The sequence below is a fragment of the Myotis nattereri genome, assembly GCF_964212035.1.
Source record: "Myotis nattereri genome assembly, chromosome: 20".
In the NCBI taxonomy this organism is placed as follows: domain Eukaryota; kingdom Metazoa; phylum Chordata; class Mammalia; order Chiroptera; family Vespertilionidae; genus Myotis; species Myotis nattereri.
In genome coordinates this window covers 1,066,849-1,352,202 of record NC_138096.1, presented here as the reverse complement: position 1 = coordinate 1,352,202, position 285,354 = coordinate 1,066,849, and the positions used below count along the sequence as shown (strand labels likewise).

At 56.1% G+C, this 285,354-nt stretch overlaps 2 protein-coding genes and 1 long non-coding RNA gene across 5 annotated transcripts; 1 reads left to right on the top strand and 2 right to left on the bottom strand.

Moving 5' to 3' along the window:
- The first annotated feature begins 159,820 nt into the window (after positions 1–159,820).
- NR5A2 (nuclear receptor subfamily 5 group A member 2) lies at positions 159,821–222,475 on the top strand. Its single transcript, XM_081114620.1, has 8 exons — positions 159,821–160,015; positions 168,513–168,646; positions 172,196–172,314; positions 173,954–174,095; positions 177,128–177,780; positions 201,644–201,763; positions 205,563–205,710; positions 220,217–222,475. The coding sequence occupies exons 1-8, from the start codon at positions 159,948–159,950 to the stop codon at positions 220,462–220,464; spliced, it is 1,632 nt and encodes a 543-aa protein (XP_080970746.1). The 5' UTR covers positions 159,821–159,947; the 3' UTR covers positions 220,465–222,475.
- Positions 222,476–228,138: 5,663 nt separating this feature from the next.
- LOC308535627 lies at positions 228,139–279,875 on the bottom strand. 3 transcript variants are annotated; one of them, XR_013997284.1, is made up of 4 exons: positions 279,813–279,875; positions 257,019–257,099; positions 230,573–230,718; positions 228,140–228,373 (listed from the first exon to the last, which is right to left on the bottom strand). It is a non-coding gene; the product is annotated as an uncharacterized lncRNA (long non-coding RNA). The 3 variants fall into 3 exon arrangements; XR_013997285.1 differs by lacking the exon at positions 279,813–279,875 and adding an exon at positions 257,301–257,396; XR_013997286.1 differs by lacking the exons at positions 257,019–257,099; positions 279,813–279,875 and adding an exon at positions 231,874–233,116 and having other exon boundaries at positions 228,139–228,373.
- On the bottom strand, positions 274,903–279,635 carry ZNF281 (zinc finger protein 281; the record flags this gene model as incomplete). Its single annotated transcript, XM_081114588.1, has 1 exon — positions 274,903–279,635. The coding sequence occupies one exon, from the start codon at positions 279,633–279,635 to the stop codon at positions 276,960–276,962; it is 2,676 nt and encodes an 891-aa protein (XP_080970714.1). The 3' UTR covers positions 274,903–276,959.
- Positions 279,876–285,354: the final 5,479 nt, after the last annotated feature.

Genomic DNA, 285,354 nt, shown 5'->3' with positions numbered 1-285,354 from the left:
GGAGGCCCAGAAATCAGGATTTTTTAAAAAGATTCCCAGGTGATTCGAATGGGCAGCCAAGGTTGAGAACCACGGCCCTAGTGCCATGGTCGGCAAACTGCGGCTCTCGAGCCACAGGCGGCTCTTTGGCCCCTTGAGTGTGGCTCTTCCTAAGCCTTAGGAGGACCCTAATTCAGTGAATAACAATGTACCTACCTATAGAGTTTAAGTTTAAAAAACTTGGCTCTCAGAAGACATTTCAATCGTCGTCCTGTTGGTATTTGGCTCTGTGGACTAATGAGTTTGCCGACCACTGGGCTAGTGGGATTGCTAGTCTAACCGTGTACAAGGGCCCAAGGCTAGTAGGTCCACGGGAGACTTAACTGGCAACACGTGGGGAGCGGGCCTTGCCAGCACCGATGGCTAATTCGGACATGCAGGTCAGTTAACTATTCCACTCGTTTGCATTTATTCCTTGATGGCTTCCCCTCTTGCCTTCTACCCAATCTGTAGACTCCCAACACTTTGAGACACGGATCCTTGAAATATAAATCTACTCTAAGTGTATGGAACGCCTGACTGATTTAGGGAGACGCATTGTATAGGCCGGCCCGGACAATGACGAACACCTCGGCACAAACGGCGCGTCTCTGAACGCAGCGAGAAAACCTTCGGGTCTTTAAAAAAAAAGCGCCTTATACAGCCCAATACAGGGGGCCTTGACTTACGAGTGTCCCGACTAACGAGTTTTTCCGAGATACGAGCCGTCTCTCGGCCGATTTTTTTTGCTTTGAGTTGACAGAGTAATTTGAGTTAACGAGCTCCTTAACGAGCTCCCTCACGGAACGAATTAAACTCAAGGCCCCACTGTATTTTTATGGTCGCTTATTCGTGCCTCTAACTAACCTAACTGCCCTTACTCCATCCACAAACCTCAAGACTCAGACATTCCTATTCTTGCCCGGCCGGTGTGGCTCAGTGGTTGAGCGTCCACCTAGGAACCAGGAGGTCAGGGTTCGATTCCCGGTCAGGGCACAGGCCCGGGTGGTGGGCTCCCTCCCCAGTGGATGGCGTGCAGGAGGCAGCCGATCCGTGATCCTCTCTCATCATGGATGTTCCTCTCTCTCCCTCTCCCTTGATTATCTATGTAATCAATAAAAATATATTAACAACAACAACAACACACAAGCAAACACGTGGAGGGGATCTGGCAGAGGAAAAGACGCAAATTCACAGCCTGGTTTAAATGACTCAGGGAATAGAAACCAGCGCGATCAGCTTACCCCGCACACCAGGGTTAAAAGATGACCGGCTCCGTTTTTCCAGCGACAGAGAGACGCAAGGGCCAGCAGGGCAGCAGGCGCGTTTAGCTGGGACATCCTGACAGGTTACAACACGGGGCCCCATCAGGTGACACGTGTTCTGACGGGGCGGCCACGGAAGGCTGTAATTTACATGCCATCGAAGACACGTGAGCTCGGGCGTGGAGACAGGAACCCTGTGGAGATGTCTGGGTCGGCGGCCGCGAGGCAGATGAAATGGCCCCTTTGATCCAGCCGGGGGGGGGGGGGTGGGGAGGGTATGGGGGGGGGAGGTCTGCTGCCCCGAAGGGGTGTGGCTCTGCGCTCCCGTCTGAAGCTGAGCTCATGAAGAGCAGGGAGTGTTCCTCAGCACCGCGGGCTCTCATCCCCCCGCCCCCCATTTTAGGCGGCTCTGGGCTGACGTCCTGCTCCAAGCCTGTGCCCGAGATACACACACACACACACACACATCTGGGTCTAAAGGGGTGAGACGTCAGCTTCCAACGCCCCCCTCTGGGCAGCTTCGTGGCATTTGTGGCTTCGACGGGAAGAACACGGTGGTTTTCTCTTGGATTCATTTCTCTTCTTGAAGAAGAGGGTCGTAGTTTGTGTATAAGACTCGGCAGGACACACACACACACACACACACACACACACGCACGCACGTTTGACGTCTGGTAGGAACGAACCTCTATGGCTAATCATCTGGAATAAAACGCATGACACAGAGCCCTGGCTGGTTTGGCTCAGTGGATAGAGCGTCGGCCTGCGTACTGGGGGGGTCCCGGGTTCGATTCCCGGTCAGGGGCACCTGCCTGGGTTGCAGGCTCGATCTCCAATAGGGGGCGTGCAGGAAGCAGCTGATCCATGATTCTCTCTCATCACTGATGTCTCTCTCTCTCCCTCTCCCTCTCTCTCTCTCTCTCTCTCTCTCTTCCTCTCTGAGATCAATAACAATATATTTAAAAAATATAACGGACATCTGTCAGTGACAAAGGAAAGGAAGAGAGACAGGGGGGCAGGGAGGAGGGGAACAGTGATCCGTGGTGGAGAGAACGAAGAATTTCCACGGAACCACGAGGAAGGACCTACCTGAGCCACATCCACATTCCAGGCCCAATGGGGACGCCCCTCTCTGGGGACAAAGCATCTCCCTTCAACGTCGGAGGGACGCCATCGAAGATGGAAATCCAAACGCCTCCGGTTTCCTGGGCGGATCTGCCGGCCATTTTGCCAAATCCCTGCCCGAAACGGAGAGAGAAGACGTGAATCCCAGGCCGTGGTCAGCCAATGAGCTCAGACGGAGTTCTAGCCTCTAAGGCAGCGGTTCTCAACCTTCTGGCCCTTTCAATACAGCTCCTCATGCTGTGACCCAACCATACAATTATTTTTGTTGTGACTTCATCACTGTCATGTTGCTACTGTTCTGAATCGTCCTGGAAATATCTGATATGCAGGATGGTCTTAGGTGACCCCTGTGCAAGGGTCGTTCGACCGCCAAAGGGGTCGCGGCCCACAGGTTGAGAACCGCTGCTCTAATGGGAATGTTTTCCAACTGGACCATCCACAAGGGTCTGCTGGGACCTTACAGGCTCCCTTTTCCAGGGTTACCCACTGGGCCCCAGAAAACACGGTTCGGGGCACGCCCTCATCCGGGACCCACGAAAGGATGACACGCACAGGCTGGCGGCTCCCAGGATGCTAATTAATGATGAGAATTCGTTTCCACTCGGAGGCGTTTCCTTGTGCAGAAGGTTTGAAATGACGAAAGCCTAGCGGTGCCTTGGTGAGAGTCATCTGGATTCTGTCCCCAAGCCTATGAAGTGCGTTTGCCTGGCTTCTTATCATTTAATTTCATTAAAGAGACTCATGAATCTCTCTGAATTAGACGCTGCTCTCCCCGTCATTCCTCGAGTCCAAGATAGCGGGCCTGTCTCCCTTTCGATGAGGCTCAGTGAGGGCAGGCCCACAGGCGCCTTTGCTGTTCCCGAATGAGTTCGAGAATCCTGGTGTTTTGTGAAAGCAATTCTGTTAGAGACACTGTTTAGATTTATGTCCGTTGACCCTCTCGGGTTAGATAGAACGTCTTCCGTCTTTGGGAATCCACTTCTATTCCTGTCATGCATGTTTTGGGGTTTTTTAAAATATATTTTTATTGATCTCAGAGAGGAAGGGAGAGGGAGAGAGAGAGAAACATCCATGATGAGAGAGAATCACAGATCGGCTGCCTCCTGCACGCCCCACACTGGGGATGGAGCCCGCAACCCGGGCCCATGTGCCCTGACCAGGGATCGAAATGTGACCTCCTGGGTCATGGATCGAGGCTCAACCACTGAGCCACGCCAGCTGGGCGAAAGATGATTTTAAATTAATGCTTCAAACTCTCTCCCCTCCCATCTTTCCTCCTCCCCTCCCCTCCTCTTCTTGTCCCCTCCCGTCTCTCTCTCTCATCGCTTGTGGAAATGTTATCAATTCATTCCCTAACTCCTCATCTCATTTTTGCTTTTCCCACATATTTCCCATTTCATCTGTTTTTTTAAAAATACATTTGTACTGATTTCAGAGAGGAAGGGAGAGGGAACGACAGAAACAGCCATGATGAGAGAGAATCACGGATCGGCTGCCTCCTGCACGCCCCCCACTGGGGACCCAGCCCACAACCCGGACCTGTGCCCTGACCGGAATCGAACCTGGGACCCTTCAGTCCACAGGCCGACGCTCCATCCACTGAGCCACACCGGCCAGGGCTCCCTTTTCATCTCTGAAAGTCACCCTGGCACAGGCACGCCCTTCCCTAGTGGGGACCGCCCTTTCTTTGTCCGCATCCCTGCCTTTGCACCCTCTCTGCTGAGCTGGGCGTGGGGTGGTGGCCAAGCAGCGGGCCCTGCCTATGAGCTCCCCAGCACAGCCCACATGAGGCTGAGGTGCGGGGTGTGCATCCCCATAAACCACTCGCCGCTGCCCCGCCTGTGACGACGCCCTGGGCTGCTGGAGGGGAGTCTTTTTATAGGAAGCACACTCATTGGGGTTTCCCGCAGGATTTCTGTGGACGCCTTTGCTACAATAGGGTTGTGTGTTCTGTGTTTACCTCCCCGCTTTAATGGGGGGCTGGAGGGGCCCTGAGATGCGAGCAGAGGCAGCATTTGCCTCTCCCCTCAGCTCACATCCTCCCTGCGCCTTAGCCTCGAGCTCAAAGAGAAAGACAGTCGCTGGCGCTGGGGGTCCTTTCGCGGCCCGGGAAAGGCTTTTAGGTGCCACGTCTACTGGGATTGGAGGTGCTGGGGTGCAGGCCCGCCTCTGTCCCCGGCCCCTGAGCTCCCCATTCTCCTCCTGGCCTTCTGTGCACGAAACCCGTTTTCCCTGGAAAATAAAAACGGGGGGCCCTGGTGTCTTTGTCTCCCAGGCATGTGCTGGCAGGACCTGGGCTGTCGGGGCACCAGGGGGAGGGGGAGGGAGGGCCCTGGCAGCCGCCCCACAGCTTTGCGGTGCCCCTCGGCAGTATGGGGGGACCCTAGAGAGGGGGCCCGGATTGGGGGGGTTGTCACTGAGGAGTGCCACACTCTGAGGACTGGCCCTTGTCGGTGACCAGAGAGAGGGCAGCGTCCAGGCCCCACTGCTGCTCTCGAAGGACAAAGATTTCCTGGAAATGGCTCATTTGCACAAGGGCTCGGGTACCGCTTTTTTTTTTTTTTTTTTTCAGATCTGCGGGGGGGGGGGGGGGCGCCCCGCTCCGGATTAGGTTACGGTCCCGTCGTGCTCAGCCTGGCCGGGGCCCAGGCGACGATTTTAATTTTCCGCCCGTGGCTTCTGGTTCCTGGGGCCCGGCTGGCAGCCGCGTTCAACATCTGCATTTTTTAATCCGGACTCTCCCCCGCCTCCCCCTCCCTCCCTCCCCGCCCCAGCCCGCCCGCCCCCTCTCACTATTTCACTTTGCTTCTCAAACTTCCAGATGTGCTGGCTCCTTTGTGATTCGAACGCATGCGAGCCAGCGCCCTGGCTGCCGTTTCAAAGGCGGAGAGAGAGGGGTAGACGGCGGACCACATGTTTCTACGGGAAAGGCTTTCTATTAGAACTAGAGGCCTGATGCACAAAATCCGTGCAAGGGGCTCGGCCCTCGCAGCCCCGGCTTCGTCCGGAAGGTCTTCCGGAGGGTCATCCAGACGGTCGTTCTGCTGTTCGGTCTAATTAGCATATTAGCTTTTTATTATATAGGCTAGATCTTAGTATCGTCTTTTTAATATATATATATAGATTTCAGAGAGGGAGAGGGAGAATCATGGATCGGCCGCCTCCTGCATTCCCCCCACTGGGGATGGAGCCCCCAACCCGGGCCTGTGCCCCTGACCGGGAATCGAACCCTGACCTCCTGGTTCACAGGTCGAGGCTCAACCGCTGAGCCCCACCGGCCGGGCTCATTACTATGTGATACGTTAGCTACTGTTTGAGCGGCTTCTGGAAACATTCCTGGGGGGTCTTCCAGAGTCCAACCTTTATACGGGGATCTGTTTATTCATTGTTGTGGCCGACGGACAAACATCCCCAGTTCTGCTCTGTCCGAGCCGAGGAATGCGAGCAGGACCTGCTGGATTTTTTTTATTTTTTATTTCATTTCTGTCTTTTTTTCTTTTTCTTGTTCTGGGAGAGATCAGAAGCTGGCGGCGGGGTGAGGCAGCCACGCGTTTTCCCCGGCTGCCGCCTCTGTGCCCAGGAAGGACGCGCACCGGACCCCGGCCTCCGAGGGTCCCCACGAGAGAGTGGAAAAAGTCTCCGATTTATTTCAAGAAAAACCTGTTTCCCATCATTCACAACAGGAAGCGGGGCCAACAGACGGCCGGCCGCTGACAAATGAAAGCGAAAGGGTCGCGTCCCCTCGGCGGCGAGCAGGGAACAAAGGCGCCTTGTGTGGGGGTCCCAGGCCTGGCGCCGCCCAGGCCTCCCTGCAAGGTCCCCACAAACCTTGGGGAACCTCAGGGAACAGGAGCCTCCAGGTCCCGGGTCTGGGCGGCTTCTGACCATCGGAGCCTCCACTCGCCTACGGGATGGGACGCCCCCCCCCCCCCGCCCCGCCCATGAATGTGACCTGGGGCTGTGCATTGGCAGACAGTCCTAACCTCCTGGAATATCGATTTCCCCGACGATCCAGGAAACACGGAAAAAAAGGACAATCTTTTCTTGATTAAAAAATGAGGGTGAGATCTTTGTCGAAGGCCATCCTTGCTGCACACACACTTCCGGAAATGAGAATAGCAGAGGGTGACGTGTGTGTGCATGTGTGTGTGTGTGTGTGGTGTGTTTTGCTGTTTTGGGGGGGTGGGGGGTGGGGGGAGTATACTCATGAGATCATAGGCACATGGTGCAAGTCCTCATGAGACGGATGCAAAGGGCCCCTGGGCCCCTGGACCCACTTGTGCACAACGCCCCAGACGGAGCGGAAAGGAATGCGTCTGTAGCCTCCCGTTGCATCACGGACAGGGGACCGTCCGACCTTGGGTCTGACCTTGAGAGCAACCAGCTGATGGGATCCGGGGTCCCTCTACTTCGAGCTCCCTCTGAATCGGGAGGCCTCTGCGTGCGTTTCTCTTTTCACAGAGCGAGCTGCTTAACTGGCAGTTCCTTTGTAGGGATGAATGGCTTGAGCCTCCGAGCGAAAAAAAGTTCTTTATGTCTATTTTAAAGGTGACTCGCCAAGAACTGGGAAACGTAAAACGACGAGGTGTCGAGCGTTTATTTCTGGGTTTTGCAGGATGAATGGGCGCATAAGGAAGGAGGGCAGAAGTAAGGAGATGTTGGTTTTATGATGCACTAAATGAAGGGATGAGATCGGAGGAGTTGGGTGTGATAAAAAGACACCTGCGTGGCCTCCCACCGCGCCATGGAGTCACACCTAGATGCTGAACCAAGGAGAAGGGCAGTGTATACGTCCGTGTCACTGACCTACTGAATGAAAGCCAAGTCTCTCTCCTCCCTCTCTCTCTCTCTCTCTTTCTCTCTCCCCCCCCCCCCCCCATCTCTCTTTCGCTAAATCTGCAGGAGACACACGTGGAAGGCAGAGGAGTCATATATACACTCAGAGCTGATTAGGTTCCATCACAAACGCTACGTTGCTTCCTATGGGATACACGCATACACAGATGAGGGCACGCACACAGGAAGCGCCCCAGCTCCGGGATCCGGTATTTGTTGGGGACGTCGGAACCCACCAAGTGAATTTACGAAAACCGTTCCAGGGGAACAGTGGCCCGAGCGAGGCTTGTCCATTACAGGTGCAGGTAAGACGCCATCTGAGGTGTAGAATTTTAGTGAGTCCACCGAGGAGTCAGGAGAGTCTGCCAAGGCCTCACGGGATGAGATTTCACGCGTCCCGATGCGGATTGCTGCTGACTAGAGAGGATGGACGACAGATGTTGATGACTGGGATTATAGCGATCACTCGGAGTCGGGTTTTTTTTTTGTGTGAAAAAGAAAGACATGGTGATGAATCCTAAATTACAAAAAAATAAATAAAAATGTCACAACCGCTCTCTTTGGTTAGATCTTTACGGATAGAAAAATCAAGCCCAGGAGGTTGAGTCCTATAATTATACCGTTTACAAAGTAATGCTGTGGAAAATGTAAAGCCTTTTTCTAAAAATATTAGGCAGGGATTCTTGGAAGACGGGTAAGTACGAACGACCCCTTTTTAAGTATTAAACCTCAGTTCTTGTGGAAACCATGAAGATCGACACATTTAAAAATAATCATTTCCACAGGCAGGTTTGCCGTGACGTTTGAAGTTGGCCTCTAGACGGTTTGCCATCAAGATTTGTGCAGATTCTATGAGTGACGTTGTCCGGAGAAATGGCCTCAGGGACACCCAGATGTGGCTGGGTTTATTGCTCAGCTAAGTTACGCTGAGTGGAAAAGTACTAAGTAAAATTCATGTCTTAAAAACGAGATCTGGCAGCAAAAACATATACAGGTGAATCTCAGTATAATTATGGGGCTTGGAATTATATATATATATATTAGAGGCCCAGTGCACAAAATTCATGCATTCAGTGGGGGGTCCCTCAGCCCGGCCTGCACCCTCTCGCAGTCGGGGAGCCCTCGGGGGATGTCCGACTGCCAGCTTAGGCCCGCAGTGAGCCCGGCTTCTGGCTGAGCAGCCCTCCCCCTGTGGGAGCGCACTGACCACCAGGGAGCAGCTCCTGCGTTGAGCGTCTGCCCCCCCGGTGGTCAGTGTGCGTCATAGCGACCAGTCGTTCTGCTGTTGGGTTGATTTGCATATTAGCCTTTTATGATATAGGATATTTTAATATATTTTTATTGATTTCAGAGGGGAAGGGAGAAGGAGAGGGAGAAACATCCATGATGAGAGAGAATCCTTGACGGGCTGCCTCCTGCACGCCCCCTACTGGGCAGGTGCCCTGACTGGGCATCCAACTATGACCTCCTGGTTCATAGGTCGACGCCCAACCGCTGTGCCACACTGGCCAGGCTTGGAGCGATATTTTGATCAAAGAGTTAAAACTTACAAAGCGAAGTTGCAAGTCAGGCCTGCGTAAACGTGCGACCGTCACGTGTGTTGGCTCCAACGGCATCTGTGTGGGGTGTGATTTCAGCCGCTGCATGAATGGAGGCTGGATGGCTTCCCTGTCCTACTCTTTTCTGGTCCCTGTTTGCTTTTCAGGAACCTGCAATCCTAATATTTATAGATGCCCAAGATAGAAAAATCATCCTTTTAGCCCTAGCTGGCTTGGCTCGGTGGATAGAGCGTCGGCCTGTGGACTGAAGGGTCCCGGGTTCGATTCCGGTCAAGGGCACATGCCCGGGTTGCGGGCTCGATCCCCAGTAGGGGGCGTGCAGGAGGCAGCCGATCCATGATTCTCTCTCATCATGGATGTTTCTCTCTCTCTCTCCCTCTCCCTTCCTCTCTGAAATCAATTTTTTTAAAAAATGTATATTTTTTAAAATCATCCTTTAAAAATTTTTTTTTTTTTGCCTTCAGTAAGAGCAAAATAGTGAACTATTACTGCCACCCAATTCATATTCTTCCTCCTTTCTTACCCAGGACACGGGTCCCTCCTTCCAAAGATATCGAATTGGCTTTGCTAGGAGGGGATGTTAGGGTTACGAATTCTAATGTTAGAAAGTAAAACACGAATTTGCTTTTGTGGGTGGCCTAACAGGCCCCTTTCATCCAGGATACATTCAGAAACGGGTCCAGCGCTGCTTTAGAAAGTCTGTCCATAGCGAAGAATAAAGTCGCTTTTTAGCACAGGTTGCATTTTCCATTTAAAGGAGACATTTCAGTGACGCTGCTCGAGAGAGGCCCCAACCGGCCGAGGCCCTCCCCGGGTGGACGGACAGGCGGCGTGGACAAGCTAAGAACGCATCACGGATTTTGTCGGATGTTACTCGCTTCCAGATAAAACATAAGGTCTATTGAGACTTTAAAACCACGGGGCGTGCATTCTCCACGAGAGAAAAGCAGAACAAGGTTCGGGCAACTCTTAGGAGCCGCTGCCGGCCAATCCCGCGTTTTTATTCTGCACGCGATGCCCAGAAGCACAAGTCAGCCCGCCTCTTTCCATTATGTCTTCGGCTCCAAAATGAGTAGCTTCTGCTCATGCAAACAGGGTGTGAGCCTTTTAATTTATTTTTGTGAGCCCTTTTTATATGAACACACCCTTTTAACAAGATTTAAAATTTTTTTTTCTTTTTTTTCTTTTTTTTTTTAGTGATGTCAGAGAGAAAGGGAGAGGGAGAGAGAGAGAGAAACATCAGTGATGAGAGAGAATCATGGATCGGCTGCCTCCTGCACGCCCGACACTGGGGATCGAGCCCGCAACCCGGGCCTGTGCCCTGACCAGGAATCGAACCCTGACCTCCTGGTTCATAGGTCGATGCTCAACCACTGAGCCACACCGGCCGGGCTACGATTTTTATTTATAAGATCCCGTGTCTTCATTGGCTCCCACAGTTCATCGTTACCTGCCAGTAATATATCTGGGGGAGGAGATTCCTCGAATAGCAACACCACAGCTTTCCTCCCCGTGTGGGTATGTGTTGCAGTTTTTCTTGTAAATTCTATGGCAATAAACAGTAATCGAGCCAACTCGCCCCAGGAGTTGACATTGTAATTTCAGATAAGAATAAAGTCTTCCTCTGACAACGGTTAGTCAGCAAAACGAGGCACCGTTTCCCTTCCCCGCCCCGTGACGCACGATTTTAATGACACGCAGCGCAGCAAAACTCTGCTCCCAGTAATTACCTCTTCCTCAGCGAACGGAGCAGATTCTAAAGTTCACTGTCAAAACACGATACAGAGAGAACCCGTGGATCTCGGGCTGTCGTGTCACTCCATTTTCAGGTGTAATTTCAAGCGGAATTATTTGATGGCCGTCTATGAGAAAACATTTCTACGACCCATGATGAGTTTCCGACACTTACACGTGGGAGATATTCGTGGTCTTTGGGGGCAACGTGTTTCCTTTTCGGGGAGGGGATCAGGACACGTCCGATCCCAGAACCTGGCTGAACTACCAAATAGCCATTTCCTCGAACTCCGTCACTGAACTTCAGCGATTCTTCGGGAGTCGGGTCTGGAGGAAGCAGGCGCTCTGGCCAGTTCTCTGGGACCCTCCCTACGTCTTGTCTTGGCCAGAATGTCGAGTGTCGCAGGGGGACCAGCCATCGATGTGCGTTAAATTCTGGTTCTGTTTCCAGAAGGAGAGGGCGGAGAAGAGAAAGAAATGGACACGAGAGTCAAGAGGCTGAGCCTTCCTGTGGGTCTACGGAGGCCGAGAAGATTCTTGGGGAGAAAACATGGACGTAGACGATTGAACTATGGACACTGGCCTCAGGCTCTGGCCTTCGATGTACCAGGTGGACCGGTTACTAATGCGGATTTTTTTTCAATAGACGGAGTCGCACAGATGTTGATATAGATGCGATTTGATGTGTGTGCTATTGTGTTGTATGGACAGCAAGCTTCAAAGCTTCCTATGTCACATTTGCTGAAGGTGTTAACATCATAGATATTTTTATGCTTAAAAAAATGTCGAATTCCGTGCCAAAAAAAAAAAAGAGCAATCGCGGGAAGTTATAATTCATTATTGTATTTTGAAGAAAAGTGCTGCTGAAAGTGATCGCATCCTTCGGGAAGCTTATGGTGAACCTGCTCCATCTCAAGACACTTGTGGGCGCTGGTTGAAACGCTTTAAAAGGGATGATTTCGATGTGAAAGGCAAAGAACATCCAGGTCACGTGAAAAAGTTTGAGGACCAACGATGACAAGCATTATTGGGTGAAGATGCGTGTCAAACTCAAAAACAACTTGCAGAAAGATGAAACGTTGCTCAGCAAACAATTTCCGGTCGTTTACAAGCAATGGGAAGGATTTTAAAGGAAGGAAAGTGGGTGCCCCATCAACTGAACGAAAGGCAGATGGAAAACCGAAAAGTCATCAGTAAAATGTGGCTTCACCGGCACGAAAGAAAGCCTTTTTTGCATCGAATTGTGACTGGTGATGACAAGTGGATTTATGTTGAGAATCCCAAAAGCACATAACCATGGGTTGATCCAGGTCAACCATCAACATCGACTGCAAGGCCAAATCGCTTCAGAAAGAAGACAGTGCTCTGCGTTTGGTGGGATCAGGAAGGTGTATTATGAGCTTCTCAAACCAGGTGAACCCGTTAATCCTGATCGCTGCCGACAACAAATAATCAATTTGAACCAGGCTCTGATCATAAAATGACCAGAATGGGCCAGAGGGCACGGCAACGTAATGTTGCTTCATGATGACGCACCATCACACACTTCAAAGCCAGCTAAAGACACGTGAAAAGATCTTGCCTGGGAAGCATGAACCCACCCGCCATGTTCACCAGCCCTCGCTCCCTCAGATGTTCCGATCGACGGCACCCGCGCTTCCTGAGAGGCACTTCAACACGGACGAAGACGTGGACAATTGGGTCTCTGAATGGTCTGCCTCAAAACAAAAAAAGTTCTATTGGGACGGTCTCCACAAATGACCTGAAAGATGGGGGAAATGTGTAGCCAGCGACGGACGTTACTTTGAATAAAGCGCTTTTGATGTTTCTCTTGAAATTATCATGTTTTCTTTGATGACAAAATCCGCATATTAACCAGTAAATCAGTGGTTCTCAACCTTGGCAGGATTTTAAAGAGATTCCCAGGTGATTCTAATGTGCAGCCAAGGTTGAGAACCACCGGGTTAAACACACATATTTGCACACGAAGCCAAGCGGACCACAGCACGAACCCTGCGTGAGCCTCCCCCCCGCCCCCCCCCCCGCCCCCCGAGTGCGCCTCGTAAGACTGCTCAGCTGTGAATTCTTGCGTTATTGTTCCGGGCTCAAAAAAAATCCAAAGAATTGCTAACAACCACCGCTCTCGTCTCCTGCACGGACAACGCGAGTGACTTTTCTATGAAGCTAACCGACCGTCCAGTCCCCGCCCGGAATTCTCCCTGATGCTCAAAAAGATGTTGCCTCTCTGATCAAAACGCCCCCTGGGTTTGCAGAAGGAAAATGCAGACCAAGGACATAACGGGTGGACCTCTGGGGCCCTGGGTCTGGGACCTGTCCCCCAGATGAGCCCCCCGGCCCAAGAGCGAGCATGAGCGTATTTGCCACAATAAATGGAGGCCACGGAGGTCCCTCAGACAGGGGACTTGTCTTTGATCTGGGAGAATCCTGGAGGTGGTTGTTTTTTATTGATTTTTTTTACAGAGAGGAAGGGAGAGGGATAGTTAGAAACATCGATCAGCTGCCTCCTGCACACCCCCAACTGGGGATGTGCCAGCAACCAAGGTACGTGCCCTTGACCGGAATCGAACCTGGGACCCTTCAGTCCGCAGGCCGACGCTCTATCCACTGAGCCACACCGGTCAGGGCAAGGGTGGTTGTTTTGATGTTGTTGTTGTTTAATATATTTTTATTGATTTCAGAGAGGAAGGGAGAGAGAGAGAGAGAAACATCAATGAGGAGAGAGAAGCATTGGCCAGCTGCCTCCGGCAGGCCTCAGAACTATGTGTAGAGTAGGGCCCATTAGGACACATTCTAATTTTTTTTCTCTCTCTCTCTCTTTCCAACACCTGAATCAATGTCTCCGTTCGGTGGTGCCGACACCTTCATTTTCTCGGAGGGGAAATGATCATCTCTCCCTAAATTAGGGTAATGAATCCAATGAATGCAGATGAGGCCCTCTGACGGGAGACACCTGTGAGGACACCTTCCCGGGCTCCCCTGGGAGAGGAATCCGACCACGGACACCGCAAACGGCTTCACAAGCTCCCTTTTCCCTTTTCCCGCGGGTCGCGCCGCGTTGCAGACCCGACGGGCGCGGTCATTACGAATCTGACTCCTCGTGGACGCACGAGGGGCGGAGGGCAAGGCTGGTGACGGCCCCGGCCCTGTGTGACGATGTCTTCCCTTCTCCCCCAGCGCTCCCAGGCACTCGGGCTGGTCTTTCTCCCTGGGATAAAACCCATGAAAGTCAAGAGCCCAATACAGCGCTCCCCTCCCATTAACTTTCCGGCCACGGAAACCTGTAGGCCGCTCTAGAATTGTAACACGGTTGTTGTTTTTCAATATGTTTCTATTGATTTCAGAGAGAGAGGAAGGGAGAGGGAGAGAGAAACATCCATGAGGAGAGAGACTCATGGATCGGCTGCCTCCTGCACGCCCCACACTGGGGATCGAGCCCACAACCCCTGCATGTGCCCCCACCAGAGAATGGAACCCTGACCTCCTGGTTCCTAGGTCGACGCTCAATCCCTGAGCCACGCCGGCCAGGCTCACTTCTTAGATTTTATTTTTATTTTTTTTAATATATTTTATTGATTTTTTTTTTTTTACAGTGAGGAAGGGAGAGGGATAGAGAGTTAGAAACATCGATGAGAGAGAAACATCCATCAGCTGCCTCCTGCACGCCCCCTACTGGGGATGTGCCCACAACCAAGGTACATGCCCTTGACCGGAATCGAACCCGGGACCCTTCAGTTCGCAGGCCAACGCTCTATCCACTGAGCCACAGCGGCCGGGCTCATTTCTTAGGTTTTAGAGCAATTCTGCAGGCAGGAAACTGCCACGCCGGCTTCTGGTCACATGCCCTGATGGCACCCTCGACCTTCCAGGAGAGTCTGACACCACGGTAGACTGAGAAGGTATCTAGACACACTAGACACCATGTCTTCAGTGGATACCTTCAAAGGTATTTTCAAGTGCATGAAACATACGTACGGGAGGCGTGCGTTCAGGTGTAGCACATTCATGTTACAAGAAGTCACTCCACTGCTGTTTGTGGAATAAGGAGTTTCACTCCCTGACATAAAATAAAGAACAATTTTTATTTTTTATTTTTTTAGCCAACTGAAAGCCAACATGAACATTTTTGGGGCAGCGATTACATTTCTCCTGAGAGAGAGAGAGAGCGAGAGAGAGCAGCCGAGTTGAGTCAAGACTCTCCCATCTAGAAATCGCCAGTTGGCTCAGGTCTGAAGAATCGCGAGAACGTCTTAGGAGTACAGCCCAGTCTCCAGCTCCAGCAAAGCCCGGCGCTGGACAGAAATGTCCCATAAAGAAGCAAAATAAAGGGCTTTCCCATGGTGCTTATTCATGTGTGCTGCATCTCAATCTTTATCATAACGCAACTCACGCCCCGGGCCGGTGTGGCTCAGTGGATAGAGCGTCGGCCTGCGGATGGAAGGGTCCCGGGTTCGATTCCCGGTCAAGGGCACGTGCCCGGGTTGCGGGCTCGGTCCCCAGTAGGGGGCGTGCGGGAGGCAGCCGATCCATGATTCTCTCTCATCATGGGTGTTTCTATCTCTCTCTCCTTCTCCCTTCCTCTCTGACATCAATAAAAATACATTAAACAAAATAATAATGGAACTCATTAGCGAGAGTTGAGCTACACCTTTGGGAACTCATCACCCGTGATAATGCGTGATACGGCGGCCTGCTTTCTAAGATCAATACCCTCTTACACTCATCAAACGCTTCATTACATTGATGCCTCCCCCCCACCCACTCGACTCCATAGCTCAGCGGGATGCGGGAGGAAAAGCCACGCGATGCACCGGAGAAGGCCCTGGGTTCGAATGCTGGCCCCGCCCATCGGCAATGTGGCATCTGGAATTTATTCCTTAGCCCCTCTTCCTAGGTCTCCTCATTCCCAAAAGCCAGGGATCATAAGAGGCTCAGGGGTTGAGCATCGACCTATGAACCAGGAGGTCAGGGTTCGATTCCCGGTCAGGGCACAGGCCCGGGTTGCGGGCTCCACCCCCAATGAGGGGCGTGCAGGAGGCAGCTGATCCATGATTCTCTCTCATCATGGATGTTTCTCTCTCTCTCTCCCTCTCCCTTCCTTTCTGAAATCAACAAAAATATACTTTTTTTAAAAAATGGGACTGAGGTCACAGGAATGTTACTAATATCTGCAGATTAGCTGCAACGCGGGCACCCAGGGCTGGGATGGGCCGGGGGTGAGCGCGTCCTACACATCCCCCCCCCCCTCCCCCGTTCCAAGATGTCCCGGCCACATGGGGAGGGTGTGCCCACCAGGACGCCAAGCACAGAGGGCTGAGTGCGTCCAGGCCGGCTTGACGTCTCTTGTTGAGACAAGTGGGCTCTGTTCCGTCTCGGCAGGCCTTTCATCGGAGGGGATGTGGTTAAGGGAGGCGCCATGACGCTTTCATCTCCGGGCGTCTGTCTGTGCCCGGCCTGGGGTGTCGTTCTGGATCACTGGCCCCGTGACTGGCACACTGCGGGCCTCCCTGCTCCGGCCTCGGCGTCTCTGCCTCCGGGTATAAGCCGGGAGGCCGCGTCCTGGCTGAACATGATATGATTTCACGACCTACACCCCCGAATGCCGCCGCTCTGAGGTTTGACTCTAATCGGGAAATACCTCCAAGGAAACGGGCAGGGGTTTGCATTCCGAGCGTACGTTTCCGTGCTGTGCCTAGCCCGGAGGCCCTGCTGCTTCCTACCTCTTCCTTCGTGTATCACCCCATTTCCAAAAAAAAAATATGCAGATGCAGGGACTCCACGGAACACGACCCAGGGACTCCAAGGCCAAGTGTCTTCTGACCGACGTCCCGTGCGCCTGTGGGATAACGCGTCCCGGCTTCACGGGGGGGACAGACCGCGCCCAGGTCGGATCTCAGGGAGTTTTCTGAACGCCCGCATGATTTTCATGAGGTCCCTGCCCGCCTCCCAGTTAAGAAGCTGCTTCCTGGGTTTTATAGGAGCTGCTGCTCCGCCTCCGATTTTCCTCCTGCATTTCCTCCTGACGCTCGGGCTCCTCGGACCGTTGGAGAAAAATGGCAGCTTTTTCTAAGGAGGGCCAGGGAGGCCGCGAGCATTTCTTCAATGTCACGAGACGGGCATTTTGAGGACACTGGGTTTTTGTGTGCTGCGGACATCGACACAAGCAGCTTAATGTGGACCTACTCTGTGTGTACACGATACTGGAGGCCCGGTGCACGAGTTCGTACACGGGTGGGGTCCCTGGGGCTGGCTGGGGATCGGGGCTGATGGGGGTTGGCTGGCTGGGGATCAGGGCTGATGGGGGTTGGCTGGCCGGGGGTGGGGGAGGGATTGCAGGAGGTTGGCAGGCCGTGGAACGTTGGCTATGGGAGCGCACTGACCACCAGGGGGCAGCTCCAACATTGAGTGTCTGCCCCCTGGTGGTCAGTGCGTGTCATAGCGACCAGCCAATTGGCCGGTCGTAACGTTCATTTAGGCCAGTGATGGCGAACCTTGTGAGCTCGGCGTGTCAGCATTTTGAAAAACCCTAACTTCACTCTGGTGCCGTGTCACATATAGAAATTTTTTGATCTTTGCAACCATAGTAAAACAAAGACTTATATTTTTGATATTTTATATATTTAAATGCCATTTAACAAAGAAAAATCAACCAAAAAATTGAGTTCGCATGTCACCTCTGACACACGTGTCAGAGGTTCGCCATCACTGGCTTAGGATTTTCTATCTATAGATACTAGAGGCAGAGATAATACAGGTGGGCAAAAAGGTTTAAGAAATTAGTTTCCAGCCCAGCTGGTGTGGCTCAGTGGTTGAGCATCAACCTATGAACCAGGAGGTCATGGTTCGATTCCCGGTCAGGGCACATGCCAGGATTTCGGGTTCGATCCCCAGTGTGGGGCGTGCAGGAGTCAGCCGGTCCATGACTCTCTCTCCTCATTGATGTTTCTCTCTCTCTCCCTCTCCCTTCCTCTCTGAAATCAATAAAAATATATTTCTAAAAGAAATTAGTTCCTAATTGTCTTCTCTACCACATGATCTGAATAGCGGTTGATTACAGTCTCTCCAGAGAACACGTCCAATCGTCTGTGCAGACTTTTGTAGGAAAAAGAGAAATCTTCAGAGGTCACCCGCATGTTTGGAATCCGCTTTACACTTGTTCTTTAACTCACTCGCCGCGACATCTTCCTCCTCCCCGGACTCCCGTTCCTCGCGATCCCGGGATTTTTTTTAAAACATCACCCCTGCTCCTGACATTTGGAAAAACTGTACGTGGCGTTCCTGCCGTCACCCCCTGCGGCTGCTCAGCACACAGACACGGCCGTCATAAGCCAGCCCCAACCCACAGCCCCGCCTGGGTGAGCCAGAGAACCTGGGACTTCTCTGGGTGGTTCGCAAGCGAGACGTCTGCGTGGGTTTGCGAGGCTCCGATCCCGGGTGAAAAAAATATTCCTGAGGGTCCCCCACAGCCTCCCAGCGATCAACTTCCCGGCAACAGAAAGAGAGGCCGGGCCAACTCGAGACACGGCGCCGCCGCTCTGGGCTGGAGGCCGCCTGTTCCGTAAAACTCTTCGTCTTAACGTCTAAGTCGGCGTCGGGGAAACCCCCACGGCTGCGTCACAGGACGGCAGGAGTGGCGGTTCAGGGCCGTCCCACACCCCGTCTCTCCCCTGCAGGTGGCGACCGGGTTGGCACAGAACCCCCAGGTCTCAGAGGCTCTTGACAGAGGGGTGGCCGTGTTGCCCGACCTCGCTGGCTCATCCGGAAAAACCACAGTCACAATGAGCTCAGCGCCCCTTTTTCTTGCTTTATTTTTTAAAATATATTTTTATTGATCTCAGAGAGGAAGGGAGAGGGAGGGAGAGAGAGAGACATCCATGATGAGAGAGAATCATGGACCGGCTGCCTCCTGCACGCCCCACACTGGGGATGGAGCCCGCAACCCGGGGGCCTGTGCCCCGACCGGAAATCGAACCCTGACGTGCTGGTTCCTAGGTCGAGGCTCAACCCCTGAGCCCCGCCGGCCAGGCGGAGGACTTGGTCTTACACGGACTGTCCGCATCGCTTTGGCTGCTGCCGCCCAGGTCATGAGCGCGGGACGGACAGGGAAAGGCACCGTCCGTGGCACCTTTCTGTGGCTCTGCAGCTTGCTCCCCGAGGAGTGGGTCTGAGAGGACCCTGACCGTCACCGTGACCGCGAGGTGCCCGGGCCGATTCCTATGCGGTGCCCCTGGGACCACGAGGGCTCTGTGGCCGCCCGCGACCGCGGGGTTGATGCCAACGTGCAGGGACCCGGTTCCCGTAAGGATCTCGGTCTCAATCCAGGCCTGGATTTGCTCCTTTTTTAAAAAAGAAATCTGACTCCAGCCCTGGCCGGTGTGGCTCAGTGGACAGGGCGTCGGCCTGCGGACCGCAGGGTCCTGGGTCCGATTCCGGTCAAGGGCACGGACCCCGGTGGCAGGCTCCTCCCCGGCCTGGGCCCTGGTTGGGGCGCGTGCAGGAGGCAACCCATCCATGTGTCTCTCTCCCATTGATGTTTCTCTCCGTCTCTCCCTCTCTCTTCTGCTCTCTCTAAAAATCCATGGGAACATATCCTCGGGGGGGGGGGGTCTGACACGGCTCACACTCTTATTACTATGGACACGATCTCTCTCTCTTTCCCCCCCTTTTCTTTGTTAATCCTCACCCGAGGATATTTCTGATTTTTTTAGAGAGGGTGGAGGGGAGGGAGGGAGACGGAGAGTGAGAGAAACATCGACGTGCGGGAGACACATCAAAGGGTTGCCTTCCGCACGCACCCCAACCGAGGTACCTGCCGTTGAGGGGGAATCGAACCCGGGACCCTTCAGTCCGAGGACCGATGCTCTACCCACTGAGCCACACCAGCCAGGGCTGGACAGGGCCTCTTTCGATCTGGAGGCTTTGTTTCTTCCTCCAGTCCAGCCGTGGCCGAGGCGGCGAGGCGAGGCCCTTTACATTAAAACAGCAACTTCCCTGCAGGAAATGGGAGGCGTGACTGCGAGAGGGCCCCACCCCAGGGGGCTCCGTCCCTCCGGTCAAGTTCAGTGCGAGCGAGAGAGCGCGTCATCCCCTAGGCCACATGGCAGATTCGGGCCGCCATCTGCCCCCGCCCTTATGCGGCTGCTGTGATGTCTGCCCCGTTAGCACCACTTCCTTCGCCGTTTAAAAATACACAATTACACACACGCACACACGCACGCACACACACACACACACGCACACGCACGCACGCACGCACACATGCACACGCACACACACAACGCGCGCGCACATGCACACACGCACATGCACACACATGCACACACGCACGCGCACACACACACGCACACACACGCACGCACACACGCACATGCACACACACGCACACACACACGCACACACACACAGTTGTGACTGTGAACCATCGCTGCATAATTAAGGGGGAGGCCAAGTCTTACCTAAGCAGAAACGGGGTGGCCATGAGCAGATGTGAGCAGATGTGTGCTGTCGGGGGACGGAGGGGGGGCAGGGGCGGCTGCAGAAGGAGCAGAGAACAGACAGGTCGGGCCGGGAGAGCTGAAGGGGGCCTGGTGTCTCCGGGGACAGGAAAGGGGGCCCCTGAGGACAGATGCTGCCCACAGCTGCACCCCCACCCCCACCCCCACCCCCACGCATGCCGGTCACACCAGGACTCAGGATAAACAGGAAGGCGTGGCCAACCTCCAATATCCAGACTCCTGGAGGACGTGTGATGATCCCTGGTCCCGCAGGATCGAGACCCCACGCAGGAGAGGAGGGTGGGAGGGGCTCCGCGCTCTCTCTCCCCGGTCGGTACCCGTGTGCTTGGAACCACGTAGCTGCCACCCTCTGAAAGGGAAACGCCGAGACAATTTTTACCGTTTTCCCAAGATCCGTCGCCGCCTCCTACCTTCAGAGCGAGACTCAGGGCTCATTAGCATCTCTCGTGACCAAAGCAAACCTCAGCCAAAAGCGTGTGTCAGAAAATACCTTAGACTCCATGCCAGGCTGAGGTTTTTCTGTTTATACTTTGATTTCTTTGGTTTCTCGATCGGATTTATTCATTCGGGGCAGCAGAACAAGAACGGACTGAATTAGTGCCCCCCGTCTGTCTTCCCGGTGGATTGTTATCATTCACAAACCGGTGGGGAAAATCATCAGAAACGAGATGTGTCCATCAACGCACCTAATGGCAGGATGAGAGCGCTCACATTTTTTGGTAACACAAATGGACTCACAGACAGAGAGAGCGTGTCCCCCCCCCCCCCCAAGAATGCATACACACACTTCGAATCATGATAAAGGCAGTGTTTATGAAAATACATTTCATTTTCAAAATGGAGCTATCCGCTGCTAAAGTGTGTATACATGTTGGGGGACGCCCTGTCTAGCAGACAATCTCAGAAATTTAAATTTTGAGGTTTAAATGTGAGATTTAAATTTTGAGATTTCAACGTCTATGAAGAACTGACTTCACATGGTGGTGACTTAAGAACATGCCTTCACAGTTAGGAATGCCATGAGCAATCACATTTTACTTTTTGTGTAGTTTTTTTTTTTTTAAAAAAAACTATGGTGGGGGGAAGATCCATCAATTTCTTAAAATTTATATTTATTGATTTCAGAGGGGAAAGGAGAGGGAGAGAGAGGGAGAGAAACATCAATGGCGAGAGAGAATCATGGATCGGCTGCCTCCTGCACGCCCCCTACTGGGGAACCCGGGCAAGTGCCCTGATGGGTAACTTTGACCTCCTGGTTCCTCGGTCGCGACACTCAACCACTGAGCCATACCAGCCGGGCAATTTTTGCGTAGTTTTGATGCAAAGAAATTCTACCTGATCTCAGTCATAAGATGCATTTTTTTCAAACATCTGCCCTGGGAAGGCTCCTGATGGGAGACCCTATTTTTGGCAACCAGTCGATTTCCTTGAGATAGAAAATTACCTGACGGAGGAGCAAAGGATGGCCAATCAGAGGCCAATGGTTTTTCGATGACACCCATACGCTATCTGCAGTTTTTTCTTGCCTCCGCTCTGTAATTTTTAAAATAGGCAGCTTTGGTGCGCGTTCCTATCTCTATGCATCAAAATGGTGTCGTCTCAGAAGGCTCACTCGTTTGCCTCTCACACTCTCACTGCCCTAAAATTAAATGTGTAAAAAGACAACGTCTCTGACTCTTTGCAGCGACACGCTATGGAGGAAATTATCTGAATCCAGAATTTGTCGGAAAGAGACAGAGGAGAATAAAAACCCCCGTGCCCACTGTTCATGCAGACACAACCTGCTCAGCTGCACTGTGTCGAGCGCCGGAAACTCTTGATTTTATTTTACGAATCTAAGCCCAAAGAAAGTACCCAATGAAAACATTTCTGTTTCTATTATGACTACACAAATGACGCACCGAGAATTTTCGGTAGTGGTGTGTTGGTTTTTTTTTTTTTTTATTTTCACGGTGTATCTAAAACTACATGCAGCCCTAGCTGGTTTGGCTCAGTGGATAGAGCGTCGGCCTGTGGACTGAAGGGTCCCAGGTTCGATTCCCGGTCAAGGGCACATGCCCAGGTTGCGGGCTCGATGCCCAGGGTGAAGCGTGCAGGAGGCAGCCGACCCATGATTCTCTCTCATCCTGGATGCTTCTATCTCTCTCTCCCTATTCCTTCCTCTCTGAAATCAATTAAAATATATATTTTTAAAAATAAAACTACACGCACCTTCCCATCATGACGACTTATCGGGTCAAGTGACAAGGAAAACAAATTTAGGCTCATCCTGCTCTCGTCTTCATTCAAGCACGAGGCCGACAGGTTCACGGATTTTTTTAACCGAGGCCCAGCTTGCCACCTGGGCGAGAGGCTGTGGGAGGGCGTAACTTTTTATGACGATGATTCCTTGAGACTAGAGACGGGAGAACAGCCAACTCGCACCATCTGCGTGGATGCTCACTCCGGCCGCCCCACGCGTATGAACCTACACTGAGCGTTTTCCACGCCTTGAGGGTGGCCAGGCAGGAGACAAACACAAAGACACAACTGAGGCAGCCAGCCTGACAAAGCTCTCACTGATTTCTCCCCCCCACACATCCCCCTACACCCCCCGCGCCCCCCGCCCCTCCTCTGCACATGGCCAATTAGAATCCAAAAGCCTGCGCTGATTTCATTCGCCGGAATGTGTAAGCAGGCCGGGAAGAAAGCTGTGATTGAAAGGACCCGTCTCATCTAAATAAGAAAGGAACACGTGTCCGCGTGGTGGGAGCTGGGCTGGGAGTTATCTCGGGGGAACTGCATGCAGGCTTGGGGTCCGTAAGACGTGCCCCAGGTCACCCCCAAATCCGTGTTTGGGGGCAGGTCCCAAAACCCTCGCAGGAAACCTCCCCATGTGCAATCCACAGTCCATCCCCCGTGTGTGTGTGTGTGTGTGTGTGTGTGTGTGTGAAGCCTCACGCGAGGATATTTTCCCATGGATTTTTAGGGAGAGTAGAAGAGAGAGAGTCAGAGAGAAACATCGATGTGAGAGAAACACAACGATGGGCTGCCTCCCGCACGTGCCCCGACCAGGGCCCGGGCTGGGGAGGAGCCTGCAACCGAGGTTCGTGCCCTTGACCGGAATGGAACCCGGGACCCTTTGGTCCGCAGGCCGATGCTCTACCCACTGAGCCACACCGGCAGGGCCACAGTCCATTCCCTCTCTGTGGTCAGTGAGCCTGGCTGAGCGGGCTGAGTGTGAGGCAGTGCAACCTTCAACCACGCCCAGAACCCTCTTCCTCCAGAACCCCGGGGTCTCTGGGAAAAACTGGGAAAATAGCGTTGATAGTGTCAGCGACGTGAATGCCGGGTGTGGGTTTGGAAGGGGACGATCGGAGGCGCCAGGCCACCAAGCCGGCCCGCCTTCTCCTCTCACAGAGACGGGAGGTTCCTGCAGTCCCTGCCCCGGTGGGGGTATCGACGCAAAATGATTTCAGGCCGCACGCCTCCGGGCTGAGTTTGGAAAAAACACACACACACAACACCCTGACCTCCCCTCCCATAACGAGAAAACAGGAGTGCACGCTGACTTTGAGAAACCAGCCCCGAGCTGGTCAGAAAGAGAGGTTCCCGTCGAAAGCGTATTTTCTTCTCCTCGTCGCCAAATGAGACTCCCGGCTTTCGATAGGATTCCGTGTTGTGCACGGGAGGCGTTTGCAGGAATTACATCCTTCGTGCGTTCATTTCGCCACAATCCCTGAGCCTGGCCCTGGCTGGCGTACCGTAGACATGGCTGGCTGGCACCGCCCCCCCAGATCTCATTGTATTAAAATATGTTAATATTCTAACTCAAGCCCATAAAAAAAAAAAAAAAAAAACCCAAAAAACAAAAAAACAACCTCTGGTTATAATACAATACCAACAATAACTTTGGGCCATAAGACGATATTCAGAAATACATACATATATATATATATATATATATATATATATATATACACATTACATATATACTATATGTACTACACGCATGCACAAGAATATATGATTTTATCAGCATATGCTAAGCAAGGGCGCCGTTTGCACTAAAGCCTTCAGAGAAGTCAATCACCGAATTAAGAACATTCTAGTCCGTGCCCCGCGAGCATCGGACAGAGCCCTGGCAGACGCTCTCCCCGGTTGTTTTTGGACATTGGCTGTGTTTGTGCTGCCGTTTCGAATAAAACCCCCGCCATTGTGTCAGGAGGAGCCAGGGGACTGGAGCAAACTGTTCCTCCTCGCCAGGCTCTGAGAGGCCGTTTGTTCCGGAATCGGCCTGACGGCGTTCAACGGCTTCAATCGAGCCCCTTATCCCCTTTTCTTTGAAAGACGGCTTTTTAGTAACGTACCCCCCCACCCTCCCCGTCCCCACCCCCCCGCCCCCAATGGGCAACGTCTTGTTTTGATTTGGGAAAGCAGGTGAAATTTAAGACCCAGGATTCGTTCACGTTTGAGCTTTGATAAAACAATTACATAATTCATCCGAGGGCCGAGGGCCCCACTGTACGTCGGGGGAGGGCGGGCGGTTTCTGTCGAAAGGATTGCCTCAGGCCCAAGGATTTCTCCGAGTTCCTGATTCCTTCGCGTTGTCCTGCTGCCCCGCAGAATGCTACCTAACTTGTGTAGCCTGGTGGGGTTTTTTTTTTTCTCTCTCTCTAACTACAAAACGGGCCCATTCTTTAAGTTCTCAACAATAGGAACCTGACAGCAAAGAGGAACAAAACACTTTTCACGTGTTTTACAGCCGCTGCACGCTCCGTCCGCAAACCCCGTCTCACTCACATGTGTGTGTGGAAGTGAAAATGGTGCCCCTCATGCACCGAGGCCCCGAAAATCCTTGCAAAACGAATCCTTTTGCAAGAAAGGGAGCCTTGAGAGCAGACTGCGACGCGAAGAAAATGCTGTACCAGACGCTTGGCACCTGGGAACGGGTCCGTGTACTCAGCCCTTTCTGATTCAGGAGGAATCGTTCAAGTTACAAATTCAAAACTGGTCACGAAGGGACGCTCTGCAGACACGGGTGTCCTGTGTCGTTAGTTACATGCATATCTCAGGTACAGCAATGCGTTTGGGTAAAATTATTGCACCGTGTTCTACTTGAGTTTCGTAGAAGAACCCGACGGCCTTAAAGCTACGAAGTACGAGAAATCCAAACATGCGTGTAGAGAGCCGGCCGGTGGAAGACCCACAGAATAGACTTGAAATACATCCCAGCGCCCCCCCAAGCACATACAATGTTAGCCCAGCCATCGGCCATGGAACCCAGGGCCCACCAGGCCAGCACTGCTTTGAAATCATTTGTACAGAACCCCTCCTTTAATTGACAGCAAAGATAAAATAAAATGATTTCATGGTGACACGCATTAAAAAATGGCAAACCGGAGCCCCCCAAGTCACCCCCATCCTATTCATGGCTTTGAGACTGGGCCACCCCAACAAGGCCCCACCTACATATTCACCAGTCTCCCCTGGAACCCGCCAACTCCGCCAGGCTCCCCCCCACACCCCGGGCCCCCCTAGGCCCCTACCGCCCACCCTGCAAACACATCTCCCAGAAACACAGAGCGAGGGACCCATCAAGCGGCATTTCGCCGTGGGTCCGGGGCGCCCCACAGACACGCCAACTTCCTCGGGGCGCACCCCCGGCAGACATGGGGCGCGGGGAGGTGCCTGCACGCGGTGCCCACAAAGGCGAAATTTTATCAGAGATGAATGACCTCACTCTCCCGCCCGGGCTTCTCGGGGACACAATGATCTTCTTGCCTCTGTGTGTGTGTGAGAGAGAGAGAGAAAGCGAGAGAGAGAGCTAGAGAGAGAAAGCGAGAGAGAGAGAGAGAGAGAGAGAGAGAGAGAGAGAGAGAGAGGCTTAAGAAAACAGCGCCCGCTGCAACGGCAGGGCCCTCCGCCTCCTGCAAGGTCTGCAACAATGTTGCCACAGCCCCGAGACTTTGCTACATTGTATCCAGCTCAAGTTCACCAGCCGTGCACTTCCCCGCAAGCACGTTCGCTCTCCCTCCCCGGGCCCACGGCGTGTCCTCCGATGTCCCGGGTGGGTGGGGTCCGTGGAGCTGAGACCCTCTGCCCAGGGAGGCGAGGCGTGGGCACCGACCGCGGGTGCAGCCCCCCCCTTCCTCCCCCGGCCCCCGGGTCCCCGCTCCCCGCCCCCAGACCTGCCCGGGGCACAGCAGGGGTCTCGGTTTCCAAGGCCACGAAGGGGTTAACCCGGGGCTGTCTGGGGCAGGAGAAAGGCGATATTGTTTTCTTTAATCTTTCCGCGGTCGGAGCGGGACTCGCCTCCCGTCCCCGGCGGGGAGCAGGCAGGGGAGTGGGCCGGGCCAGCCTCGCGTGCAAGCGCCCGGCTGGGGCTGGGGCTGGGGCTGGGGCTGGGGCTGGGGCTGGGGCTGGGCTGGCGGGGTGTGGGCCTGGCTGGAGGCCAGACGGGCGGGGGCTCTGGGCATCGTGAGGGCCAAGCCTTCAGGTGTCTCCAGACCCCGGGGAGGAGTGGGGGGGACGATAGGGGGGACGGCGGCGGCGGGGGGGTTGGGGGGGAGGGGAGGGGGAGGGGAGATGCCCGGAGAAGCAGACAAAGAAAAAAAAAATGGTGTGTTTCACCGAGATTCGGTGAACATGGGTGTCCGGATCCTCTTTCCAAAAAAGGGTCCCCGCGTCTGGGCCGTTTATCATGGGACCCCCAAGCCCTGCCCGGGGCAGACCTGGGCAGCCCTCGTGAGGGATGTCTGGAGCCTGGTAATCCCTTTGGATATTTGGGGGGAAGTTCACATACCCCCCCCCCGCCCCCCGGAAAAGGCTGCCTTCCCAACTCGCTTGCTCGCTCCGGGCCGGCTGGGCTTTTGTGGCTCCACGGCGTCATCCGTCAAAATCACACGCGAGCTGGTTTGCCTTTTCATTCCTTTCCGGGGACTTGAGCGGGTAACTTTTGCAGGTTTGGGGCGATTCCCGAAGGAAAGGCACGGTGCATGCGTGCATGCATGGCTCGATGAGGCTGGCCGGACCTCCAAAGGAAGCAGTCAGGTCTAAAATATTTGTTTCCAATTTTTTTTTTTTTTAAAAAAAAAAGGACATATAAAACCTGCTTTCTCTGTCGGTCGCTTCTGTTTGAAACCTCAGCGAAAAATAAATAAATAATAATAATAACAAATCTTAGCATGCCGGCACCTCGGATGCTCACCTAAGCATCCTGCCTGCTGCAAAGATGGGGTCCGGAATTATTTCATTCTGCCCGCATTCTTCCCTAAAGAAGCTGCCTGTGCCCCCTCCCCACCCGCCCCCCACCGCCTCACCCCACCCTTTTAGGAATTTCCACACAAAAAAATAAATGTGTGGTTTTGTTGTGTTTTTTTTATCCGCGTAAGGCCAAACGCTAGTCTTTCCCCTCCGTCTGCACCCTGGCCACCCCGCCCTGCCCTGCACTCCTGCCGGGGACCGGAGTCCCCATTTTGCGCACAAAAGCCACACGCCCGTCCAGCCCCCTCCCCCCACCCCTCGTTCTGGCGAAGTGCAAAGTGGTGGTTTTTAATTTTTTTTTTTTTTTAAAGAAGAGAAAGGAAAAGAGCGCCGTGGCTCGGAGCCATTGTTCGGAGGAATGGAAGAACTCTTTGCCCCGAGCCGCTCATCATAATAACTGTCAGATGTCGGGGGAGCCGCGGGCCCGCCGTCCGTGGAGTCAGCAAAGTTTGCCTTTTGATTTTCTCGTGTCTGTGTGTGTGTGTGTGTGTGTGTGTGTGTGTTTGGAGGGGGGGCCGTGGGGGGGAGGGAGAGCGGGTCCGATCGGCTCAGACATAAAGGGCGCAAAGGGGTGCGCCGGGGACACGCGCGCCTGCCTCCGCGTTTCCTCCCGAACAAAGCCGCGCCCGGGAGGGGCGTCCGGGCCCCGTCTCCCGCGACCGCTCTCATGGTCCATCCTCCCTCCCTCGCACCCTCCGACCCGCAGCGATCGCGCCTGGAAGAGGCCCCTGTCGGCCCCCTAACACCTCCCCCCTCCCCCCCAACCCCGCCCGCCACGCGTGGAAAAGGCGCGCCCTCCGACCCCGCACGGGTTCCCAGCTGCTGGCACCCGACTCCCGGCATCGGACGGACAGACAGGAACGCGCACTCACGGTTGCCACACGGTCCTGATCGGTGCCCCGGTGCCTGGTCCCCCGACGGCTAAGGGCTTCGGGCCGGGCCCCGCCGCAGGGGCAGGGGCAGGGGCAGGTGCAGGGCCCGGGCCGGGCTGCAGGGAGGCGGTGGCGGGGGCGGGGGCGGGGTGGGGGCTCCCCGAAGTCCCTGGAACTCGGCCCCGCGCGCGCGCCCGGGCGCCCCGGCTCCGGCGAGGGCCGGACCTCACTCCCCGCAGTTCTCAATGGAACTAAATCGCAGCAGCGCCCGGGAGCGACAGGGGCGGCCGGTCACGTGGGGGGCACGCGGCCTCCCCATTGGCCGGCCGGCCCCAGCCCCGCCGGCTGCCTGCTCGCCGATTGGCGGGGAGTGGAAACTGAAAGCGCCGGGGCCCGCCCCCTCGGGTGTATTTGTTCTCCGGGTGCGAGGAGCACCGGGGGTTTCAGGGCGACGGGCGCCCCGGAGAGGCGTGGGGAGCCCGGCTTTGGCGAGGCTGCGCTCCCCTCGCTGGCGGCCCCCGGCCCTGCTGCTCCGACCGGGATCCCCCCGTTTGCTCCCCTGAGAAGCATGTCTGGGGGTTTGGGGGGGAGGGTCGTGTGTTTTTTCTCCCCCCAGTGAGCTCTGTAGGTGACACACAGTCAGTGATGGGCTCGTGCCCCCGCGGAACTCGGTCCCGTGTGGAAGCTCACAGTCAGCGCTTTTTTTTTCTTCTTTTTCTTTCAAGGATGAATAATGTCCAACCCTTAATGCTGATGTCGGAAGAAGCTTGATTTCAGTTCTAAACTCGCAGACCCAATGGTCCGTGCGTGACACGAGAGACTGAATTTTAACTTTTTTTTTTCCAGGCAAGATTGCATGTTGCAGAAGCCGGGGTGGGGGGCTGGGCTGGGGGGGGGGGTATAACGGGAAAATGTTAAAAGGCAACAGTAACCGAGGAGTCAAATCGGGGGCTTCGAGAAGCACGGATCAAGAGGAAATATAATTTTGCAAAAGTCTTTCTTTGTGTGTATATATATACACACACACATATATCTATACACATATGCACATATACACATACACACACATATATATACACATATACACATATACACATATACACATATACACATATACACACACATATATACACATATACACATATACACACATATATATACACACATATACACATATACACATACACACATATATACACATATACACATATACACATATACAGTATATGCACATACACATATATACACATATATACATATACACTATATACGCACATATACATATATATGAATATACACACACATACACACACGTAAAATGCAAACTGTCCACACACTGGCAGCCAGAAGGTGGGCTTCAATGACTTCAAGATGATTGGATTCGCTTGCGTCGTAAGCCCCTCTGGTGCATTCGTCGGATTTGGAGCCGTGGGTTAGAGAGCATGAGTCCCTCATTCCCAGGTTAGAGGCGAGGAATACCCCCCACGCACTGCGCCCGCCCACAGTTACCCTGCAGGAGCCGGGGGGACATCAGCAGAGCAGTGGTTAGAGCTCTCCCGCACCCCTGCTAGGAGTTCAGTGAATCGTTGCAACCACCCGCGGGGTCCGTTTCATTGCTCTCATTTCTTGGTGGCAGAACCCAGGCCTGGCCGCTATTCTGCGACTGCCTTGCCGAACTTTAGTCCATAGGACACGGATTCCCTGTCCACGTCGTCCACGCGGAACGCCGCCTTCCAAAATAATAACGCTCGCCCGGCCGGTGTGGCCCAGTGGTCGAGCGTCGACCCGTGAACCAGGAGGTCAGGGCACCTGCCCGGGTGGCGGGCTCCATCCCCAGCGTGGGGCGTGCAGGAGGCAGCCGGTCCATGGGTCTCTCTCATCATGGATGTTTCTCTCTCTCTCTCCCTCTCCCTTCCTCTCTCTCTAAAGATCAATAAAAACATTTTTTAAAAGATGTCGCTCACTCCCAACACTTAGTACAACTGCGATGACAGGGACCACACTGAGTCTGCATCCTGGGCACGCCAGCGATTCCTCGGACGCTGCTAAGACTCCTGACTCGGCCTCAACCTTGTTCTTGAAGGGGAAGGCTGCATGCAGAGGTCTGCCTTTCGCACATTTACATACAAACTGTTTTCATTAGAAAATTAGCTGTTGGTAGTCATGTTGTGTTTGTCATGGGTGGTCTGAGCTTTGGGTGGGAAAATGGGGATCAGAGGGGAAGGAGGGGTGTCCGCCCAGGAAGTGCCTCCACTGTTCCGAATTTATAAGGAGCACATGTGTGTATGGGGGGGGGGGGGAGGAGCGGGGGCGGGGTCAGATCTTAGGAAGTCGGGCCACGCGAGCCGAAGAGGCAGACGGTCCCCCCTTCTTTGCTCCTTTGAACTCTGCGAGAGAGGAGCCTTTTGACGAAGTTAGATTTTTATGCTGAAGAGGCTGTGGATTTTTCTTGGTTTGTTACCTTGCCGTGAGTGTGTTGGCCACATTTCCTACAAGTCAGTAAAGGCTAAACATTGGGGCACGAAGGATTTCCCAAAGATGCATATGATTTATGTAGAAGAAAGAAGGAAAAAAATAAAAAAACACAACTCACTATTTTGGTTTTAATTTTTCACGTGGAAAGTGGGGAAAAGTAGGGTGAGCTACTATGGTCTTAAATCCCCCCCATTGCCAATGCTGTCGTTGATGGAAGGCAAAATACAAGATCTGTTTCCTTCCGATCACAGGAAAATGACGATGCAGACAGCACGAGTCTATGAACAGAGACTTGAACTTCTTAGAATTAAATTCACCAAACGAAGTGTCGTTATCAGTTAGTCTCCGATGGAAAGAACGCAATTATATAGATTTGCGTTGGATTATCTTATTAGAGTTTGGTGTGGGTTTTTTGTCTTAATAATTTTTTTTATTAATTTCAGAGAGGAAGGGGGAGGGAGAGAGAGAGAGATACATCAATGATGAGAGAGAATCATCGACCGGCTGCCTCCTGCACGCCCCCTACTGGGAATCGAGCCCACAACCCGGGCATGAGCCCTTGACCGGAATCGAACCGGGGACCCTTCAGTCCGCCAACGCTCTGTCCACTGAGCCACACCGGCCAGGGCCAAGTTCTGACATATCTTGCTATCACTGGACGGCAAGTGCTAGCTCATGCAGAGGCCTGATTCCCAGGTCACGGCCAATCCTTATCTGACCCTCAGCCACACTCCAGCAAAACAGAATCTATAAGAAGGCAGGTGAACCCCTCCACAGCCCCGAATCCAAGTCCCGCCACCTTACGCGCCCCTCCCAGCTGCTCCGTTCCTTCTCTTCCATCGACAGCGCTCACGCTGGAAGGCTTCCCCGAGCTCTTGGAATTTCTTCCTTTCTTTTCTTTTTGGCTCAAACACATCACTAATTGTTGCTTTCTTTTGGTGCCCAGATGAGTGTGGAAATAACCCCCTGTTTCTCCTGAAATGTTTGCTTGGCGTTCTGCCGGGCTGGTTCTGCTAAAAGGAGCGCGTTCTAATAGCACTGTGCTGCGGGACAGCGCCTGCGTGACGACCGGTAATGAGTTCAGGCGTCGATTCATTTGGCGAGCCAGCGGCGGAAAGGTTTAGGGCCCAGTGGTTCTCAACCTTCCTCACGCCGCGACCCTTTCATACGGTTCCTCATGTTGTGGGGACCCCCAACCATACAATGATTTTCGTGGCGACTTCATCGCTGTCATGTTGCTACTGTTAGGAATCGTCATGTAAATATCTGATAGGCAGGATGCATTTTCGTGGTTACAGATTGAACATCATGAAAGCATAGGGATGAATCACAAAAACAATATGTCATGATAGACGTGTTTTCCGATGGTCTTAGGCGACCCCTGTGAAAGGGTCGTTCGACCCCCAAAGGGGCCGCGACCCACAGGTTGAGAACCGCTGGTTTAGGCAGTGACTGCGTGGAGAGAAACATTTGGACCAAAGGTAAGATTATTTCGGGATCCTCAGTAACACCTGTGATGAACCTGAGCAGCTCTGGCTTCCTCGGTATAAATGGAGTATTCGGGCCGTTGCAACGTCTGGACACGTGGAGGCTGAAGTGCTTTTCAACAGTATTTGGAGAATTGTAAATATTTATGGAAACTTCTGCTGGAATTCTGTTAGACTTCCTGGGTCTTCCTCATTATTTCTGTTATTTCTTTCTTTTCTTTCTTTCTTTTTTTTGTTAATCCTCACCTGAGGATATTTTTTTCTATTGATTTTCACACAGAGTGGAAGGAGGGAGAGAGAGAGAGAGAAACATGGATGTGAGAGAGACACACCGATGGGTTGCCTCCCCAAATGCCCCCCCTGACCAGGGCCGGGGATTGAACCCACGACCGAGGTACAAGTTTGACCGGAATCGAACTCGAGACCCTGCAGGCCAATGTTCGAACCACTGAGCCAAACCGGGCCAGGCCAGTTTCTGTCATTTCTTTCTTTCTTTTTTTTTTTTTTAAACATATTTTATTGATTTTTTTACAGAGAGGAAGGGAGAGAGATAAAGAGTTAGAAGCATCGATGAGAGAGAAACATCGATCAGCTGCCTCCTGCACACCCCCTACTGGGGATGTGCCCGCAACCCAGGTACATGCCCTTGACCGGAATCGAACCTGGGACCCTTCAGTCCGCAGGCCGGCGCTCTATCCACTGAGCCACACCGGTCAGGGCCAGTTTCTGTTATTTCTTACTTATCTTCCAAAATATCCTTCAGGCCATGCACATGGCTGACTTGGCCCTTTACCTCACCAAGGCAAGTATCTTACAGGCGATTCACGTTAAGAAATTAAGTTTTCTGGCCCTAGAAAATAAAATCGAGACGGACACAGGCCTGAACGGGGCACCCCAGCACTTCTCCAGCCTCTCAGCCCAGGTAGGTAGGTAGGTGGCTGCCACAGACACACACACACACACCAGGCTGTCTGTCGAGGTCTTCAATTATGAAAATTGTCGGGCCTACCAGACATCGCATTACTTCGGAGCTGTAGTTACACACCCAGCCCCAACGCCCCTTCCCGCTCCTGGGTGGTCTGAAATGGAGATAATTAATTGAACCCTTTGAAACGCATCTGCCCTCCACATTTCGTCCTGGGTGAAAGGCATGATTTCATGCTTTGCTTAGAGGAAAGTCAATACCCCAGGGTTGCACGTTAGCTCGGACCGGAAGTAGAGCTCCTCCCAGATCTGAAACCTGGTGACGCGCAAGCCATCGCCCTCTCACGACGGATGGAAGATTTCAACGAAACGAATAATTTACGTGGAAAGTTTTGCAAGAAAAGCTCCGGGTTTTTTGGTGTGTGTGTGTGTGTTTTTATTTTTCTTTCAAGTTTTTTTTTAGAATAAGCCGTGAAAGCATCAGTTAGAAAAAGGAGCTGTCGCGTGCGATACTTTCATAGTATCGGAATTGAACCTGGGACCCTTCAGTCCAAGGGCCGAGGCTCTATCCACTGAGCCACACTGGTCAGGGCCATCGAGCTCTTTATATACATTTTCCTTGTGACGGGAACTTGACACGACAGGTAATTTCAATAGAGCAGCCGAGCATGAAAGCATCCTTTGATTATCTTCCAAATATTATATACTTCCCCCGAGTCCCTCGCTGTAGCAGGCACCGATTGTGAAATGATTGTTTTTTCACGGCATGAGTTTTGTTTTTTGTTTTTTGTCTAAGGATTCTCCTCCCTTGGCCTCCGTCGCTGAGCGAGCGGGCCCTCCCCGCCTGCGTCCTGACATACACGCACTTTCCCACGCTTCTCGCCGGGTGGTCACGTGCCCCGCTGGGCACGAGGTGGGTTGTTTGCCCAGGAGGACTGGTCTGGTTTCCCCATAATTGGATCTCATCCAGTTCATGTCTGACCCCTTTTAGCCCTTGTAATATCTGCTCCGTAATGAGCAGGGGGAAAAGAAAAAAAGAAAGAAAAAAAGATGGTGAAATGCTCTCTAGTAGTAACTGTACCACGAAGAGGAGATGGCTCCGTTGAATCCGTAGCATCCCTCACCGGCCACGAGAAACCTTCGGCTGAGTCTGCGCACCCCCCCCCCCCCCCGCGACCCTCCCAGGGCCCCTCCCTCCCTCCCTCCTGCACCCACATCAGACAATAAATCTCGGGTTTTCATTCCACGGAGGCTGGGAATGGAAAGGGCCGTAAATTGCAGGTTAATCTGTATTTCATGGTCCCTCCTGTGCCCTGTCACCGTCTGCAGAGGAGGCCCAGCAAACACGGATTCATCTGAGCCACTTAGCCTCCGGTTTTCGGTCGGATGAGAGAGAAGCGATGAACGGGGATGGAGAGGAAGCGACGAAAGGGGACGGGACCCCTCGTCCTGGGAGGACGGGCACCCTCCTTACAGTCAGCCTCATGCCGGACACATGGGCCCCAGAGAGATGGTCTGGATCGTTCAGACGCCGGCCGAGCGGGCAGCTCAGTGACGGAGACACGGAGGGAAGCTCTGGGGGGGTCAGTCTGTCATTGCTTCGGCGGGGGCTCCCACGCTCGTCCATCTAGGGGTCTCGTCGACGTGGGAAGGGCTGGCGAGACTCAGGAAAGGGGAGCTGGACACTCACTGCATTGTCACAACGATCAGGAATCGCTTCTTGACTCAAACGAGTTCAAAGTCTGAGGATCAAAAGGATTGCACAGGAGGGCATTGCGATAACTTTCCGGGGGGAGGAGGGAGAGCAGAGAAAGTGGAAACGTCTCCATCCACATTGAGACACGTGATCCTGTGGGTTTTCTTTCTTAAATATATTCCATTGATTTTTTTTACAGAGAGGAAGGGAGAGGGATAGAGAGTTAGAAACATCGATAAGAGAGAAACATCGATCAGCTGCCCCCTGCACACTCCCTACCGGGGATGTGCCTGCAACCAAGGTACATGCCCTTGACCGGAATCGAACCCGGGACCCTTCAGTCCACAGGCCGACACTCTATCCACTGAGCCACACCAGCCAGGGCCATCCTGTGGGTTTCTATGAAGGTGAAGAAGGAGCCGGTTCTGTGACCTACAGGCTTACGGATTTGATGGGAATTCCCGGTCGCAGGCGAGAATGGACGCCCAGGAAACGCGGACCAGGGCGATAAAGAATCCCATGGAAGTGCTGGCCGGCGTGGCTCAGTTGGTTGAGCATCATGGTCCCGTGCCCTCAAAGGCCGCTGGTTCGGTTCCCGGTCAGGGCACACACCCAAGTGTCAGGTTCAGTCCCCGGCCACATCGGGGTTTGTCGGGGCGGCAACGCATCGATGTTTCTCTCTCACATCCACGTTTGATGTTTCTCTCTCTCTCTCTCTTTCTCTCTCTCTCTCTCTCTCTCTCTCTCTCTCTCTCTCAATAAAAACATTTTTAAATAAGAAATCACATAGAAAATGATGGAAAGGAAGGTTGAAGACGGTGTTTGAAGGACAAAGGCTGCCCAATCGTCACTTGGAGTTGAAGCAGAGGTTAATAATTACCCGCCGTGTTTTAAAATAACAAAAATGCCTCCACCCACACCCCACCCCACCCCCAAAAAAATTTCCTGTCCTGTGTCAAATGAGGGAGAAAATTCCCAACATTATTCTCCTTTAAACTCATGTCAGTGTCTTTGATCTCCAAAGAATACTTCTGTTTTCCTGGGTTTTTTTTTATGGACAGCAGTTTTGTTTTGATGGCGAGATTTTAAATGTGTGAAGCCCAGATGAGGACTGGATTTTGATGTCATTTTACAAATGATGCTTCCAGATAATTAAAAAAAATAATAATTTTGTTTTTGTTTGCTTGTTTGTTTCGGTCATTGGCTATTCCCATTCCGATTCACGTGGCTTCGTGCAAACATAGCCGATGGAAATACTCAACGTTATCTCTTCTCTCCGTGTGAACATGTAAGAAACGCGGGATCAAACGCCATAATTTAGTGACTGTGTGGTTACTCCGCCGCGTTTACTTGCTACATGTCTGCCTGTCCATTAGGCCACGACGGGCAAGAATTACGACGTCCGATCCACGACTCTCTCCCGTCATTGATGTTTCTATCCATCTCTCCCTCTCCCTTCCCCTCTGAAATCCATAAAAAATATATACAAAGTCAATAAATAAATAAGAATGACGGCGTGTTCACTCGTTGCACCCCCGGCATGTAGCGTGTGCAATATTGTGATTAGCGATATTGACGAGAGCAGTGACATCAGAAAATAAATGGTCTTCGACTCTGAAATAAAAATAATTGGGGGCGCATTCTTTAAGCTTTGAAAGACTCAGGCAAACGTTGTGATGTATTATTTTGGGGAGAAAAAACAGAGTCACCCACATGTTCGCCTCTCCTGAGAAAGATGTCATGATTTGGGGGGACGAGTCAGAAACCATCACCCTGTCTCCTCGGCTCATGAATACATTAATCGCACCGAGACGTGTTCCCATTTTTGGAGCAAAGAGATAAATTAATAATGCGCTTTAGTGTTGATCAAGGGCGGGCAGCGGCTCCGACTGCCTTTATCCGCCTGAGCGGGGCCTTAGCCAGCGGAGCGAAGCCAGCATGACCGTTCGGGCCCGGGCCGGACACAGACACCGCTCGGCTGGTCCGAGGGACCCTCGCGAGGGGCGTGGACGGCGTGAAGCGAACCCACGCGATGTGTTGAAGCAGCAAGACTGGCAACGGCGGGGGGCCTTGGTCACCCTCGGCCTGGAGGGTTAAGGCGAGGACAGCACGTGACGGCCCAGTGAACTCTTGGTTTTTGGTTTTTGTTTTTTTAAATATATTGTATTGATTTTTTACAGAGAGGAAGGGAGAGGGATAGAGAGTTAGAAACATCGATGAGAGAGAAACATCGATCAGCTGCCTCCTGCACACCTCCTACTGGGGATGGCCCGCAACCAAGGTACATGCCCTTGACCGGAATCGAACCTGGGACCCTTCAGTCCGCAGGCGGATGCTCCATCCACTGAGCCACACCAGTCAGGGCATTCTTCTTGTTTTAATCCTCACCCGAGGGTATCTTTCCATTGATTTTTAGGGAGAGTGGAAGAGAGAGGGAGATACAGAGAGAAACATTGATGTGAGAGAGCCACATGGATGGGCTGCCTCCTGCACGCGTCCCAACCAGGGCCTGGTATGGGGAGGTGCCAGCAACCGAGGCCCGTGCCCTTGACCAGGAATCGAACCCAGGACCATCCAGTCCACGGGCCTGCACTCTATCCACTAAGATGCCAGGAATGGATTCATCTCGTGTGGAAAAATAACCCCAGCCCAGCCGGCGTGGCTCAGTGGTTGAGCCTCGACCTATGAACCAGGAGGTCAGGGTTCGATTCCCGGTCGGGGCACGTGCCCGGGTTGCAGGCTCCATCCCCAGTGTGGGGAGTGCAGGAGGCAGCCGATCCGTGATTCTCTCTCATCATGGATGTTTCTCTCTCTCTCTCCCTCCCCCTCCCTCTCTGAAATTAATAAAATCTATTTAAAAACTACACGTTAACGGCAACCAAAAGAATGATTTGTAGAGTCTCTGACCATTTTTGTCGTACAGATGTACATGTTAGCATGCATTAAAATCACAGCAGTATTTGTGATGTGATTAGCATTCATGAAAATGTATCCACTGATAACTAATAACTAGACGAGCATTTAATTAATAGACTAAATCTGTTCCCATTAGTTACATTAAAAGTGAGAAGGAAATTAGTCCTATTAGGAGCGTAATGACTGGCGACTTGAAGAAGCCCACGTAGCTGATACAATAGTGGAGCGTGGACTCTCAGCGTCACCATATAAGGTCATGTTTACGCTACCAGAACCGCTAATTAACGAGCAGCGAGCAACCGCCGCTTGATCACCATATGGCCAAACTAATTGCTTTATTTCAAGGGGCCAAGACCGTGTGAAGAGCCATTTCTCCCTCCGTTTCGTGCGTCGGCTCAGACCTGGTGTACGAACTCGATCAATAACGCAGTCAACGGGCTCTCCGACTTCCGACTCAAGCTCGAGGTGCTCTCTGCCTGTTCTGGGGGGGAAATAGGAAACCTAAATGGCATAAATGCTCCGTTCCTTCTACCCACGTGCAGAGCGTGGCTGCCTTCCACACGTGCGCGCCAAGGGTGCTGCCTGCCTGCCTGCCTGCCTGGGGAGCGAGGCACGTCCAAATGCAAGCATATGCTCGGGGTACACGGAGCTCCACAAACACTCCGGATGCAATGCGCTCTAGGTTGGAAAATGAGTAGGACTCGCCGTACAGAGAACCATCCAGAAGCAAGAGAATGGGAGAGGAAGGGAGAGGGAGAGAGAGAGAGAGAGAGAGAGAGAGAGAGAGAGAGAGAGAGAAACATCCATGATGAGCGAGGATCATGGATCGGCTGCCTCCTGCACGACCTCTCCTGGGGATCCAGCTCACAACCCGGGCCTGTGCCCTGACCGGGAATCGAACCCTGACCTCCTGGTTCCTAGGTCGACGCTCAACCACCGAGCCACGCCGGCCGGGCTCAACACATCTCTTACCACAGCTCCAAGTCTCGTGGTCTTCATCTTGAAAACGCGGCCAGGGAACGAAATAATTGCTCGAATCTTTTCATCAGCGGTGTCTTCTAGGCGGCGTGGGTCGTGCTGCGTGCCCACGTCCAAGATCGTCCCTGCGTCCTTCTATATGCCTCTCCCGTCTTGCCCAATCAGAATGATTCCCTCATGTGGGTCCCTCCCTACAGTACGTTGTCTGTAAATCTCTTAGCGACGTCGGCACCGGAGAGAGTAAATGTACGTGTGTTTAGGATCCGTCTCTGCTCCCCATATTGGAAACTGCTCAACAGCAGCCACTAATGTGTTTTCTCATCCATGATGCTGAACACAGCTCCTGGCATAGAGCATCTACCGAACAGATATGTACCACGGCAGACACAGACAGACGGAAGTACGCCAAACACCGGCACAACCGCAAATGGCTTCAGAGAAATAACATGAAGGCACACGCACACCCATTGTGCGTGATTCTCTCTGCAAACTTGAGCGCCCTGGGGTGAGTCTCTCTTGCCCTCAAGCCCAGGGAACAAATTGGCCAATGGTGGCTATTTGGGCTCTTTTGCTGGAAGTCATGACCACCTTCAGCGCTTTTGAGATGTCTGCTTCGACGGCAGCGTGGACGATGCGTCCCTGCCCGTGTTCTCTAATCGGGGAATGATTCTCACATTGTTTTAGATACAGGGGTTCTCAACCCTCTGGCCCTTTCAATACAGCTCCTCATGCTGTGACCCAACCATAACATTATTTTCGCTGCTACTTCCTAGCTGTCATGTGGCTACTGTGATGAGTCGTCATGTAAATATCTGATAGGCAGGATGGTCTCAGGCGACCCCTGTGAAAGGGTCGTTCGACCGCCCAAGGGGCTGCGACCCACGGGTTGAGAACCGCTGTTTTAGAAGCTGTGACTACTGATGGCTTGTAGACCCTTTCTTCAAAAGGGTCCTTAGGTCCGTCTGTCTTCTTCGGAGATTTCATCACGGCTTGGCTGGGTCCCAGTGCAAGACAAGCTGGGTTACGTTCACCTTCCCTGTCCTCAAGGTCATTGTTTGGACTGTGTGGTCCGGTCAGGATCACCGTACTCACCTCTCACCATCTCTGTGGCATCCAGAGCAGAGAGCTCCCCACCCCAGCTCGAGACCCAGGCGGCCTCAATCAGTCTTGTTGTCTCCTGTGCAAATATCTACCGATGGACGTTGGCTGTAGAGTCTCCCAGCAAATCTTACTCTAAGACTCGGACTTAACGCGACCGTGACCCCCAGTGCCCCGTCCTAGGGGTACAGGAAGGAATTCGGGGGCTTGGGTCTGGACTAGGGCATGCCTTCCGCTGAGTGTTTTCTCACCAGACCCGTGGGATCTGTTCACCATTGTCCGCATCGTTGGCAACAAGCTCCCTCGTGGGTACTGCCTGGGCCTCCTCCCTGGTATCTGGCCGCGTTGGGTTCATGAGGAGAAACAGACATGGGGTGTCTCTAAGCTTCAGGCAGGTCCTGCTTTGAGAAGAAGCCTTGAGAGACTGTGATCCTCAAACGCGTGTGGAATTCCTGGGGGCGTAGTTCAAGATACAAGGAAGGGGGGGCGGCGGGGAGGGGAAAGGGGGGGGCAAAGAACGACTCCCGTTGGATAAGAGAATAATGAGATTTGAGTAATTCCCAATGATTTCCTGGAATACTGTAATTAACAGATGGAACTGTGCTTGCATTTCCTAAATCAGTATTTTATGAAACGGTCTCACAAGCCTTTATTTTTTTTTGCATGAGGTGCTGCTCGAGGCTGGTCAGACATTGACTACCCGGCGATAATGGGGCCTGGGGTGCAGGATGGTTATTTTGCTGGAAGTCATGTTGGGGTGTGTGTGTGTGTGTGTGTGTGTGCGTGTGTGTGTTTTACAGCCCTCCCATATTTAAATAGGCTCACGTATCTGATACTAGCCTTGTTTTGTATTTTTTTCACTTTGCTTTTTTTTCTTTTTCTTTTTTGAATGGAAATGATGTAGAGAGAACTTCGCAGGCTAAATTACAAGGCTACGTTGTACCAGGCTATCTTTTCGGTCTCACCAAATCTCTTCTAAAGAGACGCAATCCGTAACCACGTCGACTCCGCGGGATCTTTTAAAAAGGGACGGAAAACATGACTCTGATTCGAGCTCTGGCTCAACCTCTGAAGGCACATGTGGGAAAACCAGGAGTATGCCCATTAGACTGGAGCCTGAGCTTGAGCTGGGAAACATGGGTTCCTACAAAGGAAATATCGAAACTGCAAGTAAGCAGATGCCATGTAATCTTAGCAGTTTCGGTGTCGTGATTAAAAAAAAAAATAAAGAAGGAAGGGAGAATGGAAAAGACGATGAAGGCCTTTCCAGAGCGTCCCCCTCCTCCCGGGAGAAAGAGGGCGGTCCCCCTGCTTTTATTGTCTTCGCCGTTAACACCGCGACATGGCGCAACGATTTATTAAGCGAAAATATGCCTCCTGGCCCGTGGCATGTAATTTCCCAGGTGAAATGGAATGTGGGCTGGAGGCCAAGACATTCATTTACTTCCTAAAATAGCAACGTCCCCCAAATCTCTACAACGAACTCTCAGGTCGTTTCCAAACAAGGACCGCGTTCAGGCTAACTCAAGAAACTTCCTTCTTTCTCAGAAAAACACGTTGGGAATAAGCACCGAAAACAGGCCGATGTGCACCCAGGATCGACCTTGAGGAGGATATGAAAATGAACCCGCGTAGGGCTTCTTCTTGTAATAAAAATCCGGCCAAAGCAAATGACATAGTCATGTGTCTCGATGCCTCTAACGTGCTGACGCATGGGGTAGCGCAACACGGCACCCGTCGAAACAGGCCCAGGGTTCTTTCCTGAGCGTGTGGAGTGGCGCTCAAGATTTGACTGAAAATGGGTTTCTACAGCCCTTGTTCATTTTTCCCAGGCTTGTTTATTTTTGGGGGGGAGGGGGTGGGGGATGTGGGGGTGGGGGAGGGTGCATTTTCAAAGAGATTTGATCACCACACGTCTGATTACTTTACCTTCCTCTCATGAGAATGCTATTTCGCAAGAGTCGGATCGTGGCTGTCCAGTTATCTACAGCGAGTCCTTTTCTTTACACGGGGAAATGCAGATTTTGCCAAGAGCAACTGGAAATCAAATAGCAAAGAGCATGTGGGTTCGGGATGAGGTTTGGTAGGTTCCAGAGGTACTCAGAGACCATCCAGTGGCCGTGCATTCCGACTCCCCGTCCTCAATGCGTCCCTCTGGATAATCCCTGAGGGCGGGGCCCTCGCAGACCCCCAGGAAAAGGGGGACACCCCGTCGGTCTGAATCAAAGGAGCGCCTCCAGAGGGGGCCTTCCCTGACCGGGAATCAAACCCATGACCTCCTGGTTCCTAGGTCGACGCTCGACCACTGAGCCACACCGGCTGTTTCTTTGTCGTTTAGACGGGGTTTCTTTCTTTTACTTTTGCAATCTCCGAGGTTTTATGATAGGACGCAGGTTCTGACAGAACCTTCCCTAGTTCTGTGCAGCATATCCCTGAAAGCCGTGAGAATTGGCAGGAAAAAAAAAATACACGGTGATGGGAACTCCAGATGAATTCTGTGTTCTTTTGGATGAAGCTCAAATGGTTAAAATTAAAAACGTGAACTGGAGGTATACAAGGAATTGCTTCCATCATTCACAATTTTTTGTTGTTTCCTAAATGGAAAGCAAAATAACACGGTAGAGAAACATTTGAAATGTGTTGGACGTCCCCTGGGCCAATGGAAGAACTTGACCATACAATGAAACATAATTGTCTCTAAGACTTTTTCTCCACACACTGGCTACCACAATCATAGTCCCCATTTTCACGATAACAGAATTCCTATGAAGAATAACAATTTAGAAGAAGGAGGAGGAGGAGGAGGAGGAGGAGGAGGAGGAGGAGGCGGCTGGAGAATCCGAGACTTGGATATATGAACGTCAGTTTTGGTGGGTGAGCCTTTTCCTCGTTTCCATACATCGGGGCGATCATTTTCTCGGCCCTCACATTGCCCAGAGAATTCAAAATTTCTTTTGAATTCTGTTCTTTGGGGGATTTTGTATGAAATCAATGTCCACGTTCACTCCCTTGGCTGGGGGTTGGCGGGCCTGGGAAACACTCTCCCTCTTCCCTCCCTAGGCGTGGGTCTTGCCTGGTGCATTTTTCTTCGTCCCTCCTTCCCACATCTGAACCGGGGCCACCCCAAACAGAGCGAGCTCCCCCACTTCCAAGAAGAACAGCGAGCCATGGGCGGCCACGCCATCGCCATCGATGGCTCCTTCTGCCGCCTCCCTCCCGGCCTCGCCCCTGGGCGGCCAAGGTCAGCGCGAGGTGTCTGCGCTCTTTCTCGTGAGAACGTGCAAGCGTTTATTTATGGTTCTCGCTTAATGCATTCCACATTACCGAAGGCCAAGGGGACAACCGTTCCCTACAAATTTCAGATTTCCTGAGAAGCAGGGAGGTGGCGAGGAGGAGGCAGGGCCTGCTTGGCAGCAAACCGTGTTTAGAATATTTCGCGAAAGGGGCCCCCTGAGGAGCCGTCCATTAAACTCCCACCATTTTTTGCTGTGAGAAGTGGATGCTTTTTCTGGCTGGAGACGGATGTGATTCTTAAATGATCTCACAGGTCAAAGGGAAAAAAAGGAGAGAGGGAAAAAAAAAAAAAAAGAAAGCGAGAACTTATGTTTAAATGTTTGCATGACCGCCCATGGCGGAATGGTTCATAATAAAGAGACATGTTTTCGGTCTATCTTACAGAAAGCGCAACCTCTGGATGGGTTTTCTCAATATTCTAAGACGACCGAGACGGGACCTCCGGTCTATGCCGCAAATTTCCCCCCTTGTTTGCATGCACTTGGTTTTGGGGGGCGGGGTGGGGGAGGAGGGGGTGGTCCCGGTCCTGGGAATGCGCTGACATCTTTGAAAAAAAAGCACAAAATAAATTCTGTTCGCCAGGCGGGTGATGGTTCAAGGTCACCCCCCCATCGTCTTTCCCTGGGTTGTTGGAATTAGTCCCTGCTCCCGGGGGCCGAGCTGTGAGTGGCTCTCTCAGGACGGGGCACATTTCGGGGAGTGTCAGGAGCTATTGCAGGCCGATGAACGGCGCCCAATGGCAACGCCGCGTTCCCAGCAGATGTCCCGTAATTACTGTGTTTAAGGAGTCTTGGCGCGCACTCAAATTACAGCTTTCGCGGCGTCTGCCTTCAGAAGTCATATTTGGAATTTATTCCGCGTCGTCGTCTCCGGCCCTCTCCCTTTTGTTCCGATGCTGCCACTTATACGGTGACTTACGGGGCGTCTTTCTGGGAATTAAAATAAGTCGGCAGATGGTAGGCAGCCGAGGTGTTTGCAGAGCAGGCAAGAGGGTGGCAGCGCTATTTAAAATGACGATGGACAAGGAATTTCTACTGCTATCGTCCACCGGCGACTCCATCCTTCATTTCTGGGGTGCAGATGCTTTCGCGCCTCAAATAGTTGGCAATCCAGTGCTGCTGAAAGCGTTATCCCAGGCGATTCATACTCTGCAGGGCGGTCAAGATCCCTCAGGAATTGCGTCTAGAATTCCGTATCACTTCCTAATTTTTATTTATTTTTTATTTCATGTTTAAAATATTTTTAAATTGATTTCAGAGAGGAAGGGAGAGGGAGAGAGAGAGAGAGACATCAATGATGACAGAGAATCATGGATCGGCTGCCTCCTGCACGCGTCCCCTACTGGGAATGGAGCCCACAACCCAGGCATGTGCCCTGATTGGGAATCGAACGGTGACCTCCTGGTTCATAGGTCGATGCTCAACCACTGAGCCACACCGGCCGGGCAAAAGGAACATGCTTTTTCAAGTTAATGTACTGGTGGGCAGACAATAAATGCTATTTGACAGAAGAAAAATATTATCTTTTCAATGTTTTGAAGTGCAACTCGGTGTGCATTTATATTTTTATAACCTATCTCATTTTCATTTCCTCCAGAAAAGTTAATTGTCTCAAATTTAGAATGTGCTACGGTTCTACAGGGGCCTTCTGTTTGGCAAAATTATTGGAAACCTATTCTCTTTGGATCTTCATTTCCAATGTTGATTTTTTTTTTTTTTTTAAGTTGCAAAAGCGACCAAACCAGGGGCTTTTATGTCAACCTCAGGGGTTGTCGAGGACAGAAAATGGACAAGCAGGAATGGATTTACAAGATTCACAGGCAGGAAATGACACGTTGCCTCAGCAGGGTACAGGCTGTTCGGAGCTGTGTGGGTCCCTGTGAAAATGTTGACTCAGTAGATTCGGCGAGTCTCCCACCGCCCTCCCCACCCCCCAATCCCCCGCCCCCAGCCCCTACCCCAGCCAGCCACGTGCAACCTGAAACTTTTAGGAGGAAACGAGTGGGGTTTCGGGCTACTTTCACAAAAAGCAAAGTCATCACCCTTTTAATAGCGCACCTACGGCTTTCTTCCGTCAAAGCGCAGAGCGACAGCTAGGAACAGCGAGACGGATACCGGTTAGCTGACTCCCGTGGGCCAGGCGGGGAGAGTGGCGTTTGTTGTTTCAGAAAAAGTACAAGGCTGGTCTGACCGGCAGACGCCTGGCTTTGGCCTCCTCCTCTCCCCTCCGGCCAAGGGCAACACGGGCGGTTGTCAGGAGGAACCGACCAAAATGCAGAGCAGAGCGGACGTGTTAGAATTCTGCTAATCATCTCTAAGAACTCTGTTTCTTCTCGATTCAGTTCGTGGCGTTTGGGATACAGTGAGATCTTCCAAAAGGCAGGGAAGGAAACGAACGTAGCCGAACTGAGCTAGAAAACCCACAGCTCTTCAGACTCAGCCCGGCCGGCGTGGCTCAGTGGTTGAGCATCGACCTATGAACCAGGAGGTGACGGTTCGATTCCCGGTCAAGGGCACAGGCCCGGGTGGCAGGCTCCATCCCCAGTACGGGGTATGCAGGAGGCAGCCGATCCATGATTCTCTCTCATCATGAATGCTTCTCTCTCTCCCTCTCCCTTCCTCTCTGAAAGCAATCCATATATATATAAAAGCCAAGCGACCAGAACGACGAAACGACCGGAATGACCGCAATAACGGGAACATCCGGTCGCTATCATGCCCACCGTGGCAGCCAACTGGCCCAATTGGCACCCCTAACCACCTGCAGCCCCTCCCCCAGGCCAGCTCTGCCCCCGATCACCCCCCCCCATGCCAATTGGGGGCGGGGCCAGACAGCCAACATCCCACGTCCCCTCAACCCCCTGCCCCTCATCGTCCCAGCCCCGATCGGCCCCCATCGGGGCGAGCCCTCAGAACCCCACCTATGCACACATTTGTGCACTGGGCCTCTAGTAAACATATATTTAAATAAAGAAACAACTCTGAAGGCTCAAGCCTGCCTTCCACCGTGCTATGTTAAAATATCAAATGATCAAATATTCAGAGGCGATCGGTTTCTAGAAGGAATATTCAAAGGAGGACCTGTATTGCATATCAGTAATAAAATGATGGAAACGGCCTTCGGGTCCATTCGGGGGACGGATTCAAAGAGCAGGGATGAGAGAGACAGGCTTGGGAGGGTTTTTCTTTGAAAGGACGGGGCTGTGGTTGGTCCTATTACGGATCTGAGACGGCAAAAGAGGTTCCATATGGCCACACGGCGGTAATTAAAGGCTGTTCGTACGCTGTCTCTACTTAGCTCTGGCCCCGTCACCATAATTACTGTCGGACGAAAGAGAACCCTCGTTTTCCCCCAGCCCAACCCTATCATTCGCAGTTGAAGGAACGGAGGCTCGCTCGGATGCGTTTGCTCACCCAAGGCCACTGGCGAGTTGGCGGCGGGAGGAGAGCGGAGCCCACATTTCCTGGCCCTCAGAAGGGTCCCCGGGCCTTTCCACCGCTTGGCCCCTCCTTGTAATGACAACGGCCGACACTGTAAGCCTTTGGTGGACATTTACCATGTCTTTGTTTCCCTACAATGATAGCTCGAAGGTTTATAATCAAGATGGCGATGGTGGTGACCTGGATTCCTTTTTCCTTTTTTTTTTTTTTTAAATAAATATATTTTTATCGATTTCAGAGAGGAAGGGAGAAGGAGAGAGAGAGAAACATCAAGGATGAGGGAGAATCATGGATCGGCTGCCTCCTGCACGCCCCACACTGGAGATGGAGCCCGCCGCCCGGGTGTGTGCCCTGACCGGGAATCCAACCGTGACCTCCTGGTTCATCAGTCAACGCTCAACCCCTGAGCCACAAATGCTCCCAGTCCTTGTAGTTACTGCCTGGATGCACTCCTGTGCCTTTAAGAGTGTCTCTCCGTCTTTACCTGTAGATCGTCTCTGATGGGCTAACGTATCGCATCCACGGCGGAAAGTCAGAGTAACTTCCGAGAGCCTCTTGGACAGGAGTGGGCTTCCGGGGGGGGCAGCTCCGTGGGAAAACCAGCCGACACGATGGACGGTTCACCCGGCACGGAGCTGAGTAATCTAAGCGCACTGCGTCCCATCTCCCCTCACGCCGCGCTCCTGACGGCGCACCGATTACAACACCCTTAGACGGGACGAACGGCGGCCTGTCTGCGAGCTGCCCGAACGGTGCCGGTCTCGACTGTCCCGCAAGTCCACACGGGTCCCGTCACGGGTGCCGTGGGGAGAGGCTGGGCATCCTTCCCTTCGCCGCCTCTTCTTCTGCGTCCCTTGTGCCGACGCCAGGCACGTGGCCCAGCCTGCACCTGCCCGGCCGGAGCGACAGCTGGTGGCTCAGCAGGTGGCCGGTGACGACGAGCCGGAGCATGGCGTCACTCACAGGTTCCCCGCGTGCCTCCGGCTCTCAGCCCAGAGGCGATGGAAACCTCCCCCGTGTTATTCTTAAGGGCTGAGCGGAGCCGCCAGGAAACACTCCTTACGCCAGGATGTCGCATTCTGGAAAGCGGGTCCCCGTCTTTGGGTAATTCATCTCTCATGACTTTGGCGATGAGAAAAGGATCTATTTTGAGTTCTCTCTCCCCGCACCGACCTTTCTCTCTCTCTCCAGAAACCATGCATCGCACCATCCAAACCAGACACGCTGGTGGGATTCGGCTCATCGGCACTGTTCCGGGGCCTCTGCCCTCCGTGGCCAATTCCCACGTTCTCAGCCGACCCACATGACCTCCCATTCATGTCCACGTCAACCACGTGGGCGATCCATCCATTTCATTTTCCTTTTTAAAATATATGAGGATTGATTTCAGAGAGGATGAGAGAAAGAGAGAAACGTTAATGATGAGCGAGAATCATGGATCGGCTGCCTCCTGCACGCCCCCTACTGAGGATCGGGCCCGCCACCCGGGCCTGTGCCCTCGAACTAGAATCCAACCATGACCTCCCGGTTCATAGGTCGCCGCTCAACCACTGAGCCACACCAGCCGGGCTCTGGTGATTTCCTGGTAGAGGTCTGGTCACGGTGTACTCATTTGTGTATTCCGGGGTGTGATAGACTCAAATCAGTTACTATAATCTCAAACCGCAAGGTATATTTCCTCCCTAAGCGCACTCACACCTCCTGTCTCTACCAGGAGTTGAAGATTCATTCATAGCTCAGTGAGAACCACGTGTTTATTCGTAGCCCCTGGGAACCTTATGAGCCAACAGCAGTCCAAATTCCGAAATGAAAATCACATTTTTTGAAAATACTATTTTTATCAGAAAATACCCTTCTGCAAATAGTCCAGGTGTGTGTCGTGGATACGCTAAAATCATGTGAGCACGGAGCAGTATTTGAAGTGCAGCCCCGTCCATGACATCGCATGCATACCCTCACTAACCATACAAGGGAGATAGACTTCAGATGTTCAGAATATAACGTCTTGAAATAAAATTTTTTAAAAAAAACATAATAAATTTTAGTGATGTCAAGACAAGTGAGCACAAAGAAACACATGGATACGTTCTTACTTATAGAAGCGAGGGCTCCTTTGTCCTCTAGAATTGGTAGGTGACTTGCATATAGAACCTTATTCCACTGGCCCGAACCTTTCAAAGCTGGAGAGAGAGATGCTCCGTGACGGTCATGAAGTCCCTCAAATGCAGAGACATGGAAAGTGGCTGCCCTGGCCAGTTTGGCTCCGTGAATAGAGTGTGGGTCTGTGGACTGAAGGGTCCCGTGTTCGATTCCAGTCAAGGGCACATGCCCGGGTTGCAGGCTAGAGGTCTCTCTCTCTCTCTCTCTCTCTCTCTCTCTCTCAAATCAATAAAAACATTTTTTGTAAAAAGGGAATCCATGAAATAGCAAGAAGATGGAAAGCATGCGCACAAGTGCTCTTTGTAGGTGCCTATGGCCTCAAGTTCGAGGTCCCAGGTCAGGGTGTTTGCCTCTGAGACTAGTCCCCCAGTCACGGTCCCTGAATCGCGTGAACAAATTCCCAGTGTATTGAAAAACACCACAGATGTTGGTCAAGAGCCTTGGCCGCTCCTGGTCTGTTTGGTCGAGGCCAGCGGTTCTCAACCTGTGGGTTGCGACCCCTTTGGCGGTCGAATGACCCTTTCACAGGGGTCGCCTAAGACCATCCTACCTATCAGATGTTTACATGACGATTCATCACAGTAGCAACATGACAGTGATGAAGTAGCCACGAAAATAATCGTACGGTTGGGGGTCACAACATGAGGAACTGTATTGAAAGGGCCAGAAGGTTGAGAACCACTAGGCCATCCGGACAGTTGGGCCAAGCTCACAGAATTTTCAGAATTAATCCGTGAAAGCAAAGCAGCGCTTAGCAAGTGAACAACACACACACACACAACAGCAACTCTGATACTTACTCTAAATATTTGTATGTATTCGATTTTTAATGTTTATTACATAAACATCCACCACATAACATAGGCATAAAATAGCATTTTTATTATGTACCACATAAATATTTCCATTTCAAGGCGTTCGCTGCTCAAATGTCACCTGAGTCTTGGAGTTTCGTTGGTGTAAACTTTCTTTTGGTTGTTGTTGTCCATCCTCACCCGAGGACATTTTCCTGTTGATTTTTAGGGAGAGTGGGAGAGAGAGGGACAGACAGAGAGAAACATTGATGCAAGAGAAACACATTGATGGGTTGCCTTCTGCACGCGCCCCAACCAGGGCCCTGGCCGGGGAGGAGCCTGCAACCCAGGCATGTGCCCTTGACCGGAATTGAACCCAGAACCCTTCAGCCCACAGGCTGACGCTCTATCCACTGAGCCAAACCGGCTATGGATAAACTTTCTTTCTTTTCTTTTTTTAATATATTTTATTGATTTTTCACAGAGGAAAAATCACAGAGGAAGGGAGAGAGATAGAGAGCCAGAAACATCAATGAGCGAGAAACATTGATCAGCCGCCTCCTGCACATCTCCTACTGGGGATGTGCCCGCAACCCAGGTACACGCCCCTGACCGGAATCGAACCCGGGACCCTCCAGTCCGCAGGCTGACGCTCTATCCACTGAGCCAAACCGGCTGTGGCTAAACTTTCTTTTTTTAACCTCCCCCGAAACTCATCTAGTTCTTCCATAGGATGAAGGGCTGGGGAGGGTGGTGTTGACTCTCAGCACCTTTCCGGGCAATGTCTGTGGTTCTGTGACTTGCAGAATGCATGCTGAGGGCCCTTGTCCCTTCAGAACCTCCCCGCCCCTCTCCCTGTCCCCACCGTGTCTCGCTCACCAGCTGAGCCGTGCACACTCTGGGGCTGGGGAGGGGCTCTGTGTAAACTCCTCAGCTGCAGCTGGCCATGGGCTCTTGGGGGGCCGGGGGGAGGGGGTGCCTGCGCTTCCTGTGTGGGGAGGCAGCTTGGCCCTAACGACCGTTTCCCATCAGCACCGCAGAGACCTACCTGCCTAACCACTGGTTCAACGGCCCCCTCACCACTTCCACCTCCTCCGAGGCACGGCGCCCCGAAGGAGGCTCACCCCGATCTGATAGCATCTCTCGGGACGTCCACTTTGATGTTCATCTCTCATTGGGGGGCGGAGGGGGGGGTGCAACTGTCAACTGTGAGCAGATGATGTCCAAAACGAAAACAAACTCTCTCCGCTCTCCGAGGCCTGGCGAGGCGGCGGGTTGGGTGGCTGGTCTGGGAAACAGAACTCCTCACATTTCTCTTTTTTAAATAAAAAGTGAACCTTTTGGCGACTGATCTCTCGGCGAACCCGAATCGAAGTTCAGTATCACTAGGTCCTAAAAATCACGCCTTTTGGGGATGAACGCATTCTTTTTACGGAGCAACTGTAGACCTGCGGGTAGAAGCAGGTGGACGCACGTGAAGGCGTAGCCAGCGGTTTTCAACCTCCTGGCCCTTTCAATACAGCTCCTCATGTGGTGACCCAGCCATACAATTATTTTCGTTGCTACTTCATCACTGTCATGTGGCTACTGTGATGAATCGTCATGTAAATATCTGATCTGCAGGATGGTCTGAGGCGACCCCTGTGAGAGGGTCGTTCGACCGCCAAAGGGGTCGCGACCCACAGGTTGAGAACCGCTGGTCTAGACTGACATTTTCCATAAGAGAGAATTCTGGTGCCTTTATTTTAGAAAAGCAAGGCCTGTGGACATGCCCCCCAAATGCTCACCTAAAAACAAAATGACTAACCGAATAAACAGATGACTACCATCAGGCTTCTGTGCTCATTAAGGATATTTTAATTTTAATAATTCCTTATAAGGAGCATTTTAAACAGTCCTTGGACTCTGTCATTATTTTACCTGCTACTTTTTCAAATGCAAACTTTGAGCCCTAGCCGGTGTGGCTTAGTGGATAGAGCGTCGGCCTGCGGACTGAAGGGTCCCGGGTTCGATTCCTGGTCAAGGGCACATGCCCGGGTTGTGGGCTTGATCCCCAGTGGGGGGCGTGCAGGAGGCAGCCGATCCATGATTCTCTCTCATCATGGATGCTTCTATCTCTCTCTCCCCTTCCCTTCCTCTCTGAGATCAATAAAAAAAAATATTTAAAAAATAGTTGATGATTCAAAACCGATATGACTCGTACTTCTCCCCCCCCCCCCCCAGATGCACACACTGAGGAGGAGCATAATGGTAGGTGCAGCCTAAGAAGGGTCTGAGAAGGTGGCTGCCCTCAGACTCAGAAAGATTCACTCCTGAGTTTGTTAACGGACGCACCGCGCACACGACAGACGTGCCCAAGACTCCGCTGCCTGAGAAACTCGGGAATTTCTCGCCGAAATAAAAGCCAGCAGGGCCCCGGGAAGACCTTAATTTGTTAACACTGAGAACATTCCAGAGCGGCCTATAACCCAGACCGCTCGCAGCGCCTCCGAAAACTATAAAAGCTGCTTGGGCTCTACTGATCTTTCCAGCCACGACTTCAGATGGTCATCCAGGGAGGGGCTCACGTAGGTTTACAGCTGCGCGTACGAGGAGCACTGTGTGCTCTTGTACGGTGATGTATGCTCGTGTTACTGTATGATTTTCTCTTTTTTAAATATAGTTTTATTGATTTCAGAGAGGAAGGAAGAGGGAGAGAGAGAGAGAGAAACATCCATGATGGGAGAGCATCATGGGTCGGCTGCCTCCTGCACGCCCCACACTGGGGATCCAGCCCGCAACCCGGGCCTGTGCCCTGACCTCCTGGTTCAGAGGTTGACGTTCAACCACTGAGCCACGCCGGCTGGACTTACTCATTACTTAAAACCAGAATTCCACCTGAGAGTCCGGCTCGCTTGTTTTATCACCACCTTTCTGCGTCCCGGCGGTCTTTAGAAAACAGAGAGATGCCGTGACATTTCATTGCCCCGGAATGGAATTGTCAAGGCCGCTTGCCATTCTTCTGAAATAGCGAGAGAGGCAATATTTCTTCCTGAACTGTTTGGACAAAGTACTATACTTTTTTTTAGGCCTCAAAGTCCTAAAGTTTGCTGTAACCGTCTCTTTCCTTGCTTGCACCTTCTCATTGCTTATAATGTCCAAGGCACTTGGGGCAGCAGCCATGACAAGCAGAATACGCTTTCAAAGAAAGGGACCACACCCTCGCCAGGTTGGCTCAGTGGATAGAGCGTCGGCCTGCGGACTGAAGGGTCCCGGGTTCGGTTCCGGTCAAGGGCACATGCCTGGGTTGTGAGTTCGACCCCTAGTAGGGGGACTGCAGGAGGCAGCCGATCCATGATGCTCTCTCATCATTGATGTTTCCATCTCTCTCCCTCTCCCTTCCTCCCTGAAATCCATAAAATATATTTTAAAAAAGAAAAGCAAGGAACCACTTACAATCCCATCCTGAGAAGTTTGCCTTGAGACGAGGCTCACGGACAAGACCTTTTAAATAATAACAGCGGCCCCTTCATTAGGGAAATGAATTCAATTCTCCTTCGATTTCCCAGACGCTGCCATTACCGTCGTCCTGTTTGGATAATGAGTCCAACCAGGTATTTTCCTCTTTGATTCTAACCGCTCTCCCCGGAGAAGGGGCCCGCGGGGAAGTAATCTTCACAATCCGCATTTCCTATGCCAGGACCGCGGGCAATCCGGGCATCCCAGGCCCTTAAAATCATTAAGTCCGATAATGGCTATTTGTGTGGAGTTCAGAAGGTTGTGAAATGGACTCCAGATGTCTGAATCGTCCGCGTTCCCATCAGCAGGAAGCCGATCAAATATACATGCACAGGGCAGGGCCCACGTAGCTTACAGCGGGAGTCCGAGAACCACAGAGCTGATTCTCGCGGTTATTGATTATTGTATTAGTTTCCATACAAACTGCTGTGAGCCTCCGTTTGTCCCCACCCTGTGGTCTTTTCTTTCCTTTTTAAATATATATATTTTTTATTGATGTCAGAGAGGAAGGGAGAGGGAGAGAGAGAGAAACATCAATGATGAGAGAGAATCATGGATCGGCTGCCTCCTGCACGCCCCCTACTGGGGATGGAGCCTGCAACCCCTGGCATGTGTCCTGAACCGTGACCTGGTTCATAGGTCAAAGCTCAACCACTGAGCCACGCCAGCCACAAATGGTGGTGAAACCACTGAGCATCCACATGCGAAAAACCAAATCGAAATGTACTCAAAATGGACACAAAATGTACCCCAAAACGAACTCAAAATGCCTTGTAACCTAACGTAAAACCACACACCTGGAAACCAACTTGAGAGAATACCTGGATGACCTTGGGTGTGGCGATGACCTTGGGTGTGGCGATGACCTTGGGTGTGGCGATGACTTTGTAGATAACCACACAGAGACACGACTCATGAAAGGGAGAATTCATACTGGATCTCATTAAAATTAAAAACACCAGGCCCTAGCCAGTGTGGCTCAGTGGATAGAGCGTCGGCCTGCGGACTGAAGGGTCCCGGGTTCGATTCCAGTCAAGGGCATGCACCTGGGTTGCGGGCACATCCCCAGGAGGGGGTGTGCAGGAGGCAGCTGATGGATGTTTCTCTCATCGATGTTTCTAACTTTCTATCCCTCTCCCTTTCTCTCTGTAAAAAATCAATAAAATATATATTTTTAAAAAATCAGCAGCTCTGCAAAAGACACGGTCCAGGAGGAGAGGACAAGCCACAGACCCGGCGAACAATCTTGCGAAAGACACACCCAAAGGCAACACTGACTGTTTTTTCCTGAGAAAGCACAGCTATCCAAACCAGAGTAAACAGACACCACAGGTGCCCTGGTCTCACGCTGGGGTGACGTCCTGATACACACATGATGAGTTAAAAACAGCCAAGTCGCCCAGCCGGTGTGGTTGAGCATTGACCTCTGACGCAGGAGGTCACGGTTTGATTCCCCGTCAGGGCACAGGCCCGGGTTGCGGGCTCGATCCCCAGTGTGGGGCGTGCAAGAGGCAGCCGATCCATGATGCTCTCTCATCCTGGATGTTTCTCTCTCTCTCTCCCTCTCCCTTCCCCTCTGAAATCAATAAAAATATATATTTTTGTAAAACAGCAAAGTCAAGACTGCATTTAATACACTTAGCCTCCCACACATCACAGCTGAGCTTAGCCGGCCTTACACGGGCTCAAGGCACCAAACCAGCTACCGTTGGACAATTGCTCTTGAGTTTCAGCTCAGGTGTCAATAAATGCCTGCTCTGCTTCCCACTCGAAGGAAAAGACACGGGTGGACATTTTGTAGACATGATGGGAAATGAAAATACAACATTCCGGAAACTCCGGCAACCCAGCCCCGAACTGGGGGGGGTGGGGGGGGGGAGTTGGGAGGGGCAGGGGGTAGGTGTTGGCTGTCCCCCCTCTTGATCCCACACCTCACCAAGACTCCCACGGTCCCGCTCCCCAGCCGTGGGATCTAGGCCGCCACCCCCCAATCACTTTTGAAATAAAACGATAGGGTGTTCCCCACTCTGTTCGTGACCGGAAGATTTTAAGGGGTTCAGTTCAACGGACAGAGTGTGAATGGAGGAATAGGCAGGACGCTCCAGCTGTGTGTGGAACAATCAACAGCTTGAAAGAAAAACAGGAAATTCTACGGCTGGCCGGCCGCTGGCGTGTGGCATTGTTGTCACAAACAGGAAAGCTGTCGTCAGTGTGTGTGACCGGTGGGCGGTGGGTGGCCCGCCTCCCCGCTGCCCCCTTCCCGGCCTCACTCGGGGACACGGGGGCGTCCCACCCGCACGGGATGGCCCGGCTCATTGGGTTTCCAAAGCTCTCAACTGTTTCTAGGTAGATCTTACATCATTATTTTTTAAGTTGGCATTTATCGCTTAGACACCAAAAAAAAAAAAAAGGACATTTAAAGCCACTCAAAATGCTACCTCTACCTCCCTCTCCCTCTCCCTCTCCCTCGGAAATCAATTAAAATATATCTATATCTATATCTATATCTATATCTATATCTATATCTATATCTATCTATATCTATATATTTTTTTAAATGATCCAAAAAAACTTGAATCCCACCCAGCACGGCAAGACGCTCACGTTATCTGATGTCACAGCAAACATCTCTCCCCCAGGTCACTGGCTCGAGGGAACATGTTGACAGTGTGGACGGTGGACATGGGCGTCCACGTGACTTAAAGCTCCTTTTTCTACCCCATTTCCCACCCCCCTTTACATCACTGAATGCGCGTTTTCTATCAAAGGCGACTCCCCGAGCAGCTGCTACTGAAACAGCGCCTTCGATGTTGAAAGCCAGACCACAATGCCTCCACGCATCTGCGGTCCTGTCCGCACGCCAGCGAGGGGCTTTCTTTATAGTTCCCATCGCTTCCAGGTCCCTGGAAAATAGCAGGTCTGAACCCCTCACTGCTCCCCAGGGCTCCTGGGAGGGGAGGTAGCGGGGGTGTCTTTGCTCCACAGGCCTTTTCTGACCGACATTCCCCCACCCCTCAACCTCATGGTTTGCACAGCACTTGGTTCTAACATCTGATGAAGTGTTTGACCTTCCCCTCGGCCCGTCTTCTGACACCGGTTCTGGGGGCTCAACGTGCACCTGGAACACCCACCTGAGGCCGGCGGGGTGGTTTAGACACGACCTGTCGCCCGGCTCTCTCCCAAAGTCTCACTGATGGAAAAATAAAGGGCATTGGAGTGCGGGGACCTGCCAACCCAGAGGCGAGGCCGGAGCAGGGGCCGGCGTGGGCTACCCCTGTTCTCCCCTCACCTGTCGTTTCGCCAACCTCTCCAATCCCCTCGGAGAGCAACAGGACTCAGGACTGCAGACTATTCTTCTTGCAAAACCCCAGGGGCTGAGCGCCGACCTATGAACCAGGAGGTCACAGTTCCACTCCTGGTCGGGGCACACGCCCGGGTTGCGGGCTCCATCCCTGAAATCAGTAAAAATGTTTTTAAGCTCCTAAAACAACAACAATGAAGTCCTAGCAGGTTTGGCTCAGTGGGTAGAGCATCAGCCTGCAGACTGAAGGGCCCCGGGTTCAATTCCTGGTCAAGGCCACGTACCTGGGTTGCAGGCTCGATCCCTGGCCCTGGTCGGGGCGCGTGTAGGAGGCAACCAATCGATGTGTCTCTCTCACATTGATGTTTCTCTCTGTCTCTCCCCGTCCCTTCCTCTCTCTCTAAAAATCCATGGAAAAAAATATCCTCAAGTGAGGATTAACAACAACGACACACACACACACACACACACACACACACACACACACCATAGCCCTAACCGGTGTGGCTCAGTGGGTAGAGCGTCGGCCTGCAGACGGAAGGGTCCCAGGTTCGATTCCGGTCAAGGGCACATACCTGGGTTGCGGGCACATCCCCAGTAGGGGGTGTGCAGGAGGCAGCTGGTCGATGTTTCTCTCTTATTGATGTTTCTAACTCTCTATCCCTCTCCCTTCCTCTCTGTAAAAAAATCAATAAAATATATTTTTTTAAAAAAAACCTCCATGGAAAAGGAAGAAAATGGCCCCTGTGTTGCGTGCCAGTCGGGAGAAATGGCTTCCGTCCAGCAGAGGCACGGCCACATGAGCACGAGGACTCCTTCGGCATCGGCTGGGCCAGGCCGCGCCTGCCCACCACCCGGGAGACCGACCAGAGTCTCTGCGCCCGCCACGTTGCCGGAATAGACGCCCAGGCCAGCGTGAGGCCCCAAATTAGTAGGAGGACTAACCAGAAGCCGGCCGGCGCGGCAACCTAACAATTTCCCAGCCCTCCCCACGCTATTTTTAAAATGTTTACAAGTAACGAGGCTCCGACTGCTGACCACACTCTGCTCCACGCCACTCGGGCCTACACGTCCCAACTTCCATTTATTTATATTTTATTTTAAAATATATTTTATTGATTTTTTTACAGAGAGGAAGGGCGAGGGCTAGAGAGTTAGAAGCATCGATGAGAGAGAAACATCCATCAGCTGCCTCCTGCACACCCCCCACTGGGGATGTGCCCGCAACCCAGGTACATGCCCTTGACCGGCATCGAACCCGGGACCCTTCCGTCCACAAGCCGATGCTCTAGCCATTGAGCCACACCAGTCAGGGCAAGGCTCCTGTTTTAGATTTGTCATCTCTACCCCATGTGTCTGCAACTTAGGGGAAGTGACTGAACCTTTTTGAGGGTTTTCCCCCCTCCATTTGCTTTTAAAAAAAAATGTACTTAATCGTATCTAAGGGACGAGGTTTGATGGAGAGGAGAGGGTGAAAGGAGATAATGTGTTAGAAGGCACGAAGCAGAAAACGGGGTATGTATCTTGCAAGGCTAACGATCTTTTCTTAGTATCTTCTTCTCTCCCTTTCTTTTATATCTTTTTTTTCTCTCCAGGGATATTCCCTTTTAGAATACGTGATTTACAGGTACATGTCTCCTTGGGGTAAAACAGACTTAGACCAACCGGGTTACACTCAGAGTGCCTGCTTTACGTGTCTCATATTTCTTCTCATGCCTATGGCCTTGTTTGTTTGGCTCCCAACAACCAGGAATTCCAGGGGACCCGGGTATTTATGTATTTTCATTTTTTAAAATATATTTTTACTGATTTCAGAGAAGAAGGGAGAAGGGGAGAGAGAGAGAGAGAGAGAAACATTCATGATGAGAGAAAATCATGGATCGGCTGCCTCCTGCACATCCCCTATTGGGGATCGAACCCACAACCTGGGCCTGTGCCCTGACCGGGAATCGAACCGTGACCTCCTGGTTCCTAGGTGGACGCTCAACCACTGAGCAACCCAGGCCGGGCAGAACTCACCCCCTTGCCACCGAGATGACTTTGCCCTCGGTCTCCCCTCTGGCCTTTCGGGGGGCAGGGCCTGTGCCTGATTCATCTGTAAGAAATGGTTTGTTGCCGAAACCGGTTTGGCTCAGTGGATAGAGCGTCGGCCTGCGGACTGAAGGGTCCCAGGTTCGATGCCGGTCAAGGGCATGTACCTGGGTTGTGGGCACATCCCCAGTAGGAGGTGTGCAGGAGGCAGCTGATTGATGTTTCTCTCTCATCGATGTTTCTAACTCTCTATCTCTCTCCCTTCCTCTCTGTAAAAAATCAATAAAATATATTTTAAAAAAAGAAAAAAAAGAAATGGTTTGTTGTGCGTAGACACTCAGGGAATTTTCTCAAGAACGCCATGGTGAAGGGGTGACTGCAGAAGCAGCGGAGATGTGTAGGGGCGCAGACCAGGGGACGCGCGTAGAGCTTGTCTGAGAAAATGTGATGAGGACACAGAGGACGGAGAAGCCAAAAATTGAGGGAGGAGGTGGGGGGGTGTGTTTAGGGGGCAGGGAGAGGCGAGGGCGGGGGGTCAGAGGAGGAGGAGGAGGGGGTCGGTGGGAAAGCCGCGTGGGTGAAGCTCAGGGAGATGCTGGGGAGGCTGTAACCCGACACGGTGGGAATTCAGTGGAGAGGAACCGCTGGTCACTGCTGCGTAAGGGGGGGAGAAAGAATTCGTGGGAAAACTCTGACATGCGGGCTCCCCCCAAAAGCTGGTTTTGAAAGGAAGGCGTCGTAGGCGGTGGATGAGTAAGAGGCTGCTGGGCAGGGAGGACGATGCCAGGGAACTGACAGCCGGTCACGGGGAGAAAACACAAGGAAGAGTAGGAATAAGGAGGTAGCAGAGCCCGGCCGGCGTGGCTCAGTGGTGAGCGCCAACCTAGGACCCAGGAGGTCGGGGTTCGATTCCCGGTCAGGGGACAGGCCCGGGTTGCAGGCTCCATCCCCAGTGTGGGGCGTGCGGGAGGCAGCCGGTCCATGATTCTCTCTCATCGTTGATGCTTCTATCTCTCTCTCCCGCTCCCTTCCTCTCTGACATCAACGATCTATATCTACGTATATAAAGAATTGGGCATTTAGCTCTGCTCATGGAACCCACCGTTTGAGAATCTGTTCGATGTCGTGACCAATACAATAAACCAAAGCTGGGGATGAAAATGGTTCTCCCACAGCACAGCTCGATTTCAGCAGCTTCTTTTTTTTTTTTTTTTTTTTTTTAAATTTGCCAACATTTTCATTTTGAGATTTTTTATTTATTTATTTTTTTTATATTTTATTGTTTTTTTACAGAGAGAAAGGGAGAGAGATAGAGAGTCAGAAACATCGATGAGAGAGAAACATCGATCAGCTGCCTCCTGCACATCCCCCACTGGAGATGTGCCTGCAACCCAGGTACATGCCCTTGACCGGAATCGAACCCGGGACCCTTCAGTCCGCAGGCCGACGCTCTATCCACTGAGCCAAACCGGTTTTGGCTTCAGCAGCTTCTTAGTTAGTATTTACTAGAGAATGCACTCCCGTTGGTGTTGACAAACATCGCTGCCTCGCGCAACCTGGTTTCAGAGGCATTATCTCAAAATTAATCTTACAGAAACTAAAGAGTTTAAAACTCTACTGCAGCCCTGGCCGGTGTGGCTCAGTGGATAGAGCGTCGGCCTGCGGGCCGGGGGGGTCCCAGGTTCAATTCCGGCCAAGGGCATGTACCTTGGTTGCGGGCACATCCCCAGTAGGGGGTGTGCAGGAGGAAGCTGATTGATGTTTCTCTCTCATCGATGTTTCTAGCTCTCTATCCCTCTCCCTTCCTCTCTGTAAAAAATCAATAAAATGTATTTAAAAAAATAAAACTCTACTGCATAACTTGAACATCTCTAAGATACTCAGGGCCCTCAAGCATCCAGCCTATTCCCAATAACGAATTTAAATGAAATAGTACAGCGAGGAACACTCCACATTATTTATATGTCTTTTAACCTGCCCCTCGTAAACCTATTTGGTCATGGTGACGGCGTGCACTTGGGAACCCGAAATCTCGTAAACGGAAACAGATGACCGAGGTGGGGGGTGGGGCGGGCGGTTCGTGAAGACAGAGGGAGCCTCGAGGTTCATGCTCTGCCCCATCCGCTCCCTCTCTCTTCCCCCCATTCTTCCTGGGGAAAAGGGGGCCTCCCGCTCCGGATGAACCCAAAGAGCCTTTAAAATTAAGTTACGACTCGCCCTCCTCGACTTTTCTCACGGATTTCTTGGATTTGGGGACATAATTGAATCTATACAATAATAGAGAAGACATGCCGTCTCATGCTCTATCACAATTGAATTGTGCAAGCGTGAAATGAGAAAAACGTGCGTGAGAAATCACGTCCGAGCCGTTTATGCCCAATCCAGCACGACGCCACGACGCCAAGTGACGGCACCTTCCCCACCCCGAAAAAAAATAATCAAAACGCGAAAGGCACACCGAAATAACTTATTTAAAAAAACGAAAATGAATGTATGATCCTGGGCTCACATGTATGCATAACGACGACGTCTCCATTGATCATCAGAAAGTATCTACTATGACATATTTCCGCGGTTCTCAACCTGTGGGTCGCGACCCCTTGGGCGGTCGAACGACCCTCTCACAGGGGTCGCCTAAGACCACCCTGCCTATCAGGTATTTCCATGACGATTCATCACAGTAGCCACATGACAGTGATGACGTCGCCACGGAAATGATTTTATGGTTGGGTCACCACATGAGGAGCTGTATTGAAAGGGCCAGGAGGTTGAGAACCACTGACATATTTGGATTTGTCCTTGCGCTGGTGGTTATTTCCAGCCACTCACTACAACAGCTCGATTAGTCTGCATTGATCTTTGTTTACCAATAGACTTCGCTCTGGGCAACGGCCGTTTGTTACCTAGATTTGATCAGTGCGTCACCAGAGCAGCGATTTTGAACAACATCCCTGCTAAGGACTTAGTCATCAATACAGAGTTGAATAGTTAATCGGGCAGTTTTGTCTTAATGACTACAATGTCTATTTGACCAATTCAATTTGGCCATTGATAAGGTGGTAATCAATTGCTTTAATTATTGATCTGTGTAAATGGCAGCACCAGGAAACCACATAAACCCAGTCTCAGGCTCTTTAGCATGGAATTCAGATGTAGCTCTGGTCAGCGCTGCCGGAGACCCACAGCGCACCAGCGTAGACTTGGGCCACGTGAATAACTAAAAAGAATTAACGTTTTAGACCAGTCGCTTGACTGTTAAGGTGGAAAGGACAAGTGGAAGAGTTTTGTTGCTGTTGTTTTTCCTTTAATTGCTTACAAAAGGGATTTTCATTGAAACCCCAGGGACACAAATTCACATGGTTCGGGTTTAACAAGGAAATTCAAAGTTACTCCCAACACTGGAAAAATCTACATGTCCATCCCGACCTCTATTTTCTTGCATATTTTTATTGATGTCAGAGAGGGAGGGAGAGGGAGAGAGAGAGAAATATCAATGATGAGAGAGAATCATTGACCAGCTGCCTCCTGCACGCCCCTTATTGGGGATCGAGCTCGAAACCCTGGCATATGCCCTGACCGGGAATCAAACCGTGACCTCCTGGTTCACAGGTCGACAGTCAGCCACTGAGCCACACCGGCCGGGCCATCCCTATCTTTAGATTGTAGCAGAAGTTTGGATGTTTAATTAAAAATCATGTATTCAGCCCTGACTGTTTGGCTCAGTGGCTAGAGTGTTGGCCTGCGGACTGAAGGGTCCCAGGTTCGATTCTGGTCAAGGGCATGTACCTTGGTTGCGGGCACATCTCCAGTAAAGGGTGTGCAGGAGGCAGCTGACCAACAACTGATTCTCTCTCATCATTGATATTTCTCTCTCTCTCTCCCTCTCCCTTCCTCTCTGAAATCAATAAAAACATATATTATATATATATATATATATATATATATATATATATATATATATTTAAAGAATTTTCTGGTAGAGAGAGTCTGGGCATGGCATTTTATGATGATCGGATGAAGATGCAGAGTATGGATCGAACCAAGTGCTGGCCCAGTTACACATTGCTAGTTCCTCCGTTCTATTTATATGTTCTCGTCGGCCTTTCTCATGCACCGGGCAATATAAATGCACACAGGACCCCTCTGAATCATTACTTCCAGTAGTTTGTCTATCGTCTGTGATACGGTTGTGGTTGGAAAGTAACCATGGGAACCAGGTCACAGATTACAAATCCCTCGTAAACGTGCGCATCCAAAATCGCAAGGCATTCCCAGAGGCGACGCGTGCTGAAAACAGGTACGCTGTCCAGTCTCATTTGATATTTCACTGGTAAACAATGTTTTCAGTCACTTTATCCCACAGAGCTTGTCCTATTCCTTAGGAAAGCCTGGGGAAATACTGAACGGAGGCATTTTTCTCCGTCTCAGCAGAGGCCGAGAAAGTAAGGAGATGAACCCTCCATCTGCAGGCATGTCTCACCCTTCGCATTGACATGTTTTTCTGATGCAGAACGAAACAGTGGGTGGCATCGAACTCAGTCCCCCTTCCAACACGCGTCAGATCGCCGGACAATCCTCGTCTTCGCCTGTGAGCCAAGAACGTTTACTAGTCAACTCACACCATAATTTTAGCTCTTCTTGCTGCCTGACGACACGCGGGCGCGTGGCCGGGACTCACTGCTTCCATTAGGATCCCGGGGAATGTAGGAACTCAGGGCAGCGATGTGAAACCGTCAGGATCAGGTCCTCCGGGGGTTCCGGTTTTGGGTAGAAGCAACCTCATCGTTGGCTATGAATTTCGCTTCCCTTACAAAGACCTCCGCCCTGTGTACACATGCACACACACACACACACACACACACACACACACACACACCAGCTGAGTGGATGTAAGTGGTAGCACAGTGGTCGGCAAACTCATTAGTCAACAGAGCCAAATATCAGCAGCACTTCTCCAAAATAGACTCGCCCAGGCTGAAAACCGACTTCTGCGCATGGGCCACGAAGTTTCAATCACACTGTACGTGCGTGCACGCACGTGGTATTTTGTGGAAGAGCCACACTCAAGGGGCCAAAGAGCCGCATGTGGCTCGCAAGCCGCGGTTTGCTGACCACTGGTGTAGCAGATCGAGAACCCAGCATCTATGTGGTCACACGAAGAGCAAAGAGACACCAAAGGCAAAGACAAATGTCCTCTGAGCAGGAGGGAGTCCCCGGTGGGGCCGCCGTGGACCGATGTAAAGGCGACTTAGGGGATTGCATAATGACAGATGCAAGCAGTCTGGCGAGAGGTTGCCCACGACCGTCGCGATGAGTAGGGGGAGATTCAGTGGAGAATGATACGGGGGGTCCACTGATATATCTCAGTGATGAAAGCCATGCGGCAGCCTACTTCTCTCCACCTCCAGCATCTCCTTCATCACTGCCTCCTGGAGCCACTCTGATGCTGGAAACGATTCTTTATGTTTCCTGCGGTCGATCGGAGAACTATGTTTCTCTTTCAAATATTGATATTTCCCATGGATTCCCCCCCCCCCCGTGTCTGTGTGACTCACTTCTGTATTCACGGATTAAGTCATTTACTCATTCATTATTAATAGCTATGGAATGCACACGGCCCCCCTTCCCGGGTACTTGGAACGTAGACCGACACACCGTGTCCGTCCTGAAAATAAGCCCCGAGTTGCACAAAGCGACCAGAGAGGTCAGGGAAAGGTCAAGCAGGTGCTTCCTCGCGTGTTCCCCGGAAAGTAAGGGCCACGTGATTTTTTCCTTCAGCCTACATCTTAATATCACGCCTGACTGAGGTGAGAAACCACAGGAATCTGTGCCGAACGCTTCACCATGTACGATGCCATTCTAACCAAGTTAATTTTAACCCTTCAGGCCCTGGCCAAGTAGCTCCATTGGTTAGAGCCTTGTCCTGACACCTCTAGGCTGTGGGTTCGAACCTGGTTCAGGGCACGTACAAGAATCAACCAAGGACTGCGTAAATAATTGCAACAACAAAAAATGGATGTTCCTTTCTCTCCCTTCCCCCCCCTAAAATCAATAAAAAAGAAACTTTTTTTTTAAATGCTTTAACCCTTTATTCCAAATAATCAGGGAGCAATCAGCATGGCCAAAGGAAACCAGGAGTGCGTCGTACCAGCCAAGCTAAACGCCGTTAGTCTTTATTAACTGTCCATGTTTCCTGGGCGACTTTCATCAACACAATCACAACGACAGAGACATAAGATGCCCGGCGCGAGTTTTCTCATGAATGTATCCGAGGCGATGATTTGGTAGTTTCCCAATAAAAGCATGATTATCATAATCACACGCGGAGTCGTTTGTGTGTCTCTGTATCGTTTAGGGCTGCGTGTCCGCTTAAATATTGAACGGATTCCCAGAAGCCAGCGCGAGACCCCGCTGAGTGGGCATTTGGCCCCTTGCCCAGTGAGCTCATATTCGTTCGCCCTTGATGGGTGGAAGTGGGAAAAGGAGGATCGTTCACCGTGGCGGATGGTCGGGGGGTGACTGTCTTCCTTTCGGTCCCTTCTCCTCGGGAGTTGGAATATGAATGCCGATGGTTGGCACACTTTGATCGGCAAATCAATGTCCACTGAATAATTCAGCTCGAAAGGGAACGGTTTCTTTTCATAACCTTTCCTGTCTGAGACACTGTACGGGGCCCTGCCGAGATTGTTAAAATACAGATAGTGTGTCCCCAAAAATGGATACACCCCACCCTAGCGGGTTTGGCTCAGTGGATAGAGCATCAGCCTGCAGACTGAAGAGCCCAAGGTTCGATTCCCGGTCAGGGCACAAGCCCAGGTTTCAGGCTCGATCCCCAGAGTGGGGCGTGCAGGAGGCGGCCGATCCATGATCCTCTCTCATCATTGATGTTACTCTCTCTCTCTCCCTCTCCCTTCCTCTCTGAAATCAATAAAAAAAATTTTTTTAAATGTACACACTCCTTGAATGATGACAAAGTCAGTAAACATACAGCTCATTTTCAAAATTTAAAAGAATCTGCAGACATGAATTATATATATTTGTCAATGCCTGCTTTCAAATTGATGACCGTTCTGGTCGAGGCACTGCCGAGGAGAGGGATAGAGAGTCAGAAACATCAATGAGAGAGAAACACCGATCAGCTGCCTCCTGCACACTCCCTACTGGGGATGTGCCCGCAACCAAGGTACATGCCCTTGACCGGAATCGAACCTGGGACCCTTCAGTCCCCAGGCTGACGCTCTATCCACTGAGCCAAACCGGTTAGGGCGGGTCTTCCATTTTCTGTTGCCGAGTCCCTGAGCTGTTTACAGAAGACTTTGGGGGCTTCATTTATACACGAGGGACCCCAAAAGGCACACACTAGGAGAGTTCAATTGTTTTTAAATTTTAAATTTTTCACAGTGAAGCTGGACATCCATTTCTCTCCGTTAGGAATTCCATTTCTCTCTCTAGTTTCAAGCTGCGAATCACTTGGCGAGGGCCCCTCGCCTCTCTCCTCTCGGATGTCCGTATCGTCCGCGTCCCCGCCCGCGGCTCAGATTAGCTCTTTCCTTTGACCTTCATTGCAACAGACACATTGGGGTCGGCCGGTCCCGTTCCATCCCTTCTCGTTAAGCGCCCTGTCACGCTGGCCCCACAACTTCATATCGGATTCGAGAATCGCCCTTCCCAGCAGCCGCGTTCGACCTGCCACGCGCACATCAGGACGCCGGGAGGGACGAGGGCCCACGGAGCGGGATGCGCTGCCCTCTGAACCGGGCTCCCGCTGACCGATTGGCAGTGACAGCCTCCCCCCTCCCCACACCGAGCTGGATGGGTGGGCGTGAAGGACACAGAGAATTCAGCTCTCAACCGGAGGCAAGCATAGGAACAGGGAGATGGGCCCAGTCAGTGTGGCTCAGTGGTTGAGCATCAACCTATGAGCCAACAGGTCCCCAGCTGGATCCCCCGTCGGGGCACATGCCCGGCTTGCAGGTTTCATCCCCCAGGAGGGGGCGTGCAGGAGGCAGCCAACGGATGATGTTTCTCTCTCGTGGATGTTTCTATCTCTCTCTATTCCTCTCCCTTCCTCTCTCTCTAAAAATCAACAAGAACATATTCTTTTTTAGAAGAACACAGACGTGAGACTGAAGGTCTGAATTAAGCCACCAGCATTTCAACGGTGCCATGGTGGCTCTGACGGCCTGGTGAGCATTTGGGCGTGTGCTCTGCATATGTGAGGAAGGCTCTTCATATGACGCACCTGTGCTGTGGATATAAAACGAGGGATGTTTTTCCTTCTGGTTTTGTTTTTTTTTCTCAGTGGTTAACTGAATAGCACTCCCAAAATATCGACAGCATGTTGGAGCAACGTTCCAGGAGTCACTTGCCACCAGCAGGTTCCATTCTAGCGACATGAGGGATATGGTAAGGGAAGCACCTCAACCCCCAATGTCACATCTTTGCCATTTTAGGTAGGACACTTGCAAACAGTTGTGTGCGTGTGTCCAAACGGATTAAACATCCTTCGCTCAGTAAAGCGCTCAGATGACACAGAAAAAAAAAAAGAATCATACAGCAAACCCCATCATCCTCAACATCTAAAACTACATCGATAGGAACCAATTATAATGTTTTAAATATATTTTATTGATTTTTTACAGAGAGAAAGGGAGAGGGATAGAGAGTTAGAAACATGCATGAGAGAGAAACATCGATCAGCTGCCTCCTGCACACTCCCCACTGGGGGTGTGCCCGCAACCCAGGTACATGCCCTTGACCGGAATCAAACCTGGGACCCTTCAGTCCGCAGGCCAACGCTCTATCCACTGAGCCAAACAAGCTAGGGCCCAATTATAATCTTATCTTTCCTGAGACAGTGCCAATGATACCTCGAATTAGTTAAGGATTTTTTTTTTTATACTTTGAAGACGTTTTGACTTACCCATTTAGTCTTACTTTTCCCTCTTTTCGGAAGAAATGTAAATAACTTTTGAAATACACATTAAATAGGAGCCGTGTGCCTCAACAATACAGAAATAGAAGCAACTCCTTTTACTATGAATATGTAAAAAAAAAAAAAAAAAATCCGAGAAAGCAAAAGTGAGTTTCATAAATTTGTTAACTAAATTATTAATCATCCCCGGCAAGAAACACATCCACCATCAAGACAAAAATAAACCTTCGGCTTCTGCCCGGAAAGGTCCGCCGTCGTGGGGAAAGTGGGTCAGTGAAGTCACCGGGTCCCGGGAGTAATGAGAGCTGACAGGAGGACGGCCGGACGCCCAGGGGCTGTGGGTTCGGGGTTTGACCGTTTCTGTAAAGATGACATTTCTTGGGAGATGGATGGAAATCAGGACGACGGTGCTCACGTACGGCGTACACGAAAATGCTCGCGGAGACCAACGCCATTAACCAGTGAAGGACAAGGCCATCATCCTAACTGCACATCCACTCTGGGTTTCTCAAAGTCAGGAACCTTCCAGAACTCAGTGACGGGAATGCCATTCTCAGCAGACGCGCATCGCCGGCACGAGACACCTAGGCCAGAGGCTTTAGCTCCAAAACGATGGTCGCATTCCCAACATGACATGGTACGTTTAGGTTCCTACCATAAGCGTGTCCCCAAGGATGTCAAGAAAATAGATCTACGCTCGTGCAAATGATATTCTGTTTTTATTTTATTTTTAAAATACATTTTATTTATTTTTTTACAGAGAGGAAGGGAGAGGGGTAGAGAGTTAGAAGCATCGATGAGAGAGAAACATGGATCAGCTGCCTCCTGCACACCCCCTACTGGGGATGTGCCCGCAACCAAGGTACATGCCCTTGACCGGAATTGAACCCGCGACTTTTCAGTCCGCAGGCCGACGCTCTATCTACTGAGCTATACCAGATCGGGCTTTATTTTGTTTTTTAAAGTTCATTATACGTCGATCGAATACTTCTGTAGCATTATAGGCGACAAATCTCACAGATTAAAAATGGATGAGCAGGCGGGCCGCTGAGCAGAGGGTGCTAATGGGTTTGCTTAGTCGGGTCAAGTGCTCAGGGTGGTGTGTTACCCTGAAGTGGCTTCTTACATTCCATGAGGAGGCCCTACGCTCCCTGGGTTTCATCACACGGATGGTGATTGTCTCTGCCCCACCCCACCCCACCCTCCCGTAGAAGACCCCAGGTCACATACGCTGTGTGCAAAACATAAGTAAGAAGAGATAAAGTTGTCCCTCTGAAGTGCACTTAAAATCTATTCCTGAAGGACTCTCTGCCCTGGTCATTTGCATAGAACAGGGGAAGCCAGCAGCTAGCAATGCCTTCCAGCAAGATGCTAATCAGGCCATTGGAGGAGGGGGGTGCGGGGGGGTGGGGGGGAGGCGGAATTATTTCAAATATATTCTGCGTAGGACCACCCGCGTCGTCCCCTAAAATAGGCAGCCGGTTCCTCGGTTGCTTAGCCTGCAAAAACGTGGAGCACTTTTCAAGTACACCCTGTCTCCACCCCTTTTCCTGCAGGAAATTACTGCTCGCTGCTCTTCAACCGACCTATTTTTAGGAGCCAGCAAACAGGAGGGTATGTCAGAGAGGGCGGGCGGCTTCATGAATTATGCATCTGTCCCTTTTCTGCTTGGCTACGTTCCCTTGCTTTTATGAACCCTTGACGGGTGGAGAAGGGTCCGTGTTCGGTTGAAGATGCCCCAGCCACAGGCTTCTAGGGACCGAGAGAGAAAGAGAGAGAGAGAGAGAGAGAGAGAGAGAGAGAGAGAGAGAGAGAGGCCGCGTCCAGTCCTTGCTTGCTTCTTGTCCGCACTAGATTCATTTTCTTAAGTGAAGGTCATAGGTCGCGGGAGGTGCTGTTGTTGGCGTCCCTGAGTTATTCATTGCTGCTGTGACCATGTTTCCATTTCCTAGCGTTGGAGCTGAGGGTTCACTCAGAGTGTACGAGCTTCCCAGGGCGTCCACCGGGGCCCGGGAGCTCAGATTTTACGACGGGCTCAACTGCTTTCCCAGAACGCGGCCAGAAATTATGAAAATTAAGTGAATGATGGAAGGGAAGCTGCGTGCACAAAGCCTGCCGTTCCCATTAGCAAGACGTTGCGGCTGTAAAATGCTAAACCCCCTACGCAGCAGAGGTCCCCATAAAACTCGGGGTAACGAAAACACTTGTGCTGACGCCTGTGATGAACACCCCAGAAAGCAGAGCCCTTTCTTCCCGACCTGAGCCAAAGACTGAATATGAAAACGACCGATCAGCTCCTCACTCTCTCAAGATCATCGGCTCAGATGTGAACAGGAGGGACAGACCGACCACAGTGTGACTGACATAGGAGAGGAAGGGAGAGGGAGAGATAGGAACGTCAGTGATGAGAGAGAATCGTGGATCGGCTGCCTCCTGCACGCCCCCTACTGGGGACCGAGCCCACAACCCGGGCCTGTGCCCTGACCCGGAATCCAACCGTGACCTCCTGGTTCCTAGGTCGATGCTCAACCCCTGAGCCACACCGGCCGGCGAGGAAGTTGGCTCCTCACAGACACCAGATCTGCCAGCACCAGGACCTTGGAGGCCTGGCCTCTAGAACTGTGAGAAAGAAATTTCAGCTCTTGATAAGCCACTGGGTTACGGTATTTTGTAGAGCAGCCCCAAGGCACTAAGAGAGTGGTCGGCAAGCTGTGGCTCAGCAAACCGCAGCTCGCGAGCCACATGCGGCCCTTCGGCCCCTTGAGTGCGGCTCTTCCACAAAATACCGACTTCTGCGCACGGGCCACGAAGTTTCAATCGCACTCTACGTGCGCGCAAGCACGTGGTATTTTGTGGAAGAGCCACACTCAAGGGGCCAAAGAGCCGCGGTTTGCCGACCACGGCACTAAGACCCTCACCACGATGCAACGTTGTGCCAGGAAGAATAAAAATTTTGTTTTTGATGCTATGGGGGTGTTTGAGGTCCCTTCTGCTTCGCTATCATTTCATCTGTCGTGACCAAGACAAGCTCGAAGCAGGCACGGAACTGAGTGGAACCCGGGCTCGAGCCAGTCGTGACCGTCGGTGGAGAAGATGGGCCGTGGTGATGCCTCAGAGCTGCAGCCAAGCATCAGGCCAGAAGGGGGCGGCGAGAAATATCCAAAGTGAGGAATCGCGAGTTCCTACAACCAAGAACGCTCTACCCAGCAAAGCTCGCCTTTGGAACGGAAGGTCAGACGAAGAGCTTCCCAGACAAGAACAAGCTAAAGGAGTTCGTCGCCACCGAACCAGGATTATATGAAATGCTGAAGGGCCTTCTTTAAGAAGAGGAAGAGGAGGAGGAGGAGGAGGAGGAGGAGGAGGAGGAGGAGGAGGAGGAGGAGGAGGAAGAGGAAGAGAAGAAGAAGGAGAAAAGATAAAAAAAAAAATATGAACAGTAAAATGGCCCCAAAGGCATATCTATCAACAGCTGAACCTCAAAACAAACCAGCAAGAAATCGAATGAACAAAATAAGCTGGTGAATAAAATAGAATCAGAGGCTTGGAAGCAGGGAACAGGCTGAGGAATCTCAGAGGGCAGCCGGGGAGGAGGCGGGAAGAGATGAACCAAAGGCCTTCACCTACGGACACGGGCAGTAGGGGGTTGAAGGCCTGGGGCAGGTTGGGGATTGGGTGGAGGGGGGAAGTGGGGGCACATCTGTAATACCCTCAATAATATATGTTTTAAAATATATCACGCTCACGACAAATGTGTAAATATCTCGCGGCAGATGACTTCAGACATGATTATGCAAACCTTTCCTCCTCTTTTTTTTTTAAACTTCTGGTTGTGCTTCTGTGGCCTCAGCTCCCCGTGCGTACCTCCCTGGGGCTGCTCTGCGATAGAATCTTTTTTCCGTGGCGAGCACTGCGGCTGCCCACATGCATGGCTGCTGAAACACGTCTGGAGACGCTGCAAACAGATGGCCCGTTGGATCCTCCCACACAGGCTGTCAGCACGAGAGAGGAACTAACAGCTTTCTGTAATCCCCTCTCCGCCGACTTCCTCCTTCCACTTACAAGATTGATTTTCGTGTGCCTGGTGCTTGGTTTTTTTTTTCTCCTCTCAGCGCCGCCCCCCACCCCTCCCCAGGTCTGATCAGCTAAAGTAGGTCATGTCTGTAGCATCGACAGACACTCACTATAGCTCTGCTCAGAGAGGGTGTGAAGTCAGACACGCTTAAAGCATTCGCGGTGGAAGCCGGCACCGGGAACAGAAGCCGAAAATGTGTTCAAGTCGTTTCCCAGCAAAAGCAGAGACACACAGCCTGGTTCCCCGGACACCGCAGAAGACGGCGGTCATTTCCGACGCGATTTCCATACCACGGAGCCATCGCAAGAGGTCTTCGCGCCTGGCCCTTCTTGGTTCGCTGCCTTCCTGCGCCTGTCCTATTTCTGGGGTCTGAAACTTCAGTCCAAGCCCCCCCCCCCCCACACACACACACAAAAAGACACATCAGAGAGAGGTTTGGGGTCCAATTGCATTCCCCCCAAAATTCGTGTCCAGCTAGATCCTGCCCATCTGGCCTCGCGTGGTCATGAGCTCTGCAGATGGACCCAGATGACGATGATGAGGTCACGCTGGGTTCGCAGGTGCCCTGAGCCCACCACCCGAAGCCGGATCGTCTTCCGTCACCGTCACTCTATGTTTGACCTTCTCTACCCTTTCCGTGCCCCACCCCCACCCCCTTCCCTCTGGCAACCACCACACTGTTGCCTGTGTCTGTGAGTTTTTGCTTGTTTTCTTATTAATTCATCCACCAACATGGGGACATTCTACTCTACAAGCTAGAGTTGTTGAGACTCCAATGTGACGACGGGTCTACCATGAATGTATAAAATTCCCAGCGATCCCCACGTGCGGGTCATCACCGAACTTTCCGTGACCTTGGGTGAAACGGGAGGAATAGAATCGGACGGCACAGACGGACGCTTTAGCGAGGAAGGCGAGGAAAAGGACTCCAGGTTCAGGCAGAGTTCGAGTTTTCTCGTTTCTCGAAAGGTCTTCTCTGTGATCCCGCTCAACGACTACGCTTGTTGGGGAACCAAGTGTCGTGGGAATGTGTGGGCGCATTCTCCCACCCATGCTGGGTCAGGCCTTCCTTCGGTCGCAGGAAGTAAGTCGGATTCCATAGAACACACGGGCTAGTGTTTGCCTCCTCGGACCCATGTAAGCCACCTTCCCGTATCGAAGGTGAGGAGGAGGAGAACAAGAATTATTTCACATCTGCAGGTGACACCACGGAACAGAACTATTTCCCGTCTCCTTGCTACCAAGCTCCTTCTCAGACTTGCACACTATTAAAAAGAATAAGAATAAGAATAAGAATAAGAATAAGAATAGGAATAATAACAACAACAAGCTTACATTTAGGTCCATTCATTGCATTCTCTTTTTATAGGGCCATGCTAAGAAGCAAGACAAGAATCAGGGGAGTGAGTAAACTAATGGCGCCCAAATATTTCTGAAACTGAGCAATGAGCCCCAAAATAATTTAGAATGTGCCACCTTTATTGCTTTCTTTTGGTGCATTTTATTTTCAGTTTACATTTAAAAAGTTTAAAGACTATAAAGACCATTGCGGGGCGGGGATTGAAGAAGGTGGAGGTAGAAGAGATTGTGAGGGGAGGGGGGCATCCTATATAAGAAAAGGCTAATATGCGAAGTGTCCGGTCGACCGGTCAGCCGTTCAACCAATCAAAGTGTAATATGCTAATGATATGCTAAGGCCGCTCAACCACTCGCTCTGATGTACACTGACCACCAGGGGGCAGACAGTTGACTGGTCAACCAGTTGCTATGACGTGCACTGACCACCAGGGGGAAGATGCTCCAACTGATAGGTTAGCTTGCTGCTGGGGTCCGGCCGATCGGGGACTGAGCGAGACTGGCCGGACACGCCCTGGAGCCCTCCCTCGGCCCCTCCCCAGCTGGCCAACCTCCCGTGCACCGGTGGGGTCCCCCGGCCTGGCCTGCACCCTCTCAATATCCGGGACACTCAGGGGATGTCAGAGAGCCAGTTTCAGCCCGATCCTGCAGGCCAGGCCGACCCCACTTGTGCACGAATTCGTGCACCGGGCCTCTAGTTAATAATAATCATGCAGAAAGAAAATAAAGAAAAAAAACTTAAAGAGGATTAAAGTGACAACTATACAGAGCTGGTCTCAGTACAAAGAACAGGATCTATTCAGGTGTTGCCGGTAGTTTCCTCAAGGGGCCCACAGTCAAGCCACTGATGCTTGAACCAGCCACGTCTTGGCATCTCGGATGTTTATATAGCTCGCTGCCCCGCTCTTTGTAGGAAAAGGAATGCAAACTTCAAAGGGAGCTTGAGCCGGGAGCTTGTAATTCAAGCTTCTTGGGGACAAAAAAAGTGTGTGCCGCATGCCCGTTTTTTATTTTAAATGAAAATACATATTTCCCCCCAAAGTGCCCTTTCCGCCCCCACAAAGAGAAGCAGTCAGGAGACTTTATGGCGAAACGGTCCAAGAGAACCTTGAACCTGTGCCAAAAAAACGCCTTTAAGCTCTCTTAAAACCACTCTGACGCGGGACTTGATTTTCTCATTAGGCTTGCAAGGGGCTCGGGCAGGCTTTTATAAAAGGAAGACAAATTCTTTCTGGGTTACGGCTCTAGACGCTTTGTAAATTATTTCAAAATGAAAGCTACAGCGAGAGGGGCTGTAGTGGTTTTGAAAAAGGGGCCCTGGGAAGACAGGTAGCCTATTCTGAGAGAGAGAATTCAGCAAGAGAGGGAATTCATCAAGTCGTTTCCTAGCAAAGCAAAGACACAACCTCGTTCCCCTAACACGGCCGGGGGCGGGGGCGGGGAGAATTGCAGTGTGACATAAATCTACTGAATAAAAGAAATTCCTCTGGCAGACAAGGAATTCATCCGAATTTGCTGGGCCGGGCTCCGTGTAGACCTGGTGGGTCAAGCCCTCGGCCGTGGCCATCGTCGGAACGGACCATTCCTCGAGGTGGAGGCACCGTCCCAGGAAATGACGCGTCGGTTTGGTTTCCATCGGTGACGGCAGCTGACCCGCTGCCGGACACACAGGGCGCACTGAGAATACGGCGGGTTTTATGTTCAGCATCAAGTTGTCCCTTTGGGTCTCTTTGAAGTTGCCTACATTGGCACACAGAATGGTGTGTGTGTGTGTGTGTTGGGATTGGGGGAGGAACATGCATAGTGATGAAGAGTTAAGGCAGGCGGAGAAGATGGGGGGGGTGGAGGGGCGTTGGGGGTGAAGGAAGCTCTGTGGTTTAGTACTTTCCACTGAGCCAGGAAAGAGCCCCTGTCAGATTTAACCTCACATGGAAGTTTTTGTGTGTTTTTAAAATACTAATGGCATGTTTTTTTCATATATATATATATATATATATATATATATATATATACTTATATATATATACTAGAGGCTCAGCACACAAAATTCATGCACTTGGGGGGTCCCTCAGCCCAGCCTGCACCCTCTCGCAGTTGGGGAGCTCTCGGGGGATGTCCGACTGACAGCTTAGGCCTGTGGGAGCACACTGACTACCAGGGGGCAGCTCCTGCATTGAGTGTCTGCCCCCTGGTGGTCAGTGCGCGTCACAGCGACCGGACGTTCCGCCGTTCGGTCGATTTGCATATTAGCCTTTTATTATACAGGATTTTAAAAATTAATTTCAGAGAGGAAGGGAGAGGGAGGGTAGAGAGATAGAGAAATATCCACGATGAGAGAGAATCATGGATCGGCTGCCTCCTGCATGCCCCCTACTGGGGATCAAGCCCCCAACCAGGACATGTGCCCTGACCTGGAATCAAACCACAACCTCCTGGTTCAGAGTTCGATGCTCAACCCCTGAGCCACGCCTGTCGGGCTAAAAAGTATTTTTTTAGAGAGAATTTGACCGAGAGCCAGCCCAGGGTTCAATCCAAACAATGGAAATGTGGAAAAGCCCGTCCGTCTCCGTCGAGCTGTGTGACCACGTCAGCGGCCCCGAGGGCACTCTGCCTCTCCAGGTGCTTCCCCGCCCAGGAGCTCCCGGAGCAGCTGGGACGCGGGTGGGAAACGCGTGCGGCCAGATGAAAGGAAGTTCGATGCGGAGGAGGCCAGGACACAAATGTGTCACCTCCTCGGGCAGCGGTTCTCAACCTTCCTCGTGCCGCAGCCCTTTCATACGGTTCCTCATGCTGTGGGGACCCCCAACCATACAATTATTTTCGTGGCTACGTCATCACTGTGATGTTGCTACTGTTATGAATCATCATGTAAATATCTGATAGGCAGGATGTATTTGAAGGGGTCGCGACCCACAGGTTGAGAACCCCTGTCCTAGAGTCTCAGCGACACCCTAGAGCTTAGAAGTCTCTGTGGGAATAATGCTGCTCAGTGTGAAGCAATTCGCCGGGCAACGAGCTGGACGTCACACCACACACCCCTCCCTGCCCCTCTCCCCATGCTGGTAGCCGGTGCCGATCACCTTGACGGGGCCTGGGAACGACCTTGAAGCACTCAGCTCCATCCAAGTCCAACTTGCAGGCAAGACGCCCAATTATTGACTGAAACCATTACACCCCCCAAAAAAATAACAGCTTGCTTGGGGGGGGGGGTGGATCAAAAGACCTGGGCGTCTGCCTCCTTCGGTCTGAGAGAGAATCAGGACCCGGGCCCATCACAAACAAGCCTTTCATTTGGGTTTCGTGGTCATTCTTTATATAGAGCAAACCGTTCCCTTAAATAAAAAAATATATATAAAAAAGGTCTCTTCCCCCTAAACCGTCTCCCAGAACTAATTCTCTCAAAGTCACAGGGAAAAAAATAGACACATTCGCTGACTCCGGCTTCTGGCTGCAGCTCCCTCTACATTCCCTGAATATATTTAATTAAAACCTTCGTCCGGAAAAGGCCACGAGACAGATTCTCGGAGCCCTGTAATCAGGGCTGTTTGCAGGAGCCGGCACCTGGCTCTGGACCGGCCTCGGGGTGCGGCACGCCCTGCCGGCCACCAACCCACCGGCGAGGACCACGTAGGGGTGCGGGCGGGGTGCTCCCGGCCCCGTGGGGCCCCGCTGCCCGTCACCCCTGCTCCTTTCCCGTGGCTTCCTCTCACCCTTCACAGCCCTCCATGACCCCGAAATTAAAAAGTCTTTCCAATAAGGGACAACAAACCCCGTTAGTGGATGTTTCTGTATTTGTTTTGTGTGTGTGTGTGTGTTTCACTCGGCTCCCAATGAAACGTGTCTTTCTCACCAGAAAGATGAGAGCAGGTTTGGCTGTTTCACACCAAAGCCAGCTTGTTGACCGGACTGTCTGACCCCCCCCTCCCCCCGCTCCCCCACCCGGCCCACCCCCAGGAGATTCCACTTGCCCCCGCCTCCCCCCGCAACCCCCAAGCGAAGTTCCCACACGGAGTATCCGCTGTCCGGGCCTTTGTTCTTCGTGTTTCCGGCGGACGGTATCCAAGGAGAAGAACCGTCACAACAAAACAGTATGAGTCCATTGTGTGGGGTCGCCTTGCGGGAAGGGCCTGGGAAGCCGAGGTACCCCATCCCCACGCGGGGAGCACAAGTTATTACATCCGGGTCCGTGGACTCATCGGATCCCTGGCTCCTGCGAGCGGCCACGTGTGTGCACGGCGTGTTAGGGGAGGTGTGAACACTTGGAGAGGGTGGGTTTTCATTTTATTTTAAATATATTTGTCTTGATCTCAGCGAGGAAGAGAGAGGGAGGGGGAGAGAGAGAGAGAGAGACATCCATGATGAGAGAGAATCATGGATTGGCTGCCTCCCGCACGCCCCTCACTGGAGATCAAGCCCACAACCCGGGCATGACCTCATGGCTCATGGGTCAACGTTCAACCACCACTGAGCCACGCTGTCCGGGTCTGGGTGCAAGCCCGCGATTCGGGCTGGATCCCCAGCGTGGGGCGTGCAGGAGGCAGCCCATCCATGTTTCCGGTTCATCGGCTGACACACCCAGCCACTGAGCCACGCCGGCGGGGCGACACGATTTCCTCCACACGCCCTGAGACGCCGTAAGCAGAGCCTGTTGGCAAAAGGGCGCAGGCCCGCGTCTCAGGAAGCCTGCGGGCTGGAGCTGACGCACCCGTCATGTGCGAGCTTGAGGGAGAGGCATTGAAGGCGGATGGAGGTGTGCAGCTCGCCAGTAACCAGGTAAAAAGATGCAAATGGGGACGAGAGAGAGAACTGCAGGCGCGTCGTCGGGTGAAGGAAAGACGGAGGGGTTTCCGATGAGAATTAAAAAGATGGACGTTGGGACCCAAATACCATCGCCACTGACGGGGGATGACAACGGGCTCCAGACGGGAGCCTGTCCACGAGGAAATACTCAAAAACCGAAGCCAAAGAGAAGGCATGTCTGTTCATCAAATAAATACCCGTCAACCTAGGTCTGGGACTAGTCCGCGCACGCTGACGGGACAATGAGGGGAGGGAGCTACCCCGACATCAAAGAGAAATAATAACAAATAAATAGAAATGCGGTTGAAGGAAGGAGCCGTCTTGATGGGGAAAGAAAAGAGAGACACACAAGAGGTCAAGTTAGAAACGGCACAATGATGGTCAGGGCACACGCCCGGGTTGCGGGCTCGATCCCCAGTGGGGGGGCGTGCAGGAGGCGGCCGATCCATGATTCTCTCTCATCATCGATGTTTCTCTCTCTCTCTCTCCCTCTTCCTCTCTAAAATCAATAAACATATTTTTTAAAATAAAATAAGAAATAAAAAAAACTAGAAACATTTCCATTTCCCTTCTTAGCTCTGTTCTTGTTTTACACCTTTCCTGTCCATGTTTTTCTCACCCGTAATCACCAGGAACCCAAACGCGTTACAGCAAATATCGCAGGACTGACAGGTAGCAAAAGCCGTTATTATCCTCCTGCTACGAAGAGGCTAATAGTATAAGAGATTTTTTTTTTTTTAGTCAAGCAATTTTATTATCATGATGAGAGATTTATTTTTATTGTTTTAGACAAATAATTTGAACTACAGCCTCCCCCCCACCCACCCCCACCCCCACCCCCCGCTCTCCTGGTCAGACACACCACGTTCAACTTCATCGACGTCATATTTAAACATCTGTTGGCGACGTTGCCGCTTGGTCGTCGGTTGGGGTACCCCTGCCAGACCCCCAGGTCTGGGCTCACGTCCCACTGGGACCGTTGGTGGCACCGCGGTCTTTTCCAGTCACCGAGTCTCGGGTTCCTCCGAGGTCAGACTGCAAATACCCGTGTGCCCTCGCCCGTTCGGTGTTTAGTCTAGTGCCCGTCCGAGTCCTGACTTGCTGGCAGGCACGTTACGGGGAGAACGGCGGCCGACCCCGCCACGCCTCGGCCGAGCTATTTGGAGAAGCAGAAGACGTCGCTTCCACCCAAACGCCCTCACCATGTGCTTCTTGATTAAAAAAAGGTTTAATTATTGCATTTCCTTCTCAAAACAGGGAGCCTCACTCCTCGGCCCGCGGCACGCGGGCGTCGGCAGTGAGTCCAGTTAGGAATTCAACCGGTTGTCTCCCTCATTCACTGCCCTGTTGCTGTTCGTGTTGCTGTTTTAATATATTTTTACTGATTTCAGAGAAGAAGGGGGCGGGAGAGAGAGAGAGAAAAGCATCCATGAGGAGAGAATATCATGGATCAGCCGCCTCCTGCACGCCCCACACGGGGGATCCAGCCCACAACCCGGCCACAGGGGCGTGTACCCTGACGGGGAATCGAACCACCGTGACCTCCCGGTTCAGAGGCCGACACTCAACCACTGAGCCACCCTGGCCGGGCAAGAATTACAAGTTCTTATCAAGGCAGAAAAGGAGGAAGTCTACAGCTCCGTCAGTCACTGACTGTCAGGGGAACCCCGCCAGCAGTCGCAGACCGGGCACCGAGAATAGGGAAAGGCCAGGGCCGGGCCTGATGTGAGATGAGAAGGGCGTAGGCATAAACAGGAAAGGCTGTGTGCGATCCAGCTCCCAGAGGCGGGAACCCCGCGCTGTAGGGGCACCAGAACTTCTTAAAAGAACCCCCAAACCACTGGGGAGCTCCTCCTGCCACAAAGACATCGTGCCCCGAGCAAGGACACAGTTCTGCAATGTCACCTTCTCCAAAGCCGGGGGGCGAACCCTCGCCGGCCAGTCTCCTCTGCAAACTCCATCTCGCCGGAGAAATTCTTTATTTTTTCTCTGCCTGCGCCAGGAAGCTGGGAAAACGTTTAACTGGCTGCCACGGACGGACCCACGCGTGTGGCCAGGGTCCCGGTGCCCAGAAACGCCCGGTGAAGCAGCAGCCAGCCAGGGGCGCCCCGCTGGACGGGTTCTGCCTCCTCGGGGGGGCCCCCAAGTCTCCCGCACATCGCGGTCAAGTCGGTTCAGCAGTTTCGGGGCTTGGAGGGCGTCCAGGGGGAGCAAAGGGAAGGCTGTAACCCTGGCCATCCGTCAGCACAAGTCCCCCCCCCCTCCCCCCCCTGTGTGCCTGCTCCGTCCGCTCCTCCGATGTCTGTGGTTTGTTTGTCTTTGCAACGGTGGCCGCGGTGCGTGTCCTCGACGGGGAAATCGTCCGTCCAACCCGGGCCGATCTCTGAAGGCCGCGAGTTTACCGAGCGTTAATCTGCAGGTGCCCAAATATTAGCTCTTCGGGGATCCGTGTCACCACAGCACAAGCCCTTAAGATTCGCATCCATCAAGGAGATTGGCCAGGCTTGTGGTTTTTGGGTGTTTTGGGGTTGTTGTGTTTTTTTTCCCCTAAATCTTTCGCTACCCACTCCGAGTGGCTGAATTTGGATCCGCTTCCCTGTCTGCTCCACTCATTGAAACAACTGCGATGGCAAGTTAATCCGCGAAATCAAGACCCAGAACAGGGTGCTTCCTTAGGTCCAGGTCTTAAATGGGTGTAAGAAATATGAGGAGCCCAGCCAGTGTGGCTCAGTGGTTGAGCGTTGACCAATGAACCAGGAGGTCCCGGTTCGATTCCCGGTCAGGGCACGTGCCCAGGGTTATGGGCTCCATCCCCAGTAGGGGGCGTGCAGGAGGCAGCCGATGGGTGATTCTCTCTCATCATGGATGTTTCTCTCCCTCTTTCTCTCCCTCTCCTTTTCTCTCTCTGAAATCAATTAAAAAACATTTTTTTAAAAAAATCTCAGGGAAAAACAGCAGCCGCCCGAGGCGTCTCAGACCTGACCCTGACCAGGGGGCCGGGGGCTGTTTGGGGCTACAGTAGCCGCTGGGGCGCCAAGACCCCGGGAGATGGAGGCAGATGCCAGAAGAAATACAAGCTGGGGCCACGCACCTCTTTGTGCTTTATGGAGCCGTAAAAGCTCTCTTCTGGAAAGTTCAAAGCCGTCCACAGACATGTCCCGGGTCCTCCCTCGCGCCTTTGAGGTCCGCAGATGGCGAATGTAATTATAGTCATTTTTATGAATGGAAAAAAAATGAGGCAGGGGAGGCGAAGGACGGATCGCGTTCCACGTCCCATAAAATTGCGGACGCAGAAGACTGCCCCCGGCTCCCGCCCGCGCCCCGTCCGCGCCCACACCCCGAAGCTTCCCGAAACGCCCTCTGGCCTTGCTCACTGCGCTGGTCTCATCTCGCGCTTCTCCTCCGAGAAACTGCCTCAAATGACCTCGTCTACGCCTCAAAATAGGCTGTTCCTCAAATTTTTAAAAAATTGGGGAAAGGAGTTAAAAAAACACACAAGGTCTGGGCCCATGTCCCAAACAGCCAAACCATTCTTTCAACACTCCTGCTCTGCCTCATCTATCAAATTTATTGTGTGTTTTTAAAAAAATATATAGTTTTATGGATTTCAGAAAGAGAGAAAAACATCAATGATGAGAGAGAATCATGGATCGGCCGCCTCCTGCACGCCCCCAACCCGGGCCTGTGCCCTTGACTGGGAATCGAACCTGTGACCTCCTGGTTCATAGGTCGATGCTCAACCACTGAGCCATGCAGGCCGGGCTAAACATACCCCCCCTTTTTTTTAATGCCATTTTTTTCCCTACAAGCACAGGGTGTAATAATAAACCATGGTGAGTATAGGAGGAGTGTTGTGTTTGCGTGTTTTTTTTAAATATATTTTATTGATTTTTTACAGAGAGGAAGGGAGAGAGATAGAGAGTCAGAAACATCGATGAGAGAGAAACATCGATCAGCTGCCTCCTGCACACCCCCTTCTGGGGATGTGCCCGCAGCCCAGGTACATGCCCTTGACCGGAATCAAACCTGGGACCTTTCAGTCCGCAGGCCGACGCTCTATCCACTGAGCCACACCGGTTTCGGCGCGTTTGCGTTTTAACGGTATCTTTGAGACGGTGAAGTGTGCCTCCTGTGTGCCATTTCGTCAGGGAAAATGTTCTGGAGCCAAACCCCGTCTCTGCTGCCGCTGAATACGAGTGGAAAGCTAAACGCCTGGTTGCCTTATAAGGGTAATTAGACGGCACCTGCCCCGCCCACCAATGCAAGCGTGCTCTTCTCATCTACCTTTTACAAATGAACATGGGAATCATGAGACCAAAAAAAGAAAGAAAAACTGGTTAGGCTTTATCCCGCGGGTTACGAATTGCCCTTGTGTCGATATCCGCACACATTTTTACGGAGACATGCCACCTTCCCCCCTTCGCCCGCTGGTATTCTAAAATCAACGCAGGTTTCTGAAAACTCCGACTTTGAAGCCGGTCCCAGACTCGTTCAGCCGGCTGTCAGATGTGAGACGGATCCATTAATAACTCCCACATGGCAACACACACGCGCACACACACGTGCACACACACACACACACACATGCAACGCCCAATGCCTTCCAGACCTTTAACATCTTGCCACGGCTCCAGCTAATTGTTGTGCTGAAATGTTTTCCCGATCATTCTTACCGAATTCCTCTGTCGACGGCTTCATCTTACTTATTAACCGTCTGCCTCGCTGGGGCGTGTTTTTTGTGTGTTGTGTTCCCTCCTGCTAGAAGTTATTTTATTCCTGAGGGAGGGACACGGGGCTTGTGTGATGCATCTGGGAACCAACCTCGCTCCCCGGGCCCGCCGCCCGGCCGTCTACCTCTGTGCGAGGCGATCCTGCAACACGCTCTCTTGTTCCTCAAACGCAAAGTCCCTGGGGGATGGGCAGGTCGTGAACACGGGGCACCCCCCTCGGACGGGGCTGGTCGTGCCTTTGTTACCGCCGCAGCGACTCCTGCTTATGGTGAAAGGAAGTTTGTTTCCCCGAATGGCCGGCTCCCAGGCTCCGCTGCAGGTGACCGACAGGTGGGGGTGCCCCCCTGGCGAAGGCAGCCTTTCGATGTTCCCTCTGGGCCTCCGTTTCTCCCCACTGTTCCCAGGAGGACAGTCTTGAAAGCAATGACCTCCTTGGGTCCCCATCGGCATCTCCCCACCCTCCCCCCCTTTTAATTCGGGGTTGGGCGAAAGTAGGCTTATGGTCGTGAGTGCGTGCAATAGGGTTTATTCTTGTATTAGTATTATTATTATTTTTTTAAATGTATTTTTATTGCCCTGGCCGGTTTGGCTCAGTGGGTAGAGCGTCGGCCTGCGGACCAAAGGGTCCCGGGTTCGGTTCCGGTCAAGGGCACGGACCTCGGTTGCAGGCTCCTCCCCGGGCCCGGGCCCTGGTCAGGGCGCGTGCAGGAGGCAACCAATCGATGTGTTTCTCTCACATCGATATTTCTCTCTGTCTTTCCTTCTCCCTTCCACGCTCCCTAATAATCAATGGAAAAAAATCCTTGGGTGAGGATTAACAACAACAACAAAAAACCATAAAATATATTTTTATTGATTACAGAGAGGAAGGGAGAGAGAGAGAGAGAGAGAGAGAGAGAGAGAGAGAGAGACATCAATGATGAAAGAGAATCATGAATCAGCTGCCTCCTGCACGCCCCCGACTGGGGACCGAGCCCGCAACCCGGGCCTGTGCCCTGACCATCGCTTCGTCGGGTCATGTGCTTCTGGATGAAAATTAATGAACAAAACAAACATGGCGGACGAGGGGGTGGGACCCAAGAGAAGTAAGTGAAGCCATTAAGCATCGTCTCTGACAACTCCTGGGAGTGATGAGTGCACAGGATCGGAACCAGACCTCACACCCTCGGGGGCACCCCCGAGCTCTCCCGTCTTGGCCACACCCCCTCCCTTCCGCTGGCTACCAGCACGTTCTCGGCCATGGGTGCTGGCAGAAGGCTCCCGGGAGAACTCGAGGCTCTGTCGAATGCCTGAGGGAAAGGCGCTCTGTATACCAGGATGCGCGCGCGCGCGCACACACACACACACACACACACACACACACACGTATCTGCAACGGCAACCAGATCCAACCTGCCCAGGGAACGCCAGTGCTTTAATCCATTCAATAAACCTATTTTTCTCAGGGAAAATGCATAGCCGCAGAGGAACAAAGGGGAGACGTGTCCATCACCCACACCCTGTGTAAAAAAAAGATTAAACATTAGGAAATTTTAGTCCCGTCTCTAACCTGTAGATTTTCAAGGGCGCACGCACGTCTGTGCTTCATGATGAACATGCGAGACGGCCGTGCAGATGCGAGATGCAGACGTGTCCTCGCCCAGCGCTAATCGGATGTGACGGACGGCCTGGTTTACCAGGGATCACGGGAACCCGAAGCCCATCTCGGCCGATGCTGACAGCCCATTAGCCGTCACTCACCCTCGGGATTGGGGGGGTGGGGGGGGGCGGGACCGGGGGCCTTGCCAGCACCATCTGGTCATGGTTATGAGCCTCGGCTGTAAAACATGGTCCTGAGGGGGAGCAGGGTGGTGGGGTGTCAGCAGGGAGCAGAGGAGCCGAAGCCGTAACACCTCGGGGAGGGGGGAAGGGATTGGGGGGGCATTCTCAGCTCTGAACCTCAGCTTCCTCATCTGAAAAACAGGGGTGATCATCACATCCCCTGCAGTTCTTAAAACACCTTTGAGTCCGGCCGGTGTGGCTCAGTGGTTGGGTACCAAAGGTCGCTGGTTCAACTCGCAATCGGGGCACATGCCTGGGTTGCGGGCTCGATCCCCAGTAGGGGGCGTGCAGGAGGCAGCCGATCCATGATTCTCTCTCATCATGGATGTCTCTCTCTCTCTCTCCCTTCCTCTCTGAAATCAATAAAAAATTATTTTTATTGATTTTTTCTTAGAGGGCGAGAAAGAGAGAGGGAGAGAGATAGAAACATCCATGCTGAGAGAGAATCATGGACCGGCTGCCTCCTGCACGCCCCACACTGGGGATCGAGCCCGCAACCCGGGCATGTGCCCTTGACTGGGAATCGAACCCTGACCTCCTGGTTCCTAGGTCGACGCTCAACCCACTGAGCCACACTAGCTGGGCACCTTGGGTGTCTTTCAACTTCAAGGCTCTGCATTCCGGTTCCAGGCACCCCAGTCACGTGCCCCAGCACCCAGCTTTGTCATCAAACAGTCGGAAATCTTCGCAGGAAAAGGAACGGATTGCGGGTGCCAGTTCGCTGCCACTTTCGTTCCCAGTTCAGCTCAGATGGGAGCGGGCTGAGCGGCTGTAGTAGCCACGGCGAGACTCCCAATTTGCGATCCGCACGCAACTTCCAGCTCGGGCCGGCCAGGGTGTCCGAAGGTGTTACCTCTGACAAGCGACGCTCTCCAGAGCGATGCCTGGCCCCCGCCCATCAGCTCAGCCCTGAACGGCCCTGTCGTTTCTGGCAAGAACGCCCAAGCCTGCTCACTGTTAGCATCAACGGCCTAATGCACGTGGACACGCCTGGGATTTTCTGCGAAGGCAATCTGACCTCTCTCTCGAGGCAAACTCTGAGCACCTTGGAAACGGGAAAGTTCAAGTGCGGTCTTCTTTTTATCTATAAAATATACTAGAGGCCCGGTGCACGAAATCCGTGCACGGCTAGGGTCCCGAGGCCTGGCCAGCGATCAGGGACTATCAGGTTCCCCGTCTCCCTATCTCCCCGCCTCCAAGCCTCCTCCTTCCCTCGCTCCCTCAGCACCCTGCAGCCCCTGGTCGCCCGCCATGTTCCACACTGCCCCCTTGTGGTCAGGCACGTCATAGCAAGAGATCGAACTCCCATTCTCCTGGTCAAACGCCCGAGGGGACACCTAGCATATTAGCCATATATATATATATATATAATATTATATTATATTATATTATATTTATTGCCTCCAGAATGGAAGAGAGAGGGGGAGAGAGAGAGAGAGAGACATCAAAGATGAGAGAATGATTGATCTGCTGTCTCTTGCACAACCCCCACTGGGATGGAGCCCACAACCTGGGCACGTGCCCTGATCAGGAACCAAACCGTGACCTCCTGGTTCATACGGGTCAATGCTCAACGGCTGAGCCACGCCGGCCGGGCACCACTTATTAAAGTTTTTTAAGAATCCTCCCTGCTGGCGCCATGCCCGGCACACGATATGTATTCCGAGCAGATTTGTGGACACATACGCGTTAGAAGGCGCGGCCTCTTGCACCGTTGACCTTCCGCCTACATTCCACACGCGGGTAGATAGAGTTCTCCTCCACCCATGCCAACGGGAACTGAGCCGTTGCACACGCGTGTCTGAGCAGACCCCACGCTGTCAGACTCCGCCGTCGATTCTGGGTCTTGCAAAGCTAAGCGGGCGACTTGTCCGACGTGTCTGAAATCTCACTGCACATCCCGCCGTCTGTGGGACAAGGGGAAGGTCTGTCCGTGTAGCATTCCTGGCTGGGCAGCCCCCCTCCCTGCCTCCCCGCTCCAGTTTTCCTCGCATGGAATGTCATCTCCCTCACGTTTAACCTAAGGATAAGGCAGCAGCGTGTCAGCAGCAAAGCAACGGGTCAGCCTCCCCTTAGATGAGCGGGATCGGCCCACGTGAGAGCTTTCGTGGAAAGCCGGGCGTATCGTGAAACTGACGCGTTAGACATCCTCCGAGACGGCGGTATCTCCTCCCATTTCCTCTCAAGGCCGCGTTGGAGGGCATTACGCTGAGCGAAAGAAGCAACAAGGATCACATGACCTCACTTCTATGTGGAACCTGATGAGCAAAATAAATCGATGAGAAGAAAAAAAACAAAATCCAGAGACAGGGAAGCAAGCAACAGACGGACCTATTTCAGAGGGAAATCAACCAACAGGCTCATTTGCATATGTGCGTAGCCCCTGGGCAGGCAGTCCTGTGGGGAAGGCCTGGGGAGGGGGGGAGGGAGGGGGGTGGAGAGGTTCGATGGGGGGGGGGGGGGAATGGGGACATCCGTCATACTTTGAAGAATAAAGGTAAATTAAAAATGAATAAATAAACGGGCAGCGGTCGTGATCTTAAGCAATATGTCATTTACCCGTTTCCCCCACTTCTGGGAGGTGAACTTTAGATAGAACCACACAGGGGCTTCCCCCTCACACCGTCTAGACCAGTCGTTCTCAGCCTGTGGGTCACGGCCCCTTTGGAGGTTGAACGACCCTTTTACAGGGGTCGCCTAAGACCATCGGAAAACACATCTATAATGACATATTGTTCTTGTGATTCATCACGATGCTTTCATGATGTTCCATGTGTCACAATGAAATTGGGGGTCACCACAACGTGAGGAACTGTATCAAAGGGTCGCGGCGTGAGGAAGGTTGAGAACCGCTGTTCTAGACGGTTAGGTCTCTAGTGCACATGGACTAGGGTCCCATGCTGCTCCCTGGGGTCGCTCACACCCTATCAAACCCGTGTGGGGCTTCAAAGAGCTATTGCCCTAAAGTGGGGCCCAGGTTCGCCCGGCCGGCGTGGCTCAGGGGTTGAGCGTCGACCTAGGAGCCAGGAGGTCACTGTTTCGATTCCCCGCCAGGGTACAAGCCCAGGTTGTGGGCTCCATCCCCAGTAGGTGGGGCGTGCAGGAGGCAGCCGATCCATGATTCTCTCTCATCGTGGATGTTTCTCTCTCTGTCTCCCTTCCCCTTCTTCTCTGAAATCCATAAAAAAAAATATATATGTTCAAATTGTACGTCACCCAGGGAGTGAGAGACGCGTCTAAGATTCGGGTTCAAACAATCTGGCTCTAACGTGGCTTTAGCAACCCTGGCTGGATGAATGTTTGCGGCCAGATCGGGTAGGGGAGGCTGTTCTATTCGTCCACCCTACAATGTTTAGCTGCATTCCTGGCCTCGGCTCTGGATAGATATCCTCAAAGGGGGGTAACTATTGCCCCCAAGGGGGCAAAATTTGGTTCAGGGAAGGGGGTGCAAAAAAATCCCACTGTTTCATTATGAAGCAAATGCATATGCAACACATAAGATGTACGGTAAGTGTGTCATCGTAGGGTTTCATGGGAGGGGCTGGAAAAAAATGCCCGAAGGATCCTTTGGAGATAAATCATGAGAAACCGGTGGAGAGACGAGGTCAGGGTTGCAGAGAAACAGGCCGGTGGGGGGAGGGCGGCCTGAACCCCGAGATGAACCCCGATGCAAACAGCACCCCCCCCAAATGGTCAAGGAGACGCTCTCTCTGACTTCCTGGAAGGATGAGGCCTTCCCCTGCACCTTCCTGAGGGTCCCACCTCACTCCCCTTGGCCCCAGGCGTGGGACACTTTGGGGCTTGGAGATTTGGGCTCAAGCAAACCCTGCAGACGATTTTTTCCCAAACGTGTTCATTCCAGCAAAAACAAAAAACCAAAAAAAAACAACAAAACCGCCTCTGCCAAGAGCTATTTTTCTTAAACTTTTTAATCCGGGGTGTAATTTCAAACAAAGGGAATTTACCCATATGGTTCTCATTCATTGACTCTTAATTTGTCAAGATGTTGTTTGGTAAAAAAGCCCGTTGACAACCAAGAAGCCATCCGCCTGTGTGTGTGCGTGTGCGTGTGCGTGCGTGCGTGTGTGTGCGTGTGTGTGTGTGTGTGTGTGTGTGTTTAACTTCAACCAGGACGCGGGCTCTGCCCGGGCTACATAGAATGTAAAACCCCTTACGTTTCCCTAGTCTTGGCTCGATGCAATTTTCTCCTCCCTCCTAATCATTAATTTGGAGTCTACCCTTTTGATGTCAAATGTTTAATGGGAGAAGAAACGAGAGAGAGAGAGAGAGAGAGAGAGAGAGAGAGAGAGAGAGAGAGAGAGGAGAGAGAGAGAGAGAGAGAGAGAGAGAGAGAGAGAGAGAGACTTTAAAAGGGGGACCCTAAGCACACGGATGCGGCCGGAAAATTGCATGTTTGCAGAACGCGCTGCGCGGGGCTATACTTAGCCGGAGAGGAATTACATGCCTCTCTCCGGAGCCGGGGTGGTAATTGCCGAGGCATTCTCCGTTTGGGGTAATACTGTGTATTTAGGGGACTCTCGAGCAGGCCCTGTTCCCTCTCTCCCCCTCTCCACCCCCCCCCCAAGCTTCTAGCTTGTTTCTGAACAGGTCCCCCCCCCGCCCCCCACTGAGCATCAACAGCGGCCTCATTGGGAACCGCTGCCTACCCTTGCAAGAAAGACGCGCTCAGCACCCAGTGGGCATCTCTGAGAGGTGCCCCGAGCGTTGCCGGAGATACGCTGTCCGCCGCCGACTCCAAACGCAAACGTCAAAGGTGCGGGCGCGTTGCTTAAAAAGAAAAATGCGATCGCGTGGTTCGGAGTCTTTCAAAACCCCCAAGGAGTGAGCACCCGACAACCTGGATGAAGAGAGACGCGCTCCTTCTGTGGACGGGGAGACAGTGGGCGCCCCCTGCCCCCCGCCCCTGCTGTCCCCATCGCCAGCCGAGCTTCTGTGTGTAAGTAACGGTATGGGAATAAGCAAACACTCCCAGCCAGTGCGGGCGTGCAGGAGGCAGCCAATCCATGATCCCCTCTCGTCACTGATGTTTCTCTCTCTCTCCCTCTCTCCTCTCTGATATCAATAAAAATATATATTTTTTAAAAAATGTTAACAAGCTAAAAGCAGGTGGAAAAATCAGCAAAAGTACTTCCCCAGGCGTGCGAGCCCCTCTTCAGAACTCCGAGCCGGGCTCGTTCGAAAATCCCTCCAGAACATGGCAGCGAACGCTCATCAAGTTCTCACCACGTGGCCGGCAACTCACACCCACGACCTTCCCCCCAGGACAGGGTGACGCGGGCAGATCCACAGACGCGTGTCACAGCTGTGGGTGCTGAGGCGCTGAAAGAACTTGCCCCAGGTTAGGCCTCGAGGACAGGGCAGCCTCGGGGGTCCCATTCTCACGTTCAAGGTAACAGAGGAAGAGAGGCAGAGACGGGGTGCGGGCCCAGGAGCGCCGAACGCGAGAACTTGGAGGCAACGAGGCAGGTCTTTTAATATATTTTTATTGATGTCAGAGAGGAAGGGAGAGGGAGAGACGGATAGAAACATCCATGATGAGAGAGAATCACGGATCGGCGGCCTCCTGCACGCCCCACATTGGGGATCCAGCCCAGAACCCAGGGCGTGTGCCCTTGACCGGGAATCGAACCCTGACCTCCTGCTCGACGCTCAACCCCTGAGCCACACGGGCCGGGCAAGAGTTATCTTTTATAAAGGAATTTTCTTGGCCTTCGTCAATACGGGGCCATAAAATGAAGCAGTTAATAAAATAATAGACTGTTTCCTCTCCTTAAATTCTTCACAGTGACTTCTTACTTCTGTGCTGTCGTTTTTTACGTTGAATTGATGGGGGTGACTTTGGTTGATAAAACCACCGAGGTCCTACCTGTATAATTCCACGGCAGATCACCTGTCCGTCGCGTTGAGTCTGTCTACAGCGGTTAGTGTTAGAGGAGAGAGAGAGAGAGAGAGAGAGAGAGAGAGAGAGAGAGAGAGAGAGAAGAAGAAGAAGAAGAAGAAGAAGAAGAAGAAGAAGAAGGAGGAGGAGGAGGAGGAGGAGGAGGAGGAGGAGGAGGAGGAGGAGGAGGAGGAGGAGGAAGGGAGGGAGGGAGGGAGGGAGGGAGGGAGGGGGTAGGGAGGGAGGGAGGAAGAAAGAAAGAAAGAAAGAAAGAAAGAAAGAAAGAAAGAAAGAAAGAAAGAAAGAAAGAAAGAAAGAAAGAAAGAAAGAAAGATGAGGTCATTGATTCTTGGATCTGTCCTGTCAGCACACATTTTCCACGTTTGCAAACTGCTGTGCCTTCTGGTGATGCGGGCTCGGGGAACCTCACTCGGGGAGTAACACCCAAACGTCACCTGTTCCCGGCCCGACCTGAACCCCGTGGGGGTCACGGGCACCCCAGGGAGCCTTGGAAAAACGCTCTGTGTTTGATTATAACGGCGATCAGCATCAGCTCCTTGGCGTCCCGCTGCGTGCACCGGGCCGGGGTCAGCCAGCCCCTGGACCCCCATCACTGCCCCCCTCTCCCCTCCCCTGGCTTAGCGTCTCTCGGTGATTAATTGGCGCCGCCCTAAGATGGGTGAACATAAATAACAGCAACCAGATAGGAAAGGTTAAGAACCTGGAGCAATTTTTAAAATGTAGGAGGAAAAATAAATGACTTTATACACTCCACGGAGGCCAGGAACCCTCGATAGAGTTGTTAGGCTTTCTCACCTCCCTCCCCGCCACCCGCCAGCCCCCGGGTGAGGGGCGGGGAGGGGGGGAAGGGGGGAGACAGGCTCCCTGTGGGGCTGTTTATTCTTGACCTTGTGATTCTCCTGGCTTTTATCTCCCCAGTTTGGGCCTTTATTTTTAGAGCCACATCCTGAACTGTTATATTCCAAACAGTCCCCCCTCTTCTGAAGTCCCCCTTAGGATTTGCAACCTCTTCCTGTCCGCATCTGCCAAGTCCTCTCTCCTAGAAAAATTGTTCTTGCTCAGCCGGCGGGGCTCAGTGGTGGAGGGTCGGCCTAGGAACCAGGAGGTCAGGGTTCGATTCCTGGTCGTGGCACGTGCCCGGGTTGCGGGATCCATCCCCAGTGGGGGGCGTGCAGGAGGCAGCCGGTCCATGATTCTCTCTCATCAGGGATGTTTCTCTCTCTCTCTCCCCCTCTCCCTTCCTCTCTGGAATCAATAAAAATATATTTAAATGTTAACAAGAGGGAGAGATGATACCGCAGCCGTGTGGATCCAGGAAACGGAGTTATGGCCTGAAATTTTATTTTATAAAATGTTTCACGGGTCACCTCGCCTTTTGAATCAGGGTACGTTCGCTAGAGAGCCTTTCGGGATACGTTGGATAGAGAGAGGGAGAGAGAGAGAAAAGCAAAGCAAACATCATTGCATGTTTGATATTTTTAGACGCGGCGTCCGCGAGGAGAGGAGCGTTAGCTGTTGTGTTGGTGTCAGCAGTAAAGGACAGATGAGAGCCTGTTTTCTCGTCCCCGGGGTATTTTTAAAGTCGCCTGCTTAGCCGCAGTTCAGCGGCTCCACCGGGACGCGAGGCCGGGCAGCCGCTCCGTGGGGCCTTGACGCTCCGGCCCCTTCTGTGGGCGGTTGACTCAGTGAATTATGTCAGTTAGATTTTTTTTTTTTCTTTCCCCTCAAAATCTAACCGGAGCTCGGTTTACAAAACTCCACGCGGATCCAAGAAAAATAAGCCGGAAAAAGCCTCTCTGTCCTCGTGTGCCCTCCCGGCCCCGTTCCGGGCTATTTTTTTCCTCCGCTGGGGAAGGCTGGGCGCTGGGGTTGCTGACACGCCGTCGCCGGCTGCGGGGACGTGGCGGGGACCCAGCCGTGGAGACATTTTTTTTTTGTTATTTTTTTTCCCTTTCTTAAAAAAAATATACTTTTATTGATTTCAGAGAGAGAAAGGGAGAGGGAGGGAGAGAGAGAAACATCCATGAGGAGAGAGAATCATGGATCGGCCGCCTCCTGAACGCCCCCCACTGGGGATGGAGCCCGCAACCCGGGCCTGTGCCCTGACCGGGAATCGAACCCTGACCTCCTGGTTCATAGGTCGACGTTCCACCACTGGGCCACACCGGCCAGGCTGGTGCCATCACTTCTTAAATATATGACTTTGAAAAAGGAACTCAAACTCTCCAAGACTCAATTCTCTCGCCTATAAAACGAAGCCACCTGCTTGGTGGTGCCCTCCTGCACATAACGTACAAACCCTGGCACCGAGTGAGTATTAAATACATACAGCGACAGCCTGGCCGGCGTGGCTCAGTGGTAGCTCAGCGTCGACCTATGTACCAGGAGGTCAGGGTTCGATTCCCAGTCCAGGGCACAGGCCCGGGGTGCGGGCTCGATCCCCAGTGGGGGGCCTGCAGGAGGCCGCCGGTCCATGATTCTCTCTCATCACGGATGCTTCTCTCTCTCCTTAGAAATAAACAAATGCAGCTGGAATGATGACATGGCTCAACAGGCAACTTGAGGAAGCAGTGCCCTGGTGTGTAACCCCACGCGATCCCGGGATCCGCTGTGGGAGGAACGCGAGCCAGACGCCTCCACGGCCGCCACCCCGAGCGCTCGGCCACGGTCCTCCATCCTCTCTCTGCACGTGCACCCCGGAGTTAGCACAATGCATGCTGGGACTGAGCACAGGGTGTATTTTAGGTTTTGGGGGGGCTTGTGTGTGTGTGTGTGTGTGTGTGTGTGTGTGTTTGCCACTGACGGGCAAGGCACTTCTGGAGTAAGACCAGCGAGTAGATTTTATTTGGAAACGGAGCACAGCCCCTCGTTGACATTTACAGGCCCCGGCAGATGTGAACCTGACATACATCTGAAAGCACGATTCCCTTCTCGGGGCCACGCCCCGAACCTGAACTCTCCAGCGCGGCGCTCCCCGGGCAGCCGCGACTCATCAGCATTCCGTGCAGGTCGGCCGAGTTATTTACTGGAAACCCCTCCAAATCGAATTAGTGTTTCGCGTCTCTAACAGCCTTGTCGAGCTAGAATTCAACTAGGATACAACGCGCCCACGGAAAGCCTGCCATTCGATGGGCCGTCGTGTATTCCCAGAGCTTTTGCAGCCATCGCCACAACCTCATGTTAGAGTATCATTTAAAATACATTTTTATTGATTTTTGGAGAGGAAGGGAGAAGGGGAGAGAGAGAGAAACATCCATGATGAGAGAGAATCATGGATCGGCTGCCTCCTGCACGCCCCACACTGGGGATCGAGCCCACCACCCAGGCCTGTGCCCTGACCAGGCATCATCGGTTCGAGGCGAGATGTGCCAAAGGCCCAATTAAAGAAATGACGAGCCTGCAGTTGAAACCCAGGGGCCTGAGGGGGATGCGTTTCGCCTGACATTTGTGAGATTGGACAAAAACAAAACCAAAGAAGGAGGAATAGGACTAAGATAACTTCATTCTCAACCGCACAACGAGAACGTAGAAAGTGAAGGCTGTTTTCTGGGTGCAGTACACAAATCTGATAAACACATGTTACGTTGTGGAGATTCGGAAATAGCAGGATGACTCTTTTTTGGGGGGGGGAAATGAGGACATTTCGAAACTCTTGTCCCTCTGAACATCTGAGCCCTCGTGAATCACATTTCAGCTGGGAATAACGGCGACCAAAATAAACAAGTAAACAGGAAAAGACTGTAGTTATTGATAAACTTCTCTGAAAAAAATTTTTTAAAAAGTATGCTGAAAAAAATAATAAATTTAAAAAAAGTACGCTGATTTAAAAAAAAAAAAAGTCCTACCTACTGTTTGTCGCTGATAAGAGCTGACACAGGGAATAATGACTGGGTTTCTTCATCTTTGGCTTCTAACTTCGCTGTCAGATAAAATCATTTTTTCCTCCCCCAAAAAAGAATGAGCAGACTTTGGTAAAAAATGAATGTCCGTCTGAGACCGGTGAGAGGGTAATAAACTGTGCTTTGGGTCTCTCTCTTTTAAATCTCCAAAAACCCATTATCGATGGAACAGGATGCGTTAGGCACCAGGCAGATTTGCGGTCACCAGGGGTAGATGGATGGGCGAGTCGAACCTAATCTAATGTAATCTGATAGCAATAAATATAACAACTTTCCCTCGTGGCCAGAAAAAAAAAAAGACACAGCTGTACAGGTCGGGGCGAGGGGAGACGCCGTCCGTGGATAGGCTGTTTCATCACCAGGCGAGGTCATTACGAACATGGAGCCATGACAGGCTCAGAGCAAAGAGGCAAAGAGCAACCGTCCTGCTGCATTGTGGGAGGGGGCGCTGGGGACGCAGCCTTGACAAGCCAAACTCTCGTCAAGGATGATCAGTTTGATCAGATACTGTGTTTACTTAGAAAGACACAGCACCCAGTCCGGCCGGCGTGGCTCCGCGGTCAAGCGTCGACCTATGAACCAAGAGGTCACGGTTCGATTCCCGGTCAGGGCACATGGTCAATCCCCAGGAGGGGCCGTACAGGAGGCAGCCCATCGACGATTCCGTCTCATCATGGATGTTTCTCTCTCTCTCTCCCCCGCCCCCTCCCTCTCCCTTCCCCTCTGACCTCAAACGAAAGACATTTAAATACATAAAGAAGATCTGGAGAGGGTCTTGAGCTGCAGGGCAGCCTCATCGGAGTCCATAGGGGATGCGGAGACCCAACAAGTGACAATACCAAGAACACGCTGGTGGGAATGTCTTGAGAGACCGACGGTTGGTCGGATGCCTCAGAGTGGGCTGCCGGCGTTTCGCTGCTGTGCTCTCGGCATGAAATCTGGTGCTGAGACCACGGTTTAGGGGAGTACGCGGCTGGGGGTGGCTTCGTGGGAGAGGAAACCTCACGAAGAGATCTCAGGAGGCGGTGGCGTGAGCTGGGGGTCCTCCGGGTGTGAGCAGGGAAAGCTCGGCGATCTCTTCTTCCCTCCCCTTTGTCCCTGTCACTAGTCTCTCTGACCAGGGCCCGGGCCGGCACCCTCAGATGAGAATGTGGAACGACGTTCCTGGGAAGGGCAAAGGGAGGAACTGGAAACGCATTTCTACGCTGGGCAGAATTAGAGACGTGGGCACTTACCGTGGAAAGCTAAGGAATGGAAGCCGCCTTCAATATTGATTTTTAATTTATTTATTTTTTTTTTACTTATTTCAGATGCATGGAATCTGTAGATATTTAACGTGTATTAAAATTCAATGACCTTGGTGACGGGAATAAGAGGTTTAAAATGTATTTCATCATCTCAAAATGATTGTGTTTTTTAAGACAAAACACAGCATAAAGACCAAAAAAATAAATAAATAAATAAATTCAAGATGAGAAGCGAATCCGCAGTTTATAACACCGGGTAAGTCCTTTTCCTTGCATAATTGGGCCTTGTGTATTTATAGCTCTGGTCAACGCTTACTAACTGGAACATGAGCTCTTATTTTTGGCGACAACTTCCTCAATAAAAATGCCTTCTTCGCGGTGGAAAGTATCTTCCGTGTCCAACAAACCCACAAGGAGTAAAATATCAAAGACCTTAAAATAGCCAAGGGCTGTGATGCCAAAGAGAGGACCCCCTTGACGCCCGTGGTACCCCCCTGATCAGGACAGACCTATAGTCTCAGCAGGGATTTAGCCGGCGTGGCTCAGTGGTTGAGCGTCGACCTAGGACCCAGGAGGTCAGGGTTCGATTCCCAGTCAGGGCACAGGCCCGGGTTGCGGGCTCGATCCCCAGGAGGGGGCGTGCAGGAGGCGGCCGATCAATCAATGATCCTCTCTCATCGTTGATGTTTCTCTCTCTCTCTCTCTCCCTCTCCCTTCCTCTCTGAAATCAATCAAAACAAGTATTTTTTTTAAAGAAAAGCACATGAGTCTACAAAGCCATGGACAATGTTATTCTTGCCTGGAGCCATTGTCACCGTGGCTCCCTGACCTTAAGCGACCCGTACAAGAAACCACCGATCGTTGAAGCAATGTTCCCAGGAGCTACCGCACTGCATAGGCCAGAAATTAAAAGCCCGGCTCCCGTTATAAAACGCCGCCTCAGCATTGACCTGTTCCACAAACGGTCTGAAAACCACATGAATCCATGAAACAGACATTCCACTCGTCCACACATCAACCGTGCGAATCCATTCATTCCAGCCCAGGGAGCACCCGCGCTTTCAAAACACAATCTTCGATACGACGATAAGACGTGGACCTCAAAGATGCGCTATTATGGCCCCTGGCCGGTGTGGCTCCGTGGACAGAGCGTCGGCCTGCGGACGGCAGGGTCCCGGGTTCGATTCCGGTCAAGGGCACAGACCTCTCGGTTGCAGGCTCCTCCCTGGCCTGGGCCCCGGTCGGGACGTGTGCAGGAGGCAACCCATCGATGTGTTTCTCTCACATCGATGTTTCTCTCTGCCTCTCCCTCTCTCTTCCACGCTCTCTAAAAATCAATAGAAAAATATCCTCGGGGGAGGATTAAAAACAAAACAAAACACATAAAGCCTTCTTTCTTGAGATTGACCTCTGGGACAGGGTTAAAATCGATATCACAGGTACCCCCACCCCCAATGTTCTGTTTGAAACAGTCAGACATGCCTCCCAGGAATGGAGAGGGGCCTTCGCCACAACCCCAGGTGCTGGTTCACAAGGGCATCTTCGGGGCAGTCGTGGGGGAACCGCTGGAGGGAGCAGACCGGGTCCGAGATGGGGAGGAACCAGCAGCCTCGTGCCCTCCGGTCACCGGTGGTCAGACCGGCTCGCCCTCCGCCTCCCGCCTCCCCAGGTGCAACCGTTTAGGACTAAATGGCCGGACGGCCTCTCCCACAAGCAGTTAATCCCGGCGGCCAGATGGCAGGCACTTGGTGCGGAGCCGGCGGAAATAAGAGCCGACACCGGCTGCCAAGACGTTGCCTGGACGCTGTCCATGGTCTCCTTAAGTGACCTTACTACTGGAGACGTTGGGAAAAAAAAATTTTTTTTTTTTTCCTTTTGAGGTCAGCACGCTTATAAATATTCAGTTCTTGGTGACTCACTTGCAAGGCTGTGGCCGGGTAATTGTGGAACGAAGCTCGTTAGGCATCATGCAAACGGTCGCGCTGAGGTGACTGACGGTAGATTATGCGTTCCTCCCCCCACCCCGCCCGTGACCTCTGCTTGTTTTCGACACCGTCCTTACTCAACGTGCCAGAGGACAGCACCTGAGCCCGGCCGGCCAGTGTGGCTCGGTGGCTGAGCGCCGACCTAGGGACCAGGGGGTCAGGGTTCGATTCCCGGTCGGGGCACATGCCCGGGTTGCGGGCTCGATCCCCAGTGGGGGGCGTGCAGGAGGCAGCCGGTCCGTGATTCTCTCTCATCGTGGATGTTTCTATCTCTCTCTACCTCGCCCTTCCTCTCTGAAATCAATAAATATATATATATATTTTTTAAAAAAATGTCTGTTATTGTCAGGGGACGGGCCAGTGTCGGGAGCAAAGCCTGTTTGGAGTGACAGGATACGACCAAGCGATCCCCAACCAGGGTACCTTCTGGTAAAACCTCCTTCCGGCCCCAAATACATCGGATTCCTCCGGTCACCATTCAGTGGCCCCTTCACCCTCTCCTACCTGCCCCCACCCCTCCCCTCCCCTCTGGTTACCCAGCAACCACAGCAGAAACACACTCATAGGCGCAGAGGACAGATGGACCGCTGTCAGAGGGGGCGGGCAGGTGGGGACGGAGGGGACTGGGTGACAAAGGTGAGAGAATGAAGCAAAACAAAACCGAAAAAAAAACCACAAAACTCATAGGCCTGGGTCTTGTAACGTTACATCCTTGGCCCCAGGGGCCGGGGAGGCGGCCGGTGGAGAGAAATAACAAATCCTTCCTTCCCTTGTTTTGTCCGGATCCCTTCCTTCCTCCGTCAAACCAGCACAATGCGCGCTTCCCATTGCACACACTCTCCCCAGCCCCCACCCACCCCACCCCCCGTGAGTCAGAAGGATGCCCCCCTGGGGTCCCCCCTGTACACCAGCCTCAGCCAACAGCCCAGCCCAGAGCCATGCTGGCTGCCTGGCTGCCGCCCTGATTGACAGCTGCCTCCCTGATTGACAGCTGCCACCCTGATTGACAGCTGCCGCCCTGATTGACAGCGCCCATGACATGTGCCAGGATGAGTCCCCTCTGAACAGCCCCTCAGATCTGAGCACATCCATGGGGGGGGGGGGAATGGGGGGGGACAACAAAGGAATCCTTGCCGGCTCCGGTTCCGGTTCTGGTTCCGGGACAGGGATGAGGAAAATCGTTCCTCCGAAGGCAGGTGCATGCGAAGGGGAGACGCTGTGAGCTCCTCACGGGGAGAATCTCTGTGCGGGTCGCAGAGAGCGAGAGAGAGCGAGAGAGAGCGAGGCCGTTCCAGAAACCCGCTCCGATGGGCCGGGCGGTGCTGATGAATATCACGGCCTCCGGCTCTTCGCCAAGAAAACTGCCGGATGAGACACAGGTGAGCCGTGTGTCGAAAAAGGCCAGTTTCACTCCCCTGACCTCGCGGAGAACGATACACACGTGTGTCTAAATAGAACAGAAACGGAGAAATAGGTGTAGACCAGTGATGGCGAGCCTATGGCACGCGGGTCGGAGGTGACACGCGAACTCATTTTTTTTCTTTTTGGTTGATTTTTCTTTGTTAAATGGCATTTAAATGTATAAAATAAATATCAAAAATACACGTCTTTGTTTTACTGTGGTTGCGAATATCAAAAAATTCCTCTGTGTGACACGGCACCAGAGTGAAGTTAGGGCTTTTCAAAATGCTGACACGCCGAGCTCAAAAGGTTTGCCATCGCAGGTCTAGACATTCAAAATCCCTCCTTGCCATCTAGCCCATAGGCGACATGAAGTTTGCTAATTTTTTACAATATATTTTTATGGGTGTCAGAGAGGAAGGGAGAGGGAGAGAGGAGAGAAACATCCATGAGGAGAGAGAATCATGCATCGGCTGCCTCCCGCACGCCCCACACTGGGGATGGAGCCCGCCACCCGGGCCTGTGCCCTGACCGGGAATCGAACCCTGACCTCCTGGTTCCTGGGTTGACGCTCCGCCCCTGAGCCACGCCGGCCGGGCTCTATATATTTTCACATGTAACATAAACATATAAGTATGTGTACGTATTTAAAACTCCCCCTTGCCATCTAGCCCGCAGGTTACATGAGACGTGCTATTTTTCACACGGCCTGTTCTCCGGGACTCTAAGAAGCTCTTTGTTGCTTATGGAGGCGGGGAATTTAATGAACCGCAAGAATAATAATAATCCTCCGCAAGCCTCTCTCCCTCCGGTGGGGGGGGAGACCGTTTCTGATAGAAACAGCAGGAAGGCCGACCGAAATAGCCCCACTCGCCACTGGGTAAGACGACACCCACAGAGAAGACAGACTGGGGGGCGGGGGGAACGAGAGAAAAGGGTATTTCAGGCCGAGCAAACAGCGTGTGGGACGAGGGGGCTGGGGGGTGGGGGGGAGGGACCAGGCACCGTCACAGGCCTGAGGCTGAGCCACTGCGGTCGGTCGGAGCAAACCAAAGTCACCGAGGTCAGGGCGGGTGGCGGGCGGGGCCTGGAGGGTGCGTCCAGGATTGTGTGTTGTCCTCAGTTCACACAGAAACGACGAAGGGCTCTGCAGGGAAGCGATGCTTTTATTTCTATGTTTTATACCTTTTATTATTTTTTATATTTTTTCCACCCGTTTTTGATCAGCCATTGAGTCCTGTTCCATGTTGTTGCTGTTTTTTTTTTCAATTGATTTCAGAGAGGAAGGGAGAGGGAGTGAGAGAGAGAGAGGTCGGTGGTGAGAGCGAATCGCGCATCGGCTGCCTCCTGCACGCCCCGCACTGGGCACGGAGCCCGCCACCCAGGCCTGTGCCCTTGACGGGGAATCGAACCGTGACCCCCTGGTTCCTAGGTCGAGGCTCCACCACTGAGCCACACCGGCCAGCCGACGGGCCTGTGCCATCGGCTTTTAACATGAAGCAGACGCCTTGCTTGCCCTTCTGTCCTAGACGTCCATACTGACATCCGTACATTTGAAGGCCGTGCATGCGTGCACGTGCGGAGACAGATGGCGATGGTTGGGGGCGGACAGAGCAGAACTGGCCTTCGCTTTGGGTGGGAAACCCAGACCGGACAGAGCCCGGCCGGGGAGCGCTACTGCCACCCAGAGGCGAAGGGCGTGAACTGCTGCCCCCGGTGACACTTTTGCTAGAAAGCGCAAAAGCCAAGAAAAATGGGGCCCTGGTGGCAGTTTTGCTCATGAAATCCTCAAGGGACGGGAAATGGAGGCCGGGGATCGAGAGCCGCGAAGCTCGTCCCCGTGGAGGAGGGAGCGGCCGTCGGTGGCGGACGACTGACCGCCCCGCAGACACCCCCCGAGGGCGAAAGTGTCCAACAGCTTGACCTTGAGCCCTTCGACGCGTCTTTGAAAAGACGTTTTGTCTGGAGCGGGGGCCCTAGGAGGGCTCGGGGAGGACACGGACATGAATGTCCCTGGTGGCCGAGCCAGGCGGCCTGGGACGCCTCGCAGAGGTCAGAAGTAGAATTTTCCGGCTGCGAAAAATCTATTAAGACGCCAGCTGTCCATCCCCGGATGCGGGCTCCCCAAATGACGTGGGATGTGTCCAGTCCATGATGTTAGCGGGATTGGTGAGTGAAATCCCGAAAGACTTCGTCCAGCTGAGAAGTGCTGGCCCGGCCGGCGTGGCTCAGGGGTGGAGCGTCGACCTGTGAACCAGGAGGTCAGGGTTCGATTCCCGCTCAGGGCACAGGCCCGGGTTGGGGCTCGATCCCCAGTGTGGGGCGTGCAGGAGGCAGCCGATCCGTGATGCTCTCTCATCATTGATGTTTCTAACTCTCTCTCCCTTTCCCTTCCTCTCTGAAATCAATAAAAATACCTATTAAAAAATATTATTTTTTAAAAAGGAGAATGCTGGTATTACGTTGGGGGGGTCTCTCTGGGGACCGACACCTAAGGACCCTGCACATCCTGTCGGACCACGTCAGGGTCAGCTTCGACCGCGGTTCCCCAGGCCAAACCCCCCCTGTCGGGCAGTGAATACACCGACACCCGTTCTGGAGTGTTTCTGCCGGTTTCCATCTTGCGAGAAACCCACGCTCAAAACCTGTATCACGCCGTGTGTTTCTAACGTCGGGAAGAAGACATGAGGCCGAACGATAGCTGCCGTTCACAAACACCTCACACGCCTACGGCAGGGATGGCGAGCACCTGCTTGAATGCTTTTTAAAATTTTGAATATGCACACACACACGCACACACACACACACACGCATGATCGGGACAAGAAGTCAAGTCAAGCCCTAGCCTGTTTGGCTCAGTGGATAGAGCGTCGGCCTGCGGACTGAAGGGTCCCGGGTTCGATTCTGGTCAAGGGTATGTACCTGGGTTGCGGGCATATCCCCGGTGGGAGATGTGCAGGAGGCAGCTGATCGATGTTTCTCTCTCATCGATGTTTCTAACGCTCTATCCCTGTCCCTTCCTCTCTGTAAAAAATCAATCATAAAAATATACCAAAACAAACAAACAAAAAGAAGTCAAGTCAAAACGAGAGTCCTCCCTCCGCCACGCCCACTTCGACTTCCTAACCAGCTCTCCCCACCCCGGAGGACGTCCATGCGGGCACATTTTGGATCAGATAAGAATAATGCATCACGAGGAAAGAAAATGTTGTTAAATCACGGTTTCCACGCCACTGCGATGACGGATTGGGGATGCTCGGGTGTTTGTTCACATCGGGGAGATGGGGAGGGCTCCAGCCATTTGAACAATAAGCAGTTTTGACTTCCAAAAAAAAAATAACAAAAAACCCCAAACTGCATGTGTGTAGTTTCCCTGTCTCCAAACCTCACTCCCTGTTCCGTGTGTCTTTCCATTTGGGCTTTTGGCATGTGCCGGGTTGCGGCGCCCTCTGCTGGTCTCCGGCCTGAAGTTTTAAAAGGAGAAAAAGGAGAAAGGGGCAAAAATCAGTCAGTCCTTCGAATACTGGGAGACGCACTCTGCTGACCAAATAGAAAGAAAGAAAGAAAGAAACCTGCTGATGTCGATGCATTTGCTGGCTTGTTGTCTTTAAAAAACTATTCATGCAGCCCGGCCGGCGTGCCTGGGAGGTCAAGCATCCACCCCGGAACCAGGAGGTCAGGGTTCGATTCCCGGTCAGGGCACAGGCCCGGGTTGCGGGCTCAATCCCCAGTGTGGGGCGGGCAGGAGGCGGCCGATCCGTGATAGTCATCATTGATGTTGTTTCTCTCTCTCTCTCCCTTCCTCTCTGAAATCAATAAAAATATATATTTTTTAAAAAAATAAAAGTAAAAGAAAGAAAGGGAGAGAGATGGGTGCCCTGTGGACAACCAACAGCGCCCCTTCCAGAGCAAAGGCGTGCTCGCGGCTGAAGGGCCCGGCGCTCACAAAGCAGCAGCTCAGGCGATGGTCCCGGGTCCCGGGCGTGGGATGTGATGGCGCCACGGAGAACGCGGGCGGCACCGAACGAGACGGGAGGCAGAGAGAGGAGCCAGAAGGCAGCGCAGTTATCATCATGCACACGGGCACGCCGGCGGGAGGAGGCGAGGGTGCTGACGGGCACGTTGAGGGCCCATTCTCCCTGATTGGTGATTGTTCGTGTGGCAAAGGAGGAGGGGACCGTCATCAGCCTCCATTCTCCTGCAGGCCTGCACCCCCCGGCGATCCACAGCGCACGGAGCCCGCACCGGCCCCCAGGGGAGTCACCCGCCGCGTCCTACCCCTGCGTCTTCTCTGCCCGGCTGGCGTTTTCTGTCTTTACTTTCCGCCCCCGCCCCCCTCTTTTCTTTTTAATCCCCCCCCCCCCCGAGGATATTTTCCCGTTGATTTTTAGAGAGAGTGGAAGGGAGGGGGAAAGACAGACACGTCGATGAGAGAGACACATCAATGGGTGGCCTCCTGCACGCGCCCCGACCAGGACCCTGGCCGAGGAGGAGCTGCCACCGAGGTCCGTGCCCTTGACCGGAATCGAACCCGGGACCCTTCGGTCCGCAGGCCGACGCTCTATCCACTGGGCCGCACCGGCCAGAGCGGCCACTTCCTTTAGAGCAGAAGTTGTTCAGGGGAGGGAGGTGGGAATGATTCTAAAGCACCTTTTTCAGATGCAGAGAGACCAGTTCAAAGGCAGGATCTGGGGGCCCGGGTGTCTCAGCCCCAGCTCCCAGGAGACTCCCGGGGGGTGGGGGGTGGGATGCATGGCACATCCTGAGCTCTCCCTGCCCAGGAAGAAGTCCAGCCCAGCCAGCATGGCCGAGAGGTTCAGCATCGACCAGGAACCAGAAGGTCGCCGGTTCGATTCAGGTCAGGCCACATGCCCAGGGTGTGGGCTCGATCCCCAGCAGGGGGCAGGCGATCCATGCCTCTCTCTCATCACTGATGTTTCTATCTCTCCCTTTCCCTGCCTCTCTGAAATCAATAAAAATAAAGAAAATGCGCCTTTGTGTGAGCCTAACCCCATATTGGTATTTTATCAATACTTTATCAATATTGGTATTTTGTCCATACTTTATCAATATTGGTATTTTATCAATACCTTATCAACATTGGTATTTTGCCAATACTTTATCAATATTGATATTTTATCAGTATTTTATCCATATTGATATTTTATCAGTATTTTATCCATATTGATATTTTATCAATATTTTATCGATTCTGGGAGAGCCTGCCTCACGTGGGCGGCACTGACGACATCTGCCTGCTGGGATGGGGGGAGGACTCTGTTTCGAAACCGCACCTGTCGCTGCATCTGACATCCTCGGTGCCTGGCCTCACCCCCGGGTTCAGACATGACCTCGGGGATTTCCCGTCCGAGACGCAAATACTGAGCGAGCTCGCGGCCCTCAGCCCCGCGCCCAGAAGAGCTTGCGGATCGAAACACACGGCCCGAGCGACTTGATGACGAGGGGAAGGGGGTCCCGGGACAGGCCCGCGCAGCCCCAGCGGCGGCGGGAGAAGGGCGACCAGGGCCGGGTCAGGGGGAGAACGCTGAGCAAGCTGGGGGGGCACCCGGCCCCCTCCGCACTCCTCAGGGGCGAGGCCTCGTCCAGATGTTTGTGATCGAGCCGGGGAGACTCCCCCCTCTAATCCCGAAGCGTTCTCATTGTTTAGACATGTTCCCGGGGCCGTCAGCCCGGCTGACGTGAAACGAGACCTCGCACGCGAGGGGCTGGCATCCGCTCTCAAGTACGAAACAGATGTCGGTATTATTGTTGGACGGAGCAGGCAAGGGCAGGCGGCTTTAGGGGCTGACAGGTACGGAAAGTCGCTGCATAAATACAGCAAATTGCTTCTGGCAGCGTAAGCCCACGGAGCCCCGAGAGCAACTGGGCCTCTCTCTCTCTCTCTCTCTCTCTCTCCCTCGTCACAGGCAACCCCCCCTCGGAGCAGAAACGGAGGGGGTCTCCTGGGGCAAAGCTTCCCTGTAGGGGCACAGCCGGGCGGTTCCCTAGCAGAAGGGGCTGTCGTCGGGGCAGGGTGTGGGGTACAGAAGCAGGGATCCCCGACGTGCCCCGGGGACTGGAGGCTTTCACCTTGGGGGGCCCGGCTCCAGGTCAGATAGGAAAATGGTGACACAGTCAGTTCCCAACATCAGCCAGAGCCTCAGAGACCAGGGAATCACAGATGACGGACGGACGGGGAATCTAGGACGTGAGACGCCCCCGGGGCCAGGAGCGGTGGCGGCCGTGTGTCAGGGGCAGGGGCTGGGTTCTGGGGGCTCGGGCAGGTGTGCAATCCCCCCTTTGCCCTCCCTCACCTGGCGGAATGAGCAGCGCCAGGGGACAGACGCTAAGTGACGTCACCCACGGGAGAAGGGGCGTCTCCAGGGCCCCTCCCCGAGGAGAGAGCCGTCTCTCTCCACTTGACTTACACGTGGGGTTACACGCGTGCACGGTGCTCTGCGTGGCTCCTCATTCCCAAATGCATGTCAATTAACACTGTACCTAAAGCCCGGCCACGTGGCTCAGTGGTTGACAGAGAATCACTAATCAGCTGCCTCCTGCACGCCCCCTACTGGGGATCGAGCCCGCAACCCGGGCCTGTGGCCTTGACCGGAATCGAACCCAGGACCCTTCAGTCTGCAGGCCCACGCTCTATCCACTGGGCCACACCAGCCAGGGCGAGATAAAGTTTATATATATATGTATATATATATATACTAGAGGCCCGATGCATGAAATGCGTGCAAGAGTAGGCCTTCCTTCCCCCGGCTGCCAGCACCGGCTTCCCTCCCCTCCCCCCCCAGCTTCGTCCAGAAGGACATCCAGAATGACATCCGGTCTAATCAGCATAGTACCCTTTTATTATTATAGATATGGTTGTCTTTCCTGAGATTTGAGTCCGAATAGGAGTGCGTTGAGATCTCTCTGATGTTTCTGCCACGGCCTAAGCCAGTGGTCGGCAAACTCATTAGTCAACAGAGCCAAATATCCACAGTACGACGATTGAAATTTCCTTTGAGAGCCAAGTTTTTTAAACTTAAACTATATAGGTAGGTACATTGCTATTAACTTAATTAGGGTCCTCCTAAGGCTCGCGAGCCGCAGTTTGCCGACCCTGGGCCTAAGTGTTAACATTAATAAATCTCCGCGATCATATCCCAAAGGAGGAAGCTGATCTGGCGACAAATACTTTCCCAGCAACTGCTTTTTCACCTACGTTCTCATCGTCGCGTGAGCCCATGCCTGTTTCTTTAAAATATATATATATATATATAATTTTCCCCTATTGAGGACGTTGAGAAATGTGCCTGGACAGCAAAATTAGCCAATTGCCTTGGATTTGCAATTCTATTCATTGTTCTCCGCGTGTGTTTCTTGGCGGGCGTAGGGGACTCCGTGAGACGGGCGTAGGGGACTCCGTGAGACGGGCGTAGGGGACTCCGTGAGACGGGCGTAGGGGACTCCGTGAGACGGGCGTAGGGGACTCCGTGAGACGTCGCGCTCTCTGCCTGCAGCTGACAGCAGAGTGGAGGCCCCTGGCCGCGTCCGCCCTGCCGCTCGGGGGCCAGCTTCAAATTGGAAACACGCTCGCACCCTGCGCACGATGCCTGTCCCCCACGATCGCTCCTCGCCGAGCTCCCCCCAGTGCCAAGGGGATTTTATTTTTTTTAAGTAAAAGTATCGGTGGGGACGCCATGTGGCGATTCCTGACAGACCAAGGAAAAAATAGGGCCGCTCAGAATGGCCCGTTTCTTTCTATTAAAAAAAGATGTCGAATGTTACTGTGACTTTTACGTGGCAAACCGTGAAATGGGGTAGACACGGGCACGACAGCCAGCCGTGCGGGATCCGGGCCGGTCCCTGCGCCCTCGCGTTCTCTGGCGGGAAGTTAACCCGCGCTGGGATGAGCCGTGTCCGTCTGAGCAGGAGAGGACCATGGGCTGGCCTGCTGGGTCCCGGCTTCCTGTTGTGCCTGCAGGACTTTGTCCATAAGAATAAAGTCCATTTTTTAAAAAATATAGTTTTCTTGGGCTCCGTGGATAGAGCATCAGCCCGCGGGCCGAAGGGTCCCGGGTTCGATTCCGGTCAAGAGCACGTCCGTCGGTTGCAGGCTCCATCCCTGGCCGGGGCTCGTGTGGGAGGCAGCCCACCCATGTGTCTCTCTCACCTCGATGCGTCTCTGCGTCGCCCCCTCTCCCTTCCACGCTCTCTACAAACCAACGGAAATGCCCTGACTGGTGTGGCTCATGGATAGGCGTCGGCCTGCGGACTGAAGGGTCCCGGGTTCGATTCCAGTCAAGGGCATGTACCTTGATTGTGGGCACATCCCCAGTAGGGAGTGTGCAGGAGGCAGCTGATCGATGTTTCTCTCTCATCAATGTTTCTAACTCTCTGTCCCTCTCCCTTCCTCTCTGTAAAAAATCAATAAAATATATTATTAAAAAAAAAAACCAACGGAACGTGGATCAGCGTGAGGATTAACAACAACAAACAAAGCAATTAAAAAGAAAGACTTTCCGACGCGTCCCGTTGTGGTTCTGCTCGCGTCCGTCGTCCCAGCAGCCCGGGCCGTCCCGTCCCCACCGACCCCACCCCTCTAGGGACCGCACCCCTCAGCACCCACTTCCCGCCAGTCCACGCGTGTCCAGGGCCCGAGGCAGCCACCTTCCTCCCGCCACACGCCCGCCAGACACTCGACGGCGGCCCCCAGGCCCGTGGCTCCTCAGGGCCTTCTGTGCTTCCAGCCACGGCAGCCGATGCATCGCGCTGTCCCCTCACGCGACCGGGGTTCCTCGATGGACCCCACCCGTCCATGGAAGCAAGCCCCGGCCCCCCTCCCCTGTCACCTTCCATATCCATCAGCCGCTGGGAGGGGGGGGCGCGGGGAGCCGGGGGGATTCTGTGTTGCTGGAGCCCATGGCCATTCCTGTGCGGCTATGCAAACGATGGCCTTTTCACCCCAAAACCGTGCTGTTGTTTTCTCATTCCCTCTCTTTGTTAGGAGAGCCGGCCGGTGCCTAATTAGACGTGGCTTCGCGAAGCCTTCACAGCGGGCAGCTTAGTGCGCTCTCGTCTCGTTCCGAGCGCAGAGGCTCCCGGATGATGCTTGTGTTGGCTTGGCCGCCGGCGCGCGGGCCAGCTCCGTCAATCCGAGCTCTGCGGGATGTCAGGGCCGGAGGCGGGCCGGGGGCGCGCCAGGTGGGGCCCGCGAAGGTTCTGGCACATCAGCCAGGCGATGGGGTCACTCCTCCTGTCAGGCGGTAATGAGAAGCAGAGCCGTGCAGAAGAGACCTGCGCGTCCCCGCTGCGGAGAGGGCCCGGAGTGCTGCACTCGCTGTTTTCCGTAGCGAAGACCGTCGTCGGGGAGGAAGCGAGTCGTCCGCCTGGACGTGCCACCTCCTCCTCCTCGCGGCCCCCCCGCTCTCCGTGGGGTTTCCTCCGTGAGCCCGGGGCGGGGGCAGGGAGGCAAGGCTGCGCCCAACATCCGACAGGACGTGGAAACCCTGGTATCCACGACCTCGCAGAAGGAACTCTTTCAGCCCTGGATGGCGTGGCTCAGTGGATAGAGCGTCGGCCTGTGGGACCGAAGGGTCCTGGGTTCGATTCCAGTCAAGGGCACGTAGCACAATTGCAGGCTCCTCCCCGGCCTGGGCCCTGGACGGGGCGCGTGCAGGAGGCAACCCATCGGATGTGTTTCTCTCACATCTATGTTTCCCTCTGTCTTTCCCTCTCTCTCCCACTCTCCCTAAAAATCAATGGGAAAATATTCTCCGGTGAGGATTGGAAGAAAAAAAAAGGAAACTCTTTGAGCGTACGAATTACCTAGGGCTGAGGCGGAGGTAGTCAAATGCCGGTTCCGGTTCTGTGGGCCCAGGACCAGAGCAGAGATTCTGCATTTCTAACAAACTCCCAGGCGACTCCAGGCAGCTGGTCCGCACAACACACCTTAGCATCTCCCCAGCCTCCTCCCTTGGGCCTCACAATTGGGAGAAATAGAGCCCATAGAAGAAGAATAGACGTTTTGTGTGTGTGTGTGTGTGTGTGTGTGTGTGTGTGTGTGTATTGATGTCAGAGAGGAAGGGAGAGGGAGAGAGATAGAAACATCAATGATGAGAGAGAATCATGGGTCGGCCGCCTCCCGCATGCCCCCTATTGGGGATCAAGCCCGCAACCCGGGCAGGTGCCCTGACCAGGAATCGAATGAACCGTGACCTCCTGGTTCATAGGTGGACGCTCAGCCACGGAGCCACGCCAGCCGGGCAAGAATAGATTTTTTTTTTTTTTACATTGACTTGAGAGAGAGGGAGAGATCAATTTTTTGTTCCACTGATGGGTGCATTCACTTGGTTGTTTCTCGTATGTGCCCTGGCCTGGGGTCAAACCAGCCCCCTTGGCATATCAGGACGAAGCTCTGACCAGCTGAGCTACCCAGTCAGGACAAAAGAATCGTCTCTTTATAGCAAATGTATTAAGACAAACAAGACTCCGAATCCCAGTGTTCCTTCTCCTATGCCCTTAACTGTATATATAAAAGCCTAAGCAACCGGCCGGTAGCTATGACGTGCACTGACCACCAGGGGGCAGACGCTCAACGCAGGAGCTGCTGAGTGACAGCAACTTTGCAGAGCGCCCTCTCGCACTCCGGGACCCCCCTGGGGGATGTCGGATGGCTGGTTTTGGCCCGATCCCCGCAGGCCAGGCCCAGGGACCCCACCGGTGCACGAATCCATGCACCTGGCCTCTAGTATTACATAAAATAAAATATTACTTAAGATTACAAACGGCCGCGTCAAATACATGCGTTTGGTCTGATTTTGCATTTGGCAATGATTGCGGAAACAAAACCATCACACATTAATGACAAACCTTCCTCCTTCAATTTCTCGAAAAGAATCAAAAATGTTAACTGTGATTAAAAAAAATATATACCACGGATACGCATCTTCCGGAGAACGCGTTTGCTATGTATTGAATATGCAAACTAAAATCACGGGGAAGCATGTAATTTACTGCAGGGCTTGCAAACCAATTACACTTACGTATTTTATGAAAATGCTTGAATTTGTTTTGTTTTTGCTTAAGACACGGCTTCGCTTGTGAGAGGGTTTTACGAGAGTCTAAACCTTCCCCTCCACAATACAACTTTATGTGCTTAAAAAGAAATAAATCCTCACCCTCACTGGTGTGGCTCAGCGAATAGAGCATTGGCCTGCGGACTGAAGGGTCCCAGGTTCGATTCCGGTCAAGGGCATGTACCTTGGTTGCGGGCACATCCCCAGTGGGGGGTGTGCAGGAGGCAGCTGGTCGATGTTTCTCTCTCTCTCTCTCCCTCTCCCTTCCTCTCTGAAAGCAATAAAAACACTAGTCCAGTGGGGTTGGCGTGTCCGGGACCCGTAGCGTTGAGTTTGCCCAGAGTTGCCAGGGACAATGGACGTGGCAAGAACACGAAAGCCTCTCGGACAGTCAGGCCTGGCTTTTTCTTCCTCGCCCCTAAGGGGACACCACAGCCCGCGGGGCAAAGGGAATTCAAACACGTGCGCTTCCTGGTCTGTCAACATCTGCTTCTAACGACAAGCCCGCGTCCTGCCTAAATAATGAATAAGACGCGATGGGCAGGCAGGAGGCCGGCCTCATTCCCCTGCGGGCCGGGCCCCATTTCCGCAAATTGGTCTGCGTCCGACGTCGGTTCTGACGTGTCGGCCCACCGGGGCGTCTTCTGGGGAGGCTGAGGTCATCGGCCATTTGCTGGGAAGTGACCTGCTTGCACGGCCCCTGAGTGGCAGCTGCGGGCAGATAATGCATTCCTGCGGCTGGCTGCTGAGTGCCGGCCTCATCGGCCACCTGTGGCCGGGCCGGCCCGAGGCCCCGGAGACACCACGCTCCTTCGGACGAGGCCGACGTCATCTCCGTTACCATGAAGCTCTAGGGCGGAGGTCCGTGCTCCCACCGCGTGTCGGTCCCGTGGGTGCAGGAGGGAGTTATCCAGGGCCTTACGGTCTCACGTTCCCCCATCCTCTCCCCCCCCCCCCCCGTCCCCCGGGAATGCACCTCTCAAAGCCAGCACAGCCCTTCCCGGGAGGAGGCAATGGACCCTCCTCTGGGAGAGTCAGGCGAGTTAACCTCCACGGCGTGCTTAAACGACGCCGACCACAACCCCCGATGGATCGTTTCACGCTTCAGAACACGAACGGGCCAGGCCGCGTCTGTCCAGCTGTCCACACACACCTTATGGACGCGGAGGCACGCGTCAAAAATAGCACGTGCTCGCCCTGGCCAGATCGGCCCCGTGGCTAGAGCGTCCGCCTGCGGACTGAAGGGTCCCAGGTTCAATCCCGGTCAAGGGCACGTGCCTGGGTTATGGGCTCTAATCCCGGCCGGACACATGCAGGAAGCAACCCAGCAATGTGTCTCTCTCACATCGATGTTTCTCTCTCTCTGTCCCTCTTCTTCCTCTCTCTCTAAGACTCAATGGGGGGCGGGGGGGGGGGAAATAGTACTTGCTTTTCTTTTGTCACCTGAATGGCTGTAAACTTGAACTGAGTTGAAATTTGCACAGAGCAGGCAGAGATTAGCAAGTGAACACAGACATTCTCCAGGAGGTAACAGCCAAATGGCCGAGCTATGCATCGTGGAAGGGCAACCCCGATATTAACACTACAACCCTGGCGCTGATCTAGAGGCTAATTAACAGCGTGAAGAGGGGGGCGTGCTCTTTTGTTTATTTATAGTATTAATTGTTTGTATTGATTTCAGAGAGGAAGGGAGAAGGAGAGAGAAACATCAGTGATGAGAGGGAATCATGGATCGGCTGCCTCCTGCACCCCCCACACTGGGGATCGAACCCGCAACCCGGGAATCGAACCGTCACCTCCCGATTCATAGATCGACGCTCAACCACTGAGCCACACTGGCCCAGCCCGGCCCCCTCTCCTCATCACTGAGCCCTGACTCCTTAGAAATCGTTTCACATTCACCCGGGAAACCAAGCCAATGTTCAGGATGTCCCCCGCGGTATCTGAGCTACAGCCACCCAGCAGCGCCTCTCGCCCTCAAGTCCTGATCACTGGGCGATCGCGGGGCACCTGAGTTTAGGACCAGCCGTCTGCCTTTCTCGCTGCAGTTTCCTAAAAGCGTCCTGTTGGAAACGCCCCAAGAATGAACATACGGAGCTTGTGAGAAGTACACACACACACACACACACACACACACACACACACGCATGTCATGCTCTCGCTCTTCTGAACCCATCTGAGAAAGATGTCTAATTGTTTGTTTAAAATTCCCCAGAAGAGACTCAACCCTCCTTCTGATCCTGTGTAAGCCGGGGCCTAACTCGTAACAGACACGTTGGCCCTCGGCAAGCTTTATTCGGGGTTTCCTGAAACACGCATCCTCGCACAGCCTCGCACAGCAAGTCGCCGAGCAAAGCCCCCTTCCGCCGCCGCGGTCTCTGTCCCAAGCCGCGCTGTCCGGCCGGGCGGGTGTCTCCGCCGCAGATTGCTTCGGGCAGGAACCTGGCTCTCAGCGCCTCAGACCAGATGCAACTCTCCGGGAATTCCTTTCTGTCTGAAGGGCACTGTTTTCTGATGTGAGCGTTGAGATGAATTTACACGTTCCCCCCCGCCCCACCCACCCTCCGTGCTAATTCTACTAATTTGATATTTACCAGTGAATTTGCGAATGGGGCGATCGAGGCAGATAATTTTGTTTAAAAAAATTATCTTTTCTTAAGCAATAAAACAAAATTTTTTTAAAAAAATTCATCATTGGCCCTGGCCGGTGTGGCTCAGTGGATAGAGCATCGGCCCGGGGACTGAAGGGTCATGGGTTCAATTCCCGGTCGGGGCACAGGCCCGGGTTGCGGGCTCCATCCCCAGTGTGGGGCACGCAGGAGGCAGCCGGTCCATGATTCTCTGTCATCATGAATGTTTCTCTCTCTCTCTCTCTCTCTCTCTCCCTTCCTCTCTGACATCAATAAAAATACATTTTTTTAAAAGAAGGAGAGGAAGAAGCAGCGATGCCACAGGAGGGCGGGGCTGGGCTGTGCCGTGGAGTCAAGTCGCCCTCCTCACGCACGAAGCCTCAGAAATACACGTGTCCCCGGCGGGCGCCCACCACCAGGCGCCGTCGGACACATGCTAATCCCATCACCCCCACACGGGAGCGTTTTGCCGTCAGTGTAAACCCAGCAAGTGAGGAGTTGACTACTGGAGCCCAGAGACGTTGGGCTTAAACACAGACGGCACCGGCGTTTTCCGCAAGGACCCCCCCTGCTCGGCCTCTGTCTCCCGGGACAGGCGCGAACGTGATGCCTCAGGTGCTGGCGACAAACGTGCAAATCTCTTCTCCTCTCCACGTAGCTGAACCTGGGGAGGGGGCGGCGGAGGAGGGGGGTCGCGGCAGGGAGATCAGTCAGTCAGGCCACTTGGAGCCCGAGACCCCACTAGGAAGCACCCCGGGCACCTCGCTCACGTCTCATCGAACCCAGGAAGTCACTCAGATGGGTCCAGGAGCACGGGGCCGCCTCATGGCCACGTGCGAGAAGGCTCTCACCCCACCCCCCACACCCCCAAAAAAACCCGCATGTGCAGAATCCTGTGACCTGCAGGGACGGCCCTAAAATCCGCCTGAACTGGGCGTCTCGGGGTGCACCCTGCCCCTCGACCAACGTGTGGGCACCGCTGATCTGAAAGAGGGATGAGACGGGCTCCCAGCAGCCCAGCTCTTCCCCTCCCCTCCCCTCCCTCCGCCCTGACGGCTGAGTGGCCGTAAGTGATGGCCGCCCTCTGGACAGCACGGACAATTGGCTTGACCCCCGTGTCTCCGGCCTCTAATGGACTCTGTGGCCGAATCCCCCGAGATGGGAAAGATGGTCAAGGGCTTCTCACGGCGGCTGCCGCCCTCAGGGAGCGCCTGGCCACTCGGGGCCCGAGATTAAGCACCATCGATACCCAAAGCGTTTTTTTAAAGGGCTGCCCTCGGTATAAATCTGTGTGGGGTTTTTTTTTGGGGGGGGGGGTGGTGTTCTCTCCCCTCCGCCCCCTGCCAAGCGTGGCTTTATGAACCCTGGGACGATCCCTTTCTTCAAAGACAGAACTGCACACACAGCTCTCTCCCCTCCACGCTGACTCAGATTTCACTTACCCTCATCCCTTCGGTCGGCAGGCGGATTCCGTGGCCGCACAAAACGTCTTTGGGCTTAAACAGTCAATTCCCCTGCTCGTTGGGCTTACACTGAAGTTTTTAATTTGCAGTAAGAAGGGAGGTTAGCATCAAAGAGGGAAGGAAATGTGGTAGGAATTACTTCAGGCCCAAAAAAAAAAGAGAGAGAAAGTAATACGCCCCTGGCCGGTGTGGCTCAGTGGATAGAGCGTCGGCCTGCGGACTGAAGGGTGGCGGGTTCGATCCCGGTCAAGGGCATGTACCTTGGTTGTGGGCACATCCCCAGTAGGGGGCGCGCAGGAGGCAGCTGATCGATGTTTCTCTCTCATCGATGTTTCTAACTTTCTGTCCCTCTCCCTTCCTCCCTGTAAAAAATCAATAAAATATATTCTTTTAAAAAATAATAATCATCAATTGCAATCCTCTCCAAGGAGCTCAACAAGCCTGCACGCGGACGGGGTCTTGCCTTCGCTCTGTGCTACCGCGCATCCTTTCAAACGCCACGAAGGGAGCATTTTCCCTTCGCAGAAGCTCCCCGTGTGCCACCTCCTGCCCGGACTGCATTTAATTCATGAATTTCCCCCCAGGAGGTCGCTGGCCCTGGCAGGGGAGCTGGGAGGCCGCGGCTCCGGCGTCCGGCCACGAGAGGTCAGTGTTGCCGTTCCCACCAGCTCCCGGCGCTCACCTGCCCCCGGGTCACCACGAGGAGGATGCACCTGGCGCGTGTGGCAGGGCGGGCTGCAGCCCGGTGGGCGCCGGTGCCGGTGCCGGTGCCGGTGCCGGGAGAACCACCCTTTGGCTCCAGGGAGGCCTCCTCCGGTCGCCGGGAGATGCAGGCGTTTCTGAGTGTCATTGCGAGTCTGGGCCAGGCGGGGACGCAGGTGAGCGGCGGGCCACGTGGGCGAACAGGCAGGCAGAAGCGGGGTAGGTCTCATGGATGCCACAGGCAGAGCATTTCCAAGCACAGCCTCCCTCCCTCCCCCGAAACGCTGATTTTATTGGAAATAGAAGATTCCTGGGGACATTGACTCGAGACAAGACATCTTGGGCTGCTGCCGCCCAAAGAGATTGTTTCAAATCAGCTGTTCCTTCCACACCTGGGGTCCTGGGGTCCTGGGGTCCTCTCCCCGGGAAAGGGTGAGTGAGGATAGAAAAGGTCCTTAAGGATTCTTCTTCTTCTTCTTTTTAGGTTTTTATTGAATTTTTAGAGAGGAAGGGAGAGGGAGAGAGAGATAGAAACAGCCATGATGAGAGAGAGTCATGGATCGGCTGCCTCCTGCACGCCCCACACTGTGGCTGGAGCCCACAACCCGGGCCTGTGCCCTGACGGGGAATCGAACCCTGACCTCCTGGTTCACGGGTCAAGGCTCAACCACTGAGCCAGATGGCGGGCTCGATCGAGAAACCCCGGGCGTGTGCCCTTGACCGGAATCGAACCCGGGATCCTTTAGTCCGCAGGCCGACGCTCTATCCACTGAGCCACACCGGCTAGGGCTGCGTGTGTTTCTTTGTTTAATATATTTTTATTGATTTCAGAGAGGAGGCGAGAGGGAGAGAGAGAAATAGAAACATCAGCGATGAGAGCGGATCATGGATCAGCTGCCTCCTGCACGCCCCCCTCTGGGGATCAAGCCTGCAACCTGGGCCTGTGCCCTTGGCCAGAATCGAACCCGGGATCCTTTAGTCCGCAGGCCGACGCTCTATCCACTGAGCCACACCGGCTAGGGCTGCGTGTGTTTTTAAGTTCACTATTTTTTAAAACTATGCTGCTGCCCACTCTATTATGTTTGGTGTGTGTGTGTGTGTGTGTGTGTGTGTGTGTGTGCATTTTTCCACAGTACCTCTGCTTTTCTTTTCTTTGCTTTTTTTTTTTTTTTAGGAGACTTAAGACACATTTTCATAATTAGAACCGTGTTTGCGAGACCTTGAGAAATATGAGCTTGCTTCCTGCCAAGTGATGCCGGGCAACTCTGGGGAAAATATTAACATGCTTTATTCAAAGGGCCGCGGAGGAGACGTGGACGGGAGGTGCTACCTGAGCGGAATTAAATAGGTCGCGGCGCAGACGCCTAAATAAAAGATGGGCCCCTCGTCATCTCCATGTTAATTACCCATAAATAAACGAACGCTTTGAGGGGATGAAGCGAAGAGATGGGGACCGACGCGTCCGCAGCGGCGAGCTGCTTTGACTCACACGCCGAGAAAACGCGAAGCCACACGGGTAACCGTCCAAAAAAATACAACGTGCACATGAGAAAAACATCTTTTCGCGGAGCAAATGCCGTCCGCAGCGTCTATTGCCGTCGACGATGTCGGGTAGCCATTTCTCTTCACACTTAGATGATCGGTCCATCGCCAAATTGGGGGGGGGGGGCGTCACCCTGTTTATTCTCTTCCAAAGTGAGACACGCTGTCATCGCGCAAATATTTTATGGCTTTTTCCCAACGTACCCATCCCCTGCCTTCCGGTCCCCCCTGGGCGCGAAAAAGAAGTCGCTTTCTCTCAGACCAGTGGTTCTCAACCTGTGGGCCGCGACCCCTTTGGGGGGTCGAACGACCCTTTCACAGGGGCCGCCTAAGACCATCGGAAAACACATCTATCACGACATATTGTTTTGGCGATTGATCGCTATGCTTTAATGATGCTCCATGTGTAACCATGAAATTGGGGGTCACCACAACAGGAGGAACCGTATGAAAGGGTCGCGGCGTCAGGAAGGTTGAGAACCGCTCTCTTTAGACAAAGGAGGGTCTCCTGGAGGCCACTCGGACCCCAGAAATGGTCAACCCAGAGGCACGCAGCCTCAAGGATGCTGTTCCCATCCGGAAACCTGTCCACCTGTATCCTCTCTCCCACTTCCTCAATATTCTGCCCCCCCTCCCCTTGCCAGGGAGCCCCCACCCCCGCCCGCCCCCACAACCCATTTAGACTCCACGGCAGAAATAAAACCCACGCACACGGTCACTGTCATTCAATTCATCTTCTCGGGGTCGCCGGGAAGGTCGCCCCTCCCTCAAACGGCTGCACCTGGGTCCTGATGGCCCCCTCCCTCCCCCTGCCGCCCCCCCATCCCAGCCACCTTCCCCCTACCCCCCCACCCCCACCCCCCCACTGCGGACGCGCGAGCTTCCCTGGGCAGAGGATGCCAGAATCCCCCCCAGCGCTGGCAAGGAAGCATTTCAATGTAATCAGGGGCCCTTCCGTTGTTTTCTATTTTTTCCGGGGGAAATTCATCCCTCCGAGGTATGCGGTGTATTCTCTCCCTCTTCCGGGAGCGGCCACAGCTTGCAAAGGCTCCGTGTTTCCTCCTTCGCAGCTCGGCCTCTCTCCTTGAATTCTTCGCTTCGTCAACATTTGAAACTTGGCGCTACCCTCCCCCTCCCCCCCTCCTTCCTCCTCCCCCACCCAGGGCGTGAAGGCTGTCCTTTGGGACCTCTAGTTCCCACGCCCCTAAACTCCCCTGCTCAGTCCCCCCCAAACACTGCAAGCCCCTGGTCCTTGCAATCCCGAGTGGCTGCCCCTGGAACAGCCGGCCTGGGTTGTGCGTCTTCATCAGGTTCCCCATCAAACGGGGCGGGGTGGCCGTCTCCGCTCTGCCTCCGGGGCTGTGTGAGCTCAGGCCAGTTGCTTGGCCTCTCTGAGCTTCAGAGTCCCGCCTGTGAAGTGGTGGGAGACAGCCCCCTGCCTAGGGCCGCGGGGAGCATCCTGGGGGGGGGGATGTCCATCCAGTGTCCAGCACGGCCCCTCGTCCAGGGAACGAAAGCCCTGCCGCCTCGCACTGTCGTGCGACCATCCTGAGCACCCCCAAATCGCAACTGGAGAGCGTGGGCGAAGACAGTTCAACCCCAATAAGCCACAGCCGGGCCCGAGGGGAGGGACCTGGGCCGGAGCTGCGGGCAGGGGGGCTCGATCCCCAGTGTGGGGCGTGCAGGAGGCAGCCAATCCGTGATTCTCTCTCATCACTGATGTTTCTCTCTCCCTCTCCCTTCCGCTCTAATATATTTGTTTTAAAAACAATAATTTCGGGTGAACTGTGCGTGAATCGATGGAATTAACTGAAATGTGCAGGGAGGGTGGAGAGCTGCCCTAGAATTACACGTCTCCTTGTGCATCGAGGTTGTTTATGTCCGAGCCTCCCCGAGCCATTGACTGCTTCCCGGGAGCTGGGATTTTTCTACGTTTAACATCACAGCAGAGCAGCACCCGGGCGAGCCCCCAGAGCACCCACCAGGGTTGTTGCTGAGGCTCCAGCTCCAGCCCCATCTTTCCTGCGTTTTTTTCTTCTCTCTCCTCCTCCGCCCTGGGCCTTCCATCAGTCCGTCAGCGAAGGTCAGGCTCACCTCCATGGCTCACGCACCTGTCTCGTCTCCGCTCCACGTGAAGGCAGAAGATCTGCACCTGACAATGCTGACCTCACTGCTTTCCACGCTATTGATTACGGCTCCCGGGTGCCCACCGTTCAGGGGGGTCAGCGTCTGGGGAAGGGGAGAGGCAGCCAGGAGAGCCACGGCCCCCCCCCCCCCGGGTCCCGGCCACCCTGACTTCTCCGTGAGTCCGACGTGGACGTCATTAGAATGAATCACTGCGGGGCCGGGGGCTGGCTCCTCTCCCGTGGCCCCGGGCCCACCTGGGCTCCGGGCCGTACATCAGCGCACCCATCGGTGTCCATCCGTCTGTCCGTCGTGAGGGATGTGCGGCGAGGAGAGGGGAGGTCAGCGGGCAGCGCGGCCCAACCGTAGGAATGATGAGAGAGTCGGCCCCCCGGCAAATAGATGGCGGGGATCACGCACGTCCCAGCCCCCGGAGGCGTAAATCTCCCACCTGACGTCGCCTCCGGCGAGAGATAGACTCCATGAATCTTTCTCACATCGCTAGAGCCGTCCCCCCCAAGGGTACCCCGTCCTCGCATCACTCTCCGCCTCAGATCGCGTTTCTGATCGGAGCGGGAGCTCTGTATTTCACGGCTGCCTTCCCGGGCGTTCCACCTTGAATAGAATCATCGGGAAACGGCTCGTCCACGTGAATGTTCTCTCTCCCGGCTGCTCTCTTTCTAATTTCGCGATCGCTTTCGTGACACCGTGATGGACGCGGTGCTGAGAATGGATGTGTGAATCCATACGTAGGTGCATTTACTGATTTCAGAGAGGAAGGGGGAGGGAGCCAGGGAGAGAAGCATCAACGATGAGAGAGAAGCAGGGACCAGCTGCCTCCCGCAGGCCGCCCCCTCCTGGGCACGTGCCCTGGTGGGGAATCGAACCGTGACCTCCTGGCTCATGGTCGATGCTCAGCCCCTGAGCCACAGGGGCCTGGCCGTGTTGGATCTTATCGGTGGTGGGACGTGGGGTGCAATGGGAGAACGCTTTGACCCCAACAGGACTTTGCTTTTCACAACGCATCGGTTCACCGACTGGGATTACAGTGAGCGTGCAAAGGTCACGGATGCCGCCAATTCCTGGCTTTAGAAAGCACGTAGAAGGGAAAAAAAGAGATCGATAAACATGCAATTAAACAGAAGAGGAATTAGAGTTTTCACATGCGCATCGCCCTGTCTCTCAGGAGCCGCCCTGGGGGAAAAATACTCCCTGAGACGCGCGGATCCGTAAAGGGAAGGTTGGGAAGGTCATATGAAGGTCAGGAAGGTCATATGGAGGTCAGGAGGGTCACACCTCCCAAGGGACAGGCAGTGAATGGGGCACAAGTTCCTCCACGTCCTCTAGGACGGAGAGAAGAAGGTTGGTTTCTGATCAAATAGCTGAATGAGGGCATCGGGCCCGGCCGGCCTGGCTCAGGGGTTGAGCATCGACGAGTGGATTTAGCTGGCTCTTCTCCTCACGCGCAGAATGAGGAGATGCTTGGAGAAAGGGAGGTTCGGGTGTGAATCTGCAGCTGAGTCCTTGCAGATCTGAAAGGCACGGGCCCGGGTGACATCACGGGGCCTGCATTTCCCCAGCCATGAAATACGGCCCCTCAGGTCCCACTCCAGGGAGCGGAGAACAAGGCATTCTTTTTTTAAAAAAAATATGTTTTTATTGATTTCAGAGAGGAAGGGGGAGGGAGAGAGAGAGAAACATCAATGATGAGAGAGACTCATGGATCGGCTGCCTCCTGCACGCCCCACACTGGGGATCGAGCCCACAACCCGGACCTGTGCCCTGACGGGGAATCGAACCCTGACCTCCTGGTTCATAGGTTGACGCTCAACCACTGAGCCACGCCGGCCGGGCTCAACTCTTTTCCAAAATGGGTCAAATGTGCCCGTCCACTTTGCCTACGTAGATGAAAGTCCTCTTTTTGAATTAAAAAAAAAAAAAGAGTCCAGTCGACTTGCCAATATTCGTTAGCTTCGCATCCCGCAGTGCAATGGATTTTCCCACGTAAACTAACACCGGAGGTTTAGACATTAACCAGATGTTACCTTTACAGCACCCACCGGGGATGCCCTGGGCCAGCGGTCAGCAAACCGCGGCCCCTCGAATGTGGCTCTTCCACAAAATACCACGTGCGGGCGCCCACGTACAGTGCGATTGAAACTTCGTGGCCACACCCGAGGGGCCAAAGAGCCGCATGTGGCTCTCGAGCCGCAGTTTGCCGACCACTGCCCTAGGCCTGTCCGATGATTGCACTGTGACAAGTTTAAAAATACGTGTGTGTGTGTGTATGTGTGTATGTGTATGTGTGTGTGTGTCTGTATGTGTGTATGTGTGTGTATGTGTGTGTATGTGTGTGTCTGTATGTGTGTGTGTATATGTGTGTGTGTGTGTGTGTACAAGTCTTTGCACCCACCGAGCCTAAACCGTCGCCCAGAACACGGCTAGAGCTGCACTTTGGAAATGCGTCCCTTTTAGAAGTTGCAACATACTCATAAGAGCTGGGGGGAGGGGGCGGGATGTGCAAAAAAAAAAAAAAATTTGCATTGATGGATGTGTCCTACCCTCCACCAGGAAACTGTGGGCTTGAAACTCACCAGAGGTCTCGGTAGCGACCCGGCGAACGTGCCCCGGGCTTTGGGCTCACAGCGCACGCAGGGCCGGCTGCCTAATTCATCTCTCCTGTGTCACATTTCCTGCGCAACCTGAACTTCCTGTTCCCGAGGCAAATACAAGCACATCGTCTGTCCTACGGGCATAAGGGCCAGAATGCCGCCGCCAACAAAAAATAAAAGAAAACCAGCACAGGAGTTTGACGTCTCCTCGGCCGGCCGCCGGCTCCTTGAAAGCGATTTGATTCTTGGGGGAGAGCCTTTCCCCTCCGGCTTTTTTAGAAAACCGGGTGTCACCGACAGGGCTCCCCTTCCGCCTTCCACCTGCCGCGACGGATGATCGAGGGGCTCCAGGACACAGGCCACGGGAAATAATAGAGACAGAGGAGCGACCAACTCTATCATCTCGGAGCATCGAGACAAATAAATAAGAGGGGCCCGGACTGCCCGGGACAGGCGGAGGCCGCCGCGGCCCCAAGACCAAAGCCCTGGGCTGAGGAGTGACTCATTCGTTTGTCTCTTTGGGACGCGTCATTTTTCCTGTGTGTGTGTGTGTGGGTGTGTGTGTGTAGTTCGTGGAAAAACAAAATCCCAGAAGGACCCTGATCCCCTGGAAGCCCCAAGCAGCCCCAACTCCCCGAGAAAACATCTCCCTTTAGGGGAGTGGTTCTCAACCTGTGGGTCGCGACCCCTTTGGGGGTCGAACGACCCTTTCGCAGGGATCACCTAAGACCATCGGAAAACACATCTATAATAACATATTGATTTTGGGATTCATCGCTATGCTTTAATGATGTTCAATGAAAATACATCCTGCCTATCAGATATTTACGTGACGATTCATAACAGTAGCAACATGACAGTTATGGAGTAGCCACGAAAATAATTTTATGGTTGGGTCACAACATGAGGAATCGTATTAAAGGTTGAGAACCACTGCAATAGATTGTGGAATTAAAATGCTAACTGCTTCATCAGGATCATTTGGCTTGAGAGGGCTTTGAAAAAAATTATTGATGAGAGAGAGAGAGAGAGAGAGAGAGAGAGAGAGAGAGAGAGAGAGAGAGAGACATCCCATCCATGACCCTCCGGATGGGACCCTCTCCTCCCCTTCTCCCTCTTCCTCCTCCTCGTCCTTCCTGCCAAGATTTATTCCCTCGTTGGTTTCCTCTGCCCGTGATGGATCGCTCGGGCCTGTGACTCTGCGTGCGTGCAGACCCTGCTGGGCACGGAGCCCTCGGAGCACGTCCTGCTGGGGTGAGGGCCATTCCAAGCTACAGAGCCCCCGACCCCCCAACGTTACCCTGGATGCCACTTGGGGGCGGGGAGGAGAACGTTCACACAGTTAGCCAGACGACTGCTGGTTCTGCACGAATCAGAGACAAGGGAGCCGGTGCGTTTGCCCAAGGCCTGCGTCTGAGCCGTGAGAACAGAATGCGGACGCAGGGACCCAGAGCTCCGAGGAAGGCCGAGGCGCAGAATGCTAACTGCGTCGGGGGCCCACGGAGACCCTCAGACCACAGCCCGTCTCTCTCTGATCGGGACCCGGTTTTAGAATCGCATGCGGCCATCGGGGGGCCGTGGTAATAGCATTCAGCGCCAACACCGGAGAAAACCATCGGTTACTAATTGGAAGGGGTAGCTGAGCCGCCTTTGATATTCTGCACAGAATTAATGAGGCGGACAGGACGCCGAGATGCGCAGGGGGAGTCCCTCGAACAACTCACGTCCACGCGGCTGGCGAACGGGCTCCTGGCGCGCGTGGAAACGGCCATGAGGCGGTCCCGCCGAGGCCCCAGACGGGCCTTCCACCCCAACCCCCTGAGCAGAATTCCTGCGATTGGTCGCAGAGTTTTGGGGCTACTGTAATCTTTTTTCTTTTTTAATATATTTTTATCAATTTCAGAGAGAAAGGGAGAGGGAGAGGGAGAGATAGAAACATCAATGATGAGAGAGAGTCATCGATCGGCTGCCTCCCGCACGCCCCCTACTGGGGATCGAGCCCACAACCCCGGCATGTGCCCTGACGGGGAATCGAACCTTGGACGTCCTGGTTCCTGGGTTGACGCTCAGCCCCTGAGCCTCGCCGGCCTGGCTGGGCTGCTGTGATGCTAAACCAGCACAAGCAGGCGCCTTCCTTTCTCCGTCGTTATAGCCATCCTGCCCTTTCACAGAGGAAAGCCTACGTGTCCGTCTGTCGTTCGCAGCTTCCGTGAACCCTTCCACCTGGAAGCAGCCGTGCCCGAGAGCGCGCCCCACCCCAGCGCCCCTCCCCGGGCCCCCACGGGCCCTCCGCGCAGAGAGCAGGAGGCGGGATGACAGCCAGGGGACCTTGACCTGGGGAGGTGTTTGATGGGGGTTCCCACCTCCAGAAAAGGTATCGCTTTTTTCCCCAGACACCCCCCTCTCTCCGCGCGTCCACCATGAAGGAAGGAGGGGGACTTCTGTCTCTTCGGGGGGCTGTTTCACGGGCGACACAGAACACAGAAGGCCGTCGGCAACTACGAGGCCAATGCTTCCCTGAGGTCGCGTGCAAAAAAGTCCGTCCTCGCCGCGTGTGTGCAGGTGTGTCCCGGGATGGGCTCGGGGGGCCTCTTTGGGGTGCAGCCCCGCCCGGCTGGGCAGAGGTGAGCGGCCCGTCCCCAGCACCTGAGCACCACCCCAAGGCTCAGGCCGGGAAGACCCTGTAGTGCTCAGATCTCCTCGTTCGGAGCAGATGGGGGGCCCTCCCTCCCCTTCCCCCAAACCCCCCACCCCTGCATGTGGAAGAGTCAGAACACGAATTTGTCATCAATACACGAGGAACCCGCATGTCAGGGCCTTGTCCCGGGGAGAGACTCCCCCCCATGTTCCGCATAAAGCCTGCTGTTCTCCCAGCAAGAAACGCGGAGATTGAAATCCCAAAGGGCACGGCGAACTCGAATTAAACAGGCCGCGGGGATTTTAATAAGTTCTGGGTCAAGATGTATTCGCCAGCCATTGTCCACAGGGCACGACTCTGCCGCCCGCCCTTTTCCTCGTTGGGGCCCAGCCTGGCGGCCGGCGGCCACCTGAGGCTGCCTGTCCGGGCGGGAGTCTCCCGCCGGCCCTCCCGCCAGCCAAGAACGCCTCGGCCCAGGGGACACTTTATTATTCTTTTATTTTTTTAAATATAAAGGGTGTCCCAAAATTCACGCAAGATTTGAATTCTGCGTGAGCATTAACGACAACAACAACAACAAAAATAAAAGCCTAACTTTACTGGGTTGATTGCATCAGATTCTCATATCTGTGGCCCTTTGATGTCAATCCCTCCCATTGGATCAGCATCACCAAGTCCCAGTGATGGCCCAGGAGCAGGGACAAGGAAGACCAATGAAGACCAATGAAGACCAATGAAGACCGCAGCTTTGCATCTGTGCCAGCAGAGCCGTGGAGGCCATGGACCCGATGTGCTATTCCACACATAACCCTAGACTGTGTACTTTATGAATCAATAAAAATGTACAATTTTTAATTATAAACCTGTGTTTGCTATCAAAATTACTTCTTGCGTGAATTTTGGGACATGCTTTCCTCCTCGCCGGCTCCCCGGCCCTGGGTGTGTGGGCTTCTCCCCTCCTGCTCAGCCTGTCGCTCGCCGGGTCCCTCTGCGTCCCCCCCCCCCCCACCACCACCACCACCACCACCTGCTTCCCGCGTTTCTATAGCGACTAATAGCGGAGCTGCCGTGGGGACCCTAATGGAGTCTGCCTCTCGCGTCCTTATCTTAAAGAAAAGAGAAAATTGAGTCCTTTAGAACGTAGTGGGCCCTGCTTTTTCATTGCTCTCCTCCGATGGACAGGCCTCCCTGCCCGGGCCTGGCATTAGGCGGCCGGACAGGGGGCGGCAGGTGAGGGCGGGAGAGGCCGGGGCAGGTGGGGCTCTTTGCTCTCCTGGAACTCGGTCAGGGGTCTCCGTTCCCAGAACGGGAGGCAGGGAACGAAGCCGCATGGAATTGCACAAATCCCTCTTTTTTAAATGTTTTTATTGATGTCAGAGAGGAAGGGAGAGAGAGAGAGAAACATCAGTGATGAGAGAGAATCATGGATCGGCCGCCTCCTGCACGCCCCCTACTGGGGGGTGATCGAGCCCCCAACCCGGGTCCGTGCCCTTGGCCGAAATCGAACCTGGGACCCTCCAGTTTACAGGCCGACGCTCTATCCATTGGGCCACGCGGGCCAGGGCATTTACTGATTTTTGTTGTGGTGGTTATTTTATTTATCTTTTGTTTGTTTCATTTTTCATCAATGGTGTTTTTTGATGGCCCCAGAGGCGGAGGAAGGAGGCTGAGAAGTGGGGAGCAGATGGGGCCCCCTGGTCCCCACCCCCTGGGCACCCCAAGGTTCCCCAACCCCGTCTTCATTCCGGAGAATCAACGCTCACCCATCCAACCTCGACGGGAAGAAGCTGCCGGGCCCGACGGTGTCCAAGGAGGAGAGTTCCTGGTGGAGGAGTTCGCGCGTGTCTTGTGGAGAGAGAGAGAGAGAGAGAGAGAGAGAGAGAGAGAGAGAGAGAGAGAGGATCCCACGGAGTGACGTCTCGGGGGCGGGGACCCTCCGTGGAGGACAGGGTGCAGGGGGGGCACGTCCGGCTCGGGACCCACTGAGCTGAAGCCGCTGAGCCTGGCGGGCGCCCCGAGGGCGAGGTGGGCAGCGGGACAAGAACCCACCAGAGGCCTAATGAATATTGACAGGTCGGCTCCCGGGGGATCAGGTTTGGGGGGGTGATGGCCACCCCCTTTCCAGGAAAGGTCTAAAGCAGCCCGCGTCCTCCGCCAGGCCCCGCCATTAATATTTACTGAATAAAATATGAGTGCGCCGTTCACGTTAAACCACTGACAGGCGTCGAAGCTTTCTCCCCCCGGAGGCGAGAGGAGAGGAGGAGGAAGGCCACGCCGGGGGGGAAAGGCCACGCCAGGGGGGAAGGCCATGCCATGGGGGGAAGGTCACGCGAGGGGGGGAAGGTCACGCCAGGGGGAAAGGCCACGCCAGGGGGGAAGGCCACGCCAGGGGGAAAGGCCACGCCAGGGAGGAAGGCCACGCCAGGGGAAGGCCACGCCAGGGGAAGGCCACGCCAGGCCGAAGTCAGGGTGTGCTGAAAATGCCGAGAGAACCAGCGAGCAGTGACCCTTTTTTAAAAACCAAGTGACTTCTATATTTTTTTCCCCATTGACTTTGAGAGAGAGAGTGGAAGGTTGGGAGAGAGACAGAGAAAGAGAGAAACATCGATGTGAGAGAGACACATCGACAGGCTGCCTCCCGCACGCACCCTGGCAGGGAGGGGCCGGGGATGGAGCCCGTAATCTGGGCACGTGCCCTTGACCGGGACAGAACCCGGGACCCTGCAGTCTGCAGGCTGACACTCTAACCACTAGGCAACACCGGCCAGGGCTCCAGTGACGTCCTCAGCTAGCGCACCCCCCGTATTCAGGGGAAAGAACAGACAGTGGGTACGTTGTCTGGACCCAAGTCCTTGGGGCCAAGGACAAGCACGAATTCCTCTGAGGCCGCGATCCGTGCGTCTGTAGGGCTGGACGCCCCCTCCCCCTCTCCCTGACGCAGGGCCGGCGAGAGGAATACATGAGATAGTGCATGTGGAAGGGATGCGGACGGTCATTCAATCCTGTTTGAATACGTCCTCAGATCATTCTATCTGAATATTTGTTTTTGATAAGGACTGGGTTTTTTTTTTAATGGGGATACATTCCATGTATATTTGCTTTTATTTTATTGTTTAGAAAGATGTTTTTATTGCTCTCAGAGAGGAAGGGGGGGAGAGAGAGAGAGAGAGAGAGAGAGAGAGAGAGAGAGAGAGAGAGAGAGAGAAACATCAATGATGAGAGAGAATCATGGATCGGCTGCCTCCTGCACGCCCCCCACACTGGGGAGCGAGCCCATAACCCGGGCCTGTGCCCCGACCGGGAATCCAACCGTGACCTCCTGGTTCCTAGGTGGACGCTCAACCCCTGAGCCACACCGGCCGGGCTAATACAAGCTTTGAATAAAAATTCTAAAACTATATGATGCTTCAAATCCAGAGAGAAATGACTCAGGGAGCAGCAGTGAACTCCATTTCACCGACAAGCCCACCTCTGCGGAGGCAGCATTTACCGTTCTGGGGGTTAGAACTCGCTCTTCGTTCCAAACCAGGCAGGGAGCCGGCAAACAGGGGGACGCGTTCCATTCAAAGCAAAGTCGAGTCCGGCCGGCGTGGCTCAGTGGTTGAGCATCAACCCAGGAACCAGGAGGTCAGGGTTCGATCCCCGGTCGGGGCACAGGCCCGGGTTGTGGGCTCCATCCTCAGTGGGGGGCGTGCGGGAGGCAGCCGGTCCCTGATCCTCTCTCATCATGGATGCTTCTCTCTCTCTCCCTCTCCCTTCCTCTCTGACATCAATAAAAAAATTTTTTTTTAAAAAAAGCAAAAAAAAATGGATCTTTCTTTTTTTTTGAAAAGGAGTCCTTTTTCCTTCACTCTCCGTCTAGACCAGGGGTGGGCAAACTTTTTGACTCGAGGGCCACCATGGGTTCTTAAACTGGACCGGAGGCCGGAACAAAAGCATGGATGGAGTGTTTGTGTGAACGAATATAAATTCAAAGTAAACATCATTACATAAAAGGGTACGGTCTTTTTTTTTTCTTTAGTTATTCATTTCAAAGCCGTAGTTTGCCCACGGCTGCTCTATACCCTTCATGACTCAGCCTATGGCTGCCCCCCTGCCTGGCTCCCCGGCCGGGGGGCTGCTGGCCGCCCCGGGTCACGGATGCTGGGGAAAGCCAGAGGGACGCCCACCGCCTCCCGCGGCCTGCGGGTCCCCCTGAAGCGCGGCCCGAGGTCAGCCGGGGGCCACCCCGGAGGCTGGGTGCGCGGCTGGGTTTATGGGGCTCTCGCCACCAGATAAGGAGCGGCTGCAGCCTCGGCTTCGCAAGGTCAAACGCCGAGCAAAAGTGAAAACAAGACCCGAGAGAGCAGGAGCCTGCAAACGCCGAGAGAGAGAGAGAGAGAGAGAGAGAGAGAGAGAGAGAGAGAGAGAGAGAGGCTCTAACACACTACGAGATGAGGATGCCTGGGAACTAGCCCCCCCCTCCCCAGCCAGGTCCCTGCATGGATCCATGCGGCTCCGTGTGCGCCGTCTCTCCCTCTATCCCCAGTAACTACGGGCCGATGGCATGTCTGTGGGTGAAGAAGTCGGTGGCGTGGCCGCACCTCGGCCTTGGGGCTGGGCCCGGAGGAATATTAACTTTTACACTCGCCATAAAGCGCCTCTTATCGGCGGTGGCGCTCGCTGGGTGTCAGGGTTCACGGGGCCTGGGTGCCCGGCGCTCAGTCAATGGGATGTTTCTGCTCCGTGAGCCCAGGACGCCTCCTCTGCCGGTCGCGGCTGAGACAACCTCTGACGCTGGCTTTCTTCTCTGCCCGGTTCCGCTGTGGAGTCCAACACCACGTGGGCGGGCCGGGTGTCACCCCGAACCGGGAAACCGTGAGGTGCAGGCGGCGCTGGGTGAGAAGCAAGAGGGGTTCACCCTTCTCGGACCCCAAAGACCGGGGGCGTTGGGGGGGGGGCGGGGCAGGCACCACCAAGGGCGTGACCAGAACATCACGCTCTCCACGCGAGCGGGCCAGCCGTGGCGCTGGGGACCGGGGTCTCCGCTGACAGAGCCGAGCTGAGCTCTGAGCCACGCGTGGGGGGGTGGGGGGCGCGCGGGTCGGACGGGAAACAGACCGTCTCGGCGAAAGGCGTCCTGGTGAGCTCCGGGGAGGGAACCTCTACCTCCCCAGGCAGGGTGGTCCTGTGACGGGTTCAGGGCTGCGTGGCCTCTCTCTCTCTTTCTTTCTTCCAAACATATTTCTTTTATTGATTTCAGAGAGGAAGGGAGAGGGAGAGAGAGAAACATCCATGATGAGAGAGAATCATGGATCGGCTGCCTCCTGCACGCCCCACACTGGGGATGGAGCCCACAACCCAGGCCTGTGCCATGACCGGGAATCGAACCCAGGACCCTTCAGTCCGCAAACCAATGCTCTATCTACTGAGCCACACCAGCGAGGGCATCTTTCCTTTTATATATATGTGGGGGGGGGGGTGTTTTTTTTCAGGAAGGGAGAGGGGGGAGAGAGAGATAGAAACATCAATGAGAGAGAAAAACATCGATCGGCTGCCTCCTGCACCCCCCCTACTGGGGAGGAGCCCACAACCCGGGCACGTAGGTACCCTTGACCGGGAATCGAACCCGGGACCCTTCAGTCCCCAGGCTGAGGCTCTATCCACTGAGCCACACCGGCCAGGGCTGCAGCACCATTTACACTCACGAAGGGGCACGAATCCCTCCGGCAGGTGCACTGGCGGGCGACGCTGCCATCCACTCGCTTCGTCGCCTCCACTCTCTCCATGAATGAGACCCACCCAGGGGCTGCGCTCGTCGCCGCCAGAGCCGCCGGCAGAAGCCACAGCCGAGGCCGCCGGGCACCCATCGCGAGGCTGTCCTGACGCCCACTCCCTCCTTCTCCCAGGGCCTCGCCCATCTGCACCGGCCGGAGGGGCGCGGGTGCCCGGCTGACGCAAACATCTGGGAGTTCACCACCAGCATCCCGGGCACCTGGGGTCCAGGCAGGTTTGGGGAGCAGCTGGCTGGTCTCTCGTCCGGAAGGAGGCGGCCGGGGAAAGGGCTGAGGACGCCCCCCGGCCCCGCGCCCCCCGCACATCTGCGGAACCTCCGCGTGGAGAGGAGAGCGCGCCCCGCACCACAAAAGCCGATTGATCCGATCCGTCAAGTGCTTCCCGTGCACTTTCAAAATCATTAGAAAGTTCTTTGAATTATTAAGACCTTTTTTCCCCCAAGAAGGGGGGGCGGGGGGCGAAGCCAGCACTTATAAATCATGCATTTCCTGAGCGCACGGATCCTCTCGGGTGCGGGGTCAGCAGTTAGGCGCCTCGCGTGGGGGCTCTGTGTTTCCCTGGCACCCCGTCGCATTTTCTTTTTTATTCTCTATTTTTAAAAAAAAAAAATTTTATTGATTTCAGAGAGGAAGGGATTGGCGGGGGAGAGAGAGAGAAACATCCATGAGGAGAGAGGATCACGGATCGGCCGCCTCCTGCACGCCCCCCACTGGGGATGGAGCCCACACCCCGGGCCTGTGCCCCGACCGGGAATCGAACCCTGACCTTTCGGCTCACGGCAGGCGATGCTCAATCAGCTGAGCCCCATCGGCCAGGGCTGCTGTTGGGTTTTTTGCAAAGCTGCTTCCCTTTCCCGCCCCCTCACCCCCCAACCGCGAGCTCCCCGCTGCCCGCTGCCCTCTGCATGCTGCCCTCTGCTACCTGGGCCCATGGGAACACACCTGGGTCTACCCAGCCTCTGGACACTCCTCCTCGGTCGCCCCCTCCCCTCCGCTCTGGGTCAAGGGCATTTCCAAGGTCTTCCCACAGCCCCCGGCCTCACCGCGCCCAAAACAGTTGCCAGGTTACGTTGACATGGCCACGTGGGTCTTGTCTGTCTCCCCACAGGCCTGAGCTCCCTGAAGCCAGGCCGAGCTCCCTGAATTCGCCCCTCTATCCCCAGGGCCCCGCCTACAGCGTCCGCTCGGTACAGGCCCCGTGGACGGGAAGTGGGTCAGTGACGGCCGGGCTCTCGCTGCCGTTCGGCCCTGAGACGGGCCCCACGGGCGTCCCACAGCCACAGGGGAGTGAGGACTTGGCGTTTTCAGCGAGCGTCAGGGGTCCTGAGTGACTCGGGCTGGTCCCAGGCCCTTGTGTGCGCTCAGAGCGAAGCAAGCCCTGGCCGGTGTGGCTCAGTGGATAGAGCCTCGGCCTGCGGACCCAAGGGTCCCGGGTTCGATTCCGGTCAAGGGCACGGACCTCGGTTGCAGGAGGCAACCCACCGATGTGTTTCTCTCACATCGATATTTCTCTCTGCCGTCCCCTCTCTCTCTTCCACTCTCTCTAGAAACCAGTGGGAAAAATATCCTCGGGTGAGGATTAAAATAATAATAATAATAAAAATTACTAATAATAATAACAATAGCAAAGCAAGAAGGAGCCGGGAGAGCACTTCCCACACGTGGCTAACTCCACACCACGGGGCGTCCACGCCACGGGGGGGCAGGGGGCAGGGGCAGAAAACTCGTCCCCAGGAGGACGTGTGCTAGAACATTTGTAGCAGCCTCACTACGGACCCGAACCCACAGCCCAGCCTCAGCCCTCCCCCCCCCACAACCACGTATCGCAAATTGGTGCCCGAAATGCCACCAGTACCCACGGCATTTCCCGCGGGGGGGAAAGCGAATAAGCCAGCAAGCCAATAGCTCACCCACCACCTCACAATAACATAATAGAGTCCTTCCAACTGAACGTGTGCTTGCAGGTCAGGCACGGCCGGCCGAGCGAGCGAGGAAAATCAGAGCCATTAGGAGTGTGTGGGGCTCGGCCGGCGTGGCTCCGTGGTTGAGCATCGACCTAGGAACCAGGGGGTCAGGGTTCAGTTCCGGGTCAGGGCACAGGCCCAGGTTGCAGGCTCCGTCCCCAGTGTGGGTCGTGCAGGAGGCAGCCGACCAATATTCTCTCTCATCATGGCTGTTTCTCTCTCTCCCTCTCCCTTCCTCTCGGAATCGGCCCCATGCCCACTGAGTTGCTGCCGCCAGGGACAGGCTGCCCTTCAGGGTGGACAGCCACGGCCTCTCCCAGGCCCCTCGCCAAGGGCAGCCTGGGCGTGGCGGGCGAGGCCTTGGAGCCCGGAGTGTGTGTCCTGTCACTGCACCGTCCCCCCCAGGTCACACCCCGCCCCCAGGTCACACCCCCGCCCCCAGGTCACACCCCCACCCTGTTCTCACCCAACTGCAGCCTCGCCTTCCAGGCACATGACACACATTCATCCCTCTCCCTAGTTCCCACCCACGTGTAACTCATTTCCCCTTTCTTTGCAACAATGTATCCTCCTGTGCGATATTTTTTTTTTTTTACTTCCTCAGCTGTGGGGTCTCCTCTCCCCCCTCCCCCCCGTCCCCCTCCCCCCGGCATTGAGTCCGATTCATCTAAGCATTTCATATCTTTTCTTTTTCCTTCTTAAAGATCATGCATTCACTTCTGCGCTCTAACCCCTGCCCAGCGTCCCCCCGCCCCCACCCCAGGCTCCCGGTCACAGTGCGTACTGTACTGTCCAGGGGCAGCAGCAGGCATTGTGTCCCGTCATTATCTTGTCCCTGTCTTTTCCCCTCAGACTTGCGGCCTCCGAGATGTTGCACAACAGCTCACAGCTGGGGGCCACCCCCCCCCCCCCAAAGGGAATCTTCACAATTGCAACCCGAAGCTCTGCGGACTGACAATGGAGGTTTATTGCACCTCACAGAACGGCTTTAATTACCTGCCGATTGCGGGTTTTATTCAAACAGCCCGAGGACATTCGCGGGAAGTCTTTACAAGGCAATGTTCTAGGAAGACCGATTATATTATAATCATCGGCTCCCTGCTCCCATTTAAAAAGAAAATAAAAGAAAGGAGCAAGAAGGTGGGCTTGTATGAAATTGTCTTCCAGCGCCAGGAATTCATCGCCGGAGACTCTGAGCTGAAAACCTGGCAGCTTCAGACTTCACTTCGCCTGGGGGGGGGGGGGGGATCTGACCTTGGCCCGACCTTGACCTCACACGGCGAAGCCCATTGTCGCCCTCAGGTTAGTACAGCTCGGGCCTCGGGTTGACATTGACCCACTTCCTCAGACATAATATCCTGTGGGTGGATTTCTTTTGTTTTGTTTTGTTTAATTCTCCCCCGAGGATATTTTCCCATTGAGTTTTAGAGAGAGTGGGAGAGAGAGAGGAGAGACAGAGAGAAGGACCCATGTGAGAGAAACGCATCGATGGGTCGCCTCCTGCACGTGCCCGGATTAGGACCCCCACCCCCCCCCACCGGGCCGGGGGGAGGAGCCCGCAACCCGAGGTCCATGCCCTTGACTGGAATCGAACCCGGGACCCCTTTGGTCCACAGGCCGAGGCTCTACCCACCGAGCCACACTGGCCAGGGCTGGATGGATTCCTTTCCCCTTGACAAGAGACATTCCCACGCGCCCGCCTGCCCCCTGCAGATAAGACACCGAGTCGCTGGCGACGAACTCACTTCTCCAAAGTCTACAGCAAGTGTCAGAGCCCGGCCGGCGTGGCTCAGGGGTTGAGCGTCGGCCTAGGAACCAGGAGGTCAGGGTTCGATTCCCAATCAGGACACATGCCTGGGGTAGCGGGCTCCATCCCCAGTAGGGGGCCTGCAGGAGGCGGCCGGTCCATGATTCTCTCTCATCATGGATGTTTCTCTCTCTCTCTCTCTCTCCCTTCCTCTCTCTCTAAAAAAAGCAATAAACACATTTTTTTAAAAAAAACAATTATACCTTCTCCTCCCCTCTTCCCGGTCAGCACCCAGAACAGAGCCGTGGGTGGGCCGTGAGGCGGGTGCGGACGGGCCAGAAGCCACGTTACGGAGGAGGCAGGGCTGACCCGCATTCGTCTCCCCGAGCATCAGGTGGCCCCCCCGTCACATCTAAAAGGACTCAGAGGTTCCCTTAAACTTGGATTGGATTTCACCGCAGCCTCGTTGCCCCAGCAACACCACCTGGGCCGAGGGAGGGGTCCCCCGCCCCCTCCACCCCCGGGACTCCATCAAAGAGGCCACCCCGAAGTTTCCGGCCCCGGCGGCGGTGAGCTGAGACCCATCCCTCAGCGCTGGGCCCGTGGCCTCTGCCCCCCACCCGGCCGGGGACCCCGCCCGGCCGGCCGCACCCCAGGACACCTGCTGGCTTTCCCCGGACACCAGTCTGGGCAGCAGGAGGCGCGTTCACGGACCCCACAGCCTCACTGTCCGACACGCGATTTAAAGGACGACACTAGCCCTGGCCGGTGTGGCTCAGTGGATAGAGCGTCGGCCTGCGGACTGAAGGGTCCCGGGTTCGATTCCGGTCAAGGGCATGTACCTGGGTTGTGGGCACATCCCCAGTGGGAGGTGTGCAGGAGGCAGCTGATCGAGGTTTCTCTCTCACCGATGTTTCTAACTCTCTATCCCTCTCCCTTCCTCTCTGTAAAAAATCAATAAAATACATTGAAAAAAATAAAAATAAAGGACGACGCTAGTCAAACCACCACACCGCACGGCAGTTTCTCCTGTTTGCTTGGGGCGAGGTGGACCAGCTACTCACTTTTATTTCTTTATCTCGTGTGTGTGTGTGTGTTTTCAATTTCTGGAAGGCAGCCATTCCATGCTACTGTCGACTCGACGAAAACTCCAGCGCGTCTACAGGACGTGGGTCTTCACGCCGGTGGGTGAACCCCACACCGTCACTGAATTTCTGCTGCTTTAAGTAACGTATCATACGTTCCTCTTTGTGTGAGAATGTCCTTTGAAATCTATCTCCAGGAATTTCACTTTTTTAAAAAATGACTAGGAGTATCTCAGCGTAAAGCCACGCTTTCCAACCCCAGATTGGGCTGTTCTCCTTGAGCTTACGGGACATAATCTTCTTGCGAAAGCTTAATCATTGCCTGGTTTTTATTCACAAAAATTTACTATCTTAGTAAAGGAAGACCAGGCCAGGAGAACCATCTATGTGGATTTTCTGAATGTATACCCTTTTGAGATTTTTTTCCTCCCCCCCCCCCAATAGTTTCATGCTTAGAATATTTTTAACTTGCAATATAAAGATTTCTCCCCCCGCCCCCCCCCCACCACCACCCCCCCCCCAGGGCCAAGACATCGATCCATACGCAGTATTATTATTCAATTACTTGTGGTGCTAGCGTTGAGTTTCTTTTGAATCGATTCCTGGAGGGCTAAGAAATTCCTCTCCCACCCCCCACCCCACAAGAACAGCGCTACTCAAAACGTTCACAAATACGTCCTCCGTATAAATATAACCGCCCGGACAATGCGCAGCAGCGAGAAGATAAAAGCGATATAAAGCAGCCAGTTTTTTCCCAATCAATATATTGAAGCGATCGGACGTTTACCGGGGAGGGGCCGGTCACTTCAGGGAGACCCAGAAGAGAATCCGTAGCGATCGTCCCCTCGTAGACAAAACAACAGGCCGCCCGCTCCGGGCCCCGCGGAGGGAATAATGGGAGGCTTTGATGCAGCCCCAAATCTGCTGGGATTTGCCTGCTTTTAACGGGCGGCTAACAGTTTGGAAACACAATCTTGACCGGTTCCGGACGGAGCTCGCTTATGTTTTCAAAGTGTACTTGGGTTTCTATGGGCCGCGTCCGATCGGATCACTCATTCACCCATCAGCCGGGATGTTTCTTTTGTTGTCGTTGTTGTTTAGCATCGACTGCGCGGCAGGGGCAGGAGGTGCCGGCAGAGAACCCACAGCCCCGGCCTCACTGAGCTCCCAGAGCCGCCACGGCGTCACCCTTGATCCCCGACTCAGGGGCCGTGCGCGGGGGGACCCTCCTCAGAGGCATCCGAGCTCCTGGAATTAAAGAGGTGAGATGTGTGCTCACTGGGTTATTCTAGTTAATAAATCTCTATCCGGCCCGGCCGGTGTAGCTCAGTGGTGAGCGTCGACCCAGGAACCAGGAGGTCAGGGTTCGATTCCCGGTCAGGGCACGTGCCCGGGTTGCGGGCTCAGTCCCCGGTGTGGGGCGTGCAGGAGGCAGCCGATCCGTGATCCTCTCTCATCATGGATGTTTCTCTCTCTCTCTTCCTTCCTCTTGGAGATCAATAAAAATATTATTTTTTAAAAAATCAATTATAATTTTTTAGATTCGTTTTTTTTAAAAAAAAAAAAAAAAAGCAAAACTCGACTCAAGTTGGCTTCGTAACAATAAGGGGCCCAGCAAGGTGGGGCCCTGAGCCGAGCGTGTGAGGCCTGGGGCGGGGGCTCCCCGTCATGGCCTCGCAACAGGACTGGGCTTGGCGGCTGGACATGGGTCACCCCACAGCACCCAGGGGCTGGACCCCGAACGGCCAGGACCAGCGTGGCTCCCATGGATGGGGGAGGGCGGGGGGGATGGGGGGCGTGGACGTCCCGGAGCCACAACACAACTCAGCAGCCCATGTCACTTCAATATCATTTTATTGATTTGTTTTAATCCTCCCCGGAGGGTAATCTTCCCATTGTTTTTTAGAGAGAGAGTGGAAAAGAGAGAGGGAGAGACAGAGAGAGGCATCGACGTGTGAGAGACACCTCGATGGGTTGCCTCCCGCACGCGTCCTGATCAGGGCCCGGGCCGGGGAGGAGCCTGCAACCCAGGTACGTGCCCTTGACCGGAATCGAACCCGGGACCCTTTGGTCCACAGGCCGACGCTCTACCCACTGAGCCACACCGGCCAGGGCGCTCCGTGGTCGTTCTTGTCCATTTGGGCCACAAGGTCCCACGTCTAGGAAACCAGCTCCCCACGTGACCCGAGTCGCTCACCAGATGGAAACGAGGTGGGGCTGACGCGTGGGGCTGTCTCGGCAGCCCCCTCGGTTCCCGCGATCGGCCCGCGCACTCACACCAGCTCAGAGGAGTCCTCACCCCCCAAAAGGGCTCCTTCCCCGTCGATACCTGGGCCACCGGGGCTCCCCCTTGCACCCCCAGGGGACCCTGCCCTGAGACTAATTAGATTTTTTTTTCCCAAAAAAAAAAACCATCCGGGCTATCGATTGGAGAACTGACCGTCGTATTGATGTGCAGGGGTCCATTATTCTTGAATAAGAATGAACTACAGAATTTTGTTCACGGAGAGAGAGAGGAGAAAAAAAATACGCAATGCGCGCAATTCTTCCTGCTATTAAGATTTCGATTAAAAAAAAAAAAAACAAACATCTTCACAAGACCCAGGCCTCCGAACGCAAAGAAATTGCACAATAGCTTTGCCGACTGCCTTCCCATTGAACGCGAGCGGCTCATTACAGGGAAATGTATTTTGTCTCCGCGTCGCGCGCGCGTCGCCGAAGGTTTGTCATTATAATCGGGTGGCATTGAGGGCCCCCCGCCCCCGCCCCCCCGCGTGTGTATTTATTCATTCGACAAACGCTCGCCGAACACCAGCGATGCGCAAGGACATTCGCAGACACGTGGGCGCCGCTCTGCAACACGGTGTGGCAGGTACATCGTACCGCATGCAACACGTTTACAAAAGGCTATTCTTGTTGAACGAGCAAACGGAACGACCCAGCAAAATAGAGACGAGAGAGAGAGAGAGAGAGAGAGAGAGAGAGAGAGAGAGAGAGAGAGACTCATGGAGGTGGGCACAGAGGGGTGATGGTTGGGGGAGGGCTGGAGGGAGGAGATAGATGGCGATGGAAAATATTAAATAAAATAGATGTGGGTCACTAGGCTATTAAAAAAGGCTGTTCTTGCTTAACTTTTTAAAAATATATATTTTTATGGATTTCAGAGAGGAAGAGAGAGGGAGAGAGAGAGAGAAATATCAGGGATGAGAGAGAATCATGGATTGGCTGCCTCCTGCGCGCCCCACACTGGGGATGGAGCCCGCAACCTGGGCCTGTGCCCTGACTGGGAATCGAACCCTGATCTCCTGGTTCATGGGTCGAAGCTCACCACTGAGCCATGCCGGCCCGGCTGCAGCTTTGGTGTGAAGCATCCTCCCTTCCTCAGACAGGCCGACGTCCTCGTCGCTAGAAGGCTGAGTGTGTGGGGCCCAGGGCACAGTCCAGGGACGTCTTCTGGTCTCTTCCTTCCCCACAACCAGATGAGCCCGGGAACGAGGGTGCAGAGAGCGGGTCTCGCTCAGCCCGCTGCCCGCCCCCCCCCCCCCCCCGTGGTCCCCCTCCACCTCCGCGCACACACGCTCTGCGCCCCTTCATTCTCCGCAGAACAAGCACCCGTCAGGCGTGTCTGTCAACAGCGCCCTCGAGGCGAGAGGAACGGCTCTCAGCCCCTTTCATCCACCGGGAAACGTCGTCCGGCCTTCATCACCCGCTCGCCCCGAGCTGGGCATGTGGGGGGGGGGGGGGACTCCCTGGCCCGTGCGTTGTCAGGGACCAGGTGGCTCGTTCTTTATTCCTTCCTGATTGTTTCCATCACACACACCCACAGGAGGGGCCAGGCAGCTCATGCCCCCGACTGAAAGCCAGATGTCGGTTCTCCTGGAGGGTCCATCGGGGCAGCCCTGTGGGTATTGACACTGTACGGAGGCAGCAGCCCGCTCCGGTCACCAGCGACGGATCCTAGCGGATGTGGATCGGTAGTCAAATGAGAGAGCCAGCCCGGCCCGCGTGGCTCAGGGGTTGAGCGTGGACCCAGGAACCGGGAGGTCACCAGTTCGATTCCCCGTCAGGCCCGGGTTGGGGGCTCGATCCCCAGTCGGGGGGCGTGCAGGAGGCAGCCAATCCATGATTCCCTCTCATCATGGATGTTTCTCTCTCTCTCTCTCTCCCCCCTTTCTCCTCAGAAATTAATAATATATATATATATATATATATATATATATATATATATATATATATATATTAATCCTCAGGCAACTTCCTGCCTATCGCAGATTTTCCAGGAATGAGCTGCAGGCTCTGGGTTTGACGTCCTGCCCCAGTGGAACGCTGGGGTTTCTAGCTGAGGACTGGGGCTCCCCACAGTGAAGGCCCCGTCAGCGCAAAGCGCAGGAGCCGGTGACGGTCCCTGTCCCCCCCCCACACACACACACACATGCACAGACATACACATGTGTGTGCACGCACATACACACTCACACATATACACATGTGCGCATGCATGCACACACATACCCACACATATGCACACTCACACACATGCGCGCACACACGTGTCCCCAAGGAAGACATTCCTCTGCGGTGAATGTGAAGCCCAGAAACGCTGAGTCAGGGCCCGGCACAGGCGTGCGAGGCGGGAAGCGTCCTGCGGCGGAGATAACGAGGATCCTAACAATGGGAGGCCTGCCTCCTTCCTTCCTTCCTTCCCAGCCGGGGATGTGACGGGTTCCTCCTCCGACGCCCCCAGGCCGGGACTCTGCACGTGGGCACACGGCCTCTCCCCCGAGGCGACAACTGGCCCCAGCCAACAGGTCCGCTCGCCTCAAGGTTGGGACAAGAGAGCCTCACTTGTGGTCTCCCCTCAGACAGCCGTGGGTTGAGGGGGGGTGGGTTTGAGGTGTGTCCCTCCCAATGGCCGACACACAGGCAGGGTTTTTCCAAAGAAACGAGCAGGCATCTGGGACAGGGGCCTGCTCGGTAAGAGGGGTGGGAAGCCGGCTCGGGGCAGCAGTATGCGTGGGGCGGGGGGGATATTTGAATGGGGTCTTGCAGGATGAATAGGAGTTCGGGAAGGAAAAGCAGACGAAGAATACTTCTCAGAGAGGGACGGTGGTGACCACAGGGCAGGCTCCTGTGCCCGTTGCTGACGAGAGCCTCACTCACCCTCCACCCCGGGGGAGGGGTCTGATAAGCTGGCTTATCTGTGTTGCTGGCTGTGGCTCTGCAGAAGAGAAGGCCGCGCTAATTAGAGATGCTGACAGCACAAGGACTCCGAGATACGGTATCTCAGCAGCGACTGAGTGTTCTCAGAATGTCCTAACCCCAGCCCGGGCTGGTGTGGCTCAGTGGATAGAGCACCGGCCTGTGGACTGAAGGGCCCCAGGTTCAGTTCCAGTCAAGGGCACATGCCCGGGTTGTGGGCTCGATCCCCAGTGGGGGGCGTGCAGGGGGCAGCCGATCCATCATTGCATGTTTCTCTCTCTCTCACTCTCTCCCTTCTTCTCTGAGATCAATAAAAATATATATTTTTTAAAAAAAGAATTTAAAATACTGAGCACGTGGAAATCACTCATAAGTGGGGAACAGAGAGCTGGGGACCGTGGGCAGGACGGTCCGAATCCAGAAAAGGGGAACCGAGGGGAAGGAAACACCCCGTCACGCCTGGGGGGGACCCTCAGGTTGTTTCTCAAATGTCTACATGAGCTGCTCTCCCCGCTCGTCTGGGGTGAAGAGAAAGAGCAGAACTCAGTATTTAAATGGGGGGGGGGGGGGCTCTGATAGGAATGTCAGGTCACCTGTGCTGAAAGGTCGAGCCCCCGAGGCTGCTGCCCCCCAGTCCATGGTGTCGGCTCCTGGCCGCTGCCCGCAGGGGCGGGAGGTGAGGCTGCCCCGGGGCCTCCCGGTGGCAGGACTCGTGGTCTGAACGCCGTGACGAAACCCTTTCCAGGGGTGACGACGGGGGACGGAGTGTCCCTGAGCCCTCCGCGCAGAACCCGCTTCCTGCCGCGTGAATCTATCGTTTGTGCTTCCTGAGAAGAGTATGAGTCTGGGGAGACGCGATCGGCGACAAGATTTCCTTTTGAAATCCCGGGATCTGGTGATACGTATAGTGTCACGACCCTTTTACGCTAAATGTAAACACCTCGTAAAAAAGAGTCATTTTACCTACTTTATTGACAATCACACATAAAGCGAAAATGAAATGTAAGGTAGCATTTGACACACCTGTGGAGGGCATGAGCTAGCATGGTTTTGAGGGGTTTTAATCACTTTTAATATCCACTTCCCCGTAAATATACCAGGATACACACACACACACACACACACACACACACACACACACACAGATACACATACATGGATACACATGCATATATGTGCACACACATGCATCTATCTATATACACACATATACACAGATACATGTGCATATATGTGCACACATGCATACATATATACACACATACACAGATACACATGCATATATGTATATACACATGCATACATCTATATGCACATATACACATACACAGATACACGTGCATACATGTATGTACACATGCATACATCTATATGCACATACACACATATATACAGATACACGTGCATACATGTATGTACACATGCATACATCTATATGCACATACACATATACACACATACACAGATACACGTGCATATATGTATATACACATGCATACAACTATATGCACATACACAGGTATATACATCTAAACACACGTACTGACGTATATACACCTATGACCATAGCTTATCCACGTGACCCATCTCCCATCTTTTGAATTGGGGTGTGTGTTTTTTCCCTCCTTAAATTCCAAACCTCCTGTCTTCAACTCGCACATGAGCGTGCCCACGGCCTCCGCTGGCTGCTTATTGGGCAAGAACTGTCAACCTCACTACGCGTGTCGCCCTCTTCCTCAGGCCCAGGGAGGAGGAGGCGTGTGCGTGTGGGTGGCCGTGGGCTGCACGTGCGCTTTCGTCTCCGCTGGGAGCGGCGGCCCCGCACACCTGCCCCCCATCCAGAACCCTCGGCTCCCAGCCCCACACAATGGCCCGCCCGGCTTCCTCCTCCTCCCGGGGGCCCGCAGCTGCAGACCGGCTGCGCCCGCCTCGCCGCCTCCCGCCCTGAGTGGCTGATGCGAGCAGGAAGCCAGGAGGAAAACCCACTTGTAACAGGAAGAGACGCGGGGCCGGGCAGGCACTTGACGGATATTCAACGCGGCGGAAAGGAGGAAGCTGCCTGTTGAAGGAGGCCGCCCCGCGATTTCTCCAGTTGAGGGAGAAAGGATGCGGCCAGGATGCTTTCGGTTGCTTAGCAACAGAGACCGAAGCCATGATGCGGGCTGAGGCCATCTGTCTGAGCCAGGCCCCCGGAGAAGGGGCCGGCCGCTGACAACAAAGGGAAGGAGCGGTGGGCGAACAAAATGAGTTTGCACCCCTCGCGGGGGGCTCCGCGGTCCCTTTGGAACCACCCTTGGCAGCAACCCTGTCCCTTGCTCTTGAGATGCTCTTTCGAGGGGTTGATTTTAATACAGGACACGGGTGCCCGTACCTCTACCCCGGCCAGCACTCCCCGCCTCGCTCCGGTTCCAGCACCTGCCGCAAAAGTTGGGCCAGAAGGGCCCGGCCGGCGTGGCTCGGTGGTTGGCCGTCGACCTAGGAACCAGGAGGTCACAGTTGGACTCCCGGTCAGGGCACAGGCCCGGGGTGCGGGCTCGGTCCCCAGTGGGGGGCGTGCAGGAGGCCGCCGATCCATGAGTCACTCTCATCATGGATGTTTCTATTTCTCTCTCTCTCTCTGAAATCAATTTTTAAAAATATTTTTTTAAAAAAAAGGTGGTGGGAGGGGCCTTTTGGATGATCCCGGATTTGCCTGCGAGAGGAAGCTGGGGTGGGAGCAGGAGACGCCAGGGGTGAAGAAGGCTGGGCTACAGGATCGTGAGAACGGGGTGTTGCGTTTCTGAGTGTTAGAGTGGGGTGGTCCGCCTCTGTGGCGACTGGACCAGGTAACATCTTCATAGGACGATTCTGGCTCCACTGAAATGTTAAGTGTCCCTCCTAACCCCTCCCCTAAGTCCCGCCCATGAAAATGAAGTTAAAAAATATATATTAAAAAGGGGGGAAAAAGGGGGGGTTCATTCAAGATAGACAATGAAAGAGAATGAAGAACGGTCAACAGGAGAAAGAAAGAAACAGAATTTGGAAGCTGACCGGCAGGAAAACATGGAAAGATCCCAAAATGCCCACCCACCACGGGAGCAAGACCCGCTGTGGACTCTGGCCACGCCCCGGCCATGAAAGGGACGAGACGGACCGCAGTCACCCGTAAAGGTACCCGCGACGCGGGTAAACCCGGCCAACGATCGTCGTATTCGGCAAAGCCAGACCCCGCAGCGAGGTATCGTTCTTTCCGCTGAGATCAAACTCAAAAAGGCAGCAACACAAACACCTGGTGCCTAGAGAGGTGCTCGTACGTAGCAAAACCACCAAGAGAAGCCAAGGCCGTGAGGAGTGAAAATAGCAGGCGGGCGGTTGGCTCTGGAGGAGAAGGGTCGTAATATCACAAAGAGCCAGCCATGGACGAGGACTGGCCTGACGCGTGGTTACGCCGCCACCACGTCAAAATCACGCCTTGTACGACACACGAATACCTTATCTTCCTTTCCGTAGGCGTGTGCTGGGTCTGTATTTAAAAGGAGATAGAGGACGGACCACAGATGCCTCTGGCCGGAGCAAGACGAAGCAATGCACTCAAAATTATATTTTAAAAAAAACAAAAAAAAAACACGCCATAAACTTGTTTCAATAGGGAGTTCTATACCCGACCCAATGTCCATCGGATCTGAGGGCAGCAGGAGAGAAGGCATCCCACACACTCCGGGTGTCAGGGAACGCCCTCCCATGTAACCTTTCTCCGAAAGCCACTCGTCTTTCAAAAGCAAAGCCAACAGAAGCCGCACCAGTGACTACAGGGGAAATGAGCAGACGCCGGAGACGTTAAAGGGTTTGTTTACCGGTGAAAAGTATGAGGGACCCCCCTACTCCCCTCCCCCCCAAAAAAAATCTAACCCCTGAATTGAAACATAACCAACGTTTGTAACATTTCCCTCGTGGCAACATGGAAACGCACGCACACCAGCGAGTGGCAATAAATACAAACTCGGTGACTTACGGTTCTGGAGGTCCCAAGGGGTCTCGCTGGGGTCCGGGGAAAATCCCGTTTTCCTACCTTATCTGCCGGGCAGCAGGTCCGGGTTCTCTGGCGGAGACTCCAGGAGAGAAGAATAAAAGTTTCCTGATCTTTCCAGGACGCGACAGGCCTGCTGCCTTCTGTCCTACGGGTTCTAGGGGAAAAAATGGGTTTCCTTGCCTTTTTTTCAGCCTCTAGGCCCCGCCCCGGTCGTCACCACGCATCGCGATTGCCCTGACCCTCGGCGTCTGCCCTCCACACTCAGACGTCGGCAGGTTGCATTGGGTCCATCTGGTCGACCCAGGTGAGCCTCCTTATCTCCCTATCCAGCTTCAAGCACTTTAACTCCACCCGTTACCTTCATTGGCTCTTGTCCTCACAACATATTCCGGTTTCCTGGCGTTTGGATATAAGTATATTGGGGGGAAGGGGTGGGATTATTCCGCCCATCACAACAGGTTAAACTGAAACATCAAGGGTGTTTTTTTGGAAGATGGAATGAGTTTTACTAGGAATTATTTCAGCCGGTCCACAACAAATCCGCATTACTAACCGGTCACCCGCTAATGATGTGGATTAAACTATTAACCGGTAAGTAATGCGGATTCATTGCTAACCAGTTAGTAATGCGGATTTCGTCATCAAAGAAAACACGATAATTTCTTTTTTATATATATATATTTTTTTATTGATTTTTTACAGAGAGGAAGGGAGAGGGATAGAGAGTTAGAAACATCGATGAGAGAGAAACATCGATCAGCTGCCTCCTGCACACCTCCCACTGGAGATGTGCCCACAACCAAGGTACATGCCCTTGACCGGCATCGAACCTGGGACCCTTCAGTCCACAGGCCGACGCTCTACCCACTGAGCCACACCGGCTACGGCGAAAACACGATAATTTCAAGAGAAACATCAAAAGCGCTTTATTCAAAGTCACGTCCATCGCTAGCACTTCTCTTCAAAGTAATGAATTAAAACTTCCCGCAAATGCTCTCTTTTAATTTTTTTTTGGCACAAAATTCGACACGTTTAAGCGTAAAAATATCTATGACGTGAACACCCTCAGCAAATGTGACGCAGGAAGTTTTGAAGCTTGTCGTCGATCCGGCACAAGAGCACCCACATCAAGTCGCCTCTATATCAACACACGCGTGACTCCGTCTAGTGAAAAAAATCCGCATTAGTAACCGGTCCACCTGGCATAAGCGTCCAGCTCTGAGAAGTGGCACTCGAGCCATGTGTTTTCGACTCAGACTTTCCTTTCCATGATCCAGTTTTACTGTCATTAAAAAAAAAAGGGAAAAAAAAGTGGTGATTTTGCCCCAACCAGGTGGCCGGGTCGGTCAGAGCTTCCTCCCACCAGGGACTTTCCCCCGTGTCCTCTGACATGAGTCACCTTGGCCGCCACAAAGAGGAACGTTACGCCAGGGACCGTGGGCATTGAATCATAAAACGTTGAGTAAAGCCGAAACCGGTGTGGCTCAGTGGATAGAGCGTCGGCCTGCGGACTGAAAGGTCCCAGGTTCGATTCCGGTCAAGGGCATGTACCTGGGTTGCGGGCACATCCCCAGTGGGAGTGTGCAGGAGACAGCTGATCGATGTTTCTCTCTCATCAATGTTTCTAACTCTCTATCCCTCTCCCTTCCTCTCTGTAAAGAATCAATAAAATATATTTTTAAAAAAAACGTTGAGTAAAGACTTGAAGATGTTCGCCTACCCTGGTCCAGGGGCCAGATGGAGCCAGTGAAAAAAATACAGGACACCCGCTTACGTGTGAGACGTCGGCGAGTCACCCACGCAGGGATCAGTATCCGTGTGGCCGGGCAACGTTTGGGACACACGACACGGGAAAAGTATGTGTGGCTGATGTGAAATGTCAGTGTACCGGACAGTCTGCATTTTACCACCTGACAACCCTGTCGGTTAAAAAAAAAAAAAAAAAAAGCCCAAACACTCCCTTCTGGCCAGGCTTTCAAGCAAGTGGTTATCTGAGTAGAGGGACCACTGGGAGACTTCCCTGTTTAAAAGAAGGGAAAAAAATCTAGGTAAGTAATTCAGCAAAGCAAAGCTTCGTTCTGTAAGACATCCCTGCCCTAAAGGTGCCCCTTTTGTGCACGGCTGTTTTTCTGTGATGTGTTTCTCAAAGTATTCTACGCCTGTGAAAGCGTCATTTTAAGACAGTAAGAATCATTCCTTTTTTAAAATATATTTTTATTGGTTTCAGAGAGGAAGGGAAAGGGAGAGAGAGAGAGAGAAACATCCATGATGGGAGAGAATCAAGAATCGGCCGCCTCCTGCACGCCCCACACTGGGGATCGAGTCTGCAACCCGGGCCTGTGCCCTGACCGGGAATCGAACCCTGACCTCCTGGTTCCTAGGTCGATGTTCAACCACTGAGCCACACCGGCCGGGCAAGAAGAAAACCATTCTTGTTTCATCTGTTTCAGACCCAACAACACAGACACACATACTCCTAAGGAGGCGCGGGCCGCCAAGGTGAGGGACCCCGGTTCTGGGAGAGCACCTCGGAGGAGAAGCCACAGACACCATGGAGATCAGCCCAAGGGTGACTGAACCCCCACAATGCCCTCCCCCCCCCCCCGCCCCGTGCAGTCCGTCCTCCAACGAGGAGATAGCAGCTTAGTCTGTTCTTGGCAGAAGGCATCATATTTTCATTAGATAAGCTCAGCGATTGCAGGGGCGAGAAGATTCCGAAACCCCAACGCTGCCTGCACTTCGGGGCAGATGACCCTGACGGGGCAGCGCTGGCAGAGACATTCAGCCCCGGCCGGTGTGGCTCAGTGGATAGAGCATCGGCCTGCAGACCGAAGGGTCCCGGTTCGATTCCCGGTCAAGGGCACATGGGCCCGGGTTGCGGGCTGATCCCCAGTAGGGGGCGTGCAGGAGGCAGCCGATCCATGATTCTCTCTCATCGTGGATGTTTCTGTCTCTCTCCCCCTCTCCCTTCCTCTCTGACATCAATAACAATATATTTAAAATATATATATACATATATAAGCCAGATCAGAGAAAGACAAGTGCCCCGTGATCTCACTCATAGGTGGGATCTAAGTAGCAAAATAAACTGATGAACAGAGTGGCTCTGGAGACGTGGGCGCAGGGAACAGAGGGTGGGAGGGGTGGCAGGGGAGTGAGGTAATCAACCAAGGACCTTGTGTGCAGATATGCGCAACCCGTGGACACAGACAACAGGGTGGTGAAGGCCTGGGGTGGGGGGTGGGGCCCGGGGGAGGGGAGGCAGGCTGGAGGGGGTCATTGGGGGGGAGGGACATATGTCATACTTTATTTTTTTATATATATTTTTATTGGTTTCAGAGAGGAAGGGAAAGGGAGAGAGAGAGAGAAACCTCAACGATGAGATAGAATCATGGATCGGCTGCCCCCTGCACACCCCACACTGGGGACCGAGCCCGCAACCCAGGCCTGTGCCCTTGACAGGAATCGAACCCGGGACCCTTCAGTCCGCAGGCCGACGCTCTATCCACTGAGCCACACCGGCTGGGGCCGTATGTAATGCTTTCAACAATAAAGAATTATTTTTAAAATAAAATAAAACGTAAAATAGCCCCTGCCCCCATCACCACCAGCGCCTCCCCCGTCGCCCACGCAGAGGGCAGCTTTCGGGGTGGCGTGAGACCCCGTGATGGTCAGGGTCTTGGATTCAGGTGAAACCCCACCTCGGCTGACACGGATGGTTCTAGAATCCTAGCAGCACAAACCAATTGGAAGAGGTCACCTTCCCCTTAGACCTGCTCGGTGTTTAGGAAAAGATTCAGGGGGGGACGATGCTCTCCCCACCGATCCTTGGGCGTGGTTGGGAGGAGGCATGTCCTCCTAGCAGCACGGAGGGAGGGGGGGGGTGGCCGAGGCTGCAGGGGCCTCGCTGGCAAGCTGAAGGCTGTGGGTATCGTTCGCAATTTATCGCGGCGCCGATTTATTTACTTTCCCCCCCGAAACTGGGCTGTTTAGAGAAGCTGTCCCATCATTGTTTGCATCTGGGCAGGACACAGGGCTCAGGCCTGAGCAGCACACGGGGCCGAAGGGAGGTCGTGTATTGGCGATAAGACCAGCCTCCAGGGGGGAAAATTCACAATATTTGGGATTCGGGGTATCTCGCCTACGTCACCCGGGGGTACAGAAGCAGCGCTTGTGGGACCAGGCGGCTCCCAGGAATGTAAACCCCGGGCCTATTTGGCCTATTTCGGGGGCGGGGGGGATGATTGGGGAGGGCAGAGTGATTTGACTCTCAGGGTAAAAATAAAAAGACATCTTTCCTGCTTAACTCTCTCTCTGTGTTTAACTCTTGGAAGTTGCCATATGCCTGCTGGGACTCGCTGGGAATGGACAGTGAGCATGTTGGTTAGGTCTCAGGAAGGATGAAAAGATTTTAAAAAGTGCCCGGCCTGCCCTGGCTGGTGTGGCTCAGTGGGGAGAGCGTCCGGCCTGCGGACTGCAGGGTCCTGGGTTCGATTCCGGTCAAGGGCACTGTCCCCAGTGTGGGGCCTGCAGGAGGCAGCCCGGTCCATGATTCTCTCTCATCACGGATGTTTCTGTCTCTCTCTCTCTCTTTCCCTTCCTCTCCGAAATCAATAAAAATGTATTATTTTTAAAAAGCCAATGCATTAGTGGTTTAGAGTGTTTCACGCCTCATCTCGGACACAGTCAAGGTGCGGAGTGAAAGCGGCTGCTGGGCAGTAACGAGGGAGGCGGGCAGGGTGCCCCCGGGGAGCTCCCGGCATCGACGTCCAAGGCTTGCTGTGACGTCGACCTTCAGTAAAAGCCAAAAAAAACACATAATTTAAAAATGGATCTATTGAGTGTTCCCAGCTCATCTGTATCATATGAATCTTTCACGGAATCAATGGTTTTATCGCTGTTTTGTAGAAGTCCGTCAACGAGGGGCTATTTTTAAATGTTCTGGCCTGTACAGTCCTCCCTGTAGATCCCTTCGTCCGGCTCCTCATTCGTGCCTTTTCTCGTCTCATCGGTCAAAACCCACTTCCCGTTCTTCTTTCACCAAATCGGAGGTTTTTTGTTTGTTTTTTTAATTTTTTGATTACAGTCCACGTTCAATATTATTTTGTGTTCCTTCCAGGTGTACAGCCTCGTGGGTAGACAATTCATACCCTTTGTTTTATATATTTTTGCTCATTTCAGAGAGGAAGGGAGAGGAAGAGAGAGAGAGAGAAACATCCATGAGGAGAGAGAGTCATGGATCGGCTGCCTCCTGCACGCCCCACCCTGGGGATGGAGCCCACAAGCAACCCGGGCCTGTGCCCCGACCGGGAATCAAACCCTGACCTCCTGGTTCCTAGGTCGATGCTCTACCGCTGAGCCACGCCGGCCAGGCGACTGTCATGTCCTTTGCAAAGTGTCCCCCTGATTTTCCAGTCCACGGGCACCACGCATCGTCATCATGACAATATCTTGGCTGCATTCCCTGTGCTGTGCTTTCCATCCCCGTGACGGCTCTGTAACTGCCCGTTGGTACTCCTTAACCCCGTCCCCTTCTTCACCCGGCGCCCCCCAAAACCCCCTCCCCTCTGGCCACCATCAGAAGTACTTGCTGTTGTCTCCTCCATGCACCGTGAACTCCTTGAGGGAAGGGGGTCCGTGTATAATCTGTCATCGCTCTGCACGCCCAGCCTCGTCCCTGGCTCGCAGTCGATGTTCTGCTGACGTGTGAATACAAACGGTCGCACCTGCAATCCCAGCAGTGCTGGCCACCCCTGGGGCCGCTTCCAGACCTCAGCTCTGTGACCTTCCTCATCCGTGAAGGGCCCCCATCACTTCCCCTGGGACTCTCCAGGCACCCTGTGCTCGCTGCCTCCCGATGGGCGAGCCCCAGGTGACGGGACGAGCACCCGGCTGCTCCCAGCTGCCCATGATCCTCTCTCAGGGCAAATGGCCCTTCAGCGGGGCCGCGGGGCTGTCCATAGAAACCTGGGAAATGCCTCAAATGGAGGCCTCCAGGCGCGTCTCTGCCCGCCTGGCGTCCCCACGGACAGCCTCCGGGAAAGGCCAGCCGGCAGTTAGAGCGATGGGAGGCCCAGCAGACCCGGGGGACAAAGCCCAGCGTCTTCCCGGGGAGATGTTTTAAAAACAATCCCCTAATGGGCCCGGCTGGCCGGTGTGGCTCCGTGGTTGAGCGTCCACCTAGGAATCAGGAGGTCAGAGTTCGAATCCTGGGCAGGGCACAGGCCCGGGCTGTGGGCTCGATCCCCAGTGTGGGGCGTGCAGGAGGCGGCCGGTCCATGATTCTCTCATCGTTGACGTTTCTGTCCCTCTCCCTCTCCCGTCCTCTCTGACATCAATAAACAATAGATTTTAAAAGATAATAATACAGAGGTTGCCCAGACAGGCTGGTTCCTCCTCCCGCCTTCCATGGAGGCCCCGCTGACGCCGGTCTGTGCCAGGACTTCTAGGTGACACCCCCCCCACCATCCCCCCCATCCCCCCCCCACCACACACACACACACACACACACACACACACACACACGGAGCCTCTGCAACGATGTGTCTAAACTTGGGCAGCATCGTCCCTGACCTTGACACGGCAGATGCTGGCGCTGAGCGCGGAGAACAATACAAAAAGCATTTGGACTCTGAACGCCGAAGGCCACCAGCCAAGTGCAATGGAGGTTGGATGTGAAAACGTGTTGGTGTTACGGGTCTGTGGTTTTAGGGGAAAAAATAAAATAAAAAGATGACTCAGGACGGCTCTGAGGAGGAGGAGGGGGAGGGGGAGGGGGAGGAGAGAGAAGGGGAGGGGGAGGGGAGGAGGGGAGGAGAGGGAAGGGGAGGAGGGGGGAGAAGGAGGAGGAGGGGGAGGAGAGGGAGGGGGAGGGGGAGAGGGAGGGGGAGGGGGAGGAGGAGGGGGAGGGGGAGGAGGAGGGGGAAGGGGAGGAGGGGGGAGAAGGAGGAGGGGGAGAGGGAGGGGGAGGAGGGGGGAGAAGGAGGAGGCGGGGGAGGAGAGGGAGGGGGAGGGGAGGAGGGGGGAGGGGGAGGGGAGGCTAACACGGAAACATCTCCCCACTGGCCTGTGGTTAACCGAGCCACTTACTGGTTCCCCGGCCTGGGCTCCTGGGTCAGGTCGGTGCAAGTCCCTGGCAGAGGTGCACGCTGGGAAAACCAGTGGCTCCCCCCGTTACCACGTGCGGACTCTCTCCCAACGTCCGCGAAGCCACACGCCTCCCCCAAACCTCCCTTCCTCTGGTCCGAGAGCGAGCAGGTGTGTGTCCTCGCAAGGCAGAGCGGAGCGGCCACCCCGGGCCAGCAGCAAAGAGGACCCCACGGCTCTGCTTCCAACGGACGGAGGGGAGACCTGCCCCGAAATGATGCCCCTCCCTGGGCACCGGGACGTCTGCCACGAAGGAGTGTCTCTCTCAGCGAGGAGCCATGGGCCGGCCGGCGAGGCTCAGGGGTTGCGCATCGACCTGGGAACCAGGAGGTCACAGACCACGGTTCGATGCCTGGTCGGGGCACAGGCCCGGGTTGTGGGCTCCATCCCCAGTGGGGGGCGTGCAGGAGGCAGCCGGTCCCTGATTCTCTCTCATTCTCATCACTGATGTTTCTCTCTCCCTCTCCCTTCCTCTCTGACATCCTGGGGACGCAGCGGGGCCCACGGCGACCCCTCTCCTCCCAGTTTTTCCATGTGCGTCCTGTAGCTGATCCGTAATAACAGGCCGTCAACAAGTAAGCCCGCCCCCCCCCAATCGGCGGAATTTTCCAAGGCCCCGTCCAAACCGCGGGGCCCACTCATCATCGGGGGACAGATGCCGTCCCTGCTTCAGTCACCGTGTCCGTCTGCTCCGTGAGGCCATCAGACGCTACCAAGGAGGCGGCCCCGGACGTGTCACCCGCAGAGGGCTCACAGGTGGACGTGGCCACTGCCCGGCTGGGCCGAGGAGGCCGCCCTCAGGGAGGACATGCCAGAGGGGTGGCGCCTGGGCTGACATTCCCACTTTCGGGGAGACCGGGAGGCGACCTTTGGGGCTGCCCGGCCCCTGAGAGCCCCCCACCCCCGCCCAGCATCTCCGACGAGAATGACACAGGGGCAGGTGGTGGCAGGGGAGGCGAAGGCCTTGCTCACTGACGAGGGCCCCAGCAGACACTCCACCGTCCCCGGCCCCACCTGCCCCGTGAACACACGGGAGCGTCAGGAGCCGGAGGAAACCGGCAGCTTCCACAGCCAACCCCTCCGGCTCAGGACCTGGTGTTCCCGCTGCCTGCACCCCGGCCCCCACCCCGGCCCCGTGTTTACTTAGCTGCCTGCTTCTCACCGGAGCCGGGAAGCTCTCTTCTCCACTGGTGACGTGGTTCCACCGCTCTCCACCCCCTCCACCCCCTCCACCGCCCTCCACCCCCTCCCCCCTCCATCCCCTCCCCCTCCTCCACCCCCTCCCCCCCTCCCCCCCCTCCCCCCTGAGGCAGCCGCACAGCCGCCCTGACACCATCCTCTCCCACCTGCAGCAGCTCCGGCCTGTCCGGTTCCCCACAGCAGGGCCAGGACCCAGGACGGGGCTCACGAGAAACATAGACGCTCTGCCGGGCCAAGGTTTGACCCCGGAGGGAGGGAGGGGGCGTCCCAGCGCCTCCTGTCTGAGCATCATTTGTACCGTCGCTCCATTTCCATGGGTTAAATCCCCTTAAGCAGGTCAAATGCAAGGGTTGAGACAATTATCTGGAGAATTCAGATGCAAAAAATAGTAGCTCCAGCCGGCGTGGCTCGGTGGTTGAGCATCGACCCATGAACCAGGAGGTCACCGTTTGATTCCCCGTCAGGGCACAGGCCCGGGTTGTGGGCTCGATCCCCAGTGGGGGGCATGCAGGAGGCAGCCGATCCGTGACTCTCTCTCATCATGGATGTTTCTCTCTCTCTCTCCCTTCCTCTCTGAACTCAGTAAAAAAAAGAAAAAAGAAATTCCACGTTGACCTCAAATACCCATTTCAAGAGAGCGTGACTCGTCCTCGCTCCTTCGGTCTGGACTTGACGTCCGTGTGAACATCTGGCGACAAACACCCTCCCGTCTGCTGACAGTGGGCGCTGGGTCTCTCCTCTCCCCACAGGGAAGGCGATCCGAATGAACGCAGTGCCGGAGAACCGGGGGTGCCCGTGCATTCTCCATGGGCTCCCTAGGAAAGAGTCGGGCCGAGAATGCGGTTCCAGACTCCACTCGGCGGCTTCCCCGCCGTCCGGTCCTGTCCGCGCTGCCCCTCGGCGCCCCCCGTACTCTGAATGACAAGGTGGGGCTAATGGCAGGCGGCGTCCCCCTGGCGTTTAACCCGCGACGATCGGCCCGCTCTCTGCAAGACGGAGACTTTGTCAACCACAAAGATAAGCCGACGACAGAAATACGCGCCCCTCCCTGTCATTCCTGCGTATCCGTTTCCATGCTCGTCGTCTGTGTGTTGGAGGTGTGTTCGGACTAGCCAGTGGGACCCTCCTCCGCAAGGAGCGGCTGCTTTTTCTCAGGCCGGGATTTGGAAGGTAGACGAGATGGCTGGCAAGTTCGCTCCGTCTCCAGATGGAAGACATTTGGGGAAACGCACCAGGGCGTCTAAATGTTTATAAGAAATACGAGAGGAGCGAATTGGGGGATGCCGAACGGAGAGACAAAATAAACAGGGTTAGTCCTCTGCCACCTCCTAGGTTTCCTTCCAAATCTCTGAACTCCCCCCAAATGGAGTGCCCCCGTTGGCTCAAACAGGGAGAGGGCGGAGATGGAGCAAAATTACATACAGAAAAGCCCGGCTGGCGCGGCTCAGGGGTGAGCGTCGACCTAGGAACCAGGAGGTCACGGTTCAATTCCCGGTCAGGGCACAGGCCCGGGTTGTGGGCTGGATCCCCAGTTGGGGGCATGCAGGAGGCAGCAGATCGATGATTCTCTCTCATCATGGATGTTTCTATCTCTCTCTTCCTTCCTCTGTCAAAGCAGTAAAAATATATTTTTAACAAAAGATATTTCTGTACAAACACACATGTTCTCAGCAAGATCCTCACGGAGTTCTCTGCGTGTGGAAACAGCGATAATACTGCAGGCCTGCCCCCTGCCCCCCCAAAGGCGTGTCTGTGTCCCGGGCATAGTCCGCCTTGGGGGACCTCTGACTACTTTCTGCCTAAAAGCTGTTTTATGTTGTTGTAAGAAATCGCCGCCCCGCACACACCCTCTTTTTCTTGTTTCTCTTTTTAAGCCCATCCCTTAGAAGCAAAGAAAATATGGCCGGTGATCATTAGCCAGTTTTATGTTATTTACTAAGATAAGATTTACAGCTTCCCAGTAAGGACCGGCTCTGTGTGCCCCCCCTCCCCCCCCCCACCCCCGCCTCGATTGGCTGCGACACTGAGCGTGGTGGCCAGGTTTCCTTGTAAATGCGGGGCTCTCCGGAGATGGGGCACATTCCTGGCCGCCACTCACCCCCCGTGACCTCCCGAAACAGCCCGATCACAGCTCATTGCTGATTAGAACAGCCTCGGAAGGTGGTGTGCGAAAAACAAGTTAACCCAAGGTGGTGAGAAGGGAAGGGAAATCTGTTTTTTAAAGGCTGGTGGGATAACTAGATAACCGACGGAAAAGGGGAGGTAAGACACTTTGTCGAAAAGCAGGGGCTACCCAGCTCAACCACTGAGCCTGCGTGGCTCAGTGGTTGAGCGTCGGTCTATCAAACAGGAGGTCAGGGTTCAATTCCCGGTCAGGGCACTGGCCCGGGTTGCAGGCCCCATCCCCAGTAGGGGGCGTGCAGGAGGCAGCAGATCGATGATTCTCACTCATCATGGATGTTTCTATCTCTCTCTCCCTCTCCCTTCCTCTCTGACATCAATAAAAATATCTGTTTTTTTTTAAAAAAAGCACAATGTGTCTTGTTTCAGTCTGTAACTTCCCCAAGGCCCACCAGGAAGGCTGGTGAAAATAGCTACCTAACATCAAATGACACCTTAATGGACCCTAAGTATTAGCACAGATTGGATACAAGACATTGTATCCAGTTGTGATCCAATGGACACGATACATTGTATCCAATTGCGATCCAATGGACACAAGACATTGTATCCAATTGCAATTCAATGGACACAATACATTGTATCCAGTTGTGATCCAATGGACACAAGACATTGTATCCAATTGTGATCCAATGGACACAAGACATTGCCACAATTTAAAGTTATTTGCAGCCAGGCCCGCTTTACGGAGCCCATCTTCTGCAGGGACAGTGGGATGTCAGCGCAACTGTTCTCTGATGTGGCCGGGTCAAGGCGCGTTCTCCACTGGGTCCAGCCCGGGGCGTCCTGGCCACCAACTCTCGGCCCCTTCACAACCTCCGTCCGCCCGAAGCCTTCTCTCTCTGCCCCCTCCCAGCACCCAGTGGGAGCCCCTGTCACCCTCGCCTTATGAAAGCATCCGTTTCAAGGCGGCGCGAGAGTTAATGGTTAAACCCGGTGTTTGTGGTCCCATGAATGCGGGTCACGGCTCGAACGGGCCTTTAGACAGAAGGTACATAGAGGAGCGGGCGCCGCTCGGGGCCGTATTACAACACGTCTGTCAGGCCCGGAGGAGCAAACAATGCGTCTGATTGATTTTAAAAGAAAAAGGAAAGAAAAAGGAAAGCTGGCAGACAGCGCTCGCGGGGCCATGAGCCCCAAACCCTGCCCCGAGTTAAAGCTGGAGACGCCGAGCCCTGGCCGGTGTGGCTCAGTGGATAGAGCACCCGCCTGCAGACGGAAGGGTCCCGGGTTCGAATCCTGTCAAGGGCACATGCCTGGGTTGCGGGCTCGATTCCCAGCGGGGTGCGTGCAGGAGGCGGCCGGTCCATGATTCTCTCTCATCACTGATGGTTCTCTCTCTCCCTTCCTCTCTGGAATCTATAAAAAATATATTTTAAAAATAAATAAAAAAGACGAGACAATGAAGCACAGAGTCCCAGTCTCAACGCCCCAGGCCCGGCTCCCTCTGGAGCAATCACTGTGGTCACATTCAGGAGACCCATCTTCGCTCTCGCACGCTCAGCCGCGGAGGGCAACCAGGCGATGTGTCTCTCTCACATCGATGCCTCTCTCTCTCTCTCTCTCTCTCTCTCTCTCTCTCTCTCTCTCTCTCTCGCCCCCTCCCTTCCACGCTCTCTAAAAACCAGTGGAAAAACATATCCTTGGGTGAGGATGTACAAAACAAACAAAAAATAAGGCCTTCAGTGAAAATAAAATGACCCCACGCAGGTGGAAGGTGGAGGAGCCGGGACCTGGCCATTGGCATCACCAGAACATCGACCAAGGCTGTTTAATGATTAGAGCGGCAAACGGTGAGTCACCGCTACCTGGCCAGTCCGGTGTCAGAGCGACTTATCTCCCCGGCCAGGTGGCCCCGTTCTCACAGGGATTCCTGAGAAAGAGACGGAAGCTTGGCTCATCACTCCTCGCCCGAACACGCCATTCCAACACCTTCCGTACTTTGGGGGTTGGGCGGGTGTTGAGGAAACTGATTGTATTTTGTGGTGGTTTTTTTAAAATATATTTTTATTGATTTCAGAGAGGAAGGAAGAGAGAGAGAGAGAGAGAGAGAGAGAGAGAGAGAGAGAGAGAAACATCCATGATGAGAGAGAATCATAGATCGGCTGCCTCCTGCACGCCCCCTACTGAGGATCGAGCCCGCAAACCCGGCAGGTGTCCTGACCAGGAATCGAACCCAGGACCCTTCAGTCCACAGGCTGATGCTCTACCCACCGAGCCACACCGGCCAGGGCTGATTTTGCTTTGATTAAAGTGCCAACGAGCCCGGGTCCTGCGTACACTCACTGACCAACGCCCGTTAGGTGAGGGTCCAAGCGAGAACGCGCCGTGAGGCGATGGGTTGGCAGGAAGCGATTGGCTCCGTCTTTATACGTTTTCTGCAAACTGCCCAGGACCCGGTGCGATCGGCCCGCTGCACGGTGAGTCATCGGGCGCCTGTTCTTCATCCACCCCAATGCTGCGCCTACTCGGGGGGCCGCTCTGGTGCACGCCCTGGCGCCGTGCCCACCAGAGAAACCCAGGGTCACCAGACCGCCACAGCGGCTTGGACACACGTCTTCAGGAAGTGGACAGCGACTGTAACTCATTAACCGAACTTTAGCATCCTCGCACCCCGCGGGCTCAGGCGACGCTGCCAAAGGCCTTTCGGGGGTTGGCAGGGATGACTTGGAGTCACTGGCTAACCTGTCAATCATTGACGAGTCCTTTCTGAAGCCAGCTAGCAAAGACTGCCGCCGCCGTGCCCACTCGGGTCCCCGTAGGCGACGCGGGTCGCCATAGACGCGCTCTGCGGTAGCAGCGGCTGCGCCAAGGGCAGTGATCGGCAAACTCATCCATCCACAGAGCCAGATACCAACAGGACAACGATTGAAATTTCTTTTGAGAGCCACATTTTTTAAACTGAAACTGTATAGGTAGGTACCTTGTTATTAACTTAATTGGGGTCCTCTTAAGCTGGCCTTTGCTAAAAACGTCCTCCATCTGACGGAGGTACGTTCGCTGAGGTCGACCCCTTCCAACTCTCCCATCCACACTCGCCTTGTAGACTTGTTTCGTCCATCTCCTTCCGTTCATCCTCTCTATACGTCCAAACCATCTCAACATACCTTTCTCCATCCTCGACACTACAACTTCTTTCACTCCACAGCGTTCCCTAAAATTAACTTCATAAACTTTACTTAAAGTGTTAAGTCAACTTCGCACTGTACGTGAGCGACCACGGGTGGTATTTTGTGGAAGAGCCACACTCAAGGGGCCCAAGAGCCGCATGTGGCTCGCGAGCCGCGGTTTGCCAACCATGGTACTAGAGGCCTGGTGCACGAAATTCGAGCACTCGGGGAGGGGAGTCCCTCAGCCCGGCCTGCACCCTGTGGGAGCGCACTGACCGCCAGGGGGCAGCTCCTGCGTTGAGCGTCTGCCCCCCGGTGGTCAGTGTGTGTCATAGCGACTGGTCGTTCTGCTCGTTCCACCTTAATGGTCCCTTAGGCTTTTATTCTAAGGGTTTATTTCTCACGATAAAGCAAAGTGCAGGATGATGAGGTGTGCTTGTCGTTTCAGATTTCCCCCAGGTGATTCTAGTTCGCCTCCAGGGTCGATAACTACTGCTCTGGTCTCTTCGGTAGAGTTGTTCTTGTTGTGTGTGCGTGCATGTGTGCGTGTGCGTGCGTGCGTGTGCATGTGTGAGTGTGTGTGCATGTGTGCGTGTGTGTGTGTGCATGCGTGTGCACGTGTGCATGCGTGTATATGTGTGCATGCATGTACATGTGTCCTGTTCTTTGTGGCGGTGATTAAAACAGAAGGCGGGGGGCCTGGAAGTGGCCCACCTTCGCCCCGAGGCAGCGGTCAGACTGTCTTGATGGAGGAAAACGATGACTCGAAGGGCAGCCTGGGCTGTTGTGTTTCGTGTCTCTCCCCAGCAGAGACGGAACGCGCATTCCTTACTGCCAGCCGCCCGTCGCCCGCTGGGTTCCGAGCACCTGTTCCCTGTGTCACGTGGACGGTCCCTCAGCCCCTTTCACAAAAATATGTTCATTTCTCACAAGCGCCGGGTATCTACTTCCAGGAGCCGGGCAGATAAGCCTCAAAAGGCCGGAGTCACTCATTAATGGGCCAGCGAGCGAGGGACCCGCAGCTGCTCCAGCGCCTCACAGCTTCCGGCAGGGGGCTCAGGGTGGGGGTTGATCAGCACCCCGTGATGCTCCCCGTCAGCCCTGGGTGGCTTTGGCACGTTCTGTACCATAACCCCGCGTCATCGGAACAAAGCATGACATGCGGTCGTTTTTCACTCATCTACGAAGAGGAAGAGGGTCGGTGAGAACCGCTGTCTCATCTGAGACCTGCCGTGGGGAGCCAGGCGGTATCGGTGACGGAGACAAAATATAGGAAAGGAGACTCGGGGTGTCTTCAAAATCCCGCGAGGGGGGGTGTCCCTCAGACCCACGGCCCACGGCCACGCGGGCTTTCAGTGGCGTCTATGTGCGTAGTAAACACTTCCAGTCGGAACATGGGGCACACTCTCTCTATCTTCTCATTTCTTTCTAAAAATTAGAAAACAAAAACAAAAACAAAAAAACACTAGCCCTAACCGGTTTGGCTCAGTGGATAGAGCGTCGGCCTGTGGACTGAAGGGTCCCGGGTTCGATTCCGGTCAAGTGCATGTACCTTGGTTGCGGGCACATCCCCAGTGGGCGGTGTGCAGGAGGCAGTTGATAGATGTTTCTCTCTCATTGATGTTTCTAGCTCTCTATCCCTCTCCCTTCCTCTCTGTAAAAAATCAATAAAATATATTTTTTTAAAAAACACTATTGGCCGAAACCGGTTTGGCTCAGTGGATAGAGCGTCGGCCTGCGGACTGAAAGGTCCCGGGTTCGATTCCGGTCAAGGGCATATGCCTGGGTTGCGGGCACATCCCCAGTAGGGGACGTGCAGGAGGCGGCTGATCGATGTTTCTCTCTCATCGATGTTTCTAACTCTCTATCTCTCTCCCTTCCTCTCTGTAAAAAATCAATAAAATATATTAAAACAAAACAAAACACTATTGAAATCCATAATTTTTGTCATTTTTATTACAAAGAAGTTAAGGCGTAAAGAAGCCAAGCATGACCTTGTCCTGAGTGGGGGCCGAGCCTGGACAGGAGCCGATAACTATCTGATTTCAGATTTCACACTTTATCTTAAAATATATATATATTTTTATTGATCTCAGAGAGGAAGAGAGAGGAAGAGAGAGAGAAACATCAATGATGAGAGAGAATCATGGATCGGCTGCCTCCTGCACGCCCCCTACTGGGGATGGAGCCCCGAACCCGGGCCTGTGCCCTGACCGGGAATCAAACCCTGACCTCCTGGTTCCTAGGTCGGCGCTCAGCCACTGAGCCACACCAGCCGGGCCAGGGAGGCCCATTTTTAAACAACCTTGACATTTGTGTCACGGGATGGAAAACCATAAGAGCCGCCGAATGGCGGGCGGCTCCCGTGCCTGACACGCAGCTCACCTCGGAACAGGAGCCCGGTGGACGGAAGCCCGGCCTCGCTTGGCCATTGCGGAACCCGAGTCACTCGTCCAGCATGAACCTCGGAGGAGAAGGCTCCCTCGACCGGGGGCAAAGCGCTAGGCGGGCCTTTCCCGCCCCCGAGCAGGAGAGGAACAAGTTCAGGTTCACCCCTGGGCTGAGTGGGCCTGTCAGTCCGGGCACTACGCTCAGGACTGACACACCTGCAACCCCGGGACTCCTCCCAGCGCCCAAGTGTCAATCATATCTCCAGGTCTCACTGCAGGCATGCATATCTGCCGGCGTTATCGTCCGCAATGCATCTGCCGGGGTCAGAGAGCTACCCACCCCGCCGCCCCCACGCCCCCCACGCACAGAGGTGATGCCATCCAGGGCCAGCATCAGAAGCCTGGCTGAGTGAGCGGGTTGAAGCCATGGGGGGAGTTTTACCCACGGGGGTCTCCTGAGCCTCCCCTCGGGGTCCCGCATAGCACCGCTCCGCTCCCGGGTTAATCATTTCCCGGCCATTATCTGCCAGGAGTTCTTATCTCTTTCCCTGTCACTTTATAACAGGGTCCTCTTATCAGCCGGCACGGAGTCAGGTGGCCGCTCGGAGCCAATGAGAAGTCCCCCCTGCTTCTGATTAGACCCCGTCCTGAAACTGGCTCCCTGGTTTACAGCAGGTCACGAATGACGGAAAAAGTACAGAGTCCAGGGGAAGGCTGGCTCCGGACGTTCTGCATTCTGGGATTTTTTTTTTTTAATTTGATTTTTTTTTTTTGCCTTTTTCATCACTTTCACTCCGGGTCGCCGTGGCCCGCCGTGTCCTCCCCCCAAGGCTACACCGTGGGACACGCGTGTCTTTTCCGCTGCTCAATGGTTTCTGCTTTAAGCCAAAGGGCCGCCTGTCATTTCCCTGAGGATGTCTTCCAGCTCGGACCCTGGGGACTCGCAAGACTCCCTGAAGCATGGACGTGTGCCTGTGGGTGAGTAGGCCTCGCTCTGTCTGTCACCCGGGTAGGGTTCCGCTCTTAGAGGAACGCACGTCACTTGCTGTCACGGATGTAGTTGGTGTGATAAGTCACTGCTTTTCCTGATGTCTTCATCCAGGGCACATCAGCCCGTGTCTCTACCACCCATTTATCTTCCCCAAAGTGCAAAAAAAACCAAGTGGATATTTCAAATATTATTTTTTTTATATATCCACTGTTTTTATTTTTGGAGATCAGTCTATTAGCCTCAAACTAGCCGGGGAGGAAATGTAGCCATGTCACCCCTAACCATTTATGATCATTTCATTTTTTTCATCCAAAATAACAAGGAGAAATGGGAACAACTCGAAACAAAGTAACCATATGGCGTGATCTGTCCGCGATCACACCGCACCTGACCCGAGAGCTTTCAAACGCCTGTGCGGTTTCAAGCCACAGCACAGGGGGGCCGCTCACTCATTGCCCACACTGTAAAAAAAAAAAAAAATGTTTTTCTGGCAAATAAAACTCATGCAAAAAAAAAAAATCCTATTATCCTCAGTTACGGATTAGAAGGGAAAGGGGCCTGTCTTGTTTTTCTAACGAGGAGTCAGTGCAGAAAGCTCATTTTCACTTAAAGAGAGGGAGTCACAAACTTGATGTCACAGCAAGAATGCAGCCAATTAATCCTGAAAGAAAAGGGGGGAAAAAGGGCCCGGGGGAGGTGGGTCCGGAGTCTGTCATGACTGATTTCTTGGGAGTCTGTCTGCCTTCCTGTCCCGAGATGGTGAGGCCCGAGCCTTTCCCGCAGCCCTTTGCTGGGCTTTCGGGGGCGGGGGGCGGGGGGCGGGGGATGGGGGTGTCCCCGCGGATGCCAAGGCCCGTCCTGAGCGCGGAGTCCCAGATCCCGTGGGGCGAGGACGAACCTCAAGGCTGGGCCTCGGCTGGGCTCTGCCCGCGGCTGGCGAGGTGACCAGCTGACCCCGCTGCCTGCAGTGATTGCTTCTTTTATGGGCTCGCTACACCCTAAAGCGGAGCAATTGAGGAAATGGTTCCCGAGCACAAGGCGCCCTGCCCTGGCGAGAAAGGGCACCGGGACTGGCACGCGGGGCGCACGGGGGTGGACGGCCCTGCGGAGCCAGGAGGACGGGGGCGCGAAATGATTCCGAAGCGGTTTTTGTGGGTTTGTGTTTTGGGGTTTGTTTGGTTTTTTTTTGCCGGCGACGGGTCCCTCCAGGCGGCAGCCGCCAGGGGCGCAGCGCGGACTGGGCGTCGGGGGCGCGCTCCGCGGGGGACGCACGGGGACGCGCGCACGGGCCAGGGCGCACGGGGACGCGCGCGCGCGCGCTCGGGGAGGGGCCGGGCACCGCACCCGCCGATCGCCCCGCGCGGCGCTCGGAGCTCGCGTGGATTCGACGGGGCCAGGAGTGGGAGCAGGCGCGCGTGCATTGCCCTCTGCTCCCGCGGGCCGCGCGGGGCTGTGGGGGTCGGTCCGGAGCGCCTGGAACCCCTGCCCGTGGGCTGGGACCCCGCCGGATGTCCGCCTACCGGGAGGGACGGCTGGGGACTGAGCCTCCGTAACCTTCCACCTACCTGCCCAGGCGCCTCCCTGCGCCGGAGCCCGGGGCCCGGGGTGGGGACAAAATTCCAGGCAGTTTTGGGGTCAAGGAGACCTCTTTCTGATCTTGTGCACAGCCACCAGCCCAGCCGGCCCAGCCCTCCCCCCCGCCCCCCAATCCCTGGTGTCGCAGCCCCACGGGTGGCCGTGACACGCCTCTGTAGGCAGCATCTTACCCAAAGGGCAGCCTGAGAGGAAGATGGAACCGGGTGGAGCCATCAGACAGAACACCTGAGTCCCAGGGGCTGACCCCATCCCCAAGGCTCCACCCACAGTTGGGACCAGTCGGGGGTTAAAGGACTTTTCTGTCCCTGCTCCTGAGAAGCCGGGAGAGGTTTGTGCAGGAAGGGGGAACAGGCTTGGCGATGCTTTCTCTCTTGCCCCCTCCGCCCAGACACCAAGTCTAGGGTGACCTTGGGTTCCGCGTTGAACTTGAGCTGAGTTGGAGAAGGGCCTGGGAAGGCTCCAACCTGGAGGCCGAGGCCCCGCCCCCGCCCCCCCCTCTGCCAACAGGGCCGGGGATGCTCCCCCAGCTCAGAGCCAACCTCAGGATGAAGCCACTTCTTTGGGTTGCACGTCCTTACCCTTCACCTTCTTGGAACAAAAGCCTCTCTGAGCCCTGGCTCGTTTGGCTCAGTGGATAGCGCATGCGCCTGCGGGCTGCAGGGTCCTGGGTTCAGATCTGGTCAAGAGCACATGCCCAGGTTGCAGGCTCGATCCCTGGTCCTGGTCGGGGCGCGTGCGGGGTGTCTCTCTCACACCCATGTTTCTCTCGTCTCGCCCCCTCCCTTCCACGCTCTCTAAAAATCAATGGGAAAAGTACCCTCCGGTGAGGATTAATGACAACGACAAATCCAGTTAGCTTCAGGAGTTTGGGGGGCGGGCACTGTGGTTGGGGAGCCCCCCCCCCAAGAGGAGGTAAGATGCGCTGGGGGAGTGTGAGTAAGCCTGGGAGGACCTTCGCCAGAAGGTGAAGGAGCCCGGACACATTCCTGGAGGCTGCGTCTTTACTTACGTTCGGGAAGCTGTTAGGTGTGTTTTTGTGTGATTGATACGAAGAAACACTGAACTTTTCATCTTTAAATAATCTGGATACAGAGCAGTTTGAGGAGCAGTTCCAGCTGCGGGTGACGTCATTGGTCCACAGTTCCAGCTGCGGCTGACGTCATTGGTCCACAGTTTCAGCTGCGGGTGACGTCATTGACCCACAGTCCCAGCTGCGGCTGACGTCATTGACCCACAGTCCCAGCTGCGGCTGATGTCATTGGTCCACAGTCCCAGCTGCGGGTGACGTCATTGGTCCACAGTCCCAGCTGCGGGTGATGTCATTGGTCCACAGTCCCAGCTGCAGCTGACGTCATTGGTCCACAGTCCCAGCTGCGGGTGACGTCATTGGTCCACAGTTCCAGCTGCGGGTGATGTCATTGACCCACAGTCCCAGCTACGGCTGACGTCATTGGTCCACAGTCCCAGCTGCGGCTGATGTCATTGACCCACAGTTCCAGCTGCGGGTGACGTCATTGACCCACAGTCCCAGCTGCGGGTGACGTCATTGACCCACAGTCCCAGCTGCGGCTGACGTCATTGACCCACAGTCCCAGCTGCGGCTGACGTCATTGGTCCACAGTTTCAGCTGCGGGTGACGTCATTGGTCCACAGTCCCAGCTGCGGGTGACGTCATTGGTCCACAGTCCCAGCTGCGGCTGACGTCATTGGTCCACAGTTTCAGCTGCGGGTGACGTCATTGACCCACAGTTTCAGCTGCGGCTGACGTCATTGGTCCACAGTTTCAGCTGCGGCTGACGTCATTGGTCCACAGTTTCAGCTGCGGGTGACGTCATTGACCCACAGTTTCAGCTGCGGGCGACGTCATTGGTCCACAGTCCCAGCTACGGGTGACGCCATTGGTCCGTGAGGACTGCATGGGAACACTCACCTCAGCAAGGACCTTGGCATCTTTGGTGACTGATTTCCTTACAGAGAGCTGAGTTTGGGGGGCAATAAGGGCGGGGGGGGGAAGCAAAGGAGAGCTGGCCTGTACCCACAGCTGCCTTCCTGGCTCCGTCCGGCCCATCGCTAGAGTTGACTTGTCAACCCCCTTTTACTGGTGAAAATAGCGCCCGCGAGGCCCAGCAGCTTATCCGCGGCCCCTCAGCTTGTCGGGGGAGTGAACTGGACACAGAAGCCCGGACTGTGGTTCCGAAACCCAGAAACCCACGCTGGATCCTGGAGGGAGGGAGGGAGGGACTCTGCCCTGGCTGATATGAAGGAGTGAGGAATAAACCAGTGGGTGGCTTCAGCCTTTCTTCAGAAAGGCATTTGGGGATTAGGGACGATGGGAAGTGAGACTTAGATCTGGGTAGATAGACCTCAGGCGGGCTCCAGGGTGGGGCCGGCAGGGTGGGACACCCTGGGGGGGGGGGGGTGGAGTCTGGATGAAGTTATCCTTTATATGTTTTCATTGATTTCAGAGAGGAGGAGGGAGAGGGCGAGAGAGAGAAACATCAATGAGAGAAAATCATGGATCAGCTGCCTCCTGCAGGCCCCCCACTAGGGAGTGAGCCAGCAAGCCCGGCTTGTGACCTTGCCCTGACTAGAACCCGGGACCCTTCAGTCTGCAGTCTGCAGGCCGACACTCTATCCACTGAGCTAAACCGGCCAGGGCGACAGTGAACCTTGAAAGAGAGAGAGAAAGAGAGCTGCAGAAGGCCGCAACTTGGGCCAAACTCCCAAACCTCACCCTTCCCTCCGGGCAGGAGTGGAAGGTGGCCTGGGGGAGGGGTTCCTGGAGCCTGGGTGGTGGGGTCACCTCCCGTTCTGCTCCACCCCAGCCCCCCCTCCCCCAGGTACCACCACAGCCCCTGGTGCCCTAAGCGCAGAAAGAGATACATTGTTTCTAAACAAGGCAGTTCTCACCATTCACCTTCATCCCTTCAAAGCTTCGGCTGATACAATGATTCCAGGTGTGAGCCGAAAAGTAACTGTCTTTACTTAAAACCCAGTGCCCGGGATTCAGGATTCGGGGCGCGGAGCCTGGGCGCGCGGCTGGGGGGCGGGGGGCGGGGGGCGGGCTCGGGTTCGGGCTGAACTTCACTTTCCCGAGCCAGGCCCAGCACCTCTGCTGGGCTTTTCCAGTGGACGGGGCGGGGTCACGGTGGCCCGTGGCCACCGGGCTGGTAGGTGACCTCTTCTGGAGCCTCTTTCTAGAGATTTTTCCGGAGAAGAAAGTTCCCTCTGGGGCTGAGCAGTAGGCCCGCGCCGGGAGGAAAGGAATTCCTTCTTCTGGTTTTTCAAAACACCAAAACGCAGGCTGCAGGAGGCCTGAGACCTGGTTTCCAAGGATGCAGATTTGCGAGGGGGGAGGGGGGAGGGGGGACCTTGCCAGGCTCCCCTCCCCCGCCCCCAGGCGCGCGGGGGGGCAGTGCGTCCCCCACTCCGGCCTCCGGGACCTGCGCTGGTCAGACCCAGGAACCGTGAACTAAGTCCGAGGATCCTGGCGTGGGGTCCCTGTGCAGCCGGCCGCGTGGAGCTGGGGTCAAGGGCAGGTTGCTCGGGGCGCTGCGGCCGGGAGGAGGCCAGGGGTGGTCCCCGCGGAGGTGAGGAGGGTGCCTGACCCCTGGGCTGCAGCCCGCGCGCGCGGGTGCACGGGGCACGCGGCCCGCAGCGCTGAGCTGCGCGGGAGGAAGCCTGCCAGGACCGCGCCGCCCCGCTCCTCAAGGCTGCGGGGCCTCCCCGAGCCATCAGCCTTTGTAATTGCAACCGTCAATCAGCGCTCGCAGGCAGCGGGACCCGCAAGGATGCGCCCCGGAGGCCCGTCACGTCGGGAAAGATGCGGGGGGCGCGGGGAGGGGGAGGGGGAGGGAGGGGAGTTCGCCCCAGGCCCGGGGTAGCGCAGGGAGGAGACGCAGAAGCGGGGACAGTTCCGGGAGCCAGTGGGCGGGGGCCCGGCGGGGGGTGGGGTTCTGCCTGCCCCGGCGTGGGTCTTTCCAAAGGAGTCGGTCGGTGCGTCTGCGGGTCAGTCCCCAACGCGCCAGCCTCGGCACGCAGACCACACGGCCCGGTTCTCGGTTCGGCGGCCTCCCCGTCCCACTGTGGCCTTCGCCCCTGGACCCCCGCCCCCGCAGGTGACCGGCTGTCCTGGGGAGGGGGCTCCTGGAGACGCCGGACGCCTCCCAGGCCAGGCCGGGGAGGAGGAGGCAGGGTGGGGAGGCAGCGACTTTGCAGGGTCGAGGGACAGGCGTGAGCAGTCAGGACAGGGGGTGGGGGGGTGGGCAGAGGGGCTCCTGGGGGCGCCCTCCTCCGCTTGCGCCCCGGGACTGGGAGAAGGTGAGTGCGCCCTCGCCTCTTCTCTGCGAAGCAACCCAGTGGGAGACGCACCCTTTGGGGGTCCTGGGGGGAGGGGGGCGGCAGGGGGTGGAGGATGTGGTTCTCAGAACAGCAAGTTCCTCCCCGCGCCCCTCCTGCGCCTTCTTGCCCCGGCGTCTTTGTCTTTTTAACATATTTCTATGGATTTCAGAGAGGAAGGGAGAGGGAGGGAGAGAGAGAAACAACCCCGATGAGAGAGAATCCTTGATCGGCTGCCTCCTCCTGCACGCCCCCTACTGGGGACCCGGCCCACCACCCTGTGACCTTCAGGTTCATAGGTCAAAGTTCCACCCCTGAGCCACACGTGGCGGGGTTAGGCACGTTCATCATTCACTACTGCTGCTGACAGTGGGCTGCCAGGGTCGCCTGAGACCACCAGGAACATCTGAGCGTCTTCATGGTCCCGAATTTTGGCAACTGCAGCCCATTCCCCTTGCGAACTAGTGGCCAGGCCCCCTCTTCCCACCCCCCCCCCCCCACCACCACCCAGATTACATGTTTCTATGAAACCTGAGACTTCAATGGCTTAGGGACAAGTCAGTGCAGAGAGCCACGCATCCGGGTGGCCGGGTGGGGTAGGGGTGAGCACCCCGTTCCTATCAAAGTAGATGGTGCAGAGCAGTGAGTGGCATACCTCAGCTCCCCCCCCGCCCCCCCCCCCAGGCAGGTGGGGAGCCCTTTGAATGGGTGGTCTCTATGGCCATTCGCTTAGAATCCATTCAGGTCTTTTGAAACTCAAATCCGCCCCCTGTTGCCTGGACTCTGGTGACGACCTGGCCTGGGCTCCGGCTCCGTGCAGACACCATTGAGGCATCTCACCCGGAGTCGGAAACAGGAGGAAAATGCCTTTCATCTCCTTGGGGTGAGATTTGATAACTTGTAACGAGCGGCTGGGCCCGTGGCCCGGGAGACGGCCTAGGGGGATGGGTCTTTGCAACTTTGTAGCAAGTGCGGGGGCCTCCTGGCCTCTGGGCTGGTCCCACCAGAGACACCAGAACAAACAAGGAAAATCCCTCCTGGCCCGCGAGGCTCAGGGGTTGAGCGTCCAGCGTCCACCCATGAACCAGGAGGTCAGGGTTCGATTCCCGGTCAGGGCATAGGCCCGGGTTGCAGGCTCCATCCCCAGCGTGGGGCGCGCAGGAGGCAGCCAATCCACAATCCTCTCTCATCATGGATGCTTCCATCTCTCTCTCTCTCCCTTCCTCTCTGAAATCAATTAAAAAAAAAATACTTTCAGAAAATTAAAGAAAAAGTCAAGCCCAGACCGAGGAGTGCGCTCCGCCTGGAACGCACCCAGTTCCCCGAAACTTAGGCCGCCCGTCGCCACGATCGTCTGGGGTTTGGGGAGGGGAGAGGGGCGTCTTTAAGCGACGGAGGGACTGGAAGGAGAGGAGAGGAGAGGCGCGCAGCTGCTCCTCCAATTCCCCGCAAGTGAGTGAACTCTCGGCGAGGAGGCCGGCCCCGGGCCTGGGCGCGCCTGGGGCTCGGGGAGCGGAGCCGCCAGACCCCGCTTCCAAAAGGGCGGGTAGCTGACTTCCACCCCTTCCACCAGGTGCTGGCAATGGGCGTGTAGGCTCCGCCCGGCTCAGCCCCTCGCCGGCTGCACACGCCTGGGCGCACCCGCCACCCCCCTACCCCTCCCACCCCCTCTCCCCGGCCGCCTGCCCTGGGCTCGCGGACGCCGCCGCCCCAGCTCCAGCCGCCGCCGCGCTCAGGCAGAGGTCGCCGCTCGCCCGCGTAAGACCCGGAAGCCTCCGCGTCCCCCGCCCCAGGCCAGGGCGCGGGGGGACGGGGAGGGGGCGAGGCGCGGGGGGCAGAGGTGGGGGCGGGCGCGGGGACCGGGGCGTGTGCGCCGCCTCCTCATTGGCTGGCGCCTGGGGTCCGATCGGAGTCCGGAACCCGCGTCCCTGGTCGCTGTCATCAGCCCTCAGCCCAGCCGGCCCGGCCCTGGCCCCACTCACCTCGCGTGGCCGCTGGTCCCTCTCTCCCCTGCGGCACCGTCCGCCTCGGGGCGGCCCCGGGACCCGCGGGAGGCGGGCAGGAGGCCGGCGAGCGGGGCTGCAACTTCACGCTCCTCACTTGTGACCGCTCGCGCCCGGGAGCCGGAGGGGCAGGGCGGAGAGGGGCGGAGGGGAGCGGAGAGGCGAGCGCCGGAGTCCCCGCCGATCCGGAGCCTGCGGCGCACGGAGGCGGGAGTCCCCGAGCCGCCCCGCCGCCGCGGAGGCCCCTGTCCCCGGCCGCCGGCGCCCCGAGCTCGGCTGGTCGGGATCCGCGCCCCGGTCGCTGCGCCCTCGCCGCCGCCTCCGCCGCCTCCGCCCTCGCGGAGCCGAGCCCGCGCGCGCCCGGCCGCCGACTCCCCGCCTCTCCCGCCTCTGCCTCCTCCCCGCGGCTCGGGGGCGGCTGCGGGCGGCGGGGAGCCGGGGCGCCGGGGTCCGGACTCGCAGCCCCGGAGGCGGCGGAGGCGAGCGGACCCCTCCGGACGCTCCCGCCCGCTGCCCGCCGGCCCCGGTCCTGCGCGGCGGCGCCCGGGTGCGGGGCTGCCAGACGCTCGCCCAGCGCCGAGCCCCGCGCGCGGCCGCCCGGTCATGCTGCCCAAAGTGGAGACGGAGGCGCTGGGACTGGCGCGGTCGCATGGGGACCAGGGGCAGATGCCGGACGCCATGCAAGGTAAGTGGGCTCCTGCGGCCACGGCGCCCCGGCTCCCCGCGCCTGGGGTGACCGGTCCCGGGCGCGCGCGGGCGTCAGGCCGCCTCCCCAGCCGCCAAAGTTTATGGCTCTGGACCCAGGCGAGGCGGCCGCTGGCCGAGCTGTGCCCCCCGGGCCGCTCGGTTCTCCCGGAGAAGAGAGAAGCTTCGCGCTCTCCGGCCAACGAGCGGCGGCTGCGGGCTGACGGCGGCGGCGGGGGGAGGAGGGTCCCATCGGAAGCGGAGCGGGGTCCCAGTCCCCGGGACCGTGGGGAGGAAGCCGCGCGCTCAGGTGGAGACCACTGTGCGCAGGAAAGGCCCCGCGGAAGGAGCAGGGGACCCCGCGAGGCTTGTCTTAGGGGGTAGAATGCAGATGGGCGCCCCCAGGCCCAGGTGCGCGCCCCGGGAACTGGGCACGTGGAGAAGAGCGGGCAGAGCTGCGGGAGCCAACGCAGCCGCAGCCCCGTGCTCTGCGCGGGTCCTGGGGGAAGGGGGGGTTGGGACTGGGGTCGGGGGGAGGGAGAGCGCATAGCTTCGCCCCACGCCGCAGCCCGGAGCGGGGCACAGGGGGTCCTGCGAGCGCTCCCCGGCTCCCGGGCGCCAACAGAAACAGTGCCTCCCGCGGGCCGGGTCTTCGCCGCGACTCCCAAGTCGCCAGGCCGCTCCGGCGCGCAGAGCCCGGGAGAAGTTGCCGCGGCCCCGGGTGCGGAGGGAACAATGCGAGGAAGAGCCGCGGCGCCCCTCCATCCTCGCCCCTTCCCGCGCGCGGATGTGCGGGCCGGCGACCCAGCGCGCTTCCTGCCGCCGGGGCTGAGCGGGCGGGAAGGGCCGGGCGGGACCCGGAGCGGAGTTCAGCCTCGGGGCCTGACGGCGCCCGGCCGCGCAGGGGGGACGGGGTGGCGGCGAGGCGGGCGACGGGCCTGGGGGTGAGGACGCCCCGCGACCCGGGTGTCTCCGACCCTCCAGGGAGCGCTGCGGGCTCCCTGGGGCCGAGGACTCTGAGACCGGCTGATGGGTGGGCTGCAGGGGGACACGTTTGGCCCAAAGAGGCCTCTCCTGCTGGTTTCTGGGGTCCCCGCTGGGTGGGGAAGTAGGGGCGCGGCGAAGGCGACCTGGGGACTCTCTGGGCGCCCGCGGGGCCCGCGCCGTTCTCGGGGCCCAAAGGGAAGTTCCTGCTCCGGGTCCCGGCCTGGTGCGTCCCCGGGGGATCCGCGGAGACGCCGGAGCCCGCGGCCCGGGAGGCGGGGAAGGGGCTGCGGAGAGACCGGAGGGAAACCCCGCGGTCCAGTTTTCCCCGTGAAGTTGAGAGTTGCCCTCGGTAGAAAGTTCGCTGCCCCGGCGCCCCGGGCTCCGGAAGCGCCGCCGGCGCGCGCTCAGCCCCGGGCTCCTCCGAAGCAGCCGGGGACGCGCCGCTCCGTCCGAGAGGAGCTTTGGGGACGGGGAGCCCCAGACCCACGTTCGATCTCTGGTCTCGGCCGGGAATGCGCCACAGCCCGACCCGCGGGGAGAGCCGGCTGCCGGGTCCCCAGCCAGCGCCGCGCTCGCGCTCAACTCGGGGACCTTCTCCACGGGCGTCCGAGGCCGCGCAATGGCCTCCGCTCACTCACGATGGGGACTCCGGGGCCCCGACGGACTCCCTTCCCCGAGTGCCCGGCGGGGGCCGCACCCGAGACGCCCACGGGCGGCCCCGCGTCGCGGGCACAGCGGCGGCTCCCTCCGCGCGGCCTCCACGTTTGCGTTTCCTAAAGGGGTCCCCGCCCCCGCCCCGGCCTCCTCGGTGCAGGATCCCCGGGTGCCCGGGACCCCGCGGCCTCCCTGCACCCCGGAGGCGCGAAGTCGGAGTTCACTTTGTTGGCGGTCGGGGAGCTAGAAAGGACAGACTGGGGACAGCACCGTCTCCTCCCGTCCCCAAAACACGCCTCGAGCTGGGCACGAGCTGCAGGAGAGACGGGGCCACAGGCCTCCAGCCTCCCCAAACCCCCAGGCCTTCAAACCGAGGCGGGGCCCTGAGGGAACCCCTTCCCCCCAAGTCCGCTCCCAAACTCTGCCTGCCTGGGGGTTCGGCCCCAGCGCCGGGCGCCCCGCCACCAGCGCCGCAGGGACACCCCCTCCCCGAGGCCCTTTCCTGAGCCCGCAGACTCCTTACAGGAATTTTGAAAAGAACTTTACTTAAAAGGGAGAGAGAAAAAAACACACCCCAAGAGCAAGTCCCCCGGCCGGGAAGCCACTGGTGACAGAGCGGCCCGTTCTCTGGGACGCGGGGCGCCTACTCCTCCTTCCTTTTTGGTAAACAAATCAGGGAACTTCTGCTCGCTCCCCGGCTCCCCATCCCCCCTCCCCCCCGCCCCCCGCAAACGCCACTGATTAACTTAAAACAAACGGAGCGGGTGTTTGCGTGCCGGTGGCGGCGGAGGTTGAGCAACCGGCGGCGAAAGGAAAGGCGAGTGCGCCCCGGGGGTTCACAGGCCGCTGCCCGAGCGCGCGCGCCGTGGCCCGGCTGCGCCACCCGTCCGTGTCCCCCGGCCGCGTGGACGTGGAGTCCCGGGAAGGGACCGGACCAGGTACCATCTGGGACCCCTCGGGCCATTGCCCTTCCGCACACGGACCTCGCTCCACGCGGGACGCTCGCTCGCTCGCTCGGCGGGGGCCGCGTCCTGGGAAGGCGGGCCCCCATCCCCGCCGCCGGGCGCCCCGATTGGGGTTGAACTTCAACCGGGGCGATCTCGGGGCGACGATGGGAAAACCTGCGAAGTTCTTACAGGGCTTGGCGACGCCGCCAACGCGTCCTGGGTCTCTTTTCCTCTTTGGTTACATTGTTTCCTCCCGGGCGTCTTCCCTTTTTTTTTTTTTTTTTTTTTTTTCCTTTTTCACTTTCACAGGCGGGCGGGTTTGCAAAAGTGCGGAGATGAAACAAAGTATCGGGATCTCGAGAGACAGAGAGATCTCTTTCGCTTCCTCGCCCAGCCGGGAGCCTTGGGGAGCCTTGGGGAGCCCTGGGGTGCCCGGGGATGGGGCTGGAGTGTCTGGGCCAAGGGCCTGGTCCCGGTGGCCGCCCCACCCGCGAGGTGCTGGCTGCAAACTTCCTCCAAGAGCGAGAGGCGGGGGGGTGCGGGGTGTGCTTGCCTCTGGCCCCCGGGCAAAGGTGGCCTGTTGGGGACTTTGAAAGGAGTTTCAAAGAAATCCGACGTGGTTTCTGCTGGCGGCGCCCGCTCCCAGAGGGATCGGTGGCTTTTCGGGCTTGTGTGCACCGGGGGGTCAGTGCATGCGTGTTTCACAGAAAACTTGGGAGCTATTTTTTAAATTTAAAAAAATATATATATATATATATGCATATATTTTTAAAAAGATGCCTGGCTTTCTCGCGGTAGTGCTCTAAAGAACTCCTGAGCACAACCCAAGTATTTTTTACTTTGTCTCTTTCCTGGTGGACTTTGCCCACCCGCGGGGGTGCCTTTCCCTGTGGGGATGGAAGGCGGCGGCCTGGGAAGCTCACCGGGCGCGTGTGTGTCTCTTTCTGCCTCTTCTCTCCCAGTGTCTCAGTTTAAGATGGTGAATTACTCCTACGACGAGGACCTGGAGGAGCTGTGCCCCGTCTGCGGAGACAAAGTGTCCGGCTACCACTACGGGCTGCTCACCTGTGAGAGCTGCAAGGTGAGCTCGCGGGGGCGGTCACCTGAGATGAGAAACGGGGACCTTCTGAGCCCAAACCCGCCCTGGGGTGACTTCTTCAGGCAACCTGGAGCCAGGCTGCCTTTTATTTTTATTTTTATGTTTATTTTAAGACTCAATTTAAAAAGAGAGAGAGAGAGAGAGAGAGAGAGAGAGAGAGAGAGACCGTCCTAGGGAGAGGATTCTTAGAAATATGTGTCTCCTTTAATTCAAAGGGCAAAGAAATGGATGGTGTTTAGAAAACTTTGCCAGTCTCATGGCTTTCAGATAGTTTATGATGTCGCGGTAGGAAGCCTTCTATCTCTAACAGCCCCCAAATATTGATTCCGCGTGACTTATCTATATTTAAGGCATCGCTGTGCTCCGGAGGAGCCATGACAAAGAGGCTCCCAAATACCTTGCCACTTGCGAGTCCCCCCTCCACCGCCGCCCTGCAGGGCCAGGCATTCATTACCCACCGACATAAAAGTCTACATCCCCAGCCTGATTTACTCCCGAAATAATTGTGGGGATTCCTGGGAATTTATATCGCGAGGAACAACACAGGCCAGGTCTTCTCGTTCCCGATAGAGTTGTTTTCATAAATACAGGGCCCCATTCAAATGGGAGGAAGGCGCAGGCCCCATGCATCATCACGTTGTTGCTAATATCAGCGAGAGGTGAGGGCTTGTCGCAGAGCTTTTCTATATATTCCCCGTCAATGTGATGGTAGGCGCTGTTTTCCAACTTTTCTTTATTTTTATTTTTAATTTTTTTAAAGCAGAACGCTGGGTACAATGACTTCAGCCCCTGCCAGGAAAAAAAAAAAAACCCTTGCTTCTCCGTCACAAAGTAAAAATTGTTTCACTTTATGGCCGGGAGGATAAACAGAAAGCCACCTGGTCACACGGGTGCTATGTTATCGAGCCTCCGCACTTCACCGTTTGATTAACTTTTTGAGTGAAACCCCAGGGAAACACGTACTCTTGCGTGGAACCTCGGGTCTCTGCTCTGTGCGCCTTCCCATTAGTTTCACTTTTTTCCTTTCTTTCTTTTCTTTTCTTTCCTTTTTTTTTTTTTTTAACAGAGTTCTCATACTGGAACGCATTCCAGGGGAATTAGGAACGTTTCCCCCATTTTTACTCTTCAAATCCTTTTGCTTTTAACGACCTCATGTTGACATTCGCAGGAGATCTGAGGCCTTCTGCTAGTCAGGTTTTCCACTGGCTTTTTTTTTTTTTTTTTTGCAGTAGTTTGTCCCTGAAATTGTATCAGACGCCCTAAGACCCTCTCTCTGGGCTTGAAGGGTGTGGGGTGTGGGGTGTGGGGGAGGAGAGAAGCACAGGCCTCTAGAGGAGGTGTTTTTCTCTGAAACGTTGAGGTGCAATGGTGTGTATGGGGCTGAATCTCCCCCAAGACTGGCTGTCATGCTTCAGGAATAGGACCCTGGGGCCGGTGGGGTCTCCTGGGCCTGGTGGGGAGGACGGGCCTCGTGAAACTGGCAAAGAAAACCGCAGCCCCTCAGAAGGGCTCCCGTGGCACAGTGAGAGGATGGGCTGCGGAGTCCCTGCCCGAGAAGCCACGGGAGAGACGGGTGGGCGGCGGCTGTATAACGTGTCTCCCCGTGTCCTCTGCCTGCCAGGGGTTCTTTAAGCGGACGGTCCAGAACAACAAGAGGTACACGTGTATAGAGAACCAGAGCTGTCAGATTGACAAAACCCAGAGGAAGCGCTGTCCCTACTGTCGGTTCCAGAAATGCCTGAGCGTGGGAATGAAGCTGGAAGGTAAGGCCCCTCGCCACGCTGCTGCCCGTGAACGCCCCCGGGGCCTCCCGTGTAACGCAACGTTGTGCTTCTACCAGAGGAACCTTATTCTCCTGGCCTTCGAACGCCGCGCACGGGGGTGTCCGACTTTACGTTCCGTCCGCTTTACGAACAGCCTGTGTTTCGTTACAGCCCTTGTCAAGTCCCCCAAGGAAAACAATGTTCATATCAGAGCTGTGGGCCTCACCTCCTCCTCGCCATTTGTTGTTGTTGTTGTTGTCAGTTTGGGGAGTAGCTGCATTGGACCCTCAAAATAAAAACAGGGTAGATGAAAGCGAGGCTCAAGCCATTCAACTGAGAACAAATAAAAAATAAGGTGGAAAGAAAAAAATCCTTGTTTTAAAGTTTTCAAATCAGAACGCCCCAGTCAAAGTTTGATTGGAATTTTTTTTCTAAATGTGTTTTTATTGATTTCAGAGAGGAAGGGAGAGGGAGAGGGAGGGAGAGAAACATCCATGATGAGAGAGAATCATGGATCCGCTGCCGCCTGCACGCCCCCCACTAGGGATCGAGCCCGCAACCCGGGCCTGTGCCCTGACCGGGAAGCCAGCCGTGACCTCCTGGTTCATAGGTCAACTCTCAACCACTGAGCCACGGCGGCCAGAATGTAATTTTTTTTTTTAATAGTCTTGCTTGTCATAAGTGTAACAATTGATTACATGATTCCCGAGCAGGGATTAAACCCTTTACTTGTCAAAAGAGCTTTCTCCAGGAGGGTGTCGTTTGGGATAGTGTGGGAAAGCACTTTTTAAAATTAAGAGAATGGCCCTGGCCAGTTTGGCTCAGTGGATGGAGCCTTGGCCTGCGGACTCAAGGGTCCCAGGTTCGATTCCGGTCAAGGGCATGTACCTTGGTTGCGGGCACATCCCCATGTAGGGGGTGTGCAGGGAGACAACTGATTGATGCTTCTCTCTCATCGATGTTTCTCTCTATCCCTCTCCCTTCCTCTCTGTAAAAAATCAATAAAATATATATTCTTTTAAATTAAGAGAATGAGGAGCCTGCAAGATGAAATTTTTTTTTAAAGTTGAGAAGCAGGAAACGTGAAAAATAACGAGCTCACAGACAGGAGACACAAGCCTGCTTTCTTAAAAGCCATGTTAAACTTTATGTCGAGAGAGCGCGGAGACGGGCTGACTGTGCGCACATTGGCAGGCGGCAGGGTTAACCTGAGGCCGCGACTCATGACGTGTACCTCACGGATGCGGTGACCTGTCGCTGGTCTCAAACTCTCGCCTGCTGACGTTCTCAGGTGAAGCAGCAACGAGACGTCCCTATCACCGGCATCTGCCAAGCACTGGTGTTTTTGTGCTTTTTTTAAAAGAAAATGGTTTTTTTTATATATAGATTTTTAGAGGGAGAAGGAGAGAGAGAGAGAAGCATCCATGTGAGAATGAAACATCCATCCACCGGCTGCCTCCTGCACGCCCCCCACTGGGGAGGGAGCCCGCAACCCGGGCCTGCGCCCCGACCGACCGGGAATCCAACCGTGACCTCCTGGTTCAGAGGTCGGCGCTCAACCCCTGAGCCACGCCGGCCGGCTGTTTTTCTTAACAAAAAGAAACAGGTTGCATTTCTTTCCCTGGGAGCGTTTGTTTCCTTCACTGTAAGTCACTCGGCCGCCCACCGTCCCTTCCTGCCAGGGCGACGGAACCGCTGAATATTGAGCCAACTCTCACCCCCATGAAAACCTCTATTGTCTCGTGTTGTGGTCCGGACACCCAGCGTTCGCCATGCATTTTTAATGCTGGACTAATCCTGGGATGAAAAGCTCAAAACACGTAACCTCCGGCCACGGCCACATGTCCCAGGCTGTCAGGGTGGCTGGCTTCTGCTTGGGGCCTGGGGAGAACGGCTCACTTATTCGACGACGACGACCTGGCCCCAGACTCCACCCAGCGCCGGGACCGGGGGCGGGAGGCTGTCTGGACAGCGTCTGAAACGAATCGGCTTCCATTCGGCACAGTTTTGCTAAAACTAAAAAACAATGGCCCGTGGCGATCTGATGTGCGTTCATCGAGTCCGGGTGGAAACCTTTTTTTTTTTTTTTTTTTCCCCTAAGGAAAGGACGTCCCCAACCATTTTTGCAGCAACTTGGGCCAGCGTGGCTTAGGAGCAGGACAATGCTCTAAAAGCAAACAGGTTAATCTAGAAGTGGGTCGTCGGATACTTTGTTGCCATCGGCAGCTTGGAATTCTGTAAAGAGCAACAATGTAACCGGCACGAGAGACGCCGATCCTCTTAGTAGAAACACGGACACCCCTTGGAGGGATACAGTGTCCTGTGTGTGTGGCGACGATTAGGAAACCTCCCCCGTCCACCGAAGGGAGAAATTTTTTTTTTTTTTTTTTTTGATGAAAAACACACGTGGAGGAAATAATTCATGAGGACAGGGCTTTTTGGGGAAATCGTTGAGGACTAATGTAAGAACAGAAACACACATACTACTTCTGGTCCATTGCCCGTATTTCTAAATAGTTGTCAATCTAGGGAGTGCTAATAGCTTACATCTTTATTTTTTTTTAATTCTTTTATTTATGGGTTGGTTTTGAGAGAGAGAGAGAGGGAGAGAAAGAGAGAGAGACATTGATTCGTAGTTCCACTTATTTACGCATTGGTTGGTGGATTCTTTTTTCTTTTGTAAATATATTTTCATTGATTTCAGAGAGGAAGGAGGAGAGAGAGAGAGAGAGGCATCAATGATGAACGAGAATCATTGATCGGCTGCCTCCTGCGGACCCCACACCAGGGACCAAGCCTGCAACCCGGGCACGTGCCCTTGACCGGAATCGAACCCGGGACCCTTCAGTCCGCAGGCCGACGCTCTAACCACTGAGCCACACCGGCCGGGGCTCACGGGTTGATTCTTGTCTGTGCCCCGCAAGGCAGCAGCAGCCTGCGAGGTGACGAGCCCACAGCCTCGACCTGTTGGGACGATGCCGGGGGCCTGATCGCTTCCGTCTTAACTCACACCCCGACTTCCTCTCCTCCAGCGGTCAGGGCCGACCGGATGCGCGGAGGGAGGAACAAATTCGGGCCCATGTACAAGCGGGACCGCGCCCTGAAGCAGCAGAAGAAGGCCCTCATCCGGGCGAACGGACTGAAGCTGGAGGCCATGTCCCAGGTGATCCAGGCGATGCCCCCCGAGCTGAGCATCACCTCCGCCATCCAGAACATGCACTCGGCCTCCAAGGGCCTCCCCCTGAGCCACGCCGCCCTGCCGCCCACGGACTACGACCGGAGCCCCTTCGTCACCTCCCCCATCAGCATGGCCATGCCCCCGCCCCACGGCAGCAGCCTGCAAGGCTACCAGCCCTACGGCCCCTTCCCCAGCCGGGCCATCAAGTCCGAGTACCCCGACCCCTACACCAGCTCGCCCGAGTCCCTCATGGGCTACCCCTACATGGACGGCTACCAGACCAGCTCCCCGGCCAGCGTCCCGCACCTGATCCTGGAACTGCTCAAGTGCGAGCCCGACGAGCCGCAGGTCCAGGCCAAGATCATGGCGTACCTGCAGCAGGAGCAGGCCAGCCGGGGCAAGCACGAAAAGCTGAGCACCTTCGGGCTCATGTGCAAGATGGCAGACCAGACGCTCTTCTCCATTGTCGAGTGGGCCCGGAGCAGCGTCTTCTTCCGGGAGCTTAAGGTACGTCCGTCTGTCCGTCCGGGCTGACCGCTCCTTCCCGGAGCCCCGGCCCTCCCCGCATGGGCGCAGCCCTGCCGCCCGGCACGCGGGGTTGCTCTGTTCCGGTTCTGTCTTATCGCCGCCTGCTCTGCGCGGGGCACGGAGCCGCCGGGGGGCTTCTGTGACTTTATGGGGTTCCTCGTTGGTGGGGATGGCGTTTAAGGCCACGCATGGGAAACGGGGGTTCGTCTTTATTCGGGATCCTCTCTAACTCGGAGGATTTGTGGCTGGATGCGTGCGGTTGACTCACACGGTGCCCTGGTCAACTTTTCAAAAGAGAATTGCCAAGTCGAGCGCTCTTACCATAGGACCAGCTCCACATTGGGGGAGGGGAGGGGAGGGTGCGGGGAGCCAACATCCCGTGCTATTTACACCCTAAAGAATGCAGATGCCACAGGGGCTGGGAGGACCCGGTCGGTATTTATGGCCTGTTTACCTGGACTGGGGGCTGGTGAGGACTTTGCTTTTGGAGCAAACGCCACGGGGAGGTTCGCTGTGTTTGCAGGGGGGGGGAGGGGGGGTTTGGGGGGAGGGGGCAGCCGCGAGGGCCCGTCTACTTGGCTGGGGCCCCGGGCCTCCCAGCCTATGTCTGCGCTGAGGCTAATGGATTGCTACATTATAAACACGGGGCCTGTTTGCCTAAGGATCTCTGTGTAACGACGTAATTATTTTATTTCCTGCGGCTGAAGCCGGGGCTCACAGGGGAGCGTTCTGTGGGCCACGGCCACCCAGCCCCACCCGGCTTCCTTCTGGGGTTTTAACACCAAAGCGGGTCCTGACTGTGATGGCCGCGTGTGCCTGTGACACCAGCATCGCCTTCCTTTCGCTGGCCTGGGCGGGGGCGCGCCTGCTGGGTGGGGGGGGTGGCAGGTCACCGGGGACGTGCGGGGGTTGGGGGGGGATTTTCACACCCACGAGGGGACCGCAGAAAGCAGACTTCCCGCGAAAGGGTTTCTTCTGTTAGAAATGGTCCGTGGAGAAGGACGAGGGGCCCTGAGGACCCCACGGTGGGAAACGGTGTTTCCACGTCAGCCCCACGCCGCTCTGGACTTTGTGCGTGGAAACAGGCGTTGTCTGGCCCTGGCCGGTGTGGCTCAGTGGATAGAGCGTTGGCCCACGGACCGAGGGGTCCCGGGTTCGATTCCGGTCCAGGGCACGGACCTCGGTTGCAGCCTCGATGCCTGGCCCTGGGTGTGGGGTGCGTGCGGGGGGTGGGGGGGGCAACCCGTCGACGTGTCTCTCTCACACAGATGTCTCTCTCTCTCTCTGTCTCTCCCCGTCCCTTCCACTCTCTCTACAAATCCGTGGGAACATATCCTCGGGGGCGGGTTAGCAAAACGAAACAAAAAAAAAAAGAAACCGGAGTTGCCTGAGCGGATCCAAATATGCCAGCGTGTGTGGTTGATGGTCGAGACCCTCGTGCCCCCAGCTCTCGACCCTCCAGGCCTCTCTCGCTAATTTAGAGGCGGCTGGAGGTGGGGCGTGGAGGGCACAGGGCACAGGGCAGAGTTAGCGCCCTCAGGCCAGGGGTGTTCGCACCTGAGTGTTCGCCCGTCGGCCTCACGGGGTGTTTTCCTTGCCAACAGCACCCGCCTGGTGTCCTCACGGTTACACCTTCCCTTTAGGAGGACGGGCGAGGCCTCTGACGGTGAAAAGGGAAATGACACTTTCAGATGCAGAGAAAGGCCAGGGAATGGGCCTGGGTTTGAATTGCATCTTCGCCGATCCATGCTCGATGCCCGTGGGCCTGGGTTTGAATTGCAACTTCGCCGATCCATGCTCAATGCCTGTGGGCCTGGCCGGGGGCGTCCGTCTCTCTGGAAGATGCGGTTTTTTTCATCTGTAGAATCGCGAGTGTGGACCCAGGATCAAACCCTGACCTCCTGGTGCCTAGGTCGATGCTCGGCCACTGAGCCACGCCAGCCGAGCCACAGAAATACGCTCGCCTCCAGGAAAAGCCATGCCCGCGACCCCTGTCCCCAGCCGGACGCTGAGAAACAATGTTGCACGTGCTGCAGGGAGTGTAACTATGTAACAAACACTCGCTACTCCTGCTCCTGAGCACAGCCCGGCGGGGAGAGGGGCTGCCAGGCAGGGAGAGGGGCTGCCTGGCAGGGAGAGGGGCTGCCAGGCAGGGAGAGGGGCTCCCAGGCAGGGAGAGGGGCTCCCAGGCAGGGAGAGGGGCTGCCAGGCAGGGAGAGGGGCTCCCAGGCAGGGAGAGGGGCTGCCAGGCAGGGAGAGGGGCTCCCAGGCAGGGAGAGGGGCTGCCCGGCAGGGAGAGGGGCTCCCAGGCAGGGAGAGGGGCTCCCAGGCAGGGAGAGGGGCTGCCAGGCGGGGAGAGGGGCGTCAGATGAATGCGGAGTTGAGTAAGACGAAGTCTTTCCTCTCACGGATGGTCTGAGAAGACAGTTTCATAAATAACTATATATATATTTTTTTAAAAAAAGAGATAAAGATGCTGAAACTGTATTTCACAAATCCTCAGGGTTAGAAATCCTGCCTCTGGATTTTCTGTTTAAAAAGGGGATGTGGGGAGGGACATGCACACGGAGCCACAGGTGGGGGCCGTGGGAAAGCTGGGAGCCGGCTCTTTCTCTCCAACGTTCTCTCTCTGCCTCCCCGTGGCTGGATCCTCCGAGATCCCTTTATAGGGCACGCGGGTTAATCTTTGGCTAAAGCGTAAACACCTTTGGGAAGGACGTAGTCAAGCCTCATTCATCACCGGTGCCCTCGTGTGGTGCCTGGACCTGTCTTCCATGGGGTTTGAAAAGCTAAGGCTGCCGGGTTCGATTCCGGTCAAGGGCACGGGCCCGGGTGGCGGGCTCCATCCTCACGGGGGGGGGGGGGGGGGGGGGGGAGGGGGGCGTGCGGGGGGGCAGCCGATCCATGGTTCTCTCTCATCGTGGGTGTTTCTCTCTCCCCCTCTCCCTCTCCCTTCCTCTCCGAAAGCAATAAAGACATAAAATTAAAATAAATGAGTAATAAATAAATAAAAGGCCAAGGTAAAGCCAAGCCATTGGCGGCTCCTATGGGGGGAGGGGGGTAATGGGGGGGGGAAGGGGGGGCAGGCAAGGAAGGTGACCTTGACCATGGTCCCGTTGGCTCTCCTTGAAAGAAGGGACTCCACGGGGGCCTTTTTTCAGAGGAGGAAACGGAGAATTCGGAACAGCTTAGAGTTAAATATAGAGCGAGGGGGTGGCTTTCCCGCTCGGAGGAATTCCTTTTCCTTTTGTTTATAAAGTGACTTTGTCAGAAAGCAGAGCGAGGCCTTCGAGGCTGGGGTCCTTCTCCGCGGCCGGGCCTTTGGGGGCGATTTTACTGGGACCTGCGGGGGGGACAGGATTTTGTACCAGAACTTGGGGAACCAGGACAGCTCTCTCTCTCTCTCTCTCTCTCTCTCTCTCTCTCTCTCTTTCTCAGCCAGTTTCCTGGTACATGACCTTCTCCTCCCTGTTATGCGCTTGGACACTTGCTATTACATGCTGCTAGAGCAGCGGTTCTCAACCTGTGGGTCGCGACCCCTTTGGGGGTCAAACGACCCTTTCACAAGGGTCGCCTAAGACCATCAGAAAACACGTCTATAATTACATATTGTTTTTGTGATGAATTACTATGCTTTCATGATGTTCCATTTGTCACAATGAAAATACGTCCTGCCTATCAGGTATTGACATGACGATGCATAACAGTAGCAACATTGCAATGATGAAGTCGCCACGAAAATAATGTTATGGTTGGGGGTCCCCACAACACGAGGAGCCGTATGAAAGGGCCTCGGCATGAGGAAGGTTGAGAACCACTGTGCTAGAGTCTGATTTATTTCACATTTTTTTTAAAAATGTCTGGTTCTGACCCAGTAAATTGATTTGACAAATTCCCCCCCCCCCCCCGCCCCAACTAATGAACCTGCTGCTTCCATTTGATCTCCTAATGAGTCCGGGGGTCCTGGGAGGGTTCTGGGAACCGAGCGAGGAGAACTTCCCCTGGGTGAGCGGTTCTGGTACGTGGAGGAATCAAAATAAAAACCAGGAGATTAATCCTGTCTGAGACGCCCGGCCCGCGTTTCTGTAGAAAGCAGGTCTGAGGCGCGGAGGTGGTGCCCGAGGAATTCAGCCAGGCTCCCAGCCCGGCTCGCTAAGTCGGGGGGGGGGGGAGAGTGGGGGGCGGGGGGGGGGCAAGGAAACCCCCTTTTCCCTGGTCCTTTAGAGAAGCTTTCCGAGCAGAGTTTCCTATACAGGGGGACCTCGCTTCTCGAACTGAACTCGCCCCGGAAGGCTGTTCGAAAACCGAATCGTTTTTTTCCCATCAGAAATCATGTCCATCGAAGCGCCAGACCCCCCACCTGCTCCCCCGTTTTAACCTTTCTTCCCCACCGTGCCCGTCTGTCCTACTGTCTAATCTGGAAGTAAACACTTTAAAAACAAAGAGATGAAATGTCAAGGAAAATGTAAGAAAAGGAAAGGCGGTGCACAGTAAAAAAAAAAAAAACAAACACGAAAATTTTACAATAATTATAAGCAGCTGCAAAAACAAAACAAAACAAAACAAAACAAAAAACCACAGGGAAATCTTCCCAGCACAGTCACTGCGACGTTAACTGTGCAACTGGCTCAGATTCGCGCCTTCTCTCCTTCGTCGCCTGACAGACGCGCGATGATCCATCAGGTTGAGAAGTGAATTGTTCGAGAAACGAGGTTCCACTGTATTTTTTTTAAAAATATATGCGTGTTGATTTCAGAGAGGAAGGGAGAGGGAGAGGGGGGGAGAAACATCCACAATGAGAGCGAATCATGGATCGGCTGCCTCCTGCACGCCTCCCACACTGGGGATCCAGCCCGCAACCCCGGGCCTGTGCCCTGACCGGGAATCGAACCCGAGACCTCCTGGTTCCTAGGTCGATGCTCAGCCACTGAGCCTGGCGGGAAGGGTGAGAGTGGGTTATTTTAAATTGGTCCCAGGAAATGTGGATTCCTTTCTTAATCAGAGGAGGACATTGTGGGGACCACACAGGACAGCTCAGTTCCCACGTGAAGGGGGTCAGCCCTGTGCTCCCCCCACCCCCACCCCCCACCCCCATGGGGAGAGGCTGTCCCAGGGCCTGTCAGCCTTAGGCTGTAATTGGAGGGGCACAGAATGAGGAACACATGGCGAGCCGCCCCCATCCCCATCTCCCCAGGCCCCGCCCCATCTCCGGCTGCCCAGCCCTGAATGGGTCCCTCAGCTGTCACGACAAGCAGTGGCTGCCTGGATGTGAGAAGAACCAGGGCCCGCCGATTGGCCCCAGATCATATGGGAAGTCTACCCCTGTCAGGCAGCGTCACGTCACGGGTAAAAAAAAAACAAACCACCCAGAAACATGACTCGCCGTGACCCCTCGCTCACCACATTTGGGAAGGGCTCTGCCCTCTGACTCGGGACTTGTCAAGCGGGGCTTCTCGGTCCCAGGGGGCGAGACGGATGGCTCGGCCCCGACTTGCTCTCCTTCCTCTCAGGAAGTCGATCTTGCAGGTCTCGGGGGGCTCACGTCCATTTGCAGGATGGCGGCCCCGAAACCAGGCGCCTCGGCCGCTCTTGGCGGTACAGACGTTCATCTCTGACCCGAGGCCGCCGCCCACACTCAGAGCGACACACACAGGGCACCCCTCGGGCTCGGGAGCTGCCGGGCTGGCTGTCTTCGCCGCCTGACGCTTCCGACCTAATTCCCGCGGCTCCCCGTGCTCTCAGAGCCGCAGCGGCTCTGGGGCGGCCAGGGGCCTGGGGACACTCTGACCCTCTGTCTCCTTTTCTTTGCTTTCTCCGCCTCCCGTCTCCGTCGGTACAGGCTCTCGCTCGCGTTTCTCAGCGTATTCTTATTTCTAAATCTATTTGTATTGATTGCAGAGAGGAAGGGAGGGGGAGAGAGCGATAGATGATAAGAGAGAGACACTCTGATCGGCTGCCCCCTGCACGCCCCGCACGGGGGATCGAGCCCGCGACCCGGGCTGTGCCCTTGACCTGGAATCAACCAGCGACCTCGTGGTTCATGGGGCGACGCTCAACCCCTGAGGACGCCGGCCGGGCCCTGTTTTATTTTAACCGCCGACTCCTGCCCACAGATCCCTGCAGACGCTCTCCCCCCCTCCACACACAGCCCATGCTCCCGGCCGCACTTCTTGACCTGAAGTTGTGAGGAATAGGAAACTCTGCTTGTCACCTAATTAACAAAACACTCGCTAAACGTTACACCTCCCCTCGTAAGACAATGACGCAGAGTAGGTGCGGGCTGGCCACAGGCGGCCTCAGAGGTTCTCCTGGGGGCGTTGAGAGCCGGGGTGTTGCTTTGACTGCTCATCAGGGGTCACAGGGTCCCCTGAAGGGCCTTGGATTCCCCCCCACAGCATCCGAGTGGACACGGCTGGTGAAAGGCGTCTCTCGAGGTTTATTCTTTCAATTACCCATCACACACACACACACACTCACACGCACGCACACACGCTCACTCACACACGCTCACACACACACGCTCACACACACTCACACACACTCACACACACACACTCACACTCTCACACACACACTCACACACACACACTCACACACACTCTCACACACTCACACACACTCATACACACACACACTCACACACTCACAATCACACACACTCACACACACACTCTCACACACACACACACTCTCACACACTCTCACACACTCACACTCACACACACACTCACACACACACACACACTCACACTCACACACACTCACACACACACTCACACGCACGCACGCACACACGCACACACACTCACACACTGTCACACACACACTCTCACACACACACACACTCACACACACACACTCACACACACACTCACACACACACTCTCACACTCACACTCTCACACTCACACACACTCTCACACACACACTCACACACACACTCACTCACACACTCACACTCACACTCACACACACTCTCACACACACTCTCACACACACACACTCACACTCTCACACACACTCACACACACACTCACACACACACTCTCACACACACACACTCTCACACACTCACACACTCACACTCACACACACACTCTCACACACACACTCACACACATACTCACACACACTCACACTCACACACACACTCACACGCACGCACACACACGCACACACACGCACACACACTCACACACTGTCACACACACACTCACACACACACACACTCTCACACACACTCACACACTCACACACACACTCACACACACTCTCTCACACTCACACATACTCTCTCACACACACACACTCACACACACACTCACACACTCACACACACTCACACACTCTCACACACACTCACACACACTCACACACACTCACACACACACTCTCACACTCACACACACTCTCACACACACTCTCACACTCACACACACTCTCGCACACACTCACACACACTCTCACACACACACACTCTCACACACTCACACACACACTCTCACACACTCTCACACACACACTCACACTCACACACACACACACTCTCACACACACACTCACACACACACTCACACTCACACACACTCACACGCACGCACGCACACACCCTCCCGCAGGGTGTCTTAGCCAGGTAACACATTATTGGAGGTTTTAACTGATGCTGGCTCTTGCTTTGGGAGAAAAAAATTCCGGATCCGCTTGGCCAGCAAGCGAAGGAGGGAAGATGCTGGGCACAGTGAGGTGCCCGTGGACAGTCCAGTCGCGTCCGGTTTCTGCCGTGAGAACAGCAGCCCTTGCTGCGGGGGAGTGGCTTGCTTTAACGATATATATATCTTATTGATTCCAGAGAGGGAGAGGGGGAGAGGGGGAGAGGGAGAAACCTCAATGATGAGAGAGGACCATTGACCGGCTGCCTCCCGCACGCCCCACACTGGGGGTGGCCACTACGGTTTTGTGGATGACTCTGCCACCGGGACACACCCTCACCCCTCCTCGTCGGTGGGTCCCAGCCAGGGGAGAGGCTCCGTGGCTGAGACCAGGGCGTGGCCGTGGAGGCGCCAGGGTGGGTGGATGCACACGGGATGGATGTGCATAGAGACCCAACGGGATTTGCTTTAAAGAAAAATGGCAGAGACATAGAGATGGCACAGGCAAGACTGGGTTTGGCGTGAGCCCCCGAGAGCCTTGTGCTGGGAAGGGGACCCCGAATCCCCTTAGTCCGGCCGGCGAGTCCCCACAGAGCCCCCCGGACAGACGGGCCCAGGTGCCAGCGCTCGTCCTGAGATGCCCCTGAGAGAACCACGGACTCATCCTGACGCCTGGTTTTATTCAAGACAACACAGCCAGCCCGGCCGGTGTGGCTCAGTGGATAGAGCGTCGGCCTGCGGACCGAAGGGTCCCGGGTTCGATTCCCGGTCAGGACACATGTCTGGGTTGCGGGCTCCATCCCCAGGAGGGGGCGTGCAGGAGGCAGCCAGTCCATGATTCTCTCTCATCATTGATCTCTCTCTCTCTCTCTCTCTCTCTCCCTCCCTCTCCCTTCCTCTCTCTCAAAACAAACACACTTTAAAAAATTGCTGCCTATTTTAAACACGTCCTCTCCCCTCCATCCCCAACCCCTCAGCCATCCTGTTGCCCCTTTAAGAACGGTTCCCCCTCGGCCCCCGAGGGGGACTCAGGGAGTCCGGGCTGTGCTTTCTCCGGCGTTTCTCTCCCCGCGATCGACGCAGGGCCGTGGGCGGCGTTCGGATTAGAAGACAAATCCGGGGATTTATCTACAAACTCATAGCTGAGCGCGCACATGTCACGCGGACCCGAATCGATGATTCTGCTAATAATGAGTGTTTTATCTGCGATGATGCGTAAACCTCCCCCTCCCCGGGGGGCCTCGCCTCCCACGCTCCCACCTGCCTCCAGGCGCTGCAACCAAACAAAACCGACCCAGACATTGAGGGGACTGCGGCTCTTGGCTCTTATCTCGTCAAAAGCCCTCCTTGCCCGTCCCCTTGTCACCCCGAGTCCCTGGTCCCTGCAGGCAGCGCCGGGCAAGTGGGGGTGCAAAGATGTGCGTTTTCCTTTTGCCCATTTTACACAAACTGGAGCTCCTCGGAGAGGAAACAGCCCCAGAAACCAGGGCTTCCCCGCTCTCCCAGTTGCGGCTTTTCCACGGCCCAGAGCCGTACCCCACGGCCCAGCGGGAAGCGGGGGGGGGGTACCCCAATATCTCAGCAGGCAGCCCACAGCTGAGGGCAGTCGGCCGCACAGGTGAAATGTGTTCCGGTCGGTTCTGAGGCGAGGAGCCTGTGTTCAGCGTGGACGGTATGAAAACAAACAAAACCGTGGGGAGAAACGCATGGCGAGGACGCAAAACGCATCATCCCGTGGGCTCGGAGTGGGCGGGCGGCCAGGAGCCGGGGAGGCGTCCCCAACGAGGGCCTGGGCCCGGCCGGAGAGTAATGTCTCCATCGTGGCTCCCACTTCCCCGGCTCCCGGCTCCCGGTTTGATAGGCTTCCAGCAGAAGAGGCAAACGCCCGTCTGCGACAAGAGGGCTTTGAGATGGAATGCGCTCATTCATGGCGATTTATCTCCATAGACGTTCAGATGAAAGGAACCTAATGATCTCCGTTCCAGCGGAAGTGGTGGCCCTGAGGAGGAGCAGGGCTGGGGCCGGTGGGGCCCCGGGGGCCGGGACACCTGTGTCACTAGCACCTCGGTCCCCAGGCCCAGCCAGAGCTACTATATAGCACATCGCCCCGAAGGGCTAAAACATGGATACTTTTTAAATATATAGGGTGTCCCAAAATTCACTCAAGATTTGCAATTCTTGCGTGAATTTTGCGACACCCTAATATACATATGTATTTTTTTTTTTATTGATGTCAGAGAGGAAGGGAGAGGGAAAGAAAGAGAGAAACATCCATGATGAGAGAGAATCACAGATCGGCTGCCTCCTGCACGTCCCCAACCGGGGATGGAGCCCGCCACCCGGGCCTGTGCCCTGACCGGGAATCGAACCCGGGACCCTGCAGTCCGCAGGCCGGCGCGCTATCCGCGGAGCCACACCAGCCAGGGCGAGGAGTCGTGTTTAAATGTTACGTTTTCTGACCATATCCTGTAGCAATCCGGTGTCTTTTTAACTGGGAGTTTCTCCTGAGTTGGCTCTACTGGCGATTTTGCTTCCGGATCAAAAGACAAAATAAATCTGAGCGGCTGGAGAATACCATGATCTGCCCCAGAAATGAGGCTCTTTTTCAGCAGAACGGCTAAAGGTCAGATAGTGTCTCACATAATATTTAGAGAAAAAAAAATACAAAACAGAACAAAAACACACACCCAGTTATATACCCCCCTCCGCCCCTACCCGCCCCCCGCCCATTGAAATCTGTTCTTAGTTCATGGGAAAAGGGAATCAGATATGTTATGGGGTCTAAATATAGGCTTTTCTTCATATATTAAAAGAAATGCTATTTACGGGCAATTTGTTACTAAATAAATTCTGAGGGGAACGCTTTCTCGCTACCAAAAAGGTAAGGCGACAAAAAAAACACACAGGAACTCTATATGACTAACGTGTTGGCAGAGTCATGGGGGGGGGGGTCGTCTATAAATAACGCCCCCCCCCAGGCCCGGGGCTATTCTTAGCTCAGGGAACAAAAGAAGGATCCAGAAATAGAAGGGGAAGCGCCCCCCGGAGCCGCGCACGCCGCTGGCTGAGTAGGAAACAGTTTCCCGCAAGCTCAGGGCTCCGGGGGTTAATGGGCCTTGGCCAGGACGTAGCCATGTGCTGGGTCTTTGCCGAGGAAATGCCTTTCCTGGCATGTTTGTCACACGGGCAGCCCCTGCTTCCCCCGGGCGGGGAGCGGGGGGCGGGGGCGGGAGGTGTGAGGAGGGATTTTATCTGCACTTCCTCCCGGAAGGCGGCCCTGATTGCTGGCGCTTCTGTGAGCTTATTTGGTTGTGAGCAGGTTGCACTGGCAAAGGATCAGCGAAGGCAGCTGGAGGCAGAAGGGGGTGTGGTGCCGAGTGCACAGCCCCCGGACCGCCACCCTTTTCCCCTGGGCTGCCAGGGAGCTCACGACACGGGGCAGAGCCTCGGATAGATGCCTGCACCCGCTTTGCTGACGGAGGGATGCGGTGTGCCAGGAACGGGGAGCCCCCATCTTCCCCCCCACCCCCGACCCCGCCCACTGCTAAGCGGAAGGGACACGAAGTAAATAAAAATTCCTATTGGGGGGCAGCACGCATCGTTACAATGTACGAAGAATGTATCGTAGAGACGACACCCACATAAGAACCCAGGGCAGAGCTCCTCGGTCCAAGGCGGGGGTACGGGGCCAGGGAGATCTATGCCATTGGAATCAACTCCGTCCTTTTTTTCTTTTCTTAATATATTTTGTTATTGATCTCAGAGAGGAAGGGATAGGGAGAGAGAGAGAAACATCAGTGATGAGAGAGAATGATGGATCGGCGGCCTCCTGCACGTCCCACACTGGGGATCGAGCCCGCAACCCCATCATGTAGCCCGACCGGGAATCAAACTAGAGACCCTTCCGTCCCAGGGCCGACGCTCTATGCACTGAGCCACACCAGCCAGGGCTGGAGTCAACTCAGTCTTGAAAGAGGCCTCGGATTAAACAGGGGGCGGCGATGCCAGTACTCGCTCATCGCACGAGGAGCCAAAGTGAGTCGACGGCACAGCAGATGGGCAACAGAAGGGGCCCCCCCAAATCTGTAGACCAGTGGTTCTCAACCTTCTGGCCCTTTCAGTACAGCTCCTCATGTGGTGACCCCCAACCACAAAATTATTTCCATGGCGACTTCATCACTGTCATGTGGTTACTGCGATGAATCGTCATGGAAATATCTGACAGGCAGGATGGTCTTAGGCGACCCCCGTGAAAGGGTCGTGCGACCGACCGCCAAAGGGGCCGCGACCCACAGGTTGAGAACCGCTGCGGTAGACACACTTGAACAGCTGATGGGTCACTTAACCTCGAAAAGGAACTGCGTGTTAGTACTCGCTGGTTTTGTAACCACGCAACAGGGGTGCGCCTCCGTGGGGGACCCTGTCTGCGCTGTCGTCCTACGGGACACGGGACACACTTCTGTTCGCTCTCACTTTTACAGCAAAAGGTTCCGGCTGCGTGACCGTCACACGGCCTCTGATTGCCGACGGTCCCTGTTCTCATTTTTTTTCTTTTCTTTTCTTCTTAATAACAATTAGGAGTGCGATCGTGTGAGGAGGGGTTGTCAACCCGTAGGCATAAAGCCAGAGGAACGTAATCTCAGGTGCTTTTGCGTGGTTGTGTTTTTAACCAGCGTGGAGCAGAATCAAGTGGAGGGGGGAAAAAATAGCTCCCCCAAATCCGGGTCTATTTTCCCATGAGTAGGAAAGGTAGTCGTTATTTTAAAAAACAGTCATGTCTTGGGGGGGGTGACTTTTCAGGATAGGAGGTTGGGAAGCTGTGACGTTTAGTGGAAAGATCACCTTTTTAAAAACATCCAGGACTTCTCTTCGCCCACCACCTGTGAATTCTGGTGAGAGAGGTCACGCTCCGGGCCCCGTCCGCGCTGGACTGATCTCTCCCCGCTAGAATTTTATTCTCTCCCCTGTTTGGGCCGACAGCTCTGTGATTATTTCATTTCGTGATTTATTCACGGCGTTTCCGAGTGCCTCCTGCGCGCAGTGTCAGACAAGACGAACAATACGTTAGACGCCGGGTCCCCGGGCCCTTTAGAAACATTAAAAAAAAAAAAAAAATACAGCCCTAGCCGGTCTGGCTCAGTGGATAGAGCATCAGCCCATGGACCCAAGGGCCCCGGGTTCGATTTCGGGCAAGGGAGGGCATGGACCTCAGTTGCAGGCTCGATCCCGGGCCCTGGTTGGAGTACGTGCCTTGTTGGGGAGGGTGTGGGTTAACAAAACAAAACAAAACAGCCCTGGCCGGTGTGGCTCAGTGGAAAGGACATCGGCCTGGGGACTGAAGGGTCCCAGGTTTGATTCCTCGTCAGGGCATATGCCCGGGTTGCGGGCTCGATCCCCAGTGGGGGGCGTGCAGGAGGCGGCCGACCCATGATTCTCTCTCATCGTTGATGTTTCTATCTCTCTCTCCTTCTCCCTTCCTCTTAGAAATCAATAAAAATATTTTTTTAAAAACAAGAAAGCACCTAATCTTAACAACCCTGTAATCCAATGCCTGACTTGCTTTCCCGCCCTGCATGTCGTCTCCCTTAAAACAAAAAAAAATATACAGGCAAGTCAATGGTGACTGCATCACCCACCCCCCCCCATACCCGGCATTTCCATTCATATACGTGATGGCATTTTTAGCCACAAAATCAGAGAAGACGCCTCTTGGCGCCAGCAACACGCAGATCCGCGTAGCGTGGGCGGGTGATGGGGGGGAGGGCGGGGGCCTCGGCGTAGGCTGTGCATCCTGAGTACCTCTCGCTTCCACCGTCGCCCACACGGGAAAGGTGCCCACGGGGGCAGCAGGCTGCCCCGTGACCTTGACCTGCTCCTGATTGACAGCCCAGGGTCAAGGGCCGAGGCGAGAGGCCCAGCGGGGCCCTGTCCTGGGGCAGCCCCCCTCCCCGCCTGTCCCCTGCCCCCGGCTTTCCTGCCAGCATCTCTCCAGGCCAAGGGGGGACCCCGGGGCCGGGGTCTGGGGGTCTGTGAGCGGCCGGGGCTGCGGAAGAGGGGAGGCTGGGAGTTTGAATTTAGAAAGAAATTGACACGCGTGGATGTAAAAGCTCTGCTGGGGTCGAATGTCGCGGTCCTGCCCATGGGAACCGATAACGCCAGGCCGTCCCAGCTGGAAAACAAAGCTGTTCTGAGCGGAGGGCGGGCCAGCGCCGTCTCCTCCCCAGGGCAGAAGAGACGAAACACCTTTATTTTTTCTATTTTATTTTATTTTTATTTTTTGCCGCTGCCTTTTCTTCCGCAGTCGCCTTCCATGAGGCTGAATGTGCCCACACAACCCCGGTCCCGACATCTCCAAAGACCCGGGACCGGCTTCCCGGCAGGGCGGCCAGGTTCCCCCGGTTCCCATCATAAACCCGGCCGGTGACTTCCCGGCCCGCCGCCCGCTCCCCGCTGCGGCCCCGTGAGCGCCGGCCGCTCCCCGAAGCGCCCGCCGCTATCAGTGTGGGAGTCGGAAACAGATGTCCCCGGACAAAGCCATTTGTTGTCACTGTCGATACCGTGTGGCAACTTCCCCCAACGAAATTGTTTGCGGATGGAGAGGAATGCGGGCGATGATTCATGCCCAGGAATGCTGCTGCTTTGCTTCTTTTTGCTTTGTTTTTTTTTTTTGGCTGCAGGCTGCCCACCTTTTATTTGTTTTCCATCAGAGGACGTTAGGGGAGCGTGCTCAGAGGAGAGCTGTCTTTGCCATTTGGGGGGGGGGGGGGGGCGGGGGGCCCAGCATCTGCTTCTTCAAGGAGGGAGTCTTCCCGTGGTCGGCCGGAAACACGGAATGTCTTCGTGGTAGCGGAGGAGCCAAGGCGAAGGGTGAGGTGGCCCGCTTGGTGGTTTTGTTAAGGGCTCAGTTATCTTTTTCATTTTATTTTGTGGGTCGTGTGAGGGGGCGATGTGTTGGTCGCGGGAGGCACGGGGCGACCGGCTTTGACATTTCCGCGACTCCAGCAAAGGGGTGACCGCTCACTGACACTTCCCGTGCGAGGCCCCGGGCTCCTGGGCCCATGACACGCTCGTCTCTGGGGAAGCTGGAGAGGCGCACGCTACGAGCCGGGGACAGCGGAGCTGCCCAAACCTCCCACCCGCCCTGTCCCTGGGACGCCCGCGTATAGACCAGGGGTCCTCAAACTCCGGCCCGCCGGCCACATGCAAATACAAATATTGTATTTGTTCCCGTTTTGTTTTTTTACTTTAAAATAAGGTATGTGCAGTGTGCATAGGAATTTGTTCATAGTTTTTTTTTTAAACTATAGTCCGGCCCTCCAACGGTCTGAGGGACAGTGAACTCGCCCCCTGTTTAAAACGTTTGAGGACCCCTGGCCTAGACCGCCTTTTCCAGGAAGATCACCTGACACGGGGTTCCAGGCGTCCTGGCCCTCAGCCTCGTGCCCATTTTATAAAAACCCGTGATAGTCCCGTGTTTGAATGCGGATTCATAACCACAGATGCCTGACACCATCGTTCGAACACGCGTTCTTTTAAACACATAGGCGTTTGGGGGTTTTTTTTTAAATATATTTTTATTCATTTCAGAGAGGAAAGGAGAGAGAGAGATAGAAACATCCGTGATGAGAGAGAATCATGGACCGGCTGCCTCCTGCACGCCCCACACTGGGGATGGAGCCCACAACCCGGGCCTGTGCCCTGACCGGGAATCGAACCGTGACCTCCTGGTTGCTAGGTCGATGCTCAACCCCTGAGCCACGCCGGCCGGACTCACGATATTTTTTTTAAGTTTCCTAACATCTCCACGTGTTAGAAAGTAGACTTTACTGGGCGGACGAAGGCCGGTGTGCACTGGAAGGAGACACTGTGTGTGCACAACAGGGGGACAGGGATGCCGACGTCCCAGCCAGAGATGGGGTCTTCCGCTCACCCCCGCACCCCCCGCTTGGGAACAGGAAGTGAGTCGGCTAAGGTGCGCTTGCACCTGTCCCTCCGTGAACCACGGCTGGCGGAGGCGGTTGTGTCTAATTTGGGAAGGACCCCAAAATTAAACGCCCCTCATCCGAGAGCCAAGGGGCCCGGGGCCGCTGTTCCGGACGTGCCTTCCTCACTCGTGTCCGGTCACACGCCCGGACACGCGGGCTGGTCGTGTCTGCCAGCACCCACCCGTGTGTTTGGCGGGGTGTGTGTGTGTGTGTGTGTGTGTGTGTGTGTGTGTGTGTGTGTTGAAGCCACGCACAGGTGAGCCCGCCTGCTCCTGAGTCCTCGCCTCCTCGGAAAGGACGCTCTGGGCTGTGCACCCCACGCGCACGATCTCAATTCGATCCCCTGCGGGACCGTCACTTTTTTTTTTTTCCTTTGGCGCATAACACATAGCTCACCCCGGCCGTGCGTCTCCCTGAAGGGTGCCAAGTCCCCGGAAACCCTAACCACCCGCGTCCCCCGCCCCCCGCCCCCGGCACGTGGATAAACACACTGGAGTACCACTTCCTCTTTCCCTTCCTCCCTGTCAGTGTCGGTCCTCGGGCCGGCCCATCCTGGGCTCCCTCTCGCGTCCTTCCGATCCTGCCCGTGCCTCCGTCCCCCGTTAGCGCCGACGGGGGGTCGCCGGTCCCGGCATCCGCAGCCCGAGGAGGCAGAAACTCGGCCCCACGGCCCCGGAGCCACGGCAGGGCGGCCCTCGGAGCCGGTCAGCGGGGGTTTCAACGAGGAGGCCCCGGCCTGGCCCTGTCCTAGTCCCTGTCCATCCCGGGAGGCCGGCCGCCCGGAGCCCCCCAAATCCGCCTTTGATCCCCGGCGCTGCTCTTCTCCGCCGTGTCACCGAGGTCACCTGGCTGCCGGGTGACAAACTGCCGGCATAAGTCACCGTGCCAGGGGCAGGCATTTGTCAGCCGCCCCTGGTCCATTGCCTCTGAGTTATGTCCGGGGCCGCCTGCTTTACATTTCCACGCGGCGGGAGATGAACAGGGGGACGGGGCCGGGAACCAAGGGCAGGGCCCCATCCTGAAGGACGAGGGGAACAGGTGGAAGGTTAATGGCCCTGGAGCCATTCCGCCAGCCGCGCGGGCGTGATGTATGGGCCGCGGGCCCGAAACGGGCATTGGCTTTCAAAGATATATTATTTCATTTGAGGAGCGGCGCTCCCCAGCTCCCGCGTCCGCCCGCTGATCGATGGCCCTCCGTCCACAATGGCTGCGGGCGGGCGGCGGGGCCGCGGGCCCGGCTCCTGGACATAAAAATTGTGCTGAGCTCCGGTCTTTTCCCGCCGGCCAGCCGGCTGGCTGCCTGGCTGGCTGACCGGCCGCGAGGAATGGACGGGCTGCCCGGCTGCCTTCGGGGAGGGGCGTGGAGGCGGGCTTGGCGGCGGCTGTTGTATTATTATTATCTTTTTAATCCTCCCTCGAGGGTATTTTTCCAGAGATCTTTCAGAGAGAGGGAGAGACAGAGAGAAGCTTCGATGTGCGGGAAGCACAGCGATGGGTTGTGTTGCCTCCTGCACGGGCCTCGTCCAGGGCCCGGGCCGGGGAGGAGCCTACAACCGAGGGACGTGCCCTGGACCGGAATCGAACCCGGGACCGTCTGGTCCGCAGGCCGGCGCGCTAGCCAATGAGCCACACCGGCTGGGGCGGCCGCTGCTATTTCAGCCGTTCCTCTTGAACCCGGAGCCAAGGGGGGTGAGAGGCATGAGAGAAGGACAGCCTCGCCCCAAAGAAGGGCATGAAGGGAGTGGGGGGGGGGGGGCTCAGGGTGGCAGTGGCCTTGGGTTTCAAATGTTGCTTACGTGGCCTGGCCGGCGTGGCTCAGGGGTTGAGCGTCGACCTACGAACCAGGAGGTCAGGGTTCGATTCTGGGTCAAGGGTACTTGTCCAGGTTGTGGGCTCGATCCCCAGTGCGGGGCGTGCAGGCGGCGGCCGGTCCATGATTCTCTCTCATGGTTGATGTTTTTCTCTCTCTCTCCCTCTCCCTTCCTCCCTGAAATCAACAAAAATGTAGTTTCAACAACAAAACGCGCACACGTTGCTGACGTGGAAGGCAGGCGTGGCCAGATAGTGTTGGCTTCCTGCTTGGCTCGTCCCCCCTGAGTGTTTAACGAATGGCTTTGGGGTGGGGTGGGCACCGGGAGGGGAGAGGAGAGGCTGTTGGGAAAAGACGCGTTTGCAGAGAAACCGAAGAGGGATTTGCCGGCATCCCCGGGAGATGCTCCCACAGGCTCCGCCCGATGGCTCCGGCGTTACACGTGAATCCGACCGGTCGCTGGATTAATGGCTCCGGCCCCTGGAATTAACCCCGTGCGGCCTCTGCCTCACCGCGTGTCATCGAGGCTGCAGGGTCCCCGGGCCCCTGCCTGCAAGGCCCGCGGAGCTGGTAGAACCCGCTCAAACCCTGGCACCTCTAGGACGGCCCGGCCATCGGTGCCTGACATTAACCAGGAACTCGGTGGGGGCCTGCGGCCACGAAACCGTGACCCGCTCATTCCCGAGAGCGGGCACCAGCCGTGCCCGAGAGGCAGGGCTGGTTTGTCAAGTTTATGGTAAAACTGGAAGGAAGAAAACGGTCGCTCTGGACTCCATCTGAGAAAAGGTGACCTTTCTCTCCGTTTCCTCCGCGTCCCCATGCCCTGGGGTCTGGCGGCCACTCGGCCGCCACGTGAAATGTCAGAATCCCCTCTGCGGGCATTGTGACTCCGAGCGGCTCGGTCCACGGCGGATGCTCCCCACGGACCCACGCCCCAGGCTGGGCAGACGCGTGGGTGTCCCTGAGAAGTCCAGCCTCAACCTGCGTGGCCGCCAACAGGCACTGAATTTTTGTTTGTCTTAAACTTTAAAAAAATATATTGGTCTTGAAGGGGGAGGGAGAGAGAAACATCCGTGACGAGAGAGGATCACGGACCGGCTGCCTCCTGCACGCCCCCCGCTGGGGATCGAGCCTGCAACCTGGGCAGGTGCCCTGCCCGGGTATCGACCCGTGACCTCCTGGTTCCTAGGTCAATGCTCACCACTGAGCAACACTGTCCAGGCCCGGCTCACACCTTTCTTAACGCCTCAGACTCGCTCATCGTTCGGAGCGCTGAGGGACCGCAGCGACAGATGGATACAAAGGCTGCCCACCCACCCAGCTCCCCGTGGGGGGGACCAGAACTCACACAATCCCCCCCCCCCCCCACACACACACACACACACAGCACAGGGCGGGCCCCACCCCGCACAGCTGGGTCCCGATCGCGGAATGAATCCCTGTGGTTGTTGGCGTCCTCTGCTGCCTGGAGCCCAGATGCCTCGCTTTCCTATTGGAAACGGTACCAACTTCGCATCCGTCATCCGGACCCTCCCCCGGGGGTGCGGGCTGACCCTCCCCCGGGGTGCGGGCTGTGTCCCCGCCTCACACAGCCGGGCCCCCATCAAAGGCTCTGCTGGCGGCAGAGAGGCTCATTGTGAGCGCGGAGGAGCCGCCTGCACATCTGTCCAGGCCCCGGCCGGCTCCGAGGGCCACCTCCGCGGGGCGGGGCCCCTGCAGCCCAAGGCTGGGCTGGGCTGGCTCCTCGGCAGCCGGACAGAAGGCCGTCCGGAGGCAGGGACGCTTCAAAGCCCCGGGAGCAACAGGGCCTCCATCCTACGGGGTCCGCTTATTGTTGCAGAATTAGAATAACAAATGCTGGCAGCATGAGGCCCCGTAAACTCACGGCCTGAGCCTGGCTCGGCCCTGTGTCTCCGGCCCCCAGGCCCCCGCCCGACCGTGCCTGCTCAGGGCTCATGTATGTGAGCGTGTAATTACCCGCATTACAGAAACACGCTCATTAGCGTTCCGTGCCGCTGACTTAATTATGCCCTTAATTAAATCTTGACGAGCCGGAGGTCACGGGGGGTGGGGGGGACGGGGGGGCCGAGGGAGTGGCCCCCGGTTCCCGGCAGGTGGCGGGTGGCATTGATTTCTGGTTTCTCGGTGGACGGACTCTGTCCCAGAGCTTTCTTTCGGCCTAAATGCCAGAGAGAGCGGAGAGGGCCCCCCTGGGGGAAGGGACGGCACCCGGGTGACAGGCGACGGCTCTCCCAGCTCCCCCCCTCCCCAAAGCCCGTCTGTGGGAGGACGTCTGTCATCCTTGGTCTTGGAAAAGCTCTGGCTATGGGGGACCGAGGCTGAGAGCAGGCGCGTGTGCGGGAGACGCACTTTGTAAAGGACGGACGTGTGTGCGTTCGAGACGCGAGGGCCGGGTTTACCGTGCAGGCAAGGCCCCCCTGAGAACAAAACAGGGATTGTTTTCTGTTGTTGTGACGAGATGCTTCCCACCAGGATACTTTGTATCAGTTAGTGATGTGTTTCCCATAAAAAAAAAAAAACAAAAAAAAAACAGCAAGTGACGCCCTGACCGGTGTGGCTCAGTGGATAGAGCGTCGGCCTGCGGAGTGAAGGGTCCCGGGTGCGACTCCAATCAAGGGCACAGGCCCGGGTTGTGGGCTCGATCCCCAGTGGGGGGCGTGCAGGAGGCAGCTGGTCCATGATTCTCTCTCACCATTAGTGTTTCTGTCTCTTCCTCTCTGAAATCAATATATATATATTTAAAAAGTAATAATAAAAATAAAAAATAGCCATGACCTGCAAAAATAGGAATTCAACTGAAAAAAAAAAAAAAACAAAAAACCCACACAGGCCCTTGCTGTGTCTCGTATACACAGAAAAGTCAGTCCGTGCTGCGGAAGGAGTTTTAATACTCTGCTGAGAGCATCTGATGTCACATCAGAGCGTCTCAGACCCGGCAGCGCGTCGCGTGAGGGAGAGAGTTCCCGCACCGGCGCGTCCAGGCGGCGCCCGTGGCGACCGCGTGAGCGATTCGTGTGGGCGCAGCTCCCGCAGTTCGCCGTCAGCCTTCGGACGGAAGCCCCCAGAACACGGGCTGTGCGCCCACAAAGCTTGTCTGTTCGTTAATCGGGTGCTAAAAGGTATGCAAGCTGCCTGAAACGCACTCTGGTTTTTTTGTGTGTTTTTTTCCTGAAATTAGGAGACCCGCTCTGACCCAAGAAACGAAACTCAGGCCGTACACGTGCCTCTGAGCTTTGCAGTCTAGAAGGTTTGGGATTGTGGGATTCTGTTTCGCTTTGTTTTTTAAATAACATTGTTTTTTTGTTTGTTTGTTTGTTTTTCATTTAAAGGGGGAAAAGTCACCATTTTTCTACCAGGTTATTTTTGTTTGTTTGTTTGTTTTTTAGAACTCAGGTTTCTAGTGGTCCCTTGGTATCGGCCATCGACAACATGAAATGGTATTTTCGTCGCCACATAAGCACCTTTCACGGGGTTACCTGTAGGTTTACCGAGAGGGAGGGCTGGGCAGAGTGAGAAGGGACTTGGCGGCAGCCGACTTACTGCATTTCGGAAACGTAAAGCCGTGAATTTCGTCCTGAGGGGTTCATGCCAAAGCTGCCTCCTCTGAAGTGACGCACACTCTCATTTGTAATTCAAATACGCCTCACAGCAATCCCCATTTGATGCTTCCGCCACATTTCTCATCATTTAAAGTGTAAAGACGTGAGCGGCCATGGTTTAGCTAATAGAGGAGGGGCGGGGGGGGGGGGGCAGACGTAGGCTTACAGTTGTACCTGGGATTCCTGCCGTGTTATTTATTAGTTATTTATTAGTTATTTATTAGTTATTTCCCAGGCGAACTGCCGTCAACCGACGTTGGCCCCACCCTGGAAATATTCCACCACCACCAAACTCAAAGCCACTGATTTTTTAAAAAATATGTATTTGTTTTGATTTCAGAGAGAGGAAGGGAGAGGGAGGAGGAGAGAGGAACATGGATGATGAGAATCATGGATCAGCCGCCTCCTGCACGGCCCCCACACTGAGGATCGAGCCCCCAACCCGGGCCTGTGCCCTTGACCGGGAATCGAACCCTGACCTCCTGGTTCCTAGGTCGATGCTCAACCCCTGAGCCACACCGGCCGGGCTCCATGGCCACTTTCAATGCCCCCGGCAGGAGCGAACCCCAGATCAGCAGCTGGATGGCGGAAAGGAACAGCGAGGGAGCGACTGTGGGCTCAAGACAGACCCACACAATCGTCTCCCCCCTCCCACCCCCACCCCCAACCCCGTCCTGACGAGAAGGCACCGTTTCTAATGATTAACCCTCGGGTGGCGGGGCTGGGCCCACACACAATGCCAGGCTGTGTTCCTTTGCTGGCGCATCCGCCGTCCACGCCATCGGGATAAATAGTTTCCCGGGGACGACGAGGCAGCTGAGATCAGCCCTCGCTTTTATTGCCGCTGATAACACGGGGCTGCAGGGAGTGGGAGGGCTAGTTCTGGGGAGAGGGTCGGGGAGACGGAGCAGTTCCACACCATGGGCCCCCCCTTCCCAAGTGGCCCCCCCTAAACACGGGTGGACGGCACCAACACCCGGGAAATTCACTCCAAAGTCCAGTTGGGTTTTCTCCTCCGGCCCCTCTACCCAAAGAAAAACCATCTTCAGCCCCAGCCCGTGTGGCTCAGTGGCTCCCGTCCTCTCTTTCTCTCTCTAAAACAAAAACCAACAGAAACATATTCTTAAACCGACGGCAAACCATGGCGGCGCCCCCATCGCCGAAAGTCACTGGACCATCATGGGAACTGTCTTTCCTATAAACCAGCGGTTCTCAACCTGTGGGTCGCGGCCCCTTTGGCGGTCGAACGACCCTCTCACGGGGGTCGCCTCAGACCATCCTGCCTATCAGATGTTTCCATGACGATTCATCACAGTAGCCACATGACAGTGATGCAGTTGCCACGGAAATAATTGTGTGGCTGGGTCACAGCGTGAGGAGCTGTATCAAAAGGGCCGGAAGGTTGAGAACTGCTGCTCTAAACCCTCCGGCCGGGCAGCTCGGCGGTGCCTGGGTTCGATGAGTTGGCGTCGGTCGAGATGCGTAAGACCCGCGGGCTATTTGGGGTCATTCCGACGGGGCCCACGGAGGACAGGCCCAGGCGCCCGCCGGCCCCACAGGCCCACTCTCAGAGCTCGATTAGCGCTGGGGAGACGGGCTAATGGAGGGCCCCCTCCTGACCTAGCAGCTCATTGATCGTAAATCCCGAGCCCGAGGACTTCTCTGTGGACGAAGGAGCATTTGTCCAGATGAAAAGAACGCCTTTCAGGGGAGCACGTCCCGCTCTGGCCGCTGTGGACCTAGACTGCCTGCCTGTAGTGAGTGGCCTTCTGTGCAAAAATGACACAGAACCAGCCGAACCAGGAGGTCATGGTTCGATTCCCGGTCAGGGCACAGGCCCGGGTACCAGGCTCCCTCCCCAGTGCGGGGCGTGCAGGAGGCAGCCAGTCCGTGATTCTCTCTCATCCTGGATGTTTCTCTCTCCCTTCCTGTTTTTGTGGTGGTGGTTGTTTGTTTGTTTCTTTTAGAACTCTGTCTGGTTTTTTAAAATATGATTTTTAATTGATTTCAGAGAGGAAGGGGGAGGAAGAGAGAGAGAGAAACATCCATGATGAGAGGGAATCATGGATTGACTGCCTCCTGCACGCCCCCAACTGGGGATCGAGCCCGCAACCCAGGCATGTGCCCTGACCAGGAATCGAACCCGGGACCCTTTAGTCCATAGGCCGATGCTCTATCCACTGAGCCAAACCAGCTAGGGCTGTCTGATTTTTAAAAATATATTTTTATTTATTTCAGAGAAGAAGGGAGAGGAAGAGAGAGATAGAAACATCAATTATGAGAGGGAATCATTGATCAGCTGCCTCCTGCGCATTGGACCGAGCCCACAACCCAGGCATGTGCCCTTGACCGGAATCGAACCCGGGACCCTTCAGTCCACAGGCCGACGCTCTACCCACTGAGCCAAACTGGCCAGGGCTTGTTGTTTCTTTAACCTTCACCCAAGGATATTTTTCCATTGATTTTTTTTTTTTAGAGAGAGAGTGGAAGGGAGAGGGGGAGAAAGAGACACATCGATTAGCTGCCTCGCACTTGAGCCCCAACCAGGCCCAGGGGTCGATCCTGCAACCGAGGTACATGCCCTCGACCCGAATCGAACCCGGGGGGCCCTTCACTCCGCGGTCCGCGGCCCTACCCACTCACTGAGCCAAACCGGCGAGGGCCTTGCTCCCGCTCTGGCATCTATCACTTTTTAAAAAAAAAAAAAAATTCTTTTTTGTGATGACGACGCAGGAACCCGCGCGCAGCGACTCACGGGGCGGCCTCCTGTCTCCGCAGGTGGACGACCAGATGAAGCTGCTACAGAACTGCTGGAGCGAGCTGCTCATCCTGGACCACCTCTTCCGGCAGGTGGTCCACGGCAAGGACGGCTGCATCGCCCTGGTCACCGGGCAGCAGGTAAGCGGGCGCCCAGCGGCGTCTTTGCAGGAGGCACGTTCCCCACGGCAGGGCCGTCGCGGGGTGGGGAGCCCTCTCCTGCTCGGAAAGGGCGACGGCGGCGGTAGATGGAGGAAATCTCACAGCCGCACCGTGTCCCCGGCTGATGGTACCGGGGACCTGTCCGTCCTTGCGGGCAGGGATCACAGGCACCGGCCGAGGCCGGCCTGCTGGGCTCAGAGGGGTCCAAGCAACCACTGAGTCAGAATTTGCCATCGGTCCGGCGGGCAGGGCTCAGGGGCTGAACGTCGACCTAGGAACCAGGAGGTCAGGGTCCGATTCCCGGTCGGGGCACAGGCCCCGGTTGCAGGCTCCGTCCCCAGTGCGGGGTGTGCAGGAGGCAGCCGGTCCATGATTCTCTCTCATCATGGATGTTTCTACCTCTCTCCCCCTTCCTCTCTGAAATCAATAAAAAATATATATATTTTAAAAAATAAAAAGAAATAAAGGCCGGGGACTGCGTGTTCTGGTGAGTGGATGGCACGGTTCCTACTTGGGCATCACCCCCGTCGGTGGACAGCTCTGCCTCAGCCAGGCCCTGCCAGCACCCAGGACCCTCAGCGTCCGGCCGTAAATGGCGTTTTGTTTGTGTGTGTGTTGGTTTGTTGTGCTAATCCTCACCCGAGGATATTTTTCCATTGATTTTCAGAGAGCGTGGAAGGGAGGGGGAGACACACAGAGAGAGAAACATCGATGGGAGAGAGACACATCGATTGGTTGCCTCAACCAGGGCCTGGGATCGGCCTTGCAACCCAGGTGGGTGCCCTTGACCGGAATTGAACCCGGAACCTTGTAGTCCTCAGGCCTACGCTCCACCCACTGAGCCACACCGGCCAGGGTGACCTCCTAGTGTTGGAATTCACTGCACACCTGTCAGAACGACACACCTGTCAGAACGACACACCTGTCAGAACGACACACCGATCAGAATGACACACCTGTCAGAACGACACACCGATCAGAATGGAAGGGACCCTGTCTTAGAAATATTTTCTTCTGCAGGCGTAAATGTTCATGTGAAATCACAGCAGCTCAGACCTGCCGTGAAAGGCCGCCTCCCAGCCCGCTGCCCGTGTCCTTAAATAAACAGCATCCCCCCCCCATCAAACCAGAGGCCGGCCCCCTTTCAGAGTTTGTGCGAATCGGACGCATTTCGAGCAGCTCCCCGTCCCTGCGTCCCCGGCCTCCCTTCCCTGAGGGAATCGCGTCTCCGTGGGTCTGACTTCCCGGGCGCTCACATTTTTCGTTTAGCGTGTCCACCCCGGGACCCCTGTCTTTGCAGCGAACGGACCCATTTCCAGAGCCCAGTCCCTGGCTTGGCCTCCCGCCCCCCCTCCCGCCCTTCCTCCTCCCTCCCTCCCTCCCCCCTTCCCTGCCCGGCCGCCGGGAGCTGCATTAGAAGAACAAGACTCGGCCCACAAACTAATGTGATTTCATTTCCTTCGGAGGCTCAGAAATGAAACGGTGTGTGCCCGGCTTCCTCCGGGCGCTCCGCGGCCGGCCCCTTGGTAACGGTCCTTCCTTCACATTTCATTTTCCCTTAAGTGCTGCCCTGGGCAGACGTAATTACCAGCTAAAGAGCAGCGGCCGCTCTGCGCGTCTTGTCTCGTGGATGCTCAGGGCCCGGGAGAAGCATCGAGGGGCAGGTGGTGGCCGCTCTGGGCCTGGGGATCGGGCCGGGCTGCCCGGCGTTTCAGCATCACAGGCGGAAGGAGGGGACCCCCTGAGTGGGGGGCGGGTGGCTTCCCCACACCTGGCCCCCAGCCCGATGCTTCTAGCTCTTTCTTTCCCCCACTTTTAAAAATATATATATATATTTTTATTATTGATTTCAACGAGGAAGGGAGAGGGAGAGAGAGGCAGAAACATCCATGATGAGAGAGAATCACGGATTGGCTGCCTCCTGCACGGCCCCCACTGGGGATGGAGCCCACAACCCGGGCCTGTGCCCTTGACCGGGAATCGAACCCAGAACCCTTCAGTCCACAGGCTGACGCTCTATCCACTGAGCCACACTGGCCAGGGTGACCGTCTAGTGTTGGAACTCACTGCACACCTGTCAGAACGACAGATCAGAATGGAAGGAGCCCTATCTTAGAAATATTCTTTTTTCCGTTGATCCTTAAAGAGAGGAGAGGGAGAGAGATAGAAACATCAAGGATGAGAGAGAATCATGGATCGGCTGCCTCCTGCACGCCCCCCACTGGGGATGGAGCCCGCAACCCGGGCCTGTGCCCCGACCGGGAATCGAACCGTGACCTCCTGGTTCCTAGGTCGACGCTCACCACTGAGCCACGTGGCCGACAGTGTGCTGGGCAGGCAGTCGCTTCGGGCCCCGCGGTGTGTGTCCGCTTCCGGCGCCGGCTGCCCGTGTCCTGGTTCATCAGAGGCAGAAACCAAGGCCGCTCTTAGGACCCCTGATGGGCAGACGTGGGGGACAGCGGCCAGCTCCCCGCCGCCACGGCCGTCCTGCGGGACACGCCCCCCACTCCCCGCCACCTGACTGACACCTTTGGGGGGTCCTGGTCCCACGGACGCGTCCCTTTTTCTCGCTCTCGAAGGAGGTGCCCGGACACCCGGCGTTCTCCGGCGGAAGCGGAAAATCCAACTCATCATATTTACACAATAAAAAAAAATCCATCCTGCCTTGTTTTCAATTGCAAATTCCACTCCGGGGACCCGCTCCCCTGCCCAGGAGGCAGCCCCGTGTCCGTCTCCCGCAGAAGCAAGCGCAGTCAATTATGGTAATGAAATGTCGATAAATATAAAAATTTCATACACGCGGCCTGGCGACGGGCGGAGCGCGCGGCCTCCCAGGCAGGGCTGCTGCTGCTGCAATATTAACGCGCCTGCGGGAACCCGTGTGCCCAGGGCCGCCCGTCAAACAGGACGGGGCGCCAGGACCCCACCGGGCCTCCCCATCGGGGTGCAACGGGTCCCCCTCAGCCACCGACATCTCATTATTCTCATGGAACTTCCCACGTCCCCGTGAAAAATCCAGGATTGGGGCATCGCCGCACCATTTTTTTTTTTTTAATGGAAAAGGAAATCGGCCTTCTTCTGTTTTGTTTCCTCAATCGAGAAATTATTATTCTTATAAAGAAGATCAGAGCCCTGGCTGGTTTGGCTCAGTGGTTAGAGCGTCAGCCTGTGGACAGAAGGGTCCCGGGTTCGATTCTAGTCAAGGGCACATGCCTGGCTTGTGGGCTCCATCCCCAGTGTGGGGGTGTGCGTCCCCAGTGTGGGGGGAGGCAGCCGACCAGTGATTCTCTCTCATCATTGATGTTTCTCTCTCTCTGAAATCAATTAAAAACATGTTTTTTTAAAAAAAAAATCTTCATCTTAGGTGACAATGCAATTTCACAATAGAAAAAAGGTGTATATATGTATACACACACACACACACACACACACACACACTTTGAACGATTATAAAATCAGTGTTGATTGACATACTGTTCATTTTCAAAATTAAGTGCGTTATCAGCTGTTAAAGTGGGTCTACATTTTGGGGGGGACGCCTTATCTAGAAAGTGTACAGTAACTATCTAACATTCCGTCAAAACCCGTTCCCTACAAAGCCATCGACGCATTTTGATGTATCAGAACCATCACGGTCCGTTCCGTCGTCCCGTCAGGCGTCTGCGGCCGCTGCCCTGGGCCGGCCGCCTGGTTCCTCCCCGGCCCCCCCAGGCGTGACGGTCTCGGGCGGCGGGCACGTGGACGGGCCTGACCGCCACCCCGGGCTTCTGTGTTGCAGGTGGATTACTCCATCATCGCGGCGCAGGCCGGGGCCACGCTGGGCAGCCTCATGAGCCACGCCCAGGACCTCGTGGCCAAGCTGCGCTCCCTGCAGTTCGACCAGCGGGAGTTCGTGTGTCTGAAGTTCCTGGTGCTCTTCAGTTTAGGTAAGGACTCGCCTCCCCTGCGCGCGGTGCCCGGCTCGGTGGGTCCTCCCGTCCACGCATGGTTTCCGTTCACCGAGGCCACGCCCTTCCCCCCACGTGAACGTGTCTGTGTGTCCGCATGGTTCTGGGACAGGCTGGGTGCGGAAGAGGAGGTGTGAGTCTGAAATCCTGAGTTTTCTTCCTTCGTGTCCATGATGACGCGGTAGCATCGCATGACGTTCAGTGGAGATCATTTAGGCCGGACGGAGGGTGTCAGGGTTTAGCCGTCTCTCTGCCGTGGATCGTTTCTGCGAGTCTTTTCTTTCCGCTCGCTACCTGGGCTGTGTTTATTCTTGCGAAACATGAATCATAAGAATGAAAAGCCTGTTTCTTTTTTAAAATATATAATTCTATTGATGTCAGAGAGGAAGGGAGAGGGAGAGGGAGAGAGAAACATCCACGATGCGAGAGAATCATGGATCGGCTGCCTCCTGCACGCCCCCCACTGGGTGGAAATCGTGCCCTGAGCGGAAATCGAACCCTGACCTCCTGGTCCCTGGGTGGATGCCCACCTGCTGAGCCACACCTGCCCGGCAAGGTGTGTATTAAGTCTCCCTGGGGGTTCCCCAGGAGGTGCCGGTACCCAGGGGAGAAGATGCTGGCTGTCCGGGGGGAAGGGGCTGCATCCAGGGAGCTTTGCAGAAGAAAGATAACTAACAAGACAGATTAGCGAAACCAAGGTTCCCCGAGAGCCCGCCGAGAGCAGTCCGCATGGTTTGCAATAAAAAGGGGATTAAGGAGATGGATTTTTATTGACTTCAAAGCAGTGGGTTTTTCTGCCTGTCCTGCCCTTGGTTTCTGCATTGGGTTGGCCTCATAAAACAAACTTAAATAAACTTCTCGCCGAGTCCACTTATTACGTATTGGCAGGCGGCGGCCGAGCGAGGCCACGTCCCTCCGATGAGAAGGAGGGGAAAAAAAAGTGCAGGAATCGGATCGACCAACATATGTTTTGCCTTTAGTCTCCCGCTCTATGCAGGCCGGCCGCGCACTCGCATCCTAAGAAATGAAATAACACAGCGCGGAGCGCGAGCCAGATGTGCCGGGCCCTGGGTTTGCAAATGCCTCCCGACGTCCCCCCACAACTGGTGCTCATCAAGCGGGCGTCTGAAGCAATGGAGCCAGGAGTCGTTCACATGGAGCCGGCGCTTCCGGGGGAGGGAACGCCTGTGTGTTGTTGTTTTTTCCCTCGTGCGGAAAAAGGGGATCAATATCGCGGGAAGGAACGCCGCCGAAAATGCAGGGTGACAACGGGACTCCAGGGAGGCCGCGCTCCCAGGCTGGGCCGAGCCCGGGCCCGGTGAGCGTAGGCCCGCTTGCTGGCACCTCCCAGGGTCACCTGGGGACTCGCACGTCTCATGGTGATGAAACGCAACATGCGGGGGTGGGTGGGTGAGGGGCCTTCTGGCATCTGGGTGGTAGAGCTCTCTCGCTCCCGTGGCAAGAAGGACGCGTTGACTCAGGGCCTGACGTTGGAAGAAGTAGAGATGGCCCTGGCCGGTGTGGCTCAGTGGATAGAGTGTCGGCCTGCAGACTGAAGGGTCCCGGGTTTGATTCCGGTCAAGGGCACGTGCCTGGGTTGTGGGCTCACACATGCTCGCGCGCGCACACGCATGCACACACACACAATCACATGCGCACACACGCACGCATACATCACACACACGTGCACACATCACACGCACACACTAGATCACATGCACGCACACCAGATCACACACACATGCATGCACACCACTTGCACACGCACACACACCACTGGCCCGTGAAGTCGTTTGGGGCAGATGTCCGCCCGCCCCTTTCCCCAGGCGTGTTGGTTCCCAGCTCCCCATGAAGTCACATAAGTAACGGAGGCCCCCCCCACCCCCCACCCCCCACCCCGTTCTTCTTACAATTCGCACCCCCCTCTGTCGTCGCCTCCGCACGCGTGACATTCTAATTCAGGGAAGCCCCTCGCCGGCCGCTTGTCAGCGGGCCCCTCACGCCTTCACAGGGCGCCGGCCGGCAGGTACCTCCCCTCCGAGGCGAGGCGAGGCCCCGGCCCTGCGGTGGGAGCGCTGATTAGCATGCGGGCCACGAGGCCGCTCGATATTTACAGCGCGGAGAGCGCAGCCGCGGATAATGGCACATAAAGCTGGTGCTCGTCTTAATTAAACGCGCGGTAATGGGTGTTGTGCGGGGTTTTTTCCTGCTGCTGCTTTCGGTGAGCGAAGCAGTTTAGCGAGGCCCAGCGATCACTCACGCGGGGTTCTGAGCCTGGACTTAATCAATACGTGATTTACGGCCGCGGGAGCAGGCACGGCCGTTGGTTCGCCGCCGGCAGGAGGCTCAGAGCCGGGATCGCGGCTTTTCGGGCCGTTTCGGGGTCGCTCCCGCCTGAGAAATAGCGGTAATTGTTGTTTTTCGGGTGTTGCTCTTCATGTTGTCATTTCGCTAAATACCGCACTGGGGGAAAAAAAGTGGGGGGCAGGAGTTGGGGAGCTGGGCGTGGGGTCACCTCTGGGAGCCTCCGTGGGGGGCCCTGTCCCCAGTCCCCCCAACCCCTGAGCTCCCTGGGTTTTTCCAGACACTCTGGCCTCAGCCCTGAAAACACGGCGAATCCCAGGCTTGTCCCTGAGACAGGGACCCGCCCTGTCCCCAAGTCCAACCCCCTGTCGTGTCTGGATGAGACAAACAGCGAGGGGGCTGCAGAGTCGGGGTCCGAGCCGAAGCGTTTGGGGTCCCCCCAGAGGAAAGCAGCCGGATGCAGGTTCCCTGCGTTGCTGCGTTATTCGCAAAATGAGTCCCAGCTGCTGCTCGGCCGTCCTCTCGAACGGAACCTGAAACTGTCCCCGTGGTGGCCGGAGGCCTGTCGCCCGCAGCCACACAGGGTCTCACACACCTGGGCTCGCCGGCTTCCCCGGGGCACAGCGAGCTCCGTGCAGGTCGGGGTGACCTGAGTGACAAGCTGACCTCCCATCGATCGGCCGAGTGGGCCTCGTCTGGGGGGGAAGGACGGTGCCCTGCGTGCGTGCCACCCGCGCCATGTCCCAGGCACAGCCCCTCTGAATTAGGCCTTTCTCTCTGCTTGTTGGTCCTAAGAGAACACACTTCTTCTCTTCGCCTGACTGCCATTTATGGGAGACTTCCTGGTAAGACCCAGATTTCTTTTCCGTTAGCATCACATTACACGTCTTTAAAACCACTGTGACCCACCCGGCCGGTGTGGCTCAGTGGTGGAGCCTCGGCCGATGAACCAGGAGGTCGGGGTTCGATTCCCGGTCAGGGCACAGGCCCGGGTTGCGGGCTCCATCCCCAGTGTGGGGCGTGCGGGAGGCAGCCGATCCATGATGCTCTCTCATCATGGATGCTTCTCTCTCTCTCTCTCTCTCTCTCTCTCTCTCTCCCTGTCTCTCGGTATCTGCTTCTTTTTTGCAGGGGGAGGTGGGGGGACCATGTATATAATAATAACATTAGCAGATTCTCCCCTCCCCAAATGGCTACAAACTACAGGGGCTGGACTGAGTTGAGCACGACGGTAGGAAATGGAGCTTAAACGACGAATTCCTGTGCGTTTTTAAGTACTTTTCCGGACACCGACATACCAAGTTTCATCCTAAAATCGTCAGTGTATCCCTGATACTCAAAGTCAGGATAGAGTTCAAGCGATTAGCAGTTTCTTTCCAGAAAAAAAAAAAGAAACTTTTTTTTTTTTTTTTTTTTTTACAAAAGGGTATTGTTGTGCTCACCGGCCCTCCCAGGGGCTACGGGACAAATGGCCTCACCACACGCGCTGGCCCGCGTCCAGCCCGACCCACATCCATCCACGGGGCCGGGGCCTGGATACTGTAACAGTATCGCTTCTAATTATAACTTCAAGGCACTTCCTCTTCCCAAGAAGTAGCTGCGAACGCAGGTTCTTATCTCCCCGAAGCCAGGCCGCCGGGATGCAAAACATCTCCACGCACCCAGCGGCCGGGTCACCGAGTCCGCCGACCCCATCGCCTTTGATTATTTAACGGGCCCACGGTTCACCGGCCGTAATAAACAATGCGAAGGGAACGTTCTTTTTGTGGTTTTTTTTTTAAAAAGTATATTTCTATTGATCCCAGAGAGCAAGGGAGAGGGAGAGAGAGATGGAAACATCAACGAGGCGCCCTCGCTGGTTGGGCTCAGGACTGAAGGGTCCCGGGTTCGATTCCTGCCGGGTCAAGGGCACAGGCCCGGGTTGCGGGCTCCATCCCCAGGAGGGGGGCGTGCAGGAGGCAGCCGGTCCATGATTCTCTCTCATCATGGAGGTTTCTATCTCTCTCCCTCTCCCTCTCCCTTCCTCTCTGAAATCAATAAAAAATATATTTTTTAAAAAAAAGGAAAAGAAAGGAGGGGGAGGGAACTGCTGATGGCACCCCCACCCCCTTCAGAGGGTGACACGTTTTCCCGCCACCCGTGCGCCCTTCTGTTAGGATGCATCGCCGAAGCCAGGACCGGCTCTGAGGGGAACCCCCACCCCCTCCGTGCCTCCGATGGCGCCGTAATTTACCGCCCGGCGTCAAGAGCCTCCGATTTCCTGCCTCCGTGAAACATTGTGCTTGCCTTGTCCATTGATGTAGCAACTCTAATGGTTACAAGCAGCTACAGGAAAATCAATAGCGCGCTTTCTTCCCTGAGACGCACGCCCGCCCGCCCGTGGGAAGCCCGCGTGTGCCAGGCGGGAGCATTACGCACACACACACGGTGCCCGGTGAGATGCGCGCCCGGCGATGGCGATGCGGGGCACGAGGGCCGGGTTTCTCAGGACGAGACCAGAAACGGTGGCATCGGTGGCATCGACCCCATCGGCCGTGGGGAAGGTAAAACACGCGGCTCTACGGGAAACAGGGGAAGGGAGAGCCCGGGGCCTCCTCGGACGGGGGGCGCCATCCCCTTGCAGGAGGAGAGCAGCCGTGGCCGGGCGGACGCCTTCGCTTCTGCAACGGGCCCCCCAAGGCCACCGGGCGGGGCGTGGTGCCCGTTAATGTTCACTCGGGGTGGCTACCGCCTGAAAGCGAACGGTGCCAGCCATGGCCGAGGGCGCAGCACGCAGCCGAGCCAAGGCCCCGGGAACCCCGAGAAGGGTCTCCGGGTGCCAACGTCTCAGCCTTGGGGTTCGGCGCCGGGACATAGGGAGGCGCGAAGTCTAATTCCCTTTCCAAGCACAGGAGGCAGAGGCGGGTTTTAAAGCAACAAGTGCCTGGCCTGGCCTGGGCGGTGGGGGGGCGTCTTAGCCACCAATTGTCATGGAAACGAGAATGCGGGGCCGGGTGCCCGCGGGGCTGGTGGGGCCTCGGGAGGTCTGCACCACCCCAGCCCCATCTGTGCCCGGAAGCGATTTCCCCAGGAGACCCTGCTGCGTGCGCCCACGTGCGGGGAGCGCCCCTCGCCCACAGGCATGATCTGCGCGAAGGACTGTCTCATTTCACGATTAGGATCCGACTCCAAGCGCCGGCGAAAGGAATGATCCGTAGAGATGATGCGTTTGGCAAGACATGGAGGCCTGACCCCGGGCGAGCCCTTTGGCATTCACGGGAGAGCCTCAAATACTTTTTTGGAGCAACAATCCACCAACAGCAAACCCACAGGAACCTTCAGCAGACCCGCCTCCCCAAACACCATTTAAAAAGGCTGAGGGGTCCCTGGCCGGTTGCGCAGTGGTTAGAGCCTCGGACTGAAGGGTCCCGGGTTCGATTCCAGTCAAGGGCACCCGCCCAGGTTGCGGGCTCGATCCCCAGTGGGGGGGCGTGCAGGAGGCAGCCGGTCCATGATTCTCTCTCATCATGATGTTTCTCTCTCTCCCCCTCCCTTCCTCTCTGAAATCAGTAAAAATATATTTAAAATCGTAATAATAATTCCTGTAATCCAATCGCTAATTGTGATCTTACCTTCCACTGATTTTTTTTTTTTTTGCTAGTTTCCTGGTTGCCATTTTGCTGATTATTGACGCACAGTATTTGTTTTAATTTTTTTGTTTTATTTATTTATTGTGTTTATGTATTTTTTTGTTCATCTTCACCCAAGGATATTTTCCCATTGATTTTTAGGGAGAATGGAAGAGAGAGGGAGAGACAGAGGGAAACATCGATGTGAGAGAAACACATCGATGGGCTGCCTCCTGCACGCGCCCCGACCAGGGCCCAGGCCGGGGAGGAGCCTGTAACCGAGGTCCGTGCCCTTGACCGGAATCGAACCCAGGACCCTTTAGTCCGCAGGCTGAGGCTCTACCCACTGAGCCACACCGGCCAGGGCTTTTCATTCTATTTATTTTATTTTTTTTAACTTTTTAACTCCTTCAGATGGGGCTGTCCCACTGGACGTGGGGGGGTCTGAGGGTCACAGGATGTCCAGGCAGTTAGCATGTGGGTGCGGCTAACAGAACCTCAGTGATGGACGCTGACCCTTCCCGCTGGGTCACGCTCTGTCTGCCCTTTGTAATAAGCCCCCCGTCTGGCAGCCGGGGTGCAGCCTTGCCACCCACGGTCCCTCGCTGGTTAGAAAGAATCCTTCCCGTGAGAGAGGACCCCCCCACCCCCAGCAGCGAGAGAGCCTTTGACCTGCGTGTCACCGTGTCCCCGTGTCCCCGTGTCCCCGCCGCCCAGCCCCGAGCTCCGGCCGCCCAGCCGGGGGCAGGATATTACGCCGGGAGGGGCTTTCCACGCCTCCCCCCCCCCAACCCCGCACATCCCGTGAATGTGACGGGGAAATCCAGACGACAGCGAACTTGCCACCAGGACCACCTGGCTCCCCGCCAGGGAGGCCGCCGGTCAGGCATCCGCACCTGAGGGAGGGGCTCCGTGTGCTTTAAAAATAGGTTCCGCGAAAGGGCGGGTGTTATGCCGGAGCTGAGAACGCGGGAGAATGAGCAGACAAACGGAACGGGGGAGGGAGTGAAGAGAGAGGGAGAGAGAGATCGTAGAAAATCCAACACAGCCTGGCCGGTGTGGCTCAGTGGTTGAGCCCTGACCTATGAACCAGGAGGTCACGGTTGGATTCCCGGTCAGGGCACACGCCCAGGTTGGGGACGTGCAGGCGGCAGCCAATCCATGGTTCTCGCTCATCATTGATGTCTGTCTGTCTGTCTGTCTGTCTCTCTCTCTCTCTCTCTCCCTCTCCCTTCCCCCCAAATCAATAAAAATGTATTTTAAAAAAAGGGGGCGGGGGGACTGGAAGTGAGACCAGCTTCCTCCTGGGCCCACAGGTTTAAAATCACCCGCCTCGCTTCCCAGCTGTGCGAACGCTCGGACCCCTACGTCCCCAAATAACCGGGCGCTGGCCACGGTGCCGTCTGCCACAGCAGAGGCCTGGCCCCGCGCGGAATTCACACGTGGGCGTGGACGGTACGGGTCACCCCCATCCTCAGGCCCCTTCCCGCGCGGGGCTTGGAACAGAGCGTCGCGTTTTGTGAGGCAGATCCGTCCCGACGGGAGGTGTTCCGGCACCACCGGGACACCCCCCCCCCCCCCCCCCCCCCCGCTGAAAGGTCCCCGTGAAGGGACAGCTTCCTTTGCAACGTGTTTCTTCTCAGCAAACCTGACCTGTTCGTTTTCTCGGCCACGTGGTTAAAAAAAAAAAAAAAAAAAAAGCCAAACAAATTGGGACTATGGATTTTCTGTCTTTCGCATAAAAAGCCTATCCCTGGGCTGGGGATGAATTATTAATTTCAGTTATGCAAACGCCGCCGGTCCGCGTCGGGCTGTAATGATCTTGTCCGGCGATCGGATTCCTTCCCCGAGTTTCTTGACTCCAAAGACCTTTCCCTTTTCACAATCCCAACAGCTCGGAGTCAGCGTCAGTCAGCTCCGCGAGTTCCCCCTTCCTTCCAACCTCTGAGCTTACGGAGCGGAACCGTGAGACGCGAAGGCAGCGGTTCTCCACCTGGGCTGCACGTTAGAATCCCCTGGGAATCTTTTTAAAATCCTGATTCCTGGGCCTCGTCCTCCGGAAATTCCGTTTCTCTGTGACTAATGTGGTGGCCCCCACCCCATCACAAAGAGACAGAATTTCCGGAGGACGAGGCCCCCAGAAATCAGGATTTTACAAAGATTCCGAGGGGATTCTAACGTGCAGCCCAGGTTGAGAACCACTGAGCTAAGGGAAACGATGGAATAAGAAGTACAGGCAAATGTCACTCTTTTCTGAAAAAATACGTGACTTATCATCTTTATATATATTTATTGATTTTTAGAGAGAGAGGAAGGGAGAGGGGGTGAGAGAGAAACATCCATGATGAGACAGAATCACCGATCGGCTGCCTCCCGCACGCCCCCTACTGGGGATCGAGCCCACAACCCCGGCCTGTGCCCTGACCGGGAATCGAACAGGCGACGTTTCGGTGCATGGGTCGACGCGCAACCACTGAGCCACACCGGCCGGGCGCTGTGTAGCTCCGAAAGGGCCGTTTTATTCCAACTCCGCAAATGGAAGAAACCCCGGGCTCTGTGGAACCGACTGGGCACGTGGCAGCGGCCACAGCGGCAGGAATCTTACCGGCTGTGACGGTGCTTCCGAGCACCGGTGGGAGCAGAACGTGCGACGCACAACACACCTGGCTCATTGGGACCCAGCCCGCCGGGCAACCGAAAGCCGAACCCACGTGGGCGGAAAGAAATGCAATCTCGGTGACCCCAGCCCCACGCTTTCCCTAAAGCCATGTGGCGGGCACAGGGAGGTACAATTAAAAGGGGTTGGGAGCCCAGCCAGGGTGGCTCAGTGGTTGGGCGTCGACCTGTGAACCAGGAGGTCCGGGTTCGAAAAACGAGATGAAGGCAGCCGTCCGTGGGGACGAAGCCGACAGGCAGCTGCTCCGGGCGCTGCACCTGCAGGGTGGCCCCGGACGCCCGGGACGGTTAGAGGACGGGGTTTCTCCCAGATGCTCAATGACGAGGCAGCGTCGATCGTGCGGGTGCGGGGCCTGGGGCGCCCCTCTCCCGGGCAAACACGGTAACGCCGAGACCTGCTTCAGCTCAGCCGTGCGAATCCCGTACCTCCTCTGCTAAACGCGCCTGGATGCTCTCAACCGTCACCTTTCTGTTCTCTTAGAGAAAGGCAGGAGGAAGGCTGCGGGCCCGTGGCCCCCGCACGCAATCCTGGGTGCTCCGCCACACACACTCACACTCACACTCACACACACACTCACAGTCACACATGCACACACACTCACACACACACATACCCACACTCACACACTCACACTCACACACACTCACTCGCACTCACACACGTACTCACACTCACACACATGCACGCACACTCACACTCACACACATGCACACACACTCACAGTCACACATGCACACACACTCACACACACACGCACACACACACACATATACATTCTCACACACACACATACACTCACACTGTAATATTCTTTTTTTTTTAGATGTTTCTTTCTAATGAACCGACCGTTACATTTCCTAAGTTCTGAGACGGCCAACAGGCCGCAGAAAGACAGTTCTTTGGGCTCCTGCTTGAAACCAGCCGCTCCGGCAAACGCTGGCCTTCATCCGGGGCCAGTCGCACCGTAATATTCTAATCGGCCGGGCTCACATCTGATCCAGGTTCAGACAAGTTGGAAACCCAGTAATTAAATGCAAACACAGGCTCCTGCCAAAGACGCTAAGAATGCCTTTGAGCTAATGTTTTTAACCAGAGCCGGCCGGCCGGCGGCCTCTCTTGTAAATTTCATCACACCTGCGGCGGTTTTCGCCTTTCGACCGGCCGGGCAGCCGATTTATCCCGAGGCAAAGCCGGCCTCTCGCGCCGGCCGCCCGGCAGCCGGCCTGAACATGTGGCTTAATGTATCCCCACGGGGATCGGCCTGTTTAATTCCCTTTCATATGCTAACGCGGCTTCATTCACGGTCCGGTCCGGGCGCCGCCTGCGCGGGCTGACCCTCATCGCTCCGGCCAGAGAAGACGCAAACCTGGCGAAGACCAGGCCACGCGAGGGTCCGCATGGCGATCGATGCCCACGCAGGACCGGGACCCGCGTGGATGTGACCACGGGGACGGCGGACACCCCTTCCTCCGAGGGCGGGCCGCCTGGTGCCGGGGGGACGTGTGCGTCCTGGGGACCGGTGGCTTTTATCGTGACATCGGGGCTGAGACCCCCATGTCCAGCCGGCCGGGCGGCCACGATTCAGCGTCCCCCGGGCACGCGAATGCCGCCCGCCTCAGCAGACACCGCGCGACGCCTCCTCCACCCGCCGCTGCCGTGGACGGTTAGGGGGGAACCAGGGAAGCGCCCGCTCCCGGGCCCCTTTACTGTCTGTTTTCCGGCTTAAAAGGCTCCACCGGTCCCCGGCCTGGGATTCTTGGTGCGTTTCCGGGCCGTTTCTCTGTCCTCTGGTGGGGAGAGGTTGGTAAAACATGCGTGCCCGCCGAGCGCCTGCACAGGGGAGCTGGCTCGGACCGTCCCCCAGCGGGGTAGCTGTACCTCCTCTTCTCCCCGCACGTCCCCACCGTCCGGCCACTCCCTGGGGTCCCCGCCACTCCAAGGAGCTCCCACCACCGTCTGGGTGTGGCCCGGGACCGGGTCTGAGCGGCCGCCCCGGCTGGGCCGCTGCTGATGTCTGGACCTGGGTTTCCCAGCCGTTTCCTTGCAGGTCTCGGATGCACCGCGTGCTCCTTAAGCTCAACCTGGACTCGACGGAGACCCGCGGCCAATGCTCCTCCTTCTGCTCTTGTACCTTCAACACCTGGCCCAGGACTGTCTGAATGAATGCATGAGTGAGTGAGTGAGTGTGTGAATGAGTGAGTGAACACATGAATGAATGAATGCATGAGTGAGTGTGTGAATGAGTGAGCACATGAATGAATGAATGCATGAGTGAGTGTGTGAATGAGTGAGCACATGAATGAATGAATGCATGAGTGAGTGTGTGAATGAGTGAGCACATGAATGGGTGAATGAATGGATGAGAGAATGAACCCATAATGGATGAGAGAATGAACGTAGGAATGGATGAATGAACGCATGAATGGATGAGTGAATAAATGAACTCATGAATGGATGTGTGACTAAATGCATGAATGGATGCGTGCTGAGTGAATGAACGCATGAATGGATGAGTGATGAATGAATGAACACATGAATGGATGAGTGAATGAATGAATGCGTGAGTGAGTAAATGCATGCCTGAGTGAGTGAATGGGTCGATACAGTTATTACCTCTGCATGAAGGCATGAAATCATGAGAAGGTAACTGCTGGGCGGGAGCTGTGTGGGAAACGTGGACCTAGAGCGTGCGTGGTCTGTATGTGCGTGGCAGTCACAGACCTGCGCCCGACGGGTGGTTTGTCGCTTACAAAGCACCTGACACGTGTTTCTATTCGTTTCTGTGTCCGTAAGTAACACATGCCACGCGCACACGCTTACACGCAGCTCCTGGCCAGCGCTGTTTACTTGTTAGCAACTTGCCTCTGAGCCACCGCTGTGTCCGTTCCGGTGGCCACGCGCGGCTCCCGGGTTAACAAGCAGGCGCACTGCACGCGCATAAAGGACTTAACGGCGATGAACTTAAAACCCGCGAGTTGCACGTTTTGCTGGAAATAGCAAGTCGCAGACCCACCGCCCCCCCCCCCGTCTCCAGCCCCCCAGCGACCCCCTCGCCCTCGTCAGCGAGTCCATCTCCAACTGTTGTTACACAGTCATTTGGACAAACGATTTCAGTGGCGCCCTTTCGAAATAATCGTGGAAATGGATTCCTTACCCAACGTTCATTTCCTGATGCCATTTCCGCGGGTGGCCGACCCTCCAGAGACCTCCAGGAGAGGGGGTCCCCGCTTTTCCATCTTTTATTTTTTTAACATATTTTTATTGATTTCAAAGAGGAAAGGAGATGGAGAGGGAGATAGGAACATCAATGATGAGAGAGAATCAGATCGGCTGCCTCCTGCACGCCCCCTACTGGGGATCGAGCCCACAACCCGGGCCTGTGCCCTTGACCGGAATCGAACCCGGGACCCTTCAGTCTGCAGGCCGACGCTCTATCCACTGAGCCACACCAGCCAGGGCACGTTCAGATTTTTTAAAGGGCCAGATGAGATTTTATTCCCCTCCCTGCCCCTCTCCCCCTTCCCCCCAACCCCCCTCCCCGCACGTGTAGAAAATTAACAAAGATAACCATCTTCTCAGCAGAAGCTGGGCACCCCACGGGGCCTCCCCCGCCCCCGCCCCCAACCCCGCCCCCACCCCTTGCTCAGCAAAGGACCCGCCACCGAAAGGCCTGCTGAGCGGGAGGGTTCGCCGGCCGCACCGGGTGGCAGGTGCCCGGGCGGCGGCAACCAGCGTCTGTCTGCATCCTCAGACCCAGCCCGACGCCCCCTGCGCCCGGGAGCGGGCCGTAATGTATGCGGGGAGACCTGAGGGGGGGCCTGGCGAGGAGGGTGGAGGGCCCCCGCGCACCCCCTGCGAGTCAGCGCGAGGCGGCTTCGAGGAAGAGCCGGTAATTAGTCCCCGAGTGCATCCGGGAGAGCAGATGAGAGGCGGCTACTTGGAGGCTTGGCCAGTCATCAAAATGGAAAGGCCGCGGGGAGAGGGCGTGGAGGAGGACGCCTGCTTGCAGACCGCAGCCCGAGTGGGTAGCGATGGGCTGGTGAGCGCGTGTGTGTAAGGTCTGTCGCCGTGTAAGCGTCACCCGCATTTCAGGGGAGCACGCCTCCCACTGGGGGTGGAGGGAGCCCGCAACCCGGGCGTGTGCCCTTGACCGGAATCGAACCCGGGACCCTTCCGTCCGCGGGCCGACGCTCTATCCGCGGAGCCACACCAGCGAGGGCCCGCCCGTCTTTTTCTTGACTCTGTCTCCCCGTCAATCAATATTTATAAAGGTCCCTCTGGCCGCAGGTGCCCGGCGGGTTCGGAACCTCTGGCCCTCGGGCCGAATGGGATAAGGCCCATGACACCATCTGGCCTGGCCCTGCCACGGCATCCGGGGCGCGTTCGTGAAACGCCTGACCCAACAGAGCAGGCTCCTGTTTAAGCGGGTGATGGTGGGTGGCTGGTGAATGATGTCATCAAGATCCCAATGGCCTGGGGCAGAGAGACACAAGGTTCCCCACCCCTGTCTTGAAACAGCGGACGGAGGAGAGACAAGGAAGCAGAACAGGCTGTGGCACCTCAGAGGGGAGGGAGGGAGGGAGGAGGGTGGGCAGAGATGAACCAATGGACTTGTGTGCATTTGGTGGGCATCACCCCTGGACACAGACAATGGGGTGGTGAGGGCCTGGGGGGTGAGGGGGGCGGGAACGGGCTGGGAGAGGTGAAACGGGGCAAATGGAGGGCCTAGGTAAGGCTTTCCACAATAAAGATTTAAAATCATGAATCACAAACAGGAAAGAAAGAAACAGGGGGCCCCCAGGAGGGAGGCCAAGCGGGCGGCCAGCGTCCCCGCCTCTCTCCCTGAGGGACCCAGGACGAAACGCCAAGACAAGTCTCGGACCTCAGGCCCCACCGTCAGGCGGAAGGGCCCCGGCCGGCCTCTATCTGATGGTGATCGTTTGCCACGGAGCCCCGGGTTCTGGGCTCCTGGCAGCCGCTGGAGTTGCCAGATGGTCCATTATCTATCGCGGGCGGGCGGGGCGGGCGGGCGGGCGGGGCCTGCAGAGTCATTTAGGAAATGTCACCCGGACAAGGGCCCTGTCACTTCCGATTGGAATGATCTCCATCAGACCCGGCCGCCGACCATACCTGGGGCCGGGAATTCATGCCGCGATTCAGGCTCGGGCGGGTCGCGGGGTTCGGAGCGGCCCCACCACTGGGGACCCACTTGCCGGCGGTATAATGACCCCCCCTCGTCCTGCAGAACCCCCAGCCCATCCTGGTGTCCGATGGGGACAGAGGTGACCTTGCTCCGGGGCCGGCGGTGTCTAACGGGCGGCGATGTGGGCGGGATTTTGACAAGACGTTCTCCCCGCGCCCTTTCCCATCCCCCGCCCAGGAAGCTGGCTGCGCAGGGTCCGTGGGACACGGGCCGCGGAGAGGGGGGGCACATCGTGAGGAGGGGAACGCCGCCGGGCGCTGAGCCCTGGCCGGTGTGCTCAGTGGTTAGCGCGTGGCCCGCACACCGAAGGGTCACGGGTTCGAGTCCCAGTCAAAGGCCCAGACCTGGGTTGCAGGTTGGATGCCCCACCCTCCGTCCCTACCTCACTTCCTTCCACTCTATAAAAATGGGGAGGAAAAAAAAAATCCTTGAGTGAGAATTCACACACACACACACACACACACACAGGAAAAAAAAAAAACCACCATTGAGCCCTGGCCAGTGTGCTCAGTGGTTAGAGCGCTGGCCCGCGCATCGAAGGGTCACGGGTTCGATTCCCAGTCAAGGGCACGTACCTAGGCTGCAGGTTGGATCCCCCACCCCAGCCGGGGCACGCGCAGGAGGCAGCCCATTCACGTCTTCCTCTCACATCGATATTCCTCTCTCTCTCCCTCCCTCCCTCTCTCCCTCCAGATGTGAAAAGCCTGGAGAACTTGCAGCTGGTGGAGGGGGTGCAGGAGCAGGTGCAGGCGGCGCTGCTGGACTACACGGTGTGCAACTACCCGCAGCAGGCGGAGAAGTTCGGCCAGCTGCTGCTGCGGCTGCCGGAGATCCGGGCGCTCAGCCTGCAGGCCGAGGAGTACCTGTACTACAAGCACCTCAACGGCGACGTGCCCTACAACAACCTGCTCATCGAGATGCTGCACGCCAAGCGGGCCTGAGCGCGGCCGGGGGGCGCGGCCGGGGGGCCCCCCCGCTTTCCGGACGGAGCGAGACGGGTGTGGGGAGGGGAGAGCGGACGGGAACGAGGAGGGAGAGCTGCTCCACGCCACCCCCAGGAGAGCCGTGGGGGGAAGGGACCGCGTCTGGGAGAGGGCACCCTCGTCCCGGGCCGGACGGCAGCTGAAGGCTGCATCGGGGTCCTCGTGTTGGAAACTGTGAACCCGGAGTCCGCGGCCTGAGACGCGGGCGGGACTCCCCGTCGGACGCGGGCCCCACGGCAGAGCGACCTCGGACCAAACAATGCTCGTGTTTCACACCGATCTCCACGGTGGAGGGACTGCCCGGCATCGGGCACTGGGCACACTGGGCGCGCTGGGCGGGGGCCGGAGCCTACAGCCTCCCCGCCGGCCCCGGACACCTGAGACAGCTCCCCAAAGCCTATCGGCTGCACCTGGGACGGTCCCTCCTCTCCCCGGCAAGAACCCAGCACCTTCTGTCCTGCGATCCATCCATCCATCCATCCATCCATCCATCCATCCATCCACCCATCCATCGAGGAATCTATGCTAAGGCCCCAGCCACGCCCACTGGCCGCTCCCTGAACCCTGACAACGCTCAGACGTCCGTGTCTGAGACCTGCCCACAGCGCGTGAGAACCGTCCATGAACGGGTCGGCCGGCCGTGCCCCGCGCGTTCTGGCTTGTCTGGTCTTGTGTTCACAATGTTACAAAAAAGGAGAAAAGAAAGAAAGAGCTGGCAGTATCCGCTCTCTCTCTCCCTCGCCGATCGGCGCCCGAATGGCCAGGAAGGGAAGTGGCTACAAAGTGTCAAAGCCCAGGTCGCCTGGACCCCATGGCGGTACTGGTACTGCGCGCGGCGTCGGCAACGGTCGGGTTTCATGTAAAAAAAAAAAAAAAAAAAATTCTGACCCGAAGGCCCGTCCGCAAACGTCCGTCTGCGTGAGCTTCCACGCTTGCGGCCCATTTAAAAATTAAACTCACGATCGTCCCCGTCGTGGCCGGGAGACGTTGAAGGCAGACGGGGGCAGCGAAAGCTACGCACACGGGAAAGGCTGGACGAGCCGATAAATGGACCGAACCCCGAATGGAGACGTGATTTTTTTTTTTTTTTTACATGTGGCTGGAAAGCTATTCGAGGGATTGAGATCTTCCCCAAAAGGGAGACAAAGCGAGGGGTTGCTGACCATCCGAGTCACGGGCCAAAGTTTGCAGAACAAATATTAGGGGGGGGGGGGACGGGGGGCGGGGACGTGCCGAGCGATCGCCCCCGACATCGCCATCAGTGTTACCAGCACGCAATTGCCATGGGTCCCATCGTCTTGCCTTATCTCGCAACTCTGAGAGGTTCGCCGTGCGGGTGCGAATCACCTTTACAATAAAGTATTACTATGTGAAAAGTCCAAGAACATATAGTGTTTACATTCTTTAGGTCCTGTGTTGGGGGGGCGGGGCTGGGCGGGGCGGGCGGGGCCGGGAACCGTGATAAAGACCCCGTAGCTCAAGCAGTACTTCCCTCGATGTCATTGTTTTCTGATCGGTCATTCCTCTGAACAACCTCCCTCAATTACTGTAGATGTCGTGAGACACTAAAATCAGAGATCGGGGATCGCGCTGAGACGTTGCTTAATTTTATTTTTTTGAGATGATCGGCGGCACAATCACTTGTAGAAACTGTAAAGAGAAGATGATAATAAAATAAAAAGTATCTCCTAGTCCCTTAATTTCTCCCCTCTCCCCGCCCCCCCATAAATGTGTCTGGCTTTGGAATAGGTTTATTTATATTGTATATCCTCGTTTCTCGACTGTAGACGATGATGATGCTAATTTATTGTTCCTTCGTTTCCCCTCTGTATACGCTAGAGCCCAGACGGGGAGAAACCAAATACATACGTCTGTACTGTCGCATGTCGTCAAGTTAGAGGCACGGGCCTCCGGGACGCAGAAGGGTCGTGACGGACTGAGAACCATTCACTTGATTAAATGTCTGTAAATCTCCACCGGGATTTCTGTGGTTTCTTTCGCGGCCTGGACCTCCCCTGCGTGTGTGAGCGGACGGAACAGGGTGGGGTCCCGGCCTGCCCGCGCTCTCCCAGCGTTGTGAGCCGCAGACCAGAGACACACGTGGCGGTGTGCGTGGGCGCGAAGACAATTATCTTATTACTAGAGGCCCGACGCACGAAGATTCGTGCAGGAATGGGCCTTCCTTCCCCTGGCTGCCGGCACCGCCTTGGCTCCTGCCGGAGCCGCCTTTCCGCCTTCCCAGGCTGCCCAGAGTGGCTGGGGCGGTGCGGAACGCCTGCATTGTCACCATGGCAACAACACAAGCATCCCACCCTGCCCCTGGCTGCTCGGCGCCTGCATATGCAATTAACCCGCCAGCTTTATTGGGTTAATTTGCATACTTGCTCCTGATTGGCTGGTGGGTGTCACAAAGGTACGGTCAATTTGCATCCTTCTCTTTTATTAGTGTAGATTGATGTGAGTCTCCTCGCATGCTCATCCACATGAGGGGCGCTCGGTGGCTAAGCTGCATGTCCACGGCTCCGAGCAGGGTCTCGGCCACCTGTGTTCCCTTCCTGGCTCAGGGGGGAGCTGGCCCGAGCCCCCATCCAGAGTGCGAGCTAGGCCGACAGCAGCATGGTTCTCGGGTCAAAGCCAAGGCAGCTAGCTCAGTGGATAGAGCATCGGTCGGTGCCCTGAAGGGTCCCGGGTTTGATTCCCAGTCAAGGGCACATGCCCAGATCGCGGGCTGGATCCCCAGTAGGGGGCATGCAGGAGGCAGCCGATCCATGATTCTCTCTCATCATTGGTGTTTCTCTCTCTCTCTCTCTCTCTCTCTCTCTCTCTCTCTCTCTCTCTCTCCCTTCCTCCCTGAAATCGATTTAAAAAAATTAAAAGTCAAGTCGGCCAGAAGCCCCGTACAGAGGCGTGGTGTCCACAGTGAATGAAAGGGTTCCGTCCCAGAACCAGGAGACCAACGGGAGATTAGGAGATTGGGGGTGAGGGGCAGGGGGAGGGTAGTTATTTGGAGGGTCTTGAACATTGCAAAAAAATAGATGGGTTTTTTTCTCTTAAAGTATGTTTTTATTGATGTCAGAGAAGAAGGGAGAGCAAGAGAGAGACAGAAACATCAAGATGAGAGAGAATCATGGATCGGCCGCCTCCTGCTCGCCCCACACTGGGGATCGAGCCCGCCACCCGGGCCTGTGCCCTGACGGGAATTGAACCCTGACCTCCTGGTTCAGAGGTTGACGCTCAGCCCCTGAGCCACACCGGCCGGCCCATTGTTAAAATCCTGGTGGAGAGGGAGCTCCTGGAAGCCCGGCCGGCAGCCAGCAAAGTCCCTGTGAGGGGGGGGGCCTGCCCGCCGCCGCCGTCTCCCGGAACAACATGCCCCCGGTCACTTAGCCGTCAGCGCGAGGCCGCCAGACGGGACCCAACTCAGCTCAGGGGCCTGATCGTTACATCCGCTCCTCACAGCCACGGCGCCGCCGTCCGTCCCTCTAACTGAGTTTGACGTTCCCTCCGAAGCCGTCACTGACGCGTGTTTGTGTGAGAACCGGGGAGAGGGGCCCCCCTCCCCAGCCCGACACGGGTCACAGGCTGTGCGGCCGAGGGGGCCCGACACCCCCCTGGAATAACAAAGGCCGGTGCTCCCCAGCATCCGGCAGGAGCTGCACAGCCCAGCCCCCCTTGAAATAAATGCCCGGCCCTTCTCCCCGTGGGCCCTTCTCCCCCATGGCACCGGCTCTGTGCTGAGCGGAGGGTCCATCACGCAGGGGCTGGTATCGGGCTGTGAGGGTGGGTTTGTGTGCAGACAGGCTGAGAACCAATAGGAAACCTCGCCTGTTTGTTTCTTTATTTAATCTGATTTCAGTGATGCCAGAGAGGAAGGGAGAGGGAGAGGGAGCCATCAAGGATGAGAGAGAATCACGGATCGGCTGCCTCCTGCACGCCCCACACTGGGGATCAAGCCCGCCACCCGGGCCTGTGCCCTGACGGGGAATCGAACCCTGACCTCCTGGTTCGTAGGTCAACGCTCACCCCCTGAGCTGCACCAGCTGGGCCGGCATTAGCCAGTTTAGATGGTGGCCTAGCGGTCCTCTCCTAACATTTAAAATTAATCGCCTATAAAAATAACACGTTTCCAAAACAAAAAAATTAATACATAAATAGGTGGGGATGCTGCTTACGGAGGCCTAGGAGGCTGGACAGGGGCCCCTCGAGGGGGAGACGATCAGGGAGGGGAGACGCCAGGAGACAAGGCCCCGGGGCAGCAGCCCCAAACAGGGAAGGATTTTTTAAAAAGGGGGAGATGGGGGGGCGGTGGGAAGGGGGCGGTGGGAAGGGGGCGGTGGGAAGGGGGGGCGGTGGGAAGGGGGGGCGTTGTTACACAGAAAACAGAAAAGATCTGTAAGACCAGGTCACACCAGGCGGGTACCCCCCCCCCCCCCAACATGAAGGCAGCACCGGACTCCCTCATTCTGTGCAAAACGGTGGCCAAATAAGGCCTGGGTGTTGGGGGGGGAGGGGGTGGCGGGGGTTTATCTGTGCGCACAGGGGTTTCAGCTCCCGAAGGACGCATCCTCGGAGCTTCCTGCCTTTCTCTCGGAGCGGGGACCGCTCTGATGGCCGGGGGGGGGGGGGGTACGGAGGGGGGGGCGCGGAATCAGGGGCTTTCCACCAGCGCTGATTTACGGCCCGGGGATGCCCGCGTCCTGTTTTCCCAGCGGCAGGAAGTGGCCCCACTACAGCCCGGGGCTCAGCGACGCCTCCAGCGGCCGCGAGGGACCCAGGAGGGCCCGGCACAGGCAGCCAGCGCAGACCTGGGACCCGCGTGGGGTACATGTTCGCACACAATCCAGCGTCATTGCCGGGCAACAGGCAAACTGAAGGCCCACTTTGTGGTGGTTAGTCCTCCCCAGAGGGCATTTTCCCATTGGCTTTTTTAAAAAATATTTGTATTGATGTCAGAGAGGAAGGGAGAGAGAGAGAAACATCCATGATGAGAGAGAATCATGGACCGGCCGCCTCCTGCATGCCCCACACTGGGGATCAAGCCCCAAAGCAGGGTCTGTGCCCCGACCGGGAATCAAACCGTGACCTCCTGGTTCACAGGTCGATGCTCGACCACTGAGCCACACCAGCTGGGCGACTGTTTTTTGAAAGAGAGAGAGTGGGAGGGATGGGAAGAGACAGGGAGAGAGAAACATCGACGTGAGCGAGAGACATTGACCGGCGGCCTCCCGCATGCACCCCTCATGGGGGACCAAGCCCTCCACCCAGGTGCATGCCCTTGACCGGAATCGAACCCGGGACCCTTCAGTCCTCGGGCCGCCGCGCTATCCACTGAGCCACGCCGGCCAGGCAGGACCTGCGTTTTAACAAGACCCCCAGGTGACGGACACGCCTCCAGTTGGCAGAGCGACGGCGTTTCGCTCCTTTCAGAATCGCTAGCTCGTCTGTAGCAGTTTTAAAACGTGTTTCCGGCAGGGCCCTGGGCGTCCCGGTGGGTCTCCTGCTCCGACAGCATTTGGACCGGACAGACCCAGGGACGGCCCTGCCCCCGCCTCCGGCCGCCCTCCGGCGTCTCATCTGGCCTCCGCCTCCGAGACCCGCCAGCACCCGGCTTCCTCTCCGCCCTCACTCAGTGCGAACAGCCACGCGCTCCCCAGTTCGTCAGGAGGTGGAGGCCCCGTCCCCCGCCCGGCCACCTGCCCCGCCGGCCGCCCACCTACCTCTCGCTGGGCATCTGTTTCGACCTTGACCGTGCGGCTGTGGAGGGCGGGGGTGGCCACCTCTCCCGCGAGTGGACGGAGAAGACGCCCGAGGGCCTGGGCATCTTAGAGACGCGAACCAGCGCCCTGAGGCCTCCCGGGATGAGCAGGCGAAACGGGGCCAGGGAAGCCGCCCTGGCCTTGACCTTGGAGAGGACCCTGACCCAGGCCCTTTGGTAGCTGCAGCCCCAGGTTCCGCCCACGCAGACCCGCCTCCCCGTGACCTCCTGCAGGTGAAGCTCATCGGGAGGATGGGCCACACCTGCCTCACCTCCGCAGGGGCCCCAGGCTGGGCGAGCGTCTCTTTGAAAGGCTCCCCCTCGGCACAACCAGGAGCCTGTGGGGCCCAGAGGCCTTTGCCGGGGGCGGGGGGCGGGGGGCTGCCTCCCCCTGGTGTCTGGGAGTTTACCTGAGCCTCTTCCCCAAAATTACTAGCCATTCTTTAAAAAAAAAAAACATGTTTTTATTGATGTCAGAGAGGAAGGGACGGAGAGAGAGAGAGAGAGAGAGAGAGAGAGAGAGAGAGAGAGAGAGAGAGAGGAACATCCATGATGAGAGAGAATCATGGATTGGCTGCCTCCTGCACGCCCCACACTGGGGATCAAGCCCACAACCCAGGCAGGTGCCCTGATGGGGAATCGAAACCGGGGCCTTTCAGTCCGCAGGCCGACGCTCTATCCACTGAGCCACACCGGCCAGGGCCACTGGCCATTCTTGTAACCGCCCCGAAGCCCTCTCCCATGCATTGGACCAAATGAAACAATAAAGCTTTCTGCAGCAAAAAAATAAAAATAAAAAATGTTTAAAAAAGCTTTTACTGCCGAAACCGGTTTGGCTCAGTGGATAGAGCGTCGGCTTGCGGACTGAGGGGTCCCAGGTTCGATTCCGGTCAAGGGCATGTACCTGGGTTGTGGGCACATCCCCAGTAGGAGATGTGCGGGAGGCAGCTGATCAATGTTTCTCTCTCATCGATGTTTCTAACTCTCTATCTCTCTCCCTTCCTCTCTGTAAAAAATCAATAAAATATATTTAAAAAAAAAAAAAAAAAAAAGCTTTTACTAACACTCTAGTCTGCATGGTGAAGAAGCCATTTACACTGAAGAATACAATGTATCGTCTCCATTTGATACAGTTGCACATACAGGCTCTCTGGGGACCCAGAGAAGGGGGGAGGGGGGGCTGCGGTGGGTGACATGTGAGTTTCCACTTAAAATCCACTTAAGGAAGAGGTCACGGAGGGAGAGACGTCCCAGGGGAGAGCCGTGCGGGGCACAGACAGCCCCGATCGCCCATAAATCCCTCCTAATGGCCAACTGTTCGGGGTGACTGGAAGCCAAGTGCCTGCGGGGAGGGTGGGAGGGGGGAGGCGGAGGGGGGCGGCAGCCGGGACGAGTGAGGGAGGGTGTGGGCGAGGCCGGCTCGGCTGTGGCAGAGTTTCCTCTAGTCCCAGGCCGTGGGGTGAGGGGAAGGCCGGACGGGGCACCCCCTCTCGCTAATTCGGGGCCTGAAATGCTCACCTTCTTCCCAGCTCAACTCCTGAGCCACGACGCCAGCCGGGCTCGTCTCTACCCATTTTACAGAGAAGGAAATTGAGGCCCAGGGACAAGACATGTGCAGCCGCCTGGCCGGCGTGGCTCAGCGGTTGGGCATCGACCTATGAACCCGGAGGTCAGGGTTCGATTCCCCATCAGGGCACAGGCCCGGGTGGCGGGCTCCATCCCCAGTGTGGGGCGTGCAGGAGGCAGTAGATCCCTGTTTCTCTCTCCTTCTCCCTTCCTCTCTGACATCAATAAAAATATATTTTTTAAAAAACTAAAATAAAAGATCCCAATTTGCCATTATTTTTCACACAAAAAAGTCAACTTCGGAAAGCAAGAGCATTTCCATTAGCCTTTAATCAAATCAGCGACTTCCAAGCGGCCTTTCGCAGAAACCGAGGGTACAGTCCGGCCGACGGAGACGCGGCCTCTTCTCACTGAACTTGGACAAAAAGGGCCCTAAAACGGGCGGGTTTCCCCGGATCCTCCGCGTCCCTCCGCCCACTCAGAAGTCAAGAACTTCCAAGTATCAGGACACAGTGTTCCGAGTTCCAATAACCAACCGAACGGAACCTGGAATGGAAAAGGGAGGGGAAATCAAATGAAACGGAACCAGCTGCTCAGGGCCCGCCCCCGGGTCGCCCCCGGGGCCCCAGCCGAACCGAACATTTGGCTGCAGGGGGAGCAGTCGGAGGCCACGGCCGGCCGGCGTTTCTACTCATGACGGCGTTTAAAATACACGCCCCCACCTCTCTCTTCTATATTTGAAGCTTCCTTTATTTTTATTTTATTTTTTTTTTTTTTTGCTCCCTCACGTGATGGCCTGAAAGCATGTTGCTTACATATGAAATTGCCATTTATTTTTGTTTTATTCAATTGGTTTTTTCAAAGCCTTGTTTTTTCATTAATCAGAAAATCATATCGATAATCTTTAAAAAAATTTCATTGATCGATTTGAGAAAGAGGAGACACAGGGCTCTGTTGTTCCACTCATTCATGCATTCATTGGTTGCTTCTTGCATGCGCCCCGACCAGGGATCGAACCCACAACTGTGGCATATCGATCAGGACGATGCTCTAACCAACTCAGCTACCTGGTCAGGGACTGTATTGGTACTTTTATAGCTGATAGGTTATCACGGCTTTCAGGGTTTTGTAAACATAGAGTTGAAGACAAGAAGACCCAGATGTCTCTAAATGACAAGGATGAAGAAGTCTTATTCCTCAGCGCCCAGAGCCATATGCATAATACGGTAGAACTTGTGAAAAAATAAATTAAAAAAAGAAAAGGTGAGCCCTGGCTGGTGTGGCTCAGTGGTTGAGCATTGACCCATGAACCAGGAGGTCACGTTCGACGCCCATTCAGGGCACAGGCCCGGGTTGCGGGCTCGACCCCCAGTGGGGGGTGTGCAGGAGGCAGCCGGTCCATGATTCTCATCATTGATGTTTCTCTTTCTCTCTACCTTCCTCTCTGAAATTAATAAAAACATATTTTATAAAAAAGAAAGGTGATGGATATATAGATAGATACATAGATGGATACATAGATAGATACATAGATGGATACATAGATGGGTACATAGATGGATACATACATAGATGATACATAGATGGATACATACATAGATGGATACATAGATGGATACATACATAGATGGATACATAGATGGATAAATAGGTAGATACATAGATAGATACATAGATGGATACATAGATAGAGACATAGATGGATAAATAGGTCGATACATAGGTGGGTACATAGATGGATACATAGGTAGATACATAGATGCATAGATATTTGTATACAGATGCTCATAGAGTCCAAAAAAAAAAATCCTAAATTGAACCATCGTAGGTTGGAAAGCATCTGTATAGAGCGGCAGTTCTCAACCTGTGGGTCGCGACCCCTTTGGCGGTCGAACGACCCTTTCACAGGGGTCGCCTGAGACCATCCTGCCTATCAGAGATTTCCATGACGATTCATCACAGTAGCAGCATGACAGTGATGAAGTAGCAACGGAAATAATGTTATGGTTGGGTCACAGCGTGAGGAGCTGTATTTAAAGGGCCAGAAGGTTGAGAACCGCTGGTCTAGAGAGACGCCGTCCAGAACTCTGCCATTTTGGTCCCTCTGGGGGCTCCGGACTCGCGGGGAGGGGGTGAAGAGGAAACCATTCCTTCCAGACGCTGGCGGAAGGAAACACCGCTGGCCGCGGGAAGATGCCCACACGTCTCTCCCGACAGGCTCACACGACGTGGCCGGCTTGGTGGCCGGGACGGGCGGCCCCCTCCCTCTCTCACCGCCTGCCCCGCTCCTCCAACCCCTCGCGGATCTGGGGAGATTCCAGGGGCGGAGACGCCAGGGTCCCTGGCCACACCCCCCACAGACCCGGGGCCAGGCCTGCCAAAGAGAGGGACAGCCCCAGCCAGTGAGGCCCTGGGGCGGGGGGGCAGGGTCAGCGGCAGCGGCTGGGAGGCACCCGTCAGCGCGAGCACGCCTGTCACGTCACCCGCAGAGGGACAGGCCGGCCGTGACCCGCGGCAGCTCTGGGAGCGGCCCCCGACGCGTCTGCCTGTCAGGACCAGGACCCCCGGGGACTCGGGGCCCAGGCTGTGTGCGTCACAGTCTGACCTTCTGGTCTCAATCACCTCGGAGGCAGGTGCCAGGCGAGGGACACGGGAACCCGGAAGGAAAACACTGCTGGGCCGTGGAGAGAGAGCTCAGCCCAGGACTGAAGGGTCCCGGGTTCGACTCCAGCCACGGGCACGTACCTGGGGTGCAGGCTCCGTCCCCGGCGGGGCCCGTGTGGGAGGCGCCCGATCGATGTGTCTCCCTCACATCGATGTTTCTCTCTGTCTCTCCTCCTCCCTTCCACTCGCTCTAATCCTCACCAGTTGATATTTTCTCCGTCGATTTTCTAAACAGAGAGAGAGAGACACGTCGGTTGGTTCCCTCCTGCACCGCCCCCGCCCAGACCAGGGCCAGGGATCCAGCCTGCAACCAAGGCACGTGCCCTTGACCGGAATCGAACCCGGGACCCTTCAGTCTACGAGCTGGCGCTCTAACCACTGAGCAAAACTGGCTCGGGCCCTTCTACTCTCTCTGAAAATCAACAGAAAAATATCCTCGCGTGAGGATGAGCAGCAACAACAACAGAAAGGCCACCCCTGTGCCTGGCTCGGCGGCCGAGGTGGGCAGAGCCCATAGCCCTGCGTGGGCTGGTCCTGCCGGCAGAGCCCCCTCCGTCAGCCTCCAACCCCCCGCTTCTGGCCCTTCCTTTAGGGGATAACTTACACGTCTCGCTCCGCGAGAACAGAGATGGTTCCCAATCTGGGTGACCACGGCGGCCCCAACACGCAGCCCAGGGAAGGGGCCGGCCACCATGGGTGCCATCCGTTCCCGCGTTAGCCCTGAACTCGGGGGCGGCCAAACACTTTTCCTTTTCTCCCTCTCCCAAGGGGGTCCCTGCAGTGGCGGGCACGGCCTGGTGCTGGGGGACCCCCGCGGGCACATGTGGCCACGGGCACGGACATGGGCGACGCCTGTCGCCTGCGATTCCACCGGCCAGCGTGCGCAGCTGTTGAAACCACCCTGCGCCCAGCACTGCGTCTGTGGGTGACCAGCTCTGAGGAGCTCAGCTGTGTTTGGGGGCCGAGACCGCGGCCGCTGCCCGTCCCGGACACACAGGTCCCTGTGTGTGGGTCCCACCGATCGGCAGTGCTGGGGGAATCCATCAGGAGGCCGCCGGCGCCGGGCCGACGGGGGACGTCCATATATCACCGGGGCTGCGGCCCGGGGATGATCGACGACCCCCATCCGTCGTCGGGGTGCCAGGGCTCCCGTGACGGATGGCCCCCAACCGTCGCCACAGCCACAACGATCAAGATCAGCCCTGTGTTTGTGAGACGCACCTGGGCCCGTGCGGTGCGGGGAGTCTCCACAGTGAGCGTGTGTGCGCGGGGAAGGCGGGGCGCAGGTCCCCGGGGCAGCCAGGCGGTTCCATGGGGGGCGGGGGGGCCTTCCCATGGCGGCCCCGGCGCCCCGCCCCGAGGTGCGTCCTCAGGTAACTCACCCGAACCCCGAGCCGCAGGGGACGCGGCCTCGTGCTGAACGCGGGATCCTGCGAGGTGCCCGGGGCAGAGCGAGGCCGCTGTTCTGCCAGCGCTGCTTCCGGCGCTCTCCTGACAACGTCCCGCGGGGCCCGGCCGATCCGGGCAGAAAGGCCTTCAGGAGACGGGCGGGTGCGTCGGCTTCAGGTGCCTGACGCCTGGGCCGCCTGCAGCCCTGCCCTGCGGCCACATGAGTGTGCGCCCATGTGCGTGTGCGTGTGTGCGCGCGCGTGTGTGCATTTGTGCGTGTGCGTGTGTGCATTTGTAAGTGAGTATGTGCGTGTGTGCACATTTGTGCATGTGTGTACATGCGTGTGCACAAGATGAAGGTTCCCCCAATACATCAGAGGGATTTAAATCCAACTCTCAACTCTCTGCTATTTGAAGCACAAGGAGAATCCGCAAAAAAAAAAAAAAAAAAAGCAGAGAGAGAGAGGGAGGTATGACTATACCAGTGGCAGCAATAACTGTATCAATAACCTCTAGTCCAGACCCTCATGGAGAATCCCATCTAATGAGGGTCCCCACACTTGGGAATGGGCTGCGCACACACACACGCGCACACTACACACACCACACACGCACGCACACACGCATACACACGCACACACGTGCACACACACGCACGCACACGCACACACACAGGGACCACGGCACTACATCCAAGGAGCTGACCCCCAACCAGGCCTTCGTATAAAAAGACCCTGACCTTCTGACCACCTCAACCCATTGGATCCAGCCGTGTGTGTGTGTGTGTGTGTGTGTGTGTGTCTGTCTGTCTGTGTGTCTGTCTGTGTGTGTGTGTGTGCGTGTGTGTCTCTGTGTGTGTCTGTGTGTGTCTGTGTGTGTCTCTGTGTGTCTGTGTGTGTCTGTGTCTGTGTGTGTACACAGTGTGTGTGTGTCTGTGTGTCTGTGTGTGTGTCTGTGTGTCTGTGTGTGTGTCTGTGTGTCTGTGTGTGTCTGTGTCTGTGTGTGTACACAGTGTGTGTGTGTGTGTGTCTGTCTGTCTGTGTGTCTGTCTGTGTGTGTGTGTGTGCGTGTGTGTCTCTGTGTGTGTCTGTGTGTGTCTGTGTGTGTCTCTGTGTGTCTGTGTGTGTCTGTGTCTGTGTGTGTACACAGTGTGTGTGTGTCTGTGTGTCTGTGTGTGTGTCTGTGTGTCTGTGTGTGTGTCTGTGTGTCTGTGTGTGTCTGTGTCTGTGTGTGTACACAGTGTGTGTGTGCCTGTGTGTCTGTGTGCCTGTGTGTGCCTGTGTGTGTCTGTGTGTCTGTGTGTGCGTGTGTGTGTGCGTGTGTGTCTCTGTGTGTGTGTGCTTTGTAATTGATGTCAGAGAGGAAGGCAGAGAGAGGGAGAGAAACATCAATGATGAGAGAGAATCATGGACCGGCTGCCTCCTGCACGCCCCGCCCTGGGGATGGAGCCCACAACCCGGGCCTGTGCCCCGACCGGGAACCGAACCCTGACCTCCTGGTTCAGCGGTCGCCGCTCAGCCCCTGAGCCCCGCCGGCCGGCTCTCTCTAGAGTCTCAGGTCGAGCTGGCGCGGAATCACTCCTGCAGGCGGCTAGCGACCCGAAGACACGTTGGACGCGAAGCGACACCTGCCTCTCTGGGCGGTTCCTGTTGGCCTGGTTGTGACCGCAGAGAAGCCTCTGAGACGCCGCGTGTGTGAAGGCCTTTTCGCCCGGACTCGTCCAAGAAAATTGGAAACGGGCGGCTTTATCAGATTCCTCACGAGGAAGCAGCCGCCATCGCGCCGTTTCCTGCGGAGTCTGGTCCTTCTGAACACACGCCCGCGACGGACTTCAAACAAAACAGCCGCTCGCACGCACCCACCCGAGCAGGACTCCCGCCGCCTTCCCCGCAGCCCGTCAGAGCGCCCCGAGACCCCCGAGCGCCCCGAGAGCCCCGAGAGCCCCGAGAGCCCCGAGAGCCCTGAGAGCCCCGAGACCCTGAGAGCCCCGAGCGCCCCAAGAGCCCCGAGAGCCCCGAGAGCCCCGAGAGCCCCGAGCGCCCCGAGAGCCCCGAGAGCCCCGAGCACCCCGAGAGCCCCAAGAGCCCCGAGCACCCCGAGAGCCCCAAGAGCCCTGAGAGCCCCGAGAGCCCCGAGACCCCCGAGCGCCCCGAGAGCCCCGAGCGCCCCGAGAGCCCCGAGAGCCCTGAGAGCCCCGAGACCCTGAGAGCCCCGAGTGCCCCAAGAGCCCCGAGAGCCCCTAGAGCCCCGAGAGCCCCGAGCGCCCCGAGAGCCCCGAGAGCCCCGAGCACCCCGAGAGCCCCGAGCACCCCGAGAGCCCCAAGAGCCCTGAGAGCCCCGAGAGCCCCAAGAGCCCTGAGAGCCCCGAGCACCCCGAGAGCCCCAAGAGCCCTGAGAGCCCCGAGAGCCCTGAGCACCCCGAGAGCCCCAAGAGCCCTGAGAGCCCCGAGAGCCCCGAGCGCCCTGAGAGCCCCGAGCGCCCCGAGAGCCGCCGCAGCCTCGTCGGTAAGGAAAGGCGCGCTCCGGGCAGAGCAGCCCTTTCTAAACGCACAGAACGTGCCCGTGAGGCAGCAGCGGCAGGACGGGCCAGCAAGTCCACGCAAAGCGGCCGCCTGTTCTCAGAGGACAGGCCGCCCGTCGAGCGAGGCTGCCGGCCGGTGGGCCCCGTGGACGGGAAGGGGCCACGCACTCACTGGCCGCCTGGGGGGCGGGGGAGGCCTGCGCGGAGGCCTCACGAGCTCAGAGGCCCAACGTGACCCCACCGCACGGCCTGGAATGAAGAAAACCCCTCGTTAAGGAGCGGGGTCCGGGGGCTCGTCCCGTCCGGGGCCGGTACCTTCCCCGACAAAGACCAACTTCGACCCTCACTGAGCCCGCGGCCTGTTGGCATCTCAGATAACGCGCCTGCAAAATGTCAGGGTCACGGGGAACTTCCCTTTTCCCGGACCCTCAGGGCGCAGCTGCGGGACCAGGGCAGAGACCACAGTGCCTGACGGTTAACTGTCCCGCGCCCGCCTGAGCAGAAGCAGGTGTCCGTCACCTGACTTTTCATCCAATCCCAGAGTTTCCCGCTGTGCTTCCTCCCGCCTCCCTCCTCTATCACCAGTGCATTTCCTGGGACCCCCTGACGTCTCCCCTTTCGTCTTTTTTTTTCTTTAACCCTCATCCAAGGTTATATTGTTTCCACTGGTTTTTAGAGAGAGTGGCAGGGAGAGGGAGAGGGAGAGAGACACCGTGTGCCCCTCCCCAGCCCCCCGCGACCAGGGCCGGAGCCTGCAACCCGGGTACGTGCCCTTGACGGGAATCGAACCCGGGACCCTTTAGTCCGCAGCCCGGTGCTCCATCCACTGGGCCACCCTGGCCGGGGCTCCCCTCCTCTGGTCGTAAAGTATAAAACGAGGTGAACAACCACCGTTCTCCGGAGCACTACCCTGGCGATGACGGTTCGGCTCAAATCAACCCACAGAAACTCTTCACAGGTTTGGATGGCGGTTGTTTCTTTACGTGGACGGGTCCCCGGGCTCGCCGCCCGCCCGCCCCGTCTCTGCTGACTCAGATGCTCACCAAGAGCCGCACAAAGATCGCCTCCCATCCGGCCAGGAGGTCGCGTTTTCGGTTCAGGCACACGGGACTCGCTCCTTCCCCGGTTCCCTGTCCAACCGCACCGGCTCCGTCCTCCCGAACCCTGGGCATGGGGGGGGGGGGGGGGCCACGGAGTCACGTGACCCTTGTCTGAGGCCAAACACTCCTGCCCCGGGCGGAAGAAAGCGTGGTGGGGCTGCCACACTCCCCAGCGCCCCCCCCCCCCACCTTCCTTCCGGACGCTGCAGCGCCTTTGTGACCAAGATAAGCTGTTTATAAAAGCGCAGGCTCAGTGGCTGCAAACAAAGCACCCGCCCCCTCTACCTGGGGCTGAGGCCCGAGCCAGGGACCCCCCCCCCCCCGCATTCTCTCTCATCGCTGATGTTCCTCTCTCTCCCTCCCCCTTCCTCTCTGAAAGCCATGAAAATAGATTTAAAAAAAAAAAAAAAAAAAAAAAAAAGCAAACCAGAAACCGAAGGCAACTCTCCTCTCTGAACCCTGGGTTCCATCCTGGAGGGAATTTGAAATTAGAAAATCGTTGTTTGGATACAAGAACCCCCCACCCCCCACGCCCCCCACCCCAGAGTAAAAGGCTCAGACGCTGAGCCTAGAGCTGCTTTCCCTTCCTTTCCTCCCTGTGCTGTGTGACCTCCCGGCGGTTTTGTATGTTGTCTCTGAATTTCAGAGGCGCATCAGTGCGGGTGCACGGAGACCAGCCTGTTTGGGGAGGGGATGTCACCGGGTACGTGCTCCTGCATCGAATTGCTACGTTGTGTCCCTGAGGCTGATACAATGTTACACGCCCAGGACACCTCGGTTTAAAAGGCGGACTTGTGGCCCCATCGGCCGGCGTGGCTCTGTGGTTGAGCGTTGACTTACGAACCAGGAGGTCAGGGTTCGATCCCCGGTCGGGGCACAGGCCCGGGTTGTCGGCTCGATCCCCAGTGTGGGGCGAGCGGGAGGCGGCCGATCAGAGATTCTCTCTCATCATTGACGTTTCTCTCTCTCTCTCTCTCTCTCTCTCTCTCTCTCTCTCTCTCCCTCCCTCCCCTTTCCTCTTTGAAAACAATAAAAATGTTTGACTTACAGCCTTGAACATATTTTAAAATTACTAACAAATAAGTAAAATCTGCCCCAACTGGTATGGCTCAGTGGTTATAGTGTCAACCTATAAACCAGGAGGTCAGGGTTCGATTCCCGGTCAGGGCACAGGCCCAGGTTTCGGGCTCGATCCCATAGTGTGGGGCGTGCAGGAGGCAGCCGATCCATGATCCTCTCTCATCATGGATGCTTCTCTCGCTCTCGCTCTCCCTTCCTCTCTGAAATGAATAAAAAGTATATTCTAAAAAATAAGGGTTCGGTAATCGTTGGATTTTGTAATTCTTACTGTCATCAGTAAATGAAGGCGGCCGTTATAAAATGCAGAAACGTCACCGAGGAGAGAATCGGGGCTCGGAGTTTTCAGCCATGAGGCTCCACGTACAGAAAAATAAATAAATGAATGAAAGCCGCCTGAGACCAGCGCAACGTGGAAAGCTCAGCTGGCTCTAGGCCGGCTCTCCGCTCGCCCCCTGTGTGAGAAAGGCCTCCGAGAGCCGGGGTCTCTAGGCGAATACGGGACGGTGGTAACGACATGTTACTGCTTCTCTCGGGGGAATTACATGGCATATCCGCAGGATGGGGCTCACCTCGCTGGGGCTATAATTAGTCCCTGTCCATTAACTAGCGGTTGCCCGACTTCCTAGGAATTTACCGGCGCCCTAAATTACAGCGCTGTGCCCTGGCAATGTTTCGGCCTGCCTCGTTCCTCCCCCCACGACCCCCACCCCCACACCCCAGCCCCCTGTTCTCTGCTGCCTCCTGGAAAGCCTTCCATCTCACTCAGCGGTTCTCAACCTTCTGGCCCTTTCAATACGGTTCCTCATGTGGTGGGGACCCCCAACCACAGAATTATTTTCGTGGCTGCTTCATCATTGTCATGTTGCTACTGTTACGAATCGTCATGGAAATATCTGATAGGCGGGATGTATTTTCATGGTTACACATTGAACATCATTAAAGCATAGTGATGAATTACAAAAACAGTATGTAATGATAGATGTGTTTTCCGATGGTCTCAGGCGACCCCTGTGAAAGGGTCGTTCGGCCCCCAAAGGGGTCGCCGCCCACAGGTCGAGAACCGCTGCTCTAACTAGATCCTCAGTTTCACCAACCAGGCGTGTGGCGATGTCCTGCAGCAAGTTCTCGTAGCCACTGAGAAAGTCCCAAGGCCAACGGAACTCCCGTGGATTTAACGCGGACACGTCTAGCCACGCCCGGGGGGGAACACGCTGTCAGAGATCCCGTGAGTTTGCGGGCGACGCTCCATCCTGTTGCATTGCTGCCAGCCGGGTTGCTTCGGCCGCGTGTGCGCCGTCGAGCAAGAAAGCGTACATCCGTAGCACACGGGGTCGGGAACGTCTTTAAAGAGCCGGCGCTTTGGGATCAGAAGGGAAAAGGAAGGCGAGGACAGGGGCCCCCTGCAACGCGACGGCAGGAAAACGGGCCTGAAACATCTGAAGTTAAGAAAGAGGGTGAAAGTGGACGGCGGAGCCACCATTAAAAAAAATCAATATCCAATATCGTATAAGTGACAGGTGCTGGGGATGGAACAGCTGGGTTTGTGGTTGTATTTTGGTTTTTTGTTTTTCAAGAATATGTGTTTATTGATTTCAGAGAGGAAGGGAGAGGGAGAGAGAGAAACATCCATGATGAGAGGGAATCATGGATCAGCTGCCTCCTGCACGCCCCACACTGGGGATCGAGCCCGCAACCTGGGCATTTGCCCCGACTGGGAATCGAACCCTGATCTCTCCCTTCCTCTCTAAAAAAAAATCAATAAAAACATTTTTTTAAAAGCATCCCTTGCTTTTCACAATATAATGTGAATGCCTGCTCCCTGGCCTGGGACATACTCCACTGCCCCCGACTCCCCCTCCCCCCGCCCAGTGAGTGGCACATAGTAGGTCTAAATAAACATTTGAGGACTGAGCAACTCTATTACACTCAGGGCCGTCCAGAGGGAGAACAGTATCAGATAGATTAGGCCCTAACAGATAGAATCAGTGGTCGGCAAACTGCAGCTCGGCAAACTGCAGCTCGCGAGCCACATGCGGCTCTTTGGCCCCTTGAGTGCGGCTCTTCCACGAAATACCGACTTCTGCGCATGGGCCACGAAGTTTCAATGGCACTGTACGTGCGCGCCCGCACGTGGTATTTTGTGGCAGAGCCACACTCAAGGGGCCAAAGAGCCGCATGTGGCTCGCGAGCCGCAGTTTAATGACCACGGGATTAGGGGAACTGACCGTTCTTGAGAGCGTCCACCTATGAACCAGGAGGTCAGGGTTCGATTCCCGGTCAAGGGCACAGGCCCAGGTTGCAGGCTCGATCCCCAGTGTGGGGCGTGCAGGAGGCAGCCGATCCGTGATCCTCTCTCATCATGGATGTTTCTCTCGCTCTCGCTCTCCAGTCCTCTCTGAAACCAATAAAAAATATACATATTTTTTTAAGTCTGTCAAAACTGTGAGTGGTGAACCAAATAACTCTGATAACCATCGTTAGGACGAGCCATCGAAAGAAGATAAAGGGCGGTCATCGGCGAAGCTCGTCCTCCCGCGTCCAGGCAGAAATTATTAGAAGCGACGATCTTCTCGGGACGAGAGCCAACACCGTCTTGGCAGGCAGCGGGGACGTCAAACCCCGTTAGCGTGACGCTCCCCCGGGCGGGAGGCCGTGCTGGGGGCGCTGTCTGTCGGCCGGACGTCCGCAGGGAGCGTCAGTCTTCCCGGGCTGCAGCCTGGTTCCCACGGGGAGAGAGAGGCCTTCCCGGACGCTCCCGGGTGAGGGAGACAGTGTGTGCACGGGGCGTCACGGAGCCCGGCCCGGCCCGGCTTCACACGCGGTGTTTATAAACACGCTGATTGCACGGAGCCTGCCCACATGCCGAATGCTCACTGCGCTCTCATCCACTCGCCGTAAACACGGAACTGAGGCAATTCCGGAACATTTTTTTCTAAGGAAATTTTAAAAAAAAAGGGGGAGGGGGGTGAGGGGAGCCTAGGCAGGCAATAGCGTGCGGTATTCTGAATATAAATTCGGGGCTGTCGGTAACGGGGACACCTTGGTACCATAAGAATGTGTAAGTCCGGCCGGCGGGGCTCAGTGGGTGAACATCGAACTAGGAACCAGGAGGTCCCGGGTTCGAGTCCCGGTCAGGGCACAGGACCGGGTTGCGGGCTCGATCCCCACTAGGGGGTGTGCAGGAGGCAGCTGATCCATGATTCTTTCTCATCATGGATGGTCCTCTCTCTCTCTCTCTCCCTCTCTGAGATCAATAAAAATATATCTATTCTTTTTTTAAAAAAAAAAGCAAGAAAGAAAGCAGGTCAGCCGAGTTTGGGGGATGAAGCAGACACCTCCAGTGAGGAATTCCCCACGGCATAGTCCACACGCGGGCTCTCCATCTAAAATTGAATTTGACCGGAATCCAACTCGGGGCCTGTCAGGCCCCAGGCCGATGCTCTATCCTCTGAGCCAAACCGGCCAGGGCTGACTCGGAATCGCTTTAAAAAGCTCGACGCCACGCCATCTCCCACAGACAGGGGGCCCCAGGGAGACCGGCCTCTGAAGGGACGGTGTTGTATTTAACAGGACACCAGGGGCCTGGAAATAAATGCCTCCCCCACCCAGCGAACCGAAGCCCAGCTTGCAGATCTGTATTTCCTTGGCTCAGAATTCTCTTATTTTATTAAATATATTTTTTATTGATTTTTAGAGAAAGACGAAGGGCGAGGGAGAGAGAGAAACATCCATGATGAGAGAGAGCCATGCATCGGCTGCCTCCTGCACACCCCACACTGGGGATCGAGCCCACAACCCAGGCCTGTGCCCTGACCGGGAATCGAACCCTGACCTCCTGGTTCCTAGGTCCACGCACAACCACCGAGCCAGGCCGGCCGGGGAGAAGGGGTGGAGGATGGAGGGTCCGGGTGGCAAAGGGCAGCGAGACTCGGACACCCCGAGGGTGATGCAAGCAGAACTGCCGGGCATTCGGCGTCTGGGGGACGCTTCCAGGGGTGTCTGCCAATGAGGGGCCTGGACAGGTGCTCAGGGCTGCGAGGCGCAGTTACCCCCCCACCCCAGGCCGCAAGGGGTCGCCGAAGCGTTGGCCCCGGTCCCCAGCCGCCTGGACCAGGTTTGCTTGGCAAAGGTCACCTGCCGAGCACCCTGGTGACAGGGATACGATGTTGCCATTATCTTCCCGGCTAATGACAGGGTTCCGCCCGCGCCGAGTGCAACAGGAATTAGCGGAATTCCAGCGGCTTACGGAGCGATAAGGAAGGCACCCCCGGGGCGTGCGGAAAACCTGGGCTCGCAGGAAGCGGGGCTCTGCAGAGGCATAAACAGGAAAGCAGCCGCGCGCCTGTGGACAGACGGACGGACGGACGGGCGGTGGGAGGGCGGCAAGGCCCCTCGACCGTGGGCACGGGCTTGACCCTGGGCGGGCGCTGACGCACCCGTTCTGCTGATTTTGTCGTCACATCCGCACGGCCCCCCTATTTTTCAAAATCCCAGCCGATCACCCCAGAGGCATCTGAGAGCAATGCCACGCGCCCGGCGGCCAATCAAACGGCCCGACGAGCAGAGGGGCCTCGCGCTGTCCGCTGGACACAGCGGCGGACGGACTGCGGGCTCAGATGCTTCGTCGTGAACACACAGGTATCTGCCCTCGATGAACTTTTTAGGGGCGATATGTTCTTAATATATTTTTCTTGATTTCAGAGAGGAAGGGAGAGGGAGAGAGAGAGAGAAACAGCAATGATGAGAGAGCATCACGGATCGGCTGCCTCCTGCACGCCCCCTAGAGGGGATCGAGCCTGTAACCCGGGCACGTGCCCTTGACCAGAATCGAACCCGGGACCCTTCAGTCCCCAGGCCAGCGCTCTATCCACTGAGCCACACCGGCCAGGGCAATAAAAAATATGTTGTTGGCCCTAATTAGTGCGGCTCAGGGGTTGAGCGTCGACCTATGAACCAGGAGGTCACGGTTGGATTCTGGTCAAGGGCACAGGCCCGGGTTGCACTCGGTCCCCAGTGTGGGGCGTGCAGGAGGCGGCCGATCCATGATTCTCTCTCATTATGGATGTCTCTCTCTCTCTCTCCCTCTCCCTTCCTCTCTGACATCAATAAAATATTTAAGAAAAAAAAAAGGCAGGTCTTTGGCCTGGACAGAGCCAAGCGCCTCCTCGGCGACACCGTACAAACTCCGCGACGGGAGATCCCGGAAGCTGATGTGAACGCGTTTAAGAGCCGCGAACCCCGCGCTCCGTTCGGACCATCTGGGGGCCCAATTGTGTTCGGCTCCAGGCCGCCCGCCGCCGGGGGACAGTTGATCCCTGTTACCTCCCAGCGAAGGGCCCGGGCCCACCCTGGGGACCTCCTGGGAACGTTCCAGTGTGTGCTGGAACATTCTGCCAGGGCCCGGCCGGCCGCCTGCATCCTCCGTGGCTGCGTGCCAGAGGCCTCCGGGGGTTGTTTTCTTAAAAATCAAAGGCGAGTTTTGCTTTTACTGTTTGAAAGGTTAGGAAACCGGTGCCAGAGTTCCCCAGGGCGGCGAGCAGAGCCCGGCGGGCGGGAGTCTTCCAACGGAGGTGGGGGGGGGGGAGCCCCAGGCCCCAGGGAAGGCGGGCTCTGCAGGCAAACAAGGCACTGACCCAGCGCCAAGCCTCCTGCACGCCCCTCGCTGGGGATTGAGCCCGAAACCTAGGGATCGAGTCCGCAGCCTGGGGATCAAGCCCGAAACCTAGGGATCGAGTCTGCAGCCTGGGGATCAAGCCCACAGCCTGGGGATCGAGTCTGCAGCCTGGGGATCCAGCCCGCAGCCTGGGGATCCAGCCCGCAGCCTGGGGTTCGAGCCCACAGCCTGGGGATCGAGCCCACAGCCTGGGGATTGAGCCCACAGCCTGGGGATCGAGCCCGCAGCCTGGGGATCGAGCCCACAACCTGGGGATCAGTCTCCACGGGAATCCAACCGTGACCCCCTGGTTCATAGGTTGACGCTCAACCACAGAGCCGAGCCGGCCGGACTAAAACTTGTTTGTTCATCGAAGGAAAGACACGTGGAAAGAGACTTTGACAGCAGGGGACATCCTACGAAGAGAAGATGAGATTTAAAACCAAACAAAACCAAAAAGTACCATTTCGAAGTCTGACAGGTCCAGTTAGACGCGCGCGATCGGCACCTGTACATAACACACCGATGAGCTCACCCGTCCTTTTTAAAACCCCAAACTAGTGAAAACGGGCGCGTGTTCAAGCAGCTGCTCGGGCCTCAGGGGCCGGGACGGGCGACCCGTCTACGCTCGTCTCGGGGTCTCTGACTGCGCACACCCCTGGCCGGCCCTGTGCGCACGCGGCTCACGGAGGGTTGGCAATCTGATCCCAACGTGGTCCGTTCGGTGTGTTCACACGGCAACAAGGAGGCCCGCCTCGGTGCCGGCAGCAACGAGCTCACCACGGAATCGAGTTCCAGCACAGACAGCGTCGCGGCGAGATCATCTGTTTCTGCCCGGCCGGCGGGGCTCCGTGGCTGAGCGTCGACCTATGAACCAGGAGGTCACGGTTCGATTCCCGGTCGGGGCACAGGCCCGGGTTGCGGGCTCGATCCCCAGTGTGGGGCCGTGCAGGAGGCAGCCGGTCCATGATTCTCTCTCATCATGGATGTTTCTCTCTCTCTCTTTCCCTCTCCCTCCCTCTCTGAAATCAATAAAAAATATATATTTTTTAAAAAGATACTTTGTTTCTGAAAAAACATGGTTATGACTTGCCTCTGTTTTATAAAGTCATTACTTTTCATTTTTTAAATGTAACCGTTGCTTACATAACAGCAATGAGGAAAAGTGCGATGCACGTCATCTCTTAGGGAGCATCTTGCCAAATAATCCAAAATATATTTTTATTGATTGCAGAGAGGAAGGGAGAGAGAGAGAGAGAGATAGCAACATCAAGGATGAGAGAGAATCATGGACCAGCTGCCTCCTGCACGCCCCCTACTGGGGATCGAGCCCATAACCCGGGCCTGTGCCCTTGACGGGGAATCGAACCCGGGACCCTTCAGTCTGCAGGCCGACACTCTACCCACTGAGCCACACCGGCCGGCACTCAGCTATTTCTTGAAACCGCGTTGCCCGTCTCCGACCGGGGGCCTCTTTCCCCCGTGTTCATCTGCGGCGGCTGGCTCCAGCTTCCGTCCAAACACGGGTTTAAATATCTGCTGCCCCAGACACAGAACAGCCACCCCGCGGGCACGGCCACCAGGAAAGCAAAACGCGGAAAGTCCATCGCGACCCGCGGCCGGGACGGGAGGGAGCCGGCGACTCCGCCGGACGGAGCGTGTCCCGTGCGGGGACGCGGCCCGGGGCCCGGGGCCCGCCCGCCTGCCCTGCTGAGCCGGGAAGATGCTAATTCTGCTGATGAGGAAGTGGGGGCCCCCCTGCGCCCCGTTAATTATGCAGAGGCTGCAGAACGCGGGCCTCTTAATGATCTCCCGCACCTGCTCCTCTGGCCCCGTTTTAATTAACACTCCAAGGAGGTTTGTCAAGACGAATCAGAAATATTGTCGCTTATAAAGCTGTGGCGAGAAATCAATGGCTCTCCATCAGGAAACGGGAGGCGGGCGTAACCGGACCATTTAATTGCCTCGTTCCAATAAACAAAAGCCGCGCGTTTTAACGACTTGATCCGGGGGGATCGATACCCCAGCGCATCGCACCGGGCCCAGCAGCAACACGTGGGGGGGGGGGCGGTATTCGGCCTCACACACCCCCACCCCCACCCCCACCCCCGCCCCCCGAGTCCAGGCTGGCCTCCTGCCTTCTCGTTTCGTCCCGCGTGGGTGGCGGGAGGTTGCCGGCGGGTGATGGATAGCAGCCCGGTGACCTCCAGGGCCGCGCGGGCACGGGTGGCTGGCTCTCAATGGGGAGCCCCTGGCGCTTGACAAAGTGCCCGAAGCAGAATGAATTCACTTCCCTCCTCCCGACCCCCGCGCCCGGCCGCCCCTCTAACAAGATCTCCTGTCGCCACCGGAGAAATGGACTGTCCTCGCGGAGCTCCAGTGAGCACGGCTGTCACCTCCCGGGAACGGCGCCCGCAGGAGATTTAACTAAACGGCAGGCCCCCGGCGAGGGCCAGGCAGGTGGGCTGCCTCCTCGGCCGGCCAGGTTCAAAGGCGTCTCCCTGGGAAATGGCTCCCTGTGCTGCCTGTGGAATCCACAGCCAGCGCCCCTGGAACGCGTGGGTTCGTGGGGGGGCCCACCCCGTGGGGGGCCCGGGAACACCGCAGACCCCCACAACTACCTGTGTGTCGCTGGCTGTCATTCACAGACTCGAGTCCCCCGCATTTTGGTCATCCGGAAGGTTGCCTGAAAATGGACATTCCTGCCCGGCCGGCGTGTGGCTCAGCAATTGAGTGCTGACCCAGGAACCCAGGAGGTCACGGGTGCGATTCCCGGTCAAGGGCACCTGCCCGGGTTGTGGGCTCGACCCCCAGTATGGCGCGTGCAGGCGCGTGCAGGTGGCTGTCTCTATCTCTCTATCCCTCTCTCTTCCTCTCTCTCTCTAAAGGCATCAATAAAAACATATAAAAAAAAAAGAAAATGGAAATTCTTAACTATTGCAAATGACTGCCTGTGACCCACAAACACTGGACACACGCGTGTCCCGGGGCCATGAGTGCACGCGCTCGCGAGAAGAGATACAGAGGTCGGATTAAGCGCGTCCCGCTGTCCCGTGGGCCCGGGCATCTGTCTGTCTCTGTAGCCATGTTTTGAAGACACATTGTCCATCGAGATACAGTGTCAATGAAGGCTTTCCGACAAGACTTCAAAGATGCCCGGATACAAAGTATCAGAAAGCATACAGACCCACACGGAGGGCAGCGCGGGGTTTTAATGACCAGCTTAACATAATTAAGCAGTCCGCCCCGACCCGGGCCAGGCCCCACGCCCACCCCGAGGCCATGAAAGGACCGACGACGCGTGCCGGCTCCTGCGGGCTCCCCGGCGCCCGATGCAGACTTGCCACCGCCCCCCGCCCCCCTTTAATTTTCCATCCCTCGCCCTCCCCGCTCCCTGCTTCACGGCGCCTGGCGATTGGCTTTGGCAATCTGTCCCCCGAGACCCAGGAGTTATGGCCCCTGTCGGGGGAAGAGAAAGGGATGTTATTCCCTTGTCACCTCTGGGCTCGGGCAGCGTCCGAGGCTGATGTATCGCCGGCAGGGGGGACGCGGCTACCTGTGTCCGGCATTGCTCCCCGCAGCCCGAGCGACAGTCCGCGTCCCCAGGGTCACCCCAAAACCCCGGGAGTCAGCGCAGCTCGGCCCCGCAGCGGGAACACACGGCGAGAACGGCCAACCTGCGGCGGACAGAAGCCCTCGAGCCTCTGGTATTCAGTCGACCGAGGAAGTTTGCTGGCGAGACCCTCTGCTGCCTCGGACCACGTTGGGTTTTTCTGTTTGTTTGTTTGTTTTTAAATATCTTTTCATTGATTGCAGAGAGGAAGGGAGAGGGAGAGAGAGGGAGGGATAGAAACATCAATGATGAGACAGGCCCCAGCCAGTGTGGCTCTGTGGATAGAGCACCGGCCTGCAGACTGAAGGGTCCCGGGTTCGATTCCCAGTCAGGGCAGAGGCCCGGATTGTGGGCTCGATCCCCAGTAGGGGGTGTGCAGGAGGCAGCCGATCCATGAGTCTCTCTCCTCATTGGGGTTCCTCTCTCTCTCCCCCTCTCCCTTCTTCTCTGAAATGGATAGGGAATTTTTGGGCTGGAACCCGGATTCTTTGTCCGCCGGAGTCGAAGAATGAATCCAGGGACAGAAGGTGGTCGAGCAGAGGCGGAAATTTATTGCAGGACAAGTGCAGACTCCACGTGGGGAGGGGAAGGGTCCCACTGAGCTCCTTTTCCCCGCGGCCTATAAAGGCTGCAGATCCCGGTGCCTTGATGTCCCCCCTGATCCGTCACTATTCCCTTGGATGGTTCCTATAGCAACTCCTGGGCTCCATGGTCCAAACTCACAGGGGACACGTGGGGTCCCCCCCCCTTACTGTTTTCCTGTTCCCTCTGGGCTTTCTCCTCCTTCTGGATGAGGACTCCTTCCCTTTACTTTGTGAATACAGACCTTCCGCTGCTCCCAGCTCCTCATTCCATGGAAACGCACCTGTGGCAGCTTTCCAGCTGCCCATCCTACGGAATTACACCTCCTGCTGCTCCGCAGCCCTGTGCTTCCTCCACGGTCCCCGCAGCTTCCAAAATCTCCTAAAACCTGTCCTTTTCACCCCAAAAAGTTCCGATTTCAGAATCAATAAAAGCCTAGTTCCTAAAACAATGAGAAGCAGGTAGATGAACGGGGAGGAGATGAAAGCGGAAAAGCCAACGCCCGCTCTCCAGGGAGGCTGTCGGGGGTGTGCCCTGCAGACACCCCCCTTCTCCCAGCAGAAAGCAGCTCAGAGCCCGAGGGACCCCCTGCCTGGGGCGGTGGGGGGGGGGACCAGGGGGGCGAAAGTGCGGGGAGCCCCGAGCGGTCGGTCGAGGGGAGACAACAGCCCCTTCGCAGCGCCGCCTGGCGCTTTGTGCAATCCCGTGTCCGCGGCTGCCGGCCTCCGAGCGCCGGGGGGAACGCCGACGGGGCGCCCCCGCCTGACCCCGGCCGCCCATCTCGGGGCGACGTTGCAGGACGAGGCGACATCTATTAACCAGCGTGACCTCCGCTCCCCGCCGGGGCCCGGCGCCGGGGGAGCCGACAGGGGCCGGAGCTCGGGGAGGAAGGGCTCGGGGAGGAAGGGCTCGGGGAAGGGATCGAAAAAGTGCCTGGGAAGCAGTTTCGGCGAGAGCCCCATCCATCACGACGGCGCCTCCCGCCTCCGCTCCTGGTGGGGACGAGGCCGGGGAGGCCGTGGCCCCCGCCCCCCGGCGCTGCCGCTGCCCCTCCTCGGGGTGCCCCGCGGCCCCTGTTCCTGCCGGCGGCCATTGGACTTGAGAGCGTCGCCCTCGGGCCGGGGCTCGGCAGGAGGTCCGGGCCCAGGAGTCTCTCCCGCTTCCTCCGAGGCCGGGCCACGCGCAGCATCTCGACCCGGTCGTGGTCGTGGAAACAGTGGGCCCGGTAGGTGCTGAGCGACCTGCGTGCGCCTGCCGCTGGGCCGGGACCGCCGCTGGGCCGGGAGCCGCCGCCGCGAGACCCGAACTTGAACTTTTATTTTTTTTCCCCACGTGCCCGCTCTCCCGTGATCACGTGGCCCCGCCCCTGTCACGTGCACACTTCCGGCTGTTCATGTGGCCCCGCCCCCTGTCACATGCACACTTCCGGCTGTTCATGTGGCCCCGCCCCCTGTCACATGCACACTTCCAGCTGTTCATGTGGCCCCGCCCCCTGTCACATGCACACTTCCAGCTGTTCATGTGGCCCCGCCCCCTATCACGTGCACACTTTCAGCTGTTCATGTGGCCCCGCCCCTGTCACGTGCGCACTTCCAGCTGTTCATGTGGCCCCGCCCCTGTCACGTGCGCACTTCCGGCCCAGTTTGATAGTAAAAGAAGAAAGAAGAACGGGGGTGTCCGGTTCCTGAGTGTGTCCTCTGCGTGCTGCACACGCGCGCACACACACATGCACACACGTGCACACCCGCAAACGCACGCACACACACGCACACACACGGGCAGAGCCCACAGCCCCCGGCCCCCGCCCGTGACACTAACCAGAGCGAGCCGTGGCTGGGCTGCTCACCTGCTACTGCAGTTTGGAGCTAAAACAAATTATTGTTATTACCAGGTTATAAACCCTTAAAAAAATCCCCTAATGGAAATCCTAACCGCTCATTAACTATAATGAGAGCCATCACCGCGCTGCGTTCCGGGCCGGCGCCGGCCACTGCGGCGATGGGCCCTCCGTCAGCCAGAGCGCCGGGCGGGGCGGCCGCACGGGCTGGGCAGTTCAAGCCCTGGCCAACCCAGCTGCTCACGGGGAGGACTCGGACCCGAGGCAGCGATTTCCAACCTCCTTCAGCTCACGGCACACAAACCAATCACAAATTCCGCAGCCGCCCGGCCGGTGTGGCCCGGTGGTTGGGCATCGACCTAGGAACCAGGAGGTCAGGGTTCGATTCCCGGTCAGGGCAGAGATCCGGGTTGCAGGCTCCATCCCCAGTGCGGGGCGTGCAGGAGGCGGCCGGTCCATGATTCTCTCTCATCATGGATGTTTCTATCTCTCTCTCCCTTCCTCTCTGACATCAATAAAAATTAAAAAGTGAGTCCTGAGAAATTCCATCGTCATCGGAAGACCCAGGGCCTGCCCGTAAGATGCTTGTCATCGCCGTGGCGATAGGATTCAGGTGGGCAAGGCTCCCGGTGCCTCTGGTTAAGAATCTGTAGGCAAAGACCTACCTGCTCATCGTTTCCCAGAAAACGAAAGTGATACTTTATCGTCAAGATGGAAACTCTCTGAACCGAAGCGTGTGGGACGACTTCCCCTTTTCTGCCGCTTTCAATCCCCCGAGGAGTGGAAGAACCAGAGGCCTTTTGGGGGGTTCGGTTCCAAGAAACTGAAGTGTTTTTCTGTTCCCCCTCAGTAGCCTCTCAGAGCAGCTCACATAGAATTTAAACGGCGACACCCGGTCACAACGCAAAGTGGGCTGGATTTCAGAGCAAGAAGCGCTTTCCATGCAGCTGGTGGCCACGCTCCGTGCTCTGGGGGGATGGTGCTCAACTCCCTACGCCAGCGGTTCTCAACCTGTGGGTCGCGACCCTTTTGAGGGTCAAACGACCCTTTCACAGGGGTCGCCCAAGACCATCAGAAAAACACATCTATCATTACATATTGTTTTTGTGATTGATCACTGTGCTTTAATGATGTTCCATTTGTAACAATGAAAATACATCCTGCATATCAGATATTTACATGACGATTCCTAACAGTGGCAACATGACAGTGATGAAGTAGCCACGAAAATAATTCTATGGTTGGGGGTCCCCACAACATGAGGAGCTGTATGAAAGGGCCGCGGCATTAGGAAGGTTGAGAACCACGGCCCTAAACAAACAAACAAACAAAAAAGTGCATTTAGCTGGGCCGACGTGGCCCAGTGGTTGAGCGTCAGCCTATGAACCAGGAGGTCACGGTTCGATTCCCGCTCAGGGCACATGCCCGGGTTGCGGGCTCAATCCCCCATGTGAGGTGTGCAGGAGGCAGCCGATCCATGATTCTCTCTCATCATTGATGCTTCTCTCTCCGTTCCTCTCTGAAATCAACAACAACAAAAATATACATATATTTTAAGTGCATTTAGCAAATGTCGTCTTTCCATGGGTGGGGCCTTACAGCCACAACTGCTCACTCAGCTTCGCCGTCCTCCTCGGGGGTTTGAGGGGACACTCACATGCGCAGCTACGCCAGCCCAAGCTGGGGACTGGGGTCCCACGGCCTCAGATCCCCACATCCCCCTGGAAGAGCTCTGGGGTCAGAAGCCGGGGCGGCTCCAGGCAGGTGTCTAGGCTGCCACCTGTTGGTCTCCCAAGGAAATACACCCCAGGAAAGGCCAGGACAGGCCTCCTGCTGGTTAGGGTCCAAAAAACCGCTTCTCCTGCCCGGCGGGTGTCGACCTATGACCCAGGAGGTCAGGGTTCGAGTCCCGCTCAGGGCACACGCCTGGGTTGTGGGCTCCATCCCCAGTGGGGGGCGTGCAGGAGGCAGCCGATCCATGAGTCTCTCTCATCATGGATGTTTGTCTCTCTCTCCCTTCCTCTCTGAAATCATAATTATTTTTTCCCCGAAAAAGTGAACCCACGGGAAAGGCTCTGGGGGGAATGCTGCCTTATGCACCGCTGCCTCTGTTGGCGTCTGAGTTGGGGCGGATGGTGCGGTCCGGGGCACGTGGCCTGTTGGTCTCTGCCCACATTCCCGCAGGCCAGGCTGCCGGGATCTGAGGGCTCCCCTCCCCCCCTCCCCCAGGACAGGGGCTGGCGGCCCCCCACTCCGTCCTCCCAGCCTCCGAGGAGCTGCTGGAACTAATCCGTCCCGTCCTCCACCCTAATGGCGTGATTGGCAGACACCTAAAGAGCTATCGATTGGCCCCGTCCGTCAGCGCCCGGGCCCTGCAGCTGTCCGTGTGGCCTGGTGTTAGCCTGGTTACGCCTGGGATGGCACAGGCTTCCTCCGTGGGTCCCTGGGGACCTGCCGTGGATGCAGGAGGGAGCCGCTGTCACCACCGGCCCCTGACAGCCTGACCCCCCCAGCTGCCCAGGTCGAGGGGGTCCCCGTCTGCCTATGTCCTCCCCGTATGTGAGTTCCGGGGGCTCTGATAACCCTCCCGGAGCACGTAGTCCCTCAACAGGCCAGATTCTACCTTGAAAGATAAATCCTCCTTGTCTCATGGGGCTGGGGGGGCCTCCCCAGCTCACAGCATTTTTTAAAAATATATATTTATTGATTTCAGAGAGGAAGCGAGAGGAGAGAGACAAGAACATCCATGATGAGAGTGAACCATGGATCGGCTGCCTCCTGCACGCCCCTCACTGGGGATCGAGCCCGCAATCCGGGTCTGTGGCCCTGATGGGGAATCGAACCCAGGACCCTTCAGTCTGCAGGCCGACGCTCTATCCACTGAGCCACACCGGCCAGGGCCTAGCTCACAGCATTTGAACAGAATCCCCAACGGCTGGACCAGGAGACCCGCCCTGCGTAGCTTCCCGGCTCCGACGTTTTATCGGCAGGATAAACACCGGCCAGGACAGGCGGCCGTGGCGTGTGATTACAAACGCGCAGGACGGGGGCCTGGGTGTGATGCCTGAGCGCCCTCTCCATTAGGAGAGCTGCATTCCCCGGGGTCATTACTCCAGGAATTAATGGCGGCTCGGGCCAGCCCGTCCGCACCCGCGGCGACATTGTCGAAGCAATTACACTCCGCGCGGAGCCGGCCGCTCTTTAGTCACGGCCGTGTTCCGAGGGACGAGCTGAAATGCGCTTGTTCGTACATGTGGAGTGTTGCTGCACACAGAATAAAACGCACGCGTGCGTGCCAGACGCCGCTTTGGGGCCGGCCCGGCGTGGCTCAGTGGTAGAGCATCGACATAAAAACCGGGAGGTCAAGGTTCGAGTCCCGGTCAGGGCTCATGTCAATGGATCGATGTTTCACTCCCTCTCCCTTCCTTTCTCTCTAAAACCAATAGAAACATATTTTTTTTAAAAAAAAGTCCTTTTCCTGCCCTGGCCGGTGTAGCTCAGTGGATAGAATGTTGGCCTACGGACTGAAGGGTTCCGGGTTCAATTCTGGCCAAGGGCACATGCCCGGTTTGAGGGCTGGATCCCCTGTAGGGGGCGTGCAGGAGGCAGCCAATCAATGACTCTCTCGTCATTGAAGTTTCTCTCTCTCCCTTCCTCTCTGAAATCAATAAGAATGTATTTAAAAGAAATAACACAGAAAAGATTGCTAGAAACCTTATCAAAACTTCCTTTTTTTTTTTCCCCAGAACTTTTAGCCAATATAAATCCTCACCTTTCCAACGTCTGACTCTGGGAAGTGTAAGATTCAGGTCGATGGGACTGGCCTTTTCGTGCCTAAAACCAGCATCCCTGGGTGTCTGGCCACGGCTGGGCCGAGGCAGCCGTCTGACTCACAGTGATTAGGGGGGAAAGTCCATTTTAGGTTTTTCTTTCTTTTTTTTTTTTTTTTTCTCTTTAAGACGCTGGAGTTACAGGCTCGATGCCACCAGCCAGGCCCTGATCTGGGGCCCGGGGCCTCCGGCACGGCAGCCCCAGCCCGCAGCCAGGACCAGGCGTCCCCTGCTCTAAGGGGAAGAAGGTGACAAAAAGGCAAGTTCCTGGGAGGGAGGCGACCCCTGCCCACCCCCCCTGGGCCACGGGCGCTCCCGGTGGGAAGCAGGAGAGTGAGCTACGCCTGGGCCAGAGTTCCCGCTCGGCCGGGCCGGACACACAGGATGTTTGTGGATTCCTGGAGGCCCGGTCACTGCCCAGCCGGCCGGCACCTCTGCTGACGGTCCAGGCCGCGGTGAGTCAGGGGCTCATCCGGTTAATATGCAACCGCAGCGCCCAGGGGGCCCTCCCCGTCCACATTCCTCACTCCTCTCGGCCCCAAGCGAGCGGCGGCTTCCAGAGGCCTGGGCTCCTCCCTCCGGCTGCCAACCACGCGGGCAGAGGGCGAGCGAGGGACCCAGCTCGGGCCGCCGGCCGGACCCCGCACGCACACACTTCACATACGTGAGAAGTATGGAGCCTGTTAACCACCCATTCCCCGGCCCCCTTCAGCACATGTTCATATCGCGTGGAGCCTCCTGAACACGCGTACACACACACACACACACACACACACACGTGTGCTGGGCCCACTCACACCGCCCAAGTCGCCTCCATGGTATTTAATACAAAGATAGCCCAGTATTTGCATTCTCCCCCCATAAAGAGGATTGTTTTAAGGTTATTGCCGCTCAGATGGGATGGAGAGAGAGGGAGCGAGGGAGGGAGGAGAATGAGAGAGAGAGAGAGAGAGAGAGAGAGAGAGAGAGAGAGAGAGAGAGAGGAGAGGGGGGAACCTTGCCCCATGATAAATATTTTCATTAAAAAACTTTTAAAAAGTTCAAAGATAGGTTCTCCTCTCCTATGTCTTGTCAACCCATGACTTAAGGCCCAAAACTAATCTCCTTTCCATTTGAGCCCGTATTTCAGCGCTGTCGCGGGCGGCCGCCGCCAGTATTGGAAGACGATCGTTTTTTATTTTGTTGATGTTACCGACAGCTTTATGTCACAAAGCAATCTCGCACGGCGTCACCCCGCGCCGGGCGCCGGGGTCAGCCGCCCGCCCGCCCGCCCGCCGGGCTTATTAAACGGCCCCGGCGATGGAACCGGACGGCCCCATAAAGAAACATCCCGCGGCGTCCTGCGCGCGGGGCTCAATGAAGAGATGGCTCCCGGGCGCAGTAAACAGCCGGCAGGGAGGCCCGCGGGGGCTCCTCACGCGTCTCGAGAGCCACCTCCAAAGCATCTTTCAAACCAAGTGGTTAGAACAGAGGAAAACACACGCACACATGCACATGCATGCACATATACACGTGCACACATGTGCATGCACATACATGTAAAAACGCACATTGCACGTGCACATGTACACACGTAAATACACGTACACGTGCACACACACAAATACACATGTGCACGCACATACACACATGTGCACGCACAAATACACACATGCACATGCACGTGTGTGTGTGCACACATGCACATACACACGCTGAGGGGACCGGCCGGGGCTGCATGGGGCGCGTGGGCCCTCTGAGGCCCTTCTGAATGCTGCTAAGTCAGCACTCCTACCGGCCACCATCCCTTCCGAGGATGTCGAGGGACCTGGGGGTCATGGTGGACGGGGATCGCCGCTTTGTTGGAAAGAACCTTCCGGCTGTCATTGTTATACTGTCTGGGACGTTTCGATGCTGCGTGGGAGCCTCTATTCCGACAAAGCTTCACGTGGGAGGGAGAGGGGCCATCGGAAGAGCCGAGTGAAGATAATATGGGAGCCCGGCCGCCCGGCGTGGCTCAGGGGTTGAGCATCGATCCATGAACCAGGTTCGAATCCCGGTCGGGGCGCAGGCCCGGGTTGCAGGCTCCATCCTCAGTGTGGGGCGTGCAGGAGGCAGCCGGTCCATGGTTCTCTCTCATCCTTGCTGTTTCTAACTCTCTCCCTGCCTCTGCCTTTCTCTCTGAAAGCAACAAAAATATATATTTTTTAAAAAGATAATCTGGGAAATACTTGTTGAACTCTGACCTGTAACGTGTGGTGTGAAAAATCGACACGTGATTATAAAGAAACAGGAAAAAAAAAACCCACACGCATTTGTTCTCACGGACGCGGGGTTTCCCCTTCTGGTCTCGATTCAAACCTATCATCCTTCTCATCACAGCTTCCTCCTGTGGGTGACCGACCGGATTTACCAAAAATCCAAGAACACCAGGAAGAAGGTGAGCCCGGCGGGCGGGGCTCCGTGGTTGAGCGTCGACCTGTGAGCCAGGAGGTCGGGGTTCGATTCCCGGTCAGGGCACAGGCCCGGGTTGCGGGCTCGATCCCCAGTGTGGGGCGTGCAGGAGGCAGCCGGTCCATAATCCTCTGTCATCATTGATATTTCCATCTCTCTCTCTTCCTCTCTGAAATCAATAAAAAAAAATTTTTTTTTAAAAAAAGGAAACCTACGAATGCAAACTCAATTTCTTCTTTCCCCTCCCTCCCTCCTTCCCTTAAATCTTTCACGAACTCAACTTCTCATCCTCACACACAGGCTGTGGTTTTAGGCCAAACACAGCCACTCGGATCAGTACCTTTTAGTAAGTGTGTCATCAGCTCTGTCTCCCTTCCCCTTGGGACTGGGCCTCCCATCCCTCACCAGGACAGACGCTGCCTGACGGGGGCTGTTAGCAAACCCCCTCTCTCTCCCCCGCCCCCCTCTCCCCCTCCCTCTTCCCCCCTCCCGGTAGGATCATCCCTGGGAGACAGGGACCCCACCCCTGCACGCTGGACGCTGACAGCCCCCCACCCTGCCTCCCAGCCTCGCTCCAGGCCCTGCCCTGGCCCCGGCCCCGGTAAATCACCCCCCTAAGCGCATTTGCACCCCATCATTTTTTAAAGTCACAATCTTGGCGGTGTCAACTTGTCAAGGGTCAAAGGGAAGAACGGGCCGGACTCCCCCATCCATCTGCCGGTAGGCGCTGTCTCATCCCATTTCAAATTACCTGCTGAGGGCGAGGCGGCCGGCGGACAGACGGCCTCCCTCCATAAACCGTGACAGGCCGGGCGCGCTCGGCGATCACTCACGGGGCGGGCGGCCGGGCGCTGTCATTAACTACTTGTACAGGGCGGCCGGGGTCAGGTGACCCTGCGGGGCGGGCGCGGATATAAATACCGGCTGGACAGTTTAATGCCGGCAGACAAGCCCGCTGGGATTAAAGCTGCGTGACCCTCTAGAAGGGTGGTCGTGCGAAGGAGGAAGGGACTTTGGGGGGGGGGGTCTCCAGCAGGGCCCTGCCGTCCCAGGGGTTTTGTGGAAGGGACCCCTGGCTGGCCCGAACGTCGTCTGTCGACAACGCATAGCCCCTCACCGGGAGCCGGTGGGACCCTGCAAATAACGCCCAGCAGCCCGGCCAGCTGGCGGGGCTCAGGGGTTGAGCATCCACCTAGGAACCAGGAGGTCAGGGTTCGATTCCCGGGCAGGGCACAGGCCCGGGTTGCGGGCTCCATCCCCAGTGGGGGGCGTGCAGGAGGCGGCCGATCCATGATTCTCTCTCATCATGGATGTTTCTCTCTCCCTCTCCCTCTCCCTTCCTCTCTGAAATCAATAAAAATATATTTTTTAAAAAATGAGACTGATGCTAGGCCGGTGAGGTTCAGTGGTTGGAGATCTTTAATGACTTACGGTTAACACTTCAACCAATTCAAAAAAATATTCCTGCCCTGCCCAGTGTGGCTCAGTGGACAGAGCGTCGGCCTGCGGACTGAAGGGTCCCGGGTTCGATTCCGGTCAAGGGCACGTACCTCGGATGCAGGCTCCTCCCCGACCCGGGCCCTGGTCAGGGCGTGTGCAGGAGGCGACCCGTCCATGTGTCTCTCTCACATCGACGTTTCTCTCCGTCTCTCCCTCTCTCTTCCCCTCTCCCTAAAAATCAGTGGGAAAACATCCTCCGGTGAAGATTAACATATAAATAAAAAAAGAAAAGACAAAACCACCTTTCCGGAAAGCGCTCCGTGGGGGTCCAACAGGGGAGCCCAGTCCCCGCGGGTGAACAGAAGGCAGCCCCGGCCCCCAGCCCTCCCCGCCGAGGCGCTGACGTCACGCACACGAAGGCTCGGGCCGCGGTGGCGGCGGTGGCATATGAATGAGCCAGGACAATGCAGGACGCACACTGAAGGCCCCGCAGGCGGAACAAAGGGACGGTCACGGGGAGGAGGCACCAGGCGCAGGGCCAGGCTGAGGCGATGCCGCGAGGGTCCAGAACGGGCAGCCGGGAGCAGGGGACCAGCCTCAGGTCCAGCCAGGCCCCTGGGAGCGTCCATCCTCGGGGCCTCCTGCTCGCCGGCCACCCAGGCCGGCTCCATCCCCTGAGCCTCCATGTCAAAGCGAAGGGGGTATCTAGTCCCTTGTGGGGCGTTAGGGAGCAGAGATAAGAAGCGTGATACGGCCCGGCTGGTGTGGCTCAGTGGGTGAGCGTCGACTTAGGAACCAGGAGGTCAGGGTTTGATTCCCGGTCAGGGCACAGGCCCGGGTTGTGGGCTCCATCCCTAGCGGGGGGCGTGCAGGAGGCAGCCGATCCGTGATTCTCTCTCATCGTGGATGTTTCTCTCTCTCTCTCCTGCTCCCTTCCCCTCTGACATCAATAAAAACATACTTAAAAATAAAGATACGATTTCTCCTGCTAATAACAGTCCCCATTCCTGCTGCCGGGCTGGCGTCTGGGACAGGGGATCCAAACTCACCTTGCACCCTGGCTGGTGTGGCTCCGTGGATAGAGTGTCGGCCCGCGGACTGAAGGGTCTCTCTTCCCTCTCCCTTCCTCCCTGAAATCAATAAAAACATATTAGGAAAAAAAGAAAAAAACTCACCTTGCTTGGTGTCTCCTCCGCCCTGGGCTGGCCTGGGAGGGAAAGGCACATCTGAACTTCACAAGGATCAAATCCCTCATCCCGGGCCTCCAGGCCGTAAGCCCCAGGCCCTTCGGCACCCGCCTCCCTTCACCCCCTGGGGGCGGGAGCACCCACCTGGGCAGCCCCCCCACCACCACCACCGCAGGTCAGGCTGCCAGGGCTGCCAGCCGACAGGGTGAGGGCTGTGTGTGGTCTCTGGCCGCCAGTCACTGGGCCACGTCCCCGGAGAGAGAAAGGGCAGGTTTGTCACAGGCTCCGTGCTTCCTCTGTGGGTGCTGGTCAGGGAGCCGCTGGGGCGGAGGAGTGCGTGGAGGGAGAGTCTCCGAGTCCCACGGGCCCCTGGGAGGCTGCCAGCGGTGCCCTCCTCTCTCCCCCTCCCCCTCCCCCTCCCCCTCTGCCCCTCCCCTTCCCCCTCCCCCTCCCCCTCCCCCTGAACTGTCCAGAGAGACAGCAACAGCCCCCCTGCGCAGGCCTCCCTCCATCCTTAGCATCACTAGCCCGGGAGGAGCTGCACTTGGGAGCTCAGAGGCGCACCCCCCGGGGCTGAAACGGGGAGGTGGGGGGGCCAGGGGGGGCACCAGAGTCACGATGCTGCCTGGACATGGACGTCTGTGGGGACGGCTTCACCCCGAGGTTCCAGGGGAGTTGCTTTAAGGCGCTGAACACGGAAGCTGGTCCTTTCCGGGCGACGGTGAGGATGAGGAGGGAGGGAGGCAGGGAGCCTGGGCACGGGGGAAGCTGCGGGGGGAGGGGGGGGGCTGGCTCCCCTGGGGGCGGGGGGCTGGTCCGGGACGTGCCATCCCCGGGAGGAAGCGCAGGGCAATGTCCTCGGTTCAGCTTCGACGGGGCACTTCCACCTTGAGAAAGGCTCTCAGACATCGCCCACTTCCTCCCAGTGGCGGGGGGGGGGGGGGGGGGGGGGAGCCACCCGGCTGAGGCCCCAGGTGCCAGCTGCAGAGGGCACGTCCCCTCCACGGGCGCTCCAGCCTCCGACCTCGACCTCGCGGGCGGACTGCCTCTCCCTGTAACCCCCCTGCCCTTGGGGAGCCCCCGGAAACGGCTTTTCCCCGGGAGGAGACTTCCTGCAAACAGTGACAGCGACAACTGCCCCGTCCGTCCTTCCGCCCGTCCGTCCGCCCGTCCGTCCGCCCACAGCCACTCCTTCTTCAAAAGCGAACACGTGCGAGAATCTGAAACAGGCAAACCTTCGAAACCGTGACGCGGGCCCACGGCCTCCCTCCTCCCCGACCACGGCCTCCGCGTCTCTGTTCCCTTTCCGCTTCCGAGAACAGGAAGGTTAACAAAACCTCAGCCCCGCCGGCGCGGCTCCGTGGCTGAGCGTCGACCTGTGACCCGAGAGGTCAGGGTTCGGTTCCCGGTCAGGGCACAGGCCCGGGTGGCGGGCTCGATCCCCAGTGTGGGGCGTGCGCGAGGCCGCCGATCCGTGATCCTCTCTCATCGTGGATGTTTCTCTCCCCCCCCCCCCCCCGCCACCCCCATCTCCATTCCTCTCTGAAGTCAATAAGGATATTTTTTTAAAGAAGGAAAGTTAATAAAACGTCACCCAGAAGCACTCACTAACCTGACGCAGGGCCGCGGCCTGTGAGGAGGAGCCTCTGGCCCCGGTGCAAACCTCCGCAGGTCACGGTTACCGGGTGTCTGTGTCTATGACGAGCCCCCGGCCGGCCGCCTCCCGGCTGATGTTCAAGTTCTCCTCCTGCAGAACGGGGACCTGCACGGCTGGTGACTCAGCACATTCCCTGGGGCGGGGGGCTGGGGGGGGGGAACCTCGGGCGGGGAGGGCGCGGCCGCTCCAGGGTCCGGCTGGCTGGTGGTTTGCGAGGTCAGCGAGGGTCAGAGCATCTCTGGGGAGGCCTCTGGGGACGGGGACGGAGGCCGGAGAGAACCGGAAGGGCCTGCATCTCAATGGCCCAGCGGGAGGCAGGGAAGTCCCTGTGGGGCTGGGAGGCGAGGACGCTGCAGTTCGCACCTTCTTTTCTCTCCCCTGCGGCGCGAGGGCGGCCCGGGTCGGGATAAACAGGCCCAGCGACGGCGAAAACCTTGTTTACGGGAAGCAGGTCAACGACTTTATTATTATTATTATTTTCATGGCAAAGCTAAGACCTGGAGGGCTCCCCTGTGTGCTTTGCTGGGGGGGGGGGGTGCTGGTGGCTCCCAAACCTGACAGGTGATGGAAACCACTAGAGGTAGGGGTGGGAGGGGGTCTCTGCAAAGAGGGGTGCAGCCTGGGGCTCTGCAACCCACTCAGCAGCCAGGAGCACGGGGGGGGGGGGGGGGGAGGCTAGCCAACCTCCCCTCCCTCCCCTCCCCCCCTCCCCGGGCCGACTCCAGTGAGATGCGTCCCCGTGTGTCACAGCTGTTACTGCACATGAGGAACATTCTCCCGTCGTTTCAACTCCTCAGACTCCCCAGGAAACCCTGACCGTGAAGGTTCCCTTAGGACCGCGGGCGTGACCCTGCCTCCCAGCAGCACTCCCCGGCGACGACCTCGACGCAGTTGGGTCTGAAACAAAGGCCCCCTTCCCCAGGCCCCGCGAGAATCCCCGCCAAACCCCTCCTGAGCGCCTTCCCAGCAGCCCCTGGGAGAGGCCAGCATGGGCCCATTTCACAGATGAGGAAGTGGAGGCTCCTGATAAAGCCCGCGTTTCCAGGGAGGGGTCTTGGCTGGTGAATGGGAGGAACTGACAGGTGAGACTTCATCTCAGATCTGGGCCCCTACGCATGGCTCCACCCGCTCCCGCCCCGCCCGGGTGGGGTGGGGGGTCATGGGGGGATGAAGGCAGACAGGATGCTCCCAGCGGGGAGCCTGGACCTCCTGGACCTTCTGTCCCGTCCCCAGGAGCACAGGCTGGGCTGTCTGAGCGTCACAGCTCGGCTCTGAGTCAGAGGCGTGTTCGCGTGTGGGCGCAGCTGCTGCCGGGGCGGCGGGAGGGGCCGCTGGGCCCTTTGAACGGCTGCGCAGAGGATGTGGCTGCAGGAGCTGCCGGCAGAGGGAGGGAGGGAGGGAGAGGTTCCGCGCAGCACAGAGAGGGGGTGTCCTGGCCGGGGCGGCTGCGCTGGGCAGGGGATGTGGGGGTGGCGGTCGGGGGGACAGGGAGCCCCGGACGCGGCCCTTTCATACGGTTCCTCACGGTGTGGTGACCCCCAATCTCATTGTTACACATGGAACATCATTAAAGCACAGTGATGAATCCCAAAAACAATATGTCATTATAGATGTGTTTTCCGACGGTCTTGGGCGACCCCAACGAGGCGCCGTGGTAACAGGTTCCGCTCGGCCAATGACAGGTGAGCGGAGCAGAGCGATGCTCCACGGTCACACGGCTTCGAATGTTAAAAATGCCGACAGCGAACCCTCTTTAGAAACCAAACTCCTGCTCGGACGGGAAGAGGATTCGCTCTCGCCTCGCAGAAGAGTGAAATGGACATGCCCGTGTCCGTACCGTCCCTGCCCTCCCCACCCCCCACCCCCGTCCCCGAGTCCCCGAGGGTTCGCGCCCCCCCCCCCAGCAGGGCTGCGGGCTGAGCCGAGCTCAGGAGAGGGACCCCAAGGCCGCGCGCGGGGGCCTGTCGGGGTGACGGGCGGGCAGGGGGAGCTGGGGCTCAGAAGCCGGGAGCCGGGGCTGCCCAGTTCCTGAAACCACCTTCCGCTGATCCCGGCAGAACTGGACTGGGCCTCCCTGAGGCCTCGGACGGCTGAGCCGACGCCCAGGGAGCCTCGGTCAGAAACAACCGTGGGCCTGCGAGGCCTTTGGAGGTTCGAGTATCTGCTGGGCCGGCCCGTGTGGCTCAGTGGTGAGCATCGACCTCGGAACCAGGAGGTCAGGGTTCGATTCCCGGTCAGGGCACAGGCCCGGGTTGTGAGCTTCAACCCCAGTGGGGGGCGTGCAGGAGGCGGCCGGTCCATGATGCTCTCTCCTCATTGATGTTTCTCTCTCTCTTCCTTCCTCTCTGAAATCAATAATAAAATTTATTTTTTTAAAAAAAGGGAAGTTGAGAACACCTGTCAGCGACTCCATCCCTAACCTCTGCTTTGTAAGGAGAGCGAGCGGGTGGCCATCCTGAGGCCGCCCCTACGCCCTCACTCCCCCCCCCCCGCCCCGCCCCTCCACCCGCTGGCCAGCGCGGAGTCCCCCTGAGCACTCCCTGTAGGATGAATAGATGTGTTGTGAGGATTATCTGTGCAGGCAGCACCAGGGGGTGAGAGGGGAGATGAAAACAAGAAACAATTCGCGCATTCAAGGGGCACTGAGCAAACCTCTGGGTAAAACCCTTTCTTTTCCTATTTAAAATATATTTTTTTTTCCATTTCAGAGAGGAAGGGAGAGGGAGAGGGAGAGGGAGAGAGAAACATCCATGGTCAGAGAGGATCATGGAGCAGCTGCCTCCTGCACGCCCCCCACTGGGGATGGAGCCCGCACCCCGGCCTGTGCCCTGACCGGGAATCGAACCGTGACCTCCTGGTTCCAAGGTCGACGCTCACCACTGAGCCACCCCGGCCGGCCGGGCTTGTTTTTGTTTTTCTTGCCTGCCCCGGGGGCTCCCCCCACAGCAAACACACCAGCTGGGAGCTCGCAGAGCCTGTGCCCGAGCTCCGTGTCGGCGCGGGCTCCCTGTACCCAGGACTCGAACCCGGGACCGCCTGTTTGCATCTCAGCACCTCCCTTTGTGCTCTCAGCCAGGTCAAAGGGCAGGTGAGGCAGGGGCCCTGCGACCCTGGGAGCTCAAGGGAGGAGGCTGGGAGCTCCTGCAAACAAGGCGGTTGTTCTAGCTAAAGGCAGAGCCCAAGCCAGGCCGGCCGAGCTGTTAAAAATTCACCTGGCATTGTTCTTCATTCTCTCTCTGCCTGAGCAAGGGAGGAGGGGCGGGGGGGGGCGGTGGGAGCAGGCCAGGCTGCCTCCGGAATCTCTCCTGGATCAATAGCCCACGTTGATCCAATGTCTGGGGGGCGTACAGGTCCCAGGTCCCTGACCTGGAACCGAACCAGCGGCCCCTGGGTGCACAGGCTGATGGGCCACCACGGAGCCACCGGCCGCAGCCACCCTGCTGTGCGTGGTCCGGGGACCTGAGGGAGGAGGTGGCGGGGACAGCACGGCTCCGCACCATCTCCTCCCCCTCAGCCCGGCCCCTCTCCTGACTCAACATCACGCGGGAAACTCCCTGGACGTCAGGTGTTGCCACTTCTCGGCTCCAAACTCCTCTCTCCAAACAAAGGCCAGAGACGGTCCTCACCTTGATCCGGACCCGCCGCCCGCCCGCCCCTCCAGGCCCCTGGGTCCCGTTCTCTTCCGGGTTCAGCGCTCCAGCCGCCTCTGCAGGGGAGCTGACGGCCGGCCGCTGCCCCAGGGCCCAGCTCAGGGCTCCCTTCACAGCTCCAAGGCCTTCCGACAGGAGGGGCTGAGGGAACCTCACTGGACCTGACCGCCAGAGCCCACCCCTCTCTCTCCCTCCCTCTCTCTCTCTCTGTAGCACTTGCCTCCACCTGAGAAATCATGCCTGTTCACTCACTGATGGTCTGGCTCCCCACGCCAGGCAGGGCCTGCCTGTCTCCTTCACAGCGTGGAGGAAATAGAGGCTGAGTTTCCTGCAAGGTGGCCGGTGGCTCCCGGGGCCTCAGGCCGGGTCCAGCCCTCGCCCGCAGCCACGCCCTGGGGAGAGGGGAGGACTGGCTTCTCTCCCTCCGCGCTGACCCGCACCCAGCCCAGCCCACGGGCCCCTCCAGGGAGAGGGGAAGCCCAGGGCACCCGCCCCACCTCCCGAGGGCAGCCGCCCGACCAGCACCCAGGTGGCCAGGCGGCTGCTGCCCGGCTAAATCTCCCTCCAGGCTCGGCCTTCCCGGGAGACAGTGAGAAGAACTGCTCTTCAGAACGGTACATGAGCCCGGCCGGCCTGGCTCAGTGGGTGAGCGCTGACCTCTGAAACAGGAGGTCAGGGTTCGATTCCCGGTCAGGGCACAGGCCCGGGTTGTGGGCTCCGTCCCCAGTGTGGGGCGTGCAGGGGGAAGCCGATCCGTGATTCTCTCTCATCACTGATGTTTCTCTCTCCCTCTCTCCCGCTCCCTTCCTCTCTGAAATAAAAAATACATATATCTGTATGTGTGTGTATGTGTGTATACATATGTCTTAATAGCAAACAAAACATGGCAGGCCCTGCTGCTAGAAGACACTGCTGTGGACCTGGGATCTTTGATGCTGAAATTCTTAGCAAACAAAACAGTGGCCAGCCCTGACCGGTTTGACTCAGTGGATGGAGGTCGGCCTGCGGACTGAAGGGTCCCGGGTTCGATTCCAGTCAAGGGCATGTACCTTGGCTGCGGGCACATCCCCAGTAGGAGGTGTGCAGGGGGCAGCTGATCGATGTTTCTCTCTCATCGCTGTTTCTAACTCTCTATCCCTCTCGCTTCCTCTCTGTAAACAATCAATAAAATATATTTAAAAAAAAATAAAACAGTGGGCAGCGGGCCCAGCTTCCTCTCACCTGCTGGACAGGGTGCAGGCCGGGGTTTAGGTCCTGGTTTTACATATGAATGAGGAGCAGCAAGGCCTGAGGAAATTCAAGCCGTGGGTGGTTAACAGGGTTTCACTATTAGTTCTAATGACGCGCATCACAGACCATAAACACGGGCCTGGGGTGGGGGGGTTGCCGGCGGCATCTTTAGCTACAAGAAATGAACGTGCAGTTGGAGTCACTGGCCGGACAGAGGACCTGAAAGGCTGGAGGGACCTTGGGTCTCCTTCCAACATCCGTCCTGGTCCGAGGGGGGACCGGGTCCGGGATTTGCTGGAGGCACAGGCGCGGGGACGAGGCCTGGGCCCTGGCTGTGGGCTGGGTGTCTCCACGCAGGCGGGGCGGGCGGGGACCCTCCCAGGCGCAGGGGGGCACAGAGGGTTTCCGTAGGCCGGCCCGGGGCCGGGACGCCGGGGCTGCTGGCCACGGTTATGAATTGCAAATCAGTTGTCAAAGCGACTTCTCTCAGAAAACCCAGGCACCTGCTCACAGACCGCGGAGCGCAAGCTAAAACGGGAGCCTCGCTCAGCTGGCCCGTGACCGCGAACCCTGGGCCGCAGGGACCGCGCGTGGACGGGCGTCTCCAGGAACCGGCAGCCGGGCCGGGGCTGGCCCAGGCCGTCTCCGGGGGCGGGACAGCTCTCCCCGCAGCGGCCCCACGTATCCAAAGCGATGGCGGGAGATGCAGGTCCGCAGTGTGAGGTGCGTGCCCAGGGCCTCTCTCTGCCCGGAGTAATAATTAACTAACTGTCCGGCAGGTGAGCCCTGGCCAGGGGCCGAGGATTCAGCTTTGAAGAGCAAAAAGCAAAGAGAAAGGTCAAAACTCCTGTGAAGCGATGGAACCTGTGTCCTAGGTCACAGAAACCGGCCTCGGGCTGCTTGTTCTCACAGGGACACCCGGGGGGTGGGGGGGACAACACACCCGCCCTCGGCACCGCAGCCCCACTCCGTGGCTGCCATGTCACAAATGGGGGGACACAGGGAAAAGGGGGGGGAAGAATCACAAGTATCTCAGCTCTTTGCCCGGTCGGCCAGCGTGGCTCAGTGGTTGAGTGTCAACCCATGAACCAGGAGGTCAGGGTTCGATTCCCAGTTGGGGCACATGCCCAGGGTGCAGGCTCCATCCCCAGTGGGGGGTGTGCAGGAGGCAGCCAGTCCATGATTCTCTCTCATCCTGGATGTTTTTGTCTCTCTCCCCCTCCCTTCTTCTCTGAAATCAATAAAAATATTTTTTTAAAAAACAAAACACACCAACAGCTCGTTTCAAACGTGTGTCCTTTAAAAACTGGGGCCAGGGTGCTCGCCTAACACCGGGGTCTGCGGATCATCCACATCAGTCCTCCTGCCCCCCGTGACCCCTCCACGGTCACCCCAGTTCGCCCCAGCCCGGGAACCGGTCCGATGGCTCTGCCTGGGGAGAGTCCTGCAGGCACCACCTCCCGAGGGGACAGGCTTGTGGAAACCGGGGTCCACCCCCCGCAGCCACCCCGGCTCCCTTTCTGGGCTGGACTTTGGATCCGGGACCCCAAGGCCGGAGAGTCCGCGGCTGTGACGCCCCCGTGTGAGCGTCTCTCTCTCCATCCCAGGGTCCTGCGCCCAGAGGCCCTGGGGAGCGGCCCTGCCCCGGACACACCCAGCGCCCCTCAAAGCGGGGAAAGGGCTGGGGCTACCGGCCTCGCCCCACACGGAGGGGGAGCGGCCGCCCCGGCCGCACGGGCCCCGGGTCACGTAGGTCCCGGCCACTGACGTTCACACAGCAGAGGAGACAGCCTTTGTCTGCCACGCAGGGCGTCTGTGAAACGTCGTCGCCCGCATCCTAGAGATCTGTCTCTGTCCTCAGATCCAGAGGCCGGGAGCTCAGAAACCCGCCCGGGGAAGCTCAGCCGGCTGAGCGATGCCTCCTGAACCCCGGCGCGTCGGTAAATAACCAGACAGGGACCCGGCCGTGTTCATTACAGACACGCACGCACCGCGCTGCCCTGGGGGCGCCCGTGCGAATCATTCCTCCGGGGAAGACTCCACTCCACGGGCTCGCTGTATCCATCACGCCCGCTCCCGACCGTCACCCCGACGTTGCTCAAAGATTGTCGAGACCTTGGGTCAAGGAGACACTCGGCGGCTCTCAGCGGGAAACGGGCTCCTCGCCGCCGAAATGGCCACTTAAGCAAGAATGCGGGATGATGGATCTCGCGCGTTCGCAGCCGCGGCCCCACTCCAGCGACGCCGTGACGGCGCCATCGGTCAGGGACGAGCCAGAGAGACGCGCGCGGACGCCCAGCTCAGTGTCTGACGCGCCGGAATTACCTTAATAAAAGTTAAATTGCCCACATCCCAGAGAATAAAAACCGCTGACAGTAACAACGCCGGAGTGCGAGGGTCAGCAGCCCGGAACGCAGACCCACGCCCACCCCACAGAGGCCACTGCCGGGCGGGACGCTCCGTCAGGTGGCGGCGCTGGCGGTCTGCGGGTGTGGAGTCAGAGGGAGGAGGCGTGGGTGCAGAGAGGGAGCCACCCAGAGCAGAGGCAACCGGCTCATCTTGTCACTGCTGTGGGCCCGGACCCAGCAAACATGGTGAGTGAGTGAGTGAATGGGTGAGTGAGTGAATGGGTGGGTGAGTGGGTGGGTGAGTGAGTGGGTGGGTGAGTGAGTGGGTGGGTGAGTGGTGGGTGAGTGAGTGAATGGGTGGGTGGGTGAGTGGGTGAGTGGGAGGGTGGGAGGGTGGGTGAGTGGGTGACTGAGTGAATGGGTGGGTGGGTGAGTGGGTGGGTGGGTGAGTGAATGAGTGAAGTGAATAAATGAATGAGTAAATGCACGAGTGAAGCAATGAATGAGTGAATTAATGAATAAATGAGTGAATGAGTAGGCGAATGAATGGCTGAATGAGTGAGCGAATGATGAATGGATGAGTGCGTGAGTGAGTGAATGAGTGAACCCCACTTCCTTTTATCGACTGATATTTTTTAAGCGAAGAATGCTTCACGGGACGAGAGAAGTTGCACGTTTCGGGGAACAGAATGAGGAAGGAGGTAACGTTTAGACTAAATTTCCATTCTCGTCATCTTTCCCATGGAAACGATAAAAATAACTGAGATAGAAAACAACCTCCTTCCTCGGTTATAAAATCTGCTTTCCTGCCTGGCCGGTGTGGCTCAGGGGCTGAGCGTCGACCTAGGAACCAGGAGATCAGGGTTCGATTCCTGGTCGGGGCACAGGCCCGGGTTGCAGGCTCCATCCCCAGTAGAGGGCGTGCAGGAGGCAGCTGATCCATGACCCTCTCTCATCATGGATGTTTCTCTCTCTCTCTCTCCCTCTCCCTTCCTCTCTGAAATCAATAAAAAATATATATATTTTGTCATTTAAAAAAAAACATGTCATTTTAGCAGGTGAAAAGCGACTGCCGTCCAGCCTGGGACAGCCTCCTGCCTGAAGCCACTGTGGCCGCTCTGGCAGCTGGGGGAGCACCTGGATGGGCCCTGCCCCCCGTAGGGACAGAGAACCCGAAAACCGGCCTCTGCTCCGGGGACCCCACCTTCCAGGCCGCACTTTTTCGGAGCCTGAGCCCAGGCGGGTCTGGACTGTGGGTTTGCCGAGACCTGCCCCCTGCCTCGTCACCACCCTCAGCTCAAACCCATCCGTCTTCTTTGCTGCTGGGCGGTGCCCTCCCCACCCCCCCACCCCCGCCCCCGACACCCCGCCTGCTCTGGCGGGTATTTCATCGGGAAACGTAATTCTTGTTTATCTATTCAGCCCCACTCATTTGTGCCCTGAATATTCTAGCACAAAGCAAGTCCGTGCGGGGGGAGGGTGGGCGTTGTGAGAATATATCAGACGGATCAGCTACATAAGGCTCCATCCACGGCGTCTAAACAAAACTGCTGGCTGGATGGTGACAGGCGGCCCTACAGAGGCTGCAAGCTTCCGGCCTCCCTTCGCGGCCACGATGCCCACGGGCTGCGGGCGGAGCGTTGTTCACGAGCAGCACCGGCGTTTGCTCCGTGTTTGGGAATCAGAAGAACCTGTTCCGTCATCGACTGCCAGGGGAGCCTCGAAAGGAAGGCGCCATCGTACACCCAACCCTACAGGATTCGACTCGCACGTCGCCCGAGATTCCAACCACACACAGAGGTGAACGGGACTTAAAAGCAAAAACAGACAAGACGTTTTCCGTTGTAACTTTCTGTGGGACCTGGTGTTCAGCTAAGGGTGAAAACGCCCTTTTACCCCGTATTAGTATCAGTCGGACGGTACTGTTTTTCCCAAACGAAGCCGCTCCCCACAGGGCGTTACGGTCATTCAGGACCTCGGATCTCGGGAGAGAAAACCTAAGCGTCCTCTTCTCCCACCTCTTCCTGAACGCGGCCTCCTCTCCTCTCTGTGGGCCCCGGGGCCCGGCGTTATCAGCAGAGCCACCATCCCACCCCTCGCCGGGACCCCTCCTCTCTCCGGGCCCAGAAGCCGGCTCAGGGTTAACGAAGTCAGAGCGAACGGAAGGGAAAACTGTAATTTTCTATCCGCTCCGCCAGTCTTCCCGAGGAATCTCCCCAAACCGCGTTTTCATTTTGCCTTCACGGTCCACCCCGGTGACCGGACAGCGGCCACCCGCGGGGACCCCCAAAGGTCACCAAGATTCCCAGTCTCCCACTGTCCCCGATTCAAGTCTCTCCTGTCCTTGAACCCCACGGCCGGCTGCGCTGAGCGGGGCCTGGCTCCGCAGTGAACCGCTCACACCCCCCCTTCCCCGCCCCCCCTCCCCCCTTACCCCCACCCCCACACCGCGTGCTCTTTCCTAACGCCTCCTTCCTTCCCTCTCAGGACAGACCTGTCACAACCCTCACCAGACTCGGTCTTACACCCACAGGGCGGTTTTACAGGCAAATACGTCCTGAACAAACTATGCGAATTCCGGTCCTAACTCAGTCTTCTCGGGACTGAAAAAGATAAATAAAAAATCAGAGATGAGGCCATTTATAAAGATAAGAGAGCAACGGTTTCGGGAGGTTGCTCTGGCTAATTTTCTAAACCAGGGGTCCTCAAAGTACGGCCCGCGGGCCACATGCAAATACAAATACTGTATTTGTTCCCGTTTTGTTTTTTTACTTCAAAATAAGATACGTGCAGTGTGCATAGGAATCTGTTCATAGTTTTTTTTTTAAATTATAGTCCGGCCCTCCAACGGTCTGAGGGACAGTGAACTGGCCCCCTGTTCTAAACTAAACCTTTGAGAGAGGGGCTAAATTACGGACGTAAACACTCGTAAAAAAAGAAAAAAAATGCACGCCCAGCTACCCCGGACCCGACTGGGCGTGGACACGTCTGGATCTCGTGGACTCGTAAAAAGGAAACAGGTAAACATCGCACCTTCTGCGGCGCGGCCCCCCGAACCCAGAGGCTAAGACCCCGCAGCGACTTACACGAGCCTCCAGGCCAGGGGTCCTCAAGCTTTTTAAACGGGGCCAGTTCACTGTCCCTCAGACCGTTGGAGGGCCGGACTAATTTAAAAAAAAAAACTATGAACAGATTCCTATGCACACTGCACATATCTTATTTTGAAGTAAAAAAACAAAACGGGAACAAATACAGTATTTGTATTTGCATGTGGCCCGCGGGCCGTAGTTTGAGGACCCTGCTCTACGATGTTCAGGTGGAAGATGGTCGCTTATAAAAGCAGAAAACGGGCCCTAGCAGGTTTGGCTCAGTGCACAGAGCATTGGCCTGAGGACTGAAGGGTCCCAGGTTCGATTCCCGGTCAGGGCACAGGCCCGGGTTGCAGGCTCAATCCCCAGTGGGGGCCTGCAGGAGGCAGCCGATCCATGATTCTCTCTCATCATGGATGTGTCTCTCTCTTCCTCTCTCTTCCTCTCTGAAATCAACAAAAATATGTATTTTTTTAAAAAGTGGAAAACAGTACAACATAAATTGCTTTGTTAAAAATATATATATTTTAATTGATGTCAGAGAGGAAGGGGGAGGGAGAGAGAGATAGAAAGCTCCATGATGAGAGAGAATCATGGATCGGCTGCCTCCTGCAGGCCCCCCACTGGGGATCGAGCCCACAACCCAGGCATGTGCCCCGACTGGGAATCGAACCCGGGACCCTTCAGTCCACAGGCCGACGCGCCATCCACTGAGCCACACCGGCCGGGGCCCAAGATGAATTTCTTAAGCGGCCTCGACGCATGGACGCAGCGCGGACCTGTTTCCTGGTGCTGTGCTGACGAACGAGTGAGGCTCCCAAGCCCAGCGTGTGAGACGCAAGCACTTCACGGGGACCTTCGTCCCTTCGCCGTAACCCCTGGCAGGAGGGGAGCTCCAGGCCTCGCCTCCTCTTCTTTTATTGTTTTGGGTTTTTTTGTTAATCCTCCCCCGAGGATATTTTCCCATTGATTTTCAGAGAGAGAGAGTGGAGGAAGAGAGAGGGAGGCCAGAGAGAAACACTGAAGTGAGAGAAACACTTCGATGGGCTGCCTCCTGCACGCGCCCTGGACCAGAATCGAACCCGGGGCCCTTCGGTCCGCGGGCCGACGCTCTATCCACTGAGCCACACCGGCCGGGCTCAGTCTGCTTTCTCACCTCTAAGCACAGCTGCTGTTGGGGCCGAGGAGTAAGAAACTCAGCTCAGGGAGGGCTGGATTTTGCAATCCCGCCGCCAACCTGGCCGAGGGCAGGGCCGCCTGTGCACGGAGGCCTCGGTGACCCCCTCACGTCCTCTCGTCCCCCGCGAAGGAGGAACTCGCGACGGTAATCGCTTGCACTGGCTTCCTGGCGGGAAGGGCCTCGCGTATGTGCAACCCGGCACACGGGGGTCACGCTGCTGGTCTGGTCACTCCGTGTTGCAACCCAGCCGCTCCTTAAACATGGGACAAACAGCCCCCTCCAGGCTCACGGAGAAAGGCTGTGCTTCTCCCCACACTCGGGCGAGCCCTGCTGCTCACCACTGAGGCGCGAGCCTCCCGACAGCCCCCGCGGACCCGGCCAGACCCTCCTGCAAAGCAGGTTCAACAACTGAGCCCGACGCCGGTGCAAACCCAACAGCACTTTGCAAAGCAAAACTACAAAATGAGTCAATAAATCACGGGACAAAAATGCGGGGGTTTCCAACGTTTCACGATCACACTCCCCCCCCCCCGGCCGCCCCCCCGGAGCCGTCCCGCGAGCCGATGCACAAACACCGAGACGGGAATGCAAGCAGCAGCTCGCCGGCGGCCTGCGGAGTTATTGACTGATTGTCCCAAATGGGACCAAGGTTCACGCCGAACCAAAGTCCCAGACGAGGCCGGCCTGCCGTGCGGCTCCCGGGGCTCTCAGGGTGGATTCTACGGCCTCGTTCTCCTTCCAACCTCATCCTCCTCGCCTCCTCGCCTCCTCGCCTCCTCGCCTCCTCGCCTCCTCGCCTCCTCGCCTCCTCGCCTCGCTCTAGGAGACCCGCACCCTCCCCACACACCAGCTCTGCCCGCTGCCCTTCTGCTCCCGACACCCGACACCCGCGGGGACACATTTCCCCTTCGGCGTGAGAGGTCCGAGTCGTCCTGCTCTTTAATGGCCCTTCCCTAGGGGCCCCGGGTCCGACACCCGCCCGAGCTGCGTCTCCAGGCTCAGCGGCAGCGGCGTTTGGGCCTCGCCAGCCACTCTCAGGCTCCACCAACCACAGCCCGCAAATCCCAAGCCACACACAGCCCACAGGTTACACACCAAGCACAGCCCGCAGGTCACACGCCACACACAGCCCGCAAGTCCCAAGCCACACACAGCCCGCAGGTCACACGTCACACACAGCCCCCAGGTCACACGCCACACACACAGCCCGCAGGTCACACGCCACACACAGCCCGCAGGTCACACGCCACACACAGCCCGCAGGTCACACGTCACACACAGCCTGCAGGTTACACGTCACACACAGCCTGCAGGTTACACACCAAGCACAGCCCGCAGGTCACACGCCACACACAGCCTGCAGGTCACACGTCACACACAGCCCCCAGGTCACACGCCACACACACAGCCCGCAGGTCACACGCCACACACAGCCCGCAGGTCACACGCCACACACAGCCTGCAGATCACACGTCACACACAGCCTGCAGGTTACACGTCACACACAGCCTGCAGGTTACACGCCACACACAGCCTGCAGGTCACACGTCACACACAGCCTGCAGGTCACACGTCACACACAGCCTGCAGGTCACACGCCACACACAGTCCGCAGGTTACACGCCACACACAGTCCGCAGGTTACACGCCACACACAGTCCGCAGGTTACATGCCAAGCACAGCCCGCAGGTTACATACCAAGCACAGCCTGCAGGTCACATACCAAGCACAGCCTGCAGGTCACACGCCAAGCACAGCCCGCAGGTTACACGCCACACACAGTCCGCAGGTCACTCACCACTCACAGCCCGCAAGTCACACACCACACACAGTCCGCAGGTTACATGCCAAGCACAGCCCGCAGGTTACATACCAAGCACAGCCTGCAGGTCACATACCAAGCACAGCCTGCAGGTCACACGCCAAGCACAGCCCGCAGGTTACACGCCACACACAGTCCGCAGGTCACACACCACTCACAGCCCGCAAGTCACACACCACACACAGTCCGCAGGTTACATGCCAAGCACAGCCCGCAGGTTACATACCAAGCACAGCCTGCAGGTCCCACGTCACACACAGCCCGCAGGTCACCAAGAGCCCAGCGAGATTCCGTCCCGTGGAAGGTGTGGGCTGCTGCCTGCACAGGGGAGGAGCCGGGGGGGCCTGTAGCCGCATGAGCTGGGAACACATCCCCTGGGGGCGGGAAACACAGGGCGGGGCCTGCCAGGTGCCCATCTCCCTGGGACTTGCTCTCAGAGGAGAAATGGCAGAGAATCAGAGCTCCTCCCGCTCGCAGCGGACCAGGGTGCGAGAAGCCCTGCGGCTTTGTCACCCGAGCAGCACGGGCTCCGAAGGCTCCGCGATTACTGACGGCGACAGACGCTTTAAGCGCCCTCGAATCTGAGCTGATGCTCTCCATCCAGGCGCGGGCTCCCTAACTTATTGGCACAACACAACGCCCACATCCAGGCAGCCTTCTCGGGCAGGGCCCCCCAACCGGGGCTCAGGGCTACGGGTGTTTTAGGGGTCGGGGACGTGCACATAGAACTGGTTTGGGAGCCAGTTCTCTGCCCAGAGTCAGTGACCGCAAGAGCGCCATCAGCTCTCCCCGGAGCGAGCCCGGGTATCCAACGTACACAGAACCTGAAGGGACACACTCACCTACCGCACCTGCTTTTTAAAAAGAGCCAAACAGGGACAAAGAAAGCAGAAATCATTTTGGAAGGGTCCCAGGTTCGATCCCGGTCAGAGCACATGCCCGGGTGGCTGGCTCCATCCCCAGGGGGGGCGTACAGGGGGCAGCCGATCCATGATTCTCTCTCATCATGGATGTTTCTCTCTCCCTCCCTCTCTGAAATCAATAAAAATGTATTTTAAGAAAATTCTTAAACAAACAAACACAGAAGATAGTGCAATGCCCCTCCGTGGTGACGATCTCTTTTAAAGCCATCACCTCACGAGGGGTGCTGTTATGGCTTCTGATCAAGGTGAGGACAACAGGGTTCCCAGCCGCTGCTCTAAGTGCTGCTGTCCACGGAGGAAGCTGGGAGACACAGGGAGCCCACACCCTTCCCCTACGAGTCGGGGAGCAGCGGCGGACGGACACAGCTCTCGCCTGCTCCCAGGAGGGGCTCCGACAAACATTCGCGGGCGTGTCGCACGGCCTCACCTGCCAGGCGGGCCGCGGCGCCCACAAGGATCTGAAAGGAGAGCCGTGCCCGTGAGGCAGAGACCGTGAGCACCAGACCAGGAGGATGAGTCTTCAGTCTACCTGGAAGCTCGGGGGCACTTTCCGGAGGGTGGGCCGCAGTTCCGCGAGAGCCCGTGAACTTGGGGGCGAAGGGCTGTGTCGTGTGCCCAAGAGGCCATTCTGCCCAAGCTGCCGGCCGCTCGGGCCTCCCTGTGACCACGGGCAATGCCCGCCGGACGCCGGGCGCGATACAGAAAACCCCACCTGAGGAAGACGGTACCACCCAAGGTTTTAAAAACTCTAAATGCAGGGTTTGGTCCCATTTTTCTGTTCTGGTTACCGACCGACTTCACCCATTCCCGGCCGGGCGCTGCGAGGGGACGGCGTCCTTACCCCAAACGCACACACAGCAGAGACACAAGCGAGCTTCCTACTTCACACCCCGACATCTCAGGTGAAAACCCCACCTCTCCGTGGTCACCCCCAGACGCAGGCATCCTGCACGAGGGAAAGTGGGGGCAAGCGGGTGGCGAAACGATAAACTGCAGGCCGTCGAGGACAGCGGCGATCGATCGCCTGCGCGGAGAAACCACAGCCGGGTCCACGCGGAACCAGGGACACTGCGGGGCCCCCTCGCTCGAGTCGCCTGGGCAGAGAAAACGCCAGTTTGCCCTGGTCCCACCGGCCCACCCCACGCACAGACATCCCTCTACAGAGAAATCCACGCTTAGGCTCAATATAAGTACCCGATCGTCCCCTATAACAGCGTCATGTATGTTCACTCTTAACGTTCGTAGCCACTAGACTTCAAAGCACAAGTTTCTCGTGGTTGTACAGAGCCGCCTGCAGTGTCCTCTCCTCCATCTTCAGTAACAGACTTACTAAGTTGTAAACACCGCCTCCGCGTCTTCAGTGTTTGCCTGGCTCTCCCCTGCCAATAGCCGTAAATTCCAAACACTGCTCAACTGTGACTTAACAATCCTTTTTCTCCTACTGAAGATGCTCAGGACCGTTTTTATGTGTGTCACGCTCTTATTTTATTACAACCTTTTTGAGGCAAAAAGGCTGTGCCTGGACCCAAGATGCTGGAACCTGACTTAAAACGAAGCCGCATAACCGCTCTGGAACCGTACTTAGAGGACGGCTAACCCCATTTCAAGACACCACGTCCCAACTCACATGTTCAACTTCTCCGCGTTCACACAGTGAACCTCAAACACAAGGCACACAGCCAACCGATTTCCAAATGCGCCCAGAAACATGAAATACTTGGGGTAAAGAAAAGACCCAGTCCCCGGCCGGCAGGTTCCACCTCGGGCACGAATGTTCTCGGAAACGCAAGCAAAGAAAACTCCGACGCGGTGACGGGGCAGGAAGCACGGGACACCGCTCTTGCCATTTTGTGATTAACAAGTCTTTTATTGGTAGTAAACTAGAGCAATCAGAATAATACATATGCAGTTCCAGTACACACAATAAAAGTTAGAGAAATCCAAAACCTGTATAAAACAAAACACGGGGGAACCGGACATCTTCAGATCCAGTGGGAAGGGCCTCTCCGTCCTCCTCACAGCTCGTACTCTGCACCCCGCAGACCTTAACCGCGTTCCCCAAATAAGAAATACAGACTTTAGAACCAAGTGTGTGGAAGAGGGTCAAACACATTGTCTAAGAAGCCTGCAGGGACACGTAGGTGAGCCTTCAGCTGGCAAAAGCAACACGTCAGGGAGGAAAAGTGTGGGGAGGAAATTAACTAGTATTTTGTAACCATTTTAATAATTTCTTATTTCCCAAACACTGCTTTCATAACAGAAGTGTTTTACACTCGCACAGAATTAATGACTGTATCACACATGGAAGCCGTGAGGCTGGTTACACAATCAGACTGCAAACAAACAGTGGTACTTTCCTGACGTCAGCGGAGGATGTAAGACTGAAACATCCCCAAAAGTACATAAAAACTCATCAGCGCAAACACCCAAGTCCATTAAAAATACCATCAGGAGGAAAATACAATGGCTAAAAAGTGGTTCGGAGCACAGCCACTGCCGCCAGCAGCTGCGAATGGCAATCGGGCTGGGAGCTGGCTCAGTGACCGCGCCGGCCCCTGCACAATACTGACGGGCGCCCCTGTGCACCGTGCGACAAGGCTGCGGCTCCACCAAGAGGCTCTGAGGTCGCTACGAAAGGCAGGCCCACCCTCTCCCGTGAGCTATGGCACCAGCTGGAATCACACACCTTCGTCACCTCTCCAGCTCCAAGTGCGTGGGGCGTGATGACACATGAAAACCTAGGTGGGGTTCTTTTGTTGTTGTTGTTCGAGGTGGGGAGTGGCGGGTGTTCCTCTTATTGTTTAGGGTTTGGATGCCAGAGGCATGTAAGATGCTCATTGGAATGTAACTCATTCTAAAGTTGAAACTGTCAAGACAAGGCCCAGAACTCTTAGGAAGAGCGGAGGGTCAGAAGAAAAAAAACCAAAAACACGAACACCCAGAAGCGTGGGTGACGCGTACCAGACGAGAGGACAGTGCCTCTCGGCTGCCAGAACAACAACACCCCCCGTTTCAAACTGTGCCGTTCCAGCGTGGGTCCCAACACTGGCCCCCGACTCGGGCTTCAGCACTGGCCAGACGTCAGCTGGCCGGCTCCTCGTGGAACCGCAGCCTGGTCACAGGTGGGGCAAGGAGAGGGTGCCTTTTAAAGATTACTTCTTCTTTCATTAAAGCTATCATCCCAGGCTTTGATCAAAGGTCCCAGAATCCGTCCTGCCCGGCTGGGGTGGACGTGGTCGGGAAGCTCAGGGCACAGTGAGAAGCCGCCACAGAACACGGGTCGCCCACATCTCGGAACTTCGCCTCAGCCCAGATGGAGAAGCAGTTTGAAATGTTTCGATCCCTTACTCAAACGATGAAATGTAAATCCTATCAGCCCAGACAGAGCAATTTGAAATGTTTTCGATCCCTTACTGAAATGGTGAAACGTATACCATACCATCTGTAAACTGGATATCCCATTACAGTGATAGCGTACAGAATTCCCATGCGTTATTACACTTTCCTGAGAGTAAAGCAATTAGAATAACCTTAATCCTAGCAACAAAGTTTTTTTGTTTTTTTTTTACATAGTTTTTTTTCTTTTTTTTTTCATTCTTTTTTTCTTTTCTTTTTTTGCATTTAAAACTTTTGGGCTATTCCCTGACGATCTATACATGTAAATTTGATTGCTAAACATTGTCACTTTGAATGTCAAACTATTTTTAATCTATTGATTTCGATTAAAAATCATAATAGAAACAGAGCTAAAATCACACTAACAAAATAAACTAAATATGAAAAGTTGCATTGAAAGGGCATTACATTATTCTTAAGAGGATCGTGTACAAACATTCCAATGGCAGTGTTCTCAGAACGAAACAGAAACCGCATCCTTCGACCGCCAGCCTGTCACCTGGGGGCTTACCTGTAGCTCTGGCTGGTGGGCGTCTTTACGCGTGTACTACATGGCTCACTTACATCGGACATCATGTTTGTGTACCCTGAGAAATCGGACACCGAAGTCCTGACTCTGTGGTCCACTTCGCCGTTCGAGTTACTGACAAAGGTCATCGGCACCCTGCTGCCCGACTTGAACTGAGACCCGAACGCCTGTGCAAAGTTCTCGATCTGGTACGTGGCTCGCGGCTCCATGTCCTTCGGGGGGCCCGTCTGGCTCGCTAACTCCTGAGACGGCATCTGAAAGCTGGTGGAGGACTCCAAGTTTTTCTGCTGCTCCTTCTGGCTCGGCAGTTTCTGAGATGAGGACTGGAAGGCCGAGGAAGTCTCTAGATTCTTCTGAGAGTCGATCAGATCGTCCAGCTCCTGGGAAGGGGTCAACTGCTGGTGGGTGGCATCCAGAGCAGACAGGTACAGGCCCGGCTGCGATCCGAACAACATCCCAAAAGGAGGCTTTGGCAACGAAGATGGCAACACTGAGGTAACAGACTGGCCGAACCCACACTCCAAGGGAGACGTAGTGTAAATCTGTTTTTCCGGGAACAGCGTGTGGTTGTGGAGAGGTGAGGACAGACTGACAAACTGGAAACCGTGTCCGAGCGCGAAGCCCGCGTTGGTGGATTTCTCGAAGGCCTGCTGGAGGTATTTGGAGTATTCCTGCAACACCATCGCCTTGTCGCTGGAGGGGGTCTGGGCGCCGGGGCTCAGGCTCCCCTCCGGCACCAGCTCCGAGTGCTCTCCCGAGGCGTGTAAGTCCACGCGCGGCTCGGCGATGCTGAAGGGGTCCTCCTTCTGGCTCTCCGACTTGCTGGAGTACTGGTCCAAGATGCTCTGCAGGACCTCGTCAGGAATGCCGGACTTGTCGTGGCAGGACTTGATGTCCGCGTTCAGCGCGGAGGAGTCGATCAGCGACAGCGGGGCCTCGCTCTCCAGGACGCTGACCCCGGCGGCCTGGATGACGGACGGCTGGGAGACCATGTGGCCCACGTTGATCGAGAAGGCACTGTTGCTGGTGGCGGTGGGCAGGTATCTCCTCTTCTTGGAGAACTGCATGGCATCGTCGTAATTGCTGTTCATCGGGCCCTGCTTGCCGCCGGCGCTCTGGAGGAGGCCGAGGGTCTCCGTGCCGGCGCCCGCCGCGATGCCCAGGGAGCCGCCCGGCTTCCCCGACAAGGACTTCTGCCCCACGAGGTCCGGCAGCGGCGACACGAAGTTCAGGTAGCTTTTGTCTGTGTTCTTCCTGCTTCCTTTCTTGAAGATGAGTTTTGGCACCCTTTTCTGGAGCTCGTCGAGGCCGCCGCCCATCATGCCCCCGCCGGGCGACATGGCGGGCATCTCCACGGAGTAGGTCTGCAGGCCCAGGCTGTTGGCCAGCGGCGACTCGCCCGCCTTGCCCGCCTTATGCTCCTTGCCCTCGGCGGCGGCGGCGGCGGCCGCGCTCTTGGCCTTGGACTTCCTCCTGGACGAGCTGCTGCCGCCGCTGCTGCTGCTGCTGCTTCCCTGAGACAGCGCGGCCAGGCTGCCCATGGCGCCCGGGTTGGCCGCGGAGGCGCCGGGGGGCTCGGCGCCCGGGCCCCCCCGGGCTATGGCTTCGCCGCAGGTGCGCCGGTGCTTGAGCAGCCGGTCGGTCCGCGAGAAGAACTGCTGGCAGGTGTCGCACTTGTAGGGCTTCTCGCCGCTGTGCGTGCGCTTGTGCCGCTCCATGTGGTACTTCTGGATGAACTTCATGCTGCACTGGTCGCAGCCGAAGGGCTTCTCGCGGCTGTGGATCTTCTCGTGCCGCTGCAGCAGGTACTTCTGGATGAAGCCCATGTGGCACTGGCCGCACTGGAAGGGCCGCTCGCCCGTGTGGATGAGCACGTGCCGGCGCAGGTGGTAGGAGCTGCGGAAGGCCGCGCTGCAGTGGTCGCACACGTGGGGCTTCTGGCCGGGCGACAGCCCCGCGCCCTCCCCGGAGCCCGAGCCCGCGGCGGCCGCTGGAGGCCGGGACGGGGCGCCGCCGCCGGGCTTCCTCTTGGCTTTGGTTCCCTGAGATTCTGGCTTTGGCCTCTTCGCCTTCTTGACGTGCGCGTCCTGCTTGGGCTCCTCGCCGCCGCCGCCGCCGAGCAGGCCATCGCGGGGGTGCGGGGCCGGCGGCGGCGGCGGGTGCAGGGCGCTCAGGTCCTGGATGACGCCGTGGCCGCCCCCCTCGCCGCCGCCGCCGCCGCCGCCGCCCAGGCCCGGGCCGGCGCCCCGCTCCTCGGCGCCCGCGAACAGCCCCCCGAACGGGTGGTGGTGCTGCGGCGGCTCGTCGGGCTCGGCCGGCTTCTCCTGCTTGATGCTGACCAGCGGCTGCAGGAAGCCCCACGGGGTCCGCGGCGCCGGGAAGGCCGCGCCCGAGGCCGCCGCCGGCTCCTTCTTGAAAGTCATGTCCGGGGCCGGCGGCGGGGGCGGCTCGGCCGGGGCCGCGGGGGGGGCGAGCACGCACTGCGGGGGAGGGGCGGCCGGGCCGGCCGGGCGGGCGAAGCTGGCGACCGGGGGCAGCCGGTGGTTGAACATGACCAGGCCCTGCGGGAAGCTGGGCTCCATCTCCGCCCGCCTGCCGCCGCCGCCGCCGGAGCCGCCGGAGCCGCCGCTCAGGAACCCGCCGCCGACTCTCATGCCCCGGACGAGGCCTGGCTGCGGAGGGAGGGAGGGGGGACGGAGAGGCGGTGGGGCCGGGCCGCGGACCCCCCCAGCCCCAGCCCCGGCCCCGCCGCCGCCGCCGCCGCCGCGCGCCCCGCCCGGCCCCCGCCCTCCCGGCCCCGCCCGCCCCGCGCCGCCCCCGCCCGCACTTACGGTCCCGCCGCCGCCGCCGCGCCGCCGCCGCCGCCGCCTCCGGTTAATAAAAATAACGCCGTCCTCTCCACAATGGAATTAAAAGCCTCCCCCGCACTGCGCAGGCGCGGCGCGGGGTCTGCTGGGAGCGGCCGGCCCGGCCCGAGGGGAGCGCTGCGCCCGACACTGCGCAGGCGCCGCAGCTTCCGCCCGGCCCGCCTGTCAATCACCGGGGCGGTTGGACGCAGGGGCGTCCCGGGGGTCTGCGGGGGGGCGGGGCCTACGGGACCCTCCAACCAGAGGCCTCCGCGGCCGGCGCGGCCTGATTGGTGGGCGGCGGTGAAGGACAGGCCGGTGCGGAAAGGCGCTCGCGAGGTGGACCTTCCCCCCCCGCCGCTAGGGGGCGGGATGTCCGGCGGGGGGGCGCGCTCCCCTTCGCAGGATGCGATCCGGGGGCCGGATGCCAACGCGGGCCCTCCAGTGCCTCCCTCCGGGCACCGTGGGCCCCGCCTGGAAGCCGCTCGAGCCCGGGGGCTCCCCATTTCGGAAGTCACATGGTGGGTGCCCTCGTGGCGCGACCTGTGCCTTTGCAGGAAAAGCCTCCTGGGAAACCGCAGTAGCGGTCCCGGTGCAAAATGAAAAAAGAAAAAAAGCTGTCTCGCTGCCAACCTGCCTGGAGGTGCAGGAAAGGGAGCCGGGCGGCCCGGGTGGGGTGCGGCGGCCCGTAAACACGCCCACGTGCGGTGCCTCAGCAGCGGCTGCAAATCCCACACGTGCTGGGTCGGCCTGATGCCCCGGCCCCCGGGGTGACTCGTGCAAAGCCGACCTCCAGGCCCTTCCGAGATCTCCGCCAGGACCCACTCTGCCTTCCCCAGGAGAGCAGCACCCCGAGAAACGCGTGCAAAAAGTCACACCTTGAAATCAAAGCTCCGTCAACAGAAACCCAACATCGGTGCCCCCTGCACACCAGGCACCCCCGTCCCCCCGTCCCGGGAAGGATGCAAAGATCGAATCCCGTGACTTGCCCAACACAGGGCATTTGCAAAAGCTAGAACGGTTGACAGGCATGTATTTGCATAGCATATTTTCTTAAATCACAGGCCCGTGGCCATTGCAGAATTCCCAGCTAAATAAATTCTCGTGATTCCATAACTGGCGACATTCCCTGAGAAATGTCACCATTGAAACCATAAAGATGACTCACGAATCCTCCTGGGCCTTCTCTTGAGTCTGCTCAAGGACTTGAAAGGCGGTATTTAAGGAGCATTTTGAGACAAGAAATATCCCCAGGCCCTGGCTGGTGTGGCACAGAGGATAGACCCTCGGCCTGCGGACTGAAGGGTCCCGGGTTCGATTCCGGTCAAGGGCATGTACCTTGGTTGCCGGCACATCCCCAGTATGGGGTGTGCAGGAGGCAGCTGATCAATGTTTCTCTCCCATCGATGTTTCTGACTATCCCTCTCCCTTCCTCTCTGTAAAAAATCAATAAAACATATTATATTATATGTATATGTATTTGTGTGTTTCTAACTCCCTGCAGCTACCCACCGGCCTTCTGCCACCGGAGCGGTGGAACTCGAATGCTACTGAGTAGAGTTCAGCGTTCAGAGGAAGACGGGAAATTCACAAACTTCAGCCCGCGGTAAAATATGAGTGGGTGCCCCTGAGGAATGAGGCTGCGGCTTTATCCCGGGTGTCAGTGTTTAATGGGGAGCTGGGATGCGGACAGGCCAGGCCATCCGTGAAGGGCAGTGGGACGCCGGCGTGAAAAGCCAACTTGGTTCCTCCGTGATCAAGATAAGAAACCTGTCATTTCTCTCATTCACCGTGTCAGCCTTGAGCTCTCCGGAGCGGACTCACCTCGGGGTTGTACACTCCATCGATCAGGAAGATGGACAGACCCCGTAAACCACCACGGAGGAGGGAAGCCGTTAACGCTAATCATTTCTGCCGCAGCAGCACCTGAGATACACTTTCCGGGGAACAGACAAAAGAAGACACACTCCATCAAGGTCGATTTAGTTTTCTATTTTTCAGCATTAGCGGCGGTGCCTTGAGCATTTGTAACAGCGGTTCTCAACCTGTGGGTCGCGGCCCCTTTGGGGGTCGAACGACCCTTTCACGGGGGTCGCCTAAGACCATCGGAAAACACGTCTGTAATTATATATTGTTTTGGGGATTCATCGCTATGCTTGAATGATGTTCCATGTGTCACAATGAAAATACAGCCTGCATATCAGATATTTACATGACGATGCATAACAGTAGCAACATTACAGTGATGAAGTCGCAACGAAAATAATGTTATGGTTGGGTCACAACATGAGGAACTGTATTAAAGGGCCGAGGCATTAGGAAGGTTGAGAACCGCTGATTTATAAGATAACGGGCCAGCCCACCTGCTTAAGAGTGGTGGTGTGGGGGAGGGGGGGCAGGGGGTGCTATTCGGTTCCTTCGAATTAGAAAATTAAAATGCCAACCCCGGGTACACGGCATGTTAGTTAGAAAAACCAGCCTGCCGGTTTCTGGCAAGAGAGAGCCTGGGAATGAGAAAATTTTAAACTCGGAAAAGGTCATCAAGGTGATCGCAGAAAGACCTGGAAGCGTCAGAATTGCTAAGCGCTGTTTTCATCTCCGGCAATTAGAACAGATTTGTAACTGTCTTTAATGGGGTAAAAAAAACCAATTTTTTTAAAAAAAATATGAAAGTGTAAAACAGCTAAGAGAGTAAACTCAGGGTAATAAGGAGGAATCGTTTTTAAATACTACTTAAAACACCAATTTAAGTGCAGATAGCATTTCATAACGTCGGCTGTCGTCAAACTGCCTACATTTTTTTTTTTTTTACTGTACCCTATGTATAAGAAGTGCCCCGAGTTTTCTGTGTATTAGTTCTAAGCGTTAGAAAAGAATTACCTGTAAATGTCAAATAAATCTCACTCTGCCTATGAACCAGGAGGTCACGGTTCGATTCCCGGTCGGGGCACGTGCCCGGGTTGCGGGCTCCATCCCCAGGGTGGGGCGTGCAGGAGGCGGCCGACCCGTGATTCTTTCTCATCATGGATGTTTCTCTCCCTCTCCCTTCCTCTCTAAAATCAATACAAAATATATGTTTTTTTAAAAAATAGAAACTCGCCGAAACCAGTTTGGCTCAGTGGATAGAGTGTCAGCCTACGGACTGAAGGGTCCCGGGTTCGATTCTAGTCAAGGGCATGTACCTGGGTTGCGGGCACATCCCCAGTAGGAGATGTGCAGGAGGCAGCTGATCAATGTTTCTAACTCTCTATCTCTCTCCCTTCTTCTTTGTAAAAAATCAATAAAATATATTTTAAAAAAATAGAAACTTAAGGGGAAGGGGGGGGCACCACGCTCTCCTATTTCTTCCCCGCGTATCCCTGAAAGTTCTCACTGAGCTAGAAGTCCACCCACAGTGTCCACCCACCGTCTCAAAGTCTGGCTGACACCTAGTCGGTTACCTGGACATCGATTGTCCTCGTCTTGCATAGCGCGCTACTCTCTGCCACAAGATCCATCTTCTGTTAAGTAGTGATGTGTCCTTTCCTGCCAAGACAAAGAACAGGAAGGTGCCTGGGACGGGACCGGGACCCGGGACGTGACCTACTCGGGAATCAGAATGGTATCAACAAGGCTGATGGATATACTCACAGGCCTGGCTCCCTGGGAGCGCTGGCATTTACATAATCCTGTCTGGGCCTGGGGGAGGGAGGCGGGCGGGCGGAAGAGGGTTTGCTTTAGGCTGAGAATGGGGATGCTGAGGCTCTCAGGGTGCCCAGGTGAGCGGCCTGGCCCCTGAGAGAATGTTCCTTCCGACGCCGCCGCCTCAGACGGACACCGCCTGACTCTTAACGCACCGGCTTCCAGATCACGCGGCTGGGGAGGTCTCGGGAAGGCCAGGCTTGAGGCGAGCATTGCGCTTGGGTGAGCTCCTGAGGTCGGGGTCTCCATCCGTGTCCAGTAACCCTTGTTCTCTTCCGTCCTGCGAGGGCCACACAGGTACACGGACGGGGCACGGTCGATGGCTGGGTGCCTGCTGGGTCTTTTTCTTCTTCTTTTAATCCTCACCTGAGGATCTTTTTCCATTGATTTTTAGAGGGAGCAGAAGAGAGAGGGAGAGACAGAGAAACATCGATGTGAGAGAGACACACCGATGGGCTGCCTCCTGCACGCACACCCCGACCAGGGCCTGGGCCGGGGAGGAGCCTGCAACCGCATGCCCTTGGCCGGAATCGAACCCGGGACCCTTCAGTCCGCAGGCCGAGGCTCTACCCGCTGAGCCAAACCGGTGAGGGCCCCGTTGTGTCTCTTGTATGGTCCCCTCCCCACAAATCCTCCAGCTGGTTGCTGGGAGACGTGCCTTCTCCCCCCCCAAAGACTGCTTGGGGACCGCGTCCTCCACTAGCCTTGTCATGAGCACCGTTTCCTGGACGGCTGTGTGCACTTGTTTATTTTTAAACCACGCTCCTGCCCTGCAGGCAGCCGGCGTGGCTCAGTGGTTGAGCATCGACCTCTGAACCTGGAGGTCAAGGTTCAATTCCTGGGCAGGCCGCATGCCCAGGTTGCAGGCTCCGTCCCCAGGAGGGGGGCTTGTAGGAGGCAGCTGATCCATGATTCTGGCTCATCATTGATATCTCTCTCTCTCTCTCCCTTCTTCTCTGAAATCAATACAAATATTTTTAAAAAAAGGAGGGAAAAGGTGTAGAAAGATACACAGGGAAGTGGTCACTGGTTTCCTGGTGGGAAGGCTGGGAGGGAGAGCAGGTGAGTCAGACCCAGGTGAGACAGCGGCAAAGGATTCCCGGCAGGATCCACGCGAGAGGGGGGAGAGGCGGCCCCTGTAGCAGGTTGCCATGGAGACAGGAAACAGAACCTGCAGGAGGCCAGGACTACGTGTCAGATGGACACACGGAACCTCGATGTGACTTGGGGATAAGACGGGAGGGGTTTTGCTTCAGTCCTCTGATTTGAATATGAAGACTACAGCCCTGGCTGGTGTGGCTCGGTGGATAGAGCGTCGGCCGGCGGGCTGAAGGGTCCCAGGTTCGATTCCAGGTGGGGGCACGTGCCCAGGTTGTGGGCTCAATCCCCAGTGGGGGGCGTGCAGGAGGCAGCCAGTCAGCGATTCTCTCGCCTCATTGATGTTTCTGTCTCTCTCTCCCTCTCCCTTCTTCTCTGAAATCAACTAAAAAATATTCTTTTTAAAAAAAGAGACTACAATAAATTGGAACATAAGAAGATGTAAATGCGTTTATTTAAAGTAAGTTTCAGCCCTCGCCGGTGTTGCTCAGTGGGTAGAGCGTTGGCCTGCGGACTGAAGGGTCCGGATTCGATTCCTGGTCGGGGCACATGCCCGGGTTGCGGACTCGATCCCCCGTCGGAGGCGTGCAGGAGGCAGCCGAGCAATGGTTCTCTCTCCTCACTGATGTTTCTATCCCCCTCTCCCTCTCCCTTTCTTTTTTTAAAAATATATTTTATTTACTTTTTTTTTTTTTTTTTACAGAAAGGAAGGGAGAGGGATAGAGAGTTAGAAACATCAGTGAGAAAG

What these genes read in the sequence shown, in the direction of transcription:
- NR5A2 (XM_081114620.1), top strand. Translation starts at nt 159,948, where the DNA reads ATGTCTTCCAGCTCGGACCCTGGGGACTCGCAAGACTCCCTGAAGCAT. An exon ending in GGACGTGTGCCTGTGGGTGA is followed by an intron (nt 160,016 to 168,512) that starts GTAGGCCTCGCT and finishes GCGCCCGGGTGC; the next exon opens with GGGGCTGCCAGACGCTCGCC. An exon ending in TCTTCTTCCGGGAGCTTAAG is followed by an intron (nt 177,781 to 201,643) that starts GTACGTCCGTCT and finishes CTGTCTCCGCAG; the next exon opens with GTGGACGACCAGATGAAGCT.